The sequence below is a fragment of the Panthera pardus genome, unplaced genomic scaffold (assembly GCF_024362965.1).
Source record: "Panthera pardus isolate Hobbes unplaced genomic scaffold, ASM2436296v1 HiC_scaffold_13, whole genome shotgun sequence".
NCBI classification, from domain to species: domain Eukaryota; kingdom Metazoa; phylum Chordata; class Mammalia; order Carnivora; family Felidae; genus Panthera; species Panthera pardus.
In genome coordinates this window covers 143333847-143617252 of record NW_026526688.1, presented here as the reverse complement: position 1 = coordinate 143617252, position 283406 = coordinate 143333847, and the positions used below count along the sequence as shown (strand labels likewise).

The following is a 283406-nucleotide window of genomic DNA, read 5'->3' as shown; positions in this document are numbered from 1 at the left end:
TCAACTTCTCTATACGTTGCGCTCACCACAAGTGCTGCTACCATCTGTCCCCATACAACACTATTACAATACCGTTGACTATATTCCCTATATTGTGCCTCCTCCTTTCATGACTCATTCATTCCATAACTAGAAACCTGCATCTCTTACTCCCGTTTACCCATTTTGCCCATCTTCCACACCTTTCCTCTCTGGCAACCATCAGTTTGTTCTCAATATTTATAGTCTGATTCTGATTTTTGTTTATTTGTTTTGTTTTTTTATATATGATGGAAATCATATGGTATTTGTCTTTCTCAATATGACTTATTCCACTTAGTCCAATACCTTTGGTTCATCTATGTTGTTTCAAATGGCACAATCTCATTCTTTTTTTATGGCTCTGTAATATTCTGTCATATATATATATATATATATATATACATATATGTGTATATATATGTATATATATATGTGTGTGTATATATATATATATATATATATATGTATATATATATATATACACACACACACTTATCTTCCTTGCCCATTCGTCTATCCATAGACACTTAGGTTGCGCCCACATCTTGTTTATTGTCAATAATATTGCAATAAATACAGGGGTAAATATATCTTTACAAATTAGTGTTTTCATTTTCTTTTGGGTAAATACCCAACAGTGGAATTATTGGATTATATGGTATTTCTATTTTTTTATTTTTTTAGGGACCTCCACAATGTTTTCCACCGTGGCTGTACCAATTTACATTCCCAACAACAGGGTACAGGGGCTCCTTTTTCTCTACATTCTCACCAATGCTTGTTATTTCTTCTTTTTGATTTTAGACATTCTGATAGATGTGAGGTCATGTCTCATTATGGTTTTGATTTGCAGTTCTCTGATTATTAGTGATGCTGAGCATCATTTCATGTGTCTGTTGCCCATCTGGATGTCCTTTTTGGAAAAATGTCTATTCAGGTCTTCTGCCCATTTTTTTTTAATGGGGGGGAGTGGGGAGGAGAGTAAATGCAAGTGGGGGATGGGGCAGAGGTAGAGAGAGAATCTCAAGTAGGGTCCACACCCATCATGGAGCTGGCCACAGGGCTCAATCCCACAATGGTGAGATCATGACCTGAGCCAAAATCAAGAGTCAGACGCTTAACTGAGCTACCTAGGTCCCCCAGGTCTTCTGCCCATTTTTTAATTGGATTGTTTTTTTGGTGTTGAGTTGTAGAAGTTATTTTTATATTTTGGATGTTAACCCCTTATCAGATATATCATTTGAAAATATCTTCTCCTGGGGCGCCTGGGTGGCGCAGTCGGTTAAGCATCCGACTTCAGCCAGGTCACGATCTCGCGGTCCGTGAGTTCGAGCCCCGCGTCGGGCTCTGGGCTGATGGCTCGGAGCCTGGAGCCTGCTTCCGATTCTGTGTCTCCCTCTCTCTCTGCCCCTCCCCCGTTCATGCTCTGTCTCTCTCTGTTCCAAAAATAAATAAAAAAAAAAAAAGTTGAAAAAAAAAATTAAAAAATAAAAAAAAAAAAAGAAACAATCTAGACTCTTAAAAAAAAAAAAAATATCTTCTCCTATTCAGTGAGTTGTTTTTTGTTTTGTTGATCGTTTCCTTTGCTGTGCAGATTTTTATTTTGATGTGGTCCCAATAATTTATTTTTGTTTTTGTTTCCCTTGCTTTGAGAGAGAGATCTAGAGAAAAAAAGTTGCTATGGCCAATGTCAAAGCAGTTACTGCCAACGTTGTCTTCCAGGATCTTTATAGTTTCAGGTCTCACATTAAGGTCTTTAAATCCATTTCGAATTTATTTTTGTGTATGGTGTAAAAAAAGTGGGCCAGTTTCATTCTTTTGCATGTAGCTGTCCAGTTTTCCCAGCACCATTTATGGAAGAGAATGTCTTTTCCCTGTAAGTATATTCTTTTTTTTTTTTTTAAGTTTTACTATTTTGAGAGAGAAAGAGACAGTGTGAGCAAGGGAGGGGTAGAGAGAGAGGGAGAGAGAGAGAATTCCAAGCAGACTCTGCACTGTCAGCACAAAGCTTGACACGGGGCTTAAACCCATGAAACCGTGAGATCATGACCTGAGCCGAAACTGAGTCAGACACTTCTGAGTCACCCAGGCGCCCCACCCATTAGTATATTAGTATATTCTTACCTCCTTTGTCATAGATTAATTGACCAAATAAGTGTGTATCTATTTCTGGGCTCTCTATTCTGTGCCATTGATCTATGTGTCTATTTTTGTGCCAGCACCATACTGTTTTGTTAACTGCAGGTTTGTAGTACATCTTGAAATCTGCAATTGTGATACCTCCAGCTTTGTTCTTCTTTCTCGAGATCACTGTGGCTGTTTGGGGTCTTCTGTGATTCTATAAAAATCCTAGTATTATTTGTTCTAGTTCTGTGAAAAATGCTGTTTTCAATTCATTTACAAATGAATATGTAATGAAATGCTGTTTTCAATTCATTACAAATGTAATATGTAAACCCTTTGATCCAGAAATTCCACTTTTAAGTATTCTATAGAAATATACACCCACACACCTGTTGGGATGAGCACTGGGTGTTGTATGGAAACCAATTTGACAATAAATTTCATATTAAAACAAATACACCCACATAAAAAAGTATATAAGGACTTTCATTACCATATTGTTTATGATCATGAAAAACTGGAAACTGGAAAAACTGGAAATTTATGGAAAATCCATAAATTGAAGAATGGGTAAACAAGTTTTTGTATATTCTTTTTTTTCTTTTTTTTTTCAACGTTTTTTTTTTTTTTTTTTTTTTTTTTTTTTGGGACAGAGAGAGACAGAGCATGAACGGGGGAGGGGCAGAGAGAGAGGGAGACACAGAATCGGAAACAGGCTCCAGACTCGGGGCTCGAACTCACGGACCGCGAGATCGTGACCTGGCTGAAGTCGGACGCTTAACCGACTGCGCCACCCAGGCGCCCCAAGTTTTTGTATATTCTTACAGGGGAATCCTATGTAGTCATTTAAAAAAATATAGCTCAGTATCCTCTGTCATGAAAAGATGTTCATATGTTTTGTTATGTGAACATGGCAAGTTGCTGAAATATATCATCTAACCTCATTTTGAAAAAAAATTTGTTTTGTGAATCATGTTTTCTAGTTTCTGGATTGACTTTGACATCTTGGGACCTTGCTGTCCCAAGCAAGGCAATGCCCTTCCCAGGGTCAGCTGATTCTGGCCTACGGCAAAGGACTGTGAACTAGCTTTTCATATGCAGTCCACCCATAACAGAGTCCACATCCCCCAACCATGGCCTTTAAGAGATTTTACACCCAGGAACACTATTCCCCTGCTCTCAATACCCAGAGCCACTACCCAGACAACTTAGGGTAGTTCCTATACCCTAGAGCTGATGAAATTATTCAAAATGGCCAATCCTAGACCTGTCTAACCTGCTCACCCTGTGTGAACACACATTCCTTCCCTCAAAACCCACAAAAAGGCTCTTACTTACACAGTTTCTCCATTCTCTCTGCCTGTGACCAATCTTGGTATTCTTTCCTGTGGCCCTGTAGGCACCTGCTGTGTTCTCTTCTTCTTGGGAACTGTAAGTAACATACTATCTAGTAGCAAATCATCCCCTGATCTGTTAGCCTCCCCAGACATGAATAAAATCTACATTTAAAAATATATATGCATTGGGGCGCCTGGGTGGTTCAATCAGTTAAGCGACCGAGTCTTGATTTCAGCCCAGGTCATGATCTCACAGTTCATGAGTTCGAGCCCTGGTTCTTTCTGTCCCTCTCTCTCTGCCTCTCCCCCGCTCATGCTCTCTCAAAAACAAATAAACATTAAAAAAATTAAAATTAAAACTATATATACATTGAGATTGCGATCAAGATGGCAGAGCAACATGGGAATCTTCAGCTTGTCTCGTCCCTAAAACGCAACTAGATTAGCACCAAACCATTTTGCACACCTCAGAAATTGATCTGAGGATTAACACAACAATCTGCATAACTTGAGCCACAGAACTCAGAAGGCACATGGTGTGGAGAGGTGAACAGGGAAAGAGAAAAACCGTGGAGGGTAGGGGGCTATTTCCACAGAGAAAGGACAGAGAAAGGGGGAGAGTGCGCTCATCAAGAGAGTGCAGGGAAACACTCCCCCAAAAGTTGCTGGAGAGAAAGAGAAAGTGAAAACACTTTCAGGGAACTGAACAAGAAATCTGTTCCCCCAAAACACTGATGGGAAGAAAGGAGAGGGTTTCAATACCACCAGGATTCTATAAACAGTGGAGCACAGAGTCTGAAGTTCCAGAGCCCAGTGCCTGGCAGTGCTCTGATGAGAAAGGAGGGTGAATCCCCAGGAGCAGGCAGCAGGTTCTAATGGGTCCATGTGCCACACAGGGAGATACGGTTCCCCTGCTTGGAGTGCATTTGGTGCAGGTCATATGGCCTCCCCACGGGCAAAAGTCCGAGTGGACCCCAGAGCGCAGCCACATTTGCTGGTATTAGGACAAAGACACCAGAGGGTGGTGAAACTTAGTGCTGGCTGTGTGTTGTGATTTGCCATAATCTCTGAATCTCTGCTGCTGTGCTATCACACGAACATTTTCTGGGGCAAGCCAGCACCAGGCCATTGCTCAGTGAGATCCTCCCCCAGAGTTGGTGTGGGTCGAAGCCACATTGGTCTCTGAAGTATGGGGATTTGAAACACAACCCCATCTGAGATGCAACTCTGGAGGGAGGTGTTGCCTGGCAGGTGACAGCTTGTACTTGGACAAGACAGAGGCGGGGAGTGGACGGAGGCCTGAGACAAATGAGGAGTGCTTGACTGCAGGTTGGTGACAGCACAAAGTTCCTGTGCCAGAGACTAGGGAGCTGGATGAGGCCATTTCCACCTCTCACGTTCATGTGTGCTACACTGATCCACCCCAGTAAGCTAAGCAGAGCCCCCTAGTGGAGAATGGAGCCATTACACCAAGCCCTGCCCAACTGCGCCCTCCAAGCACATCCCCTATAAGACCAGCACAAGTCCCTCCACCTGCTTAGTGTACAGACTCTCGAGTGCTTCATAGTTTCAATTATGGGGGAAACTGGATATAACTTCATTTGGGTTTTATTGTTTGCTGGTTCATTTATTAGTTCATTTTTTTTTTGCTTCTCTTTTTGTTTAAATTGAAAAGATAAAGTTATTAATAGTAGAAAAAAATAAGGTCATATTTGTTCTATCTAAACTAACACTGAAATAATTCTGTTGCACTTTCACCATGTAACAGGATGCTAAATGAGATTTTTCCCATCTCACTTTTGGCTAGGTTCCTTAGACAACAGGTACCAACTACTCCCAAGGTCCAAGGTGGTGGTATGGTGAAAATACACATATTTGATTTTGTCCCAGGTTCCTGACACAGAGCTTCAAAAACCCTTGGATTTCCTAAGTCTCTGTTTGTCATGCAAGTCCCTTTGGACCATAGCAGAGTTTATACTAGCAAATTTTCTCATGGGGGTGGGAGGGGGGCTGGGCAGTGCAGCTAGATAGCTTCACGACAGAAAGTCTGGCTGCCAGAGAAATGAACCCCATGACTGGAAGTTAGAATTTTCAGTCCCACTCTCCACAACCTGTAGGGAGGAGAAGGGGACTAGAGATTAAGTTCAATGATGTGGCCAATGAGCTACTCCAGCATGCCTATGGAAAAAAACAAAAAACAAAAACCTTAGATAATAACTCTCAACAGTGAGGCTTGGAGATCTTACCAGTTAATGAACATACTGATATGCTGGGTAAGTGGCATGCCTGGAGAGGGCATGGAAGCTCTGGGCTCAGGACTCCTCCAGACTCTGCCATCCTAAGTATCAGTCTATTTGACTGTTCATTTGTATCCTAATAAAACTGTCACTGTAAATAAAATAAAGTAAAAAGTAAATTAAAACAAAAAAGTAATAAAAAATAAATTACAAAAACAAATAAAATAAATTTAAAAATTATACATATATATGTATGTAATTATACATCTATGTATAATTTTTAATTTATTTTATTTCTATTTTATTATATATTTTATATAATATACTCATATATTATATATTAATGTTTATATTTATTATATATTTATAAATTTTATAAATATTTATATACTATATATTTATAAATAGTATAGATTTATATTTATATTATAATATTTATATATTATATATTTTATATATTATATATATTTTTTATTATATATATAGAGAGAGAGAGTGAGGGAGAGAGACAGAGAACAGAGAGGGAGATAGGGAGAGTTATCTCTAGGGAATGCTACTGAGAAGAGCGCAATCTATAACTGGGGAAGACAGGTACAGGATTATACTTTGTACTGTTTGATTAATTTTTATAGGAGGTATATGTTACTCGTATACTTAAAATATTTTCAAAATCAACTCTCTCCACCTCCTATGCAACCACTGCAGGCCAAGCCATGTCAATTTTCTAAAAACACTTTTTATTAAAATGTTTTTCAGCATTTTAAAAAATTTATTGTGACAAGAACACTTAATATGAGCTCAACCCTCTTAACAAATTTTTAGGTGTAAAATACAGTATCATTAAGTTACCATAATATAGTATATAGGCACAATGGTGTACATTGGGTCTCTAGAACTTACTCAAATTGCAGAACTTCCCCCTAGCCTTGGCTTCTTTGAGTCTATTTTTTTAATCTATCTATCTATCTATCTATCTATCTATCTATCTATCTAATCTATGTATCTATCATCTAACATCTTTATTTTTTTAATTTAAATCTAAACTAGTTAACATATAATGTAATAATGATTTCAGAAATAGAACTTAGTGATTCGTCACTTACACATAACACCAAGTGCTCATCCCAACAAGTGTCTTCCTTAATGCCCATCACCCATTTAGCACATCACCCATCCAACACCCCGCCAGCAACCCTGTTTGTTCTCTGTATTTAAGTGTCTCTTATGGTTTGTCTCCCTCTCTATTTTTATATTATTTTTGCTTCCCTTCCCCTATGTTCATCTGTTTTGTTTCTTAAATTCCACATGTGAGTGAAATCATGATATTTCTCTTTCTCTGAGTGACTTATTTAGCTTAGCATAATACTCTATTCCATCCATGTTGTTGCAAATGGCAAGATTTCATTCTTTTTGATGGCCAAGTAATATTCCATTGTATATGTATACCACGTCTTCTTTATCCATTCATCTGTCGATGGACATTTGGGCTCTTTCCATACCTTAGCTACTGTCAATAGTGCTGCTATAAACATTGGAGTTCATGTGCCCCTTTGAATCAGCATTTTTGTATCCTTTGGATAAATACCCAGTGGTGCAATTGCTGGATTATAGGGTAGTTCTATTTTTAATTGTTTGAGGAACCTCCATATTGTTTTCCAGATGGCTGCACCAGTCTGCATTCCCACCAGCAGTGCAAAAGTGTTCCTCTTTCTCTGCATCCACGCCAACATCTGTCATTGCCTGAGTTGTTAATGTTAGCCATTCTGATAGGTGTGAGGTGGTATCTCACTGCGGTTTTCATTTGTATTTCCCTGATGATGAGTGATGTTGAGCATCTTTTTATGTGTCTGTTAGCCATCTGGATGTCTTCTTTGGAAAAGTGTCTATTCATGTTTTTTGCCCATTTCTTCACTGGATTATTTGGGGATTTTTGGTGTTGAGTTTGCTAAGTTCTTTATAGATTTTGGATACTATCCCTTCATCTGATATGTCATTTGTAAATATCTTCTCCCATTCTGTCATTGCCTTTCAGTTTTGTTGTTTCCTTTACGGTGCGGAAGCTTTTTATCTTGATGAGGTTCCAACAGTTCATCTTTGCTTTTGTTTCCCTTGACTCTGGAGACATGTCAAGTAAGAAGTTGCTGTGACTGAGGTCAAAGAGGTTGTTGCCTGTTTTCTCCTCTAGGAGATTGTTAATTCTTTCAAGGAACCAGCTCCTGGTTTCATTGATCTGTTCTGTTCTGTTTGTTTGTTTGTTGTTTTAAATATCATTGATTTCTGCTCTAATCTTTATTATTTCCCTTCTGCTGGTTTTGGGCTTTATTTGATGTTATTTTTCCAGCTCTTCTAGGTGTAAGGTTAGGTTGTGTATTTAAGGCCTCTCTTCCTTCTTTAGGAAAGCCTGGATTGCTATATACTTCCCTCTTATGACTGCCTTGCCGCATCCCAGAGGTTTTGGGATGTCGTGTTTTCATTTTCATTGCCTTCCATGTACTTTTTAATTTCCTCTTTAATTTCTTGGTTAACCCAATCATTCTTTAGTAGGGTGTTCTTATCTCCAAGTATTCATGGTCTTTCCAAACTTTTTCTTGTGGTTGATTTTGAGTTTCATAGCATTGTGGTCTGAAAATATGCTAAGTATGATCTCAATCTTTTTGTACTTGTTGAGGGCTGATTTGTGACCCAGTATGTGATCTATTCTGGAAAATGTTCCATGTGCACTCAAGAAGAATGTGTATTCTGCTGCTGTAGGATGAAATGTTCTGAATGTATCTGTTAAGTCCATCTGGTCTAGTGTGTCATTCAAAGCCACTGTTTCCTTGCTGATTTTATGCTTAGATATTCTGTCCATTGCTGTTAGTGGGGCGTTGAAATCCCCCACTATTGTGGTATTATTATCAATGACTTTCTTTATGTTTGTGATTAGTTGATTTATATATTTGGGCATTTCCACATTGGGGGCATAAATATTTACAATTGTTAGATCTTCTTGGTGGATAGACCCCCTTAATTATGATATAATGCCCTTCTTCATCATTTGTTACAGTATTTATTTTAAAATCTAGTTTGTCTGATATAAATATGGCTGCTCCAGCTTTCTTTTGACAACCATTAGCATGATAGATGGTTCTCTATTACCTTACTTTCAACCTGCAGGAGTGTTTAGGTCTAAAATGGGTCTCTTGTAAACAGTATATCAGTTCTGATAAACTATGTCTTTTGATTGGAGCATTTAGTCCACTGACATTTAGAGTGAGTAATGAAAGATATTAATTTATTGCCATTGTGTGGCCTATAGAGTTGGTGTTGTTCTCTGGCCCTTTCTAGTATTTGTTGCTTTTGGTCTTTTGTTTTGTTTCATTTTCTCTCCACTCAAAGCGTCCCCCTTAAAATTTATTGCAGGGCTGGTTTAATGGTCCCAAACTCCTTTAGTTTTTGTTTGTCTGGGAAACTCTTTATCTCTCCTTCTATTTTGCATGACAGCCTTGCCGGATAAAGAATTCTTGGCTGCATATTTTTCTCATTCAGCACATTGAATATATCCTGCCACTCCTTTCTGGCCTGCCAAGTATCTGTGGATAGGCCTGCTGTGAATCTGATCTATCTTCCCTTACAGGTTAAGGACTTTTTTTCCCCTTGATGCTTTCATAATTCTTACCTTGTCTGTGTATTTTGTGAATTTGACTATGATATGCCTTGTTGATGGTTGGTTTTTGTTGAATCTAATGGGAGTTCTCTGTGCTTCTTGGAGTTTGATGTCTGTGTCCTTTCCCAGATTAGGGAAGTTTTCTACTATAATTTGCTCACATAAACCTTCTGCCTCTTTTTCTCTATAAGTATATTTTAGATCTCTTATAGAGGGGCGCATGGGTGGTTCAGTCAGTTGAGCATCCAACTCTTGGTTTTGGCTCAGGTCATGATCTCATGGTTCAAGAGTTCAAGCCCTGCATCGGGCTCTGTGCAGACAGTGTGGAGCCTGCTTGGGACTCTCTCTCTTCCCCTCTCTCTCTCAAAATAAATAAATAAACTTAAGAAAGAAGGGTAACTTTGGGCACCTGAGTGGCTCAGTTGGTTAAGTGTCCAACTCCTGATTTCAGCTCAGATCATGATCTCCCAGTTCATGAGTTTGAGCCCTGCTTCAGGCTCTGCACTGACAGGGGAAAGTCTGCTTGGGATTCTCTGTCTCCCTCTCTCTGCCCCTCCCCTGCTTATGTTGTCTCCTTCTCTGAAAAATAAATAAACTTAAAAATATATATATCTTATAGAGGAGGAAAAACGTTCTTTTCCTACCCTCTTAGGATCCCTGGGTCTGACAATTAAACTGAGAAAGACAAATTAACAGGAGATAACCATATAAATTTGTTCAATATAATTTCACACGACACGGGAGCTTTCATAAGGAAATGAAGACCCAAAAAGATGGATCTGTGCATTTTTATGGGAGGTTTGATGAAGAGTAGGCAGATGTGGCAGAATATGATAATTCCTTCAAATTAAAATATCCAATATGCCAACATGCCATATTTTGGGGTAGTGTGTCCTGAAACCCATCAACCTCAGATAAGTGGGATATACAATATTTGTCCTTCTGTGACTAGCTTATTTCACTTAGTGTAATGTCCTTAAGGTTGATCCATCTGTCACAGATGGCAGGATTTCCCTCTTTTTTGAAGGCTGAATAATATTCCATTGTATGTACATATCACATTTTCTTTATCCATTCATCTGTCCATGAACATTAAGGTTGTTTCCACATCTTGCAATCCATCTTAATTTCTTAACTGTTCTAATAAAATGTCAAGCTAACTGATATTCACCTTTCCATTATCAGCCTCCATCAATGCACTTTCCATAACTACACAGAATGAACTTAAAAAAAAAACTGCTCATCAACTCTTTGATTTCTAGATTCTTTGGAGGGATAAATATCCTGAAAAAACATTCCCACTACAAAACTAAAAATGATAAACAAGCATCTTTCTTAAATGCTGAATACTTAGGTGAGCTAGCAAGTAAGGAGGTAAAATCAGAGGGGATAAAGGGCATATCTAGAGAATGGGAAATAATGAGGAAAATTGCAGGGGGAAAGCAGGCACATTAGTCATGGTGGCCCTCAGGACAGTTTCTGGTCCCAGGAACTTAGAACCTCAGGTTCTTTGACAATTGCCTTGGAAGGTGGGGGATAAAGAACACGGACTTGGGGGCACCTGGGTGGCTCAGTCGGTTGAGCGTCCGACTTCAGCTCAGGTCATGATCTCGCGGTCCGTGAGTTCGAGCCCCATGTCAGGCTCTGTGCTGACAGCTCAGAGCCTGGAGCCTGTTTCAGATTCTGCGTCTCCCTCTCTCTCTGACCCTCCCCCGTTCATGCTCTGTCTCTCTCTGTCTCAAAAATAAATAAACGTTAAAAAAAAAATTTTTAAAAAAAAAGAACACGGACTTGGATACACACAAGGTACAGTTAGAGTATCAACCTGCACAGGGGCCAGGCTCTCCTGTGTGAATGTGTAACCACAGGCCTGTCTTCATACAATATAAATTGAGCCTTCAATTTATACTGAGTGTTCTAAGAAACCACATGTTGAGAAATTAGCACATCCTCTGTGGGTGGTGCACCATCAACCCTGGCCTTCAGTATTTCCAGAGGAACACAATCCAAAACTAGAGAACACCACAAAAACTTCCATGAGAGAGAGTCAGTGAAAACAAACAGTGAAGCTGGACATCTGAGGACTTGATGATGGAACTGAGAAGCAGAATATAAAATAAGTATGGATTAAGAAGTTTTTAAAAAAAAGACCAAAGCAAAGAACAGATACTACTATCCAATAAAGATCCGAGCAGGTTTAAAAAAGTAGCAAATAGCCCATCTAAAATACAAGTATTATCCTTAAGGGGCACCTGGCTAGCTCAGTCAGTAAAGCATGAGACTCTTGATCTCGGGGTTGTGAGTTTGAGCCCCACGCTGGGCCTAGAGATTACTAAAAAATAAAATATTTTTAAAGTAAATATATTATCCTTGATATTAAAAGCAACAGATCCACTAAAAAATATTTCTGATTTTACAGAAAAAAATAAAAACATTACCTGGACTATGTCATCAAGAGAGAAATCTGCCACCTCACTCTTCTTCCTTCCCCCCCACCCCCCACCAAAATACCAGAGGGATGAGACAGAGGGTAGAAGCCATGATAATACACACACTTGGGACTTAAGGAGAGGAGAGAAGATGCAAAACAACGTAGGAGAGCAACAGAGAGCTGGTAACTGAGCACTTTCCAAAACTGAATAAATTTGAAATTTGAAGAGCATAACAAATCCCAAGTAGGCAAAATAAGAAGAAATCTATATCTAGACACATTGTAGTGAAACCACACGGCACAAGGAACACAGGTCTTAACACGAACCAGACATTTGGATTACTTGAAACACTTTAATGCTGAAAAGTCCTCTCTGCCTCCATGTTGCCTGGTTAACATTAGGGTATTCGTCAAATTTCCATCCAAAGATCAGAGTCTACAGTTGAGAAAACAAGAACAGAAGTGACTGAGTAGAAATTTGTAGTCTCAATCACAACTTGACATGTCTGGCAAGAAAACTACCCTTGATGTTTGGTTTTAAAAAGGGCACTGGATGATGGAAATTTAACAACAGTGATGCAACTCTGGCCAAGAAGATACATAAATATTGTGTGCTGCTAACGAGGTGGGCAGTATGGTGATGCAGCGGTGACCCAAGCCTGGCTAACACTTCCCTGCAGCCATTCCATTTTCCTTCATTCCTGCTGGAACACTAAACAGGAACATCCAACTGATTCATTGTTCATGCATTTTAACCTTTTCTGACTTCATCCTCAGAGAAGTTTCTTTCTTATACATACGAAAAAAAAAAAAAAAGTCAAATTCTACAACACAGCTACGCACCCCTCTCAGTCCTCGCGCTTAAATAACATCTCCCAGAGCTGCTTCCTCAGGACAGCTGTCCAGAACCACACAACGTGAGGGGTAAGAATGTAGAGAGAACACAATATTCAGTATCTTGGAAGACAATTTTATTCTTCTTGCTGACATCCCTTGCAACATTTTATTAACTAGTGAAAAGTGACAATCAGACATAATTTTGTTTTCAAACTGCTTTCAAAAAGCAGTAAGAAAGTAGCTATTTAGAAAAAGGAGGCCCATCCGTCTGCTTAAAGAAACATTAGACAAATTATGAAAAGTGAGAATCCCATCACATTGGAAATACATGATCAAAGCTCAGGCTAACGAACATTCAAACAGGCTCTCTTCAAACCACATTTCTCCATTTCTTTTCGAATAATCTTTTTTTCTCAGACTCTTCCAGAAGCACTTCATAATAAGCAAAGATGTCTTGCCAGCTCATTTCTTCATAAGCTGAGGTATGACAACATTGCCACATGTTGTGCTAAGAAGCTGGAACTAAAGCCCAAGGATAGGGCTTGACCTCTGAGACCAACTATCTTTGAGACAAAGCTTAGAGAGAGTCAAGGCAAATGATGAAGGGAAGTGAATGCAAGCCTATTACCCACTTTACCAAAACCAGCTCCAGAGGGGCCTTCCTGCCCCCCACTTCACAAGATTGAAAAGTTTAATGAGGAAAGAACCTGTATTGTTCCTAAAATAATACAATCCTTTTACTTTGTTTTTTAACGTACAGCTCTTCGAGAATTTCGTTTTTAAGAAATCATCTGTAAGGGAAGAAGAATACATGTACTTAATTCAAACACTGGTTTTTAACACCCCCATGATAAGCAAATGACTAAAACATCAGGCCAGGTTTACAAGCTCCAGACAACCCTTGCATTAGGGAAAATTGGGTTTGGTTTCAGGGACAGCAGAAAGGACTCCTGCTTTCTCATGTCCCTCCCCTCACCTATGGGCTCACCATTGCCTGAAATAAACTCTGCAGGTGTCCTTTGCCTTCATTATCTGTCTTCTCAGGTTGAAAATGTGCTGGGCCTGCCTCACTATCACTCTTTCCAGACACTGTGTAAGTGAAGAGATAACACTTTGCCCTGAGAATAGGTTTTAATAAGGGACAAAGGACACGGGGCAAGAGTAGATTAGCTCTCATACAAACAATTCAAAATAAATACCTAAGAGTGACGCGAGTCTGACACAAATGACAATCATTTGCCGGATGTCTGTCAGAACATATTCCGTACGTACAAATGTTAAAGATGTCACCATGTTCTGTGAGAAATACCAGCACACACCCACAGACGTCGCCAACAACAAACTAGCAAAACTTTCACAGCATGGTGGAATCCACTCTTCTGCTTACTTACTTTTAACCCAGGTTTCTGATCCTCGTCGTGTATTTCTCTGGGTTAGCAGCACTCATTACTGTAGTATAAATTGTATAGCTGAAAATGATGAGAGGAATTTTTATATACATATAATTTCCTCTAATATTCCAAAGAGGAAAAAAAAAACACCAAGCCCTTCCCTAATTGTCCCCATTGTCCTCAGGACCCAAGACAATAATACAAATAGAAGCCCATATATGTCAGAATATTTAAAATTTATAACGCAAGTGATCACACAGTGTCCTTCCTATTTTGACAATACTATGGAAGGCCAAGTTCAAATTTAAAATGCTCAGACTCCTCAGAGTTCCACACTGTGGCAGTGAGGGATGCCAGCTCTTGTGGCCCTCACCCCTTGCTCTGCCCGATCCCACAAGTGGCACGTATGTGGACACCTCAGCCTTTGCATTCAGGCTTCAAGCATGACCCCAGGGAAAAGCCATCCCTTGGCCACCCACCAAGCACAGATATCCACAGTGGCTGCACACTGCCATCAGGAGAACACCACCCAGGACAGTGGACCACACAGGCCTGGAGCTCTTTGGGCTGAGAATTCCAGGGTACTAGGTAGTTGGGCCAGACTAGCTGGGCAAATGCTCCTGGCCCAGTGGACTCCTTACATCAAGCGACGGTCAGAGGAAGGCCAGAGTGGAGCCTCTAAATCTCAGGGATCACATCTTACCCAGATCTAAGGATGCAAAGTGCAATGTCATTTACTCAACATACTGCACAGCAAGAGACCTGAACAACATGAGCACACACGCATGCATGCACACACACAATAGGACCCCTTTCCCTGACTCCCTTCATCATCTACCTCTTGTCCCAATCACCAGCTGAGATGCATGCTCAAAGCATTTGGAGCTGGGTTGTTGCAGAACTATTGGCCCTGGGGCCCACAGATAAATTGTACACCTGGCTGAAGACAGCACTATGAGTGCATGCAGAGCTAGTCCAAGGGAATTCAGCAGCTTATTTGCTTTGGCCATAATTCTATTCTCCATCGCTACTTTATTTATTTATTTATTTATTTATTTATTTATTTATTTATAAGTTTATTTATTTGTTTTGAGAGAGACAGAGACAACACAAGTGGGAGAGGGGCAGAGAGGGAGACAGAGAATCCCAAGCAGGCTCTGCACTGTCAGCACAGAGCCTGACGTGGGGCTCGAACTCATGGAACCGTGAGATCGTGACATGAGCTGAAACCAAGAGTCAGATGCTTAACCGGCTGAGCCACCCAGGAGCCCCTCCTTCACTACTTTAATATTTTCTCTGCTTACAGCCACCTCAGAGGATGGAGATCGATTGCAAGTAAGTGTGATTTTGTAGCACAGCACAAGGTGGCAGCATAGAGCTAACGGCTTCTGTTCAGACTTCTTTCTGTTAACTCTACACAGGGAAGAGCTTCCATTGCCAGGAATCATTCTAAGCAAAGGGCCCGAGAGTCAGTGATCTGTGTTAATTCTGGCTCAATGGTGGTTATTCTTTAAATGCAGGTCCTCTCGGGTTTTCAGTTATACAACAGAGAAAAATGTTCCTTGGTTAACTGTTTACAATTTCTAATTCTATTTTGACAAAATATTTCCTAAGCCATTTAAACATTGATAGCCTTTAACTCAGTAACTCTACTCTGAATTCTGGGAATTCAACCAGGGAAAAGAATCCAAAGGTGGGGCGGTGGGGAAGGGGGATGTACAAATACATGTATTTCATAATTTTAATAGGGGAAAAACTAACAACTAGAGAATGCTTAACTCAACTACACTATATTCAGTTGGCTATGGGGCACATGTTTAAAATGACCAGGGCTGTTCATGGCATGAGCAATGTTTTTTTAAAAATAAATATAATTTTATTTTTATTTTATTTTATTATAATAGTAATTTTTATTATATTTTATTATCATAATAGTATTTTATTATAATAGTAATTTTTTAAAGATATAGTTATCATTTATATAATTATTTTTAAAACCATAAGAACACCCAAAAAAGAATACCCTATTTTACAAACAAATATTAGAAGGGCAAAATTGTGCCCTACTGGAAGGGATACAGTCAGCTGTAGGTTGGAGCTGGCTCCTACAGGCTGGTGAGGGCCAATTGTTAAACATGTAGGACGTTCAGGAGCCCATCATAAGCTTGAAATACGCTATGTGGGAGTATTGACACCAGGAAGTCAATTAATGCTACAATTCATGGGGGTCTTTGGTTTGTTTTTTGGCCACCCCAAACCCGCTCCAACCCAAAAGCTAGTTTACTAGCATAACCCTGGGTATCACCTATTACCCAAATGGTTCATTTACTGGAGTGGTAAATTACTGGCTAATTTGTTTTTCTGTATTGGCTGTTAGAATATTGCTGACAGAATAAATTTTTTAGTGTTAATCTTTTTATCAGGCCCTACTTACAGAAAAAACTTCCAAGGGACAATTTGAAGATATATTCCTATTATGATACAAAATGAACCCCCATTCTGGGGTGACGTATGAACAGATGTGTTTAAGTGTCACTTACTTGTTACAAACCGGAAACACTGACAAAACCTGCATAGGAAACAATCATATTACAAAGACTATTAAAAAGGTAGAAGAAATACATGTAGAATATCCCTAGGAAGAATAAAAGCACTTAGCACTCTAGCATGTCTTGGGGTCTACAGAGTTAGACTTTTGAATCCTTTCTCCCTTTAAACAGTGAACATATATACAACTGTGTCTTTTTTTAATTTTTATTATTATTTTTTTAATTTTTTTATTACTTTAAAAAATTTTTTAACGTTTATTTATTATTGAGAGACAGAGAGAGACAGATTGTGAGCAGGGGAAGGGCAGAGGGAGAGGGAGACACAGAATCTGAAGCAGGTTCCAGGCTCTGAGCTGTCAGCACAGAGCCCAATGAGGGGCTTGAACTCACAAGCTGTGAGATCATGACCTGAGCTGAAGTCGGAGGCTCAACAGACTGAGCCACCCAGGCACCCCCAACTGTGTCTTTTTTTAACATGCAGAAACACTTGGGTGAAGATGAATACTTTTTAGCCTATACTGACGCAAGTTCACAAAATGTCATCTTTTTTTTTTTTTTTAATTCATCTGGCTTTTAAAAAATGTTTTCAACCAGGTGAAACTGACTCCAACACTTTAATCACTATTAACAAAGACAACAAACATCCAGGGTAAAAGCTGGACATCACGCCCCCTGGAAGTTACCTGGAAGAGCGTCTCCAGGCTGAGGTTTTCCTGGCCTGTGGCATTAAGCGCTTTCATGGCAGGCGTCCTGTAAGGAGAATGTTCAGAGGTTACTGGGCACCTCAGGTAACCCTGAATCCCACCAGCTCTCATACCAGGAGGCTCAAGATAAGGCCTGACTGCATGATCTCCTTTCACCAAAAAAAGGTTCCAGCCCTCAAACATGCTTCCTGCCTAATCTCAGACCACCATGGCAAAATTAATTCAACAGCCAGGCCTACTGGTACCATCTGCTCAAGGAAGCTGGGATGGTGAAAATGTGTTGCATAAATAGTTGTCCCAAACACGTGGGGCAGTAAAGCCAGGGGGAAATACATAACTACCTGCTCTTTGGGGATGCAATGACTTACAAAACTTTCTAAATGAGAAGGGCCAAAGAAAGCCCCTAACTGGTTTATTTATTTCATTAAGGGACATGTTTTCCTTCCAAAAAAGGCTTACATAGAAAAACCACGAACCTTGTTCTGTCCTTTCCTTTTACACATGAGTAGAGAGAGTCTCAAGAGGCAACCCAGTGAGTCATTAACAGAGCTGGTGATGGAACACAGGCCTCCTGACCCTGAGGCCAGGGCAAGTCTTACCCTCCAACACCCAACCAACCGCTAAGACCCTCCACTACACATTACACTCTCCCATCCTGGCCAAGACACTGGTGAGGGGGCCCAGGTACACGTTCTGGGAGGGGACAGCACCTGCAGTCCTCTCCAGTTCTTGTCATAAAAATGGCACATCTGGGGTGCATGGGTGGCTCAGTCGGTTAAACATCCCACTTCGGCTCAGGTCATGATCTCGCAGTCTGTGTGTTCGAGCCCCGCGTCAGGCTCTGTGCTGACAGCTCAGAGCCTGGAGCCTGTTTCAGATTCTGTGTCTCCCTTTCTCTCTGACCCTCCCCTATTCATGCTCTGTCTCTCTCTGTCTCAAAAATAAATAAATGTTAAAAAAAAAAAAAAAAAAAAAAAAAAGGACACATTCTCCTGACCCCAAGAAAGCACTGTAAAGCAGAAAGTGTATAGATGCCTACCTTCGGTCATCTTTCTCAGGTGCTGGCTTCCAGTGGTCATAATTTGTCTCAACTCGGAACCACCTACAACAAAGCACATCATCTTGTCTTACCCAAGGTCATCTGGCACACAGCTGAAGAAGAAATATATGAAAACAAAAAGAATACCTCTAGTTTCATCAATTAAAAAAATTCTTGATACAAAATGAGTTCTCATTCTACTCACGCTCCATTTAAAGGATCTAGAGGCCAAATGTCTGCGGGGCCATTTCTGTTCCTCGTGATGACCATTCCTTCCCGAGGGGACGCACCACCAACAATATAATAAGCACAAGCAATAAGGGGTGTGTTGGCCAATTTATAAACAGCTGCGTCAAAGTTTTCCGACTCACTCAGGGTCTGAACAAAGAGACAAACCCACATTAGCATCACCACACACGGCAGTTATCTGCCACACCAACTGATGGACAAATGGACCAAAGCACATTCTCCTGATATATTAAGCCATGGCTACCATCTTAACCCGCTCTGACCTCCTCCTCCTCCTGTCATCAGGGCTCCTGTGAGGTCATCAGTGGGCAGCCAACAGCAGCAGGATTTTTTCTCACAACTGGAAAGACCTGCTGACAAGTTCTAGGCCTGGCTCACCAAATACGGGCTGTGTGCTTTCTAGGCAGGTCACCTTCACAAAGTCTCCCCATGTTTCCTCACCCACTTGTTCTTTCAACAGGTACTTCTGAATACCTACTATGTGCTAGGCACAGTGCTGGTGTGGGGAACAGAGCAGTGAATATGACTGACCAAACCTTGTTCACTCCAAACTTCCAAGGATGACAGGAAAGTCAATCGGCAGTGCTGACACAAGGTGAGAAGTGTCAACATAGGAGAAGGAGTTGCTACAAAAGCCATAGCAGGGGACCCAGCCTCACCCAGGGCATCAAGGAAGTATTCCAGGGAGGTATTGCACAATCTGAGGCCAAAGGGACAAATGGAAGTCAGGCTGGCGGAAAGTCATAGTTGTGGGGTTGGGCAGCTCTAGCTTGATGGAAGAGTTGGCAAAGTCTTGGAGATGAAAGATAGCATGCTGCATCAGAGCAGGGTGTGCTGATACTCCTACCCCCGGGGGTTCGTGAAGACTTCCAAAGGTCTGTGGCATGGACCATTAAGGGGATCACTTTCCATATCTTCAGCTTCCATAGGTGCTCCTTGCTTAAGCCGATCTGCTCAAGAACGGTCCTGTGGTATGGGGCCTGCCCTTCCCACCTGCATCTTCAAAATCACTCTGTACCATTTTTGGAAAGTAAGTTTTCTGCTCACCCATCCCGAATATGGCCAAGGCACTGTGTCAGGGGTGGGGGTGGGGGTAAAGTCAAACAAAAGAACTATTCAAAATATTAGTGTCTGCAAAGGTGCCATCATTCAGCACCATAAACCATCAAGTCACGGCAGGGTTTTGTGGACTTTCCCCTGCCGTACACACATTCCTGCTAGGGTGAGGTATTTAGGCTTGAACTGGTTTGTTCTGAACTCAGCAAAATTCTAGCGAGGCAGTGATGGAACATTGTTTTATGTTGCCTATACCATCCCACGATTACTATCAAGTAATTCGTTGCCTCTAACAGAGTCCTACGAGAAAAAAAGCAAAGAACGTCAGTAAGAAACGCCGGTGGCAGTGGTGACTTACTTCATTCAGGTGGCAAAAGTCAGGATGAAACATGTACCTCATCTGTTTGGTTCAGGAAATGAAGGAAATGGTCACTGACTGCTAAAGGGTAATGAAAATGTTCTAAAATTGATTGTAGAGATGGTTGCACAACTCTGAATGTACTAAAAACCAGGAAGTTGTATACTTTAAGTAGATGAATTATACAGCAGGTGAATCGTACGGCATTGCACCTCAATTAAATACATCTACCTTACGACCCAGCAATTCTACTCTTAAGTACTTACTCAACTGAAATGGACATACGTGTTTACAAAAAGACTTGTACAAGATTTTCTACAGCAGGCTTACTCATAGTAGCCCAATACTGGAAACAGCCCAATGCCCATCAACTGGAAAATGAATAAATTGTGTCATATTCACACAACTGAATAATTTTCAGCAATAGAAAGAAATGAGCTAGTGATACAAACAACATGGATGAATTTGAAAAACATTAGGCTGAGTGAAAGAAAGAGTCCGTACTCCAGGATTTCATTTCTATGCGTTCTAGAACAGGCAAACTTGTCTGTGGTGATAGAGGTCAGTGTGGTTTCATTGAGGGAGGGTGTCAGAGGAGGTTAGGAATTGGCTAGAATGGAGCAGGAGGGAAGTTTCCAGGGACTGGGGGATGTTCTGTACCTTGTTTTGTTGGTACTTACATGGATGGATAAACGAGTATGTACAGCTGTCAAAACACATTGAACCAAACCCTTAAGATCTGTGCATTTCACTGTATGTAAATTACATCTAAAACATTTAAAAATCATTTTGGTGTTTGGATTTCACCAGGTGGATGTAAATTCCAGTTTTATTTTTAAATGGCAACATTTACAATACACTGGATTTTTTGTAGCTTTTTAATCTTATGATGAAAAGTTTTAGAGGTCATCTTAAAAATGTGTGAAGGATGCATAGTTCGTCACCATTTTCAGGAAGTATCCAGGTAAGAAGTTGAGGAGCACTGCAAGTCCGGAGGGGCTAAGGTTATTTAAAGCAAGGGGAAGAAGGGCCAAAAAAGCTAAAGCTGGGCAGGACCAGATCTGTGCACCAGAGATGAGCTCCTGAAAATGTGTTTACTGTAGTGAAATTACAATTTATATGTGACCTGGAACTTTGCTGCTTAATAGGTCTTGTCAACCAGACTTTCTTTCTGTTGTATGCAGAACTACTTTCTTAACGCCTTTCTTTGCTTTGCTAATTCTGATATTTGCCCTCTAAAAGGAGGGCACATTGTTATCAGCAGAAAAGCATAATGTCATCTCTTATCTCAATCAGCTATTTAGATAAAACTACAGGCTAAAACTGTGGCCTACAACAAAGATTCTCTCCTTGACCAAACTAGCTAGGATCCTCTGAGCCCCCTTCTTGATAAGGCCTTAACCTTGGCCTATAAGGACTGAACAAACACTAACATAGTTTCTTTTATTTTTTTTCATGGTATTATTCTTGGCTTTATTTTATATTTTTATTATTATGTTTTAAAAATATAATTTATTGTCATATATATATATATATATACACACATATATATATGTATATAATTTATTGTCAAGTCAGCTAACATACAGTGTATACAGGGTGCTCTTGGTTTTGGGGGTAGATTCCTGTGATTCATCACTTACATACAACACCCAGTGCTCATCCCAACAAGTGCCCTCCTCAATGCCCATCACCCATTTTCCCCTCTCCCCTGCCCCCCCATCAACCCTCAGTTTGTTCTCTGTATTTAAGAGTCTCCTATAGCTTGCATCTCTGTGTGTTTATAACTGTTTTTTTTCCCCTTCCCTTCCCCCATAGTCTTCTGTTCAGTTTCTCAAATTCTACATATGAGTGAAGACATGTGATAACTGTCTTTCTCTGACTGACTTATTTCACTTAGCATAATACCCTCCAGTTCCATCCACATTGTTGCAAATGGCAAGATTTCATTACTCTTCATTGCTGAGTTGTATATATCCCGTTGTATATATACACTACATCTTATTTATCCACTCATCAGAAAATTAACATAGTTTCTAACAGCTCAAGGCTACATCCCTAAGGTGACCCTAGCCCCTCTTATAGCGCTGCCTGAGAAAATAAGGCTGCCCAAAGAATTTACTATTTGTTCCAGACAACACTTAAAACTAGGGCCCCTGTTGTCCAGTCTCTACAGGAGGGTAGGAAGCTAACTTTGAAAAGCACCAGTTAGGAATCTCAGATAGGCTTCTCTTGGACAACCCCTCTCTTCCACTTTTTGTGTAAAGTTTCACTTCTCTGACTCTACTGAGCCCCTGTTGACAACCCTCTCAGTTTCCTCATTTTCCCTTTAAAACACCCAGTCACCTCTGTATAAGTCAAAGTTGAGTTCAGTTCACATTGGACACTTTTCCCTACTGCAACGGTATAGTATACTACTGATTAAAATCTATCTTGATCACTTATTTATGTCTTTAACTGACATATAACATTATTTTTTTTTAATGTTTATTCATTTTTTGAGAGAGAGAGAGAGAGAGACACAGAGCACAAGTGGGAGATGGGCAGAGGGAGAGGGAGACACGGAACCCAAAGAAGGCTCCAGGCTGGGAGCTGTCAGCACAGACATATAACATTGTATTTGGTTTCAGGCATACAATGTAATAATTCAATATTTGCATATATTGCAAAATGATCACCACAATAACTAACATCTGTCACTATACATAGTTACCAAATTTTTTTTCCCTTGTATGAGGACTTTTAAGATCTACCCTTAACAACTTTCAACTATTCAATACAGTATTATTAACTATAGTGGCCATGCTGCAGGTTGCATGCCCATGATTTATTTTATAATTGGAAATTTATAATTCATAACTACTCCTTTAATTAGTGTCCAGCCCTGTTTATCTTTGATACTTATTATCACAAAGTTTGATATGATTTTGTAATCCTTTTTATTTGCAAACCTTGATTATTCTTTTTAGGAGCTTTCTACATGAAAAATAATATTGTGAAATGACACAGAGCATTACAACACGCACACAGAGGATGAAGTTAGGGTGTGGTGGGCTCAACAGGGGAAGTACTCACAGTGCGAATAAGCCAGCTGACCAGGGAGTGTCTCTGAAAAAGGGCAGCGATCACATTCTCCCACCACCAGCCTTCATCTGCCGAGTTGAAGAAGGAACAATAAGTATATATATGAATTGTTGCCCACGTGCCACATTTTAAAGTTCCTTAAATCTTATTTCTTCCCCATAGTACAAGCTGATGAGAGAGAAAAGTTAGTGGATGAGAGTAATTTTATTGGTATGCAGTTTTCAAAGATAAAGCCCAAATTTCATGACACACATAAAAATATGTAATATATATGTTACATATTACACATATTACAAATTTCCAGGGATTTGGAAATGTTCTGTGTGTATGTACATGCATACATGAAATTCTGTATATATATACTTTATATATATATATATAATCTTTCATGCCTAGAAACAATGATAATTGTGTTAAAGGAAATAATTCTACTAATTATCCCAAGCAAAACAGAATTACGTAGCTATCAAGAGAAGTGGCTCAATAAGGGATTAGAATATATATCTTTCAGAACTTTAAGTTTGATTTGGGCTCACATTTTAAAAAGTATACAAATTTACAATCATTCTCCAAAATTATTTTTTTTAACATCTTAAAAAATCATTGAGGATTTATTTCCTAAGAGAACTCTTCATTCAAGACATAAGCACTGATCATTTGCTATGTGCCATATTGTGATCTAGTCCAGATCCCTGGAATTTAACAGTGAAATTAGTGTGCTGTTAAGCAAACAAGATTTTGATAACTATTATAAAAGAAATAAAACAGAATAATATAATCATGAGTGATGAGGGAGGATTCTTTGAGGAATGTTAAAGATAGCCTCTCTGTGTTGTAGACATTTGCTCTAAGACGGACAGAACATTCCAGATAGAAGGCTTGGTTGGCTGTCAGGGCCCTAAGGTGAGGACAAGCTTGGGAGATACCAGAAAAAGAAAAATGCTGATGCCGTGAGGGAGAAGGAGACAGGCACAAAATAAGGTGTAGCAGGTGGCCACATAGAGTTTTGAGGGTAAGAGTCGGGACTCTGGATTTGTTGTAAGTGAAATGGAAATTCATTACGGGTTTTGAACAGGGGAACAACCTGATCATGCCCTCTGTTGGGAAGAGAAAGAATTATAGGACAGTGAGAAGCAGTGAGACCACACGAACCTCGACTACAGCAGTTCAGGTGTGAACCTGAACGGCTAGCCGAGCAGTGGAGGTGGAGAAAATGGCCAGGGACAATCTAGTTTTGTTGGTAGAGCTGACAAGACCCAGAGAGTGAGGGATCAAAAAATCCTCCCGGTACAATCAGTGCAGTACAATTGCCATATCCTGAAGCATGGAAAACCAGGGGAGGAACAGATCTGGGTAGAGCCAGAGTGAGAGCAAGAAAAGGGGAAAAGAAAAAACAAGAGATTGGCTTAGCAAGTCAAGTGTGAGACACCTCGCACCTTGCCGAGAAGGCATCTCCAGTCTGGGGCTCAGAGGTCAGACCCAGAGATGTGACAATAACAACAAATGCATCCATGGCCCTTACTTTGTGCCAAGCATCGCCCTGGGTGCTTCACGTACATGAATCATTTCATCCTCACAGCAGCCACTATCATCCCTGGCTTTCCAGGGGAGGAAACTAAAGCACAGACAGGTTAAGCACCTTGGTTGTGGTCACCAAGCTAGCAAGGGACCGCACCAAGACAAACTGGGCAGGCTGGCTCTGGAGTCAGATCTTAACTGCCAGGTGGTTTGTTAAGCCTCCCCAAACTCTATTCCATTTGTTAGCCCCCCTCCTATCCATACCTTTTCCCATTATGGCACTCTCCATAATGTCCAGAAACCTGAGTATCTCACTTCTATTAACCAAGAGATGTTATCTTATTGTTCAGGAATTTTAACTCAATCTTAGCAGATTAAAATATAACTACTTTTCACTAAAATGATAAAATAAGTTTTGAAAAAGCAGTTTGACAGTATTTAGTTAAACTTACGTGTCACAAGAATAACTCAGTTATTTTTAAACTACTTGTACATTAGGTTCTACCAATCAGTTTGTTAAACAATTTGAGTCACAAGATGATGGAAACAAAGCCCAGCTTTTAAATAAATATACACTTGTTTACAGCCATTTTTACTAAGGTTTTACTAAGGTAGAACCTTAGTAACTGTCATGCTGTGGTTTGAGTACCACTGATTGAGAACCTGTCTCACTCATAAAAGACTTTTGGGAAAATGCTGAAGAAACCCATTAGGATAAAGAACTAACTACTGAGCATTGATAGACTCAACCAGCATCTTCCTGTTAGAGACTTATGTAAAAAGGTAAGAACAGACCTAACTAAAGGAAACAACAATGTGAAGTCAATCAGGGTTTCATCAGATGACCAACACTAAACTTTCTTTCTTCTTAGCTCAGCTGCAAGTTCCTGAGGACGGAGACATGAGTTTGTTGAACTGTGGGTTTCCCAGAGAACTGAATGAGATCCCCTGAGCCTTGGGGAACGGCAGTACAGTCATATAACAAACAGCAACTGGGCAGGACCCACGCGATCAGTTTGAGAAGCACCTCTCCTGCTTACCAGCTGTCACTTCACATCACAGCCTGTTTCTTCCTCCGCATAATGAATGGGGCTAAAAATATCAGCCCTGCCTATCTAACAGGATGGTTGTGAGGTCTACTGAGAAAACGTACAAGAAAATGCACAGTGAACTACAGAGTGCTTTATAGACGTTGCCTGTACAACAGCAACACATACCCTCTGGATTACCATGACAGCTTCCTAACAGTCTTCTGCTTCCACGTTAACCCAACACAATCCAGCTTCTAGATATCTAGCAGCCAAAGTGATAGTTAGAAATATAAATCAGATCTGTTCACGTCCTGGCCTAAAATTCTCCTCGGGCTTCCATTACACTTAAAATCCAAGCTCTTCGTCGTGACCCTCACCGCGGCCTCAGCCTTCATCTCCACCTCCAATGTCAGTCCCCCATGCTGTAACTACACTACCCTCTCTTGTTTCTAGAATCCGCCAGGGATGTTTTGTTTCTAGAATTTCCCCAGCTTCTGCAGACCTGGCTCCTGGATTCCATTACCTGTAATAACGGCCCAACCCCCTCCCTTGTTATCTATTACATTTTCTAGTTTTCCTTGCTTTGTAGCACTTAACACTACCTGAAATCATCTTCACTGCTTTTATGCACACTGTCTCTTTCTCCCAACTAGAATGGAAGTACCGGTTAGGTAGTGTAGTAGGTGTTTGTCCATACTTTCAGGTGGGGGAGCAAATGAAGCATACTTGGATAGAATTGACCAGGACTATGGCTGAAAACGCTCAGGGATTTGTTTTGATTACCTCGTTCATTGCCAGAAATTGTAAACTTGTGTGGACTCTGACCGGTCCATAATCCTACATAGCCAATAAACGTGGTTCCCGTGAATGCAACCTGAAATCAAGAGGTAAGGCATCACTTTGCCAATCCAGCCAAATACACACTGAAATCATCTGTTTTGTCTCACGCATGGATTTTTTTCTTGTAAGTTCCAACATAATAAAATCTCTCAAAGAGGCTTTCGGAAGGTATAACCTTGGGATTCCATGAATAGAAGTCAATGGATCTGTGATCTTGAAAAGGGGAAAAAAAGGTGCAGCTTTATTTTCACCCATTCCTGAGATTTCCCTCCCTCAGTAAGGGATGCATGCCAACAAATCATGAGGTCATAGCAGTGCCTAGGATTCTGCCACCTGTAGACACTGCAGATATTTTCACATATATAATATAATAGTGTCATACCTATCTTGATATAATTACATATCCTGAAATACCACTCATACCTCTCACTACCCTGAAATTATGGTAGTTATTAGACACACTGCTAACATTTACTAATTAATGTGTTGAGAAAAATTTTTAAATGGCTTAAAAAATTTGTTTTAATGTTAAAATGGCTACATTTTAATGTAACTGGTTTTTTTTGTAATCCATGCATTTTATTTTATGTACTATAAGACATTCTGAGAAGGGATCACAGGCTTCACCAAAGGGGATCATACCCCAAAAAGACTGAGAAACTCCAACCCTGAAATGGCAAATGGGTTCTGATTAAAAACTTGTATTGATTTGATTATAAGAGATAAATATCATGCATCTTGTAAGCTCTGTGAGGTAAGGGGAAGTGAAACTGTTTGTAATAATCATATTTAAATTTTAAATATTAAAAAATTTATTTTATATGTATCTCTCATTTAATCCTCATGATTATCCCATGAATTATAGGGATCACTCCCACTTTAAATTTAGGTAGTGAGTTCCAATGAGAAACAAACAGGCCTAGGTTAATATTTTTCCTTAGAAAGCTAAATCTTAAGGGGTGCCCAGTGGATCATTTGACTCTTGATCTCAGGATTGTGAGGTCAATCCCCACATTGGGCATGGAGCCTACTTTAAAAAAAAAAAAAAGAAAAGAAAGAAAGCTGAATCTTAAGTCTGTAATTTTTAAAATTTCTTATTTCTATCTCATCTGGTTGGGGTTTTTTGGTTTTGTTTTTATTTTTTAATTATTTTTTAATATTTTATTTTATTTTTGAAACAGAGAGAGACAGAGCATGAACGGGGGAGGGTCAGAGAGAGAGGGAGACACAGAATCTGAAGCAGGCTCCAGGTTCTGAGCTGTCAGCACAGAGCCCGACGTGGGGCTCGAACTCAAGGACTGTGAGATCATGACCTGAGCCGAAGTAGGAAGTTCAACCTACTGAGTCACCCAGGCACCCCTATTTTTAATTTTTTTTTAACATTTATTCGTTTTTGAGAGACAGAGCGTGAGCGGGGGAGGGGCAGAGAGAGCAAGGGAGAGACAGAATCCAAGGCAGCTCTAGGCTCTGAGCTGTCAGCACGGGGCCCCGGGGGAGGGGGGGGGAGGGGGCTCGAACTCACTGACTGACCTGACCTGAGCCGAAGTCTGACGCTTAACCAACTGAGTCATCCAGGTGCCCCATCTACCTCATCTGGTTGTAAAATTAATTTATGATGGCTAAATTGCAAGGGAGAAATGCACTGGCCTTATAAATGACCTTTTCCAGACTCATTGAAGGTTTTCCATGAATTCTCCCCATTTCCATTCATGGCAGTAAAAGGGGAATAATCCTACCTCGCCACTAAAAGCCTTTACAAAACATAATTATATGAAGAAAAAAAGTAATTATATTGTCACTTCATTCACATGATACACTGACTCTCACATTAGTGTCACTCTTGAAGGGCTAAGCAAATTAAAGTTTGAAAATTAAAATCACATTGTAGTTTCCAAGGTATTTGATAATACATGATACACTCATGTAATTAAATGTAATACATTTTCCACTCATCTGGAAAATGAGGATGAAAATGTTGACTGTGGCTGCTCACAGGGCTGTGGTGAGGATCTAATGAGAAACGGTATGTGAAAATGATTTAAAAATTATGGCTTGGTTGATTAAGTGTCCCATTTCCACTCAGGTCATGATCTCACAGTGCATGAGTTCGAGCCCTGTATCAGGCTCTCCGCTCTCAGCACAGAGCCGGCTTCAGATCCTCTGTCCTCCCACCTCTCTCTCTGCCCTTCTCCCACTCTCTCTCTCTCAAAAATAAATAAACATTTTTTAAAATTATGAACAGACAAGAATAAGAGATTAATTATTTTGTGGATAACCTGTTCTTAATTTAGCAAAACAATTTCTTGGCCATGAGCCCCTAGCAGAAAGACAACGCTCAAGTGTAAACTGTTTGACTTGGTAATCACAACTTGAGCACTAAGAGTCGAGCCACACCTGCAGGCTGGTTCTCATGGGAGCTCCAGGATACATAGGAACAAACAAAGCAGTAACAGGGTGAATTCTAGAGGGAGCAATTGGAATAATCTATTTTTGCTGCATTTATTCCTTTGTCTAACTAGAATTTTTGCTCACTGTAAATAATGGAGAGAAGCAGAAAGTAGTCAATGAAAAGAATTATGGTCCCATCATCCAGTAATAACTGCTAACATTTTAGGGGCACTCGTTGGATCAATCGGTTAAGCATCCAACTCTTGATTTTGGCTCAGGTCATGATCTCAAGGTTCATGAATTCAAGTCCCGCATCAGCCTCTGCACTGATAGTGCAGAGCCTGCTTGGGATTCTCTCTCTCCCTCTCTCTCTCTGCACCTCTCCTGCTCTCTCTCTCTCTCTCTCTCTCTCAAAATAAATAAATAAACCTTAGAAAACATTTTAGTAGATTTGGAATTCAGTATGCATGTATATTGTCATTGTTACAACTTAAAAACATTTTTGAAGTAATTCTTCAGCTATAAATCAAATTGTTAACAGTGGTGAAGGAATGAAATGAAAAAATGAGAAACTTTCACTTGAAGTATTTCTGCATTTTTTTTTTGCCTTTTTTTCAGTTTATTCATTTATTCTGAGAGAGAGCACATGCACGTGCATGTACACGCAAGCAGGGAAGGGGCAGAGAGAGAGGGAGACACAGAATCCGAAGCAGGCTCCAGGCTCTGAGCTGTCAGCACAAAGCCTGATGTGGGGCTTGAACTCACAGACAGTGAGATCATGACCTGAGCCGAAGTCAGTCGCTTAACAGACTGAGCCACCCAGGCGCCCTGATCCAAGTATAACTTTTAAAGATCATACTTAAGAGAGTGCTGTGGGAGTACTTGTAGAGTGAAGGGCCATTTATTATTTGGCCACTATTTATCAATCATTTTCACATGCTTTGCAGACATTACTTCATGTAACCTTTATAACTACCTCCACAAAGTAATCATTAACCTCTCTGAGCTGTGTCTGCAAAATGGGTCTAAATAATTTCCTATGTTCTCAAAGGAAGAAGCAGAATTCAAACCAGATTCAGATTCAAATTCAGACTTCAAAGTTGGCTGTTTCTAGGCATTACATCACAGAGCCCCTCCCTATTCCAGAAGCAGTGTGAACAAAGAAAGAGCTAACTCAGCAGGGTAAGTGGACGAGGGATCATACCCCAATAGAGATTTCCCTAAGGAAAACTGGTTGACCTCTTTAAGTAGATGCTCAATAATCATAAATGACCCTTCTTCCTAGGAACATAATTGACACAGACCTCTTGCGGTTTTGTTTTTCCAGGAGTTTGATGTCTTTTGTATCTTTGTCTTTTCTTCTTCTTCTTTTTTTTAACATTTATTCATGTTTTTGAGAGCGAGAGAAAGACAGGGCGCAAGCGGGGGGATGCAGAGAGAGACACACACAGAATCTGAAGCAGGCTCCAGGCTCTGAGCTGTCACCACAGAGCCTGATGCGGAGGCTCTCATGAGGCTCTCATGAACTCATGAGCAGCGAGATCATGACCCAAGGTGAAGTCGGACAGTTAACAGACAGCCACCCAGATGCCCCTGATGTCTTTTGTGTCTTACACGTTAACCAGCAGGCCATCCTAATGATTGCTGACTTTGGTTAGCAAGTCTCTCTGACTTCTGAATCTGAATCTTATACTGTACGAACTATACCTGCCCATTCTTTAAGAACTGCACATCCACAGTCAACTTGCGTAAGAAATTTCCAAAAGGATAATCTAGATTCCGGCCATGGTAAATGTGGCCATTGGAGTCTTGAGCCACAATACTGGTGCAGAATCTGAAAAAATAGAAAAGTACAGTATGAATGAAGGAGAAAAATAAGACAAAGGAAAATGAATTTTTCATTAAAAAGATAGATCCTTAAAGTAAAACAATTTTTCTCCTTGTAATAGATACACATGATATATGATCCTAATAGAAGAATATGGATCCAGAAGTCAAGATGAAAAGCACAACTGGCACAATTCATCAGTGTTCATTTGGTGTTACTAGACCTTTGCCTTCAGCACAAATGGCATTGAAAACATACTGAAGGAGAATTTCATCCTAAATCTAAATTTGAAACTGACCCATTCTGGGCTCAGCTGGACCCCTGAACTTCGCTTATTCCTCTGCTTGGCAGTGTGTGGTCTATTTAACATACCATTCAAAGCTAATTCAAACTTACTTCTCTTCTATGAATTTCTCAGAGCAAGTACAATGGTCCTTAAACCGTTCTGTGCTTGGTCTTTTCTCTGTCCCCTCGGGGCTCCCAGCACAGAGCTAATAAGAGAAAAGGATCCTTTAAGAACCCCCAGCCAGAGAGAAGTATTCTGAGGAAAAGAGGAAGAGCTTTGTTAAGATATCTAAATGTCCAATTCCTCTAAGAATATATAATGTAACTTAAATTACATACAGTGGAAAATACTTACACAGCATGCCCAATTCTGGGAAAAGATACGTATATCCACACAAACAAAACTGAGAGGAAGTACTCTGAAGGGCTTTTGGTCATTTCTAAGTAACAGGATTGTAGTTAATTTTCTTTATACTTTTCTGTATGTACTAATTTTCTATATTGATTACATATTACTTTTATAATAGGAGAAAATAAATGTTACTTAATTTTTTTGTTTGTTTAAAAAAGGAAGTTTGGGGGGGCGCCTAGATGGCTCAGTCAGTTAAGTGTCCAATTTTGGCTCAGGTCGTGATCCCGCGGTTCATGGGTTCAAGCCCCATGTCCGGCTCTGTGCTGACAGCTCAGAGCCTGGAGCCTGCTTTGGATTCTGTGTCTCCCTCTGTCTTTGCTTCTCCCTGCTCAGCCTCTGTCTCTGTCTCTGTCTCTCTCTCAAAAATAAACATTAAAAAAAATTATGGGGTGCCTGAGGGCTCAGTTGGCTGAGCGTCAGACTCGGGCCCAGGTCATGATCTCGTGGTTCACAAGTTCAAGCCCCAAATTGCACTCTGTACTGACGGTTCAGAGCCTGGAACCTGCTTCAGATTCTGTGTCTCCCTCTCTCTCTCTGTCCCTCCTCAGCTCACACTCTGTCTCTCACTCTCTCTCAAATATTAAAAAACAAAAGCAAAAAAGTGTGTGTCTCATCTGTGTGTTTCCTTAAAGAGGGAGACACTCAGTGCTTCTTAACCTAACCTGCCTAGGTGTTCAGGGAAGATGCCAGAGGGCGGTAAAGCTTGGTTATCCCAAGAATACACTCCTCCCCACCCCACCCCATCATCGTATGGCAGTCAGAAGCCATTAAGTATGTTGCTAGATAAGGCTGGTCTGGTGGCAAAACAGTAAATCCTGAAGACAGAAACCAGGTCAATTCCAGGACCTCCTACTAAGCCAGGAAAGACTTAAGACTCTCCCTGAACTTGGTCTGGGATCAACCACACACTCTTAAGTGCTTTCACTTCTGTGTGCCATTTTATCATGCCCACCCTGTGAACCAAATACTGGATCTCACTATTAGCCAGAACAGTGTTCCCTGTGACCCTGACCCTGGAGGGTCCAGCCTCTGACAGAGGAGTCAGGATCTCTAACCATGACCAACACGGAGGGATAAATGCAGAGGGACAAATAAGGACTGGGATGACCCCCTGCATTATAAGGCTGCGGGGTCGCTTGGTTAGACAGTCTGGATGAGAATGGGGTTAGTTGTAAAAACTTCCTGTTATAGTACCTGTTGAGCAGAGTTTGTAAAGTGGACTAATACCGGTTTGGTGGGGGTAGGAAACAGGGGCTTCAGTTCGAGGAAAAGTTCAATGCTGATTCAGAGAAGCGGCCTTCCTTCTCGAAGCCCATGATCTGCTGCTCAGATTTATCCAGAGGCAAAGAGGAAGCACTGGAGGTTTCAGGACAGCCCAGTCACCACCCTGTTTTTATCGCACTGGAAGTATGTCTCCTCCCGCCCAGATGTGACAGGAGTCCCCGGTGAATCCCAGTTAACCCACGCTAGCGCGGGACACTCACGCGGTGGTCTCGTAAACCAGGTTGAGAAGCAGGCAGTCGGCCAGGTCGCAGTTCAGGACTTCGCACATGCCCCGGATCTCATCTGCGAAGGGCTGGGGCAGGAAGGCAGCCAGCTCCCCGACCACCTTTCCAATCAACGCGTGGACCCACTTGGGGACCCTATTCCTAAAAACGAAGAACCGCAAGGGTGTTTGACCTGCTCAGGGGCCGAAGGGGTGTCAGTGTGTGTGTATCGGTGGTGGGGTGTTTCCTAAAGCTCTTATCGTTAGGGGTGAATGCTAGGTTCCTCCCTTTCCCAGAGGGGCCGACGGCCCAGGGTGCACATCACCCAACCCGCAGCATCCCGGAGGGAAAAAGAAAACTCGGAAAGGGAGGTAGGGCGAGAGAGCGTGGTCCCCAAAGGGGCGGACTTGGGGGGCGAGCGAGCGTGGTCCCCAAAGGAGCGGATTTGGGGGGCTCGCGAGGCTTGCAAGGAAGGTGTGGGCTGAGCTCTCTACTCTGAGTTGAGCAAGCGGGTGACAACCTGAGCACCACCCTGATCCAGAATGGCTGGAGGAAGGGCGTACCACTGGTGACACCAAACTTGAAAGTCAAACCAGCCGCCTCGATCGTCCTCAAGCCTCCTCAAGCCCGACGCCTCCCAGAACAGCAGCAAATGCCAGTTCTCGTCCCCGCTGCCCTTGCACCCTGCTGAGGCCAGTGAGGAGGTTGGGGTGGAGGGCAAGACCGTCACGGAGGGGAGGGGTAAAGCGGCTCGGTTTACAGCCTGGTGGGCAGAGCGCGTGTGGGCTTGCGCACGCGGACCGGTGTCCCGAGGGTCCCCCCTGCGCCCGCGCTCACCCGAGAATGTGTGCCATCGCGGCGCGCACGAAGTCCAGGTCAAAGTGCCGCAGCACCGGCAGCCAGCGCAGCTCGGGCGCCACGTCCAGGCTCACGTTGAAGAGCGGCAGGGCTGGGGGCGAATCAGCCGTCAACACCCCGACCCCGGCCAAAAGTAGAGGCAGCGCCAGCCCCGGGAGCGCACACAGGCCCGCGGCTCGCATGGCTCAGGCTCCGGCGGCCGCCACTAGGACCGCTGCGGCCGGCGTGCCAGGCGCGCCGGGGTAAGAGCTGACGGAGGAGGGGCCGGGGCGGTGCCGAGAGCGCTGGAGGCGGAGTCCGCGCGCGGCCTGGCGGGCCTGGTCCCTCCCGACCGCGAACCGCAAAAGAGCTGTGGGCACCCCCTAGCATCCGCGCTTCCGGCCCCCCATTCCTCCAGCCGGGGCCCCGAGTCCCGCCGGGCCGGGCGCCAAACGCTGCAGGCTGCCGGCTTCTCACCCCTCTCCCCCGCCGCATCCCACCCACGTGGGCCCAGGGAGTGTAAACTCCGGCCTGGAGGGGCTGTAACATGATTTTCAGTAGTGAAGAGTTAGCGGGAAATCCTACGGTTGTAAAAAGGGATCTATCCCTCCCTCTCCGCCTTGCTTGCTTATATTTACATTCTTCAAAAGTTTATCTGGATTTAATAAGGGCTAGGAGAATTATTTTATGTTCAACACTCCCACGTCTTTTCAGTTAAAAATTTTTAAAAAGCTTAAAGTCAGTTAACATTTATGTGCCAAATGTTTTTGCTGACTCTGTCTGATTTAACCATAACAACAAGCCAGTGATAGGTTCTACTAACTCATCCCCATTTTCCTGATGAGGAATATGAGGCTTGGAGAGGTTAAGTAATTTTTCTGGATGTCACAGCATTGGTGGGCCTCCACTCCAAGCCAAGGTGTCAGAGTCCAAACTCCTTACCTTCATAATCATTAATCTCACCTCTCCGTTCCCAATATCTGAGAGACAGAAACCTTGTCTTAGGAAAATCACCTGATTCAGCAAGGCTGGGACATCATTATTATTAAAATTTTTTTTTATTTTAATGTTTTTATTTATTTTTGAGGAGAGACAGAGTGCCAGCAGAGGAGGGGCAGAGAGAGAGGGAGACACGGAATCTGAAGCAGGCTCCAGGCTCTGAGCTGTCAGCACAGAGCCCCACCAGGGGCTCAAACTCATGAACCGTGAGATCGTGACCTGAGCTGAAGTCAGATGTTTAACCCACTGAGCCACCCAGGGACCCCTCAACTTCATGTCACTTTAAGGCTGATATTAAAAAGATAAAAATTAAAAAATACAAGACTTGTAGGGATGCCTGGGTGGCTCAGTCGGTTAAGCAGGACTCTTGATTTCTGCCCAGGGTCATGGGATCCAGTCCCGAGTCTGGCTCTGCTCTGAGTGTGGGACCTGCTTGAGATTCTCTCTCTCTCTCTCTCTCTCTCTCTCTCTCTCTCTCTCCCTCTCCCTCTCCCTCTCCCTCTCCCTCTCTCTCTCTAAATAAACATATTAACCCTCTTTCTGCTGCTTCTGTACTGTGCAGATTCCAGAGATGGTACACACTGATTTCATGGTTTATCTATGGATCAGAACCTACAGTTTAAAAAATACTTCTGTAGAGAATGAATGAAGGTAAATGATTATATCAGAAACATGAAGTATGATGTCTTTTTATAGCTGGTATCTCATTTCAGTTTAAAGGCAGTGTGGTAGTTTTCAAAAATAGCCACTTATTCTTCAGTACTCCTCCCTTCTAATGGTGGAGCCTATTTTCCCTCCTGGACTATGGGCTATACTTAATGACTTGCTTCTAATGAATACAGTACAGCTTTAGTGATGGTGTCGGACTCCAAAACTAGATCACAAAACACACTGCTACTCCTCCTTGCACTGTTAGATTGCTCATTTTGCAGGAAGCCAGCTATCACGCCCTGAGAACACTAAAGCAACGCTGTAAAAGGTTCCTATCTTGAGGAACTGAGACCTTTACCAAGAGCCAGAGAGGAACTGAGTCTTCTTACTAATAACTATGAAAGTGCTATCTTAGAAGTGGATCCTCTAGCCCCCAGCTAAGCCACCCCCACACTCCTAATCCACAGAAACTATGGAACAATGTTCCTTGCTTTAGCTATTAAGTTTTGTGACAAATCGTTATGCAGCAGTAGATAACTAATACAGAGTTGGGTAACACAAGCAGAATGCCACCACCCTAACAACACCTTAAGATGTAGGCATGGCTTTGGGAGTGAGCAGTAGGTGGAAGCTGGAAGGACTGTGAGCAGTGTTAGCGAAAGCCTAAAGTTCCTGCAGTAGGCTATTAGAAGTCTGCTGGCCTTGAAGGAGACTGCCAGTAGTAGCTTCAGGGCAAGTGAGGAACATGTTACTGGCAACCAGAGAAAAGTGGTTGTTATACAGTGGCAGAACATTTAACAACACTGTCACCTACAGTGATGTGCAAGGTAGAACATGTAACTAAAGAACTGAGTAACCTAGCTAGATTTCTGGTCGGAATGTTGAAGTTGCCACCTACCTTCTTCTTGCTGGTTATAGGAAAATGCGAGAGGAGAGATGCCAGAAGGACTGTTACAGAGGATCCGGCAAAATGGTGCAGCCACTTTGGCAGTTTCTTACAAAACTAAACATACTCCTACCATATGACCCAGCGATTGTTCTCCTTGGTATTTATCCAAAGGAGCTGAAAACATGTCCATACAAAAACATGCATATAGATGTTTATAGCAGCTTTATTCATAATTGCCTAAACCTAGAAGCAATAAAGATGTCCTTCAGTAGGTAAATGGATAAACTCCCAGAAGATGGAATATTATTTAGCACTAAAAAGAAATGAACTATTGAAACCATGAAAAAACATGGAGGAAACATAAATACATATTACTAAATGAAAGAGGCCAATCTGAAAAAGGTATATACTGTTATGACTCCAGCTCTGTGATGTTCTGGAAAAGGCACACTCTAGTAAAAAAATCAGTGGTTGGGGCGCCTGGGTGGCGCAGTCGGTTAAGCCTCCGACTTCAGCCAGGTCACGATCTCGCGGTCCGTGAGTTTGAGCCCCGCGTCAGGCTCTGGGCCGATGGCTCGGAGCCTGGAGCCTGTTTCCGATTCTGTGTCTCCCTCTCTCTCTGCCCCTCCCCCGTTCATGCTCTGTCTCTCTCTGTCCCAAAAATAAAATAAAAAAAACGTTGAAAAAAAAAAAAAAAAAATCAGTGGTTGCCAGGGTTAGGAGGAAGAAGGGGATGAATAGGCAGAGATGATTTGGGAGGCAGTGAAACTACCCTCTATAGTACTGTAATGGTGGATAAATGTCATTATACGTTTGTCCAAACCCACAGAATATATAAAACTAAGAGCGAACCCTAATGCAAGCTATGACTTGTGGGGATAATGATGCAGGTTCATTAACTGTAACGAACGTATAACTCTGGTGTACTCAGTTTTGTTGTGAACCTAAAACTGCTCTTAAAAATAGCCTATTTTTAAAAAAGGATCCAGGGGGTGCCTGGGTGGCTCAGTGAGTTAAGCATCGGAATTTAGCTCAGGTCATGATCTCACTGTTTGTGAGTTCAAGCCCCACATCAGGTGAGCTTAAGGACTCACTGCTTCTCTCTCTCCCTCTCTGCCCCCTCGCTCACTTGTGCCCTCTCTCAAAGAAAAAAAAAAAATGGTGCTGGAACAACTAGATAATCACATGCAAAAAGAAAAAAATAGAAAAAAAGAAAAGAGGATCCACGACTGGTTTTGAAAATTCCCAGACCCAAGGTATATATGGGAACTTAGTTTATCACAAAGATGGCACTGCCTATCTGTGGAGATATGTGTAGCATAAGTAACTGACAAAGAATTGATATCCAGAATATATAAAGATCTCCTGCAAATCAATAATAAAAAACCCAAAAAGTGGGACACCTGGGTGGCTCAGTTGGTTAAGTGTCTGACTTCGGCTCAGGTCATGATCTCATGGTTCATGGGTTCAAGCCCCGTGTAGGGCTCTATGCTGACAGCTCGGAGCCTGGAGCCTGCTTTGGATTCTGTGTCTCCCTCTCTCTGCTCCTCCCCTGCTTGCTCTCTCTCTCTCTCTCAAAAACAAATAAACATTAATAATAATAATAAAAAAACCCAAAAAGCTATAAAAAGAAAGAACCAAATAGCAAAAATCTACGTGAAGCAATCTCAACCTCTCTGGTAATCACTGAAATCTAAATTAAAAGAATACCGTTTTATAAACAAGAGTATTTCCTCTTGGGCTTTTATTATTCATTTTCTTACATGTGTAGTTTGATTATGCTGTAAATACTTTTGTATTTTGTTCTTTGCATTTATAACAAGCGTTTCCTATTATAAACATTTTTATAGCTTCAAAATATTTCATCATGTGGATAAATCAGTTTAACCATTTCTACACTGAGATTGGATTGACAAAACAATGAAAGCCAAATTTGCAGGGTAAGATTACCATATAAGTAGTGTCTTATACAAATGTATGGTATTTAAATAGTACAGAATTAGATGTGCCCTGTTCTTATCTACATTTTTTACTTTTAAACTTTATTTCTTTAGAGAGAGACAGAGCACAAGCAGGAGAGGGGCAGAGAGAGAGGAGACAGAGGATCCAAAGCAGGCTCTGCGCTGACAGCAGAGACTGATGTGGGGCTTGAACTCATGAATGGTGAGATAATGACCTGAGCTGAAGTCTGACACTCAATTGACTGATCCCCCCAGGCACCCCATCTACATTTTTATTATTTTTTTTAAATTAAAAAAAAATTTTTTTTTTTAACGTTTATTTATTTTTGAAACAGAGACAGACAGAGCATGAACGGGGGAGGGTCAGAGAGAGGGAGACACAGAATCTGAAACAAGCTCCAGGCTCTGAGCTGTCAGCACAGAGCCCAGACGCGGGGCACGAACTCACGGACCGTGAGATCATGACCTGAGCCGAAGTCGGCCGCTTAACGGACTGAGCCACCCAGGCGCCCCCCCATCTACATTTTTAAATAAGTACTGACCAAAGACTGTACTAGGAGAGAAAACTTTATTTCCTTATAAAAGAGAAAAGGCTCCATGTCAGTGCCTTACTTTTCTATTCATTTTCAAGATCTTTAAAAAAAATCTCATAAAATACATTCTAAAAAAAAAAAAAAAAAAGAATTTTTATTTTTATTTTTATACAGTGAAAGAATGTCACTTGGTAGAACTTTATTATCCTTGGTAACACAGTTTAAATATGCTTATCTAAAATAGTTTGAAGAACAGAATATTCTAATTAAATATTCTGATTAATTCTGAGTCACCATGTGACACTTCAAGTAGATTATAAATTCTCAAAGAATTAGAATATGAGGTAATGAAAACAAAGTTTATGTTAACTATAACCTTCAAGAAATTATATACCACTTTTTTTTAATCTTTAGTTTTGAGAGAGAGAGAGAGAGAGACAGAGTGCGAGTGGGGGAGGGGCAGAGAGAGAGGGAGACACAGAATCCGAAGCAAGCTCCAGGCTCTGAGCTGTCAGCACAGAGCCCGACGCGGGGCTCGAACTCACAGACCGTGAGATCATGACCTGAGCCGAAGTCGGCCGCTTAACCAACTGCACCACCCAGGCGCCCCTATACCACCTTTTAAACTGTAACTTTTCCTTTATGATTCAGTAATTTAGTTCTTATTGCTTTCCTGTTCATCATAAGCATCAGTTTGTTAGCAAATAGCCTTTCACCCTCCTGCCACCTGAACTTCCCCCTTTTTAGGATGCCCTCAGCCCTATGCTGTGCCTTTTTTGATAGTTCCATAAGCAGCTTGCATTAGATAGTCATTTTGTAAGCCTATTTCCTTAATCGGATCAAAGGTTTCTACATGGCACAAACATTGTGTTTGCCACCCATACCTCATGCATTTTACATTTTTTATATTTCAAACAAACTCTCCCCAAAATGGATGAATGGTAAAATAAATATTTATAGCAACTGTAATTGTTGTTTCATTTCAAGATTAAGCCAAAAATAAAAATAAAAACTTAATATCTATCTTTGATGAGAAATTTACCGAATGCTTATTTTGTGGCAAATATGCTAAGTGCTTGTAACATTCTCAAAATTGTCAAAACAATGAGGTGGGTGGTATTATACTTAGAGAAAACTGACAGGGAATAAATCATGTATTCAAATATTTGCTTGAGCACCTAACATACTGTGCACTGAACCAGCACTGGGATATGGCAGAGAACAGATTCTGCCTTTTGTGTAACTTGCTGAGATCACATGCAAAATATATCAGTATTCTAGATTTATACATCACTTTATATACATAGTATGAGCTTGGAAATGGGAGTTCATCCCTGAAATGGATCCATTCTTAGTACTGACAAAAAACTGACATTGAAAAGTTGAGGCTCAGACTCTGATGACCTCTTCAAGGTCAAAATGACTCTGGAAGGTCACTCTGCCTTCATGGACAGCATTGAACCTTGTAAGAATCTGATCTTCAGGTTCACAGAAAATATTCTCAAGGTAAAATTTACAAAATAAAAGGAATCAGATAGAATTAAGATACTTTGGGATTAGAGAAATAAGACTTTCACCTTTTTTTTTTTAATGTTTATTTATTTTTGAGAGAGACATTTTTTTAAATGTTTATTTATTTTGAGAGAGGCTCTGTGGCACAGAGCCCAACACGGGGCTCAAACCCACAAACCATGAGATCATGACCTGAGCCGAAGTTGGACGCTTAACTGACTGAGCCACCCAGGCGCCCCAAGACTTGCACCTTTTTAAACCAGGTATTTTTCTGTCTTGCATATAAACCTCAGTTAAGAGCAGGGTGAAGACACAATAGATAAGAAGTCAGAGCACAGAATGGATGTTTTGGCCTCCCGGCCTCTACGTTGGGTAGGAAAATCCAGAAGGATGAAACTTCCAGGCACAATCACAAGTCATGCAGCAAAGCTGTGAACCCTAACTGCTATGACAGTTTGAATTTTTTTTTTAAGTTTATTTATTTGAGAGAGACAGAGAGAGAGAGAATCTCTGCTGACAGCGCAGAGCCTGGGAGGGGCTCAAACTCACAAACCACGAGGCCACGACCTGAGCTGACATCTAGAGTCAGACACTTAACTGACTAAGCCACCCAGGTGACCCAGCCATTTTGAATTTTATTTACCTCTCTGGAGCTAGACACATGAGGAGACACCCAGTTCAAAAGTGCAAAGAAAAAGAAAGAAGGAAGGAAGGAAGGAAGGAAGGAAGGAAGGATGGAAGGGAGGGAGGAAGGAAGGAAAGGAGGAAGGAAGGAGAGTTAGAGATAGAAAAAAAGAGAAAGAAAGAAAGAGAAAGAGAAAAAGAAAGTGAGAAAGAGAGCAGTTTCAGGTCTGATATATTCAAATTTGGACTGGACACTTCCTGTCAAACACTGAAGCTGCCAAAGTTGACTCTGAGAGCCCCTCTCACCAGGCCAGTACAATTTGATCATTAAACTTCAAGATTTTCACAACTATCTCCAGTGACCTGGGGCATCTTTGGGGAAGGTCACGGAATTTCTTCCAAATAAAACCAAAAGTGAACTCAGAAAGTGAACAAGAGAAGTGGTTTTAGAAGCTACTTTCTAATTCTGGGTGGGCAGAAAATTGTCTTTTATTCTAAAGTAACATAGAACAATTTTCTCATCTACCACATCTTCCTATCTAAGAAATCTGAGGCAAAGGCACCAAACTATTTCCAAATGCAACAACTTGCAGAGAGAGACTGACCAGGGCTCTGTGTCCCCTGCAATCTACTCAAACATGCCCAGGGAAGGGAGACCAACACAGCACTCAACACACACAACGGAACCTATCTGACATTAGGAACCTTTTGCTGAGACAAAGCACAGTAGGCTGAAAATATTACAGCATGATGGCAGGCTAAAGAAACCAATCTGATTTCTTTTTCCTCTGTGGCGGCTCAAATGACAAACTAAAAAAACACTCCAAGATTACTATTTAGACTTAAGGCAATTTAAAAAGCGAGGTCTTAACCAAAAAGCCTATACCTGGCATTCAAAAAAATACTTACAGTTTTTTGGATGGACTAAAAGAGCTAAATTGTCTACATAAAATCTGTACAGCAAGGACCTGTTTTCAGCAGGTAAGCCTATATACAAGTAAGAATCTCTTACTCTTGTAACATTGTCCTGTTTTAAGAGAAAATGTAACTCCCATGCCCTGCAGAGTCCTCTATGACCCCAGAGAAGCAGGGACCTATCTCTACTAGAGAACTATTTACACTGCACTATAAATACACATACAACACACATCGGCCCCCTCCTATGTCCCAAATAGGCTGTGAATGCCTTCTGTGAGGGGTTATGGCTCATTCATTTTTATATCTACAATGACAATTAGTAGGCACAAAACATTTTTTTTTTTTGCATGAATGCCAAATGGAAATGAGTTTACACCACCACCACTACTGTTTACATTTCAAACATTCCCACCATTCCCCATCTCCAAAACAATAATGCCAAGTTGCTACCAAGTTTACTGTGTTTTTCACAATACAGTACTTTGGGACTTTTTAATGTAAACAATCATTCTTGATTAATTTTCAAAATAACGATACAAATGTAGCATTTTTCTTGGAATGGAAAACTTGCTTGGAGGTTACTTCATTCTTTTTCTCTTTTTCAAAAGTGCATCTCGTAATGCCAGCTGTAACATAAGAAAAAATATCTAAACATGGGAACTCTTGGGTACCCCATTATACTAATTTGGTTATATGGAGATGTACAACAATGGACTCCGGTCAACAAATCCTCCTGAGATGATTAAGTGTGTGTGTGTCTTGGGTGTGTGATACATACTATTTCACGAACTCTCAAGCACTATTCTTTGGTTCCTAGAAATTTTTAAGATGTCTTTTGAATTTCAACAAGGTATGTGTTTTTGTTTGTTTGCTTTATTAAAGCATGTTTGGGGGGTGGAAGTTACTCTACATCTTAAATGTTCAAGCTTTTTGGATTTTATGATTTTAAGGTATTGACTCCTTGCCTTTATTTATATCTGGGTCTTGGAATGTCTTTGTAGATAGAAGAGATCGAGGACAGATACTGAAGGTAGAAAAATTAACAAGTTCATTTTAGCCTAACTTTCATGGCTGAGGAGGTATTTCTCAGACTCATCTGTCTTACAGTCTCATCTGTAAAATATAAAATATAAGATCACAGTACCTGCTCATATTGTTGCACACTGAGTAACAGAGTTAAAAAATGGAAAGCTCTACAGTAAGAACTGTACATTAGCTAATGATGTTGTTGTAACCCAAGGTTACATGGAATTAATTCTGCTCATTAAACTTCGTAATAAAGCACAGGCTACTCGCTATTCTCACACGTATCTCAGTTTCCTTCTCCCTTCAAATGCCATCATTTGAAAAGTATATTCTCCCTCCTCTTCCTTTACCTTTCCTAAGGCTTCGCTGGAAGATCCATCCTCCCCTCTTTCTCTGCCATGTGTTTCACCTGCCTTTTCTATTCTCACCTCTTTTTTATATATTCTATGAGAATATTCTAAAAATTTACAGGAAGACCTCATGTACACTTTCAAGCCATGTAAGATCCCTTTATTTAGAATAAAATATCACCAAGGGACAGAAGGGGTATGAAATGTGATGCTCCGTTCCCAGAGGAAGCTTGAATGTGTAAGATAATAGAATATACATATTGGTCTCTGCCCCTCGTTCCTGGCATAGAGCTCCTCAAACTTTGGTAATTTCCTAAGTGATAAGAGCATCTCGTTTTAATATTTGTTTTTGACCCTCTCCCTGACACACAGCTCCCCAAACCCCTGTAAATTCCTAAGTGATAAGAGCCCTAGGAGCATCTTTTGTTCTAATGAGGCAACTAGGTGGGCTCCTGGATGGGGGCTGGTCCAAGAAAGACCAAGCCATGATTAGAAACTTGGAATTTTCAGGGCTCCTGGGTGGCTCAGTCAGGTAAGCAGCCAACTGCAGCTTGGGTCATGGTCTTGTAGTTTCGTGAGTTCGAGTCCCGCATCGGGCTCTGTGCTGACAGCTCAGAGCCTGGAGCCTCCTTGGATTCTGTGTCTCCCTCTCTCTCTGCCCCTTTCCCAGTAATGCTCTGTCTTCTTTCAAAAATAAATAAACATTAAAAAAAAAAAAATACCTTGGCATTTTCAGCAATCCCTGCCCCCCCAACATACAAACTTCTCCAGAGAAGAGAAAGAGGCTAGGTACAGAATGAATAATCGATCATACCTATGTGGTGAAGCCTTCAAAAAAAAACCCTGTAGTGTGAGGTTCTGACAGCTTCCAGGCTGGCGAACACATTCACACCAGGAGGGAGATGTACCCCAACTCCACAGGGAGAGAAGCTTCTGCATTTGGGGCCCTCCCAGACCCTGCCCTATGTATCTCTTCATCTGGCTATTCATCTGTATCCTTTATCATATACTTTAATAAACTGGTAAACTTAAGTAACGGTTTTCCTGAGTCCTGAAAGCAGCTGTAGCAAATTAATCAAACCCAAGGAGGAGGTGACTAGTCAGAAACACTGGGCTTGAGACTGGTTTCTGAAGTGTGTGCATGTATGCATGTATGCATGCACGAGGTGGGGGAGGAACACTTGGGGAGGTGGTGAGTATAGTCTCATGGGGCTGAGCCCTTAACCTGTGGGATCTGACACTATTTCTAGGAAAACAATGTCAGAATTGAGTTAAATTGTAGGAAACTAGCCAGTACTGCAGAGAACTGCTTGTGTGGGGGAAAAAAATCACCACATATTTGGTGACCATAAATGTCAGAAGTGTTCTGTGTGAGTAGAAAAAAAACACACACAAAAGGTAAACTGAACTGAGCTTTTCTATTTTAGGGTCACAGGTCAGTTTTGGAGATGCTCTGAAGTTGCACTGCCCAATACAGTAACCCCTAACTGCATGTGGCTTTTGGACATTTGAAAAATAGCCAGTCCAAACTGAGATGTGCCACAAGTGTAAGACACACACTGGATATCAATTAGTTCAAAAACAAGAAGGTATAGTATCTCACTCATAATTTTTATATTGATTACATACTGAAATGATACTATTTCAGATATATTAGGTTAAATAAGATCTATTACTAAAATTAATTTCACCTTTTTCTTTTTACTTTTTTATTTTAAAATTATACATGTGGTCTGTATTGAGTTTCTATTGGGCAGTGCTGGTCTAGACTGAAGGAGAGAATAAGAAAATTAGGAACCTAGAGTTAAGTTTTATAACAGAGAGACCTTGAAAAAAATATAGAGCAAGGACACATAAACAGAAATTCAGATTAATTTTCGGTTCCAAATGGCAAGAAAATGGGAGAACAAGGAAAAAACATTCTTGAACCAACAAGTGCATATGTCCAATGAACTCTTAAATAAAAAATTCTTTAGTCTTTGAGAGAGGAGCTTCATGACTCAAGAGGTGCTGGCAAGGAACAAAACAAGGCTTCCAAATCAAGGCTTCCAAATCATGCCAAAAAAGGCTCAGTAAAACAACAGAGGAAGTAAGAAGCAGGGGAACACTGTCACAAAATGTAGCAAGGTCACAAAAACTGCATAATGAAAGAAGGAACAAACCATGGTGCAACTCAGTGATTCTATTTCCTCGGCCCTCAAATCTTACAAAGGTCTGCTGAAGGATAAGCTAATGGACTGAATCAATTCAACCATGAATTTAAATTGAATTGGCAAAATTCAGGTATTTATAATCTGAAACTGCACCTTTCTTTTCACCTTGATTTCAACAACCTCTATTCAAAATGCTGGCACTTTGTTATTTACATGATGTTGTTGGACATAGTTTAGAACTAGAAAGATTAAATAAGCAGATAGGTAGATTTTAAATGGCACCTTAATTCAGTTGCTACTGCCTGGGTGGCCGCACAAATGAAACACTGCCCTGGAAAGCTGCCCATTAACATGTCGGTCTGGCATGCTCATCTTTGGCTAGCAACTTAGGAACACTTGTTTCGTCCTAACTTGATTTCCTGGTGATCCTTCAGAATATATTTTAAATATACTCTGGTACACCCTCCGTAGAGAAAGAGACGAAAACATGAATTTGTTTTATTATAGCAAATAAAATAAGCAAGGCAACTGAGTCACACAGGACTACATATAAAAGACCACAAATGGATAAAATGAAATCCCCAAAACCTGTAAACAAAAGTTTTGCAAAAGGGCACATTAGGAAGGATCTTGATATTATGTTTCACAGATGCAATGTCAAGAATTTTAGCATAGGGATGATCTTATGGGCCATCTAGCTTCCACTCCTGCAGTTACAGAGGAGGAAAACAGACTCTCCTTTGGTCACACAGCTGAATCTCAGCCAAGTGAGGTGTAGGATTTACATGCCCTGACGACTTGTCACCTCTCCATGTTCTCTAATAATGCTCCCCATTAATCCTAACACAAGGTCCTAAAAGGCACAATTCTGTTTTGAGTAAAGAAGTGTTAAAATGACAACAGTATTCTAACCAATCAAGCTTCAAGTTGAACTCACCTGCTTTTCTCGGAAGGAACGCTTGTTCTTTGACCGGACATTATGGCTATATCGCATCATCATGAAGTTCTTCTGTTTTTTCTTCTCTTTATTTGTGGAACTAGAAAATGGGTTCATTTTGGTTTTCTTCCTCACAAATTCTTTTCGGTCTGTCTTCCCAGCCTATTAGCATACACAAAAAAACACTTCAAGAGTTATCTAATCCCCATATGTGTCTCCTCCGTGCCAGGCACTCTCCTGGGTGCCAAGGACAAAAAAGATTGATGTAACTCAGTCCTTGCTCTCCAGTGACTCAGTCCAGGGGAGAAATGACCATCATATATTGTAATGGGGCAAGGGAAGCTCAGTAGAAGAAAAGGTCATAATTCAGCTGGTCAGGTCAGAGAAGCTTCCTAGAAAGGGAGACGGGTAAACTGTTTATTATAGGATCAAGGCATTCATGGTGGGAGAAAGGAGGGGAAGGGTAGAGCATTTCAGGAAGGAGGGATAGAATACGAAAAGGTGGGGAAGAAAGAACATGGATTTTTTTTTTTTTTCAGTTAAAAAGTTGTATTTTGTTTTTTTATAAATAACATTTAAAAAATATTTTTTAATGTTTATTTTTTTTCCAATATATGAAATTTATTGTCAAATTGGTTTCCATACAACACCCAGTGCTCATCCCAAAAGGTGCCCTCCTCAATACCCATCACCCACCCTCCCCTCCCTCCCACCCCCCCATCAACCCTCAGTTTGTTCTCAGTTTTTAACAGTCTCTTTCTTATGCTTTGGCTCTCTCCCACTCTAACCTCTTTTTTTTTTTTTCCTTCCCCTCCCCCATGGGTTTCTGTTAAGTTTCTCAGGATCCACATAAGAGTGAAAACATAAGGTATCTGTCTTTCTCTGTATGGCTTACTTCACTTAGCATCACACTCTCCAGTTCCATCCACGTTGCTACAAAGAGCCATATTTCATTCTTTCTCATTGCCACGTAGTACTCCATTGTGTATATAAACCACAATTTCTTTATCCATTCATCAGTTGGTGGACATTTAGGCTCTTTCCATAATTTGGCTATTGCTGAGAGTGCTGCTATAAACACTGGAGTACAAGTGCCCCTATGCATCAGTACTCCTGTATCCCTTGGGTAAATTCCTAGCAGTGCTATTGCTGGGTCATAGGGTAGGTCTATTTTTAATTTTCTGAGGAACCTCCACACTGCTTTCCAGAGCGGCTGCACCAATTTGCATTCCCACCAACAGTGCAAGAGGGTTCCCGTTTCTCCACATCCTCTCCAGCATCTATAGTCTCCTGATTTGTTCATTTTGGCCACTCTGACTGGTGTGAGGTGATATCTGAGTGTGGTTTTGATTTGTATTTCCCTGATAAGGAGCGACGTTGAGCATCTTTTCATGTGCCTGTTGGCCATCCGGATGTCTTCTTTAGAGAAGTGTCTATTCAGAACATGCATTTTTAAACTTATCTAATCAGGTTTCAGTACAAATGGGATGAATGCACAGGGTGACGTGGAACCAGTATGGGATGGTGCCTAAAACAAATGTATAGAAAAGAAAGCGGAAATAGTAGGCAGTAGGAAATGTTGGAAATGTGCCATCATAGCCACAGCACTTGCCGGAGGCTTTTCATTAGTGACTATTAAACATTCCCCTGCTTTCCTAATAGCTTGGATGCCTCCCAGATACCAGAACACGTACTATTGCCTTTCTGTATTCTACATCTTGTTTTTGATGGTGGTTACATGGTTATCTAGTTGTTAAAACTCATCTAACAGAACACCAAATATCTGTGCATTTTACTCTACGTTAATTATACCTTTATTTAAAACATCAAAATAAAACACTGCCGTTCTGTGGCTATTCACTTTATTTAATTTTTCAGCTTATTTGCTTTTTGTTTGAAGGGAATGATATGCCTCACTTACCATTGCCGTTGCTAGTCTTGTCTCCTTGTCAGACTTTGGTTTTTTATGAAGGCGTTCAATGTCCCGAAGAGAAAGTAACTCACCCCTGAGGTGAAGAACAAATACAATATGAAACAAGGGTGGAACTCCTTTCCCTAACACTTTCATCGTCACATGAGCTGACTGAAGAAGACTTGGTGTATGTGTCGTTTTACCTGGGCTCCTCATCACTATCTATTTCAATGTGTTTCCTCTTTTGGGCCTTCCCTGGTGCAGCGTCAAGTTCTTTCCTCATTTGGGCCATGCGGATTTTCTGGAAGTCTTCCTGAGTTAAAACTCGGCTAGTGCTAACGGCCGCAGCTTTGGCTCTCCGCTCATCCATGGGCATGCTGTTGAGCTTCTTGGACTTGAAAACACACAACAAAGGTTTAAAGAGCTACTAGCTCAAGTGAGAGCTTAGAACCCCAACAAGGCCCACCATGAATCAGGTGTTAATAAACATCCAAGTGATGTACTTGCACAAGGTAATTTTAGGACTTACGATTTCTTGCTGTTCTTCATCAGAAGAGTGGTGCACATCAACCCACTCACCATCGGCATCTGCCTCCTCACTGAGACTGGTGGTCTCCCACCCATCTGTGTGAGAAGCAGCACACTGTTAGTACTCAGGGGGAGTTGAAATAAATCAAGCAAAAGTAAGGTAATCAAAGTCAGTGGAGTTCTACTGACCAAGAATCAAGCAATATTTATTGTTAAATAAGCCACATCAATTTAATTACTTTATAGAATGCATAATAAACATTGACCATGATCTACCATGAGCTAAAATCTTATAATCATTTACCTCTCACAACTCAACAGAAGAGGAACAGACCATACAAGTTACCTGCCCCGAGCCACACTGCTAGAAAACACGATGAATGAAATGAAATGAAAATGAAAATCTACGATGAAATGAAAATCATGTCTAACTGTAGAGTCCATGATCTTTCCACCAACCCATGTCCATCAAAATTGCACCTGTACATTTATCTTGGCCACACAGCAAGTATCTGACAACTCATCTAAGCATATTTATACATGTTTTTAGAAACTAGTGAGCAACAATCATTCAGACAACTGAAGTCATAGACTCTGGATGTGAAGGAACCTGGTAGATACCTCAATGAAGAGATATTAGTTCTTAATGGAGTCACAGTAAGCTTTCAAAATCACAGACACTTGCAATTTTTCAGTTGTTCCCCATTAGAGTGTCTCAGCTCTTTGGTATAGCATATATACAACCACACCCGATAAGACCCCAATTCTATGTCTAGTCTGGTATCTTGCTATATCCCACCCTGTATCCTACATTAATAACAGTTTCCTAAATACTTCAGGGCTTTGCTCATGCAGAGCTATTTATGAAAAGCCTTCAAGAGCAGGAACCATATCATTCTTCTTCATATTGACAGTGGCTAGCTCCCAAGTAACGCTTTAAAAAGTTTTGTTAATGTAACAAATGAACTAACAGGAAGAAGATGGAACTCTAGCAACCAAGGTAATAAACACTAACTCTGGAAATTAAGTATTCTTCAAAAAGTTCACCAAGCGTTCTTTACCAAGGAGTCTTGGAGGACTGTTTATGACTAACCTTCATTATTTTTTTCTAGGCAAAAACCCAAAAGCCATTATCGTTCCCAAGTGCCCTGCATGATCTTGATAAGGAGCAGCTTCCCTGGAGGATATGAACAGACATCTACACTATAATGTAAGTTTCCTAAGTGCAGGAACGATGGATGCCCTTTGATCCCCAATGCTTGTGACAGTGCTTAGCACATAGTCCTTGCTCAATAAATATCTGCTGAATGAGTGTTCAATCAACATAAAGATTTCAAGGTCAATACAGTACAGGAGTGATTTTATCCTGGAAAACGGTAAAATGAAAATGAACCTTCATCGTTTTCAGCATTCTCTTCTTTTTCAACTTCTAGAACTTCTGCTCCTGGAATGTAATCTTTAGCATCTAATTCTCCATATTCTTGCACTCTTGCTTCTATGGAGGCCTCTGTAGGCTTACCCTAAAGGAAAGGAAATTGTTTTTAATAAAGTTCTTAGAAGGGCACTCAGGTGGCTTAATCATTTAAGTCTCTCTTAATTTCCGCTCAGGTCATGATCTCACGGTTGTCAGATTGGGTTCCAAGTTGGGTTCTGCACTGACTGCACAGGGCCTGCTTGGGCTTCTCTCTCTCTCTCTCTCTCTCTCTCTCTCTCTCTCTCTCTGCCCTTCTACACATACACGGTCTCTCTCAAAATAAATAAATAAACTTATAAATATATATTTAAAAAAAGAGTCAGCATCAAAGAGCACATACCAACTACAAAATATTTAAGACAATGGTATTCAATCAATTGTATTCTGAGCTTAAAGAATACAATTAACCAATACTCATAGCCGAAGCATCACAAACACTAAAACTCATCCTGTAGGAAATTATTCTCCCCTTCTAAGACCCTGACCTTTAGATCGACATATGCATATTTCACCTACCCGGAATTTCTTTTGCAACATCTGAGGATTCAGTGTTCGGAAGAGCTGAATCAAAGTTCTAGCAGACATCATCACATCTGTAAAATAACACCTTTAATTAGAAACTCCAGAGCGCGGTGGCTCAGTCGGTTAAGCATCCGACTCTTGATTTCAGCTTAGGTCATGATCTCGTGACTCACAGATTGAGTCCTATGTCAGTGCAGAGCCTGCTTGAGATTCTCTCTCCCTCTCTCTACCCTCCCCCACTCACATGTGAGAGCATGTGCTCTCTCAAAAATAAATAATCATTTTTTAAAAAAGAAAACTCCAGAGCAAAGAGGCTACTGAGAAAAAAGAGTCACTCGATATTTGATCTACAGAGAATAACATGCAACTTACTCTTATCTTTGTGTGTTTTATACTGAGCCAGGTCTTGGAGAAGTTCTTCAGTCATGGCTAGAGGACATCGAGCTGTTATCTCTTTTATAGCATTGATTCTAGAAAAGGAAAATGAATTTAAAAAACCCAAACAGCAATCACAGATGGGTCAGTCTAAGGTTTCCTAAAAAAGACCAAATCAAAGGTACAGAAGTTGGGTTTTATAGGGCTTCTAGGGCCAACCGTACATTGAAAACATACCCACTTCCTGCAGGCACGTTCTACATACCCTACTGTCATGACCTCCCCAGAGTTCTTGTCGGTGACAAAATTGTTGGCCACAGTCATGAGCAATGACTGAATGATCTGAATTGGGAAAAAAAGGAAAGATGAGAGCTGATAAAATGTCTCCACCAACTCAAACACTTGAGGATTAAGGGACAACAGACGATTCACAGTGAAAAACCAGTCTTCCATCTTCATTTTGGGAGTAGGAAGGAATCAAGACTGAGGAAGACAGATAAAAGTACGTTGGGTTTCAGGCTTCTTGGTCATCCTCAGATTAAATTTTGCTCCCCTTCAATATTATTTTCCAATATGGATTTAAAAAATTGTTTTGACCCAGGACAATTCAATGCTATTTTTATCAAAGAAAGGAATGATCAGCTTTGAAAAATATTCACTATAAATTTATTGGTAACTCTTGATCTCCCAAGATTTGGCAATTAAAGTCAGAATTCTCAACAACTTCTCTAAAACAAACTTTGCTCTTCTATAGTAAAAATTTTTTTTCAGTTTCTATAACTAAACTTCTGTATTTATCTCCTTAAGAGTTAGTGTCTCTTCTTCTCACTTTGAAGAAAAGTGACACAGGGGAGCAGTAATCTCTGTGGGAATAGCCACCATGATATACTTAATAGTGGCACTGCTATGCAGACAGAAATAAGGTTTAAGAGTTCTCACCTCTGGGGGTACTAAGTGATGAGATGCTTGGGCAGCAAACAGAAGAATCTTTGTTACCTCTAAAAATGTAAGAGATCAGAAAGATCATAGTCAGTTTATTGCTCTGCCTCTCAGGACTAAGAGCAAACATGGGAAGCATATTCTGGCCCTTAATGCTACTGCTAAGTCTAGCTGGAACGCCCAACCCTCAGGTGTCTGCACGGCTTACTCTTTCACTTCCGTCAGGTCCTTGCCCAACTGCTGCCTTATCAAAATGTCTTTCCAGACATAATCTAATTAGAATCTACCCCAGTGGTCCCTATTATCTTAACTCTGCTTTCTTTTTACTCAAAAGACTTATCTTCACTTGGACACTGGACACATAGTACTCTCTGGATCTCCCTCCAGAATGCAAGCTCTACAAAGGTGAGGGCACTCTTTCATGCTCACTGTGAAATTCTGAGTGTCTAACTCAGTGCCCAGATTAGAAATCACTAAATGAATGAATGACTACGAACATAAATACATACACACACTCTCTTTGAAAGGGGCAGGCAGTATAAATTAGGCAAAAGAAAGAAGTGAGATGAATCCTAATTTGCCATGTATTTGCCTGGTCTTTTTTATTTCTATACCTTGCAGGATTGAAGTGAGGATCTGATGAGATGCTGTATGTAAAGCACTTTGCACAGTGCGTAGCACGGCACTGAGCTTGGCTCAGGTTAGATGTTCAACAAATGCTGGCTTCCTTCTTATCTTGGTTTAAGTTTAAAGGCAAAACAACCATCTCTTCTTTCCTGCTCTTATGTTGTTTTTATGTGCAAATATAGGAGGGCAATGATAACAATAAGATAAAATCCTGATATCTGTTACAAAGTTACAGTAGAAGGTCAGATTTCTTTTCTCACAATTTTCTACCTGAGTATTCATGGTATTACAAAAAGACTTGCTTTAAGAATCCAGTTTTTTGTTTTCCAAAAATAACTTTATTAAGTTGATGAGAACAATGAACCCACAGCAGATTGTGGGAAAGAAAACATAGGGGTTTCTCTCTCCTTCTCTGAAACACACTCCTAATTCTTTAATAATTCCAGAACAAAAGACTGGGATGGCTACTCTAACCCAAGGCCACCAAAGGAAAATGGCAAGTGGGAGGCTTACCTCTTTGGTGGGGCTGCAGAAATCTTTGCACAAATGGATAGAAGTTGAAGAGAAAAAGCTGCAGAAAGAATGCACTGACTTTAATATTTACGTAACTGCAGCTGTAGAGTTTCATTTCTCCCTAACACAATTTTATCATCACATTCAACTAACTGGGGATCATTTTTTACTTTTGATTTTTCTCAACAAGCATTCATGCCCCAAGACGATTTGACGTGCTGTATTACCCAAGGAAAGGGAGCCTATGCTGCTATCCTCATTATATCAAGAAAGAAGAAAGTATATGCAGAATAAACCAGAGGAGGGGAAAAGTCAACCCAATGTAAAATTCTTCTACTTTTAAAACTGGTGTGGCTGCAGAACGAATTTTTTTTAAGTCTTCAAAGATAAAGAGGATTACCAGAAGGAAAAGCAATGATATTAAGGCTTCAAAGTAAGGGATAAAATAGTAATTCAAATCTGAATAGCGCCTGGTATAATTTCATCACCCAAACCCTACAGTTCTCATTTTATTACCGGACACCAGTCCAGTAACACTGGAGGAATTACTCTGAGATCTATATTTTAGGGAGAAAGCACTAGCACTCTGGAGTCTACCTAAATAAAAGTGACAGGATCTAGTTATTAAAGCAACTGTATTCTTTTTTTAAAAAACAGCAGTACAGTTCACAAGCAATATTATATTAGTTTCAGGTGTACAACATAGTGATTTGATATTTAAATATATGAAAAAATGTTCACCAAACCAGCTGTAATCTTGAACTTCAGGAAGAGAAACTATGGAGATGGACTGCTCTTTCTCAAAGTTCATCATATCAGAATAAATTAATTAATTTTTTCTATTTAGCCACAGAGCAAAACCAAGACTGGACAAGTAACAAGGAAGATTTACGTTCAATATAAAAATGGACGCTCAATTACAGTCAGTTGTGAAACTCTAGTTATCATTTCTATCAAACCATGCTTAAGTTACACATCACTTCTGCTTTCCGATCAAGCTCAAATTCAGGTCTGACAGGAAATTTCTGCACAAACATAACATAAATTGACCTGGTAATCCTGCTGTTGGACTATAGCTCATGGAGAAAAAGCATTCTATTCACTAAAATGTTAAGTCTTAGGAAAAGGGAACAAGTGCTTTCATTCATGGGTACTTTCATCTTTAACAATGTATGTCGACACTGCTAGATTTTCAGTAAACCTGTTTTACTTTTTTTTCCTTAAAAAAAAAAAAAACTTTTTGAAGAAAGTAACACATCCCATGATGTAGAGAGCAGTACATCTCAAGAGCAAAATGATAGGCAACAACCTCAATGGCCATTTCTTCAGTGGTCTAACTTTTTGGAAATCTCTCCTTTTCTACAACAGCACTCTATGAGTATGTGTGAAGTTTCCATGTGTATACCATATGTATGTATGTGTGTGTGTGTGTGTGTGTGTATATAAAATGTGTGTGCGTACACATATATGTGTGCATATGTATAAATGTGTGTATGTGTGTGTGTATAGATCTATACACACAATATATATGTGTATGTGTGTGTGTATGTATGTGTGTGTGTGTGTGTGTGTGTGTATAGATCCACACACACAATACCACCAAGGAGCTCCTGTAATTTAATTCAGTATGAAATAAATGACAAGAGAATTCAACTCTGCAAACATGACAACCTCCTTACCAGAGTGGTCTGAAAGTCAGGAAAGCTATAAAGAGGTAAACAAACTGCTAAATGTAGTAATAATCAATAAAAATATCCAGTTTACGTTGGCTCAGAAAAATGTATATGCAAAACAAATAGTAGAAACACAGAACACAAAACAGTCTGTCCATAAACTGAATATATGTACAATTTAACATCCGTACTTACTGATAAGAAAACAAAATGATAAAAACAGCTACTTTCAGAGTGAAAGATTTTATTCTTCTGTAAATTATATGGGTTTAAGTGGTTTTAAGAGATAAAAGTAAGCCACAGTTCTACCTTAATGGCTTTCCTTTTACCATGAATGATTCTACTTCTAATATTCACCAAAATGAGAAACATAATGGAATGCAAACCTCGTGAATTCCCACCAATCTGGAGATGAGGTTCATGAGCATCATTTTCACCTCAAACCTCTCCTTAGAGCTCTCTAGCTGCTTTAGTAGTTTTTCTGCAAAATCTGGAAAGGAGAGTGTCAGAGAAGTCCACTGTAAGTCCACAGTCTATACAACATTGTCTAACAGGTGTAGAGAAAGGTAGCGGTTAGATCAGTGACTGGTACAGTTGAACCTGAGAACACTCTGCTAAACCAGGATGGTAAGAACAGCAGTATGACGGAAGGTGAAGAGATTCACACACAGGTGAATATACTGTCAATGGTGCTCAAAGTCAAGTCTTAAGTCCCCCAAATTTTAGCATCAACATCTTGAATGACTGTTTGGAGCTCCACTTAACGGTTCGCTAGAGCGTGCCTCCCAAAGCGTGGTCTGCAGACCAGCAGTAGTGGGTCCACCTGGTAGCTTGCTAGAAACACAGAATCTCAGGCCCCACCCTAGACCTACTAAATCAGAATCTGCACCAACAAAAGACTATCAATTTTTCATTTAGTCAAGTACAATGTCCTAGCGCTATGTTGTTGTTAAAGACATGAAGCAAAGAGCTATTCTTCCACATTGGCTATATCCAACCAGTAACAACTAAACAATTACTGATTGTCTAGTAAGTGCCAGGGATCTTATATTCCCTGGTAACAGGCAGAGATAAGGCCAAAAAGGAACTTGGGAAGTCATAATTATAATACCTTGGGGATCATGAATCAAATGAATAGCTGAAAAGTTAAACACCTCTGGTTTTTTCTTCTTTTTTTGTTTCTGCAATAAAGTGAGAGGAAAAACATTTACATTACATCAGACTATTGGGGGCGGGGAACCCACAACAAATCTGTTCCAAAAACCTTTCTTTCAACTAGAACAAAAGGTGGTTTTTATCTTTTAACATTAAACCTCAGGAATGTTCCAGCAAATAGCACCTGTTAAGACTTAAAGGAATTTAGAAATATAAACAAAAAAACACAGAAGGGCCAAATTAATGAGTTTTCAGAATAACCAAATATAACAAAATTTAAAATGTATTTTATTTGTGTACTCTCCTGAGAGGGTAAGTTTAGCAAAAATACCCTAATATAGGTCATCTTGCTTAGGACAAGTGAAAAGTGAATTTAAGCAAATTAATTTATTCAAGGTATAGATTTTGCTAGAGTTGAAAACATTTAGTCACCTAAAAAACTAGTACTTAAAAATTCATCACACATTTCTAAGTCTTTCAGAAATGCTATTTCTTCGTTTCAAATTCTTAACAGCTTCCATTAAAAACCCCATATTCTATAGTCTAATCACTCCTACCACATTTTCCAGGTATGAGTCTCACCTTGAGCACTTTCATAGCCTTTTCCAACCTTTTCTTGTTTTTGGAACTTTTTTTCCCTGTGGCATATTGCACTAGCAGGTCTCTTGCTGTTGGTCCTTCATCCTGAAGAAGAGACTACTTTGTAAACAAGGAAAATCTGCACAGAAGCAAATGGTAAACCTTTCAAAGACTTCTGTGTACTTATGCTCTGCAACCACTATAAAAAATGAGCATGACTTAAAATTCAATAAAAAGTATCTGCTCATGTGTACAAACAGGTACATACAAAGATTTTCACTGCAACACTTATTTTTGCTTTTATATTTTGCTTTCAATTTTATCAAAGTATAGAATACAACTTTGTTTTTAATTGAAAGAAATTGGAAATAATATCATGAGGAAAATGCTTAAGCTATAATACATTCATATTCTGAAATATGTGAAGGTTAAAACAATGAGGTAGATCTGTATGTACTTAGAAGATCTAAATGCATCAGTATATCTATATATATGACACAAAAAAAGCAGTTGCAGAGTAATATATATGTTATTTATGTATATTTCAAAGACCTAATATATACATAAGACAATACACACACATCCGTATATAAATACACAGGAAACAGGATGGTTATCTGTGAAGATGGAACTAGGAAGTGGAAATAAGACAAGGTTAAGAAAACTTTTATTGTATCTAGAATATCTGAAATCTTTTACAATAAGAATATATTGTTCATACATTACTTAATAAAATAATTAAATGAATTAAAAGATCTTATTATAAATTCCAGTATTCTTATTACCAAAATGCTAAAATGGGAAAGGGTATTTTTTCTTAGAATTTCTCCTTTTTGATTTTAATAAAAAAATATTAAGTTTATTTATTCATTTTTAGAGAGCGAGTGAGTGCGCAACCAAGTGAGGGAGGGACAGAGAGGGAGAGAGAGAATCTTAAGCAGCCTCCACTCTGTTAATGCAGAGCCCAATGTGGGGCTGGAACTCACGAACCGTGAGATCACGATCTGAGCAAAAATCAAGAGTTGGACACTTAACCGACTGCACCACTCAGGCACCCCTAAAAAATATTTTTTAATAAAAAAATTTCACGACATCATAAATCTTGATTTTGCTTTTTAAAGATGCCATGATATTATTCCTCTCCTTCTCTGAATTCTCTATAATGTTGACATAATCTCAAAAAATATGCTGGCAGCAATTTCCATTCTAAGTTTATATAGTAAGATAAAGGTTAGCTTTGGAACTAAGAACAAGGCTGAATGAGTCTAACTTTTATTAGTTCTTTAGCCAATCTTAGTGAATGTAAGTGACAAATTCTAAACGATAAAATCTCAGCATGGCAGAACACAATAAAAGATAAAGGCGACATGTAAGTTTCTTTCTAACTTGAGCAGTCATGGATTTTACAATCTGTACTGAAAGCAAAAATGAAATCTGATAGACTGTAAACCTAAGAAAGCATCTACTGTTGAACGTATAACCTCAGACTCTGAGTCGCTGTCCTGTTTCTCCTCTTCATCTTTCCCAAGGAAAAATGTCAAAGCAGCAACTAATATCTAAAGACCAATCAGAGCAAAAGTCAGTGACTCACCCCAGCTTACAACAAAGAATAAATACTTTTGTTTACACATTATTCATGCACAGAACTAGGATCTGAAGGAACAAAATCAGACTGGTGGGATATGGGCTCATTTTTCTCAATTAAAACAATGTTTTAATAATGCTATTTGTCCTAAAAATATATATAATTTTAAAAAATCTTTAGATAAAAACATCCAGGCTCTACATAGTTGTTATCTTTCAAGTAGATTGCCAAGAATTTATTTCTATATCCAGCCACCAACCCACCCCCCACCACCAAAAAAGTGACATTGTAGCCCTTCTAACAGAAAGTCTAACATATTCTTAAATTTCTTTCAGCTGTGCTTTGGCCCAACAAAAGAACAGTCAAGAATTATAGGATGAAACAAAATAAACACTAAGGCATCATTTAGTACAAAGCATTTAAAGAACTCCTAACTTTATTTGCCGCCTCTAAAGGACAGATGAACCAGGGAAGCAGCCCAAGCACAAAGAGAGCATTACTAAGCACGAACTGCATGCCCTACGCTACCTCTTCCCCACACAGCCATCTCCTCCACTTTCCATCTGGAAATGACTACAGACACATACCTTAGTGACCTTAGAGAAACACGCGGTTGTTATCACATTGACAGTTTTGGCATCATTCCTGGGGTAAGACAAATGAAGGTTTTCAAAGTGAATTTTCATTCTACTGCATTTCATAGCATTGACAATGGCACAAAATAAACAATATATATTTCTTTCTTTTGTTTTTGAGAGAGAGATAGATCATGTGTGCAAACGCACGTAAGTGGGACAGGGACAGAGGGGAAGAGAGGGAGAATCTTAAGCCAGGGTCCACGCTCAACCCAGAGAATGATGGGTTCAATCCCGTGACCCTGGGATCATGACCTGGACAAAATTAAGAGCTGGATGCATAACTGAGCCACTCAGGTGCCCCTAAACAATAAAATATATTTCTGACAGGTTAGAATCCACAGTTTAAATAGTCATGGGTTACAAAGGAAGAAAAAAAAAAGTCATAGATTGCTAAATGCTAGTCAACCACAGGTGAACATTTAAACTTTAGCCCAGTCTTCTGTCAGAAAATTATGCAGCCATTTTTAAGATAGATTTTTTTTTTGAAGAATTTTTAATGACATAGGAACCTATTTAAGATAAGTGAAATTAAAAAATGAATACAGGGGCGCTTTGGTGGCTCAGTCGGTTAAGTGTCCAACTTCGGCTCAGGTCATGATCTCATGGTTCATAAGGTCGAGCCCCACGTCAGGCTCTGTGCTGACAGCTCAGAGCCTGAAGCCTGCTTCATATTCTGTGTCTTTCCCGCTCTCTGCCTCTCCCCTGCTTGCACTCTAAGAAATAAAATGAAAACATTTAAAAAAATTAAAAAAAAAAAAATGAATAGAAACTTATTAGTGTAGCAAAATTCCAACCATATTTAAAAATTCACATTAAAGAAAAGACAGGAGACAGTATCATAAACTGTTAACGGTGATCATCTCTGGGTGGTGAAACTATCAAAAAATTAAAAAAAAAACCTTTCTAGCTTCTCCAATTTTTTTTTGTTGCAATGAATATTACTTTTATAGTAAAATAAAAATTAGCAAATAAGAAAAGCAAAAAACATGAATCAGGAGCAATGTATCAATAAACCAAAGTTTACGGAACATGGTATTTCATACAGAGGATAAAGTGACTTAAAAATTTTCAGAGTGGCAGAGTAGAAATAGCACAGATTTGAGAGTCTGACATCCAAGTTTTTTTTTTTTTTAATGTTTATTTATTTTGTGTGAGAGAGAGCAAGTGAGTGAGTAGGGGGAAGGGGCAGAGAGAGGGAGAGCGAGAATCCCAAGCAGGCTCTGTGCTGTCAGTGCAGGGCCCAACATGAGGTTTGATCTCACAAACCATGAGATCATGACCTGAGCAGAAATCAAAAGTCAGACACTTAACTGAGCCACCCAGGTACCCCCGATATCCAGGTTTTAATTTCAGCTCTGTCCTTGGCTAGCTACTAAGCTTAAACTCTATGAACTTTAGTTTTGTTACCTATAAAATGGGGATAATTCCAGATAAGCTGAATTATGTTATTCTAAAGGTTGAACAAGGTAACATGAGATATAGGTGCTCAAGAAATGGCAGCCAATGTTACTAGTTATTTGGATTGCTCTATATTTTAATTTCCAACTTAATTTATGACAGATATATTAAAGAGCTCAAGATCAAGAAAAATATTTGTGTATGTGCTCTGTAGTAATTCTAAATGAATATGAGTCTATTTCTCAAGAGACAATTACGTATATATTACCAGATGTTTCTTCTGTAGAGTTCAATCATCACATCCAAAGATATCTTGGCTGCAGTTGCATTGCTATCTCTTAACATGGTATACATGAAATTCTGCAACACCTAAAGAAAATGAGGAGAAGGAAGACTCAATACACTGCTGGTACAATGCTGCAAACATGGCAAACAAAAGGGTACTTACCATGTTCACTTTATTGTTCTTGTGTTTTGCATTTATATTCTTGATATCAGTGACAATATGTGTGTATAAAGTCTGAGGAAAAGAAACAAAAACACATACACGTTAACCAACGTTTCTAGTCTTGCCCATGAGTAATTCGGAAAAAAGTACAAATGTAGGGGAAAGTTTAATTTTATTCACTTTTCATTCTCTAACAAGACACCATAAACAAAACAAAAAGCAACAGCTAAAATGTAAAAGAAAGTTGCCCTGAAAAGTAAACATGGAGTTACCATATAACCCAACAATTACACTCCTAGTTACATATCCAAGAAAAAATGAAAATATATTTCCACACCTATGTCCACACAAATACTCACAGCAGCAGCATCCACAATAACCAAAAAGTGGAAACAACCCAATAGTCCATTAACTGATGAATGGACAAACAGAATGTGGTATACTCACATAATGGAATAAATTTGGTAACAAAAAGGAATGAAGTACCGATAAATGCAACAGCACAGATGAACCTGGAAAGCATTATGCTGAGTGAAAGAAGCCATACACATACACTACAATATTGTGTGATTCTATTCATATGAAATACCCGGAGTAGGTAAATCTGTAGAGACCGAAAGTAGACTGGTGGCTGCCTAGGCCTGACAGAGATGAGGAAATGGGAAGCTACTGCTAATGGGAGGAGTGTTTCTTTTTGAGGGGGGATAAAAATATTCTAAAATTGATTGTGTGATGGTTGCAAACTCTGCCAATATACTAAAAACCATTGAACTGTACACTTTCAATAGATGAATCGTACGTGAATTATATCACAATAAAATTGTTACTTAAAAAAAGGAAAGTTGCTCCACTTACTTAGCCCCTAATGCATGCAAGATGATACTGGCAATACAAATATCACTGACACTTGGAAAAAATTTATTTATTTGAGAGAGCAAACAGCACAACCAGGAGAGAGGGGCAGAGGTAGAGACAGAATCTTAAGCAGGCTCCAAGCCCAGTGCAGAGTGCGCCACAGGGCTCAGCGTGCGCCTGGGATGGTGACCTGAGCCGAAATCAAGAGTCATTTGCTCGACCTACTGAGTCACCTAAGGGGCCCTCCAGTTAATAAAATGTAAACTTAAATTTTTCTTTCGTAAATTTCTTTCACAAACCTTCAGCTTCTAGGCTGGCTTATACAAGCAAACACTAGTCATGGGGAAATATTTATAACAAAAAAAAGTAGTGTTTTGGGAGATCCGTTGGGGGTTGTTACAGCTATGAGTGTCCAGTCCATGCTCTGATTTAGTTAGTCAGTATAGTACAGTGGGAAAAGGCTTGGGTTCTGGAGCCATATTGCCTGGGTTTATACTCCTGCTTCCCCACTAACATGTCCCATGATTCTAGGATGTTACTCTCTCTTTGTGCATTAGCCTTTTCATCTGTAAAATAACAGTAATAATGAACCTTCTCTCATTTTGTAATTAAACAAATATATAAGAAGCTCTGAATGGTAGCTGGCAAAAAGCAAGCACTCATTAAATGTTAGCTATTACCACCATATTGTATGCAAACAAGCATCAATTTTTTTCCTATTAAAATTATTAACTATACCAAGAATTCACTCTACAAGTTTAATGTTACGGCAAGGGAAAATGTGGAGATATAAGGCGGGGGAAGCAATTTTGCCCTTTACCTTTCGCAGAAGCTTATCATGGCAACGCAGAAGTTCAAAGAAGAGTTCTAGCAAACTTGATGGATTGATGAGATTCTTGTTTCTCAGCAAGATTAAAGCTTTGCAAAATGTCTAAGTAAGGAAAAGAAAACATACTATAAGATAATGATGATGAAATTAAAATGAGAAAATGGAGTACATATATCCCAAGAAAGTGTGATATCTTCTACTAACTAGGCACCATTTTGGGCATCAGAATAGTACAGTCAATAGTACAGTCTTTGCCCTCGTGCACCTTACACTGGGAGTGGGACAGACAAGCAAGGAAGCACCTAAACAGTTGTATCTCAGATAATGATACGTGTCATGAAGAAAGTAAAACAGGGTAATATAACTGATACACAGTGACTGACGGAGGGCTACTTAAGGAAGTGTCAAGATATGACAAACCCCTACATGATCAATGAATGCACAGAAGTAAGAAAGGTGTGGTAACAAGAACAGAATAATCTGGAATCATCAACCTGGTTTGTGACCTTACAAGGCGTTCCTTGGAAGTATCATTAGTACCAAGAATTGCCCAACAGTACCTGCAGCACGGCTGCTTACCACCGACTTTCACGAGTACCCTTATTGCCCAAGGTTTGGTTTCTACCAACTGTTCTCCATTAATGGAACGAGTAATCCTTGGAGAATTGTTGATTCCAAGTCTTGGGGCAGGAAAAGCAGTAAAAAGGGGTTTGGAACTATTTCTGCCAGAATGTAAGGATGCTTTCAAAAATATCAGGGGCTTTGGTAAAAGGACTGAGAAGCTCCCACTGGCCAGGTGATAACAATTTGGACTAAAAATAATTAAGGCTTAAAAAAAGAAATGAACAAAAGGCATAAAAAGGTTACAGTGTCAAAGAAAGATAAAAAAATCATTTTACTGATTTTATTAAGTGAAAGTTAATATACATAGATATTTTGTTTCTTCCATTAAGAAACACAGTCAGTTCTAGCTGTGTAAGCAGGAAAGAGTGAACAAAAACTTGGGAATGACTCAAAAAGTCCTGGGGAAGAAACAAACACACTAGGTAGTAAGTCCAGTAATTGATAAGGACTGGTGGTTATCACCATCACCAATTAAAATGAGGATCCACCAGTTTGTTCCAAATGATTCCTTTAAAGAGGAATGCTAATTACACAGACTCAATCCTTTGTGTCTTAGCAAAGGAAATCTCTATTATTTTTTAAGCCTATTAATCATCATAAGAAATGACAAAGAAACATGCACACATTACTTATTTAACAACGCCTGCAGACCAGTTTAGTTGGTACTGTTAGACACACAAAACTTAAAGAAAATCTAATTATAGTACTTGGAAAGACACTAGGTCTCTATACTCAAAATCTCAAATCTGTATGATCTATAGGGACTCGAAAAGTTTCATGACATAAGTAAAAGTCTTTTGACTAATAGTTTGAGTTTGAAGTCTCTTGGGCTGTGCTGCCAGGTCCCACATCCCAAGTGAGAGTCATTCAGTTTGCAACCCAGAGCCTGAAACCTTGACTTGTCTGAGATGGTATTCTTTTTCTGTTGGGCCTAATCAAATTAATAAAATCCTAAAGAATTATAAAAATGGTAGAATTAGAAAAATCCTGGGAAAATGTAAGAGTAAGAAACAAAGCTGAATCTCTAGACTTAGCATTGTACAAGTTTTGGCAAAGGATATTAATATGTTTTGTGATCATAATATTTGTGTTAAGTTCTACCTGCTGTAGAGGTATCTGAAAAGCAGATGTATGAAATCTGAAAATGCCTTAGGCTGAGTTCCCTAGCAGCAGAGCCAGATTCATTGCAGTGATTTGTCCAGGCTATGCTCTCTTCTAGAAGGGAAGTAAAGGAAGCAGGACAGGGCAGAGAAAAGAAAAGCTGAGGAAGGATATGTCCTTGGCTGGAGACCAGCTTTAGTCCAATCACAGAGAAGTCCTGGAGCACAAATTGCAACATGAAGTTGGACCCACGTTGAGGGAAGAGCCAGGCTTTTGTATCTCTGGGTTAGTCAGGTACAACCTGTAGGCTGGGAGGGCAACATCCCAGGTGCTAGGGCTCTCATTTAGCTGAAGACAAGACACCAGAGAGAGGGCAGCTGGGGGCCATCAGCAGCCAACATTCACCACCAGTGACGGAAATGGGAGCACTAGGCTGGTAAGGGGGATCTCAGCCAGGACACAATAACAACCACTACAGTGACAATGGGTTGAATGCTCCAACTGGCCAGTTAATGAATAAATTTATTAAATTCAGCATTACGGGAGTGCTCCTAATCAATTCCAGCTTGGCATTGCCCAGTTGGAACTGAATTTTACTCAAACTCTTCAAATTAAAAAATAAGTGAATCAAAACCGTAAGCTAAATTAGGGCTCTTAATGCATTTGAGATTTGAATGACTAGAAGGAATGAACCACGTATTCAGAAGAGGTAAAAGAGCTTCCTGGCAGGGTTAGCATGCTGGAAGAACAGAAAGATCACAGAGAGGAGAGCAGCATTCTGCTACAGGAGACGAGGTCAAAAACACTGGCAAGAAGCAGATCATGTAGGGACTTATAGGCCATGTTAATAAGTTTGAGTTTTACTCTAAGTATAAATGAGAAGCCACAGAAAGATTTTAAGGAATTTGTGACACATTCTGATTTATGTTTTAAGATGTTTAGCTGAGGCTGTTCTCATTTAAACACATAATACATGCACATATAAACAACACAATTTATCAAATCCAAATACTAGACCCACCATTCGAAGATCTGGATCCAAGACAGTGTGATTGTAGGAAAGAAGATCTTTCAGCTCTTGAGGAAAGTTACTTAAATGTTCTGGATAGCAGTGACCAATCTGTAACAAAGCAAAGGCTCTTCTGAAGTTTCTTTTTCTCTCCTACAATTCATATGCACATATTTATGATGTTCTGAAAAAGGAGAGTAAAAGGCTATGTTTCATAGAAGTAGCTAGTTCCAAATCATTTTTTTTTTATTCTACATGCTAATCTCTCTGACCTCTTTCATTGTTCTTGCAGTATTAGTAAAATATGTGTGATGGTGTTTAAAATCTGCTCTTATGATGAATTTGAAAAAAAAAAAAAAACAGTCTGAAAGTTTTGCTTTGGTTGGTTCTGCAAAAAGCTCTAGTGAAATCTTCTAATTCAACTCAGGAAGAAAATAACATTTGTAAGAAACGGAAACAAAAAAATATTTTTTTACATTAAGTTTCCATTCCTGAATGGAATAAGGTTGGGTACTACTGGAAAGATATTCTGCAAACTGTGAAACAACTGGTCTTTGTTCTAGAAATTGTTTGTTTTCAGAATTATTATTATTTGTTTTCAGAAATTATTATCTTACCTGTGCCATAAACATCACCAGCTCTGCCAGTTCTTTGCTGGGTTTATTTGGTTGTAATTTGAAAATCTCCACATTGGATTTGTAGTGATTATACTGCTGTAGAAACTAGGAAAATAAGATATAAGTTAGTCACCTCCTATTATATGACTTTTTCAGTAAAAAATGAGAAATTACTTAGTACTAAGACATCTCTGATAGTGGCACGGAGAAAAAGACATGGCAAAGGTGTCCAGAAACATCTTTTCCTTATCTGCACTCTTCAAAATAAGATTCAAAAAAAACTGATACATCAAATTTTTCTAAAGACCCTTTCCCTTATCATTAGAAATTTAGGTGGTATGGTGTAAAGAACATTAAAGCAAGAGTCAAAAACTCAGATTCTGGATCTATTCTGCCATTTATTATCCAAATGACCCTTACTACATTTTCTGTGCATATGAGCACTCGCAGCAGCAGAAAAATATTGGGTCAGAAAGTGTAAATTATATCACAAGTATACAACTCTGCCGTCAAAATTACCATCTTCTTTTAAGGCACAAAAATAATGATAATAGCTTCCACTTACTCAGCAATTGTAATATGCCAAAGTCATTATGTGCATCTTCTCATTTAATTATGTTTAATTCTAACAACAACACAATCTAATGTTGGAACTTACCAGGCCTCAGTTCCATGCCCTACATCTACTCATCATTCCTAGACCATAGCTTTAAATTGTGAGTGTATGAGAGCGACACTATGAATATTTCTTTATATTAACAGTCCTTACTGGTCCAGTGAACTCCAAATCCATAACTCCAACTGCCTGACATCTGTTGTCTCGATCTCTAATAGACATCTTAAACCTAGCATGGTCAAAAAACATAACTCTTGATTTCCCCAAACAAAACTCTTAGGTCCCCAGCTTTCTCCAAGAGCAGGGATCAAGAAAAGGAACTACCGCCCCTCCATGCTTCAGATAAGACCCTACTCTCTTGACTCCATACCGCCGTTGTGACAGGAGTATGGAAAGAGCCCCAGAACTCGGTGTGCTGCTGCTAAGATCTTTATCTCACTTCTCCCCCCTTCCTACCCGTGGCTCAGCCACTAATATATGCCTTAAGATGATGAGAACTAATATCATTACACCCTTTATGTTCATCAGTCACCACAATTATACAAGGCTCCCAGGACATCCCTTATTCCCCTCTAGTCCCCAGACCAAGAACTCTTCGGTGGGGTCAGGGCATTATATTTTTTAAAGTAGCCCAGTCATTCTGATGCTCTCTTGAAACCTGTTTCTCTCCTAACACACTGCTACCTCGTTTTCTTCCGCCCAGCATTGCTGAGCCAGTAGGTGTCCTCTCTGCTCCTCGGTGCTACTTCGAGAGCACTGGCATCCCTCCAGACCAGTACCCTTTTCTGCACTTAACTGTCCCCACTGCCAGCTTTGAATCCTATGTCTGGAGGTCCATTTCCGGCTCTCAGAAACAGATGTTCGACCCAAGGCATTCTAACATACAATTCATCAAGTGTTACAGACTTCCTCAATTTAGGGGTTTCTGAAAGGAAAGGCTGATAAATCTGCATGGAAGTTGGAGGTTGGGGGGCGGGGCTATCTGTCTCTCCACCTCTGTGAGGTTGGGAGATAAACCCCTTTTCTTTCCTCCCGAGGGACTCCTGTACCTAGCAGGAGAACTTTGGGCGAACCAGGATCCCAGCTCCACTCCACTCCTTCCCCCTGCTACTGTCTAAACCAGTCACACCCCGGTCTGTAGCGGCGCCGCGTCGCACTCCCACCTCCTCGATGTAGGCTGGCGGATCCCGCTTGATCAGATTCTGTAACTGCGGCAAGTTGCTGGGCAGCTTGTTATTGTTTCTGTTAGACATGCTGGCTACTGACTGGATCCGCCAGGAGCAGTGTTAAGAAACCTCACACCGCCTGCCACCACCAACCGAATCAGCTACAGGTGGGAATCCTGCTTCCGAGTACGACCGGAAATAGCACATGGGACACTCGGTAGGCAGCGCCATCTTGGTTCTTAAAAAAAAAAAAAAAAAGCCAGACTACGGGAGCCTCCGAGTGTCAAATTTACTCCCAGTCCCGAAATGCGCTGCAGTGGTTTACGCGAGGTTTTTGGGGGGCGTGGAGGGGGGGCTGGAGGGGACGTTTTCTACCCTTGGCCAAACACTCCTACTTAACGTTTTGAAATAATATGAAATGCAAAGATTTTTTTTTTTTTACCACACATATTAGTTTATCTCGTCATTCAGACACTCCTATGAGATTGACACATGAGGATTAATCGTTTTTTAAATCCCACAGCCTAAAAAGCTTTTTCCTTTGGGAGTAGATAGCACTATCCTATTTTAGAGTTGCGGGGGTGGTGAGAAGGAGGGATGAGGAGAGACGCCTGGGTGGCTCAGTCGGTTGAGCCTCCGGCTTTGGCTCAAGTCATGAACCAAAGGCCGGTGAGTTACAGCCCCGCGTGGGGCTTTGTGCTGACAGCTCGGAGCCTGAAGCCTGCTTGGGATTTTGTCTCCCTCTCTTTGCCCCTCCCCTGCGCGCGCTCTCCCTCTCTCTCTCCAAATAAACATAAAAGAAGATTAAAAAAAAAAAAAAAGAGCAATGAGGAGCGTAAGTTATTTTTTTGGTATAACTTTAAATACTGTTTTTGTTTTGCTTTTGGTTGTTTCAACTCCCCCCTGACCTACACAAGGTAAAAGGGCAAGACCTGGATTAATTGTAACATGTTGATTGATTTTAAAATGCAAATTAATTTGTATTTAAAGGACCACCTTTATAATCTTTATAAGTACTCTTCAGTCAGAGTTTTAAATTCAAATGCTGGTAATTCGAAGAGAATACATTTCTACAATTTCACTGTGTGCAAAGACAAAAAATGTGGTGAATGAATGAACAAGCTAGGCTGTTAATACAAATATACATGTGATCACTCACTCTGTGCCAGGCGCTGTTCCAAGCACTTCACTTGCATTACTCATTTAATCCTCAGAAAATCCCTCTAAATTAGATAATATAATTATCTGCACTTTACAGAGGAGGAAATTGGCTCAGACAAATTGCCCAAATACATAGCTGGTGTGGGAGCTGGGGATTTCAGTCCAGGCAGTTTTGACTGTAACTAGTTGAGAAAGGAAAAAGGAGCTTCACAGTTGTCACCTAGTAAATGGTATGGCATTAATTGAGGGGCAGCGATATTCTTCTGCTTAATATAAACAATTTCACAGAACATCAACTTTCAGTCCAAGTCATCACAGAACTCTGTGGAATGAGCAAAAAACCAGATAATTGTGTGATCACACCTGAGCACAAGCAAAATCAAGACCGCTGTGCAAATTACCATTAATTTTTCAGCTATGTTTGGAAAATGACTATTCTATTTATTAATCATTGTGTCGGGTACTTGTGAAGTTATTAAGAAGAAAATGTAAGCAATAAATATTTTTTAAAAATCCATTCATAGGGTCATCAGCTGGCTTAGCCCATGGAGCATGAGATTCTTGATCTCAGAGTTGTGAGTTTGAGCCCCATATTGGGTGTAGAGATTACTTAAATGCGTAAATAAACTTAAAAAATTCATAGATTTAAATTTTTAAAAAATCGGTTAGGTTGTATTAGGAAAAAAATATTCTCAAAATGAAATATATTGAATTTTTTTTTTTTAATTTTTTTTTTTTAACGTTTATTTATTTTTGAGACAGAGAGAGACACAGCATGAACGGGGGAGGGGCAGAGAGAGAGGGAGACACAGAATCGGAAGCAGGCTCCAGGCTCTGAGCCATCAGCCCAGAGCCCGACGCGGGGCTCGAACTCACGGACCGTGAGATCGTGACCCGGGCTGAAGTCGGACGCTTAACCGACTGAGCCACCCAGGCGCCCCTGAAATATATTGAATTTTTGAAATTATTTAATATAATTCAAACTCATAAGCTTATATACTATGAATATTTATCTTTAAAAACAAAAATATGACACGAATGAAACACTTAGGCCATGTCACAAACTTTTCTTTGCAATCTACATGTCAGGAACTAGGGTAGGTGCTAGGAATACAAAAATAAATGAAGCATAGACATTTGCCCTTAGGAATCTCATAGACTAAAAAGGGAGACAAAGAGACAAACACATTTAAAATGAATAAAAATGGGGGCAACTGGGTGGCTTAGTCAGTTAAGCATCCAACTTTGGCTCAGGTCATGATCTCACGGTTCATAGCTTCAAGTCCCGTGTCCGGCTCTGTGCTGACAGCTTAGAGCCTCGAGCCTACTTCAGATTCTGTGTCTCCCTCTCTCTCTGCCCTTCCCCACCCTCAAAAATAAACATTAAAAAATAATAAAATGAATAAAAATGTCCCTTTAGTAGAGCAGTGGAAGCAATGGGAAGGACAACCCAGCCTAGAGGAACCAGAATGTTTCGGTTATGGTACTACTTGATTGAAATCCTGAAAGATGAGTTTCCATGGAGGAGGGAAAGAAAGGCTTTCTATATAAAGAAAATAACCTGTATAAAGGAATAAAGGCTTGAAAGAGTCTGGTGGATTTAAGGATGGCCAGAATTTTGGTGTAACTCAATGTTGGGAGGGGAGTGTGCAGCAGGGAAGCAGCTGAGAAAAATGAGTTGGCTGAGATTATGCAGTCCTAATGATGCTAGACTTTCTGTGCTCTTCTAAGGAGGACATATAGCTTTGTTCATTTTACCCCCAAACATGCTAAAAGCAGGACTTTTTTTTTTTTTTTATCCATGAGAAAACTAAGGCTGAGAGTGGCTGAATATGTATTTTTAAATATATTAAACAATATATTATGTGTAACATAATCTACATATATTTAATGTATATTAGCCAGATCAATGACAAGAAAACTCCATGTTCATTTCTATATTTAGTCTTGAATTGGCAAAAGAACTTTCCATCTTTTTCTGATCCCCAAATAATTTTTAACTGGAAGAGAATTATTCTAAAAATCTCCTTTATACCATTGCAAAAGAGATGCTATAATAATTATAAAATGGACCATATCATCTAGATTCAAATGGAGTAAAAATTTCTTTAAAAACATTTTTTTACATGCACCCCCATGTTTATAGCAGCACTATCAACAATAGTCAAAGTATGGAAAGAACCCAAATGTCCATCGATGGATGAATGGATAAAGAAAATGTGGTATATATATACATATATATATACACACACATATGTATATATGTATGTATATATATACACACACACAATGGAGTATTACTCAGCAATCAAAAAGAATGAAATCTTGCCATTTGGATGGAACTGGAGGGTATTATGCTAAGTGAAATTAGTCAGAGAAAGACAAAAATCATATGACTTCACTCATATGAGGACTTTAAAAGACAAAACAGATGAACATAAGGGAAGGGAAACAAAAATAATATAAAAACAGGGAGGGGGACAAAACAAAAGAGACTCATAAATATGGAGAACAAACTGAGGGTTGCTGGAGGGGTTGTGGGAGGGGGGATTGGCTAAATGGGTAAAGGGCATTAAGGAATCTACTCCTGAAATCATTGCTTCACTATATACTAATTTGGATGCAAATTTTAAAAAATAAAAAATAAAGTTAAATTACAAAAAAACCCCATATTTTTTAATGTTTATTTTTGAGAGACAGAGAGACAAACAGACAGAGCACGAGTGGGGGAGGGGCAGAAAGAGGAGACAATTCAAAGCAGGCTCCAAGCCCTGAGCTGTCAGCACAGAGCCCAATGAGGGGCTTGAACACACAAACCATGAGATCATGATCTGAGCCAAAGTCAGACGCTTAACTGAATGAACCACCCAGGTGCCCCTAAAACTCTCTTGATTAAAGGGGCCTAGACTAGAGGCTATTTTAAATCTTGATTGCATAAGATGCACACTCTTATATCTTTATTTGGGGTGCGTTTTGTGTGGAGGAGGGTATGATAGTCCAGACAGCAGCTGAAGCACCAGTCTTGAGCTATTAAGTATTAGAAGCAGTAGGAAGAAGGGAAGTGGGGAAGGGCAAAGGGTGCACCTTCTGCCTGAATTAGCCTTACAAAAAAGTTCCAAACAGTGTAATACTAATGTATTTATCTCCTTGGTTAGAACTTGGTGAGATGGATAGTTTTGGCTGGGTACAATGAAGCTTTGGATAAAGGGAGGAGAAATTATGTTTGTTTTGAGGAATAAGGAAATGTTTCATGAAGATGGATGTACCTGAGAAAGGTCTTGAAAGCTGTGTAAAGTTTTGACATGCGGGTTGGGGGGGGGATACATAGAGGACAAAGAAACAATAACTCAGTTGAGACAGGTAGTAACCTCCATGAGGGTTTATTAGTATCATTTATGTAACAGAACTTTGTGGCATTCCTTAGGGAATATTTCCTTCTTTGTAAAATGAGAGTGTTGAACAAAGCCAATGCCAACCTCGTGACTATTACACTGCCATATCGTATGATCCACATGATGATCAACTGAAATTTTCCATTAAATTGATGCTAAATATAGCAATAATAGATGGGAATGATGGGTTTGATGTGCTCGTGATATTTTTTGAGCCTATCTAACGCCAACACCCCTGCTTCCATGTGAGATCCCATCCTTTATTTTCTAATAATCATGTATTTATTTTACAAATTTATTAAGATGTAATTAATGTATGAGAAATTGGCCATAAAGTGTACAATTTGATGAGTTTTGATATGTGTATGCACTCATGAAAGCATCATCACCATGAAGATAATGAATATATCCATTATTCCCAACTTCCCTTGTGCTCCACTGTCCCCAGACAAACGTACAGTTTCTTTCTGTCAACATAAGATTTCATTTGCAGAAATGTTATGTAAGTGGAATAGTACATTAGTCTTTTGTTTCAGACTTCTTTCATTTAGCATAATAATTTTGAGATGCATCCATGTTGTGTATATCAATAGTTTATTCCTTTTATTCTTGAGTAGTATTCCATTGTATGGATATAATGTATTTTGTTTATCCATTTACCTATTGTTAACTATTTGAATTGTTCCCATTTTTGACTATCGATATTTGTGTTCAAGTCTTTATGTAGACATATGTTTTCATTTCTCTTGGTGAATGCCTAGATCAAATGATAAGTTTTATTTACATTTTAAGAAACTTGCCAACCAGTCCTTTGCTTCCACCATTCCACTAAAACTGTTTTTATCAAGGTCACCCACTGCTGTGATGTTGCTAAGTCCAATGTTCAGTTTTCATTCTTTATCTTATCTGCAGCATTGGATACAGTTGGTCTCTCCCTCCTTCTGGAAACATATTCAGTAACTGGCCTTTAACTGGTCTCTCTGCTTCTTCCCTTGCCATCCCTCCCCCACTTATGTTTGTTATTTTTTTTTAAGTTTATTTATTTATTTTGAAGGGGGAGGAGGGACAGGGAGAGACAGAATGAGAATTCCAAGCAGGTTCTGCCCTGTCAGCGAGGAGCCCTATGTGGGGCTCAAACTCAGGAACCATGAGATCATGACCTGAGCTCAAATGAAGAGTCAGACGTTTAACCAACTGAACCACCCAGGTGCCCCATGTATGTTCTTATAGTGGTAACCAGAAGGACCCTTAAATGACTCAGGTTATTCCTCCAACCTCCCTTCTCACTCAGATTTAAAGCTAATATCCTTCAGTGGCATAGAAGGCCATACATAATCTGACGCCACACTACCTCTCTCCTCTCCAATCACATTCGCTTTCCCCACTCTGCCCCAGGCAAAATAGCCTTCTGCCTTCAATGCATCAAGCCTCAGGGCCTTCATACTTGCTGTTTTCCTTTGATGCTCAAGTGACATCTTATTGGGGAGGCCTTCTGTGACTTCCTGCATCTCCTCCACACTCCTTTCTGCTTTATTTTTCTCCACAGTTCTTATAAGCCTCTGGCCTACTATGTATATACTAGCTTAATTGTTTATTGTCTTTCTTCCAATAAAATATGAATTTCATGAGGACTTTGTTTTGTTCATTGCTCAATCCTCCACACATGGCACATACTAGGTAATCAGTATTTGTCGAATGAATAAACACACAATCTCTAGTGTCTTCTGCTTCTTCAATTGTGTGATTTGATTTATTGAAGTAACAACTTAAAATATCTTAGACATCGACAGGCAAAATTTACCTCAAGATCAGTAAGTGACTAACATGTGGATTCTAGTTATTGTCTCTCTTGTTAGAAACCCAGTAATATTGACTATGTTCAGAAAAGCCAGGTATATTTTAGTCCTTTTCTAGTTAAAACAGCTTGTTTTTAAAAACTGTTAGATTAGCCACTGGAGGGAGCTCGTGCTTTTTTTTAAACAAGAAAATTCTATCATTTGACAAAATGACCACATACAAACTCAACAGCAAAGTTCTTTTTAAGGCTAATTTAATTTTTTGTTGTTCTTTATCCCCCTCCCTCCCCCCCCCCCCCCCGGGCTTTATTGTTAGTTTTGCCCAGAATTCCATTCATCCTTTCCTCCTTGTGGACAATGAGAACTGTTGGCTCTGCCCTTGGACAAATCAATCAATCCTAGGTTCAACAGGGACTAGTTCCACCATCATTCTCTGCTATTTTTTTTTTTTTCTCTGAAACCACCACAGCCAAGTTCTTATGTCAAAATGTTTTTCAAGAACCATCTGATGGTTTTTACTTTTTATGTCTTTATACTTAACATTTCAAAGGGTTTATACTTTTTATGTCTTTATACTTTAAACTTCAAAGGGTGATAACATTTTAGTTGGCTTTGAAAGATCTTCAGTGATTTTATGATAGTGGGAAAGTAGCTCCTTTGAAGATAGGCCACTGCACATTTTATCAATATTTATCTCATAAGGGGTAAAGAAATAAAGGCTTGCTCTTATCCTTTTCCCAGATTTCTTGGGTATGCCAGATGAACCCAATGCAGTTCATTGCCTTATTCTGTAAGATCTGCTTTACTTGCTGGATTAATTTAGACAATGTAAAGACGATTAATGTGGTTTAGTTTGGGTATTCCTGATTTTCATTGTCATGGGAACCCATTAGGAAAATTTCCATTTGGGGGCCCAAGATGTTCTCATACCACTATATAATTTTTCCACCTCATGAGAAATATGATAAACTGGGGCTAGTTTTTTGTTTTTGTTTTGTTTTAGCAAGGTATATAAGGATTTTGGGGTCCCTTTTTTAAAAAAAATTTTTTTTTAATGTTTATTTATTTTTGAGACAGAGAGAGACAGAGCATGAGCAGGGAAGGGGCAGAGAGAGAGGGAGACACAGAATGTGAAGCAGGCTCCAGGCTCTGAGCTGTCAGCACAGAGCCCGACGCGGGGCTCGAACTCACAAACTGTGAGATCATGACCTGAGCCGAAGTCAGACGCTTAACCGACTGAGCCACCCAGGTGCCCCTGGGGTCCCTTTTAAGAAGACAAGTTACAGGGCACCTGGGTAGCTCAGTCAGTTGAGCATTCGGATCTTGATTTTCAGCTCAGATTGTGATTTCGAGGTTTGTGAGTTTGAGTCCTGTATCAGGCTCTGTGCTGACAGCTCAGAGCCTGCTTGGGATTCTCTCTCCCTCTCTCTCTGTCCCTCTGCTCATGTGCGTGCTCTCTCAAAATAAATAAATAAACATAAGAAAAAAGAATACAAGTTACAATAGGGGGAGAGAACATGTAATGTGTATAAATTACCCATTTATTTGCTGATAAATCATCCTTGCTTTTTTTTTTCTTTCTATAAATATTAGGAAGAAACATGTTTCTCTGTGGCCCAAATGATATGAAGGTTATGGTGAGATATCCTCAAGCATCCACAACCTCAAGGATCTTATTTATTTCAGGAAATAAATAATATTGAGGAGAAGATTTTTCTCTTTTCCTATTGAGGAGGGTCATTGAAAGATGAAACTGCCAGTGAACCTGTGAGCTGGACCTGGGGGATGGGATGCTCCTCCCCCCTCCCCTGTTCTTGAAATATGGGTGCCACTTGCCTTTCTGGATCCCAGAGGCTGCTGCAAGGACATAGTCTTGAGATAATGATGTGATGTTGGGAACACCTGCACGGTGTATGTGACTGAACTCTGTTAATGCCTCTTGATAAACTTTTAGGATTTGGCAGGTGGGTGCGGGATCCATTCATTTTGTGCCACACAGCACAAGCCTGGGTGTAAGTTCCATTGGCTATTATTAAAACTACCACCTTACCAACCTGGAGTGGCCTGCCTCTATCTTTGGTCTCTCCCTGACCTCTGCGTGAAGTGGCCAGTTTCAGATTATACCAGGGATGCTCCAGGGAGAGTTGAGAACCTACACCTCCCCCAGAATGTTCTTCTCAGTTATGAAAGGAATAGCATCCCCTCTGTTGTCTACCCCCAAGTTGAGGGACACACAGAGGGTAATGGACAAATGGACAATCTCAGGCAGAGGAATGGAGCAATGGAGGAACTACCTGGATATTACTCGGCATTACATTCAATAGGAAATAAAGAAATAATGAAACTCTTTCAGAGCCTTCTAATTCCCATCTCATTGTTATCAGAATAACCTAAGACCAGAGAAGTTGTTTCCTCACATTTTGGCTGCCCTAGATTAGTTCCCTACAGTGCTTTATTTTCAAACATAAACATACTTAAAGGAGTACAGGGAGCGTCATTGTAACATGTGACCAGGTTTAGCCATCAGGTCTCCATTACACAAAAACTGTGGTGTACTGGAGAGACTACTGAACACTGAATGCTTTGCAAGAAACTTAGAGATCATAGTCCCTTACGCTTCAGTTTACAGATGAGGAAACTGCTACTCGGAGAGGCCATAACACTTGTCAACACTACTCGGCCAATGTGTGACAGACCAGTAATGTCTTTATTTCCAGACTCTTGGATGTACTTCCATCTGTAAGGTTTCTCCCACTGGTAAAAGTCTGTGTTTGGGGCTATGGGAGAGAATAATAAAGATAATAGCAGCTAACACTTAGTGATCAAAATAAAAAGTATAGGGGAGCCTGGGTGGCTTAGTCGGTTAAGTCTGACTCTTGACTTTGGCTCAGGTCACGATCTCATGGTTTGTGAGTCCAAGCCCCACATTGGGCTCTGCACTGACAGCACGAAGCCTGCTTGGGATTCTCTCTCTCCCTCTCTCTCTGCTTCTCCCTTGCTCATCCTCTTTCTCAAAAATAAATAATAAACGTTAAAAAAATAAAAAGTATATGTAACCTGTGTCATTTGGGTTCACTGGGAAGCAGGCACTGAGATAGAATCAGATGTGCAAGAAGTTTATTGGAGTTAACCCTTCAAAAATAAAATAGGAAGGGAGCAGAATTGGGCAGAGACTGCCTCAGACTGTGATACAGACTGTGATACAGATTGATAAAGTCTTAGTCAATCCAGTGGGGAGCTCCCAATTAAAGACTGTCCATAAGGCGAGTCCTGCACTTGGCAGACATGACCAGGTCCTAGTATTCTTTGGGAGCTGCCCAGTAAGACCATGGCCTGAAACCTGAGGGGAGCTAAGCTGAGCCAGCTAGAGGCGGTGGCCAACTGCCCTCTTTGTGGCTGACCAGCAAGATCTTTGTTGCAGGGTGATTCGAGCAGCACACCTCCATGGCTGCTACATAACCCAAGTGGCCCCAAAGTTCTCTAGCCGTCTGGAGTTACCTTCAATATCCAAGTAGAGTGACTTAAGCCCCTATTCCATCAATGAGAAATCCAAAACCTTTCCCAATATTTCCAGAGTCTCAAGAAGGCTCACAATTAAAACCAAATGTTACACAGCAATGTTTTAAAGCTGGTATCCCCACCGGAAATTTCCCACTGGCCTTCTTTATCATTTTACTTTGGCATGCTGTCCCCCTTCCCATCTCCCTCTCCTGCCTCTCTTTTTGCTGTTCCAGGATCCCCAACTCTCTCCCTAGCTGCCAGAAATAATTCCTGTCTTCTCATTATTCAGAGAAATTTAGCTCCCTTTTGCCTTTTTCTTTTAAAAAAAAAATATTTATTTGAGAGAGAGAGAGCACAAGCCTAGAAGGGGCAGAGAGAGAGAGGGAGACACAGAATCCAAAGCAGGGTCCAGGCTCCAATTTGTCAGCACAGAGCTGGACATGGGGCTTGAACCTATGAATTGTAAGATCATGACCAAGCTAAAGTGGGACGCTTAACCCACTGAGCCACTCAGGCACCCCTCACTTTTGCTTCAATTTCGATTCCATAAAAACTCCTATGTTAGTCTGGCCCTAATCAAAGGCTCCAAACAAGAGACATCTATCTTCCTTGATAGATGTTTATTTTATCAGATAGATGTAAATTCTGCTGTTTATAACATAAATAAAAATTTGTTTAAATTAATATAAAAATTGATGACACACACGTAACAATACGTTTTTCCTATTCTATAGTTTATTTTGACATTTCTCATCTCATACTTACAGGTTTTGATTTTCAGTTCCTCCTTGTGGAGGAAATGCAGGCTGTCTACTCTGATGCTTAAGAAAGGCTGATGATAGGTGGCTGGGCCCAACGGGTCCTATGCTCTACACAAAACGCAGAGGCCAAGGCCCTGTTCCCTGGAAATGGAGGTACCAGCAACTCTTTCCTTTTTCTTTTTTTTTTTTTTTTAAGTAAGACAAATTCTTTATGAAAACAGTCAACTTGAAACAGTATAATAAAATACTGTATTTAAAAGATGAAATTTCTTTATTCGTATAGCAAGCTTTTAAAGAAAGCAAATAGTTATGGATACTTTGCTACCTTTCCCTCTAATCTTTTATCAGTTTGGTCCAGTCCATAATGTTATTAACACACTTAGATTTGACAGCTCCTTTGTGATTTACTAACGTCCTTAAAATGTAGGGTCAAACACCCCCATCCCCTCGGAATTTTAAAATACTGTAATTTGGTATCAAAATGCCTCAAGGGATGTCTCGGCCAGGTGACTACCTAGGAGCTAGCTAACTCCTTATCAGCAAGGAAGGTTGCTTTTTTCTCCTATCACTTAATTTCATCTTCTCTCTACACAGGCCAAAAAAGAAAGTGATAGTATCCTAAAGCTTCTGTAATTGCAATCTCTCCCTGTATCTTCCTTTCTGTTAAGAAAGCAACTTTCTTTTTTCCCTGAAGGGATGAAGAACCCTCAAATAGTTTTCCCCATTAACTCACCTAGAAATCACTGGCATTTAAATTCAAAAGTACAGCTTACAGACTAAATATTTTACTGATCTCCTTAACAGTTGCTCTAATATAAAAAGCTTGTTCAGCTACAGACTGCTTTCTGGTATAGCAAAATAATTTAAATTTTAAATTAGAGAACAATTCTTATGGTTAAAGTTTCTGACAGAGTACTCACAGTGGGAGGATTTCAGTGTGCCCAGGAGCATTCTGGGATGGAGTACTGGGTGGGATGGAAAAGCAAGATTTGAATCATGAATAGGTGTGATTCAGACGGGATTGAAGGGGTGGGTGAAGGGAGCAGATGAACAAAAGACCATCAGTGAAATTGAAGGCAGAAATGAGCATGGTAAGTTTAAATGATTGTGGTAAGAGTGGTTGAGATTGATTTGGGAAAGGCCTGGAAGAAGATTTAGGGTGAAGCATATGTCATTTAACTAAAAAAAAATACGTATTAAGTGCTTCCAAAGTGACAGGCACTGCTCTAAGCACTATGGATGCCAAGGTGAAGAGTACTTTCTGCAGTCAAGAAACTTAATGTTTGTGGTGGAGTGGGGGATAGGAAATAACTACATAAATATTTTCAAAAGACAATTTCAGACTGTGATGAAGTTTGATTGATTTATCAGATTGTGATAAAAGAGAAACAGACTACAGATTTTGTAAATTGTGGGCCTTTCTAGATAAAATTATAACGGGCATCCTCTGTATGTGTGTTTTATTTTGTTAGTTTATGTTTGCATTATTATTATCTTCCATATGAATTTTATTTAATGTTTATTTATTTTTGAGAGAGAGAGCGAGCAGGGGAGGGGCAGAGAGAGGGAGACAGAGGGTCTGAAGCAGGCTCTGCAGAGCCCAATGTGGGGCTCAAACTTAAAACTGTGAGATCATGATGCAAGCTGAAGTTGGACGCTTAACCAAGTCACCCAGGTGCCCCCCCCCATATGAATTTCTTAATAGGAATCTTTTAAAGTCACTTGCCCATTTTGTGAAGGCTGGCTTGCTTAGCACTCTATCTTACAATCTTCATAATTCTGGTTGTAGTTTAGAGTTAGCCAGAGAAGACTGTGCCCATATAAGGGGCAACCCATTGTTGCAATGCACTGAAAGCCACTGACTGACTGAGGACACGTGTCAATGCCTCCCAGTTGTGTATGTCTCACTTTTTCTGCAGGAAATCTCCATGTGACCCATGACCACTTGACAAATGCATTAAGTGAAGCTGTAAGTATCAACTACTAGGTTCAGATTTATAGCAAATCTTCAGCTCTTTCTTATTTTTTAGACAAAAATATTCATGAATATTCTCATTTCACCCACTCCAGAGGGTGTACACAACTCGACTTTGGAAAGCACTATACTAGAGAGGGTCTGGGGACAAGATGACAATTTCATTACAGAGTCTCTGTGAAGTGACATTTAAGCTGAAACTCAAATAATGAGGTAGGAACAGCTATGCGAAGAAGGTGGCACAGGTGTATCAGTTAGGAAAACAGAGGGTCTCTGAGTATTGTGGGAATAAAGAATTTACTATAGGAATAACATCTTATACAGATGAGGAAGGATCTTTGGAAGCAAAAGTCTGGCAGAATATTTAAGGGGTTGGAGAAATATTCACCAATCAATCCTTCAGAAGTACTTCCAAGTATCTGGTGGAGGGTTTGGGACCATTGTTAGTCACAAGGCCAGCAGTCATGAAGATGAGGTAAACATGGAGGACTGCAAGGGCAAGCTGGAATCCCCTGGATACCACTGTGTCTGTCATTATACCTATTCAAGAGTAATGGTCATTCCCTCACTTCTGCCTTCCAAATCTCACGCCTCTTTGGTTAACTCTAACCTAGAACTACACAGGGAAGAGAATTCTGGAAAACAGAGTTCCCAGATTAACCGAGTTGATATAGCACAGCCCAGCACAACAGAGAATAGCATACACAAAGACCCTGAGAAGGAAATGAACTCAGTGTGCTTGAGAGACAAAAAGGTGAGGCTGAAGCTAGTATTTGAACGGGAAGGATGGAGGGAGCATGGTCAGAAAGGCACACAAAGCCTAAACTCATATGGGGCTTTGTAGACCCTGGTATGTTTGACTTAATTCTAAATTACAGGATTTTGAGCAAAGTGGTGGTATTCTATGAATTATGCTTTGCAAGGATCATTCTAGCTGTCAGAACAGTAAGGAAGCAAGAGAAAAGTTGACTAAGAGAGACAGGAGGTAAAATAGGGAGGCTATTGTCATCTAGGAAATGGACAATGATGGTCTGGAAAATGAGTATAAAAAATGTAGATACACAAAACTTGTCAAATGAGCTTTTGGTCTCATTTTTCCAATACATTTTTTTAGTCCTGGGAACATCTTTCCATGTATGAGATGTGGAACCCTCTGTTGCAAGGAAAGTGCAGCAGAGCTAAGTGGTCAGGGAAGGTTGGGACTAACATTGAGTACTTTCTATGCATCAGGTATATGCTGGGCCAGTTCCTCACAACAATCCTGAATAAGGGAACTGGTGTATAGGGAGATTAAACAGTATATTTGAACTGAGGTCACTAGCTAATTAGTGGTAGGCTTCTGATCTTAACTAAGATATCTCAGAATCCAGAATCTTAGCTCTTTTCACAGCATCCTGTAGTTTCTTAGGTTAAGGCCCTTGTGAGTAGTCATGTCCACCATCAGCAGCTGCTACCTGCCCAAACATCATACCTTTCTGGCCTCTCAAGTGTACTTCAAATGTACAAGGCTGATATTCGTTGTTCATTCTCAACCTTCTTAGTCCACACTGCATAATACCTCCAGCCTAAGTTTCCTGGACCCTTAAAGAAGTTTAGAGCTCCATCATAACTACTTGAGGCTTTATAATATTTCAATATATATACTTTCAGGATATGGAAAAGGGTTAGGACAGTTTTGGTTTCCTGGTTTATATCTCATTGGAATAGCATTAACTTTCAGGACTAGGAAATAAATTGCATTCTACATAACTCTTCAAAATCAATGTTGTTATAAGGCATTGTTGTCATATTTTCCATAGAAGTTTTTCTTCTGTCTCCAAAGAGCTCTATAAAGGGCTTCCATGTCTTTATCTCAACTATAGCCTATCTGACATGGAAACAAATGAAAAAGGACATCTAATAATTACTGTTAAACATGTAATGATTGAGGTGCATGTCCAAGATATTAAAAAAATCAGTATTTTTTTAAAATGCAGGTCTTATTTTGAGAGAGAGAGAGCGAGCACGCGCAAAAGCAGGGGAGGGGCAGAGAGAGAGGAAGAGAGAGAATCTGAACCAGGTTCTGTGCTGTCATGCTGTCCTATGAACTGTGAGATCATAACCTGAGCCGAAACCAAGAGTCAAACGCTTAACTGAGCCACCCAGGTGCCCCAATCAGTATTTGTTTTCTGATCAACGGTCTATTTATTGATGCCCTTGCCTTTAAAGAAAGAAAATATTTCAAAGTACAAGGTATATATGCCAGAACTGCTTTGAACTTAATAATTATTTGCTTAGAGAGTATACATATATATATAAATGATGAATGCTTATCACGTATATATATGTCATAGGTACTTAGTCAAAACATGTTGTCTCTGGTTGTTACACACTGTCCACTTTACCTGTGGGAACTGGGTCACACTCTCAAATTATGAAATGTTCAGAGTTTTCAGGGGTTTCATGGAAGGAGCTAAAGAGTTTCACAATTAGATATGATGATGTTTGGGTGCGATCATCGCTGGGCAACACTAAAAATCACCTGCAGTGTAAGAAGTGACAGAATCTGGCAAAGTAGGTGTAAGTTTAAATTCTGGCCAAAGATGTCCTTTCCTACATAATTCACTGAACCTCTTCTTCAAGAGGGTTTCCAAGCCCTTTTGAGGCTAACTGGGCACCAGCCATGTCACCACTAACAGGATTTGCTACTCTCTCCAGCTCTTGGTTTCTTCATATCCTTCCCCCTTTCTCATGAGACCTGGGATGGCAATTGATAATCACAATACTTTACAAACTCTGAAATAGGTTAAACTGAGAATGAAATTTATATTTATCTAAAATGAGTTTTCAAAAGGAACTTGGTGGTTTTCTTGTCAGACACAGACAACTGAGGCTTGTCCCAGGAATAGTATTAAAGGAATTTTTGTACGAGGTGGGTAAAAGTTGGACAGGAAAGCTCCTTCCTATTGTAAGATTCTGTGATACTCAGTATCCTGTATTATTTTATGAAAATAGTTCAGAATATCCGGTGTTCTAAGCATTTTTGTTTGTTCAAAAGGTGAAGTTAACATCCTGTCATGAAACAAGAATGTTGCATCAGCTCCTATTCCTGCAGTGACAATGGCGTAAAGATAATGAGTAGAAGAGGTTACCAGGGGTTAAACATTATGGAGCAGCCAATATAGCCAGATCCTGCCCTGAGGAGGCAGTCTGGCTGCCCTCCTACTTGTAAAATTTGTAATTAAAAAATTATTCAAAACCTAGTTCATAGTATACTAGGCATGGTGACAGAATCAAGGAAATGAACTGTGGTCCCTGCCCTCAAGGGGCTGACAATCTGGTTTGAGAAATAAACATGCAAAAAATAATCAGAAAACAATTGATTGTTCACCTGTATTGCATTGAACACAAGTGAACTTGGAGTTTTAAAATAATCCAAGTGTCCAGAAGATTTTAGTTAAGAGGCAGGATTAAACTGAACCAAAGACTGGGTCAAATGAGGATGAGTGGGGAGAAGAAGGCATTCCTATGGAGTGCTAGCATAAGAGTGAAAAGGAGTAGACCCAGGTAAATGAGGGCATGACGTTATAGCAGAGATAGGCACTAAATTGTGGTAGAATGGTGAGGAACAGGCTTGACTGAAGCAAAGGTGAACAATAAGATCAGCGTGGGCAGGCATGATGGAGTCTAATGTCCTCAAAAGCTGGACAGAAGGTTCTGAAAGCCAAGTGCTAGTGTTCTTCAGCTGTGGCCCCCAGAAACAACCAGCATGGGTCTGTCAGATACACTGTGAGGCCTGTGGGCAGATTCAAATACAGATGCAGATGGCCATGGCAGCTTGGTGAGGTCCGGCTCGATTCCAAACTGCTAGGCTTATTAGCATGCTGACAGGCTGGGGCTTGCTGACATGTGCCTCAGAATATTCTCTAGAGGCTGGAATTTGTGGCCTGGGAAGTGCAGGGCTGATCTTCTAAGCAGCTGTTGTGTGTGGGATGTGACTGTGTACAGGATATGATTCTGTGCACATTTGTCCAGATGTGGGTGTTAAGACCGTGGTCTTAACATGACGAAATTCAGTTGGCTGGAGGTGGAAGAACAAAGTCAAACTATAGCCTGTAACAATTCTTAATGTTTAGATTTCAAAAGCAACTTTCTAGCTTTAATTACAATTTCATAATAATGCTTGAAAATTTCCAGTCAAATAAAAAGCTTATGGATTAAGATGCCATCTCCTTTTGGAATTATTTCATCATAATTAAGAAAACCTTTTGGGCATAAGGTTGGTAAAGTGGTTGCTCATGTGGTCTTCTTTTGATGAGGATGTTGAGATTTTTTAACTTTAAAAATTTTCCTGCTTTTTTGAGTTTTTTTCCCTTTCTTTTGCTTTTTCTTTTGGCTCACCTGTAAGGAGAAGGAAAACAAGGGTAATGTTTCTTTATCTTACCATTTTTCCTTCTTTACATTATATTTGGACTTTCCAGACTGTGGTTTTGTTTTGCTTTTAAGTCTTCAAACCTGGTTTAAAGTTGCTTCACTCTCAGAGGGGCTCCTTTTGCTTCTCTTTACATCACTGACTTTGAGCAGGAGGCCACAGCCTTGTAACTGATCTTCTTTTGTCTATTCTCTTGGCCTATTACTGCCTTTACTCTAATTCTGCTTACAACCCACCTGTCCAAACTACAACCTTCTGAGGCTGGTACTATTATCATCCACTTTTTACAGAGGAGGAGAGGGAGGCCTAGAGAGGGTGGCTTGCCCAAAGTTGCATAGCTAGTATGTGGCAGAACCACCAGACTGTCAGACTCCTGAAGCCAAGTTCCCAGCTACATATTCTGTGGCCCTCTTCAAATTTAACTCCTGAGCACATTACACAGGATTCTTCCCACTTTGTCCTGGTCTACTTTTCTACTTTTCACTCCCTCCATACAACTCCAGCCACATTACTTGAGGCTCCCCGAATACAGCAAGCTCTCTCATGGTCTATGCTTCTTTTTCATGCTGTCCTTACTCTCTTGGTGAACTACTTATTCTTCAAGACCCCAGTCATATGAAAAGTCTTCCTTAACACTTTCTCCCTGCCCCTCCTTCTGGCAAAATTAATTACCCCTTCTATAATCTTCAAGACTCTTGTACATATCTTTATTTTATATTTCTCACATTGTGCTATAACTGTTAGTGCATTTGCTACATCAGGGAGGGCTTATACTTTATTACCTTTCCATCCTCAGTGTCTACCTTTCAATTCAATACACATGTACTTCTAGTGGGGGAGACAGACAAGTGATACTACATGCAAAAATACAATTATACCTTACAGTGATGACATTATTCTAGGAACAAGATAGAAGCGCAATAACATAAATGAAAAACATATCCTTAAAGGAACCACATAAATTCTTTGTCTTTAAAAGTTAATTTCTGAAAGAAAGAAAACTTTGTTCCTCCTAGTCACTAACCTGTTTCTCCCACTCTTTAATCAATTCTTTCACATCTGCTGAATCTGGGTTTAGACACGTTTGATCCCCATTCTTCATTGTCACACTGCCAAGGAAATAGCAACAAGATTTATTTTACTTCCAATAATTTAAATTCCTCATCTTACTCTCAGAATGAAGTCCCCCAATTAAAATGTATTTGTGTTATCACAATAAGCATCTGAGACTTCCAGTCTTCCTTCCTGCCTATTCGTTTTCTTAGTGAGTGAGGGGACTTAGGCAAATTTCTAGGATAGCACACAGCCCTAAATTAAAAAAATCCAACTGAAATATGCAATAAGAGAAACTTAAACTTATATGTAACGACAATATTAGTGCTGCTCTGTTGGAAATAGTTATTTATGTTTAAGTGAAGAAGCAAAATAGAAAAGCTGTCAATATAGCTACTTTTTTTTTTTTTGTAGAAACTGTGAAAATCAACATGCGTTATGCTAAATTTTCTAATGAAACTCCCTAAAACATAAAATATTTTTCTGAAACACAATTAACGGACTGGTTGAATTTTTTAAATTACTCACAGCAGACTCTCCAGGAACAATTAAAAATTTTTTTCTTTAATTTCTCTGTATAATCTGAGGATACGAATACCTGTTCTATAGATCAGCCTTGATTTAGGTTTCCAAAGACTGAAACTAGCGATTCTAATCTTTAGAAATGTTATTATTGAGTTTTTATTTAAATTCCAATTAACAGTGTACTATTAGTTTCAGGTGTGCAATATCGTGATTCAACACTTCCATATAACACCCCATGAAAAGTTATTATTAATAGGAAAGAACTAAAGACACAATACTGCCACAGTAACAGTTTGATTTCAATAGCAAAATATTGGAAATAATCTACATTTAAGCATTGCTCATATAAATTATGGTACATCCATAGGATGGAATATAATTTGGCCATTAACAATGACATCAGAAAAAATGGTATTATAGAAGATTTACCGACATGAGGAAATGTTCATGATATGGTGTTAATAAAAAGGCAGTCTATAAGAGTATGTACTGTATGATTTTATTTTTGTGTATGTATATGTATATATATGTGGCAACTATATATGCACACAAACACAAATAAGGGAAATTTGGAAGACAAGGGCAAGGAGTGACTAGCATTTATCACTGGTGGTAGAATTATAAATGATTTTTATTTTCTTCTTTTGGGTTATCTGCATTAAATATTTTCTACATGCTTGATTATATATTATCCTTGGTTCTAATCTCTACCAGAAGTTCCTTATTATTTAGAACTAAAAAAAGAAGTAGCTCAGATTTATGGAGGGGAAATCATCTGAATTTGAACAAGTGTTCTGAGGCTAATAGTCACACTAAATTTAATGTTCCTGCCAATATGGTACATGTGTTTTGGATGAGTTGTTACTTACATGATTTCAGTTTTCTCACAAGAAGGGCTTGGGGCAAATTGTTTAAGGTCCTTTAAGGATTTTAGGTGGATTGTCCCTTGGCTGGTGTTGATGCAGAAACAGCGTCTATTCCTCATTATTAGGGTTCCTAAGGGAAAGAAGGTAGAGCACATTGATTTAAGGCAATGTCTCTATTTATTTATTTGTTTATTTAGAGCATGTGCTAGAGTGAGGGACAGAGGGAGAGAATCTTAAGCAGGCTGTACGCTCAAGTGGAGCCTGATGCAGGGCTCCATCCCATGACCCTAGGATCATGACCTGAGCTGAAACCAGGAGTCAGATGCTCAACAGACTGAGATACCCAGGCACCCCAAGGCAAAGTTTCAATTTAGGTGATCCATCAAAATGATACATTTGACTGAGTCATGATTATTACTGTCACATTAGTGTCTGTCTGTTGGGGAAAGAAAAAAGGTTACTGCTAATTGACCTATGAGCTGGACCTGGGCCCCAGGAGACTCCTCTTCCCCTCCCCTGTCCTTGGAATAAGGGTTCCTCTTGCTTTTCTGGCTCCCAGAGGCTTCTCCAAGCCAAGGACACAGCCTTGAGATGGTGATGTGATGTTGAAAATACCTGCATTGCATACATGACTAAGCCAAGTTAGGGCCTCTTTATAAGTTTTTAGGGGTTGGTGGGCACTCAAGACAAGCCTCCTATGTAAGTTCCCTTTGATATTATTACAACTGCAACCTACCAACTTGGAGTGGCCTGCCTCTTTTTTGATCTCTCCCTGCCCTCTGATTAAGGGGGCCCGTTTTAGATCACACCAGAAAGGCTCCCAAGCTGTGAACCCACACTGTTAATCATTTCCACAAACTCTGAAGGAGGTATTATCCTCATTTTATAGCTAAAGAAGCTAAGGTTCAAAGAAGTTATGTAAAGAACACAGTAATTTAGCTTTTGGGGGCAGGAGCAGTATTTCAGTTTAGGTTTTTTTGAGTCCAAATGCATTGCTTTTAACTACCATATCTTACAACCTTAGGAAAGGAAATTAAAAAAAAAAATTTTTTTAACGTTTATTTTTGAGAGAGACAGAGAGACAGAACGTAAGCGGGGCATGGGCAGAGAGAGAAAGGGAGACACAGAATCTGAAGCAGGCTCCAGGCTTTGAGCTGTCAGCCCAGAGCCTGATGTGGGGCTTGGACTCATGAACTGTGAGATCATGACCTGAAGTTGGACACTTAACCAACTGAGCCACCCAGGCGCCCCTGGAGATTTTTGCAATATTTAACAAATGCCTATCACAGGTCAGACACACACCTGATTCATGTGTGCTATTTGGACCACAATTTCTTAAGCAACTCCTAAAGCCATTTATTACTGACATTAGGGGAATGGAGCTGGTTTTAGAAAGCTATACTTATAATAACCAATTGCAACCATCATCCTCATCCTCCCCACTGCCTTGCTTTTTGATAGTGCTTTAAACCTTTAAAAACCCTTTGAAATACACTATCTTCATTCCTTAATTCTTTCATTCATTCAACATATATTTACTCAGTGCTTACTATATGCCACACATCGAGTGGTAGGTAGTAAAAGCATGACTATAAATCTCCATTTTACAACTGAGGAAACTCAAGTCTAGAAAAGTTCATTAATTTGCCCAATGGTAGTTAGTAAACAGATTAGAGACCTGATTATTGGACACTTAATTGGTTAACCACAGACATATTATCAAGAAACAGTATTAAGGGCTATAAAAATGATTTAGGGGACAAACCTTGTGATCTCATTATCACCCCATTCAACACGCATTTACTCAACAGTTACTGCATGTCAGGAATTCAGACATCCAGACCGAGAAGATCAATGTTTGACTTAGCAGGTCTTAGAAATCAACTTTGTAGGGATGCCTGGGTAGCTCAGTAGGTTAAGCATCTGTCTCTGACTCAGGTCATGATCTCATGGTTCGTGAGTTCGAGCCCCGCTCTGGGTGAGCCCCACTTTGTGTGAGCCCCACTTTGTGTGAGCCCTGCTTCTCTCTTTCTCCCTCTCTCTGCCCTTCACGGGATTCTTGTGCTCTCTCTCTGCCTCTTGCTCACCTGCACCCCCTCCTCTCTCTCTCAGGAAAAAAAAATCAACTTTGGGCAACCAACTACATCACTTAGAACCTTTCATGAATGACTTATATCACTATCTGATGCATGTAATCAACTCTATTGGGAAAATCAAGAGACTTCAATAGCAATTTATATCTCTAACTTTACTAACCTAATATAACTCAGAACCCCTTACCTTGACCGCCAAGCAGAGTCAGGAAGATGATACTCAACAAGAGAGGAATACCACTTTTCTTCATAGTGATAGAATGGAGTTCTATTGAATCACTTCTGTATTGGATTTCAAGCCTGAGAATTTCTATAGAGAACACGCTCCTGGGAATCATATTTATTTGGAAAATCCAATTCTCTCCTAAACTCTGATTGGCTGGTATTTTTAGCTGATGTAGCTAAACTGACCACAAACTTAATTGTGCTGGGGGAAACCCTACTCTCATATCCAAGGGAATTTCTGCATGTTTTACTTCCATTTCACATAAATGGGTAGCTTATTATAAGGATATGAAACCAGAATCACCAGCAGCCTTTAGCAAAATCACAGCTACTCACCTGGGTGAAGAATAGGTTACATAATGAATATTACACAACAAAGGTTGCAGATGTGCTTCCAGACAGAAAATACTAAAGTCCAGATAAATAATACACTTTCCAAATTTTCTTACTATTTATAAAATATCCTTCTGTATGGCTACATTTATTTTTTCTGTATTTTCTACCCAAAAATCTTAAACAGTCAGCATCTTAATATCCTTAGGGACCAGGTCATTTTCTACTGTGGCAAGCTCATTTTTTTTTTTTTTTTGTATCACTCCTGCTACAGTTTATTATTTTCTAAAATGGTTAGACTAGTTAGTATAGGGACCAGTTGAAAAAAGATAAATGGGACTACATCAAACTTAGAAATTTTTACAATCAAAGGAAACAATAGAGTAAAAAAGGAACCAATGGAATGAATTCAAATGACATATCTGATAAGGAGTTAAGATCCAAATATATAAGGAACTTCTATAACACAACAACAAAACTCCAATAACTGGTTTAAAAAGCAGGCAAAGACTTGAATAGACATTTCTGTAAAGAAAATATACAAAAGGCCCAAGCACATAAAAAGATGCTCAACATCACTAATTGTTAGGGAAATGCAAATCAAAACCACAGTGAAATATCACCTCAAACTCATCAGGATGCCACTATCAAAAACCAGAAAATAACAAGTGCTGGAAAGGATGTAGAGAAGTTGGAACTCCTGTACACAGTTGGTAGGAATATAAAATGGTGTAGCCATTACAGAAAAAAATATGGAGGTTTCTTAAAAAATGGAAAATGGAATTACCATTTGATCCAGCAATCCCACTTCTGGGAATATGTCCAAAAGAATCCATAGCAGGCTCTCAAAGAGATATTTGCACACCCATGTTCATCTTAGCATTATTTACAATACCCAAGAGGCACAGCAACCCAAATGTCTGTTTACAGTTGAATGGATAAAGAAAATGTAGTATATATACATAATTATGTTGTCTTAAAAAAGGAAATCTTGTCACATGCTACAACATGGATGATCCTTGGTATTATGCTAAGTGAAATAAGCCAGTCACAAAAGGACAATATTCATATGAAATATCTAAAGTCAAATCTTAGAAACAGAGAGTGGGAAGGTGGCTGCAAAGGGCTGGGGGAAAGGGTGAGGTGAAATTAGTCTTTAGTGGGGAAAGAGTTTCGGGGTTATAAGATTAAAAACTTCTAGAGATCAGTTGTACAACAATGTGAATATAACTAAAGACTACTGAACTGTACACTTAGTAATGATTAAAATGGTAGATTTGATGTTATGCTTTTTTTAACCATAATAATAAATTTAAAAAGGAACAAGGGATTAGTTGCATATAATGGAGACCCAAATTGATAGTGACTAATACAGAAGTGTATTTCTCCCTGACAGAGGCAGGTGGACTAGGGCTTGTATGGTGGTTCTGCTGCATTAAGTCTCTCAGGCTCCTTTTTTTTTTCTTTTTTTAATTTTTTTAATGTTTCTTTATTTCTGAGAGAGAGAGAGAGAGAGAGAGAGTAAGCATGAGCAGGGGAGGAGCAGAGAGAGGGAGACACAGAATCCAAAGCAGGCTTCAGCTTCTGAGCTGTCAGCACAGAGCCCCATGTGGGGCTTGAACTCACGAACTGCGAGATCATGACCTGAGCCAAAGTTGGACGCTTAACTGACTGAGCCACCCAGGTGCCCCAACTTAGGCTCCTTCTATCATTTGCTTTATTATCATCTCTAGGTTCATGTCCCCAGTATATGTCTAGGTATATGTTCACGTCTAGGTATATGGCTCAAAGGGGCTTGCCATCATGTCTACTTTCCAGGGACAGGATGGTGGTATGGCAGAAAAAGGGCATGTTTCTCATTTTCAGACCTATCTGGAAGTTTTACTCATCACTTTCCATGGGTCAGAGCTTATTCATGTGGTCACACCTAGCTGCACAGGAAGTTAGGAAATGTGATCTTTATTTTGGTTGATCCACTAAAATTTGGAGGTTCCATTACTGCAAAAAAACAGTTCTTTTTTTTTAAAGTTTTATTTTTTTAATGTTTATTTATTTTTGAGAGAGAACACAAGCAGGAGAGGGGCAGAGAGAGAGCTAGACAGAGAAACAGAAGCAAGCTCCAGGCTCTGAGCTGTTAGCATAGAGCCCGATGTGGGGCTTGAACTCACCAACTGTGAAATAATGACCTGAGCTGAAGTCGGACACTTAACCGACTGAGCCAACCAGGTGCCCCTAAAGTTTTATTTTAAGGCCCAGTAACATATAGTGTAATATTAGTTTCAGGTGTACAACATAGTGTCAACAATTCCATACACCTGGTGCTCATCACAAGTGCACTCCTTAATCCCCAGCACCTATTCAACCCATCCCTCACTCACCTTCCTTCTGGTAACCATCAGTTTGGTCTCCATAGTTAAGAGTCTATTTCTTGATTTGCCTCTCTGTTTTTTTTCCCCGTTGCTCATTTGTTTTGTTGTTTAAATTCCACATATGAGTGAAATCATATGGTATTTTCTCTGACTTATTTCACTTAGCATAATACTCTCTGGCTCCATCTGTGTTATTGCAAATGGCAAGATTTCATTTTTTTATGGCCAAATAATATTTCGTTGTCTATACCTGTCTTCATCCATTCATCAATTGATGGATATTTGGGCTCACAACATCTAACTTTTTTTTTTTTTTTTTGTTATTGCCTCTCCTGAGATTAAATTAAAACGAACCCAAATCGTAATTAAATTTCTTCTTAAAGAGAAAAATTAGATATTAAAAAATAAGATTTTGTTGGGTAGGATTAAATTGGCTGGGCCACTAATATGTGTAACATCTAAAATTTTTTCAGTTCCCCAAGGACCAATTTTTGTTCCCTTGAGGGTAATCTCCTTCCCCATCCCATCCCCAATGCGAATGCATGCTGTAGAATAATGGGGAACATATATTAGGATTTTCTGTAACATGGTGTGCATTTTTTGACCGATTTTTTGATGACTTTTAATGCAGAACTCTTTTCAAAGAAAACTTGTGGTGACCTTTGATACAGCTTATTCACTCGGTAATGCTTAATTCTGGTAATGACTGACCGTGCATAGCGCAGAGCTGAGTTTAAGTCCCAGCTTTGCTACTTAATGACTGCAAAATACTTAACTTCTGCAAGCTTCTGCTCCCTGTGCTGATAAAACTATTACTGACCTCACAGGTCGTTAAAGTTAATGGCAACAATTCATTGTCAACCGCAAAGTACCACAAAGCTAGAGATCATTCTTTCTAGCAAAGAAAAAGGAGACAAAAATTTCTTAGGATAAACACTAAGGTCCAGCATGGTCGGCCCTTGCCCACCTTTCCAGACTCTGCCTGCAGGACTCTGCTCCCACACCCTTTCTTCCCTCCATTCTTCAAAGGGACCATGCCTCTTACCCATCGCGCTGTTTTTGCTCGTGGCCTCCCTGCCTGGAATGCTGCGCCTGCGCTGCCTTGCTAGCCTAGTAGTAGTAACCTTACCTTAGATATCCAGGATGGCATTAACTCTGGGAAGATTTCACTGACCCCCAGACTTGTTCAGGGTTCTTACAGATAATCTCACACCACCGAGTGCTGACATTGAAGGCAATGTCACCTTCACCAGAAATCCTATAGTCCAATCTCCTTCCGCCACAGGAACGAGGAAGGCTTTCGAACATCTACGTCCCACCACCGTACCTGGCGCGCAGGACAGAGGGAATACAAGAGTGAACGAAGGCTCCCGGCCTGTCTCGACACTGCGCGTGCGTGCGTGCGTGGCACTGTCTTGTTTCGCGGAAGTTGAGAGGGGGGAGGCGGGAGGGAGGCCAGACCAGGTGACCTCCCTAGAGGCTGTGGTGCGAGCACTGCGCATGCCCAGCCAGCCCGCTTCCAGAACTTTCAGTGGAGAGGCTACAGGCGCAGCTCGCTCCCGCCTGTGGTGCCCGTGCTGAGGTGGCTGGAGGAACGCATCGAGAGAAAGGTAGTGGCTGAGCTCCTTGGGAGTTCTCCTCTCTGCCCCGTATCTGGCCCACAGCCCCCCGACCCCGGAGGCCACGTTTCCTTGGGGGACGCCAGGAGCGGGGCCTGTTTTGCAGTTTCCACACGAGGCTTGGGTTGACGCTGGAGGGACCAATGGCCTCCAAAGGGCTTGGTTATCGGGGCTGAGGCGGCCAGGTGAGGCTTGGGAGGGTCCTCCGACCATGGTTTGTAGTGACAGGGACAAGGCGTTTTGGACAAGAGAAAGGGGGTCCTAGGATCAGGAGCCGCGGAAGGCCAGCCTTGTTTATATTACACAGAAGGGGCTAATTTACGCCGCAAACAAGCCGGATGGGAGGGCTCGTGTGGAGGCCCCGCTGAGGGGTGGGACTGTTCCCCACCAAGCACCTAGGGGTAGGGGTGGCCCGTGGAAATGAAGGCTGACGCTGTTGCCCTCAGCCCAGGCCTGTGCTGTCGCTTGTTTCCAAAGAAGCCTTTCCGAAAGTGCCTTGAAAGCTTTGAGAAAAAACCCCACTTTTCTGCCTGGGCAGAAGGACAGGGAAAATCCCATCGAAGCGCTGTTTATGGCTAGAGAGGGCTTTTAGGAGAAACAGAAACTCAGCAAGAGGATATTGCAGGCAGTTCTCACAGTCCTGGGAAAAGAGCCAAGGATTATCAGCGCAGTTGAAATCAACAGATAATTCCACTTTCCCTTTGGACGTGGTTTTAACCTGTTTTGCCCCCCAAAAATCCCCGACCCCCAAGGAACCAAATGCTCGGGTAACCTTCAAGAGCAGGATTGCAGGATTTTGTTTTCGTGTGTGTGGCAGGATTTTGCAGAGGCAGGGTTTTGTTTTCATGTGCGTGTCCGGACTTCCGCCTTTCTCTTTTTGATTATGGAATCTGTGTGGTCTGTTTAATTATGGACATAGTTTTAGAGTCTGTCACAGTGACAATAAGTCTTCCTTTTTGCTTGTGAAAGGGGAAGTTTCTTTTCATAATGAAATCCCCAGGCCTGTTTGAATTTTTGCAGGGTGGACTTCCCCTTCTCTCAGTAGGTATTGCTAGTTTTAAAGGACGCTGACTTGAAAAGGGTTTATTTCTTGAAAGTCTCAGAAGCCCCTACTTAGCATTCTGATTTTTTCTTTTTTCCTCTTTTTTTCCCCCCATGCAGGGAGTCATTTCTTCCTTCCACAATATTCTTGTATGGTAAGGTGTCTGCAGGCAAATAATAGTTGTGTGTGTGTGTGGGGGGGGGGGGGGGGTTCAAGTCCTGTCCACTTCTCAGATAACAGAAGGGAACAAGTTTTACCTTTACTGATCTTGATACCTGGCCTCCTGGTTTATATTTTTTAGGTAAAGCTAGAGGATTGGATTAAATCTATTAACTATTCTGAGAGGGAATGTTAGGACATCATTTAAAGGACAGCTGTGGCTAAATTCTGGCAGTAATACATTTTTGCTCTGTGGTAGTCTGACGACCTGTTACCATAAGTTTTAAGCTGCCGCCTGATTGAAGAAAAATTATCCTGAAGAGCGAGAAAATATTTTTGTTTAAAAATCAATATTTATTTAAAGTGACTTACATTCACATTGTTTCGGTAAAATTACAAGAAAAATTCGTATTCTTCATTTACTCTTTATCATTCATTAATGTCATTTATCAAGCTGTTATTCTATACTTTTAGGACACAAATAGGAACAAAAATCTGCCCTCAAAGAGCTCACAGTTTTGTGGGGAGAAAGTGTAGCGAGTCCTGTATTGGAAGTGGTATGATAAAGGACTGTACTCAATTATTGGAGGTGCAGAGAAGGTCACAGCTCTGGTTGAATTCGGTGTGGAAGGGAGAGTTGGTTGGAATTTGTTACTAGAAGATGAGTGGGGGAGGCATTTTGAGCAAGAGGCATGAGAAAAAGGATGTCAAAATTTGGAAACTGCAAGAACCTTGGTAGGATGAAGGGTACAGTGATAATAAAATTGGAGTGGTGAGAAAGGAGGCTAGAAATACAGTAGCCACCGGACGATGAAGGGCCTTGTACATCTCTATGTGCTGAGCAAACCTTGAAGAGTTTTAAACAAAGGAGTGAGGTGAGGAGATTCACAAAGACCCCTGTTTATGCTTATATCCACATCTGACCCTTGTCATTAAGCAATATCTTTAAATAATCTTATTTTACATTAACATTTCCTTATATCTACATAGTTTATATTTTAAAAATGTTTTTTCTATTTGTAGCCTGTTTATTCTGTCATCCCTGGAGTTGTTTCTATTGGAGTTGTTTCTATTTCAGAATTCAAAAAATACCTCTTAATAGTTTTTGAAAGATTTTACTTTCTTGGGATATTTTCCTTTTTGGGAAGTATAGAGACAAGGGTTAAAACATCTTTATATCTTCTATAACATTTTAACAGATTACATGCCAGAAAGAGTAGATTAATTTTGTAATGCCCCCATCGATATATACATGTACCGGTTTCCCAATTCTTTTGTCATTTGTATTTATTTTGTTTAATATGTGAGACTTGGCACCTGAGATCAGTGCTTATTTCAGTTTCTTGTTGACCTTTTAGTTTGTGTTGGCTTAATACCTGAATCTGCTACCTTTTCAAGATCCCTTGTCAAGTGGAGTCAGAGTATTGACTTTCTAAATGTATGTCAATTCTTTGCATATTTTATAGGAAACTTTAATCCATTTTTAGTTAAGATATCTGCCTTTTTGTTGCCTTCATTTCTTGCATAATTTTTATTGAAGTGTATCACATGTTCTAAGCAATTCTCTGTCCACTCAAAATATGGTATGTTGAAGTTCTAACCACCAGTACTTCAGAATGTGACTGTGTTTGGGGACAGAGACTTTAAAGAGGTATGAGGTCATTAGGTGGGCCCTAATCCATTATGACTGATGTCCTTATGAGAACATAAGGATGTAGCGATGTACAGAGAAGACCATGTGAGGACACAGGGAAAGGAGGGCTGTCAACAAGCCAAGGAGAGAGGTCTCACAAAGAAACCAACTGAGTTCACTCCTTGATCTTGGAATTCTAGTCTCCAGAATTGTGAAAAAATAAATTTGTTGCTTAAGCCACTCAGTCTGTGGTATTTTGTGTGACAGCCTCAGCTAATTAATATAACCAATAGACAGGGGGAAATAGGTGTATGTATAGAAAAGTGTATCAGCATTGTGGCTCAGTGGATTTTCACCAAATTTCAGTGACGTGACAATACTTTTCTTCTTCCCTAAAGCTATACCGTCAATGAATTTGCCTATTTTTGAACTATATAAATGGTACTGTGTATGTCCTATTTAGAGTCTCATCCCTATCACTAAACGTTTGTGAGATTCATCTGTGTCATGTATGGAAGAGTGTTCATTCACTTTAATTGCCCTGTTATATTCTATTGTATGACTTACCACGAGGTATATATTCAGTTAATGGACATTTTGATTTTTTCCCAATTTTGGGCTAAACTGAATGTTGCAGTTATGAATGTTCTTGTGCATATTTTTTGGCGCATATATGTATGTGTTTGTTGAGTGTATTATTAGGAGTGGAATTGCTGGTTCTTAGAGTGTGTGTATATACAACTTAATTTGTACTGTTTATGCTTCCACCAGCAGTGAAAGAGGGTTTCATTGACCCTATATCCCCATCTATATTTAATATTATTAGGCTCATTGCCTTCTTTTTATCTTAAGTTTTTGCTGTTAACTGTTGAGAAGTTTTTCATTTTTACATAATACTGACCTATGTTCACTTCAGATATATTTTTTCCCCTTTCTTTTTTAAGTAGGCTTCATACCCAGCATGGAGCTTGAATTCACAACTCTGAGATCCAGAGTCACATGCTCTGCTGACTGGGCTAGCCAGATACCCTGTAGTGTATAGATATTCAATAGTTGATGGTTTCAAGCTGTAAATTATTGTCTGATATCGTATAAAGAGTAGATGTAAGTTTCTTTTTTTTTAATGGTCACGTTTTTATTTAAATTCCAGTAAGTAGGGGTGCCTGGGTGTCTTGTTAAATGTCTGACTCTTGATTTCAGCTCAGGTCATTGTTTGTGGGATTGAGCTCCACATTGGGCTCTGCACTGACAGTGTGGAGCCTGCTTGAGATTCTCTCTCCCCCTCTCTCTCTGCCCCTCCCCCACTCATGCTTGTGTGTTCTCTCTCTCAAAATACATAAATACACTTAAAAAAAATTCCAGTTAGCATATAGTGTATTAGTTTCAGTAGTAGAACCCAGTGATTGATCCTTTACATGTAATACCCAGTGCTCATTACAACCAGTGCCCTCCTTAATACCTATCATCCATTTAACCCATCTCTCTGCCCACTTCCCCTCCAGCAACCCTCAGTTCTCTGTAGTTAAGAGTCTATTTTATGGTTTGCCTCTCTTCCCCCTGCCACCATGTTTATCTGTTTTGTTTCTTAAATTCCACATATGAGTGAAATAATATGGTTTTTGTCTTTCTCTGACTAATTTCACTTAGCATAGTACACTCAGGCTTCATCCATGTTGTTACAAATGGCAATATTTCATTCTTTTTTATTGTTGAGTAATCTTTCATCGCATGTGTGTATGTGTGTATGCCACAAGTTCTTTGTCCATTCAGTAATTGATGGACATTTGGGCTGTTTCCATAATTTGGCTATTGTCAATAAAACTAAAAGGCAGCCTTTGGAATGGGAGAAGATATTTGTAAATAACGTATCTGATAAAGGATTAGTATCCAAAATCTATAAAGAACTTACCAAACTCAACACCCAAAAAACAAATAATCCAGTTAAGACATGGGAATAAGATATGAATAGACATTTTTGAAAAGGAGACATATAGGTGGCTAGCATTCACATGAAAAGATACTCAACATTGAAAAGATACTCACATGAAAAGATACTCACCTCACACCTATCAGAATGGCTAAAATTAACAACACAGGAAACTGATGTGGCAAGGATGTGGAGAAAGGAGAACGCTCTTACGTTGTTGGTGAAAATGTAAATTGCTGCAGCCACTGTGGAAAACAGTATGGAGGTTCCTCAAAAAGTTGAAAATAGAATTATCCTATAATCCAGCAATTGCACTACTAGATATTTACCCAAAGGATACAAAAATACTGATTAGAAGGGGTACATGCACCCCGATGTTTATAGCAGCATTATCAACAGTAGCCGAATTATGGATTTAAGTTTTTTGATCTCCAAATTAATATCTAATTTTCCCACCAAAGTTTTTTAAATAGTGATTTTTCTCCAGTTGCAATCAAGTAGTAGTGGCTGGGTCTGAAGACATCTGGAGGGTTGGCCAAAATAGCATCATGGACTGCCTCCATGTGGCCTCCTTCCCTAGCAGTATAGCCCAGGGGTTAAATGGCCCCTGAACACTTCACCTTGTGGGCTCTCTCTCCAGCAATATAGCCTAGGTAGCTGTAGTTCCTCCTATTCCTCCTCCTCCACTTTTTTCTGCCTTCATCCTTCCTTCTCCTTTTTCTCTTCCTCCTCCTTCACTCCGTAGTTACCCACATTGGGCTCTGCACTGACAGTGTGGAGCCTGCTTGAGATTCTCTCTCCCCCTCTCTGCCCCTCCCCCACTCATGCTTGCATGTTCTTTCTCTCAAAATACATTTTTCTCTTCCTTCATACTGCTTCAGTTTACTGACTAGTGTTCTTTCATTTTAGCCTGAAGGACTCCCTTTAACATTTTTTTGTAGGGCAAATCCAATGGTAATGAACTCTCTTAGCTTCTGTTTATCTTGAATTGTCTTCATTTCTCCTTCATTCTTAAAGGGTAGCTTTGCCAGATCTAGAATTCTTCGTTGACAGATCTTTTTCCAGCAACTTAAATATGTAATCCTATTCCTTCTGGTCTCTAACATTTGTGAGAAATTGGCTGTCAGTCTTATTGAGGATCCCTTGTATGAGAGGAGTCCCTTCTCTCTTGATGCTTTCAGGAGTCTCTGTCTCTGTTTTGACCATTTGACTACCATGTGGATCTCTTTGGGTTTATCCTTCTTGGAGTTCATTTAGATTCTTGGGTGTGTGGATTCATGTAGTCCATCAGATTTGGGAAGTTTTCTGTCATTTATGCATATATTCTCTCTGCTCCTTTTTATTCTCTTTCTGGGCCTTGCATTATGAGTCTACTGGTTCATTTGATGCTATTCTAGGTCCCTTAGGCTCCACTTTTTTTTTTTCCTTTCTGCTTTTCAGACTCAGTATTTTTAGTTGTCCTGTTTTCAAATTGCTGATTCTTTAGCTGACTCACAGCTGCTGGTGAATCCCTCTAGTGAATTTTTCATTTCAGTTTTTTACTTACCTGCTCCAGAATTTCTATTTGGTTCCTTTTTATAATTTGTGTCTCTTTATCGATGTTCTCATTTTATTCACACATTTTCCCAGTTTCCTCTTATTCTTTGTACATGGGTTCCTTTAGCTCTTTGAGGATACTTAATGCAGTTGACTTAATATATTTATCTAGTAAGTCCACTGAATGTCTGGGCTTCCTCAGGAATGATTTTTTGTCAGTTCTTTCTTTTGATTGGGCCATACTTTCTTGTTTATTGTATGCTTTGTGATTTTTTGTTAAAAACTAGACATTGAGTATTGTGCTAACTCTGGGAATCTGATCCTCTCACTCTTCAGGGGTTGTTGATTTTGCTTGTTGACTGCTGGAACTATCCATTGGTAACTTTCCCAAATATTTGTGCAAAGTAGATATTTCTTGTGTGTGGTTACTGAAGTTTCCATTCAATTGTGGTCAGCCAGTGACTTGACATACCTGTATAAATATAGGTCAAGAGAAGTAGAATGACACACAAAGCTTGCTCTTGTGTGATAGGATAAAACTTATTTGGAGTAAATTTCAGGAAGTTATCTGTGAAACCTGAATCAAAGTTGAATTCCGAAAATTACCTTTGTGTATTTTCTCTCAAAATGAGGAAATTACATCTGTCTTTGCAATATATATTTAATTCATACCTTAAGTAAAAGTTTTTCCTTTATCTATACATGTATGTTCACAACCTAATAACCATCCCCTTCAAATCTTACCACTAACTGGTACTCAACTCAGAATTAAATGGTGTTGTTTTGAAAATGTGCTCATTTTCTACCATTCAGAGGACCTGCAAATTGTGAAATACAGGAAATAGCAACAAAAGCTAGCTTTTGGGAACTAAAAGCCCCTTTTGTATTGTACTCTGGTACCAGAAAAATCAAACTTGAATTTAAAATAAAACATATACTTCTTTTGAAACCAAAAGTGCCTATTAGTGTTTACAGCAAACAAATGTTAATATATCGCATTAACAACAAAGTTTATTCCAAATCTTTTTCTTTTTCTTTTTCTTTTTCTTTTCTTAGAACCTCTGTCAGCCATGAAGATTGTATACGTTTTTTTAAAATAATTTTTAATTACAAAAATAGTAGTTGCTACTGTTTTTCAGATTATAGAATTGAATGTGTATTTTCAAACCAAACTTGCCACTTACTGCAAGATACAATGTGCTTCTGGTAGGAATGGTGGTAGTGCTCCCAGCTGAAGTTGTGCTCTAACATTCTTAACTCATGAGGTCCATCATGGTGTATATGTTCTATTTTACTTTTTTCTTTGGTTTTGTGGTATTTGTTACTAGGTTTTGTGGTTTCTTGTATGTCATTGTTGAAAATCCTTTGTTCTTAGTTTGATAGTAAGTTTTTTTTTTTTTTTTTAAGTTTATTTTGAAAGAGAGACCGAGCACACACATGCACAGGTGAGGGAGGGGCAGAGAGAGAGAGGGAGAAAGAGAGAATCCCATTCAGGCTCCACACTGTCAGTGCAGAGCCCGATGTGAGGCTTGAACTCATGAACCTTAAGATTAGGACCTGAGCTGAAGTCGGACACTTAACTGACTGAGCCACCCAGGTGCGCTGATTGTAAGTTTTTATTTTGAGTTATTTAGCCAGATGTAGACATATTATTAGTTACATTTGTTCCCTAAAAATGTATAATTCCAATTTAGTTTTTGCTTATTCCAAAAAAATACAGAATATGCTTTTTAAAATAGAGTCTCAAGTCTGTGACTTGAGATTTTAATGTTTCTAGTATTTGTTTTTCCTCAATCCGGTCTTTCTCTAAATAGCTAAATAATACTATACAAGCTAAATAATACGTTAGTGCCATAGGTATGTTTATTTATAGAAGTCTGTATGTGTACATAGACAGTGTATGTCTACAATGCTGATTCTGTGATTCTTGCCCCCTGGCTAAGCTGAACTTCTCTGAATGCTCCTTAGTTAAGTTTCACTTAGATTACTTTGAGCAGACAACTACAAATTCTGCTTACTTTGTCAAATCTTCCTTGACTATACCACGGCTCTAGGTCATCTATTCCTTTCCTGAATCCTTTACACTTATTTCCAGCATTTGTAATGTTGAATCATTTGCCCTATTCCCATTAGCATTCCTTGTGAGTAATCATGGAGCGTTGACAAGAATAGATGAGACAACATGTGTCCACACACATTTCATTTATTTGTATTGATAACCCATCATCAGGAGATACAACTGCTCTACAAGATCTAAATTCATGAGCAGTATGCTTAGTATAATTCTTTATAACTATAATTGAAGATTTCTTTATGAACTGTTGAAATAAATAAGGAGGCTGTTAGATTGAGGTTGCTTGGAAGCCTACGCAAGCAAACCAAAATCTAAGCTGTAGTCAATACACTTGAATCTGAGAAAATAAAACTTAGGAACAACCAATCACAGATAGACAAGTAGGCTTTCCCAAATAAGGCACCTATTAAAGTCATAGCCAATCGGATAATTTCCTTGATTCATTTCAATGTCTTTTCTATAAAAATCTCTCCCCTAGCTCCTGTCAGTGGAGTGTTCCTAACCACCTTTCGTTTGGTGCTGCCCATTTTGAATTGATGTATGCTCAAATAAAGTCTTGACAATTTCAGTTTGCAACTCTTCCTTGCACAGAAGCTTTCCAAGCTCCTCCCTAGAACTGCTTTTAAGGTGGAGCTAGCTAGATCGTATATTATTCTCCTACTATGGTTGACTTTATTGTTGTGTGAAATTTTTTCTTTTTTTTTTTTTTAATTTAATTAATTTAGAGAGAGTGCATGCATGCAGGGGAGGGGCAGAGGGAGAGAGAGAGTCCCAGGCAGGCTCTGTGCTATCAGTGCAGAGCCCATGTGGGGTTCAGTCTCACAAATTGTGAGATCATGACTTGAGCCAAGACCAAGAGTTGGAGGCTTAACTGACTGAGCCACCCACACACCCCTATGTGTGTAATTTGTTTACTATCATTGACAAGATGAGAAGTTCTATTACCATATGGTGAGTGGCACATTCATGGTTTAGTCCTGATTTTACTCTTTATTCATTCCATTTTGTCAAGTTATAACTTTGACCTTTGTTCATTTCATTCTCATGATTGCAAGAATATAAGCATTCTTTAATTTTATCTTTAAAACTTTACCTTGTTTTATATCCCTACAGAGCTTTCATTATATTTACATGTTTCTCTGATTTAACACCTATTTCTACTAACTGTATCCAACGCATTTGTCACTTCCAACATGCTAGATTTCTTTTTTGATCAGTTTTATTTACAAATACCACTTATCTGAGTACTGGTATGCTTATCTTTTGTTGTTGGCGGCATTTGAATTACATATGTTTTTTGTTTCCTCAGCTAGATTATTATAATTTTATGGCCAGGCATCATGTGTTGATTGTCCTTGTTTGTGCCATTGGATCTTGAAGTTAGGAGGGGCATAGCAATTATTTATTAAGTTGAACTTGATTGCATTGAGAATATTCTAGGCTTAGTTCCCTTTCACCTCATATAATTAAAGGTCTCTAATTTCTAACAACAGAGCCAAGTTTGTGCCTTAGTGGTTCTAGAGGTAAAAAAAAAAAAAAAGTGTGTGTGTGTGTGTGTGTGTGTGTGTGTGTGTGTGTGTGTGTGTTACTATTATGATTAATGCAGTAGGTCAGATGGTCTTGTAAATTTTAGGAATACTTGGGAAATAACCATTAATGTCTCCTTTAGGACCCAGATCTCTGAGATGAGCTTAGGTTTGTTAAATCCCCACACTGGCCTAGTATTTCCAGTATTTGAATGTAAGATTACGTAGATATGAAGTACATATATTAGTATCCATATGGTCTAAAGCGAATGCTCTACAAAGTGATGTGGTGTGTTGAAGGTCTGTGATGAATTAGGACAGACTTATGAATTTTAACCACTTGAAGGTTGTAGAACTGAGACTGGTAAAAAACTATGGATACATGTATGTTTATATATTTTGCTTATAATTTTAGGGAAGTTGCTGAGCCCTAAAAATGACACATCCCAAGATCATCTGCTCTGGGAATAACAGCATTGCAGGTTCAGACTGATGTTGAACTTTTTTCAGCTGTCCTTTTTCTTTTCTCCCCGTTTCCCATTCTACAGTTAACTAAGGGGATTTCTTGGATCTGAGTCTAGAGAATGAGATAGCCACGCTATTCTGGCTTTAATTAGATTTGAGTGTCCTGGGAAAATGTTGCATAATATGTAAACAACATGCTCTTCTCTATCTCAAGTGAAAATAACACAAGTTATTTTTTATTTTGAAAGAATCATCTTTCAGGATGAAACTTGGGGTGGAGGGGACTTTCCCCTCCTCTGAACAGCTGTTGCTACTATTAAAACATTAAACTTAGTTTTGAAACATTTTTATTTTTGAAAGTCCTGTAAGCCCCTGCTTAAAACCTTAATTCTTTTCCCACGGGACTCTCATAGTCTAGTAAACAGTTTGCCAGTGCACATGCTGGATATTGTAATGGGAGAAGGTCATAATTTCTTCTGTGGGTATATGGTGATTCAACAAAACTAGTAAGCTCTTTATTTCTAAGTTTACTTTCTTCTAAGGTTTAAGAACTATCTAATGTCTTTGGGAAGTGGTCCTGTCCTTGGAGTGAATACCAATTTCCAACGGATTCTAGCTATGGCAAATGTCAGTAACTTATTCATTCATTCAGTGAGTATTGAGCATTACTGTGTGTCAGGTACACCGGTAGATACCAATGATACAGTGGTAAATAAGACAGGTGTAGTTTCTGCTCTCGTAGACCTTTTTGAGGATATGGAATAAACAGATGAAAAAGTATGTAATATATTTACAGATAGTGATAATGGCTATAAAAAGGAGGGTAAAGAGATTGAGAGTGATAGAAGTGATATTATTTTTAATAGATTGGTGAAGAAAGCCGCTTCTGAGAAGGTGATATTTGAGCAGGGACCTGAATAAAGTGAAGGAATAAACTATGGAAATGATGGGAATGTGTTTGCTGTGCTTGAGAAGCAATAAGAGGCTGTATAGCTGGAATGGAAACATTGAGGGGAGAATGGTAGGAATGAGGTGGAAGAGTTATGTAGAGCTTTACAGACTATAAGGAAACATTTTGGGTATCATTTAAAGTGTGATGGGATGCTTTTGGAAAGATGAAACCAGGGGTATCCATAATCTCATTTATGTTTTAAAACTACTACATTGGCTGTTGTGTAGAGAGTAAATGGTAGTAGGCAAGAGGGTGAGCAGGGAAACTAATAATGACATATTATTGTCTGGTGACCTGAAATATATATCTAGTAGTTGTTTAATGATTTTTTAATATAAGCAATTAAATTTTAGTACAGCATTGGACAAAAGTTCTGAGGTATATGTATGTATATGTGTGTATGTATATGTACACATGCATGTATGTATCTGTATGTATACACACATGTGTGTATACATACATGCATACAGTGGCAAGTTAGGTGTAGTTTCTGCTCTCATAGACCTCATTTTGGGAGACTGTTTTTATTTCAGATCTTTTCCAGAGATGCATCATTTCATGAAGGTCACTAACAACATAAATCCTAGTCCTTTAAGATAAGCATGCATATATATAGTGTCTTTGAAAATTGGTTTTCACTTAATTTTTTTTCTCTCTGATTAGAAATGGTAGAAATATTCCTTGTAGAAAACTTGTAAAATAAAAGTAAAAAATAAAAATCATCTATAATTCTATCACCTGTAAATAGTATTTGAACTATTAATAATTTATTTTAGTGACATTTAGTAATATTTCTGGAGGATTCCTTTTTTTTTAATTTAAAAAAATTTTAATGTTTGTTTTAGAGAGAGAGAGAAAAGGGGAGGGGCAGAGAGAGGGAGACACTGAATCTGAAGCAGGCTCCAGGCTCTGAGCTGTCAGCACAGAGCCTGCTGTGGGGGTCGAACTCACAAGCCATGAGATCATCACCTGAGCCAAAGTTGGATGCTTCACCAACTGAGTCACCCAGGTGCCCCTGGAGGATTTCTGTTTCTACCTATATAAATGAGAAAACAGGTGCAGGAAGACTTTAATGACTTGTGCGAATCACCAGAGTAATCATTGTCATATTCTTACTGCTTTAGTGAGGTTCTTGACCTGCCCCTGAATGAAGCAAGAATGGTGTTATCAAATTCTAAATATGAACAGTGAATTAACTAAGTAGACTATGACAAAGAAAATTAAGAGACACAATTACAATCACTTTCCCCTTTTCCTTAAGGCCAGTATTCTTAGATCATGTTGCAATATATAGATCATTGTGGGCCATGTATTTTCCTAGAAAAAGGAGATTTCTCTCCCTCGGATTTATAACATGACCATACTACAGTAGATGGGTTCATTTGTTCTCTGTGTACCTCAAATTTTATTTACTTCGGACATTGGTGAACTTTCTACCCAGAAAAGGAATTCTTCTTCACCCCTGATCTAATTTATTTCAGAAAATAGACTTAAAATCTGTTTAGACTTTTTCTGAGCTGGATTTCTGCATGAGCCTTGGTTTTTGTCTTACAATTAAAAAAAAAAAAAACTTATCTAAGAAATTACCTACTTAATGCAGAGACAAGTGCACTTCCCCTTCCAGTTTCTATCCCTCATTTAGATTAGGGAAGGCAAGACCTTGTTCAGGACAAGGTAATGTGGGCTGTAGCATTTAAGAGCCAGTATGCCACTTCTCCCTTTGTCTTTTCTGTCATGACAGTGTGCAGTTGAGACAGGGGGGACTGTATTATTGAGTCAACATAGAGGCATTGCCAAGCTACATGGAACTTTGAGCAAAAAATAAACTTTCATTGTGTTAGATCTTTAGTATTTTGGGAGTTTGGTCTAACAATCTGTTATTTTTTGTGTATATTTTATAACATGCATACAGCTTATAAATATACATTGATGGTGATGGCATACCTAGCAAATAAAGGCTCTCATAATGTAATTCTTATCTGTCTCTCCATCATTTTCTTTTTTTTTTTTAATTTTTTTTTTTTAATGTTTATTTATTTCTGAGACAGGGAGAGACAGAGCATGAGTGAGGGAGGGGCAGAGAGAGAGGGAGACACAGAATCAGAAGCAGGCTCCAGGCTCTGAGCTGTCAGCACAGAGCCCGACGCGGGGCTCGAACTCACAAACCATGAGATCGTGACCTGAGCCGAAGTCGGTCTCTCAACCGACTGAGCCACCCAGGCGCCCCTCTCCATCATTTTCTACAATATTCATATCTCTAGTTTTATATTTACATTATTCCAGGTTGAAAACACTGTGCTATCTCACCCCTATGTCTTTGATCACATTCTTTGCGCTAGAATTCACTTTTTTCCTTTTACCTATTCTCTCTCTGTCTTTTTGGTATTACATTAGGGTTTTTTTTTCTAAGTTTCTCCCATTGACGTATAGTTGACAAATAACATTATGTTGGTTTCAAGTGTATAACATGATTTGATGTTTGTTTATGTTGTGAAATGATTTCCCACAATAAGTCATTGTAGTAAGAATATTTTTCTTTTGATGAGAATTAATTTTTATTTGATTTAACTTTATTTTTTGTTTTTTAATATTTACATCCAAATTAGTATATAGTGAAGCAATGATTTCAGTAGATTACTTAATGCCCCTTAACCGTTTAGCCCACCCCCCCTTCCCACAACTCCTCCAGCAACCCTCAGTTTGTTCTCCATATTTATGAGTCTTTTTTGTTTTGTCCTCCTCCCTGTTTTTATATTATTTTTGTTTCCCTTCCCTTATGTTCATCTGTTTTATTTCTTAAAGTCCTCATATGAGTGAAGTCCTATGATTTTTGTCTTTCTCTAATTTCACTTAGCATAATACCCTCCAGTTCCATCCACGTAGTTGCAAATGGCAAGATTTCATTCTTTTTGCTTGCTGAGTAATACTCCATTGTGTGTGTGTGTGTGTGTGTGTGTGTGTGTGTGTGTGTGTGTGTATACACCACATTTTCTTTATCCATTCATCCATCTATGGACATTTGGGTTCTTTCCATATTTTGGCTATTGTTGATAGTGCTGCTATAAACATGGGGGTCTTGTGATGAGAAATTTTAAGATGTATTCTCTTAGCAGCTTTCGGATACTCAGTACAGTATTATAAACTGTAGTCACCATGCTATAGTTTACATCCCCAGTGATAGCTCTCTTTATTCTTCTATTTTGCTATGTAAAGTTGTTTGATATTCATGAAGATATCTCACAATTGGTTATATCCTGGAATTTTTCATTTCTTTGCTAGTTTGTTATGCTCTTTTAATGTAAAACATAGCATTTTTAAAAAGATATATTTATAAAGTTATTTTGAGAGAGAGCAAGTGTGCATGCAAGAGTGAGGGAGGGGCAGAGAGATAGTCCCAAGCAGGTTCCTTGCTGTCAGCACAGAGGCCTAAGTGGGCCTTGATCCGGTAAACGGAGCCCATATCAAGAGTCAGATGCTTAACTGACTGAGCTACTCAGGCACCCCTATATAAGTTTTTGTTTAAATTCCAGTTAGCTAACAAAGTGTAATATTAGTTTCAGGTGTACAGTATAGTAATTCAGCGCTTCCATACAACACGTGGTGCTCATCACAAGTGCACTCCTTACTCCCCATCACCTATTTAACCCATCCCTCTACCCACCTCCCCTCTGGTAATCATCAGTTTGTTCTCTATAGTTAAGAGTCTGTTTCTTGGTTTGCCTTTTTCCCCGTGCTCCTTTGTTTCTTCAATTCCATATATGAGTGAAATCATGTGGTGTTTGTCTTTCTCTGACTTACTTCACTTAGAATAATATTCTCTAGCTTCGTCCATGTCGTTGCAAATAGCTATATTTCAGTATTTTTTGTGGCTGAATAATAGTCGTGTGTATATACTTACATCACATTTTCTTTATCCATTCATCTGTCATTGGATCCTTGGGCTTTCCATAATTTGGCTATTGTTGATAATGCAGTTATAAACGTCGGGGTGCATATATCCCTTTTAATTTTTTTGTATTCTTTGGGTAAATACCTAGTATTGCAATTCCTGGATCCTAGGGTATCTGTTTTTAACTTTTTGAGGAATCTCCATACTGCTTTCCAGAGTGGATGCACCAGTTTGCATTCCCATCAACCGTGCAAGAGGGTTCCCTTTTTCCACATCCTCACCGACATCCTGATTTGTATTTCCCTGATGATCAGTGATGTTGAGCATCTTTTCATGTCTGTTTGTCATCTGTATGTCTTATTTGGAAAAATGTATTCATGTCTTCTGCTTATTTTTCAATTGGATTTTTTGCTTTTTTGTGTATTAAGTTGCATAAGTTTTTTTTTTTTACATATTTTAGATGTTAATTAACCCTTTATCAGATATATCATTTGCAAATATCTTCTCCCATTCCGTAGGTTGCTTTTTAGTTTTGTTGATTGTTTTCTTTGCTGTGCAAAAGCTTTTTAGTTTCATGAGGTCCCAATAGTTGATTTTTGCTTTTGTTCCCCTTGCCTCAGGAGACATATCTAGAAAGAAGTTGCTTTGGCTGATGTCAAAGAGGTTACTGTCTGTGTTCTTCTTTAAGATTTTGATGGTTTCATGTCTTACATTTAGGTTTTTAATTACTTTTGATTTTATTTTTTGTGTCTGGTGTGAGGAAGTGGTTTCATTCTTTAGCATGTTGCTATCCAGTTTTCCCAGCACCATTTGGTTGAAGACACTTTTTTCCATTTGATATTCTTTCTTGCTTTGTCAAAGATTAATTGACCATATAATTAGGTTCATTTCTGGGTTTTCCATTCTGTTGTATTGATTTATGTGTCTGTTTTTGTGCTAGTACTATACTGGTTTGATTACTACAGCTTTGTAATAGAACTTGGAAGTCTGGAATTGTGATGCCTCCAGTTTTGTTCTGCTTTTTCAAGACTGGTTTGGCTATTTGGGGTCTTTTGTCGTTTCATGTAAATTTTAGGATTGTTTTTTCTAACTCTGAAAAACGCTGGTGGTATATTGAGGGGGATTGTATTAAATGTGTAGATTGCTTTGAGTAGTATAGACGTTTTAACAATATTTTTTCTTCCCATGCATGAGTATGGAATGTCTTTCCATTTCTTTGTATCATCTTGGATTTTTTTCATCAGTGTTTTACAGTTTTCAGAGTATAGGTCTTTCACCTCTTTGGTTTGGTTTGTTCCTAGGTATCTTATTGTTTTGGTATAGTTGTAAATGGGATGGATTCCTTCATTTCTCTTTCTGCTGCTTCATTATTGGCACACAGAAATGAAACCAATTTCTGTATGTTGATTGTTTTTCTGCGACTTTACTGAATTTGTGTATCGGTTTTAGCAGTTTTTTGGTAGTCTTTCTGGTTTTCTGTGTAGAGTATGATGTCATCTGCAAATAGTGGAAGTTTGACATCTTCCTTGCTAATTTGGATGCTTTTTGTTTCTTTTTGTTGTCTGATTGCTGTGGCTAAGACTTACATTACGATGTTGAATAAAAGTGGTGAGAGTGGACATCCCTGTCTTGTTCCTGATTGTAGAGGAACCTACTGAAAAACTGAGACCTCTCGGTTTTTCCCCATTGAGGATGATATTAGCTGTGGGTCTTTCATATAAGGCCTTTATTATGTTGAGGTATGTTCCCTCTAACCCTACTTTGTTGGGAGTTTTTATCATGAATGGATGTTGTACTTTGTCAAATGCTTTTTCTGCATTGATCCAAATGATCATATAATTTTTATCTGTTCTTAATGAGGTGTGTCATGTTGAGTGGTTGATTTGCAAATGTTCAACCATCTTTGCAACCAGGAAATAAATCCCACTTGATTGTGTTGAGTTTTTTTTTTTTTTTTTTTTTCTGTGCTTGATTTGGTTTGTTAGTATTTTATTTAGAATTTTTGCATCTGTGTTCATCAGGCATATGGGTCTGTAGTTCTCTTTTTTGGTGAGGTCTTTATCTGGTTTTGGTGTCAGGGCAATGCTGGCTTCATAGAATGAATTTGGAAGTTTTCCTTTTTTTCTATTTTTTGGAATAGTTTGAGAAGAATAGGTATTAATTCATCTTGAAATGTTTGGTACAATTTGCTTGTGAAGCCATCCGGTCCTTGACTTTTGTTTGTTGGGAGTTTTAAAATTACTGATTTAATTTCTTTGTTGGTAATTGGTATGTTCAAGTTTTCTATTTTTTTCTGTTTCAGTGTTGGTAGTTTATGTATTTCTAGGAATTATCCATTTCTTATAGGTTGTTCAGTATATTGGCATACAGTTTTTCATAATCTCTTATCATTGTATTTCTGTAGAGTTGGTTGTTATTTTTTCTCTCTCATTTGTGATGCATTTGGGTCCTTTCTCTTTTTAATAGAGGTTAGAGGTTAATTTTTTCAAAGAACCAGCTCCTGGTTTCATTGATCTGTTCTGTTTTTTAAGTTTCTGTATCATTTATTTCTGCTCTAATCTTTTTTACTTTATTCCTTCTACTGGCTTTAGGCTTCACTTTTTAAAAAATTTATTTAAATTCAAGTTAGTTAACATACAGCAAGTATTGGTTTCAGGAGTAGAACCCAGTGATTCATCACTTACATATAATATACAGTGCTCGTCTCCCTTTCCTCCCCTCCAGTAACCCTCAGGTCTCTGTATTTTTTATTTTTTTCCCCTCGTTTCTTCAGGTGTAAGGTTAGGCTGTCGGATACTTTTATTCTTGATGTAGGTGTGTATTGCTATACACTTCCCTCTTTGGACCACTTTTGCTGCATCCCAAAGATTTTGTACGTTTGTATTTTCATTTGTTTCTGTGTATTTTTTTATTTCTTCTTTGATTTCTTGGTTGACCCATTCATTATTGAGTAGCATGTTGTTTAATCTCCATGTGTTTGTGGTCTTTATGAATTAAAAAAAAATGTGTAGGTACAGATTAAAGAACAAATTTTCACGTACTCACTACCTAGGTAAAAAATAGAACTTTACTGTAATTCAGAAGCCTCTTATGTGCCCCTCCCTGATTGCATTCTTTTCTCACTTTCTGAAGTAGTTACCATCCCGAATTTTATGGAAACCATTCCTTTTGTGTGTGTGTGTTCATCATATATGTCTTCATTCCTAAATCCAGTGTTAAGTTTGCGTGTTTTAGAATTTCATAGTAAATAGAACTATGCTGTATGTACTATTCTGTGACATGCTTCTTTTGTGCAAGACTGTTTTTGAGATCACCCATGTTGATGTATATAGTTCCATTTTGTGTATTTCTACTGTTGTGTAATACTTCATTGAATTAGTATACCCTTATTTACTTATCCATTCTATTTATGGACATTTGGATTGTGTCCAGAGTTTGCTATTATAAACAATGCTGCTGTAACATTCTTTAATATATGTAATATACAAGAATTTATCCGTGGTGTATGCATAGTAGCAGAATTGCTAGGACATAGAGTGCACACGTTAAATTTTACAAGATAATACCAACCTGGTTTTCTTTCTTTTTTTTTTTTTTTTAACGTTTATTCAGTTTTGAGAGAGAGTGTGAACAGAGGGAAGGGCAGAGAGAGAGGGAGACACAGAATCCGAAGCAGAATCCAGGCTCTGGGCTTGAACTCACAAACCGTGAGATCGTGACCTGAGCAGAAGCTGGACCCTTAACCAACTGAGCCACCCAGGCGCCCCCCAACCTGGTTTTCGAACCAGTTACGGTAGCTCTTTCCTCTCTCACCAGCAGTAGAGGGGCATTCCTCATTGCTCTACTCTTCCTGTCTCTTGGTATTTATCCAACTTAAAGAATTTTGCCAGTCTTGTGGTGTCAAATGGTATCCCAAAATGATTTGAATGTGGATGTCCCTGATTACTAATGATGCAGAACAATTTTATATGTTGAGGACTTGTGCATTTTTTTTTCCTGTGACATTCCTATTCATTTCTATTTCCCATTTTTCGCTTAGTTATCTATCTTTTCCTATTTTTCTTTTTATATATTCTAGATACAATTAATTTGCTGACTAAATGCATTGTAAATACCTCCTTAGTGATTAATTGGATGTGGGAGGTGAGAGAGGAATGTAGAATTACTTCCAGGTTTCTGGTTCGGGGAACTGAGTGGATGATATTGCTGTTAAACTAGGACATTTAAAAAAGGCAGAGAACTAGATCTGGGGAAGAAGAAAATTTGAGATATTTTAGAGTTTGATATTTCTGTAGGATATTCAGGTGGAGATATCACATAGATCTCTCCCTATAAGGGTCTGAAGCTCAGGCAAAGTCTGTTATGCCACATCAGTCCTGAAGGAATCTTGTATGATGGGTCTTTCAGCAGACTGCAGTTGGAAGGAATATGGTAATTCTCAAAGTCATTTGTCTTCTACTGTGAGATTCTTTTATGAAATATATATTAGTTATTATTTTAATACCTTTTTGATTTGTTAACAATTGTATAATCATTCTTAATGTTGCCGAGGGAGGGTGTCTGGGTGGCTCAGTCGTTAAGCATCTGACTTTGGTTCAGGTCATGATCTCATGGTTCATGAGCTTGTGCCCCTCTTCCTCACCTCCCTCCCTCCCCTGCACCCCCTCCCTCTGCCCCTCTTGGGATTCTCTCACTTTCTCTGCCCCTCACTCACTTGCACACATACTCTCTCAAAAAAATTACTGCTAAAGGAGTACAGCATTTTTATTTTGAAAAACATCCAGGGTATGCCTTACATAACATGCATAGTATATATCTAGACTTAAAATTTTTTATTCATTCATGTGTAGTACTTCATTACACAAGTTATTCCATACACACTGAAAACAATATAAGACATATGTACGTCTGAGAACTCAACTTTGTGCAGTTTTCATTAAATAATAGTATTTTCACATACATTTTCAGACATTTTTAGGTTCTTTTATGTATTTGGAATTGTGTATATATAACCACTGGAAGAATATGGGCCCCTTGGGAGGATAGCAGTAGAATCCCATGGAGTAAAGATCTTTCTTAAAAAAAGAAATTGTATTATGGCTATTTGTTTTTCTTAAGTTCTGAGAACTTGGATAAACCCAGAGGTGGGAATATCTTTAATAACCTTTAGAAGATATGAAAGGTGAGGAAAGTGTTAGTAGCAGGGCTAGGACCTGGTACATTCACTAAAAATGTAGCACCTTTAGCTTACAGTGCCAGAGCAGAGTTCGTACTAAACAGCTCAGGGTGATGAACCATCCACCTCCCTCAAGGAGTAGTAGCAGCTTATTTGGTGACAGTGGTTGGTCACCTTTTAGGAGAACTGCAATCCAGGGACAATTAGGGCTTGACAAGTATGTAGGGAAATGATGGCAGAGGTAGTCTCTTTCTGGTCCATCTTTGTCAGTACAGTGATTATGCTTCTGTGTTCAAGGAGATCTTTTAGACCTGTAGGAAGAGAAAGGGGATGTAAAAGTGTGATATGCTCAACTCTGGCTTCAGCCTGGGTTCTGCTTAGAACATTCTGAGTTCATAGGTAACTCGCAAGTCCCCAGGCAAAGTGGTGAGCTTTCCTGATGCTACATAGTCATTGTGGATTGCAAGAGCTGCTTTTTTAGGGACAGGAGAGGCTTGGGGAAAATTTGGTAGCTTTGCTTGGATAGTTCTAGCTCTGCCTCAAGGTTAAAATGACCTATTGACACTTCTAGTTAGGTAGCTAACTTTTGATACCACAGACGATGGCAATCTCAGTATAAAAATAAATACAGGTAGTGGCAGGCATGGTGGTAAACACACTTTTAAGCCAAGGGATCCCACAGGAAAGCTCACTGCAAATATTTCTGACTTCCCCAAATTGACATTTCTTAAAGAGCAATTCTGCAAATGACAGCAAACCTACCTTTCCTTGCTAATTGCTTTCACTAAATTCTTGATGGTCTTAGACTCTGGATTCAGGCATGTTTTCTCCCCATTCTTTTTCATTGTAGCACTGTAGAAGTAAGAGGGAAAATATTTAGAATGATGTTGGGCCAATAAAACAGGTGTAATATACAGTTTTTAAGCCAGATGTTTATGTTTCACTCTAGATGTTTCCCTTTGCTATGTAGAAGTCTTAGAATCATACAAAGCATTTATTGATTTTGTGATCATACATATTTAATATATGATTACAACTAGAGAAGTGACTTTCAGAAGGCATTTACTCACATGATTTCAACACGTGGACAAAAGTGACTTGCAGGAATCACTTCAAGTTTTTCTAAGGACCTTAGATTTACAGATAGTTCACTAATCTTGATACAGGTACAGCGTGGTGTTCTAGAGAGAGGTATTCCTGTGGGGAAAAAAGACAAGTACAGTAGGGGAGGTTAGTGCAGTTTTCGTTTTAGTCGTTTAGTGTGGATTGGCTACTACTTAGCAGAACCTATATCCCCATGTTATTTGAGGTAATCTGAGAGGGAATGATCCTATTATAATACAGCTCTGAATGATTGATTAGTTGATTATCTGAAAGAATGGAATTGCAACTTGTGAATTGTAAACTTATACCCCTGAGCCCAGTTCCTATGGTTAATTGAGTTACTTAAGAAGTATCTGTCTCATTCTCTCTGTCCTCATTCCCTTACATTTTCTCTATCCTCTTACTCTTCTGTTCCCCCATCCTTTTATTCCATTTGCCTTTCTGACCTGTGACCAGAGAGAATCTCTGCTCATTTAGTCTTCATTTATAGGCAGGCTGTAAAACTTTTGCAAATATGCTATTCCTGTAATTATAGAACTTCTACGCAGTCCTATTTCTGACCTTAGAAATTAAATATCCTTTCATGTTCCTTACCTTGAGTTCCACTCAGAGTCAGAAAGATAAGACAGAAAATAAGAACAGCTCGTTGGTTCATGGTGCTGTGACTGGAGGTTCCTCTGTGGTAGGCTCAGAATGTCTAAGCAGTTGAGTGTCTCAGAAAACGTGGGGCTGGGATGCAGTATTTATTTGTAAAGGCACTTTCCCTCTCTAACTCTGATTGGATAACATTCTAGTTGACTAAGCAAAACCTGATGCCTGTTTCTTGGGGAAGTCCCATGTTGCAGAATCAAAGGTATTATTAGTATTTATTGTGGCTCGGAGTTATGGAATTTCCCTCCACCCCCATTTTTCACTAAGAGTGAGTTAGGTTTCACTTTCTAAAACATGAACTATTTCTTGAAAAACAGAACTTCATTGCATATGTGGTTATTTTTAATGAAAAAAAATTTAATGAAACTTTTTATTTTTTTTTTTTAATTTTTTTCTTTAATGTTTATTTATTTTTGAGACAGAGAGAGACAGAGCATGAACGGGGGAGGGTCAGAGAGAGGGAGACACAGAATAGGAAACAGGCTCCAGGCTCTGAGCTGTCAGCACAGAGCCCGATGCGGGGCTCGAACTCACAGACCGCGAGATCATGACCTGAGCCGAAGTTAGCCGCTTAACCAACTGAGCCACCCAGGCGCCCCTAATGAAACTTTTTAATTTATTTTTTTTTTGGGGGACAGAGAGAGACAGAGCATGAACGGGTGAGGGGCAGAGAGAGAGGGAGACACAGAATCGGAAACAGGCTCCAGGCTCCGAGCCATCAGCCCAGAGCCTGACGCGGGGCTCGAACTCACGGACCGCGAGATCGTGACCTGAGCCGAAGTCGGCCGCTTAACCGACTGAGCCACCCAGGCACCCCTTGAATCTATCTTAATTTGCAGCAGTAAGGCATGAATATGGATATATTCACTTCATGAGTTTCAGAGATGTCATTTTTTAAATTTCTACAATAACTTGTTTCTAAAATTTTTTTTTTTTTATGTTCATTTATCTTTGAGAGACAGACAGAGAGTGGGGGAGGAGCAGAGAGAGAGAGTGACACAGAATCTGAGGCAGGCTCCAGGCTCTGGGCAGTCAGCACATTGCCCAACATGGGGCTCGAACCCACAAACTGCAAGATCATGACCTGAGCCGAAGTCAGACACTTAACTGACTGAGCTACCCAGGTGCCCCTATTTTTACAATAACTTGTAAAAAAAAAAATAGGAAAGTTATTTTCATTTTGTATATGGAAAAAGAACCTTAGGGATGAGATAATGGTGTTAGGTCACACAAAGGTTGTCATCTATTTAGTCTACCTATAATGCTTTTTCTCAGCATTTATCTTACATTTCTGTAATTACTTTCAGAGGGTAAGAAAAAATTTTTTTTAATTTAAAAAATTTTTTAAATATTTTTTATTTTTTTATTTTTTTAATTTTATTTTTTATTTCTTAAAATGTACATCCAAATTAGTTAGCATATAGTGCAGCAATGATTTCAGGAGTAGATTCCTTAGTGCCTCTTACCCATTTAGCTCATCCCCCCTCCCACAACCCCTCCAGTAAACCCTCAGTTTGTTCTCCATATTTATGAGTCTCTTCTGTTTTGTCTCCCTCCCTGTTTTTATATTTTTGTTTCCCTTCCCTTATGTTCATCTGTTTTGTCTCTTAAAGTCCTCATATGAGTGAAGTCATATGATTTTTTCTTTCTCTGACTAATTTCACTTATCATAATACCCTCCAGTTCCATCCACCTAGTTGCAAATGGCAAGATTTCATTCTTTTTGATTGCTGAGTAATACTCCATTGTATATATATATATATACCACATCTTCTTTATCCATTCATCCATTGATGGACATTTGGGTTCTTTCCATACTTTGGCTATTGTTGATAGTGCTGCTATAAACATGGGGGTGCATGTGTCCCTTCAAACCAGCACACCTGTATCCCATTGATAAATGCCTAGTAGTGCAATTGCTGAGTCAGAGTGTAGTTCTATTTTTAGTTTTTTGAGGAACCTCCATACTGTTTTCCAGAGCGGCTGCACCAGCTTGCATTCCCACTAACAGTGCAAAAGAGATCCTCTTTCTCCCAGTCCTCGCCAACATCTGTTGTTGCCTGAGTTGTTAATGTTAGCCATTATGACAGGTGTAAGGTGGTATCTCATTGTGGTTCTGATTTGTATTTCCCTGATGATGAGTGATTTGAGCATTTTTTCATGTGTCAGCTGGCCATCTGGATGTCTTCTTTGGAGAAGTGTCTATTCATGTCTTTTGTCCATTTCTTCACTGGATTGTTTGTTTTTTGGGTGTTGAGTTTGATAAGTTCTTTATAGATTTTGGATACTAACCCTTTATCTGATGTGTCATTTGCAAGTATCTTCTCCCATTCTGTCGGTTGCCTTTTAGTTTTGCTGATTGTTTCCTTCACTGTGCAGAAGCTTTTTATTTTGATGAGGTCCCAGTAGTTCATTTTTGCTTTTGTTTCCCTTGCCTCCGGAAACGTGTTGAGTAGGAAGTTGATGCAGCCAAGATCAAAGAGGTTTTTGCTTGCTTTCTCCTTGAGGATTTTGATGGCTTCCTGTCTTACATTTAGGTCTTTCATCCATTTTGAGTTATTTTTGTGTATGGTGTAAGAAAGTGGTCCAGGTTCATTCTTCTGCATGTCGCTGTCCAGTTTTCCCAGTACCACTTGCTGAAGAGACTGTCTTTATTCCATTGGATCTTCTTTCCTGCTTTGTCAAAGATTAGTTGGCCATAGGTTTGTGGGTCCATTTCTGGACTCTCTATGCTGTTCCATTGATCTGAGTGTCTGTTCTTGTGCCAGCACCATACTGTGTTGATGATTGCAGCATTGTAGTATAGCTTGAAGTCCAGGATTGTGATGCCTCCTGCTTTGGTTTTCTTTTTCAAGATTGCTTTGGCTATTCAGGGTCTTTTCTGGTTCCATACAAATTTTAGGATTAATTGTTCTAGCTCTGTGAAGAATGCTGGTGTTATTTTGATAGGGATTGCATTGAATATGTAGATTGCTTTGGGTAGTATTGACATTTTAACAATATTTGTTCTTCTTATGCAGGAGCATGGAATCTTTTTCCATTTTTTTGTGTTTTCTTCAGTTTCTTTCCTAAGGTTTCTATAGTTTTCAGTGTATAGATTTTTCACCTCTTTGGTTAGATTTATTCCTAGGTATTTTATGGTTTTTTGTGCAACTCTAAATGGAATCGATTCCTTGATTTCTCTTTCTGTTGCTTCATTGTTGGTGTATAGGAATGCAACCAGTTTCTGTGTGTTGATTTTATATCCTGAAACTTTGCTGAATTCATGAATCAATTCTAGCATTTTTTTGGTGGAATCTTTTGGGTTTTCCATATAGAGTATCATGTCATCTGTGAAGAGTGAAAGTTTGACCTCCTCCTGGCCAATTTGGATGCCTTTTCTTTCTTTGTGTTGTCTGATTGCAGAGGCTAAGACTTCCAATACCATGTTGAATAACAGTGGTGAGAGTGGACATCCCTGTCTTGTTCCTGACCTTAGGGGGAAAGCTCTCAGTTTTTCTCCATTGAGGCTGATATTAGCATTGGGTTGTTTATATATGGCTTTTATGATCTCAAGGTATGCTCCTTCTATTCCCACTTTCTTGAGGGTTTTTATCAAGAAAGGATGCTGTATTTTGTCAAATGCTTTCTCTGCATCTATTGAGAGGATCATATGGTTCTTGTCCTTTCTTTCAGTGATGTGATGAATCACATTAATTGTTTTGTGGATATTGAACCAGCCCTGCATCCCAGGTATAAATCCCACTTGGTTGTGGTGAATAATTTTTTTAATGTATTGTTGGAGCCAGTTGGCTAATATCTTACTGAGGATTTTTACATCCATGTTAATCAGGGAAATTGGTCTGTAGTTCTCCGTTTTAGTGGGGTCTCTGTCTGGTTTTGGAATCAAGGTAATGCTGGCTTCATAGAAAGAGTTTGGAAGTTTTCCTTCCATTTCTATATTTTGGAACAGCTTCAAGAGAATAGGTGTTAACTCTTCCTTAAATGTTTGGTAGAATTCCCCGGAAAGCCATGTGTCCCTGGACTCTTGTTTTTTTGGCAGATTTTTGATTACTAATTCGATTTCCTTACTGGTTATGGGTGTGTTCAAATTTTCTATTTCTTCCTGTTTCAGTTTTGGTAGTGTATATGTTTCTAGGAATTTGTCCATTTCTTCCAGATTGCCCATTTTTTGGGCATATAATTGCTCATAATATTCTCTTATTGTTTTCATTTCTGCTGTGTTGCTTGTGCTCTTTCATTCATGATTTTATTTATTTGGGTCCTTTCCTTTTTATTTTTGATCAAACTGGCTAGTGGTTTATCAATTTTGTTAATTCTTTCAAAGAACCAGCTTCTGGTTTCATTGATCTGTTCTACTGTTTTTTTTGTTTTTTTTTTTTTTTTTTGTTGTTGTTGTTGTTGTTGTTGTTGTTTCAATAGCATTAATTTCTGCCCTAGTTTTTATTATTTCCTGTCTTCTGCTGGTTTTGGGTTTTATTTGCTGGTCTTTTTCCAGCTCCATAAGGTGTAAGGTTAGGTTGTGTATCTGAGATCTTTCTTCCTTCTTTAGGAAGGCCTGGATTGCTGTATACTTTCCTCTTATGACCGCCTTTGCTGTGTCCCAGAGGTTTTGGGTTGTGGTGTTATCATTTTCTTTGACTTCCATATACTTTTTAATTTCCTCTTTAACTTCTTGGTTAGCCCATTCTTTCTTTAGTAAGATGTTCTTCAGTCTCCAAGTATTTGTTACCTTTCCAAATTTTTTCTTATGGTTGATTTTGAGTTTCATAGTGTTGTGGTCTGAAAATATGCACAGTATGAGCTTGATCTTTTTGTATTTACTTAGGGCTGATTTGTGTCCCAGTATATGGTGTGTTCTGGAGAACGTTCCATGTTCACTGGAGAAGAATGTATATTCTGCTGCTTTAGGATGCAATGTTCTGAATATATCTGTTAAGTCCATCTGGTCCAGTGTGTCATTCAATGCTATTGTTTCCTTGTTGATTTTTTGATTAGATGATCTGTCCATTGCTGTGAGTGAGGTGTTGAAGTCTTCTACTATTATGGTATTACTATCGATGAGTTTCTTTATGTTTGTGATTAATTGATTTATGTATTTGGGTGCTGTCACATTTGGCACATAAATGTTTACAATTGTTAGGTCTTCTTGGTGGATAGACCCTTTGATTATGATATAATGCCCTTCTGCATCTCTTGATACAGTCTTTATTTTAAAGTCTAGATTGTCTGATATAAGTATGGCTACTCTGATTTTCTTTTGTTGACCATTAGCATGATAGATGGTTGGTTCTCCATTCCCTTACTTTCAGTCTGAAGGTGTCTTTAGGTCTAAAGTGGGTCTCTTGTAAACAGCATATAGATGGATCTTGTTTTCTTACCCATTCTGTTACCTTATATCTTTTGATTGGAGCATTGAGCCCATTGACATTTAGAGTGAGTACTGAAAGATATGAATTTATTGCCATAATGATGCTTGTAAAGTTGGAGTTTCTGGCGGTGTTCTCTGGTCCTTTCTAATCTTTGTTGCTTTTGAGGTATATATATGTGTGTGTGTGTGTATATATATATATATGTATATGTATATATACACACACACACACACACACACACATATATATATATATATATATATATATATTCCCCCCCCCCCATATTTTCTCCTCTCAGTCCCCCTTAAAATTTATTGCAGGGCTGGTTTAGTGGTCACAAACTCCTTTAATTTTTGTCTGGGAAACTTTTTCTCTCTCCTTCTATTTTGAATGACAGCATTGCTGGATAAAGAATTCTTGGCTGCATATTTTTCTGATTCAGCACACTGAATATATCCTGCCACTCCTTTCTGGCCTGCCAAGTTTCTGTGGATAGGTCTGCTGCAAACCTGATCTGTCTTCCCTTTAGGTTAGGGACTTTTTGTCCCTTGCTGCTTTCATGATTCTCTCCTTGCCTGAGTATTTTGTGAATTTGACTATGATATGCCTTGCTGATGGTTGGTTTTGTTGAATCTCATGGGGGTCCTCTGTGCTTCCTGGATTTTGATGTCTGTGTCTTTCCCCAGGTTAGTAAAGTTTTCCTCTTCTGGGACCCCTATGATTCTGATGTTCCTTTTTAATGAGTCACTGATTTCTCTAATTCTTACATCGTGCTCTTTTGGCCTTAATCTCCCTCTTTTTTTCTGCTTCATTATTCTCTATAAGTTTGTCCTCTGTGTTGCTAATTCTGTGTTCTGCCTCATCCATCCTTGCCGCCGCGGCATCCATGCGTGATTGAAGCTCAGTTACAACATTTTTAATTTCGTTCTGGCCATTTTTTACTTCTTTTATCTCTGCAAAAAGGGATTCTAATCTATTTTTGACTCCAGCTGGTATTCTTATCGTGATTCTAAATTCTGGTGCAGACATCTTGTGTGTATCTGTGTTGGTTAAATCCCTGGCTGTTGTTTCTTTGTGCTCTTTCTTTTGGGGTGAATTCCTTTGTTTTGTCATTTTGAAGGGAGAAAAGGAATTAATGAGGTAGAAAAATAGAAATAAAAAAATTTTAAAAATTAAAAACACACACAAATTGAATAAATGATGCTATATCTTAGGTGTGTTTTGGTCTGGGTGTTTGTAAGTGGTTTGACAGAGAAGAAAAAGGGGGGTCAAGAAAAGAAAAAGGAAATCGTTTGAAAATTTGAAAAAGTGAATACACTGTAGTAGACTAAAATAAAATGATGGAAGTAAAATAGAATTTGAAAAAATTTACATAAAAGCAAAAAATATAGTGAAAAAATTAAAGAAAAATATTTTTAATAGAAATTGAAAGTAAAAATTAAGCTTTTCTGTTTCTGCATTCGAGAAAAAGAAAAGAAACGAAAAGCAGAAAAAGGAAATTGTTTGAAAATTTGAAAAGGTGAATACACTGACGTAGACTAAAGTGAAATGATGGAAGTAAAATAGAATTTGAAAAAATTTACAGAAAAGTAAAAAATATAGTGATAAAAAAATTTTTTTTTCAACTTTTTTTTTTTTTTTAATTTATTTTTGGGACAGAGAGAGACAGAGCATGAACGGGGGAGGGGCAGAGAGAGAGGGAGACACAGAATCGGAAACAGGCTCCAGGCTCCGAGCCATCAGCCCAGAGCCTGACGCGGGGCTCGAACTCACGGACCGCGAGATCGTAACCTGGCTGAAGTCGGACGCTTAACCGACTGCGCCACCCCGGCGCCCCGAAAAATATTTTTAATAATTGAAAATAAAAATGAATTTTTTCTCTTTGTGTATTCAAGAAAAAGAAAAGTGTAGAAGAGAAAAAAAAAGAAAAAAAATTGAATAGACTTGCTAACAGATTGAAGTAGGACTGAAATTACTTCGTTTTCCTCTAGAAGTCAGTTGATGTAGTGCTTTATAGTCCATAAAGGAAGCTGGCGGTGAGACTTGTGTTCCTGAAGAGCCAAGTTGGCCCAGTTGGGCAGGGCTCGGTGTAATGGCTCTGCTTTCCACTAGATGGCGCTGCTAGCCTCCTGGGGTGTATTGTTGCTGCGCTTGTAGGAGTGTATGCGCGGGAGTGGTGAAAATGGTGCCACCCAGCTACCCAGTCTGTTCTCCCAGATCAGCAATCGCGCACCCGTCTTCTGTCTTCAGCTTTTGTCCACTCCCCACGTTTTCACTCTCCATGACCAGGCCCCAGGCAGTACCTCTCTCCCGAGTTTTGTCTCAGATGTGGCTGTTTTCCCTGGCCCCTTGTGAAGGACTGCAGCTTTGACCTGTTCCGCCCCTCTGCAGGAGGGTCTCATCAACCAGTGGCCAAATGAGCAATGGCCGAATGTTAGCTGCTCCCAGGAACGCTTGCTGGACCCTGCTGCTGCTGGTGCCCCAGACTGTGGCCAGACGCCAGCCGCCCCAGAAAAAGTTCGCGAGATAGTGTAGCAGCAGCGTTTCAGGGATTATGGAAAATTACAACACACATCTGGCACCAGGCTTCACTCTTAACGACCTTGTTCCAGTACCAGTGAATGTGGCCGTTTTCTGGGGTCTGCTGGGACCAGGTGGCTTCAACAGTTTCCACCAAATGTCCTTCCAGCAGTGGAGCTGCTTTTCCCCATGTGGCCGGAGAACCTCCCGGCCCCCACTCTGTTCCTGGGGATTTGCCCTTCCCACCAGAGCACCGACAGGTATCGAGCTGCAGGGTTGCAGACTTCGCGCTCCCCTTGTTTACAGTCTTAATGGCATTTAAACCCTCTCCTTTCTCCCTTTTTAGTTTAGTCCCTGCAGCTGTTTCCAATTTTCCACTTTCTCTCCAGCTGCTTTTGGGGGGAGGTGCTTTTACCATATTCTCATCCCCTCCCCAGTCTCCATCCTCTCTCTGCCCACAGAAGCAGCTCCCTACCCTCTTCAGCTTCTTGCTCCCCAAATTCACCTCTTTGTGCCGTGTACCTGCTGAATTCTGTGGTTCAGGTTGTGTTAATCCTCCAATCAGTTTTCTAGGTGTGTTGGTCCGGCTGTATATCATGGACGCAAGACACACAAAAAACTTCCATGCTGTTCCACCATCTTGCCTGCTCCCCTGAGAGTAAGAAAATTTTAAAAATTCTTAAGTAATAGCAATTTTTCATCCTTTGTAGTTAAATCCAGTTTTTGGAAATAGTTCAGCCAAGCATTGTCTTTTTATCAAATACTGTAAGTAATAGGTTTGCTCTTCTTGGACAAGGTCAAAGGTATGGAACTGGCAAGTTTTAAAGAATTCCAGATACGGAGTAAGCATCTGACTTTGGCTCGGTTATGATCTCGTGGTCGGTGGGTTTGAGCCCCGTCTCTGTGCTGAGAACTCAGAGCCGGGAGCCTGCTTCAGATTCTGTGTCTCCCTCTCTTTCTCTGCCCCTCCCCACTTATGCTCTGTCTCTCTGTCTGTCTTCTCAAAAATAATGTTAAAAAAAAAATTAACTCCAGACATGTTTTGGACAATTGTAACATCATTAGAATAAGTGAATAGTCTCCAACATGTAACTATTTTGACAGAAAACATTACTCATTTGGCTATCTGATTACTGTTAGTAAACAGAGTCTGATTTTTGTTAGTGTTAGTAAACAGTTTTTGTGTATTACAGGAAAGTCCCTGAATGAAACATTATAAGACAACATCTAGACTGGCATAGGAAAATGATTAATAACTGTAATAAGGTTATTTCAAAAAACCAAAGGATTTCCTTTTTGAAGAAAACTTTTAAAAGGGTTCATGAGTAGAGAGACCTTGGTGGGAGAACAGGATGGAAACAGGTTGACTTGACATTGATACAGCTCTAAGACATTGTCAAATGCAAAGCAAAGGGGAAAAAAGGTATTCAATTAGTAGCAGTAATAACAACTTAGCATAATTTTAAGTTGGCAAATAGGGGCAAAAACTGGTTTCTTAGTATTCAGTAGCACTTGGCAGATTATTCATAGCAGACAACATCAGTAGGAGGCAGATGATACCCGTATAATGTAACATGTTGGGCCTAACAGTGGAAGTTCAGTACCCAACTGATAGAACAGTCTGATTATGTTCTTTGCAAGTGATTGGCAATGGGATCCAAGATGAAATGCTGTTCAAAATACAGGCATTACACTGCAGTGGGAAATCTGTTTAGGTGAATACTTGGAATCTAGGGAAATATCTGGGGAGGTCTTTTCATAGTTAGCTAAGTTACAACAATCTTCAGATAAGCCAGGGAAAGGCAAAACTTCCATCCTAGGATTAAACTAGTTTAGCTGGTACATACAGGTTTAAAACTTGGCATAGACACCAAGATAAAGCCTATATCTGCAAACTGGGCACACGTAAAACTTGGAACCTCAAATGTAGGAATTTCATCATCAGAACTGTGTCTGAGTTGCCTGAGGCAGGCCAAAATTGCTGGAGTGCTGAATCCCAGGTCAGTCTGTTCCAGGGATAAGCTTTCCAGTCAGTAAGTCAGGGGATTTGTGGGAAACTGGAAAGACAAAAGGGAGAGAAATGAGGCAGGAACTGATAGAACCCAGAAGACTTTCACCCAGGAAAGAGACTTTCGTCTGATGAGGAGGGAGAGGCTTATGAGAGACAGGGACAGAAGGGGACCTCCCATAGCTGTTTGTGCAGAATTAAAAATTAGACTGTGAGTAAAAATGCCAAAAATTTCAGAGAAATGTCTGACATGAATGGAAGAGGCTTTGAACAGTTCCAACATCAAACAAACAAAAAAGTATGTGGTGATAATTTCACTTTTGTTAGGATCTAAGTTCTCAGATAAGATGCTCTCTGTTTAGCAAAAGTAAAGAGAGTTTGAGGCACATTACATATGAAGTGGACCAAGTATCTCTTATTGATGAGAAAATATTTTTTATTTAATATTTTTTATTTAGTTAAACATTACATAGCAAAAACTGTGGGTCAGGCTATGTTTGAAGTGCTTTATGATTATTGGCTCAGTTATTCTTTAAATAATGACTCATTTAACCCAGTAATTCTAACTCTAAAGTCCATGTTCTTAACAGCTCTGTTATGCTACCTCTTTACAGAGAGTATTGTTCTCGATTTTGATTTCTGATTTCCGTTTTCTCTAAATGGCTAAAGCCATCTTTGTAGTTACTTTGGGTGCCTCAGTAATTGAACACTCAGAGAAAAAGTTTAATAAATAAATAAAAATAAATAAATAAAACTTAAATAAATAAATAAAACTTAAAAACTGGGTTTAATATTAAAGTGAAAGATGGTATTGTACATATAAGTTATTCATGTAAACATACAGATACACATGAATGTTAGCTAGTAAACAATTAGATAGTGTGTATATACTTCAAAGTACTTTTATTCACTTAATTTTTTTAAGTTTTTAATTTTAATTCCTGTATAGTTAGCATAGTGTTATATTTCAGTACAATATGGTAATTCAACAGTTCTATATATTACTCAGTGCTCATCGTGATTAATATACTCTGTAATCCCTATCACCTATTTCACCCATCTCCCTACCCACCTCTCCTCTGGTAACCATGAGTTTGTTCTCTATAGCTGAGTCTGTTTCTTAATTTGTCTTTTTTCCTATGCTAGTTTGTTTTATTTCTTAAATTCCACATACAAGTGAAATTGTACACTGTCTTTCTCTGACTTATTTTGCTTAGCATTATACTCTCTAGTTCCATCCATATTATTGGAAATAGTGGAAATGTGTGTACACACACACACACACACATATATATGCACATACACACCCCCCCCCCCCAACATTTTCTTTATCCATTCATTTATTGGTTGATACTTGGCCTGCTTTCATAATTTGACTATTGTAAATAATGCTGTGGTAAACATAGGAGTGCCATGTATCCCTTTGAATTAGTGTTTTTGTATTTTTTGGGTAAATACCCAGTAGCATGATTGCTGAATCCTAGGATAATTCTTTTTTTTAAATTCATTTTAATTTTTAAAATTTTTTTTGAGAGAGAGCACACAGGCAGGGGAGAGGGGCAGAGGGAGAGAGAGAATCCCAAGCAGACTCCATGCTCAGCACCAAGCCCAATGTCGGGCCTGATCCCATGACCCAGGCGTAAGTTGGGAGTCAGACACTCAGCTGACTGAGGCACCCACGCACCCCCTGAATCTTAGGGTAGTTCTCTTCTTAATTTCTTGAGGAATCTCCATATTGTTTTCCACAGTGGCTGTACCACTTTGTATTCCTACCAGTAGTGCATGAGGGTTCCTTTTTCTCCATATCCTCACCAACACTTGTGTTTTGTTTTTAGCCATTCTGACAGTTATGAGGTGATATCTCATTGTAGTTTTGATTCGCATTTCCCTGATGAATGATGTTGAGTGTCTTTTCATGGTGTCTGTTGGCCATTTGTATGTCTTCTTTGGAGAAATGTCTATTCATGTCTTCTGCCCATTTTAATCAGAGTATTTGTGTTTTGTTTGTTGAGTTGTATCAGTTCATTAGGTGTTTTGGATACTAACCTTTATCACATGTGACATTTTCAAATACATACTCTCATTTAGTAGGTTGTTTTTTAGCTTTGTTGATTATTTCCTTCATTATGCAGAAGCTTTTTATTTTGATGTCCCAATGGTTTATTTTTCTTTTATTTCCCTTGCCTCAGGAGATGCATCTAGAAAAATGCTGCTATAGCCAATGCCAGAAATTACTGTGTGTGTTCTCTTAAGGATTTTTATGGTTTTACATCTCATATTTAGGTCCTTAATCTGTTTTGAGGATTTTTTTTTTTAAGTTTTTTTTTTTTTTAACGTTTTATTTCTTTTTGAGACAGAGAGAGACAGAGCATGAACGGGGGAGGGGCAGAGAGAGAGGGAGACACAGAATCGGAAGCAGGCTCCAGGCTCTGAGCCATCAGCCCAGAGCCCGACGCGGGGCTCAAACTCACGGACCACGAGATCGTGACCTGAGCTGAAGTCGGACGCTTAACCGACTGAGCCACCCAGGTGCCCCTGTTTTGAGGATTTTTTTAATGTGGTATAAGAAAGTGGTCTAGTTTCATTCTTTGCATTTGGCTGTCCAGTTTTCCCAGCACCATTTGTTGAAGAAACAGTCTTTTCCATTGCATAGTCTTTCCTCCTTTGTTGAAGATGAATTGACCATATATTTGTGTGTTTATTTTTTGGGTTTTCTATTCTGTTCTTTTGATCCATCTGTCTGTTTTTGTGCTAGTACTATACTCTTTTGATTACTGTAGCTTTGTAATACGACTTTGGAAATCTGGGATTGTGATGCCTCCTGTTTTGTTCTGCTTTTCCTTTTTAAAAAATTTTTTAAATGTTAATTTATTTTGGCGGGGGGGAGAGGAGGGAGGGACAGAGAGAAATGGAGACCCAGCATCCAAAGCAGACTCCAGGCTCTGAGCTGTCAGCACAGAGCCCAATGCAGAGCTTGGACCCACGAGCTGTGAGATCACAACCTGAGCCAAAGTCGGATGCTTAATCAACTGAGCCACCCAGGCACCCCTGATTGTTTTTGTTTTTGTTTTTTTACCAGAAATCTAGATCCCTTACAAAAGTTCTTGATATTATTCTTAACCATTGCAGTTTGTTAAATCATTATAAAATGTCATTCTTTATCTCTAACACTTTTTGTCTTGTCTATTAGTGTAGCTACTCAGCTCTCTTTTGGTTACTATTAGCATGATGTTTTTCTGTTCTTTAAACTATTTTGTCTTTGAATCTAAATTATGTCTCATCTAAAAAGTGTACAGTTGGATCAGGTTTCTTTAAAAATCCATTCTGCCAATATCTGACTTCTGATTGGAGTGTTTAGTCCATTTACATTTAATGTAATTAATAATAAGGTAGGCTTTACATCTGACATTTTGCTATTTTCTTCCTCTATGTCTTGTCTTTTTTACTTCTCTTTTCTCCTATTACTGCTACCTTTTGTGTTACACAGATATTTTTAGTTCATTATTTGATTTCAATAAAGAAAATGTTTGATTAACTCATTTAAAGTATATAGTTCAAAGGTTTTTAAGTATATTCACAGAGTTGTACAACAGTCATCTCTTTCATTTTGAAATATTGTTTTGCAGGATAATTCTTGGTGATAGTATTTTTCTTTTAATACTTTAATTTAAAAGCCAGAGGGCAGGAATGTGACATTTTCATAGTTTCTGATGAGACCTTAGTTGTTCATCTTTTTTTTAAATTAATTAATTAATTTATTTAGAGAGAGAGAGAGTGTGTGCAAGCGGGGGAGGGGCAGAGAGGGAGGGGGAGAGAGAGAATCCCAAGCAGGCTCCACACTGTCAGTGCAGAGCCCAGTGTGGGCCTCAAAGTCACAAACTGTGAGATCATGACCTGAGCTGAAATCAAGAGTTGGACACTCAACCAGCTGAGCCACCCAGAAACCCCTATTTGTTAGTCTTACTGAGGCTCCCTTGTGCATGATAAAGCACTTTTCTCTTGCTGCTTTAAAGATTCAGTCTTTGAATTTTGACAGTTTGACTATAATATTTTAGTTGTAGATCTCTGGAGTTTGTTGAGTTTCTCAGATACTCAGGTTAATGTTTTCATCAAATTTTGGAATATCTTGGCTATTATTTCTTCAGATATTCCTTCTGCCCCTTCTTTCTCTTTCCTCCTATTACGTATATGGTGGTATGCTTTATGGTGTTATGTTCATCTCTGAGTCTCTGTCCATTTTTCTTTATTCTTTTTTTTTTTTTTCTGAAAATTTCAGTTACCTTGTCTTCAGGTTTGCTGATTTTTTTCTTTTGCAAGTTTAAATTATCTGTTGCACCTTTCTAGTGAATTTCTTACATCGGTTATTATACTTTTTAAAGCTGGAGATTCTTTTTTATAATTTTTTACTGATATTCTTTATTCAGTAAGGTGGTGTTCTCATTCTTTCTTTTAATTCTTCAGACATGGGCTTCCTTTAGTTCTTTGAACATGTTTATAATAGCGGCTTAAAGTCTTTGTCTAGTAGGTCCAGTGAAGAAGTCCCTGGGCTTTTTCTGGAATAGTTTCTATTGAATGCTCTCTAAGTGTGTATGAGTCATACTTTCCTCTTTCTTTGCATGTTTCTTTGTATTTTTTTTTTTGTTGTTGTTAAAGCTCGATATTTTAAATAATGTAGTAACTTGGGAAATCTGGTTTCTCCCCTCCTGGGGATTTGCTGTTGTTGCTGTTTCTTTAGTGATTTTCCTGAACTAATTCTGTAATGTCTTTATCATTTATTGTGTATAGCCACTGACATCTTTGTTTAGTTAGCTTAATGGTGAGCTAATGATTGGGCTAAGATTTCTTTTTTTTTTTTGATGTTTACTTATTTATTTTGAGAGAGAGAGCACATGCAAGTAGGTGAGAGGCAGAGGGTGGGGAGAGAAAATCCCAAGCAGGCTCAATGCTGTCAGTGTGGAGCCCATCGCGGGGCTCGATCCCACGAGCTGTGAGATCATGACCTGAGCTGAAATTAAGTGTCGGACACTTAACGAACTGAACCAACCAGGCACTCTTGGACTAAGATTTCTTTAAATGCCTTGAACCAATAAATCTCCCAGCCTTTAACAAGGGCTCTGTGTATGTGTTGGGTTATGCCTTCAGGGCTCTGAGAGGCTGTCTACAGTTCTGCTTTAGCCTTCATTTCCAGTTTGTGCAGAGCCTCAGGGTCAGCTTGAGGTGAAAGATTAGGGCCATTTCAGGTTTCTTCTGAATGTGCACACAGCCCTGCACTAGTGTGTGAACTTCTAGATTCTTAGGACTATATTGGAGCTTTTCAAAGCCCTCCATAGACCTCTCATTCCCTAGTCTTTCCTTTAAAATAAGTTTCAGTCTTTTATTAGACCCACCTACTTCAGGCATTTAATAATTGTTAAACAATTACTTTTTCACAGTAAGTGAGTCCAGGGTCAAGTTAAATAAAGACAAGCCATGTGAGGTTTTAAGAAAGCTTTTAACCAAGTCACTAGTGATAATCATCTAGGATGGGCTTTTTGAGAGCTCCAAACTGATTCTCCCTCTCCATTGGCTTTGAGGCAGCTTTTCAGAGATACATAGTTGTGAGGCTGTTATTTTTCAAAGCTACTGGGAGAGGGGAATGAGAATAGGACAGTGAAAAGTGCCAGAAAATTTTCTGTTCTTACTGAGATCAAGCTGTTTCTTAGATATTTTCCCTACTGCTGCAGACTGTTGGTTAATTGAAGAGTTTTGAAAAATAGGGTTTTGACAATTTTTTCCAGTGCTGTTTTTGCTTTTACAGAGGTCATTACTTCATCATCCCAGAAGTGCTTTCAATAGTTAGGTTTTATAGTTCTTTTTTTAAAATGTTTATTTTTTTTTTTTTTTAGAGAGAAAGAGAATACAAGCAGGGGAGGGGCAGAGAGAGAGGGGGGGGGGGACACAGAATCCAAAGCAGGCTCCAGGCTCAGAGCTGTCAGCACAGAGCCTGATGTGGGGCTTGAACTCATGAACTGAGAGATCATGACCTGAGCTGAAGCCAGACACATAAGTGACTGAGCCACCTAGGTGCCCCTTATGGTTCCTTTTTGAGGTAAAATTCATGTATGTTGAAAAGTTCAGATCCTAAGTGTACCAGTAAATCAATCTTAGAATTACATACACTTGTATATCCAAGTTATCCAAACCCCTATCAAGTTATAGAACATCACCACCACTCCAGAAAGTTCCCTCACGCTACCTGCCAGTCAGTCCTCACCCCATCTCCTCTTCTCTTGACACCACTACTCTTTTGAATTTTTTAAATATAGATTTGTTCTCTTCTAGAAATTCATATAAACAGAACAATTTTAGTATGTATTCTTTGGTTCAAGGCTTTTTCTCAGCATATTTTTAATATTTACTTATATGTTTACATATTTTATTTTTTTCACATTTTAACTTAAATTCTAGTTTTAATTAAATTCTAATTTTAAATTCTAGTTAGTTACCCTCTAGTTAACATAGAGGGTACAATTGGTTCCATGGATAGAATTTAGTAATTCATCACTTACATATAAACTCAGCTCATTACAAGTGCCCACCTTAATACCCATCACCCATGTAGCCCATCGCCCACCCACATCCCTTCATCAGCCCTCAGTTCTCTATAGTTAAGAGTCTCTTACAGTTTGCTTTTCTTTCTCTCTCTTTTTTCCCTTACCTGTGTTTATCTGTATTGTTTCTTAAATTACACATATGAGTGAAATCATGGTATTTGTTTTTCTCTGCCTGACTTATTTCACTCAGCATAATACACTCCAGCTCTGTGTTGTTGCAAAAAGCAAGATTTCTTTTTTTTTTTTTTTTTTTTTTTTAAATTTTCGAGCGACAGAGAGCAGGCAGGGGAGAAGGGCAGAAGGAGAGAGGGAGAATCTTAAGCAGGCTCTGCATTCAGTGTGAAGCCTGACACAGGGCTCAGTCTCATGACTGTGGGACCATGAACTGAGCCAAAATCAAGAGTTGGTGGCTCAACTGACTGAGCCACCCAGGTGCCCCAAGATTTCATTTTTTTTGATGGCTGAGTAATATTCCATTGTATATATATACTGCTTGTTCTTTATCCACTTAGCAGTTGGTGGACATTTGGCTCTTTCCATAATTCATCTATTGTTGATAATGCTGCTGTACACATCAGGGTGCATGTGCCCCTCAGAGTCAGTATTTTTGTATCCTTTGGGTAAATACCTAGTAGTGTAGTGCAATTGCTGGGTCTTAGGGTAGTTGTATTTTTATTTTTTTTTTCTTTAGAGAGAGGATGTGAGCAAGGGAGAGGAGCAGGGGGGAGAGGGAGGAATCTCAAACAGGCTCCATGCTGAACATGGCATGATGCAAGGCTTGATCCCACAACCCTGGGATCATGACCTGAGCCAAAATCAAGAGTTGGATGCTCAGCCAACTGAGTCATCGAGGCACCTCTATTTTTAACCTTTTGAGGAACCTCCATACTGTTTTCCAGAGTAGCTGCACCAGTTTGCATTTCCACAAACAGTGTTAAGAGTGTTCCCTTTCACCATGTCCTTTCCAAAACCTGTTGTTTTATTTGTTGTTAATTTTAGCTATTCTGACAGGTGTGAGGTGGTATGTCATTGTGGTTTTGATGTGTATTTTCCTGATGATGAGTGACGTTGAGCATCTTTTCATGTGTCTGTTAGCCAACTGGATGTCTTCTTTGGAAAAATGTTCCTGTATTATGCCCATTACTTAACCAGATTTTTTATTTTTGGGGTGTTGAGTTTGATAAGTTCTTCATTAATTTTGGATACTAACCTTTTATCTGATATGTCATTTGCAAATATCTTCTTCCATTTTGTAGATATTCTTTTAGTTTTGTTGATTGTTTCTTTCACTGTACAGAAGCCTTTTATCTTGATGAAATCACAATAGTTCATGTTTGCTTTTGTTTTCTGTGCCTCCAGAGACATGTCTAGTAAGGAGTTGCTGCAGCCGAGGTCATAGGAGTTGCTGCCTGTGTTATCTAAGATTTTGATGGTTTCTTGGGTCACATTTAGGCCTTTCATGTAGTTTGAGTTTATTTTTGTGTACAGTGTAGGAAAAGTGTCCATCTTCATTCTGCATGTTCAGTTTTCCCAACACCATTTGTTGAAGAGACATTTTTTTTTTTCCCATTGGGTATTCTTTCTTGGTTTGTCAAAGATTAGTTGGCCTATAGTTGTGGATCCATTTCTGGTTTTTTTATTCTCTTCCACTGATCCAGTTTCATTGGCAATACTATGCTATCTTAATGATCATAGCCTTTATAATATAGCTTGAAGTCCAGAATTGTGATGCCTCCAGGTTTGCTTTTATTTTTCAAGATTTCTTTGGCTATTTGGGATCTTCTGTGATTCTGTATAAATTATAGAATTGTTCTAGCTCTGTGAAACATGATAGTGGTATTTTGGTAGGGATTACATTAAATACATAGTTTGCTTTGGGTATTATAGACATTTTAACAATATTTCTTCTTCCAGTTCATGAGCATGGAATGTTTTTCCATTTATTTGGGTTGTCCTCAGTTTCTTTCATAAGTGTTCTTTAGTTTCAGAATGCATATCTTTTGCCTCTTTTGTTAGGTTTATTCCTAGATACCTTATGGATTTTTGTGCACTTGATTTCTCTTCTTGCTGCTTTATTGTTGGTGTATAGAAATGTAACAGATTTCTGTATTTTCATTTTATATCAGACTTTGCTGAACTCACATATCAGTTCTAGCAATTTTTTGGTGGAGTCTTTTGGATTTTCTATGTAGAGTTATCACATAGTCTGTGAATAGTGAAAGTTTGACTTCTTACTTGCCATTTTGGGTGTCTTTTATTTCTTTATGTTGTCTCATTGATGAGGCTAGGATTCCTAGCCTAGCCCTCTCAGTGGATATTCCTGTCTTATTTCTGACTAGAGGAAAAGCTCTCATTTTTTCCCCATTGAAGATGATATTATTTGTGGGTCTTTCCTATGTGGCTTTTATGATCTTGAGGTATGTTCCCTCTATTTCTATTTTGTTGAGGGCTTTTATCAAATGGATGCTGTCTTTTGTCAAATTCTTTTTTGCATCTAGTGAGAGGATCAAATAGTTCTTACTGTTTCTTTTATTAATGTGGTGTATCACGTTGATTGATTTGCAAATATTAGATCACCCTTGCAGCCCAGGAATAAATCTCACTTGATAGTGGTGAATGATTCTTTTAATGTACTATTGGACTTGATTTGCTGATATCTTGCTGAGAATGTTTGCATCCATGTTCATCAGGGATATTGGCCTGCAATTCTCCTTTTTAGTGGGGTCTTTGGTTTTGGAATCAAGGTAATGCTGGCCTTGTAGAATGAGTTTGGAAGTTTTCCTTCCATTTGCATTTTTTGGAACAGTTTGATAAGAATAGGTATTCACTCTTCTCTAAATGTCTGGTAGAATTCCCCTGGGAAGCCATCTGGTCCTGGACTTTTGTTTGTTGGGAGATTTTTGATTACTGCTTCAATTTCTTTGTTGGTAATGGGTCTGTTCAAATTGTCTATTCCTGTTTCAGTTTTGGTAGTTTGTATGTTCCTTAGAATTTATCCATTTCTTCCAGATTGCCCAATTTGTTAGCATATAGTTTTTCATAATGGTTTATATGATCTCACAATGGTTTGTGTTTCTCTGGTATTGGTTGTGATCTTTAGTCTTTCATTTGTAATTTTATTTGGGTCCTTTCTCTTTTCTTTTTGGTAAGTCTGGCTAAAGGTTTATTAATTTTACTTATTATTTTAAAGAAGTAGCTCTTATTTTCGTTGAGCTGTTCTGCTGGTTTTTTATTTTGTTTCTGTATCATTTATTTTTTCTCTGATCTTTATTATTTCTCTTCTCTTGGGCTTAGGCTGTATTTTCTGTTCTTTTTTTAGGTCCTTTAGGTATAAGGTTAGATTGTATATTTGAGAGTTTTCTTCATTTTTGAGGTAGACCCATATTGCTATATACTTCCCTCTTAGTACCACCTTTGCTGTATCCCAAATGTTTTGGACTGTCCTGTTTTCATTTTCATTTGCTTCCATGTAAATTTTAATTTCTTTTTTAATTCCTTGGTTAACCCATTCATTCTTTAGTAGGATGTTCTTTAACCTCCATGTATTGGTGGCCTTTCCATATTTTTTCTTGTGCTTGACTTTAAGTTTCATAGCATTGTGGTCTGAAAGTATGCATGATATGATCTCAGTCTTTTTATACTTGCTGAGGGTTGATTTGTGTCCCAGTATGTGATCTATTCTGTTCCATGTGCACTTGAGAAGAATATGATTTCTGCTGCTTTAGAATGAAATATTCTGAATATATGTGTTAAGTCCATCTGGTCTGGTGTGTCACTCAAAGCCATTGTTTCTTTGTTGATTGTCTGCTTAGATTATTTGTCCATTTCTTAAGTGGGGTGTTAAAGCCCCCTATTATTATTATAATTATCAATGAGTTTCTTTATATTTGTTATTTATTGATTTATATATTTGGGTGTTTTCAAGTTGGGGGCATAAATGTTTACAATTGTTAGATCTTGTTGGATAGACCCTTAATTATGATATAGTACCCTTCATCTCTTGTTACAGTCTTTGGCTTAAAATCTAGTTTTTTTGATAGAAGTATGGCTAGTCCACCTTTCCTTTGATGTCCATTGGCATGATAGATGATTCTCCATTCCCTCACTTTAGATCTGCAGGTTCTTTAGGGCTAAATTGAGGCTTCTGGGGAGCCTTGTGGCTCAGTCAATTAAGTGTCCAACTTTGGCTCAGGTCATGATATTGGGGTTCATGGGTTCAAGACCTGTGTTGGGCTTTGTGCTGACAGCTCAGAGCCTGGAGCCTGCTTTGGGTTCTGTGTCTTCCTCTCTCTCTCTGCCCCTCCCCTGCTTGCACTTGGTCTCTCTCTCAAAAATAAAAATTAAAAAAAAAATTTAAGTGAGTCTTCTGTAAGCAGCTTATAGTTAGGTCTTGTTTCCTTATCCATTCTGATACCCTTTTTCTTTGGTTTGGAGCAGTTAGTCCATTTACATTCAGAGTAATTATGGCTAGATAAGAATTTAGTGCCATTGTGTTATTTCTAAAGTTGCTGTTTCCAGAGATTTTTTTCTGTTTCCCCCCACCCCCTAGTCTTTGTTGCTTTTGGTCTTTCCCACTCAGCATGTCCCCTTTAATATTTCTTGCAGGGCTGGGTTAGTGGTCTCCTTTTTGTTTGGCTGCCAGTGAAACTCTTTATCTCTCCTTTTATTCTGAATGACACCTTTGCTGGATAAAGCATTCATGGCTGCATTCAACAGGTTGAATATATCATACCACTCTGTTATGGCCTGCCAGGTTTCTGTGGAGAGAGATGCTGTGAACCCTATTTTTCTTCCCTTGTAGGTTAGTTGTAGGTTTGTTGAATTTAATGGGAGTTCTCTGTGCCTCCTGGAGTTTGATATCTGTTTCCTTCTCCAGATAGGGAGTTTTTTAGCTAGTTTTGCTCAAATAAATCTGCTCTTCTCCTCTTGCTCCTTTTAAGACTTTTATGATACAAATATTATTATACTTTATGGAGTCGCTGAGTTCCTTAAGTTTGCATTTGTGATCCAATAATTTCCCTTTCCTCTTCTTTTCAGGTTCATATTTTATATAATTTTATCTGTTCTGTTACTGATTTATTCTTCTACTTTGTCTATCTTCATTGTCATTATATCTAGTCGTTTTTGCATCTTTGTTATAGCATTTTTTACTTGGCCTGATTAGTTTTTAGTTCTTTTATCTCTGAAGTAAGGGATTCTCTAGTGTCTTTTATGCCTTTCTCAAGTCTATCTAGTATCCTTGATTGTTGTTGTAAATTCTGGTTCAGGAATATTACTTATCTATTTTGATTAGATCCCTGACTTAGAGCTCTTCCTCGTCTTTCTTTTGGGGTGAATTCATCCATTTTGGCATTTTGTCTGTGTCACTGTTTTTTTGTGTATTAGGAAAGCCTAGTATATTTCATTCTCCTGAGAGTAACGACTATATTAAGAAAAAGATCTATACTGTCTAGGGCCTTGTGTTTCGGAATTGTTTCAAAGTGTGCACTCTTTTGTTGTGTTTTGGCTGTTCTTTCCCTCAGGTCAGTTCACTGCAGAGTTTCTCCTTGCCTGCATAGGGAGTGTTTGGACCTTGTCCACTGTGTGGCAAGTTTTAATTAGGTGTGTTTTGGTTTGCTTGTTAAAAGAGGCTAGATCCTATTTCCCCTAGAGCTGAAGCTTTGCGGAACTCTATGATCAGTAGCCTTCGTGTGTGCAAGGGGTTTATGCTGGTCTTCTGGTGGAGGGGTTTGCTGAGCTGGTTCTCAGGCCAACTTGGCCTAATAAAGATGCATGCACAGGGTGCAGGGAGATGGGGCTTGGTGTAAGTGCCTCCAGCCTCCACTTGGGGATGCTGTGTTGCTCACTGAGGTCTGTCAGTGCTAGTGGGTGGGAGTGGGGAGGGTGGGGAGTTGGGAAGGGAACGGCATTAGCCCACTCTCCTCCCCAGAGATGGGAGTTTGTACCCACCGCTGTTCAGGAAGCCCTTCACAGAAGAGTGAACAATTTCCCCTTTTGTGTCCCCAGCTTCCATCAGATCCCTGCCTTCACCCAGTGTCCAAGCTATCTGCATGTTAGGAGGCACGCTAGTCCCGTGTTTTTTTCTTTTTTTTTTTTCTTTTTTTTTAAATTTTTTTTTTCAACGTTTTTTATTTATTTTTGGGACAGAGAGAGACAGAGCATGAACGGGGGAGGGGCAGAGAGAGAGGGAGACACAGAATCGGAAACAGGCTCCAGGCTCCAGGCTCCGAGCCATCAGCCCAGAGCCTGACGCGGGGCTCGAACTCACGGACCGCGAGATGGTGACCTGGCTGAAGTCGGACGCTTAACCGACTGCGCCACCCAGGCGCCCCCCGTGTTTTTTTCTTAGGCATGCACCTGGGTTTCAGAACTCCAAATTTTGGGGACCTGGCCAGGTTGGAACAGGCACTGATCCTCGGGGGGGGGGGGGGGGGGGGGGGGGAGTGTCTTACCACTCTGCAGCTGGTGCTGGTTAGTCCAGAAAAGCTGTAGCAGCTTTTGCACAGGTGTTGGGGTTGATGGTAAAGCACAGCAAAGAGCTGGCACCAAGTTTGGTGCTTTCAGCAGGTATCTCTGTTCCTATGCTAATTCGCACATTGGTGCCCATCAGCTCTTTTGTCTCCTGAAAGACCATGCCACTTCTCCCAGGTGCACTCCAGGAAGAGAAACTGTCTCTCACAGTGTGACTTAGGGGATCCTCAGATCACGTTGTCTGCTCTGGGCCTTTGCCCTCCTTCCCCACAGGAGCACCACTGTGCCTGTCAGGCTCTACCTGGTGGTGGTGCAGACTTTTAAAACTTCAGACTTTGAGCTCCACTGCTTGTTAAAACTTGGAATAATCAGGCTTTCTAGTTTTCCCAGTCAACAGTTTTTGGGAAATGTTTCTGTTATGCAATCCCCTGTGCTGCTTTCTGTTTCTCTTTCTCTCTCCTCTCTCAGAGATCAAGGTTCCTTCCCCTCCACAGTAGCCGCAATTCTTTTATCCCCAGAATCACATCTCCATACCTCCTACCTTCCACGATGTGACTTCTTTTCTCCCTCTAGTTCTTCAGTTTATTCTCACAGCATTCTTATCAGTTTCTTGGGTGTTGGGAATTATTGGGTATTTATCTAGCTGTGTTCAAAAGTTGAGGCAAGCATAGGGTCCCCCTACTGCTCTGCCATCTTAACTCCTCCTCAAACCCTCTCAGCATATTTTTTTAGATTCATCTACATAGTTGCATGAGTCAGTATTTTGTATGTCTTTACTGCAGCATAGTATTCCATTGAACAAATACACCAGTTGGTTTATCAATTCTCTTGTCAGTGGACACCTCATCTCTTTCGAGATTTTAGTTCTTACATATAAAGCTACCACAAACATTTTTGTAGAAATCTTTTTCTAGATGTATGCTTTCATTCTTTTTCATTCCTGTAGCAGAGCAGAGTGATTTTTTTTTTTCTCATACCCTGAGATCAAGACCTGAGCTGAAATCAAGAGTCAGATGCCTAAGCCACCCAGGCACCCCAAGAGGGATATTTTTAAAACATAAGTCACATGGCACTCCTCTTCTTATGACCCTCCAGCAACTTCTAGTTATGTTTAGAATTAAACCTAATTTTGTAACTGACTTTTTTAACGGAGTTCTCTGTGATCTGTCCCTTACCTATTCATCCGTCTTCATCTCATATTGTTTTCTCTCAGCTACTATACTCCAGTCACAGTGATTAGCTGTTTTCTTTATCTGGAATGCTTTTTCCTGTTTATGCATGGGTGATTTCCTTCTTGGCATTTGGAGTTTAGTGCCTTTTTTTAATTTTTAAAAAATATTTATTTAGTTTTGAGAGGCAGACACACAGAGCATGAACAGGGAAGGGGGCAGAGAGAGAGGGAGACACAGAATCCAAAGCAGGCTCCAGGCTCTGAGCCGTCAGTACAGAGCCTGATGGGGGCTTGAATCCACTAACCATGAGATCATGACCTGAGCTGAAGTTGGAAGCTTAACCGACTGAGCCACCCAGATACCCCTTTAGTGCCTTTTCTTAGCATACGGTCTAAAGCAGCCATGATCTTACTTTAATTCTCTGCCTGGTATTTCTCTTTATCTGATATTTGGTTAGTTTTTTCTTAGTTTAGTGTCTATTTCTCCACAATAAAATGTAAGGCCCAAAAGAGCAGGTACCTTATCAGTCTTATTCACAACTGCATCCCTAGCCATTTAGAATATCACCTGGCATATGGAAGGTATTCAGTAAATACTGGATAAGAAGATGGATAGATGAATGAATCTATACAGACTTTAAGAAACAACATAAATAAGAATTGTATGTCTTGAAAAAGAATTTCCATTGATTCAGATTTCTACATTAGGACATGGGTATTATTGATTTTTCTAGATTGAAGAACGAAGTTTAATTTAAGATTGTAATTTCCCCAGAAGTTAGTATGGATTCAAGTAGGTAGAATCAATACAAATATTCTCAGCTAGCTATAGTCCAGAGTCTTCATTCCAAGGACTATGGGGTAAATATACAAAGGGTGATACTCCTAAAAAGCTTCTTAAGTAAATGAAGGAATGCAAACTCTTCCGTGTACATTACATATACGGCCATGGATAGTGTTGGAGGAATAATGAGGAGAGTTGTGCTTGTTCTCGTTGTTTGTGTACTTTATGTTAGTAATCAAGCTAATCCCAGGGGATATATCGATCCAGTGTCTGTTGTTAATGGTTGAATTCTAATTGCAAAGAGCAAAAATTATGAAACAGTATCAATAAAAGAAACTATGATCAGTGCCAATTGAGTGATTCAGACAATAAGTAATATGGAGGTTCATAGAAGAATGTACTCCTTATGATCAGGAGTGTTCACATGAATATTGTATTCATTTAGAAAGATGGCCAGGAAGGGAAAACAGCATATGCAATTAGAGAAATGTCACAACAAAAGGCAGGAAGCCAGCCAACCAGTCAGGCTGGTTGGTAGAATCTCATGGGAATGGTAACACCTTTTTGGGATTCTGTAGGGCCTAGTTCTCAGTTTTACAGTCCAGAAACTCCCATTTTTTTCCTAATCATCCAGAGTAAAGAATTAATTTTGTCAAATAATTAGTTCAGTTGACCAAATCTACAGGAGACTAAGACTATTTATTTATTTATTTATTTATAATTAGGATCTCCCAGTGACTGGGAATATTCAGTCTGGTATCCATGTCACTCTTTTCCAGTATCACGGTATCTAGAAAGTTGAATTAGCAATCAGAGTGTTGTCTGGTGAGCATAGAATCAAAACAAAGGATCCTTCTATTCTTGTTTTGAATGGGGATTTGCCTCAGGGGAGAGAAACTTTGTGTTATCAATATGAAGAAAAATTAGGGGAAAAAAATCAACCTTTTAGGGACAATAGCAAGCCAGCTCTTCTTGTTACATCCACAGCCAAGACTACATGAATCATTTGAATAAAAATCTAAATTACAGTTTTCCTTAAATTCATATTCCAGTTTTTTCAAAGCTTTGGATATATTCTCTTTCTTTGTATTCATTGATCTGAGTCCAGTTTTTATTTTTATTTATTTATTTATTTATTTATTTATTTATTTTTTTTTTTAATTAATTTTTTTTTTTTAACGTTTATTTATTTTTGAGACAGAGAGAGACAGAGCATGAACAGGGGAGGGGCAAAGAGAGGGAGACAAAGAATCTGAAACAGGCTCCAGGCTCTGAGCCATCAGCCCAGAGCTTGACGCGGGGCTCAAACTCACGGACCGTGAGATCGTGACCCGAGCCGAAGTCGGACGCCCAACCGACTGAGCCACCCAGGTGCCCCAATCTGAGTCCAGTTTTTAAAGAAAACAAGAGTTAAGGAAATATTCTGTCTTTAGTTTCAGTTTCAGATGCTGCTGATTGATCTTTAATCCTCCAATTATGGCATCAGGCCAAAAGAAACAGAGCACTCTGACCTATTTGTTGTAGACCAAGAAAAAAATGCTTTCCGAGAAACCAGTGTGCTTAGAAGAAATTTCCTAAAAAAGTGAGCAGGAGTTCAGTGATTTCTGTAGACTTGGGAATTCCCTCAGTTGATGTATAATATTCCTTGGACGTGTGGGAGAGAAGGGCATAGCTTTCCCTTTCATAGTTTTTATTGAACTCCCATAAGATTCTCTTAGCTGATGTTTGGTAATACTGGTTACACACTTTTAAATTATTTATATGTTTCCTCATTCATAGCCAGCATGAGCAAAGTGCAAAGTGGGTGGGTAGATCCTTAAAATCATCATGATTGGGAAGGCTGAGAATAACTTCTGTTTAGATGCATTTTAGACCATATGGTGTTTTGCTTTCTTCACACTTGATAGGATGATGAGATGGGCTAGACATTTAGATATATAATATATAAATCTGCCTCTGACTTGCTCTGTTATCTTAGACAAATGTTACATCTGTATGCGTTTCAGTTTTCTTATTCTCAGGTACTCCTTGTAACACCTAACCCATCCACGTTTCAGGCTGTTCTAAAGATGACAGCAGATTAGAAGGGTATTTTAACAAATCTAAATGAGTTTTTCACCAGCCAGCGTTTCACAAATGTAGCCGCTCTCTGACCAGATTTCAGCTTTTCTCCCATGTGCAACAAATAGTATTTCCTTTCTGGATGATGAAGTTATTTGTGTTGTCAGATGTTTCTGTTAGTCTGCAGCTAAAGGTGTGACTCTCCTGTTAGAACTGGGGGTTGGAATCATGCAGCAGATACACTTAGGAAAGGGCTTATTTAGCTAACTTGTCTTACCTATTATAAAGAACACTGGGAATTTACAAAACAAGACAGAGATGCCCATTTTTCACTTCTTTTTTATTGTGCTGTAGGTCCTAGCCTGAAAAATTAAACAAAAAAGAGGAATTCATAAGAATTGGGGGGGGGGGGGAGGAAGAAATAAAATTTTGCAGAGAAGATTGTCTGCATAGAATACTCAAAAAGAAATTTATTAAGTGTTGGAAGTAATACCAAAGTGGATAGGTAGAAGGTCAATGCATTATGCTTCCTTTTTCTTTAAGTTTATTTGTTTTGAGAAAGAGAACCAGTTGGGAGGGGCAGAGATAGAGGGGGACAGAAGATCTAAAGTGGGCTCAGAACCCAATGTGGGGCTTGAACTCACAGACTGTGAGATCATGACCCGAGAGATCATGACCCGAGCTGAAGCTGGACACTTAACCGACTAAGCCACCCAGGCACCCCTAGATCCAAGTCTTAAAACTATCCAGGGAATTGATATAGAGGTCTCATTTCAGTATGGAAATTTATATAAGTTTATGATCTATATTTAAATCTATATGCTGTATATCTATATTATATATTATGTCTTTATACTGTATATATATTATATATCATAGTGTAAATATGTGATATAGATTATAGAGACTTACATACAAATATCTTGGATAACAGCTGACTTTTTTTTTTTTTTTTTTCAACTTTTTTTAAATTTATTTTTGGGACAGAGAGAGACAGAGCATGAACGGGGGAGGGGCAGAGAGAGAGGGAGACACAGAATCGGAAACAGGCTCCAGGCTCCGAGCCATCAGCCCAGAGCCTGACGCGGGGCTCGAACTCACGGACCGCGAGATCGTGACCTGGCTGAAGTCGGACGCTTAACCGACTGCGCCACCCAGGCGCCCCCAGCTGACTTCTCATTATTGCTTGTGGGCACCAGTAAAAAAGCCAGTCATTTAGAGGGCTTGTTTGGTGTCAGGCACCCTGCTCTGCTATTTACTTTTCTGTCCATTCTCTGATCTTCTTTATGGTTGGCTCTTCGATATCAATGGGAAAGATACACAAATGATACATTAAAATCTTTTTTGTTTTTAAATTAACAAATACCTGATTATGATAATTTTGTAACAAATATTTTCATTTTTCAAATGTATAGGTGTCTATATAAAGTGCTGTATCAGCTGAGATTTTTAGTTACATGCAGAGAAACCAACACTGTTTAGCTTCAGGAGAAAACAAATTTAGTTGTTAGTTGAAGAATCTACAGAAAGACTGAAGAATCAGGCTTGGAAAATAGACAAAAATCTAAAGGGAACTAGGTTGCAGGAGGGACTATCCATAGTCATGCTACAGGAATATGTCTTAGGAAGCCATTATTCTGATTTACACTACTACTACTGTAACTTTAAATACTTTTCTATTGATAGTATCTTTGTGGTGGTAGCTGGAGTTAAAAGTCTGGGATCAGAGTGGTCTGGCTAAGACCTTGCTTTGGTTACTGGAAGGATCTTCCTTTGGTTTTCTCTTGGGCCTCCAACCCAGACTCCAGGGGTTTGAACCTAGGAAGGCCCCTTTAAAAAAAGGAGACAGTTGTTTTTCACAACTACCCATTATAATATAGTTCTTAACAATTCTGTGTGATGCCAGGTGACTGTATATTTCTTGAAATACAAGTTAAAAATTTTAAAGGCATTTTAATTTTTGGAAAACATAAGATTGTTTCTGTTTTAAGAAGGGTTGTGGGATTTTGGTAGAAAAAAAACTGATTTGGATTCTTTTCAAAGTAAAACTGTGTAGGTATCCCAAAATTTTAGGATGTAAGCATGACTAAAAAAGTAGGTTAGGTGTTTTTCTAAGAAAAAGAATCCCAGATTACAGATCTTTTATCTCTTTTGTTAGGTTTATTCCTAGATATCTTATGTATTTTGGCACAATTGTAAATGGGATTGATTCCATGTTTTCTTTTTCTGCTGCTTCATTATTGGTGTATAGAAATGCAACGACAGTATGGACGTTCCTCAAAAAACTAAAAATAGAACTACCCTACAACCCAGCAATTGCACTACTAGGTATTTATCCAAGGGATACAGGTGTGCTGTTTCGAAGGGACACATGCACCCTAATGTTTATAGCAGCACTGTCAACAATAGCCAAAGTATGGAAAGAGCCCAAATGTCCATCGATGGATGATGAATGGATAAAGAAGATGTGGTATATATACATATATATACAATGGGAGTATTACTCGGCGGTCAAAAAGAATGAAATCTTGCCATTTGCAACTAGGTGGATGGAACTGGAGGGTATTATGCTAAGTGAAATTAGAGAAGGACAAAAATCATATGACTTCACTCATATGTGGACTTTAAGAGACAAAACAGATGAACATAAGGGAAACAAAAATAATATAAAAACAGGGAGGGAGACAAAACAGAAGAGACTCATAAATATGGAGAACAAACAGAGGGTTACTGGAGGGGTTGTGGGAGGGGGGATGGGCTAAATGGGTAAGGGGCACTAAGGAATCTACTCCTGAAATCATTGTTGCACTATATGCTAACTAATTTGGATGTAAATTTTAAAAAATAAAAAATAAAAAAATGCAACAGATTTCTGTACATTGATTTTGTATCCTGTGACTTTACTGAATTTGTGTATCAGTTCTAGCAGTTTTTTGGTAGAGTCTTTCGTTTTCTATGTAGGGTATCGTGTCATCTGCAGATAGTGAAAGTTTGACTGCCCTCCTTGCTGATTTGGATGCCTTTTCTTTTTGTTGTCTGATTGCTGTGGCTAGAATTTCTAGTACTGTGTTAAATAACAGTGGTGAGAGTGGACATCCCTGCCTTGTTCCTGGCCATAGAGAAAAAGCTCTCATTCTTTCCCCATTGAGGATAATATTATCTGTGAGTCTTTTGTATATGGCCTTTAGTATGTTGAGGTATGTTCCCCCTAACCCTACTTTGTTGAGGATTTTTATCATGAATGAATATTGTACTTTGTGAAATGCCACATTATGGAAAGAGCCCAAATCCATCGACTGATGAATAAAGAAGAAATGGAATTATTTCTCAGGTATCCAGAGGAATGAAATCTTGCCGTTTGCAATGGATGGAGCTGGAGAGTATTATGCTAAGCGACATAAGAGAAAGACGAATACCATATGATTTCACTCTTTTGTGGAATTTAAGAAAACAAATGAACCTGGGAGGGAAAAAAAAGGCAAAATGAGAAACAGACTCTTTAACTCTAGAAAACAAACTGATGGTCACCAGAGGGGAGGGGGGGGGGGGGAGGCTAAATAGGTGATGGGGAGTAAGGAGGGCACTTGTGATGAGCACCGGATGTTGTATGAATCACAGAATTCTACACCTGAAACTAATACTACACTGTATGTTAATTAATTGGAATTTAAATTAAAAAAGAAAAGAATCCCAAAAACTAAAGGTGACTGCCAGACATTTGCATATATTTATTTTTCAACATTTTTTTGGTAGACAAAAGTGTTGTTATATTTAAAATGTGTCCAAAATATTGCTACAGTTTACAAGAATAGATAAAATACACAATAGACACACACACCTTTATTGCATTAAAACATCTCAATGAAAAGTTGCTGAAAAAAATCAAATTAAGACCAAAGCTACTAATTCAGTTATAAAATATTTGCACTCATACCAGTTTTCCTTAGCTTATGTTTTTCATAGTACATTTCATAAATTATAGCCTTTTATAAAATGGGAATATATATAAGAACTTCTTCCCTAGATATATATGTGCTGTATGATTTTAGGGTAAAAAATGGATTTGTATTAAAACTATTTGGGGAATGTTTATTACACACATGTATGCTTTTGACTTATAAGGTCTTCTTGAGTCCAGTAATGTTATGTCTCCATTGTAACTAAAGGTTGTAATATGGCAGATAGATCAAGTACAGAGACATAACTTCTAGAGACAGAAATGTTTTCATTGTCACAGAATAATTATAACCATCAGAACTCTGAGGTTCACTGATGCAGAAATGCATGAATGTACATTGCAACAGGCAGGAGAAAATCACTTTCCTCTTGTGGAATTCTTATCACTTCAGTTGTCACGGTTAAACTTGTTCTAGGTTTTCAAATTTTCTTTCCCAGGACTTCATACATCTTGATATTTTAAAAAATTCATTCTTTTAATTTTCTGAAATGAGAAAATGAGAGTTTTAAAAACATTGTGCTATTCTTGTTTCCAAGTGATTGAGGTGACATGTAAAATATATGGCAGGAGAGGAAAACTAGTCATAACCAAAGACCTCTTATCAAAATGCTTCACATAAAATCATAGCAGAATCCTATTTGCAGCTGTTTTTTCAAAAGATCTGTCGTGGATAAAACCAGTTATAAAATGGAAGTAATCTGGTACCCTACCTTGATTATAATGTTTGCTTGCTTCGATTTGGGATTTAGGCATCTTTGTCCTTTATGTGCTTTCAAGGTGATACTGTTAAGGAAGATCCAAAACAGTCTTAAATTTTGGATGGAAAAACATAAGTAAAACAAAAACACAAAACAAAAAAGCTTCTACCACTGTCATCTTTAGCGAGTTCATTACTTACATCACTTCTATTTTGTTACAGTTGTTACTTGGGTAAATTATGGTGGCTTTCTCAATATCTGCCACTTTCACTCCTTTTACTCCAGGGCCTATGCAAAGACAGCGTCCCCCTTTGAACATGGGGAAACCTAGAACAGATCATAGCATCAGTTACTAATACATCTGATTGCAGCAGATCTCTGTAGTTTATAATCCTGGTGAAAAACATAAGCAGGGTTTTCATTAAGGATAAAGATAGCAATTTGTCAAATAGCACTTGACACTGCTGTCACTGGGAAAGGAACTAAAGTCAGGTGTTAATTTTTCTCTTTAAATTTGTGAACAAACCACATTAAAGAATAAAGGGAAACATGAAGGTTTATTGGAGGTTAAGCTTATTTGCCTCTTGCTTTTAGGCTCAAGAATTTTTCCAGTAAGCTAATAACATTACTTCATATAAATCTTAACAGACATTTAAGATTATTGCTTAAGGCTCTTGGCAGATATTGTAGCCAAATCAAAAATTCCATGAAGTATATCATTTCTAGTTTCAATAATCATCTCTAGTGCCTTACATACTTCAAACATTTTCTGCCAAAGCAGTAGTAACTTCTAATGTATGAGGTTAAATAAAAATTGAATCTTTTAGGAAAAGATGGAAGAAAAGACATTTGAAGCACTAGAAAAGAAATTTATAGGTTAAGAAATAAAAAGTAGCATATACCTTGAACAATTGTAGCACAGAATATCACAGCCAAGACTATAACCATGCCCTTCACACTCATGTTTGTCTTTCACTGCTGTTGCTGCTGCTTCAGCATTAGTACTCTTCTTGGAGGGAATAGAAATGCTGAACATGAAAGGCAGTTCTTTATCAGCATATGTAGGGCATTTTTATACACGTGCATTCCTCTTAGGGCAACAGGAATTCCCCTCCTTGAGTCATGGTGCTTTTTTGCTTCCATGAGTTTCTGTTTTGTTATTTTCTAAATATCACTGTCCTTTCCTATATGTTACAGTGCTGCAAGTAATAGGAATGTGAAAGCACTTTTTAAAGAGTAAAGAGCTATATAAATATAGAATAGGGGCACCCAGATGGGAACTAGCCTTCTCAAAGTAGCATTTCCTAGAAATGTATTTCATTATGGAACTAACAACGAACAATGAATTCTGATTGCCATTCAGGAAGATTGTCTTCCTATTTTCAGTCTATTCATCCTCCCTTCTTCACATAACTGTATAAAAGAACATTTTTATTTTTATTTTTTTATCACTTTACTTTTGCTTTTAGGTCCAGATTCTCACCTGTAAGGGGTACCTTATTTGACATCAAATGACATTTATTTAACCTTATTTATATGCTGACTATAATTGCACATTTAAACAAGTGTCCCTGTACTTCTGAATTTATATCCATTTCTTTTTGCACATTTAACAGTTTTTACTTTATATATATTTTAGCACTGTTATTTACTGTATAAAGTTGTGGGACTTGTTGATTTAAAAAAAAAATGACCGTCTTTTCTTATGTATCTTTACCTTTTCCACTTAAGCTTTCTAGAGCTTTTTGTTTTAAGTGGGTCATATATGCTGGGGTGCCTGGGTGGCTCAGTCAGTTAAGCGTCCAGCTTTGGCTCAGGTCATGATCTCACGGCTTGTGAGTTCGAGCCCTGTGTTGCACTCTGTGCTGACAGCTCAGAGCCTGGAGCCTGCTTCAGATTCTGTGTCTCCCCTCTCTACCCCTCCCCTGCTCACTCTCTGTCTCTCTCTCTGTCTCTCAAAAATAAATACTAAAAAAAGAATAAATGGATCATATGCAGATACTTTAAAATGTCATACCTAAAGGACTTTTAATGGGTGAATTTAATTATTTAGTGGATAACTGGTTGTCTGTAAACTTTTAAAAATGCTTTCCTGCTATTTTTTGTTTTCTTTTTTCTAAGTTACAGTACAGTTAATAGTGTTCTTTTAGTTTCTGGTGTACAATATAGTGATTAAAAAATTAACGTACTTTTACTCAGTGTTCCTCATGATAGATGAATTCTTAAGCTTCTTCACCTATTTCACTCATTCCCCCCACTCACCTCCTCTCTGGTAACTGTCAGCTTGTTCTCTATAGTTAAGGGTCGGTTTTTTGGTTTGTGTCTTTTTTTTCATTGTTTTTCGTAAATTCCATATAAAAGTGAGATCATATGGTATTTGTCTTCTCTGGGTGACTTATTTCACTTAGTATTACACTTTTTAGATCCATCCATGTTGTTGCAAATGGCAAGATTAAGATTTCATTCTTTTTTATGGCTGAGTGTGTGTGTGTGTGCCACCTTTATCCATTCATCTCTGGATGGACACTAGGGCTGTTTCTGTGACTATTATAAATAAGGTTGCATATATCCTTTTGAATTAGTGTTTTTGTATTCTTCGGTTAAATACCCAGTAGTGTGATTATTGGATCGTATGGTAGTTCTATTTTAAAATTTTGAGGAATCTCTTATTTTTTCCATAGGCACGGCGGCGGTTTGCATTCAGATTGCCTTCTCAATTTAAATTTCTTTTCTTTAACGTTTTTTTTTTATGTGACTTGAAAAGAATACATTGTTTTACATTTTGCTAGTAATCTTTAAAATTTTTGTTACCTTTTCTATTTACATCAACTGTAAATAGTAGCTTATAGTTCCTCCTTTTGTAAGATGAGAATATAACCTAATTTTGTTACATAATCTGGGATATATAGATAGTTTAGTGTTTTCAGGTGATTATTTTTTATTATTGAGCTTCTTTTTTGAGAATTATCATTTACATTTTATCCTGAAATCACATACTTATTTACATATATTCCACATACAAAATTCTTTTAAAAATTAAAAATTTTTAAATTTAATCTTTATTATTTTCACAGTCTAATTTTTATTGAGATATAATTTAGATCTCCCAAAATTTACCTTTTTAAAGTATACAGTTTAGCGGTTTTTAGTAAGGTGGTATATAATATCTGATAATAAAAACTATTTTGTTTTCATTCCATTAGTCTTGGCTTCAGGAGTAGATTTACTGGATTCGTCACTTACATACAACACCCAGTGCTCATCCCAATAAGTGCCCTCCTCAATGCCCATCACCTATTTTCCCCACCCCCCAACCCTCCACCCTAATAAACCTTCAGTTATCTGTATTTAAGAGTCTCTTATGGTTTCCCTCCCTCTCTGTTTGTATCTTATTTTTCCTTCCCTTCCCCTATGGTTTTCTGTTAAGTTTCTCAAATACCACACATGAGTGAAATCATATGGTATCTTTCTCTGACTTATTTCACTTAGCATTAATACCCTCCATTTCCATCCACATTGTTGCAAATGGCAAGGTTGATACTATACATGGAAAACCAGAAAGACTCCACCAAAAAACTGCTAGAACTGATACATGAATTTGGCAGAGTCGCAGGACATAAAATCAGTGTACAGAAATTGGTTGCATTTCTATACACCAATAATGAAGCAACAGAAAGATATCAAGGAATTGATTCCATTTACAATTGCACCAAGAACCATAGTATACCTAGGAATAAACCTAACCAAAGAGGTAAAAGAAAACAACACTGAAAACTATAGAAAGGTTATAAAAGAAATTGAAGAAGACACAAAGAAATGGAAAAGCATTCCTTGCTCATGGACTGGAAAAACAAATACCGTTAAAATGTCGATACTACCCAAAGCAATCTACACATTCAGTGCAATCCCAATCAAAATAGCACCAGTATTCTTCTCAGAGTTAGAACAAAGAATCCTAAAATTTGTATGGAACCACAAAAGACCCCAAAAAGCCAAAGTAATGTTGAAAAAGACAGCCAATGCTAGAGGCATCACAATCCCAGAATTTAGCCTGTATTACAAATCTGTAATCATCAATACAGTACGGTATTGGCACGAAAACAGACGCATAGACCAATGGAATAGAATAAGAAAACCCAGAAATTCCTTGAGGCTTCTAATGTGTCACCTGTTATTTACTGCCTTTGCCTCCAGCTCATGTCTAACTGACTGCCTACTCTGTCAGTCCTTTCTTCTCTTTCTGTCATGGTTTGCTGGCTTTCTTCAGTGTTACATTTGCATTTCTTTTTATTTATTCTTTTCATGTCTATTACTGGATTTTGATTTATTGTTACCATTATGGTTGTATGTAATCTTTTGTGCACATAGCTATCTATATTATGTTGATGATCTTTTAAGTTTGAAACCAATTTTTAGTCCCTTTATCCCCATGTTTTAGGTATATGGTGTCATATTTTACATCTTTTAATTTTGTGAGTTCCTTGACTAATTTTTTTAATAAAAATATTCATTTTTGCTGCTTTTGTGTTTCTTATTTTCATACTGTCATTTTGGTCTTTCCACTCAGAGTCCTCTTTAATATTTCTTTCAGGTCTAGTTTAGTAGTCCATGAACTCCTTTCATTTTTGTTTTTCTGGAAAACTCTTTATCTCTCCTTCTATTGTGAATGATAGCCTGGCTAGATAGTGTATTTTTGGCTGTAGATTTTTTCCCATTCAGCACTCATGTTAGGCTTGCCAGCTTTATGCTGAAAAATCACTGATAGAGTTAGGAGATTTCCCTTGTATGTAATTGTTTTCTTTGGTCTTGATGCTTAATTTTTCAACATTCTGCCATTTTAATTACAATATATCTTGGTGTGGATCTGCTTTTGTTGATTTTGTTGTGGGTTCTTGGTGCCTCCTGGCTCTGGATATTAGTTTCCTTCTCCCAGATTAGTGAAGCTAATAATTTCTTAAAATAAATTTTTCTGCCCCTTTTACCCTTCTTTTGGAAGAATGTTATTTTATTTTATCCATCAAATGTTATACATTTGATGGAATCACTGAGTTGCCTAAGTCTGTTCCACTTTGTAGATGTCTTTCTCCTCTTTTGTTCAGCTTGATTACTTTCCATTACTCTGTTTTCTAGGTCACTAATTCATTCCTGCGCTTCTTCCAGCCTGCTGTTCATTCCATCAAATGTGTTTCTCATTTCATTTAGTAAACCCTTTGTCTCTGTGTTATTCCTTCCGTAGCCATAATAACCATACTGACCTTCCCATGCTTGAGAGAGCCACTGCTAGCCATTTATCTTTCTTTTCCTTCTCAGAATGCCAGAAATAATGGAATCAGAATCTTGGCACACCTTGTATGAAAGATTACTGAACTCAACCAAAGTTCTGGTTTTAAAGGAAAGACATCTGAAAGATAAACACAAAGAGAAAAAATAAGCTTTGAGTTTCCAGTGATTGAAGATTTGAAAAATAGTTACAGTTCAGTTTCCTTTGCTTCTTAACTATGCTTGTTCATCATCAGATACAGGCTATCTATTGTATCTTGTTCCTGGAGTTGAATGGTGGTTTTCCATTGTCTTAATTAAATTTATTGCAAAGGAGAGGGTTTCCAGGAATAGCTAAGCTACAGGTGATTTATTGAACTACAGCTTTTTCATTTTTTTGGAAATTAGTCAATTAAGATTTTGATCTACCATTCCTTGTCAGAAAGGAAGGCTAATGTTTACCTTCTTGGAATGAGAGTTATCAAATAACAATCATTATTTGCCTTTTAAAATCTGGCAAAGCATAGCATATAAATATTGTTTGTGTTTTTTAGGGCCAAATTTACTTGCCTTGGCATGTTACTTTTTGCCAGGTTTACTGCCAAGTTATTTTAGTAGGTTATAATTAACAAGTGTCAAAGAAACTACTTGATTTGTTTTTTTCAGTAATTCAGAAGGAAAAAAAGAATAGGGGTTTACAATGAATTACTTCCCTTTAAAATTAAGATAAAATTTAAAAACCTCAAATATTAAAATTTAGAACCCAGAAGAAGAGACAATCAAGTTCTATTATATCATTAAATAGATTAACCCTCTTTCCCATGTCTTCTGTACTCCTCACAGAATGCTGCCAGTAGCGTGTATTGGGCCGGGAGCAGTGGGTTGTACAGAGCAACTTCAATATCACCATAAACTTCAGAGAAATTATTTTTCTCACAACAAAGGCAGCTTTGTGCGTGGCCTTCAACTGGCCGCCTGGAAAATGACTGCAGTCTACAACTGCCAGGTCAATGTGGATGTTCATGTTAATTTTCCAAGTTGGGAAACAACATGCCCTATTGTTAAGGGATAGAAACATGTGAGAGATTAGCAATGAACAACTACAAACAACTAACTGAAAAGTTTCATTCAGTAAGGGAAAATTGTGCAGTAGCTTTACTTATCATTAGTTTATTTCCATTGCTCTTCAGAAAAGTTGGAAAAGAGAAGAAAATAGATCTGGCTGGTATTATTTCAGGGCTGGTTGGAAAAAGAGTATTGCACAAGAGGATTGTTCCTGGAGAGATGAGTCCCGCATGTGCATGTTAGAGGAGCTATGTGTGTAAGGTATGAAGCTGCATTGGATTTATTTGTACTGCATATATTTTTTAGTAAGATAAGTAAAATAGCCATTTGTAAGGAGCATTTTGGTACATGTGGCTTGCCAGTTGCAGCTAAAGGTTAGTCAGTGTAATGTTTTAAATAGATATAGACAAGACTATAAAAACAGAAAGACTGGAAGGGTATTTTTGTTACAAATATTTCTTAGATTATCTTGATACTTAGAATAAATGACTTTCTTTTGGAAAGGAAACAATTGTTTAAGAAAACAATTCTTAAATATTTAGATGGGCTGTGTATTATTTTTATTTTGTATATTATACTGAATGCCATTTTCCTTTTTTATAAAAAGCCAACAAAACTTTATTCTCATTTCTAAGATTTTCCTCACTTCTTGAAAGGTTCCATCTTAGAAACATATCTATCCTACCTTACTTTCTATGTTTCCTAACTGCCCTATTCTTATTTTTAATGTGGGGGTAGGTGAGCGCTCAGAGGTGTGGTTAGGGAAGCATGGCTCACTCATCAGCTCTAGTTCTGCCTTTCACCTTGCATCTGTAGCAGTTATGGGCTGAATAATGGTAACAGGATTGGCGATACAGACCAAAACTGCTGTCATTTGTTGGATGCCTGCCATATGCTATGTATTGTACATAGTGTCTCACTAGTGCTCACAATAATCCTGCAAGAAAGGGTACTACCACTTGCTTTTTAAAGAAGAAAATGAGGCTTCAAGAGATTATGTAACCCTCCTTCAAAAATTTAACACATTTAGTAACACTTTAGTACTAAAGTTGCAGAGTTGAGACAACAGCAATGATAAAGCACACTCACGTTCCCTTCTTCTGTGATGGAAGAGGGGAGTGAAAGGCAATCTCAAAGGTCTGACTTTGTAACTCCTAGATACAGGCCACCTTTGAAAATAGAAAACTCCAAAGAAGATTGAAGTAGAAAACTAAGTATGGAACAGTTTTGAATAAATGGAATCTGAGAGTCCTGGTGAGAAAGCAGCTAAGAAAGCTTGAGAATGTCTAGAGCTCCATTTAATTTACGCTGTGAGGCTTCTTAAAATTTCCCCTTTGTTAGTAATGCTTATCCTCTATTTCTCCATCATGGGTAGTAGTAGTGACCCTTAGAAAACTTAAGTACAACTGATACTTACTCCAAGTATAGAGAAAAAGGAAAGAAGCCTATGTTCTTTTAACAATTAGCTGAGATGGACAGAAACTCTGGTCTTAGGTAGTAAGTAGCTAATGTCAGTGCAGTAGGCCATTCTTCGCCATTTGAGCCCTGTTTCCTAACCCTCAATTTTGGCAATATGTTCAGAGCCTCTCAGGATGTGAGAGCCTCTCAGGATGTGAGAGGCTCTGAACATATTGCCAAAATTGAGGGTTCGGAAATAGGGTTCAAATGGCGAGGAATCCAAGAGTTATGGAAAAGAGGCAGTTTTAGAGTAAGTGGAGAGCAGTCCTGGGAATTGCTAACAACAAGTATTATTACTTAACAGCAGCTGAATAATGAAATGTTGAATGTATTTAGATAGACCAGGAAAGAGACAGAGTTCCTGTTGCCCATCAGGTTGGGGACAGAGTGAATAAGACAGAAATGTATTCCTGACATTTTGAGACCTGTAGTATATTTCTCCCTAGAAAAATAATACATATTAGATTAGTTGGATTTCTAGGCTAGTCTGCTAAAGTAGAGTTACTTCATAAGCCTGCTAAAATAGAATTACCTCTTGACTTGAAATATAGACCCTGTTGTGGGGGAAAAAAAATCATCTTGATCGAAAATAATGAGTCTTCAGGGTGCTTGGATGGCTCAGACGGTTGAGCACCTGACTCTTGATTTTGGTCAGGTCATGCTCTCATGGTCGTGGGATTGAGCTCCTCATCGGGCTCTGTGCTGACAGCCTGGAGCTTGCTTGCGATTCTCTCTTTCCCTCTGTCTCTGTCCCTTCCCTGCTCATGTGCACGCGCTCTCTCTGAATAAACATAAAAAAAAACAATGGGTCTTCAAATGAATTTTTGAATTAAGTTCCACTGATAAGTGGAGAACTACATGTAAATTAGAATTAAAGAAAATGTAGTCAAACTTTGGGAAGTTTTCATGGTTTATAGATATTCATTAACATGATAATTTACTCTTAATTTTTATCAAATCAAAAATAATAGTGACACTTTTGAGTAATACTGATCAGTTATTTTATAGAATGTTTCACAATTTTGGCTTATTTTTATGTCAATGAGGTTATGCATTTTTTGGTAAGAAAACTGGAAAATGTGGTTATGTGTTTCTCAGTGTATCATATAAAGGAATTCATAATGTTAATATGTTTTATTACTAGTAATACTCATTTTAATCATTTTGTTAAGTTTGTGTCTGCCAGGAAGAACTGCCACAGACTGGGGCAGATTAAGAAGAAATAATGAAATACAGTGTGGGTCTTGGATAGGATCCTAGCAGAAAGGACATTGGTGGAAAAATCGGTGAAATTATTTCTTCAGTAAAGTGTGTAGTTTAGTCACCAATGTTCATTTTCTTTTCCTGATAACTGTACTGAGGTGACGTAAGATGTTAACAGTGGGAGAAGAAGAGTGAGGGAGATAAGGATACACTGTACTATTTTTTCAACTTTGTAAAAGTCTAAAATTAACTCAGAAGTTAAAAATAGTACCTAATACTTACATAGTGCCTACTATGTACCAGACTATGCATCTGTTTACTCTTTGATTCCTCTCAACAACCTTGGGAGGGGAGCTATTATTATGCCCAGTTGGCAGATAAGCAAACTGGATACAGAGAGGGGCACCTGAGTGGCTCACTTAGCTGTCTGACTTCTGCTCAGGTCATGATTTCAGTTTGTGGGTTCAAGTCCTGCATCGGGCTCTGCGCTGACAGCTCAGAGCCTGGAACCTGCTTCAGTTTCTGTGTCTCTGTCTCTCTCTGCCCGTCTCCTCGCACTGTGTGTCTCTATCAAAAATAAACATTAAAAAAAAAAAAAAAACTCAACACAGAGAAGTAAAAAACAAGCCCAGTGTTATGTGGTTATTAAGAGGTCACATAACGATTCAAGAGGAAGGGAAGATGGCGGCGTAGGAGGACGCTGGGCTCACCGCACGTCCTGCTGATCACTTAGATTCCACCCACACCTGCCTAAATAACCCAGAAAACCACCAGAAGACTAGCAGAATGGAGTCTCCGGAGCCAAGCGAAGACGAGAGGCCCACGGAAGAGGGTAGGAAGGGCGGTGAGGGGTGCATGATACACAGACTGGCGGGAGGGAGCCGGGGCAGAGGGGCAGCCGGCCGGCAAAGCAGAGCCCCCGAGTCTGACTTGCAAAGGCAGAGGGGCTGGACGGAGTGTGTTCTGACAGCAAGCAGGATTTAACATCTGTAAGGTTATAAGTTAACAGCTCTGCTCGGAGAGCGGGAGGGCTGGAGGACAACGGGAGGGAGAGTTGTTGAGCCCCGGAGGGAGAGTTGTTGAGCCCCGGATGGACGACAGAGTTCAGCTTGGCGGGGAACAAAGGCGCTTGCCAGCGCCATCTCCCTCGCCCATCCCTCAGCCAAAATCCCAAAGGGAACCAGTTCCTGCCAGGGAACTTGCTTGCACCGAGCAAACACCCATCGTTGTGCTTTTGCGGATCCATCCCTCCAGCGACAGGTCTGACTCCCTCCTGGTGCCACAGGGCCCTTCCCAAAGTGGATCTCTGAAGGAAAAGCAAGCTGAGCCTGCTCCTCCTGCCCCTGTGCACCTTGCCAGTCCACCCCAGCTAATACGCCAGATCCCCAGCACCACAAGCCTGGCAGTGTTCAGGTAGCCCAGACGGGCCACGCCACCCCACAGTGAATCCCACTCCTAGGAGAGGGGAAGAGAAGGTACACACCAGTCTGAGTGTGGTCCCAGCGGTGGGCTGGGGCAGACATCAGGTCTGACTGTGGCCCCGCCCACCAGCGCAGGTTACTCCAGACAGCACAGAGGAAGAGCCCTGCAGTTCCGCACCACTCCAGGGACTATCCAAAATGACAAAACGGAAGAATTCCCCTCAAAAGAATCTCCAGGATATAGCAACAGCTCACGAACTGATCAAAAACGATTTAAACAATATAACAGAAAGTGAATTTAGGATAATAGTCATAAAATTAATCTCTGGGCTTGAAAACAGTATAAATGACAGCAGAGCATCTATTGCTACAGAGATCGAGGGACTAAGTAACAGCCAGGAGGAGCTAAAAAATGCTATTAATGAGCTGCAAAATAAAATGGAGATGACCACAGCTTGGATTGAAGAGGCAGAGGAGAGAATAGGTGAACTAGAAGATACAATTATGGAAAAAGAAGAAGCTGAGAAAAAGATAAAAAAATCCAGGAGTGTGAGGGGAAAATTAGAGAACTAAGTGATGCACTAAAGAGAAATAATCTACGCATAATTGGTATTCCAGAGGAGGAACAGAGAGGGAAAGGTGCTGAAGGTGTGCTTGAAGAAATAATAGCTGAGAACTTCCCTGATCTGGGGAAGGAAAAAGGCATTGAAATCCAAGAGGCACAGAGAATTCCCTTCAGACATAACTTGAATCGATCTTCTGCATGACATATCGTAGTGAAACTGGCAAAATACAAGGATAAAGAGAAAATTCTGAAAGCAGGTAGGGATAAACGTGCTCTAACATATAAAGGGAGACGAATAAGACTCGTGACGGATCTCTCTACTGAAACTTGGCAGGCCAGAAAGGGATGGCAGGAAATCATCAATGTGCTGAACAGAAAAAAATATGCAGCCGAGAATCCTCTATCCAGCAAGTCTGTCATTTAGAACAGAAGGAGAGATAAAAGTCTTCCCAAACAAATAAAAACTGAAGGAATTCATCATCACTAAACCAGCCCTACAAGAGATCCTAAGGGGGATCCTATGAGACAAAGTACCAGAGACATCACTACAAGCATGAAACCTACAGACGTCACAATGACTCTAAACCCATATCTTTCTATAATAACACTGAACGTAAATGGACTAAATGCGCCAACCAAAAGACATAGGGTATCAGAATGGAGAAAAAAACAAGACCCATCTATTTGCTGTCTACAAGAGACTCATTTTAGACCTGAGGACACCTTCAGATTGAAAGTTGAGGGGATGGAGAACTATTTATCATGCTACTAGAAGTCAAAAGAAAGCTGGAGTAGCCATACTTACATCAAATAAACTAGACTTTAAATTGAAGGCTGTAACAAGAAATGAAGAAGGGCATTATATAATAATTACAGGGTTTATCCATCAGGAAGAGCTAACAATTATAAATATTTATGCACTGAATACGGGAGCCCCCAAATATATAAAACAATTACAAACATAAGCAACCTTACTGATAAGAATGTGGTAATTGCAGGGGACTTTAATACTTCACTTACAACAATGGATAGATCATCTAGACACATGGTCAATAAAGAAACAAGGGCCGTGAATGATACATTGGATCAGATAGACTTGACAGATATATTAGAACTCTGCATCCCAAAGCAACAGAATATACTTTCTTCTCGAGTGCACATGGAACCTTCTCCAAGATAGATCACATACTGGGTCATAAAACAGCCCTTCATAAGTATACAAGAATTGAGATCATACCATGCACACTTTCAGACCACAATGCTATGAAGCTTGAAATCAACCACAGGAAAAAGTCTGGAAAACCTCCAAAGCATGGAGGTTAAAGAACACCCTACTAAAGAATGAATGGGTCAACCAGGCAATTAGAGAAGAAATTAAAAAATATATGGAAACAAACGAAAATGAAAATACAACAATCCAAACGCTTTGGGACGCAGTGAAGGCAGTCCTGAGAGGAAAATGCATTGCAATCCAGGCCTATCTCAAGAAACAAGAAAAATCCCAAACACAAAATCTAACAGCACACCTAAAGGAAATAGAAGCAGAAGAGCAAAGACAGCCTAAACCCAGCAGAAGAAGAGAAATAATAAAGATCAGAGCAGAAATAAACAATATAGAGTCTAAAAGAACTGTAGAGCAGATCAATGAAACCAAGAGTTGGTTTTTTGAAAAAATAAACAAGATTGATAAACCTCTAGCCAGGCTTCTCAAAAAGAAAAGGGAGATGACCCAAATAGATAAAATCATGAATGGAAATGGAATTATTACAACCAATCCCTCAGAAATACAAGCAATTATCAGGGAATACTATGAAAAATTATATGCCAACAAACTGGAAAACCTGGAAGAAATGGGCAAATTCCGAAACACCCACACACTTCCAAAACTCAATCAGGAGGAAATAGAAAGCTTGAACAGACCCATAACCAGCAAAGAAATGGAATCAATCATCAAAAATCTCCCAACAAATAAGAGTCCAGGGCCAGATGGCTTCCCAGGGGAGTTCTACCAGACGTTTAAAGCAGAGATAATGCCTATCCTTCTCAAGCTATTCCGAAAAATAGAAAGGGAAGGAAAACTTCCAGACTCGTTCTATGAAGCCAGTATTACTTTGATTCCTAAACCAGACAGAGACCCAGTAAAAAAAGAGAACTACAGGCCAATATCCCTGATGAATATAGATGCAAAAATTCTCAATAAGATACTAGCAAATCGAATTCAACAGCATGTAAAAAGAATTATTCACCATGACCAAGCGGGATTTATTCCTGGGATGCAGGGCTGGTTCAGCATTTGCAAATCAATCAACGTGATACATCACCTTAATAAAAGAAAAGATAAGAACCATATGATCCTGTCAATCGATGCAGAAAAAGCATTTGACAAAATTCAGCATCCTTTCTTAATAAAAACCCTTGAGTAAGTCGGGATAGAAGGAACATACTTAAACATCATAAAAGCCATTTATGAAAAGCCCACAGCTAATATCATCGTCAATGGGGAAAAACTGAGAGCTTTTTCCCTGAGATCAGGAACACAACAGGGATGTCCACTTTCACCGCTGTTGTTTAACATAATGTTGGAAGTTCTAGCATCAGCAATCAGACAACAAAAGGAAATCAAAGGCATCAAAATTGGCAAAGATGAAGTGAAGATTTCACTTTTTGCAGATGACATGATATTATACATGGAAAATCCGATAGACTCCACCAAAAGTCTGCTAGAACTGATACATGAATTCAGCAAAGTTGCAGGATACAAAATCAATGTACAAAAATCAGTTGCATTATCATACACTACCAATGAAGCAACAGAAAGACAAAGAAACTGATCCCATTCACAATTGCACCAAAAGGCATAAAATACCTAGGAATAAATCTAACCAAAGATGTGAAAGGTCTGTATGCTGAAAACTATAGAAAGCTTATGAAGGAAATTGAAGAAGATATAAAGAAATGGAAAAACATTCCATGCTCATGGATTGGAAGAATAAATATTGTCAAAATGTCAATACTACCCAAAGCTATCTACACATTCAATGCAATCCCAATCAAAATTGCACCAGCATTCTTCTTGAAGCTAGAACAAGCAATCCTAAAATTCGTATGGAACCACAAAAGGCCCCGAATAACCAAAGTAATTTTGAAGAAGAAGACCAAAGCAGGAGGCATCACAATCCCAGACTTTAGCCTCTACTACAAAGCTGTAATCATCAAGACAGCATGGTATTGGCACAAAAACAGACACATAGACCAATGGAATAGAATAGAAACCCCAGAACTAGACCCATGAAAGCATGGCCAACTAATCTTAGACAAAGCAGGAAAGAATATCCAATGGAAAAAAGACAGTTTCTTTAACAAATGGTGCTGGATAGCAACATGCAGAAGGTTGAAACTAGACCACTTTCTCACACCATTCACAAAAATAAACTCAAAATGGATAAAGGACCTGAATGTGAGACAGGAAACCATCAAAACCCTAGAGGAGAAAGCAGGAAAAGACCTGTCTGACCTCAGCCGTAGCAATTTCTTACTTGACACATCCCCAAAGGCAAGGGAATTAAAATCAAAAATGAACTATTGGGACCTCATGAAGATAAAAAGCTTCTGAACAGCAAAGGAAATAACCAACAAAACTAAAAGGCAACCAACTGAATGGGAAAATATATTTGCAAATGACACATCGGACAAAGGGCTAGTATCCAAAATCCATAAAGAGTTCACCAAACTCCACACCTGAAAAACAAATAATCCAGTGAAGAAATGGGCAGAAAACATGAATAGACACTTTTCTAAAGAAGACATCTGGATGGCAAACAGGCATATGAAAAGATGCTCAATGTCGCTCCTCATCAGGGAAATACAAATCAAAACCACACTCAGATACCACCTTATACCAGAGTGGCCAAAATGAACAAATCAGGAGACTAAAGATGCTGGAGAGGATGTGGATAAATGGGAACCCTCTTGCACTGTTGGTGGGAATGCAAACTGGTGCAGCCGCTCTGGAAAACAGTGTGGAGGTTCCTCAGAAAATTAAAAATAGACCTACCCTATGACCCGGCAGTAGCACTGCTAGGAATTTACCCAAGGGATACAGGAGTGCTGATGCATAGGGGCACTTGTACCCCAATGTTTATAGCAGCACTCTCAACAATAGCCAAATTGTGGAAAGAGCCTAAATGTCCATCAACTGATGAATGGAATAAAGAAATTGTGGTTTATATGCACAATGGAGTACTACGTGGCAATGAGAAAGAATGAAATATGGCCCTGTGTAGCAACGTGGATGGAACTGGAGAGTGTGATGCTAAGTGAAATAAGCCATACAGAGAAAGACAGATACCATATGTTTTCACTCTTATGTGGATCCTGAGAAACTTAACAGAAACCCATGGGGGAGGGGAAGGGAAAAAAAAAAAAAAACCGAGGTTAGAGTGGGAGAGAGCCAAAGCATAAGAGAGTCTTAAAAACTGAGAATGAACTGAAGGTTGGTGGGGGGTGGGAGGGGGGAGGGTGGGTGATGGGTATTGAAGAGGACATCTTTTGGGATGAGCACTGAGTGTTGTATGAGTGTCAAACCAATTTGACAATAAATCTCATATATTAAAAAAAAAGGTCATTGGGGCGCCTGGGTGGCGCAGTCGGTTAAGGGTCCGACTTCAGCCAGGTCACGATCTCGCGGTCCGTGAGTTCGAGCCCCGCGTCAGGCTCTGGGCTGATGGCTCGGAGCCTGGAGCCTGTTTCCGATTCTGTGTCTACCTCTCTCTCTGCCCCTCCCCCATTCATGCTCTGTCTCTCTCTGTCCCAAAAATAAATAAAAAACGTTGAAAAAAAAATTTTTTTTAAAAAATAAAAAAACAGGTCACATAGCTAGAAAATGTCTATGTTGGGGTTTAAACTGAGGTGTTTTGGATCTGGAAATTCATTGCATCATACTGGCTTTCACTGTGCGCCTATGCATGTGCACAGATTTCCCCCTACCCTGTTTGTCTTCCCACCCCTGTATGTATGGTTTAAGACTAATTTATAAAGAGATGAGTTCAAGATGGCCATATAGGAGGATCCTGAACTCACTTCCTCTCATAGACACAACAGATTTACAACTACATATGGAATAATTTCCTCTAAAATAAGACCTAAAAACCAGAGGAACAGAATCTCTACAACAAAGGATAAAAGGTCAGCATTGAAACAGGTATGAGAGGCAGAGACACAACCTCTCAAAAAAAAAAAAAAAAAAAAAAAAAAAAAAAAAAAGAAAGAAAAGAAAAGAGAAAACAGACCATAGGCAATCCACAACCAGGAAGGATCTGAAAAATATGGAACTTTTCCTTGAGAATCAAGGATCTGTGCTGCATATCAGGCACTGTAGCTTTCATAAGAGAGATGAATCCACAATATGCCTGGCTTTGAAAATCAACATGGATTATGTTCAGGAAAACCACAGAACTTTAGGGAATAGAGAATTTACTCTTAAATAGCTTGTACATAGATTCACTCATCCTTTGACCCCGTGCTAAAACACCAGTTTGGAAAGCACCTAGATTATAAGTGAAGAACATCTACTTAATTAATCTTAAGGTGTCTGCCTGAGATGCAGGAACTTGTTGGGATTCTGCTGACATGGAGGCACTTATAGGTGCCATTTTTGCAATCTTATTCTAATATGCTGGTGCTAGCCCTAGTGGTTGCCATTTGGAACTCTTTCTCTAGCCTGTGGGTCCAGGAGGGTACAACCCGCACTGCAGCCTTGCATCACAGCCAGACCAGTGAGAGCTCCAGCCACCCTCATGTTGTCGCCCCACCAAGGTAGGTGGGTGTGCACAGTTCCCACAGGGGGTGTCCCTACAGTGCTTGGCACAGGTGGCCAGAGGATATACCACTTCTGAGTTTCATGGGGTATCTCCTACACAAAACTACTTCAGGGCTGGGAGAGTTAGCTGATTTGCCTAATACAAAACACAAAGACAGGCAAAATGAGGAAATGGAGGAATATCCAAATGTGAAAGAATAAGACAGAACTTCAGAAAAAGACCTTAATGAAACAGGTAATAAATCTGCCTAATAAACAGTTCAAAGTAACAGTCATTAATATGCTCTAAACTTGGATAAGAATGGGTGAACACAGTGAGAGCTTCAACAAAGAGAAAATGTAAGAAATTAACAAACAGAACTTACAGGGCTGAAGAATACAATAACTGAAAAATTTACTAGAGGGGTTCAACAGCAGATTGTAGTGAAGCAGAACATATCAGTGAGCTAGAAGACAGAGCAATGGCACTCATCCACACAGAGCAACAAAGAGAAAAAAGAGTTTTAAAAATAGTGAAGATACCTTAGGGGCTTTTGGGACAATATCTGGAGGAATAACATTTACATTACAGGGATCCCAGAAGGAAAAGAGAGAGAGATAGTGCCACAAAACTTACTTTAAGAAATAATGGCTGAAAACTTCTCTAATCTGGGGAAGGAGACAGACATTCAAGTTCTGGAAGCCCACAAAGTTCCAAATAGGATGAATCCAAAAAGATCTACACCAAGATACATTAATAATAAGAATTGTAAAAGTTAAATAGAGTCTTAAAAGCAGCAAGAGAGAAACAACTTGTTGTGTACAAAGGAAATTCCATAATGCTATCAGCAGATTTTTTTTAGCAGAAACTTTGCAGACCAGCAAGGAGTGGGATGACATATGAAAAGTGCTACAAGGAAAAAACTTCCAATCAAGAATTCTTTAACTGGCAAAGTTATCATTTAGAATTAAAGAGGAGATCTGATGCGTTTTCCAGATAAGCAAAACTAAAGGTGTACATCACCATTAACTGGACTTACAAGAAATGTTAGAGACTTCTTTAAACCGAAAAGAGATGACACTAGTTAGTAACAAGAAAACATACAAAAGGGTTGGAATGGAAAAGGTAAATATATAGTAAAGATAGTGGAATAACTTATAAAGGAATTATGAAGGTTAAAAGACAATAGTAGTAAAAGTAACTAAAACTACAATAATTAGTTAAGGGATACATAAAATAAAACGATGTAAAATGTGACATTAAGAATATAAAACATGGGGGGTGAATAAAAATGTAAAATTCTGGAGTATGTTCAAATTTAAGCTCCTATGAAAACCAACTGTTATATACATAGTATGTTATACATGAACCTCATGGTAATCATAAGCAAAAACTTATTGTAAATACACTAAAGAAAATGAGAAAGAAATCTAACTATAACCCTGAAGAGTACCATCAAATCACAGTGGAACAGGGGTGTCTGGGTGGCTCAGTTGGTTAAGCATTCGACTCTTGATTTTGGCTCAGGTCATGATCTCACACTTGGTGAGATTGAGCCCCATGCTGGGCTCTGCACTGACAGCATGATGCACATGTGTGCATGCTCTCTCTCAAAATAAATAAATATACTTAAAAAAATCACAGGAAGAGAGAGAAGAAGGAAGGAATAGAGAGGAACTACAAAAACAACCAGAAAACAGTTAACAAAATGGCATAATTACATACCTCTCAATAGTTAAGTGTAAATTCTCTAATCAAAAGATAAATAGTGGATGAATGAATTAAAAAAAGAGACCCATTTGTATATGATGCCTATAAGAAACTCTCTTCTGAAGTAAAGACACACAGATTGAAGTGAGGGGATAGAGAAAGATGTTCTATGTAAATGGAAATTTAAAGAAATCTGGCATAGCTATACTTACATCAGACAAAATAGATTTTCTTAAAAAATTCATTTTAGATAAAATAGACTTGAAAACTGTAAAAAGACAAGGGCATTACAAAACAATAAAGGGGTCAGTCCAGTAAGAAGAGATAATGTAAACATACATGCACCCAGCATAGAAGCACCAAAATATATAAAGCAAATATTTACAGACCTAAAGGGAGATATTGACAATATTGACAGCAATACAAGAATAGTAGGGGATTTTAACACTCCACTTATATCATTGGATAGATCAGCCAGACGGAAAATCAATAAGGAAACATCAGCCTTACGTGGCAAATTAGATCAGATAAACTTACAAGATACATACAGAGTACTACATCCAAAAGTAGCAGAATACACATTCTTCTCAAGTGCATATTCTTCAGGATAGATTGTATGTTAGGCCACAAAACAAGTCTTAATAAATTTAGAAGACTGAAATCATGTCAAGCATCTTTTCTCACCACAATGGTATGAAACTAGAAATTGATTAAAAGAAGAAAACTGGAAAAAAAAATCCCACAAAAATCTGTATTTTAAACAACATGCTACTCAACAACCAGTGGATCATGAAGAAGTCAAAGGAGAAATCAAAGAATACCCAGAGACAAATGAAAACAGAAATACAGTATACCAAAATCTGTCGGATGCAACAGAAGCATTTCAAAGGCAGAGGGGTGGGGTGGGGTGGGGTGGGGGGAGGGGGGTGAAGTTCATAGTATTACAGGCCTTCCTCAAGAAACAAGAAAAATATCAAATAAATGGGGGCACCTGGGTGGCTCAGTCAGTTAAGCATCCGACTTTGGCTCAGGTCATGATCTCACGGCTTGTGAGTTCAAGCCCTGTGTTGGGCTCTGTGCTGACAGCTCAGAGCCTGGAGCCTGCTTTGGATTCTGTGTCTCCCGCTCTCTCTCTCCCCCTCCCCTGCTCACTCTCTGTCTCTCTCTCAAAAATAAATATTTAAAAAATTAAAAAAAATCAAAGATCACACTTTACACCTAAAGGAACTAGAAAAGGAACAAATGAAGCCAAAGATTTAGTAGAAGGAAGTAAATAATAAAGAGCAGAGCGGAAATAAATAATATAGAGACGAAAAAGACAAGATCGAAAAATCAGTAAAATGAAGAGCTGGTTCTTTGCAAAGATTTAAAAAAAAAAAAAAAAAAAGACATTCCTTTAGCTGGATGCACCAAGAGAGAAAGAGAAGGTTCAAATAAATAAAATCAGAGATGAAATTAATTAAACTAATGTATCTCTGTATGCTAACTATACTGGAATTAAAACTTTAAAAGTCAGAAAAAAAGAAAGTAACAGAAGTATACAAGATCATAACAAAGTACAGTAGACTCTTGAAGAACACCAGAGTTAGGGACACTGACCCCTTGCTTAGTCAGAAATCCACATATAACTTTTGACTCCCCCCCATAATTAACTACTAATAGCCTACTGTCAACTGGAAGCCTTATTGATAACATAAGCAGTCAATAAACATAGTTCATATGTCGTATCTGTTATATACTGGATTCTTACAATAAAGTAACCTAGAGAAAATAAAACGTTATTAGGAAAATTTTAAGGAAGAGAAAGTACATTCATAGTACTGTATTTATTGAAAACAAAATTCATGTATAAGTGGACCTGCACAATTCAAACCCATTTTTGTTCAAGGGTCAACTGTATTATGAACATTTATGTGCCAACAAATGGAATACCTTGAAGAAATGGATAAATTCCTAGAAACACAATCTTCCAAGACTGAATCATGGAAAAATTGAAAATCTGAATAGACAGAATTCTAGTAGAAGTTTGGGTCATAATAAAAAACCTCCCAGCAAAACCCCAGACTAGACAGTTTCACTGGTGAATTCTACTAAACTTTCAAAAAAGATTAATACCTATTCTCAAACACTTCCAAAATTTGAGGAGGGAATGCTTCTAAAGTCATTTTATGAGGCTGGCATTACCTGGACACCAAAACCAGACAAGGAAACCACAAAAAAAGAAAACAAAAGGCCAGTATCCTTGATGAACACAGATGCACAAATTCTCAATAAAATAGTAGCAAACTGAATTCAACAAGACATTAAAAGGATCATATGCCACAATGAAGTATTTATTCCAGGGATGTAATAATGGCTCAACATCCACAAATCAAACTGCAGTACACCACATTAGCTAACCAAATGAAGGATAAAAGTCATATAGGCATCTGAATAGATGTTTAAAAAAACAGTTAACAAAATTCAACATCCATTTATGATAAAAACTCTCAACAATGTGAGTATAGAGGGAACATACCTCAACATCATAAAGGCTATATATGACAACCCCATAGCTCATATCATGCTCAGTGATCAAAAGATGAAAGCTTTTCCTTTAATATCAGGAATAAGACAAGGATATATACTCTTACCACTTTTATTCAGCATAGTATTAGAAGTCTTGGTGACATCAGTACAGCAAGCAAAAAGAAAAAAGCATACAGAGTGGAAAGGAAGAAATAAAGCTGTCACTATTTGCAGATGACATAATACTATATACAGAAAACTTTAAGGTCTCCACTAAAAAACTATTAGAATAAACTAATTCACTAAAGTTGGAGGATACAAAATCAATATACAGAAATCAGTGGCATTTCTTTACACTAATAAACTATTAGGGAAATTAAGAAAGCAGTCCTATTTACAATTGCGTCAAAAAGAGTGAAATACTTTGGACTGAATTTAACCAAGGAGGTAAAAGACCTATAGAGTGGAAGTGTAAGACATTGATGAAGAACACAAATAACTGGAAAGATACTCTGTGCTCATAGATTAGAATTGATGCTGTTAAAATGTCCATATTATCCAAAGCAATGTACAGTTTCAGTGTAATGCCGATCAAAATTTCAGTGAATAGTATTTTTCATAGAACTAGAACAAGTAATTACAATTTTATATAGAACCACATAAAATACCAAATAACTAAAACAATGTTGAGAAAGAACAAAGCTGGGAGTATCATGCTCTGTGGCCTCAAAATATACTATAAAGCTATATTAATCAGAACAGTATGGTGTTAGCATAAAAACAGACACAGAGATCAATGAAACAGAATTGAGAACCCAGAAATAAATCTGCATGTATATGGGTAATTAATTTATGACCAAGAAGCCAAGAACATACAACAGAGAAAGGATGTTTCTTCAATATGTGATGCTGGGGAAATTGGACAGCCACATGCAAAAGAATGAAAGTATAGTACTATCTTCATACACAAAAATTAAAATGGATTAAAGAAATGATTTGAAAATACAAAATTCCTAGAAGAAAGCATAGGTGGTAAGCCTTTTGACACTGATTTTAGGGATGTGTTTGTTGGGTCTGACTCCAAAGGCAAGAGAAACAAAAATCAACTAAAAACCTTCTGCACAATGAAGGAAACCATCATCAAAACAAAAAGGCAACCTACCAAATGGAAAAGTTCTTTGCAGATCATATACACAATAAGGGGCTAATATCTGAAATCTATAAAGAACTCCTACAACTCAACAAGGAAAAAAATTAGCAGATAACAAAATTGGCAGAAGATCTGAATAGAAGTTGTTCCAAGGAAGATATACAGGTGGCCAACAGTCACGTGAAAAGATGTTCAGCATCACTAGTTATTAGGGAAATGAAAATCAAAACCACAATGAGATAGTACTTCACACCTGTTAGAATGATGGTTATCAAAAAGATAAGAAATAACAAGTTTGGAAGGGATGTGGTGGGACTGTAAATTGGTACAGCTTCTACTTGGAAACAGGATGGGGATTCCTCAAAAAATTAAGAATAGATGTAACTAAATGATCCAGTTATTCCACTTTTTGGGTGTTTATCCAAAGAATGTGAAAAGACTAATTTAAAAGGATATATGTACCCCTGTTTTCATTGCAGCATTATTTCCAATAGCCAAGATATGGAAACAACCCAAATATCCATTGATAGATGAATGGATGAAGAAGCTGTGGTATATGTATAATGGAATATTACTGAGCCATAAATAAGAATGAAATGTTGTCATTTGCAGACATGAATGAACATTGAGGGTAGTATGCCAAGTGCTAAGTCAGATGCAGAAGGACAACAAATACCATATGATTTCGTTTGTGTAGAATGTAAAGAAAAAAAAAAACTCCCAACAAAACAACAAAGCAAACAGTACAAAAGCAAACTCATAGATACAGAGAACAGATTGTTGTTTATCAGAGGGGAAGGGAGTGGAGAGTTGGTGAAATGGGTGAAGGGGGTCGATTGTATGGTGATAGATGGTAACTAGACTTTGTAGTGCATAAAGATATCGAATGTTGTACACCTGAAACTGAAAAATGTTATATACCTATTTTATCGAATTAAAAAAATGAAAATAATTCATACTTAGTAAAACAGGTCTTTGCTCTCCTGAGGCAATCTCTGTTAACTAGGTTTTTTTAATCCTTCAGAGGATTGAACATTGATAACAACCCACTTTGGTTTTTGTCCATGATATTCAGAGCTATGCTTTGGCATGGTTTTGTTCTCTTTTCAGAAACTTCTTACAGCATGTTGACTAGTATAGATAGCAGTTGTGTTGGAAACTAGGGAATCCCATCAGAGATGGTCCAACAAGAAGCCTATCTCAGTACAACTGACCCTTGAATAATAAGGGTTTGAACTGTATGGGTCCACTGATATGTGGATATGTTTTGATAAATATAGTACTGTAAATATATTTTCTCTTCCATATGATTTTCTTAACATTTTCTTTTCTCTAGCTTAAGAATACAATATATAATACATATAACATACAAAATCTGTTAATCAACTGTTTATGTTACTAATAATTCTTCTGGCCGACAGCAGGCTATTAACTTTTTGGGAATCAAAAGTTATACATGAATTTTCAACTATCTGGGGATTCATTGCCCCTAATCCCTGCTTTGTTCAAGGGTCAGTTGTAAAGTGTTCATTGCTCACAAGTGATGGGTGCAGTCTGCACAATAAAATTAAGTAGGATCAAACTTTTTTAGAATTTAGCCAAGAAGTTCTGGCTATTCTCATAAATGTTTCAGTTAATATGAATGCCCATTTCATGTTAATATTGAGGTTTCCTATTTCTTTAAAAAAACCCCAGCTTGGTAGCCATGTAACAATGGCTTTGTTTGTATTCTTTAAAAGGAAGGAAGGTTATGATGTGTGGAGTACTGTAGATAGGAACTTTGGGAGTTTGAATGAATTACTTGAGTCTGGTTACCAGTTAATGTAGAGACTGAACCTGAGCTGCTTATAACTGCTAGAGCTAGATGTTTCTACAAGGTGTGTATTGCTCTGAAGAAAAGATTCTTCCAGTGAAAGTGAAAGTTGATAAAATGCATGTATTAACAGTTATCTGAGTAAGCTTTATAATTCGAGGAATTAATCACTACTGATGCATTTGTTTAGAGAAATTCATTTCTTTCTGTCATCTGGGACAAAAAAGAAAAAAGAAACTAGTTATTTAAAAGGTGAGAAAAAGAGCAGAAATTTCCTATTTATGTACATATAGACAAACATAGCAACTATGTAGTCTTTGTTGCAGAAGCAACTTCTATTTTTCCTTTCCATAGTTAGGGTATTTTTTCTTGAGTTTTGAATTAAAATTTGTAAACAGCAGCAATAGTGATCTCTCCTGACTTTGGATTCACGGTGCAGGGGAAAAAGCTAATTGCAGACATTTGCTTTAGAAAGTCCAAAGGCCAGAGTTCTTTTAGCTTTCTGCTTCTTTTTCTTTTGCTCCTTTACAAATTTTTAGGGGTGCCTAGGTGGCTTAGTTGATTAAGCGTCTGACTTCAGCTCAGGTCATGATCTTGCGGTTTGTGAGTTCAAGCCCCGTGTTGGGCTCTGTGCCTGCTCAGAGCCTGGAGCCTGCTTCAGATTCTGTGTCTCCCTCTCCCTCTCTGCTCCTCCCCCGCCCATGCCTCTGTTTACCCCTCTTTTTCTCTCTCTCTGTCTCAAAAGTAAATAAACATTAAAAAAATTTCAAATTTTTATTCACATCCCCAATTTTTTTCTATTTCTTCATTCTTTCTTTTTAATTGATTATAATATGGAATGGGATTTTTAAAAAATGTCTAAAATTTATTTTTAAAAGGTTATTTTGTGGTTTTAAGTTTAAAAGATTGTTAGTTGAACCTTTGAACTTAGAAAAACTGTGTTAGTTTTTCTCTAACTAAAAACTTGAATTAAGTGGCTTTTAGCTTACATTTTCAATTTTTCTCATTTGATGTTTCTCCTTGTAGGTACCTCAGAAGAAAATAAATGTTTTTTACTTGCCATTTACTCCCATTACACATTCAGACAATCCCTAATTGTGTGGACATCTCAGTTAAACTACCAAATGACTTTGACATTAACAAAAAAATGACTTAGTGAAATTCAGTAACATTAAGGGTAGGAGAATTTACTTGAAGAAAACAAACAAACAAGCAAGGGGTGCTTGGATGTCTCACTCAGTTAAGTATCTGACTCTTGAATTCGGCTCAGGTCATTATGTCGTAGTTCATGGGATTGAGCCCTGCATTGGGCTCTGTGCTGACAGCGTGGAGCCTGCTTGGGATTCTCTCTCTGTCCCCCCACATCTCTGATCATTCCTTCTCTCTTGATATCTAAATAAATAAACATTAAAAAAAAACAAGCAAACCACATAAATATGAATTGGAGAACTACCACATTTTTATACATGTCTGACAAAGAGAGTTGAGGGATACCGAATAAACCATTAGCTAAATATGAGTTGGATATGTAGCACTAACACTAATAAAATAAGCAGAAAGGTTGTTGATGGGGATATAGTCAAGAAATCTGTGAGTTATGGGTTATAGATGTTAAAATGATAGTGTAATTGTTAAACTTGAGAGGTCCCTCCAGGACAGGAACTTTGATTTATCTAATTCCTCCTAATTGTCTTATATAACATTTTTTTCTCTCCATATACACACAGATACATATAAATGTATATGTATCTGTGTGTATAGATGTATTTATATATATGAATATTTAAGTTGAGGTATAATTAACATACAATACTAGTTTTAGGTGTACAGCATGAGTTGTTATTTGTAAGTATTGCAAAGTGATCACCACAAGTCTAGTGAATGTCACAATACATATAGCATTTTTTTCTTGTGATAAGAGCTTTTAAGATCTACTCTCAGAAACTTTCATATATGCAATACAGTATTAACTATAGTTGCCATGCTATGTTTTACATCCCATGACTCATTTTATACTGGAAGCTTGTACTTTTTGACTCCCTTCCTCCATTTCACCAACCTCCCAGCCCTCCATCTCTGGCCATCTGATTTCTCTTTGAGCTTGGTTGTTTTTTTTTTTTTTTTCTTTTTTTTTTTTTTTAGGATTCCACATGTAAGTGAGGTAAAGTGAAGTGATTTTTATTTAAGTTTACTTAGTTAATGAGGGAGAGAGAGCACACAGATAGGGAGGGGCAGAGAAAGAGGGAGGAGAAAGAGAATCCCAATTAAGCTCCAAGCTCAGTGCAGAGTCCGACTCAGAGCTCGATCTTACAGCTGTGAGATCATGACCTGAGCAAAATCAAGATTTGGATGCTTAACTGACTGAGCCACCCAGGTGCCACACAAGTAAAGTTTTAATAAATATATTACGTGATTCTTGGCTTACAAAATCTAGTTAATTTCTAAGGTACCTGAAATTCAAGCTCAAGAGTACCTTAGAACGTAGCCATTAAGTAATAACATCTTACAGAGTTGTTGTAAGGTGTTGCTGAAACTTCCCTCTCTCCTTTCTTTCTCTTTCTGGCCACTAGCCACTGTAGACCTGTACCTGAATCTGTCCTAGGGCAAGGAAGAGTAGCTTGAGGATGGCTGTGATCTCAGGAAAACCTGATATTTGCAATGGACAAATGGGGAGGCATGAAGGAACAGGAAACCTCAGAATCTCATGCAGTGCTTCTGGATTGGGAAAGGGTGTCTTTCTGGTTAGTGAACCAGTCTGCTGATGCTGAGCTATAAAGGATATGTAATAATCAGTTATGCTAAATGGTACATTAGGTAAATCATGGGGGACCTGTGAGTTAGAGTCAAATATCTATGTCCAAATTTTATTAGTCTTGTCATATATTCTATTTAAGTCTTTGATACAGGTGTACTTCATTTTATTGAGTTTCACTGTATTGCACTTTGAAGATAATGTGTTGGGGTTTTTGTTTTGTTTTTTTTTTTTTTTTTTTGCAGATTGAAGATTTGTGGTAACCCTGTATTGAGCACAATTTTTTCCAACATTTGCTAATTTTGTGTTGTGTAACATTTTGGTAATTCTTGTAATATTTCAAACTTTTTTCATTATTATATTTGTTATTGTGATCTGTGATCAGTGATTGATGTTACTGTTGTAATTATTTTGGGGGTCATGAGTTGTGCCTATATAAGATGGTGAACTTAATACATGTTGTATGTGTTCTGACTGCTCCACTGTTCTATTTTTCTCCCTCTCCCTCCCTATTCCCTGAGGAATATTGAAATCAGGCCAGTTGCTAATCCTACAATGGCCTCTAAGTGTTCAAGAGAAAAGAAGAGTCACACATCTCTCATTTTAGATCAAAAGCTAGAAATGATTAAGGTTAGTGAGGAAAACATGTTGAAAGCCAAGGTATGCTACATCTATACCTCTTTCATCAAACAGTCAAGTTTTAAATGCAGAGAAAAAGTTCTTGAAGGAAATTAAAAGTGTTAGTATAGTGAACATATGAATGATAAGAAAGTGAAATAGCCTTATTGCTGATATGGAGAAAATTTTAGTGGTCTGGATAGAAGATCAAACCAGCTACAACATTTTAAGCCAAAGCTTAATCCAGAGCAAGGCTTTAATTCTCTTCAATTCTGTGAAGGTTGAAAGAGGTGAGGGAGTTGCAAGGACGTGTTTGAAGCTAGCATGTTGGTTTATGAGATTTAACCAGCAAGTGCTGATGTAGAAGCTGCGGCAAGTTATTTGGAAGGGCTAGCTGTGACAATTAATGAAAATGGCTACACTAAACAGAGTTTCAGTATAGACAAAATAGCCTTCTATTGGAATAAGATGCCATCTGTGACTTTCATAGCTAGAGAGAAGTCAATACCTGGTTTCAAAGCTTCAGTGGACAGGCTGACTCTTGTTAGGGGCTGATGCAGCTGGTGATTTTAAGTTGAAGCCAGTGCTCATTTTTACCATTCCAAAAACCTAGGGCTTTTACGAACTATGCTAAATGTACTTAGTTTGTGCCCTGTACAATAAATAAAACAACAAAGCCTCGGTGACAGCACATCTGTTTACAAAATGGTTTACTGAAGGGGCGCCTGGGTGGCTCAGTTGGTTGAGTGTCTGACTCTTGATTCTGGCTCAGGTCATGATCCCGGGGTTGTGGGATTGAGCCCAACGTCAGGCTCTGCACTGAGCCTGGAACATGCGTAAGATTCTCTCCGTCTTTCTCTCTCCCTCTCCCCCACTTGCATGCACTCTCTCTAAAATAAAAAATATTACAAATTAAAAAAAATTCAAAGTGGTTTACTGAATATTTTTTAAGTTTTTACTTAAATTCTAGTTAACATACAGTGTAATATTAGTTTCAAGTGTACCATGTAGTGATTCAGGACTTCCATAGAATATTAAAATATTAGAATATTACATAAACTGAGTTAATATAGCAGCCACAGGGTTTGATAGCTTTGACCCCAATTTTGGAAGGCAGCTGTGCTAACCACTATACCACCAACGCAGTTGACCCCAATTTTGAAAGAAGTTCTGCTGTGGGTAAAATGTTCTCAGACAGCATCAGATGTTACAGAGAAATTGTTGATGAAAGGAAGAGTTCATTGATGCAGCAAACTTTATTGTTGTCTTATTTTAAGAAATTGCTACAGCTACCCCAACCTTCAGCAACTACCACCCTGATCAGCAGCCATCGACATAGAGGCAAGATCCTCTGCCAGCAAAAAGGTTATGACTTTCTTTTAAAAGCTCAGATGATACTTGACATTCTTTTAGCCACAAAGTATCTTTTAATTAAGGTATGTACATTGAGTTTTAAGACATAATGCTATTTTACACTTAATAGACTACAGTGACTATAGTAGAGTGTAACCATATTTTTCATATGCACTGGGAAACTGAAAAATTTATTTGACTCACTTCTTTGCAACAGTTTGTTTTATTGCGGTTGTCTGGAGCTGAACCTGTCATATCTCTGAGGTATGCCTGTGCAAGAAGAGTCTTAATTCAAATCCTACAGAAATTAAGAAGGGAAGTGTCTTAAATAAAAAAATCTCAATTAACTATCCACCCCAGAGTGGTGTAGACAGTGTGAAACAACAAGGGTGTCTACAGATATAAAACAAAAACAGAAAACCCAGCAACTGTGTTGAGACCGTGCATTAGTTTGAAATGTGATGGTATTCATACAGAGAATGGAGTTAGAAGCAGGATTTGGGACAGAGACTATGGAGATCTTGTCTTGACAGGATAGTTCCTTATTTTAAAGTATTATGGGTTCCTAGATTATTAAGTCATAAGCCAATCGCAGATGTAAAGATTATTTTCTAGATACCACTACTTCCCCCAACTGAAATAATATTCCAAAAACAAATTAATTTTGAATTACCCACCATTGGATTGCTTATATATGGAATATGTTTACCTCTGTATAAAACATAATTTAGAATTGACTATAGGGTGCTCATAATAATTACCTTAATTGCCTCTGCCATGTAAAATTACATAGGAAAAGGAAAGAGACTGTGCCCCATGTACCTACCTTTCTATCACCTGTCCCTTCCTTCCTACCCACCCCCCTTTTTAAATTTTTTGTTTGTCTGTCATCTCTCTCTGGTGCCGAACTTTTAATACTACCCCAGCGAGAGAGGATAACTGAATATGCCAACTTAACAGTCAAAGAGTTATGTTCCATACCTCTCTTCCAGTTGTTTCTCAGTTAAATAGTCATTTGAATGAATACAAAGAATGTAGGATGCTATTCTGAAACCGTGATGTGTAATAACTTTGGTTAGGGGTGGTGGGGATGGGTGGGGGTAGGGAGTGGGTGGCAACTTATTTTCTTGCTGCAGTTTAATTTAGAGTTGGTGAATGGATTATGATTTAGGACTTGGAGAAGCTTTAGAAATATGAATGGATTATGATTTCTCTAGAATCTCTAGAGAGATTCTCTAGAGATGGATTATGATTTAGGACTTGGAGAAGCTTTAGAAATATGACTTTAAAACATTTTTTTAATGTTTATTTTTGAGAGAGAGAGAAGAGACAGTGCAAGCTGGGGAGTGGCAGAGAGAGAGGGAGACACAGAATCTGAAGCAGGCTCCAGGCTCTGAGCTGTCAGCACAGAGCCTGATGCAGGGCTCAGACTCACAGGCCATAAGATTACTTAACCAGCTGAACGACCTAGACACCCCAGCCCTTTGACAGTTTTATGTAAAAGCTAACAAAAGAGCATTTGTATTTGGTATTTGGGTTAGGAGTAAATAGGAACTCACTTCTTTCAGAAGAGAAAGCAATTATGGATAAAGAGACACATGTAAGAAAGCTACCAGACTCATTTATGTAATCAACTCCTTTCCATCTACAAAAGGAACTACCCCTTTTAGTTTTGCTTCCCCCTTTTTTTTTTTAAAGGAAAGATTTCTTGTTCTAGAAAGGAGTAAGCTTAAATTAGCAAGCATTAAATATCTTCAGTTTTCTTTTGAGTTTGAATGGTGTTCTAACTAATTACTTCATGGGGGTTTCCAGCTTTGGGAAAAGAGTTAATAACTAAACTCTTGAATACAACATTAGTCAGGCCCAGGAACAGAATGTTGCTCTGTCCTTCATGTTATATAAAATGCTCACCTTTTTAATAGTGTTCTTTATGCATTTAAAAATGAAATGTACAGGGCAAAAATAAAAATTCCTTTTTTCCGCTCTCTTACTTAGAAGGCATAACATCCACATGGCCTTTCCGGTTAGTAAATCAGATCCTGTTTACTCTTGCTTTGTATTCCTTTTTAAAAAAATGTTTACTTACTAATTTTGAGAGAGTTTGCATGCACAAGCATGTGCACGAGCAGGGTAGGGGCAGAGAGAGAGAGAGGGAGAGAGAGAATTCCAAGCAGGTTTCAACCTATCAGCCCTGTGCCTGACCAGTGCTTGATGTCACAAACCATGAGCTCATGATCTGAGCCAAAACCAAGGGTTGGATTCTTAACTGACTGAGCCACCAGGTGCCCCTATCCTTGTTTTGTTTTCTTAATCCACAGGGTTGCATGCAATTTTGGACATTTTACAGTTGCTGAATGAATGAAAATAGCATATTTTTAATCCCACTTAGAAGCCTTTTTTTTCATCCCCAGATCTATGTTAATTAATAAATTTTGTATCATATGGAGAAAAATGAACAGGAAAATATAGTTATTGTTTCCAACTGCTTTAGAAAAATAAAATATTAACAAAAATACATACAGCTATTGCATAGATGATGGTGATTAATATGGTATAAGAAAGGAAATACAAAGAGCTGTTTCCTAGTTGAGGAGAAGCAGCCTTGGATGAAAGGAGATAATGATGTGGAGAATGAAGGAACGGTGGACTAGGTCTGACCTGACACTACTAGAGTCTCTGTCTCTATGGGTCTGGGACCATGGGGACTGGGTTAACCTACTTGTTGAAAGCTGTCCAGTCCTGCTCACCGCCAAGATTTTAATAAGGCTTGACTGTTACCCCTTTCTTCTCACCATTGTCCTTTATGTCATGTTACAGTGCATCGGCATGATAGGGACACAAAATGGTTTTCTAGAAATTTCTGACACCTGGTTTCAAGTGTCAATTCTGCCTCCAACCTTGCATTTTCAGTCACTGTCATTGTTATCAGAGAAAGGTTTGAAAGGTTTAAGAAGACCTGCACCTCTCTGACCTCATCTTATGCTATATTATTCACTCACTCAGTTCAGCAACGTTTACTTTTGAGCTGTCTTGGTTTTCTTCAGACCTAGCAGGAAGGCTTCTTGTTCTAGCTCAGTGTTGTTCAAAAGAAATGTGAAGCAATTCACATGTGTAATTTAAAATTTTCCAGTAGCAATACTAAAAAAGGTAAAAATAAACAAATGAAATTAATTTTATTAGTATAACTTATTTAACCCAATATATCTAAATAAGATGTTTTATATTTTTCTTACTATGTGTTTGAAATCTGAATATCTTACACTGTTCTAGCACATCTCATTTGGGTGCTGAATTTTTATCAGATATTTGATCTTTATTTAGATTTTATAAAATTTATAGTTGAAACAGACTCACATACTTGAATTGTTGCACACATACTTAAGATTTTTTTGAATAAATCAAATATCATTTTAAAAACTTAAATAAAATGAAATACAATAAAAATTTAGTTCCTTAGTCACTAAGTCACTTAGTCACTGAGAACATTTTAAGTTCTCAGTAGCCATAGATGTTATTGGACAATGCAGTTCTAGCTATTTTCTCTGTAAAGATTGCTTTGGTACAGATAACCACTTGGCTGACTCCTTCATCTCCTTCAAGTATATGCTTATATCTTACCCTCTCTCAGTGAGGCCTTCCTTGGCCACTATTTAATACTACAACCTGCCCCTTCCCACACTTCACACTTCCAATCTGACTTACTCTGGTATGCTTCATCTCTCTTCACTATGTAACGGCTAATTTATTTTCGTTTTCACTTGCTTCCCTCCCTTTCTTCCACTGCTTGCTAGACATAGGTTTCCTGAAGGCAGAGATCTTTGTTTTCTTCATTGATACATCCCAACACCTAGAATAGTATTTAACCTATAGCAGGTCCTCAGTAAACATTTAGGATAAGTTGGTTAAATGAATGAATCATGATAAAAACTTTCTGAAATCATTAATATATATTAGATTCTGGATATAATTCATACAGGATTAAAAGTATCATTTATTAAATCCTTCATAAATGTATCTCAAACTCATTCTGTGTACCTTATACTGTTTTAAACTGAGAGTAGTGGGGAGAGGAATGAGTACAAATGAAATATATGATGTAGTTAGGCAATATTCACAAAAAGAGAAGAGAAAATATGAAAAATGCTGCATTCTGTTGCAAACACTAGAGAAATGACTTAAAATACAGTGCCTTGGAATTGCTGCATGTATTCCTTAGAAAATTTCCCAGTAAATATCTAAGTAGTTACATGTTTATCATTAACTATTTGGAGACTTGGGGAACACAAAAAATAGGAAAACTAAGTGTATTATGAAACTACACTTGAAAACTAGTTTAAAACCATGCCAATGTTTATAGTGGTGTTATCAACAGTAGCCAAACTATGGAGAGAGCCCAAATGCTCCCCCACAAAGTAGCATATTACTTAGCCATCAAAAAGAATGAAATCTTGTAATTTGCAATAACATGGATGGAGCTAGTGTGTACTATACTAAGCAAAATAAGTCAGAGAAAGACAAATACCAAATGATTTCATTCATGTGGAATTTCAGAAACAAAACAGATGAACACATGGGAAGGAGGGTAAAAGAAGAGAGGGAAACAAACCACAGGAGACTCTTAACAATAGAGAACAGAAGGTTGATGGAGGTGGTTGGAGATGAGCTATGTGGGTGGTGGTTATTAAAAAGGGCACTTGTTTTGATGAGCACTGGGTGTTGTATGTAAGTCATGAATTGCTGCATTCTATTCCTTAAATAGTGCACTGTATGTTAAGTAACTAAGTTTAAATTAAGAAAAATGACAACGAGAAGGAGAATAATTTCAGTTCTAATTGAATTTAGGTAAAATAATCTTTTTTTAAAAATTTTTTTTTAACGTTTATTTATTTTTGAGACAGAGAAAGACAGAGCATGAATGGGGGAGGGTCAGAGAGAGGGAGACACAGAGTCGGAAACAGGCTCCAGGCTCTGAGCTGTCAGCACAGAGCCCAACGTGGGGCTTGAACTCACGGACCGTGAGATCATGACCTGAGCCGAAGTCGGCTGCTTAACCGACTGAGCCACCCAGGCGCCCCTAAAATAATCTTTTTAAGATATGGTGCTGGAACAACTGGACATCCACATGCAAAAGAATGAATCTAGTCACAGACCTGACACCATTCACAAAAATTAACTCAAGATGGATCATAAACCTAAATGTAAAATGCAAAATTCTAAAAGATAAGCCATGTAACTGTATAGTTTTAGTTATATAAATTAGATAATTATAAAAGACATTCTAGAAGATAACATATGAGAAAGTCCAGATGACTTTGAGTATGGTGATGACTTTTTAGATACAACACTGAAGTACAACCCTTGAAAGAAATAAGTAATAAGCTGGACTTCATTAAAATTAACAACAATTTCTCTGTGGGACACCTGGGTGGCTCAGTTGGCTGGGTGTCCAACCTTTGATTTCACCTCAGGTTACAATCTCATGGTTCATGAGATTGATCCCTGTGTTGGATTCCACACTGAACGTGGAGCCTGCTTGGGATATTCTCATTCTCTCATATTCTCTCTCTCTCTCTCTCTCTCTCTCTCTCTCTCTCTCTCTCTCTCTCTCTCTCTCTCTTCCCCTGCCCCTTTCTGGCTTGCACATGCTTGCTTGCTCTCTCTCTCTCTCAAAATAAATAAATGTAAAAAAAAAAAAAAACCCACATGGCAAACTAATCTTTGACAAAGCAGGAAAGAATATCCAGTGGAATAAAGACAGTTTCTTCAGCAAGTGGTGCTAAGAAAACTGGACAGCAACATGCAGAATGAACCTGGACCACTTTCTTACACCATACACAAAAATAACTCAAAATGGATGAAAGACCTAAATGTAAGACAGGAAGCCATCAAAATCCTCAAGGAGAAAGCAGGCAAAAACCTCTTTGATCTTGGCTGCATCAACTTCCTACTCAACACGTTTCCGGAGGCAAGGGAAACAAAAGCAAAAATGAACTACTGGGACCTCATCAAAATAAAAAGCTTCTGCACAGTGAAGGAAACAATCAGCAAAACTAAAAGGCAACCGACAGAATGGGAGAAGATACTTGCAAATGACACATCAGATAAAGGGTTAGTATCCAAAATCTATAAAGAACTTACAACCTCAACACCCAAAAAACAAACAATCCAGTGAAGAAATGGACAAAAGACATGAATAGACACTTCTCCAAAGAAGACATCCAGATGGCCAACTGATGCATGATAAAATGCTCAACATCACCCATCATCAGGGAAATACAAATCAAAACCACAAATGAGATACCACCTTACACCTGTCATAATGGCTGACATTAACATCTCAGGCAACAACAGATGCTGGCGAGGATGCAGAGAAAGAAGATCTTTTTTGCATTGTTGGTGGGAATGCAAGCTGGTACAGCCACTCTGGAAAGGAGTATGGAGGTTCCTCAAAAAACTAAAAATAGAACTAACCTACAACCCAGCAATTGCACTACTAGGCATTTATCCATGGGATACAGGTGTGCTGGTTTGAAGGGACACATACACCCCCATGTTTATAGCAGCACTGTCAACAATAGCCAAAGTATGGAAAGAGCCCAAATGTCCATCAATGGATGAATGGATAAAGAAGATGTGGTATATATATATACAATGGAGTATTACTCAGCAATCAAAAAGAATGAAATCTTGACATTTGCAACTAGGTGGATGGAACTGGAGGGTATTATGCTAAGTGAAATTAGGCAGAGAAAGACAAAAATCATATGACTTCACTCATATGAGGACTTTAAGAGACAAAACAGATGAACATAAGGGAAGGGAAACAAATAATATAAAAACAGGGAGGGGGACAAAACATAAGAGACTCATAAATAAGGAGAACAAACAGAGGGTTACTGGAGGGGTTTTGGGAGGGGGGATGGGCTAAATGGGTAAGGGGCACTAAGGAATCTACTCCTGAAATCATTGCTGCACTATATGCTAACTAATTTGGATGTAAATTTAAAAAAATTAAAAATTTTAAAACCCCACAACTTCTCTGTGAGATACAGTGTTAGAGAATGAGAAGACAAGCCACAGACTGAGAGAAAATATTTACAAAGACACATCTAATAAATTGTTGTTCAAAATATATAAAGAACTCTTAGAAGTCAACAATAAGAAAACAAAAAACCTGATTAAAAAATGGGCCAAAGATCTTAAGATACTTCACCAAAGAAGGTACATAGATGGCAAATAAGGTATATGAAAAGGTGCTCCACATCAGATGTCGTCATGGAATGCCAATTAAAACAACAATGGGGGTGCCTGGGTGGCTCAGTTGGTTAAGCTTCCGACTTCAGCTCAGGTCATGATCTCGCAGTTCATGGGTTCAAGCCTCACATCGGGCTCTGTGCTGACAGCACAGAGCCTGGAGTATAAGCCCTCTGAAATAATTAATGTTTAAGCTGTATGTATTACTTACATAAAAAATTTTAAGATAATATATACTTTTAAATAGATAAATATTTAGAAGAACGGTAATTATAAGCCAATATTCTTTAGAGGAAAACCAAATTATATATTTGTAAGAAAGAGACTGTGCTGCTTATCAGGACTGTTCCTTTCTAGCAATATAATGATACCCAAACTTCCTCATGTTAAATCTATTACCATCACCAGACAACATCTTGAGGCCAGAAATTCTGTCTTAAAAATGTTAAGATTCCTCACCTGACTTAACCATAGCTCTCAATAAATATTTATGAATTGTTTGTATAAACCTTCTGTGCAGTTAGGGTTCAGGTCACCCTACTGAAGCAGAGTGAGATATAAAGGTGTCACATTCACATGGCATTAGTTTCCATCCAGCACCTAGGAAAATGCCAGATAACTTAGTGCTTCCTACTTGCAAGTATTCCTATCACAATAGTGAAGAAAATGAAGTTAATTTACAAGTATTAGAACATTGACATTGAGCTCTGGTCTGGCCCATAGTAGACAACTCAAGATTTTGTGGGGTTTTTTTTTAATAGTAAATGAATAAATGAATGAATGACTGCCTTTGCAGAATTATATGGATACAGACAATTCCACTAAAGTCGGTCTTTAGAGTTGCCCATATAACCAGTCAGTCACTTAAGATTGGGCTCTTGTCTAGAGAAGAATTCTGATGATGTTGACTCCTATGTGCTGTGTATTTGCATCTCCTTTTTAAGTCTCTGTTCCTAGATTTTTTATACTTTTCTCTTTTTAAGTACTTTGTGAGTGCAAGGAATCCCCTAATTTTACTAATGTCCTATTTCAGTTTTTGGTTTTCTTTCTGACTTAGTGTTAACATTGTTCTCAGTAAGAAGTTTCAGTTACACTCCATTGTCCCAGAATTTGGTTTGCAAGTTTGGAGTATTCTGAAAGGATGGACTGCAAGTGAGAATGATCATATGCCCTATTTCTTTTCCTCAGAGGTGGTCTGTTATCCAAGTCACTGATTGGTGTATGAGAAACCAAATCCTCAACAATTACCATTGGTCATTCATATTTGTTGAGTGGTGTCTGCCTAGAACATTTGGGGGTTATTTAATAAAATGATTCTCTAGTTTGCTTTTAAAATTTTTGCCACATTAGTCTTAGTTCTGTTTCTGTGGTGAATATTTATAGATTGGACTCTGCAGCTTTACTCCACAGAAAAGAGAATTGCTGACTTCGTGGTTCTTGTCTAGATTGCTTGACAAACCAGCCAAATTACCCAATTTAAATAATAAACTAATAGATGACTAGATTTCAGTGTAGTAAAAAATTTGTAGGGTGAAATACAGGGCTGAAAAAGAGATTTGTAAGACCATGCAGGTTAGCTAAGAGCGGTCACAATTCACTAGGCTTTAGCCTCCATTCAGCATCAGCACATAGGAAAATACTCGTGATGACTTAGCGCTTCCCACTTACAAACACTTCTGTCACAGTGGTGAAGAAAATAAAGTTAGTTTACAAATATTAGAGCATTGACATTGAACTCCATGGTTTGGCATATAGTGTTGTTTGTGAATTTGTGACTGAGTTTGTGTAACATGTTCCAATAGTACAAGATTGCTGAGTCATAGAGGGATATGCTTTCCAGTGGTAGTTCTAATTGTTCAGTGAGGCCAAGATTATAAATCCAGGTGAGCAGAAATAGGACACCTTACCACTTTTGCTGAAAGTTCTTATTAATTTCTTCCCAAGGTAGTAGACACATTAGATCTAGTTGGAAAGACTAAATTGTTGCCTCTGGTAACTGAGGATTCTGATACTGTTCTGCTAATGTTTGTCCTGGAAATTTAAGCCTAGTGAGGCTACTGGCCTTCTTTACTCCCTCTTTCCATCCTTCTCTTTGTTCATTTCATAAATATTTATGAAGTGCTCACAGTGTGAAAGACGTAAGTATTATAGGAGATGCAAAGATATGCTGATGACATATATAATGAGGGACATATGAGAAGTTTCTGAAGTTACACCTCTTGCACTCTAATATAACTTACTCCACACATATACATACACACTTTGAAATCATTGCCATAGAAACCCATTGTCCTTGATAAGAATGTGTTTCTCACTGTGGGAGAAAAAAAGTTGAGAATTAAAGCCTAGAGGCTTAAAATCTACCAAGAGAGTAGTGTCTCTAAATATTACACTGTAATCATTATATGTTGTATGTTATAGGGGTAATATTCTGAATTATTTTTAAAATACTAAGTAGATTCTATAAAGTTTGTTATCTCTGTATTCCACTCAATTCATCTTTAAGATTAAGTCATTAATAGTAGTCCAAGAGAAGGAGTAAGTAGATAATGCCAGAAAAAGGAGGTTCATAGGATAGAGGAGGAAATAGCCTATTAAGAAGTACCCCTAACTAATATTGGGATTAGAAGAGTTGGTTCCCAAGCAAAAAGAAAAGGAGTCAAGATTAGACTCCTGTGTCTTGGCTTCTCTGGACTGAAACCCTGGAAACGGTTGATGTAGTTTAAGAAATAACATGATAAGTTTCAAGGAATCCTTGAACAGCAGGGATTGCCTCTCTTTGAACCAGAGGCAGATGGTCTCTTTGGACCATTTTCAAGGTCTCTTAGAAAAGCACCAAGTCTAACGTGGAACCACCCAAGCAGTAATTTGGAAACACCAAAGTAGCAGAATATGTTGAGAACAAAGATTCCTTTCCAGTTTTCTACAAAATCAAGGTTATTGTGATGGAATTCCTAATTCCTAGGTTTGCCTTTGGGCCTAGTTAAGGTAACAGCACAAACCAGTTATAATTTTCTGTAGGAAGATGCCCAACAAAGCCAAGGAAACTCATCTGTGGTAATAGATGAGTAATAATTTAAAGAATAATTTAAAGAAATAAATAATAATAAAGGAAATAAAGTAATAATTTAAAGAAATTAAAGAAATTGTTCTTTAGAATACTCAATGCCAACTGGGCCCCCAAAGCGATAGAAAATACTTAGTACTGAACCAGAAATTAAATGTCACCAGTGCTAGAGACCAGCCTAACCACTAGAGCTAGCAGAGAACAGACAACAGTTTCCCCTAACAGAAGAGTGCCAACAATGTAGAGGGGGAACCATATGCAACAAGGAAACCAAACCATATTTCTCTGTATTGGAACTCAACTTAATTCACAAACCCTTGTGTCCACTAATGGTAAAAACGTTAATATTACCAATTAAAACTTAGTCATTTATAAGTTGAAATAGTCTTCTTTGAGTAAATATTTAGTTCAATTTAGAATTTTTTCCTCCCCTTCTGTCCTTCCTAAGAGCAATTTAAAATCCTGCCATTGGAAGAAAGGTACTTGTTCTGGTGCTGACCTCTAGTGGTTACTGGCCTGCACTGAGGCATCTGATCCTGCTTGTTTTTCTTTGGATGATGGTAATTTGCCTTTACTGCTGTAATGTCCCAGCTTGGCCTCCAGTCTCTAATACACATACATATACTTTGCATTATCTGATCACAACCCTGAGCTCCTTTCAGCCTCATCAGTGGGCCATTACAATATTACAGATGCTTTCCAGTAGTAGTTTTCAAATTGGGATACAAATAACTCATGGGGTACCAAAGACATTCCAAGGAATATGAAAGAATTTGTTATTGGGGCGCCTGGGTGGCTCAGTCGGTTGAGCGGCCGACTTCGGCTCAGGTCATGATCTCACGGTCCGTGAGTTCAAGCCCCGCGTCGGGCTCTGTGCTGACAGCTTGGAGCCTGGAGCCTGTTTCCGATTCTGTGTCTCCCTCTCTCTGACCCTCCCCTGTTCATGCTCTGTCTCTCTCTGTCTCAAAAATAAATAAACGTTAAAAAAAATTAAAAAAAAAAAAGAATTTGTTATTTTTATTTTTAAAAAATGTTTATTAATTTTGAGAGAGAGAGAATCCCAAGCAGGCTCCATCCATGCTGTCAGTGCAGACCCAGTGCGGGGCTTGATCTTACATATGGTCAGATCATAACCTGAGCTGAAATCAAGAGTCAGATGCTTAACCGACTGAGCCACCCACGTGCCCCTATTGTTGTCTATTTTTAAAAATCAGTTGCATTTAGGTATGATTTATACAAATTTATATATTCTAAGTGTACAACTCTCTGACTTTTGATAAATTTATATCATCAAGTAACCACTAAAACAATCATGATATAAAACATTTCTTTACCCCCCCCCAAAAGTTCTCTCATGCCCCTTGTAGTCTTCTCCCTCCATCCAGGTCCCTGGCAATCACAGATCTTTTTTTTTTTAATACAATTTTTTTGTCAAATTGGCTAACATACAGTGTGTAATGTGTGCCCTTGGCTTTTGAGGTAGATTCCCATGGTTCAGCACTTACATACAACACCCAGTGCTCATCCCAACAAGTGCCCTCCTCAATGCCCATCACCGATTTTCCCCTCTCCCCAGCCCTCATCCATGCTCAGTTTATTCTCTGTATTTAAGAGTCTCTTAAGGTTTGCCTCCCTCCCTCTCTATTTGTAACGATTTTTTTCCCTTCCCTTCCCCCATGATCTTCTGTTAAGTTTCTCAAGATCCACATGTGGGTGAAAACATATGATATCTGTCTTTCTCTGACTTACTTCACTTAGCATAATACCTTCCAGTTCCATCCATGTTGCTGCAAGTGACATTATTTCATTCTTTCTCATTGCCAAGTAGTATTTCATTGTATATCTAAACCGTATCTTCTTTATCTGTTCATCAGTTGAAGGACATTTAGGCTCTTTTCATAATTTGGCTATTGTTGAAAGCACTGCTAGAAACATTGCGGTACATGTGCCCCTATGAATCAGCCCTTCTGTATCCTTTGGATAAATTCCTAGTAGTGCTATTGCTGGGTCATAGGGTAATTCTGTTTTTATTTTTTTGAGGAACCTCCACACTGTTTTCCAGAGTGGCTGCACCAGTTTGCATTCCCACTGACAGTGCAAGAGGATTCCCATTTCTCCACATCCTCACCAGCATCTGTTGTTTCTCGACTTAATTTTAGCCACTCTGACCAGTATGAGGTGGTATCTGAATGTGGTTTTGATTTGTGTTTCCCTGATGATGAGTGACATTGATCATCTTTTCATGTGTCTGTTGGCCATCTGGATGTCTTCTTTGGAGAAGTGTCTATTCATGTCTTTCCATTTCTTCACTGGATTATTTGTTTTTCGGGTGTTGAGTTTGGTGATTCCTTTATAGATTTTGGATACTCTTTATCCTATATGTCATTCACAAATATCTTTTCCCATTCCATCGGTTGCCTTTTAGTTTTGTTGATTGTTTCCTTTGCAGTGCAGAAGCTTTTTTTTTTTTTTTTTTTTTAATGAGATCCCAGTAGTTCATTTTTGCTTTTAATTCCCTTGTTTTGGAGATGTGTCAAGCAAGAAATTGCTGCAGCTGAGGTCAAAGAGGTTGTTGCGTGTTTTCTTCTCTAGGGTTTTGATGGTTTCCTATCTCACATTAAGGTCTTTCATCCATTTTGAGTTTATTTTTGTATACGGTGTAAGAAAGTGGTACAGTTTCATTCTTCTGCTTGTTGCCGTCCAGTTCTTTCAGCACCATTTGCTAAGGAGACTGTCTTTTTTTCCATTGGATACTGTTTCCTGCTTTGTCAAAGATTAGTTGGCCATACATTTGTGGGTCCAATTCTTGGTTCTCTATTCTATCCCACTGGTCTTCTTGGTTCTCTATTCTATCCCACTGGTCTATGTGTCTGTTTTTGTGCCAATACCATGCTGTCTTGATGATTACAGCTTTGTAGTAGAGGCTGAAGTCTGGGATTCTGATGCCTCCCTCTTTGGTTTTCTTCTTTTTTTTTTTTTTTTTAATGTTTATTCATATTAGAGACAGAGGGTGAGTGGGGGAGGGGCAGAGAGTGAAGGAGACACAGAATCTGAAGCAGGCTCCAGGTTCTGAGCTGTCAGCACAGAGCCTGATGCGGGGCTCAAACTCAACAAACCGTGAGATCATGACATGAGCTAAAGTCGGATGCTTAACCAGCTGAGCCACACAGGGGCCCCTGCTTTTATTTTTCAATATTGCTTTGGCTATTTGGGGTCTTTTGTGGTTCCATACAAATTTTAGGATTGTTTGTCCTAGCTTTGAGAAGAATGCCAGTGCAATTTTGATTGGGATTGCATTAATGTGTAGATTGCTTTGGGTAGTATTGACATTTGAATATTTATTCTTCCAATCCATGAGCATGGAATGTTTTCCCATTTCTTTGTGTCTTCTTCAATTATTTCCTTCATAAGTTTTCTATTGTTTTCAGTATATGGATCTTTTACATCTTTGGTTAGGTTTATTCCTAGGTATTTTATGGTTCTTGGTGCAATTGTAAATGGGATGCATTTCTTGATTTGTCTTGCTTTTGCTTCATTATTGGTGTATAGAAATGTAACCGGTTTCTGTACATTGATTTTGTACAACTTTGCTGTACAACTTTGCTGAATTAGTGTATCAGTTCTAGCAGCCTTTTGGTGGAGTCTTTTGGTTTTTTGATGAATATCATGTTGTCTGCAAAAAGTGAAAGTTTGGTTTCTTTGCCAATTTTGATGCCTTTTATTTCATTTTGTTATGTGATTGCTGATGCTAGGACTTCCAACACTATGTTAAACAATGGTGGTGAGAGTGGACATCCCTATCGTGTTCCTGGTCTCGGGCGGAAAGCTCTCAGTTTTTTTCTATTGAGGATATTAGCTGTGGCTCATTTCATATAAATGGCTTTCATGATGTTTAGGTATGTTTCTTCTATCTCGACTTTCTTGAGGGTTTTTATTATTAAGAAAGGATGCCGTGTTTTGTCAAATGCTTTTTCTGCATCTATTGATAGGATCATATGGTTCCCATCCTTTCTTTTATTAATGTGATAGGTCACATAGATTTGTGAATATTGAACCAGCCCTACAGCCCAGGAATGAATCCCACTTGATCATGGTGAATAATACCTTTTATATGTTGTTGAATTCGATTTGCTAGTATCTTGTTGAGAATTTTTGCATCCATGTTCATCAGGAATATTGGCCTGTAATTCTCCTTTTTTGGTGGGGTCTCTGTCTGGTTTGGGAATCAAGGTAATGCTGGCTTCATAGAATGAGTCTGGGACTTTTCCTTCCATTTCTGTTTTTTTGGAACAGCTTGAGAAGGATAGGTATTAACTCTGCTTTAAATGTCTGGTAGAATTCCCCTGGGAAGCCATCTGGCCCAGGACTCTAATTTGTTGGGAGATTTTTGGTAACTAATTCAATTTCTTCACTAGTTACGGGTCTCTTCAAATTTTCTATTTCTTCCCGTTTGAGTTTTGGTAGCATGTGGGTGTCTAGGAATTTGTCCATTTCTTCTAGGTTGTCCAGTTTGTTGGCATATAATTTTTCATAGTATTTGCTGATAATTGCTTGTATTTCTGAGGGATTAGTTGTGATAAATCCATTTTCATTCGTGATTTTATCTATTTGGGTCCTCTCTCTTTTTGAGAAGTCTGGCTAGGGGTTTATCAGTTTTGTTTATTTTTTCAAAAAACCAGCCTTTAGTTTCATTGATCTGTTCTGTGTTTTTGGATTCTATATTGTTTATTTCTGCTCTGATCTTTATTTCTCTTCTTCTGCTGACCTTGAGGTTTCTTTGTTGTTCTGCTTCTAGTTCCTTTAGGTGTGCTGTTAGATTTTATATTTGGGATTTTTCTTGTTTCTTGAGATAGGCCTGGATTGCAAGGTATTTTCCTCTTAGGACTGCCTTTGCTGCATCCCATTGGGTTTTGGGCTGTTGTGTTTTCATTTTAATTTGTTTCCATATATTCTTTAATTTCTTCTTTAATTGCCTGGTTGACCCATTCATTCTTTAGTAGGATGTTCTTTCCAAACTTTTTCCTGTGGTTGATTTCAAGTTTCATAGCGTTGTGATCTGAAAATGTGCATGGTATGATTTCAGTTCTTTTATATTTATTGAGGGATGTTTTGTGACCTAGTATGTGATCTATCTTGGAGAATATTCCATGTGCGCTTGAGAAGAATGTATATTCTGCTTTAGGATGAAAAGTTCTGAATATATCTGTCAAGTCCATCTGGTCCAGTGTATCATTCAGGGCCATTGTTTCTTTATTTACTATATAGATGATCTGTCTATTGCTGTAAGTAGAGTATTAAAGTCCCCTGCAATTACCACATTTTTCCCAATAAGATTGCTTATGTTATTAATTGTTTTATATATTTGGGTGCTCTTGAACTTGGTTCATAGACATTTATAATTGTTAGCTCTTCTTGATGGATAGATCCTGTAATTATGATATAATGCCCTTTTTCATCTCTTGTTACAGCCTTTAGTTTGTCTGATATAAGTATGGCTACTCTAGGTTACTTGTGACTTCCAGTAGCATCATAGATCTCCATCCCCTCACTTTGCAATCTGAAGGTGTCCTCAGGTCTAAAATGGGTCTTTTGTGGACAGCAAATAGATGGGTCTTGTTTTTTAATCAATTCTGATACCCTGTGTCTTTTGATTGGAGCATTTTGTCCATTTACATTCAGTGTTATTATTGAAAGATACGGATTTAGAGTCATTGTGTTATCTGTAGGTTTCATGCTTGCAGTGATGTCTTTGGTCCCTTGTGGTCTTTGCAACATTACACTCACAGAGTCCCCCTTAGGATCTCTTGTAGGACTGGTGTAGTGGTGATGAACTCCTTCAGGTTTTTTGTTTGTTTTTTTTGTCTAAGAAAACCTTTATCTCTCCTCCTTTCTGAATGACAGGCTTGCTGGATAAAGGATTCTTGGCTGCGTATTTTTCCTATTCAGCACATTGAAAATTTCTTGCCACTCCTTTCTGGCCTGCCAAGTTTCAGTAGATAGGTCTGCTACTACCCTTATGTCTACCCTTGTAGGTTAAGGCCCATTTGTCGCTAGCTGCTTTCAGAATTCTCTCTTTATCTTTGTATTTTGCCAGTTTCACTATGATATGTCATGTAGAAGGTCAATTCCTGTTACATCTGAAGGGAGTTTTCTGTGCCTCCTGGATTTCAGTGTCTGTTTCCTTCCCCAAATTGGGGAAGTTCTCAGCTATGATTTGTTCAAGTACACCTTCCACCCCTTTCTTTCTCTCTTCTTCTTACTGGAACTCCTATGATACGGATATTATTACATTTCATTGAATCACTTAGTTGTCTAATTATTCCCTTGTGGTCCAGAATTTTTTTTATCTTTTTCTCAGCTTCATCTTTTTCCATAATTTTATCTTCTGTTTCACTTATTCTCCCTGCTTCCTCCTCAGTCCTCACTGTTACTGCCTCTAGTTTATTTTGCACCTCATTTACAACATTTTTTAATTTCATCATGACTATTTTTTTAGTTCCTTGATCTCTGAAGCAGTAGATTCTCTGCTGTCTTACATGCTTTTTTCCAAGCCCAATGATTAATCTTATGACTATTATTCTAAATTCTTGTTCAGTTATATTGTGTATATCTGTTTTGATCAATTTTTTAGCTGTCATTTCTTCCTGGAATTTCTTTTGAGGAGAATTCTTCTGTTTCATTGTTTGGGCTAGTTTTCTGTCCTTTATGTGATTTAAAAGCTTGTTATGTGTCCTGCACCTGCAAGCACTACTGTATTAAAGAGGGATTATACAGTGTCCAGGGCCTGGCCCTTCAAGAGGTGTTTTTTGGCATGTGTTACTTGCTCTCTGTTGTTGTTTTTTGGAGTTGTTACTTGCTCTCTGTTGGTTTATTTCCCTACTCCTAGTGATGTTTTGGACCCTCAACCAGGTGTGCTTTGATTTGTTCATAGAAGTAGCCCTGGAAAAGAAAACAAACACACAAACAAACAAAAACACCAGCTACAACAAAACAATGGTGTAGGGGAGTGGTTGATGGAAGAGGCCATACAAAGAGAGAAATGACAGGGGTGGGGAAAAAGAAATGAAAATTCACCAGGCAGAGAAACCAAATGGCTTAATCCAGAGTGAGAGAGAGGAAAATAAAGAAGGAGATATAGAACAGGTGTAAATAAAGAGAATAGATTAAATATGTCTTCTTAAACAAACCAACAGCCAGAATAACCAGAGTAGAGGAGGGAAGAAATAAGGAGAATAGGAAGAAGGGGTGGGGAACTAAATATATATAATGTATATATAATATATATATGTGTGTGTGTGTGTATATATATATATATATATATATATATACACACACACAGAACATGAATTGTCCCACACTTAAATCAGGAAATGCAAAACCTCTGGGTGCCTTGGAACTGGTGGCCATGCTGGTCTGGAGGATGGGCTGTCTGGTTCATCAGCATCAATCCCATTCCTGTAGATATGCAGGTACCAGGCACGGAGGGGTGTGGTTTGTTGTAGGTGGGTCCCACCTTCACTGTGGGCCCACCTTCTGTTCCCTGAAGCCCCGCCTTGTTGGTGAGGGGGAGAAAAATGGCCATACCCCATTCTCTCTTCTATGGACCAGGTGTCCCAAGCCACTATGTTCAGGCCATCCTTGCAATGCTTCAGGCATGAACCAGGTGGTCTGTCCCACTCTGACGACTTCCTTGCTTCCCTGGCACTCAGCTGGGATTTAAACCCTGATGTCTTACAGATTCCCACTCCATGAGTCCTGGTTTCGGGGAAATACCACTCCGTGCCACTGATATATGGCCTCTGGCTGGTGGGAGCAGGCAGTGTTTGTCCTCCAAATGGTTATATACCTTCTTCCCACAGCACTCCAGGGAAGGGATTGCTTTCTCCCACTATGGACTGCACCTCTGAACTAGTTAGTCCTGGGCTGGCTCCTCTCCTCCCCAGGTGCTTGAACAGGGCAGTTGGCCCCAGTCCAGAGAAAGCCCCGCAGTTAGAGATTGATCCATGGTCCTGGTCCATGGTTTTTCTCTCATCCAGATACAGTCCTGTGCTTCCCCAGCCTCTCTTTCTCTTCCTTTTGTCTCTCCCCAGAAGGGGTCCCTCCCATCTGTGCCTACCTGGCCTGTTTTATCTCTTCCATTCCACAGTCACACAGCACAGCTATGGCCTGCCAAGTTGTCCCCATGGGCCCCTGGAGACATCTTTGTCAGTCTGCAGCCTGGACTCTTGGAATTCAAAGTCCTTTGGCCTCCATACTGCTGTGTTTGAGGGACAAGGGAACCTACTTCTCTGCCTTGTTGGATCTCCCCCACAGATCTGCTTTTTGTCACAACAGTTTTGCCTTTTCTAGAATGTCATTTAAATATTTTCATACCATATATAGTCTGGTCATACCATATAGTCATACCATATAGTCAGTTTGGTAACTGACTTCTTAGCATAATGCTTTTGAGATTCATCTTTGTTGTTGCATATATCAACAAGTCATGCCTTTTTAAAAAACAGCTTTATCGAGATGTAATATCACATACCAAACAACTCATCTGTTTAGAATATACAATTTAGTGGTTTTGAGTATATTCACAGAATTGTGCAGCCATCACTGCAGTTTTAGAACTACAGATTAATGCAACAGTGTGAATGGATTTCAAAGTATTGTGCTAATCCTTTGGACTCATGGAGCAGGAATCTTTAAGACATCAGGGTTTAAATCCCAGCTGAGTGCCAGGGAAGCGTGGGAGTCGTTGGAGTGGGACAGACCACCTGGTTCATGCCTGAAGCATTGCAAGGATGGCCTGAACACAGTGGCTTGGGACACATGGTCCATAGAAGAGAGACTGGGGTATGGCCATTTTTCTCCCCCTCACCAACAAGGCGGGGCTTCAGGGAACAGTAGGCAGGCCCACAGTGGAGGTGGGACCCACCTACAACAAACCACGCCCCTCCGCACTTGGTACCTGCTATCTGCGGAAGCGGGGTTGACGCTGATTGAACCAGACAGCCCCTCCTCCAGACCAGTGTGGCCACCAGTTCCAAGGCACCCAGTCAGTCACACCCTGACTACCATTACTGTCACTATCCTGGTTCAAACCAGAGACCGTAATCTCTGCTTTCATTATTGTAATAACCTGCAAGCTGCTCTTCCTACTTCATCCCTACAGACTCTTCTCCCCATAACAGCCAGAGTGAGCCTCTTGAAAAATAAGTGAGATCATGTCATACCTCTGCTCAAACTTTTTCTCCATTCTATTTAGCATAAAATCCAGCATTTTTACAATGGCCTGCAAAGGTTTATATGATCTTTCCACAACCACCCCCCCCCCTTACCTCTGTGACCTTATTATCTCCTACCACTCTGTGGTTACCTATTATTCTGATGTTCCATATTGACCTTTTGTATTTCCTCTGCCTGACTGCTCTTCCACCATAGTCTTCGTAGCTGACTGCCATACCTTCTCCAAATCTTTGCCCACATATTACCTTTTCAGTGAGTCCTCCCTAATCATTGAATTTAAATTGTAAACTCTTCATGTACTCCCAGTCTCCCTTGTAATACTTTTATTTTTTTTTTAATTTTTTTTTTTTTAATGTTTGTTTATTTTTGAGACAGAGAGAGACACAGCACGAGCAGGGAAGGGGCAGAGAGAGTGAGGGAGACACAGAATGTGAAGCAGGCTCCAGGCTCTGAGCTGTCGGCACAGAGCCCAACGCGGGGCTCGAACTCACGAACCGTGAGATCATGACCTGAGCCGAAGTCGGCCGCTTAACCGACTGAGCCACCCAGGCGCCCCCCTTGTAATACTTTTAAAAAACCGTAGTACTTAATATATTCTAACATACTCACATAATTTGCTTGTTTTGTTATTTGACTCCCTTCTGCCACAAGAATATAAACTTGACAGGAGCAAGGTGTTTATTTATTTTGTTCATTGATCTACCCCCTGTATCTCAAACAGTGCCTGGAACATTGTGAGGACTCCTGGGGAGGTGCAGAGATAGCAGACTGAAACACACACCTAGTGTTTCTGAGAAAGACCTGTTTGTCCAGGAGCTTTGGACTGAGGGGCAGGCTTTCGGTTTGGCACACATGGGCGGGGTGTGCTCCATAACCGGTCTTAGAGAACAGTGGCCAATAGATGCATTCTTTGTTCTCTCCCTTGTTCCAGCTTTCCAGTATCTTCTATAAAGGAGCTTACATTACTCTCTGGTGCCCTGATTTTTGCTACCAGGGGATGCCTCTACATCACCTAGGTTTGGTGGTGGCATTCCCATGAGACTATACCTTACAGAGATAGAGTTCTTAAATAGCTACTGCCCCACGGGCTACCACAGCAAGAGGCAAGTCTTTCTGTGAGAGAGGCTTATTAGCTTACATATATGGTAAATTAAATTATGATAAAGGCACCAAGAATATACAATGGGGAAAGGACAGTATCTTTAATAGATGGTGTTGGGAAAACTGGATAGCCACATGCAAAAGAATGAAACTGGACCACTTTCTTAGACCATACACAAAAATTCACTCAAAATGGTTTAAAGACTTAAATGTAAGAAAATAAACCATAAAAACTCTGGAAGAAAACATAGGGAATAAGCTCCTTGATATCAATCTTGGCAGTAAATTTTGGATTTGAGACCAAAAGCAAAGGCAACGAAAGCAAAAGTCCACAATTGGGACTACCTCAAACTAGAAAGTTTCTGCACAGCAAAAGAAACTATTAACAAAAATGAAAAGGCAGTGTACTAAATGGGAGAGAATATTTGCAAATCATGTATGTGATAAGGGGTTAATATCCAAAATATATTAAAAAAAACTCCTACAACTCAACAGTAAAAAAATAAACAGTTTTAAAAATGAGCAGAGGTTCTGAACAGACATTTTTCCAAAGGAGACATACAGAAGGCCAACAGGTAAATGAAAAGACCATCAAAGTCACTAATCATCAGGGAAATTCAAGTAAAAACCACAGTGAGCTATTGCCTCACATTTGTTAGAATGGCTACAGTCAGAAGAAAGGGGTCAGGCTACAGGGGGAAAAAAAAAGAAACATGAAATGTTGGAAAGGATGTGAAAAAAAGAGATCTCTGTGTACTGTTGGTGGTAAGTATATATTGGAGCAGCCACTATGAAAAACAATATGGAGTTCCTCAAAAAACTGAAAATAGAACTACCATATGATCTAGCAATTTCACTTCTGGATATTTATATGAAGAAAACAAAACACTAACTTGGGAAGATACGTAGGCACCACCATGTCATTATAGCATTATTTACAGTAGCCAGGATATGGAAACAAACTATATGTCCAACAACAGATGAATGGATAGAGAAATTGTGTGTGTGTGTATACATACACATACATGTATACAACTATGTAAATAAAATGGGATATCATCAGCCATTGAAAAGAATGAAACCTGGCCATTTGTGAGAACATGGATAGACCTTGAGGACACTATGCTAGGTGAAATAAGTCAAAGACAAATATCTTATGATCTCACTTATATGTGGAATCTAAAAAAACAAAAAAAACCCCACCACAAAACAAAACTAAAAAAACCAAGCTCCCTGATACAGAGAACAGATAGGTAGTTTCCAGAGTTGAGGATTGGGAGTGGTGGGCGAAATGGGTGAAGGGAGTCAAAGGTGCAAGTTTCCAGTTATAAAATAAATGTCGTAGGGATGTAATTTACAACATGGTGATTGTAGGTAATACTGTATTGCATATTTGAAAGTTGTTGAGAGAGTAAGGCTTAAAAGTTACCACATACATAAAAATTTATAACTGTATGGTAACATATTAACTAGACTTATCATTTTGTAATATATACAAATATCAAAACATTATGTTGTTATACCTAAATCTAATATATCGTATGTTAATTATATATTAATTTTAAAAAGGTAATAACTGGAATAAAACAGGAGTGGAGCAAAACCGTATTGGGCATAAACAAGGCCAGTCCTGCCTTGAACTTCCTGTGGTGTTTGTTAGGTTCTTTTTGGTGAACTTTGTCTTTTGTGTGATATGTAGATGAATCTGGAAGGCTTCAGCTTCAAAGACAGGAAAACTCCACTACTGCATTTCCCATAGGCTCACATGCCTGAGACTTAAAACAGTGTCAGTGTGAACATAATGCTTGAAACGTGTACAAACCCTCTTTTTTCCTTTTGACCAAACTTTTTTCTTTAATGATGTTATTGCTGGGAGTCTATTCAGTGTATTAAATTGTATCTTAAATTGCTTAGCCAGTGGGGTGGGAAGAGGTTAGAGGTTTTGAAGGCTGAAGATTAGAGATGGGTTTTGTAAAAATGGGTACACTTTATTTAAAATGTTTACTTGAGTAATAATATATGTATACATGTATACGTACAGAGGAAAATACACATAAAGGTATAGCTTAGTAATTTTCACAAACTGAATATATCAGTATATCAACACCCAGAACTAAAACCAGCATCCTAAATGCTCTCCTTGTTCCTCTTCAAGTTAATACCTCCTACTCAGAGTAACCGTATTCTGACTCTAATGCTATAGATGTGTTTTGCTTGATTTTGTTACTTTGTATGAATTAAGTCATACAGTCACTTAAATGCATAAATGTTAAGATTTATCCACATTTCTTACATATGGTTAGAGTTTATTCATTTTCAGTGCTATACAAAATACCATTGTATGACTATAACGATGTATCCCATTCTACTGTTGTTAGCCATTTAGATGGTTTCCAGGTTGGGGCCATTATACATAGTGTACTATCCCAATACATTCTTTTAATGTATTTTGATTTATATATATGCATAAATTGCCTAGGACATTTCACAGTTTTTTATCTATAGTCCATAAACTCTACGTGTTCTTTGGCGTTACAGTCAATATATTTACTATGTGTACCATACTCAAATGAGAGCTACAGTTCCAAGTATTACCAAATCCTTCCCTTCTTGGTGTTCTCACTAGACTTTTTCTAAAATTCACTTAGGTTTTTAACATGTATTTTGGTTAAGTATGCATATTAATGTGTTTTATCGCATCGTGAGTACTTTTTAGTACTTTGTTTTACGTGCTTGTGTATCCCAGCAGCTGGCACAGTATCTGAAAAATAGTAAGCTGGGTGAGTGAATGGTGATAGTCATTATTGCCAGAGATTAACACAGCAAGTTCCCCTAGTTATGTGAACCATCTTGCTAGGGTAAAATCCTTGCTTTAGTTCGACATCTCAGAGTCAAAGGTTAGGAAAGGAGGTGATCACACTCTGAGAAGCCTACAGTAGGGTTCAGAACTGAACATGGTGTGTGGTTAGAGGGAATTGCTGTGGCTTTACAAGCCTCTTGGAGATTTCATGTGTTAACAGCAGTGATTCCAAAGGATAGTGTGGGGGCCAGATATAAATAGCAGGACACAAATGGGGTAATGTGCCACTGCCAGGCTACTGCTGGGGGTGTTTATAAAAAGAAAAGTATTCCCTTCTCAGCTCTCACTGTCAACAACCTCCTATCCTGAAGACACGCTTACCACAACTGAAAGAGTGGGGAAACAGTTTGAGACCTAGCATCATTTAAACTTCCTCCACAGGCAGAAAAGCCAGGTAAACATTTTGACTTATTTACACTCAGACTACGGAAGTAAAGAATTTTCAAGAAAACCCTAATTCAGAGCTTGCTTGGCACGTACTGCCTCATGACAATTATCTATCAAGTATTATATTTTGAATCATTTTTAGAAAGTGAAGTTTAACACAAAAGTGACATTTTGGTAGTATATGTTAGTATCTCTAGTGAAAGAGGCTGCTCCTGAATAAAAATAGGAATGTGGGGCCAAAGGGAAGACTTTCCTTTCCCCCGTGCTTTTCATTCCCATTTGCAGATGCCAGAATATGGTGAATGGTAGGATAAAATAGAGGTCTCGGTTCAGTTCCAGTAATGTCAACTTTGTTGCAGGTATGTGGAAGGAACTGTAGACCAACCTTTAATTGACTCATTTAATGGCTGTGAGAGAGCTTCAGCTCTTGAGGGCCTCTCACCCTCCTGTTTACCCCCTTTCAGTCTCATAAACATCGGGACAAGGATTGGGTGTGTGGCCAATAGAGTTGTATAATCTTATTAGAATTGTTGCTTACCATGTTTTTTCTTATTTTCATTCCCACCATCAGAAATGTATGCAAGACACTTGTTTTATCCTTGAGCTTCTTTTGAATGTAAATATTTGGGGGAAGGAGGACCCCTTGGTAACTCTCTGGTTTGTACCACTACTGGGCTCATCATTCCTTCCATCCTACCCAAATATGTGTGACTTGGTTTGCAAAGAAGTTAAGAGAATGCATGATGTGCATGGACAGTAACTACTGGAGACCTTTTGGAAACTGGGAACTTGGAGATCACCAATCTAAAATGGTGATTTTTAGTTTATATTATTTCTTGTGTATGCTGAGGAGAAACTTAGAGACAGGAAGAAATTATGACTACCAGTGACTGACTATGGTAGAAGAGACAACACAACTGGAAATGGATAGATTTAATCTTGAGCAAATTGCTAAAGTTCTTGGAGCTTTTGCTTCCTCATTTGTAGAATGAGAGTCTTAGACCACCAGACAAATTATAATAGCCCTTACAGCCATTGGAAACTTACTGATGATCACTTCCTGACCATCATGATACTTTCACCGTGAATGAAAATATATATAGTGTGTCATCCTGCTGTACGTACCTAAACCTCTTTTTTAAAACAACTAAATTGGAATTCTCCCTTTTAATTTAGAAGAGAAAAATGAAGACAGGACATTTTGATATGGTCACCATGCTGCTGGCAGCGGTGATTCTAATGGACATTTTCCAGGTAATGTTTGGAATGGGAAGTATGTGGTCATTGGAATGGGAACTCTTGATATAATGTTGCCTGAGGCATCCATGTGGGTTGATGATGGAAATGAGAGCGGATAGAATAGGTAAACTTGTTTTTTACAAGTAGCTTTTATTTTTTCATTTTACACTTTGATACAGGCTGACTGTAGAAAGTTGAAAAAATTAAAATTAAGCAAACAGAGGAAACTGAAAATCATCCACAGTCCCTCTACTCAGAGGGAAAGAGTCTTAATCTGTTGGTGTATATAGTCTTCTTGGTTTTTTTCTGTGTGTATGTAACCCATTTAGAAAAATGGGTTCACAGTGTGCATACTATTTTTTTGCTTTTTAAGTTACTACTGTGCTACAAATGTCTTTGTCATTAAATATTCTTAAAATATGTATTTGGTTCAAATAAGACGACAGTGCAGTGTTTGGTTATGTATATTTTATTGAACTACGTAATGACCATTTTCTCACATCTAGTGTTCTTTTTTTCTGATAGAACTTTCATGATTTTATTTTTTGCAGTTGAATCTTCAAGCATTCTGTAACATATTTTTATGTATATATGAGACTGATATCTCATTTGGTTTCTTTCCCCACCATGCTTGCTTCACATTGCTACTGAATATCTAATGATTTGAAGTCTCTTCTTTAAAATATGTTAAATTATTAAAATGTCATTTTTGAATTTAATATTCTGATCCCTTGTCTGTGGAATCATTGTATATTCTGTTGCCTGTGCTTCAGTATGATTTTTTAAATTGAGGAATAATTCACATTTCATTAAAAAAGCACACTTTTAAAGTGCATAATATATGGTGGTTTTCGTAAATTCACTATGTTGTACAATGATCACCATTATCTCATTACAGAACATTCCCATCACCCCAAAAAGAAGCCCTGTAGCTATTAGCAGTCAGTCGCAATTCCCTCTTCCCAGCATCCGCTGGCAGCCATTAATCTACTTTCTGTTTCTTTGGATTTGCCTATTCTGAAAATTTAACCTGAATGGAATCATGCAGTATCTGGCCCTTTGCGGGGCTTCTTTCACCTAGTATATTGTTTTCAAGGTTCATTCATGTTGTAGCATATACTAGACTTCATTACTTTTTAGAGCTGAATAATTCCATTGTGTGATTATGCCACATTTTGTTTCTCCATTTATATATTGATGGACATTTGGGTTCTCACTTTTTGACTTTTATGAATGAATAATTCTGCTCTGAATTTTCATGAACTTTCATGTGAACATGTTTTCAGTTCTCTTGGATATATACCTATGAGTAAAATTTCTGGGTCATATGGTAACTTTATGGGGTTTTTTTGTTTTAATTTTTTTTAACGTTTATTTATTTTTGAGACAGAGAGAGACAGAGCATGAATGGGGGAGGGTCAGAGAGAGGGAGACACAGAATTGGAAACAAGCTCCAGGCTCTGAGCTGTCAGCACAGAGCCCGACTCGGGGCTCAAACTCACGGACCGTGAGATTATAACCTGAGCCAAAGTTGGCCGCTTAACCGACTGAGCCACCCAGGCGCCCCGGTAACTTTATGTTTTAATATTTGAGAACTGCCAAACTGTTTTCCACTGTGGCTGCACTATTTTATATTCCTACCAGCAATGTATGAGGGTTCAGTTTCTCTACATTTTTGCCAACATTAATTCCCCCCCCCCCATTATTATGGCCATTCTAATGGATGTGAAGTGGTATCTCCCTGGGGTTTTGCTATGCATTTTTAACATTGTTTTGTAACATAATTTTCATGTGTGTTCTGTGAATGTTCTGTAATTTGTTTAACCAATTTCTTTTTGTGAACATTCAGGCCATTTCCACATTTTTAATAATATTTTTGTAGGAAATTTGAGGTAATTAAATTTCCTTAGTTTGGGATTTTGTTTCAGTGGATGAATCAGAGGAAGAAAATATAATCAGTGTGTTCATGTAGCCTTTTGGACATGTCCCTTAATGTCCATTCAGTTGTCCCTGAATGGTGGTGGCACTTGTGAACTTTTTCACTGCCCAAGGCACTCACTGTACAGAACACACAATCAACTGTGGCCTTGGGCCAGAAAGACTGGATGTCTAAAATTAAACCTGTGGAGACTGGTTAGAGGCATGTGGAAAAGACTGGAACATACTGGATATGATATGATGTGCCTCTGATATGATGTGAGGAATGTGGGAAGTCATTTCATGGTATGCTGTCTTATAATATGTTAAGTCTTGAAGATAAATCAGGCATCGGTGCCCAAGATACCTTGTGGTATATTCTGTGCTGCAGAGAAAAGTACCTTTCTTGGGTAGGAGATGGCAGTGATTTGATCTCCTGTAGCTCAAATTCCCACATCAGGAAACTGACCTACAGACCCAGGAGTTCAGGGGTCTCAAGGACTTCCCCAGAAGAATATTTTATAGCTGGTAATAAAGACAGTTTCTGATGCTAGCACAGTCTCTTCATTTGTAAAATGGTGTTATGAATTGTCTGTCTATCCTTTCATAAGAGTTGTTACAAGGAGAAAATTAAAGTCTTCTGAAAGAGCTGTGTCAATGTCAGTGGTTTTTATCACTGGAAACAGGACATTTTGTTTAAAAGGACAGATTCCGGGGCCAGATTTCCTGGCTTCAAATCTCAATTTCAGACAGGCTAATCTGTCTTACTTTCCTCATCCTTAAGAAGGGACTATAACAGTACCTACCTCACAGGGTTGCCATGAAGATTAAATGAGTTCATTAATATATATGAACACTTCGTGATTGGCATACAGAAAACACTCTGGAGAAGTTTGTTAGGTCTTAGTGATGGAGTGATCCCAGAGGGTGACTGGGAGGAGGATACCTGGGAAAACTAAAAAATGAATAGATGGTTCTGTGTACGGACCAGGTTGTTGTTGGTGGTTGTCGTCAGTAAGATTATAAGTTTGGTCTTAGACTATTAACATTTGAAGGGTCTTTGAGCAATTCAAGTGGAATTACTAAGTAGGCAGTTGATAATACAGGTTTGGCACTTACAAGGACAGGTCAGAGGTATTTAGATGATAATTGAAACTATGAACATGTATACAATTGCCTAAGAGTAGAGTTGAGAGTTAAAAAAATAAGTATCCCAGGAGCACCTGGGTGGCTCAGTCAGTTAAGCATTCGACTTCGGCTCAGGTCATGATCTCATGGTTCATGAGTTCGAGCCCCACGTCAGGCTCTGTGCTGACAGCTCGAAGTTTGGAGCCTGCTTCCGATTCTGTGTTTCCCTCTCTCTCTCTCTCTCTGTGCCCCTCCCCTGCTCATGCTCTCTCTCTGTCTCTCAAAAATAAATAAACATTAAAAAAAAAAAAAAACTATCCCTAAGAAACTCCAGCATTTAATGGCTAGTAGGATATGTTGGGTCTTCAAAAGAATATAAGAGGTGTTCCTTAATGAGAGCTGTTTGGGTGGAGGAATGGGAATGATAAGCCAGATTGGGAAGGATTGAGATATGAGTGGAAATGAAATGGAGATGACAAGGGTAAACATTTCTTTCAAGAAGTTTGTGAGGGAGAGAAGAGTGATGTTAGGAAGCAAATAGCCAACCTGGGTTATCTATTTTGCTTTCTTAAATCGATTATTTCTCTCTCTCTCTCTCTCTCCCTCCCTCCCTCCCTCACTCCCTCCCTCTGCCCCCCTCCCCCACTCCCCCTCTCCCTCCCCCCTCCCTCCCCCCTCTCCCCCTCTCCCTCCCCTTCTCCCTCCCCTTCTCTCTCTCCCTCTCCCTCCCCCTCCCCCTCCCTGCCCTTAACTCTTTCCCCTCACCCCACCACAAACTTTCATGCACACACACTACTCACACACTTTATAAGACTCATTCACGTGAAGGATGCAGCTTTAACAGCCCCTGGCTAAGGATCTTTTTAACGTTTCAACTGAGGTCTCCAGCTTAGGTTGCAGCTTATGTAGCCAATGTACTATTGCAAGTATAGGATAGTGGAAAGAGAAAATGGTAAGGGCATTATCCTTTTGTTTGTAGATATCCTTAAATGGTGTCCGTGGGCATATTTGCTCATTCTGTGTTTTGATCTATAGGCCAGAGTACAGGGTTTTCATTTAGTTCACTTGAATATTTTGCTAGTTGCTATGCTAGAAGCTTGGAATTGAAAAGGTAAATGTGATACAAATCCTTGAGGAACATATAGTAGTTCATGTATTCCTATCATAAAATAATGAAGATAACCACAGTTTGTTGAAGGCTTAGTACGTAGTAGGCATTGTGGGTAGGGGCTTTGCATATATTCATTTTGTCATTAATTCTTTACACGACAGTCTTGCAGTTAAGATATTATTTCCTTTAGATGAAATAATTGAAGCTCAGAAATAACGAGTAACTTTCTCATATCCAACTAGACCTATTTATGGAATTTGAACTCAGATCTGTCTGGCTCTAGGCTAGTGCTAATTACATTTCACCACCCTGCTTATTATGTTATATGTATCATTTAAAGATATATTAGGCCCTTTTCAATTGTATATGACAGAAACACTATTCAAACTAGCTAAAGCAAATAGGGAATTTATTGATACTTATAACTGAGGTAGAATAAAGTCTTCAGGTACAGCTAGACCCAGGTCCTTAATTAATGTTATCAGGGCCTCGTCTCTCTACCTTTTAGCTCTGCAAACCTTCCTTTGTTGGCTTTATTTATAAACAGGATTCTCCATGGAACTAAAAGGATAACTATTGACTGCCCCAAGCCAATATTATCCTTAGAGCTTATGAATACAGAGGAAGAAAGCTTTTTTCCTCCCCGCTGCGAGTGCCCTGGTTTTTAAATCTGCATCATTGCTTATCATTGGAGCCAAAGGTGCAGAATCAGTCCTACTCAAACCACATAGACAAGGGAGAAGGAATATTTACAATTATGTGTTTATCATGTACAATATTTCACACGTGATGTTCGATTCATTTAGCAGTCTTAAGGGGTTGAGGCAATCTAGCTAAGAATATTGTTCAAAACCAGGACTGCCACTCATTTCTTCGCTTTCACACTCATTCTTTCCTCTGCATCATAAGGTTCAAATGAATGAGTTACAGGCATAATTGTTGCCATACTTTTCACTGCTCACATTTACTATTTAATACAAATAGGTCACAGCTGAGAAGAGTTATCAGTAGCAATGGAATATACTTCCTACATAAAAGTCATGTCCAAAGTTGTTTCTAAGCAAGGGAGAAATTCTAGGCAGGGCATGAGAGGGTGGGGACAGTAAATGAGTGAAAATGATATACAGCAAATATCTTCTTTCAAGGGTGTTAATTTCCTTTTCCTTTTCCTTTGAAGGTGAAGGCTGAAATGTTAGACATGGCAGAAAATGCATTTGATGATGAATACCTGAAATGCACTGACAGAATGGAAGTCAAATATGTTCCCCAGCTGCTCAAGGAGGAAAAAGCAAGCCATGCACTCTTGAAGGCTGTGTGGGAAAATGCAGAAGTGAAGTGGGAAGCCAGGAAGACGCAGATCTTTCTCCCTATGAGTTTTAAAGATAACCATGGAATAGCACTGATGGCATATGTTTCGGAAGCTCGAGAGCAGACTGCTTTTTACCGTATGTTCAATGAAGCTGTGAGGATGGCTGGTCTCTCTCGAAAAGAATATGTCTATGACTTCCAGTTCAAAGCTTTTCATTTTTACCTGACAAAAGCCCTGCAGTTGCTGAGAAGACCTTGTGAGGAAAGTTACAAAAATGTGGTGTATAGTGTAAGCCGGGACACCTCATTTAAATTTGGAGGGCTCAACCAAGCCAGATTGGGCCATTTCACTCTGGCATATTCAGCCAAGCCTCAAGCTCCTGATGACCAACACATTCTGTTAACCATCCACGCGTGCTTTGGAGTTGCCATTGAAAAATTTTTTGATAAAGAAAGTGAAAGAATTATTTTAATACCTCTCAATGAGATTTTTAACGTGTCACAGGATGGGACCAGCAATAACCTTATCCTTCAAAGCATAAACAAGACCTGCAGCCATTACGAGTGTGCATTTCTAGGTGGTAAGTATCTCTGTTCTCTCTGTGCTTGTCTGGAAGGGAAGGAGTGGGATTCTTAGCCCCAGGGAAAGGTCAGAAAAGAAACTTTAAGGTATTTTAAAAGAGAAATGATGCTGATGGTCTTAGTCTACCTCCTTTCGTATAATTAGGTTTTTTTTTCCCTGAAATGTAATTTTATCAAAAGAATACATTTCTAGCATTCTAGAAGGTTAAAGAAATAAAATACTGTAGGGCTCCGGTTCTCATCCAGGGGCAGTTTTGCCCTGCTGGGTCATTTGGCAATAACTAGAATTTTTTGATTGTCACGGTTATCCCTAGTTGCTACTAGTAGTATCTGATGGGTGGATGCCAAGGACACTGCTAAACAAAATGCACAGAACAGTCCTGCTAACAAAGAAGTACCTGGTCCATAATCCTGCTTGTAAGGCTTACAATGAAAAATAGCAGCTCCCTGCCCCACCACTCCCTGTCCCCAATTTTCACTCCTCAGGGGTATCGATTTTTAATTTTTCAGCCAAAGTTTTTAATAACAGGCTTCAGAATGTTATCTCTTGATTGTTAGATTTTTAGACCTCATCAGTTACATCATCAGTAATTCAGACTCTATTCTGTTCCACCAATCTTAGCATGTTGGGTTTATGGATTCATATTTGCAGTGTGACTGTTGCAGCTGTAGGCCTCAATCCATGTTCAAGACAAAAAGAAAGGGAAGGGATCCGGATGGCAGCTAAATCTGCCTGTTTAATAAGGAAAGTAAAAGCTTTCCCAGAAACTGCTAGTAGATTTCTGATTCTGTATCATTAACCAGAATAGCTACTTGGTAATTTATAACTTGAAGAAAAATGTGGAAAGAAGGTAATTAGCTTTTCCTCTGAAGGGTACGGAGGCAAGAGAGAAGGGAGTTTGAAATAGCTGTTATAGCAGTAAACCAAACATATGTGATAACCACCATCCTCCTCCTCAGTGTTTGTGTATGTCCCCTTTCCAGTCTTCCACTGTAGTAAAGACTGGTACCTTTTTAAATACCTCTTTTACCCAGAGTTATTAGCTTTTTTGTATCCTTAGTTTTTAATATCCCATCAATAATTCATCCCCAAATCCTTAGAAATATAAATCTCTTCTTTTTTTTGTTATAAAAAAATTTTTTTTAATGTTTATTTTTGAGAGAGAGCGAGAGAGTGCGAGCAGGGGAGGGGCAGAGAGAGGAAGATACAGAATCCAAAGCAGGCTCTAGGCTCCGAGCTGCCCCAGAGCCAGATGTGGGACTCAAACTCATAAACCGTGAGATCATGACTTGACCTGAAGTCAGACACTTAACTGACTGAGCCACCCAGGTGCCCTGAAATATAAATCTCTTCTTAATACATCAGACATATCAGACACTCTTATGGGTTTTTTTTTTTTTTTTAATATACTCCTTCTGGATTCTCCCATCAAACTGCTCTGTGATATACTCTTTAGGCCTGCTATTGAATAGTCTAAAATCTCTCCTCACAATTATTGAGACTTTCTTTTGCTTCTTCCCTGTGAGGAGTCCTCTATATCTTAGATTTTTCTCCTCTTTCTTGAATTACTCCTTTGTTTGGCAGGGGTATGGGTTCTCTAAAAGTTTTCTGAGAAAAGGGACATTGAGGGAAATTTTTAAGACTTTACATGTTTGTAAAGTCTACTTACAGGCTTGAGTAATAGTTTGTGTAGGTTTGTATTTCTGTTTTGGAAATATTTTCCTTGGAATTTTGGAGTTATTCTTCCATTGTCTTCTGGTTTCTGGTGCTGCCGTTAAAAAGTATGAAGCCATTCTAATTACTAAAGCTTTGAATGAGACCTCATTTCTTTTCTCTGGATGGTTTTAGAATGTTTTCTTTATCCCCAGCATTCTGAAATTTAATGATGTTGTGCCTTGGTGTATGTGAGTGAAAGGTTAACAAAACCCTTTCTCCATTATCCTGTGGGAATGACCTACTGTTGCTCTTCTCCTCACACTGTTTCTCTGTAATCTGCTGAAGGTCGAATGGCAGCTGTGTAAACATGGAACACCGCGTAAGGGTAAACATAGCCCTTGATTGGTAAAATGCATCTGAGCTGGGAGGGTTGTGAATAAACTATAAATACTTGGGGGAAGCCATAGTTTTGGGCATTCCTGAATGTGGTATGACATACCCAGGTGTTTTTCTTGCTGAGTCCTGAAACTGCACTCATGGACTGGTCTCAGAGATATCATCGTCTTTATGTGGCATGAGGCTACTAAACTAGAATGGTTCCTCTAACCACTTGTATAAATATGTTTCCTTGTACCTGAGCCATAATTCTGGGATTAAAGAATAGCCTTGGGCAGCTGTGATGACTTGCGCCAAAGGTATGTATCTGCTGCTGCCCTGCTGCTAAATAGTGTGCAGTGTTCTTGCCTTGTATTCTTCTGCCAAACTAAGTAAACAGGTGGGAGGAGAACCTTTTTGGGTCTTAGCAGTGTGACGGTCTAGCTGAACCCAAAACCAAAACCACTGATGAAGCAGAATGAGTATTACAGTAGGGCTTCAGAAGTGGGATAGACTTTTAGACTTTGATTCAGTATGTCCAAGGCACTATGAGATAAAAAAGAACAGGTAGGGAAGCGCTGATAAGACATCATGCCAGGGTGGGAGGCTGATCTGCTTTTGATTTAATGGCAGAAACTGTGTGGTCATTGAGGTGCCTGGGGCACAAAATTTAAGGAAGGTCCTTATTCTTAGGATCATACACTTGTGCCATCTGCAAACTTGCATGATCCTAAGAGTAAGTGCCTTTTAAATTTTGCACTCATAGGCACCTCATTTGCCTCACCCTAATCCTGGACCTGAGTTGCAAGTCAGTGAAACTAACTATTCACCTTAAGAGGACAGATGAAGACTAGAGCGAGTAAATTTGCGTTGAGGGGAAAAGTACCCATTCCCCTCATCAACCATACAATGGACCTGTCCAAAAACCAAGCCAGTCAGAGCTGGTTCATACCAGCTCTTGGGAGCTGATTGTGGGCATACATCTCTTCCCAGTTCCTCATATATCACAGGAGTTTGAAGTTCACCATGGTTGAGAGTTTTACCATGGAAATCAGTGAATGCTACAAATTAGGACCCCACCACCCACCCCAAAACCTGTTCACCTAAACCACATTATAGCCAAGAAACCCATTTGAAGCTAGGCTAACAAAATGATACCACTTTTGGTGTTCCTGATGCATTCAGCCAAATGCCATTTGTGGAGGCATTGGTTACACTGTCAGAAGCCCTGGCTGCATTAGCTGTATGCCAAATTAATCACTGATATCTGGTTGATAGACAAAAGATGGGCAGTGGAACCCACAGAGTTGGTTGTGAATTGGATTATAAAGAACAAAATGGGTGGAGCCATTGGGTTGACTAAGAATGAGCCAGGGCTCAGATCTGTATGTGGAAGTGCAATATGAGCTCCTGTGAGGAGGGAAGAGAGGAATATGCATACCACTGTGGGCATCCCCACAAGGTCAGGCAGAGGCTGCACAGCAAGTTAATGTTCAAACCAGCCACAAGGAGAGACATTTGTGGAGGCTCACAGGCATGATTTCTTTGGAGAGCTCTGACAAAGGCCACTGCAAATGATTGTATAGATTTAATGCTAAACTGGAATCTAACCAGCATCCTCTGCTGCTATCTAGAAACAGCTAATGGGATCTCAGGGACAAAACCTCTCAAAGTAATAATTACAGGTAGGCTGTTTTAGAAAAGGTGAAGGCAGGTATCTGATGGAAGCCTGAGACACCAGAAGGGAGATTGTTCGCTCTTCTGTGAAGGCTTCCTGAGCAGCAGCAGGTGCACACTCCCCTCTCTGGTCATGAGAACAGGCTGACACCATTTTTAACCCCTCCTGTCAGCACCAGTGGGCTTCAGAGAGAGGCACAGAAACTAGTGGAGGCTTGAGGTGCTTATACCAAGCCCTTGCCTCCCTGTACTCTGAATGTCTTTTTTTTTTTTTTTAAACTGTGGACTTGAGAGCCAGAGCAGCAGTGGGCCCCTACCCCAGAAGACCAGCACAAGTACCAAGTCTACTAACCATAGAATGCTGCAAAGCTTCAGCTCTAGGGGAAATAGGATCTAGCCTTTTTTTTTTTTTTTTAAGTATTTTTTTTTTTAATGTTTATTTACTTTATGGAGAGACAGAGTGTGAGCAGGGCAGGAGCAGAGAGAGAGGGAAACACAGAACCCGAAGCAGGCTCCAGGCTCTGAGCTGTCAGCACAGAGCCCGATGCAGGGCTCGAGCTCACGAACTGTGAGATCATGACTTGAGCCAAAGTCAGACACTCAACCCACTGAGCCACCCAGGTGCCCAAGGATCTAGCCTTTTTAAACAAGCAGATCAAAACACACAGGGTTAAAATTTTCTACACACTAGACAAGGCCAAACACTTCCACTGTAGGCAAGGAGAAGCACTGCAGAGAACTGACCTAAGGAAAAGAACAGCCAAAACACAACAGTGCACACAGCATATACCAAAAACACTTCCTGGGGTGTATCCTGAAGCCCTGAACAGCCTATGACTTCTTAATACAGCTGTTGATCTCAGGAGCAGGAAACATAACAGGCTTTCCTAACACACAGAAGACTGAGATCTAAACAAAATGACAAGCTGCAGGAATTCTTCCCAATAGAACAAGAAGAGGTCATGAGCAGGGATCTAATCAAAATAGGTATAAGTAATATGCCTGAATCACAATTTAAAACAGCACTCATAAGGGTACTACCTGGACTTGAGAAAAGTATAGAAGACACCAGGGAGTCCTTTATCATGGAGATCAAAAGAGCTAAAAACTAGCCTAAATAAAAAATCCAGTAACCGAGATGCTAAACAGATTGTAATGACCAGGATGGAGAAGCAGAGGAATGAATAACTGATATAGAAGATAAAATAATTGGGGTGCCTGGGTGGGTCAGTCAGTTAAGTGTTGGACTTTGACTCAGGTCATGAACTCAAAGTTCGTGAGTTCAAGTCCTGCATTGGGCTGTCTGCTGTCAGCACAGAGCCCACCTGAGATCTTCTGTCTGTCTCTTTGCTCCTCCCCTACTCATTCCCTCTTTCTCTCTCTCTTTCACAAATAAACATTTAAGAAAAGATAAAATTATGAAAAATGATGAAGCTGAAAAAATGAAAAGAAAATTACTGGATCACGAATGTATAAATTGTCTCCATAAAGCATTATAACATTTGTATCATAGAAGTCCCAGAAGAAGAGAGGGGGAAAGGGGAAGAAGGTTTATTTGAGCATATTATAGTTGAAAACTTCCCACATCTGAGGAGGGAAACAGACATCCAAATCCAGAAGGCACAGAGAACTCCCATCAAAATCAACAAAGGCAGGCCAACACCAGGACATATCATAGTAAAATTTGCAAAATACAGAGATGAGCAAAGAATCCTGAAAGCAGCAAAGGAAAAGAAATCCCTAACCTACAAGAGAAGACAAAAAAGGTTAGCAACAGATCTCGCCACAGAAACTTGGCAAGCCAGAAGGGAGTGGCATGATATATTCAATATGCTGACTGGGAAAAATATGAAGCCAAGAATCCTTTATCTATCCAGCAAGGCTGTCATTCAGAATAGAAGGAGAGATAAAGAGTTTCTCAGACAAACAAAAACTAAAGGAGTTCATGACCACTAAACCAGCCCTGCAATAAATAGTAAAGAGGACTCATTGAATAGGATAGAAAGGCCAAAAGCAACAAAGACTAGAAAGGAACAGAGAAAATCTCCAGAAACCCTGATTTTAGAGGTAGTACAGTGGCACTAAATTCTTACCTAATAATCACTCTGAATGTAAATGCACTAAATGCTCCAATCAAAAGACATAGGGTATCAGATTGCATAAAAATATTAAGACCCTCAATATGCTGCCTATGAGAGACTCATTTTAGAACTAAAGACACAGCCGGATTGAAAGTGAGAAGTTGAGAACCATTTCTAATGCTAATAGATGTCAAAAAGAGCCAGAGGAGCCATAGTTACATCAGACCAATTAGATTTTAAACCAAAGACTCTAAAAAGAGACGAAAAGGGCACCATATCATAATAAAGGGGTCTATCCAACAAAAAGAGCTAACAATTATAAATACATATGCCCCAAACTTGAAACACCCAAATATAGAAATCAATCAAAACATAAACTCATTGATAATAATACCATAATAGTAGGGGACTTCAACACCCAACTTACAGTAGTGGACAGATCATTTAAGCAGAAAATCAACAAGGAAACGATGGCTTTGACCGACACACTGGACCAGATGGACTTAATATATATTCAGAACATTTTATCCTAAAGCAGCAGAATACACATTTTTCTTGAGTGAACATGGAACATTCTCCAGAGTAGATCACATAGTGGGACACAAATCAATCCTCAACAAGTACAAAAAGATCAAGATCATGACATGCGTATGTTCAGACCACAATGCTATGAATCTCAAAATCAACCACAAGAAAAAATTTGGAAGAACCACAAATAGCTTGGAGATTAAAGAACATCCTATTAAAGAATGAATGGGTTAACCAAGAAATTAAAGAAGAAATTAAAAAGTACATGGAAGCTAATGAAAATGATAACACAACAGCCCAAAACCTCTGGGATGCAGCAAAGGCAGTCATAAGAGGGAAGTATATAGCAATCCAGGCCTTCCTAAAGAAGAAAGAAAGGTCTCAGATACACAACCTAATCTTATACCTTAAAGAGCTGGAAAAAGAAAGCAAGTAAAATCCAAATCCAGAAGAAGATAGGAAATAATAAAGATTAGAGCAGAAATCAATGCTATCGAAATCAAAATAACAGAACAGATCAATGAAACTGGGAGCTGGTTTAAGAATTAACAAAATTGATAAACCCTTAGCCAGTTTGATCAAAAAGAAAAAGGAAAGGACCCAGGGGGTGCCTGGGTGGCTCACTCAGTTAAGTGTCCAACTTCAGCTCAGGGCATGATCTCGCAGTCCATGAGCTCAAGCCCCACGTTGGGCTCTGTGCTGACAACTCAGAGCCTGGAGCCTGCTTCCAATTCTGTGTCTCCCTCCCTCTCTGCCCCTCCCCCCCCTCAAATAAACATTAAAACATATATATATTTTTCAAGAAAAAGGAAAGGACCCAAATAAATCAAGAATGAAAGAGGACAGATCACAACTAACACTGAAGAAATAAAAACATTAATAAGAGATTATTATGAGCAATTATATGTCAATAAATTGGGCAATCTGGAAGAAATGGACAGATTCCTAGAAACATATAAACTACCGAAACACTTGTTGAGATGAGCACAGAATGTTATATGTAGGGGATGAATCACTGGATTCTACTCCTGAAATCATTTTTGCACTATATACTAACTTGGATGTACATATATATATATATATATGTGTGTGTGTGTGTGTGTGTGTGTGTGTATGTATATATATATATGTGTGTGTGTGTGTGTGTATGTATATATGTGTATATTATATTTAAATCAGTAACAAATACAAAGAAACTCATTGACAATAATACAATAGTAAGGGACTTTAATACCCCCTACTATGGGTGTTATAGACAGATCATCTAAGCAGAAAATCAGCAAGGAAACAATGGCTTTGAATGGCACAGTGGACCAGATGGGCTTAACAGAGATTCAGAACATTTCATTCTAAAGCAGCAGAATACACATTCTTTTTGAGTGTATATGGAACATTCTCCAGAGTAGATCACATCTTGGGTCACAAATCAGGCCTCAACTAGTACAAAAAGATTGAGATTGTACCATACATATTTTCAGACCACAGTGCTATGAAACTTGAAGTCAACCACAAGGAAAAATTCTGGAAAGACCACAAATACATGGAGGTTAAAGAACATCCACTGGAGAATGAATGGGTTAACCAGGAAATTAAATAAGAAATTTAAAAAGTGCATGGAAGCAAATGAAAATGAAAACATGACAGTCCAAAACCTTTGGGATGCAACAAAGGTGATCCTAAGAGGGAAGTATATAGCAATACAGGCCTACATCAAGAAACAAGAAAAGTCCAAAAAAACAACCTAACCCTACACTTAAAGGAGCTAGAAAAGGAACAGCAAATTAAAGCCTAGAAAAGCCATCAGATGGGAAATAATAAAGATAAAAAAATGATATAGAAAAAAATCCCAGTAGAACAGATGAATGAAACTAAGAGCTGGGTCTTCGAAAGAATTAATAAAATTGGTAAATTCCTAGCCAGACTTATCAAAAAGGAGAGAGAAAGGACCCAAATAGATAAAATCACAAATAAAAGAGGAGAGATCACAACTAACACCATAGAGATACAAACAATTAGAATGTTATGAAAAATTACATGCCAACAGATTGGGCATTCTGGAGGAAATGGAGAAGTTCCTAAATATACAAACTACCAAAACTGAAACAGGAAGAATAGGAAATTTGAACAGATCCATAACCAGCAAAGAAGGTAAATCAGTAATCAAAAGGCTCCCAACAAACAAGAATCCAAGACCAGATGACTTCCCAGGGGAATTACACCAGACACTTGAAGAAGAGTTAATACCTCTTCTTCTCAAACTATTCCAAAAAAATATAAATGGAAGTAAAAATTCAAAACTCATTCTATGAGGCCACATTTACCTTGATTTCAAAATGAGACCAGAACCCCACTAAAGCAGAATTACAGGGAATTCATCCCTGATAAACCTGTATGAAAAAATTCTCAACAAGATACTAGCAAATCGAGTCCAACAACACATTAAAAGAACCATTCACCACAGTCAAGTGGGATTTATTCCTGGGCTGCAGGGGTGGTTCAGTATCCACAAATCAAACAATGTGATACACCACATTAATAAAAGGTAAGAAACACATTATCTTCTCAATAGATGCAGAAAAAGCATTTGACAAAATACAGTGTCCATATTTGATAAAAACTCTGAAGAAAGTAGGGATAGATGGAATGTACCTCAACATCATGAAAGCCATATTGAAAAGACCCACAGCTAATATTATCCTCAATGAGGAAAACCTGAGAGCTTTTTCTCTAAGCCCCATAGTAAGACAGGGATGTCCACTCTCACTCCTGTTATTATCATACTGGAAGTCCTAGCCTTAGCAATCAGACAACAGGAAGAAAGAAAAGGCATCCGAATTAAGTCAAAGTAAGAAGTCAAACTTTGATTTTTCACAATGACATGATATTCTTTTTTTTTTTTTATTATTTTTTTTATTTTTTATTTTTGGGACAGAGAGAGACAGAGTATGAACGGGGGAGGGGCAGAGAGAGAGGGAGACACAGAATCGGAAACAGGCTCCAGGCTCCGAGCCATCAGCCCAGAGCCCGACGCGGGGCTCGAACTCACGGACCACGAGATCGTGACCTGGCTGAAGTCGGACGCTCAACCGACTGCGCCACCCAGGCGCCCCATGACATGATATTCTTATGTAGAAAACCCGAAAGACCCTACCAAAAAACTGCTAGAACTGATACACGAATTCAGCAAAGTTGCAGAATATGATATCAATGTACATAAATCTGTTGCATTTCTATCCACCAATAATGAAGCAGCACAAAGGGAAATCAAGTAATCAGTCCCATTCACAATTGTACAGAAAACCATATGATACTAGGAATAAACCTAACCAAAGAGGTAAAAGATCTGTACTGTGAAAACTAGAGAGCTTATGAAAGAAATTGAAGATGACAAAATAGAAATGGAAAACATTTCATGATCATGAATTAGAAGAATAGATATTGTTAAAATGTCTATACTACCCAAAGCAATCTACACATTTAATGCAATCCCTATCACAATACCACCAGCATGTTTCACAGGGCTAGAAAAAATCGTAAAATTTGTAGGAGCCAGAAAATACCCTTAGAGTCCAAAGCATTCTTGAAAAAGCAAAGCAAAGCTGGAGGCATAACAATTTCAGACTTCAAGCTGTATTACAAAGCTATAGGTCATCAAGACAGTATGGGATAGGCACAAAAATATACACATGGATCAATGGAATAAAATAGAAAACCTGGAAATGGACCCATAACTATATCGTCAACTAATCTTTGACAAAGCTGGAAGGAATATCCACTGGAAATAAGACTGACTCTTCAACAAATGGTGTTGGGAAAATTGGACAGCAACATGCAGAAGAATGAAACTGGACAACTTTCTTACACCATACACAAAAATAAAAATGGATAAAAGACCTAAGTATGAGACAAATCAAAATCCTAGAGGAGAATACAGGCATCAACCTCTTTGACCTTGGCCACAGCAACTTCTTACTAGACACATCTCTGGAGGCAAGAGAAACAAAAACAAAAATGAACTATTGGGATTTCATCAAGTAAAAAACCTTCTGCACAATGAAGGAAAGAACAAAACTGAAATACTACTTACAGAATGGAAGAGGATATTTGCAAATGACATATCTGATAAAGGATTAGTATCCAAAATCTATAAAGAACTTATCAAACTCAACACCCTAAAGGTAATCCAGTTAAGAAATGGGCAGAAGACATGAACAGGCATTTTCCCAAAGAAGACATTCACGTAGCTAACAGACACATGAAAAGATGCTCAACTTCACTCATCATCAGAGAAATACAAGTCAAAACCACAATGAGATACCACCTCACACCTGTCATAATGGCTAAAATTAACACAGGAAACAACAGACGTTGGTGAGAATGCAGAGAAAGGGGAACCCTCTTAACACTGTTTGTGGGAATGCAAACTAGTGCAGCCACTCTGGAAAGCAGTATGGAGGTTCCTCAAGAAGTTAAAAATAGAACTACCCTATGACCCAGCAGTTGTGTTACTATGCATTACCTAAAAGATACAAAAATACTGATTTGAAGGGGCACATGCACCCTGATGTTTATAACAGCATTATCAACAATAGCTAAATTATGAAAAGAGCCCAAATGTCCATCACCTGATGAATGGAGAAAGAAGATGTGGTGTGTGTGTGTGTGTGTGTGTGTGTGTATGTGTGTATACACACACATATAATAGAACATTACCTATCAAAAAGAATGAAATCTTCCCATTTGCAATTACATGGATTGAGCTAGAGAGTCTTCTGCTAAGTGAAATAAGTCAATCAGGGAAAGAAAGAAATACCATATGATTTCACTTGGATGTGGAATTTAAGAAACAAAACAGATGAACATAGGGGAAGGGGGAAAAAAACGGAGGCAAACCATAAGAGACTCTCAACTATAAAGAACAAACTGAGGGTGGGCTGGTGACGGAGGGTACTTTTTGTGAAGAGCACTGGGTGTTATATGTAAGTGATGAATCGCTAGACTCTACTCCTGAAACCAGTATTATGCTACATATTAACTTACCAGAATTTAAATGAAAACTTGAAACAAGAAAATAAGTAAAATAAAAAATAAAAACAGAAATGTGTATAAACTAGTTTGAGCTAAAGAAAAAGAATAATAAAGGTAGGCTCTTTTTTAAGTTTTTTTGTTTTGTTTTTTAATTTTAATGTTTATTCACTTTTTGAGAGAGAGCGCGCACATGCGCGTGGGTGGGGGAGGGGCAGAGAGAGAGGGAGACACAGAATCCAAAGCAGGCCCCAGGCTCTGAGCCGTTGGCACAGAGCCCAACGCGGGACTCGAACTCAGAATGACGAGATCATGACCTGAGCCAAAGCCGGACACCCAACTGACTGAGCCACCCAGGCGCCCCTTAAGGTTTTTTTTAATGTTTATTTATTTTTGAGGGGGGGGGGGCAGAGTCAGAGTGTGAGCAGGGGAGGAGCAGAGAGAGAGGGAGACAGGGAATCTGAAGCAGGCTCCAGGCTTTGAGCTGTCGGCACAGAGCCTGACATGGGGCTCAAACTCATGAACTGTGAGATCATGATCTGAGCCGAGTCGGATACTTAAGTGACTGAGCCACCTAGACGCCCCAAAGCTAGGCTTTTTGGATAATCAGGGATTTTAAAAACTCAAGCCAGATGGATATAATCAGAACCTTGTTCCAATGTCACTGAATATAACTCTGGATGAAAAAAATGTATTTCTAGAAGGGATAAAAAATTATACTAAATTTAGCTCTAATATAGTTCTCTGTTAATGGTTTTAAACTTGTGTATGATTTCCAAGGTAAAAATTTATTGTGGGCCTTACAAAAACTAGTTATCCCCCCTCCACCCAAAAAATAGTTCAGTTGGTTATGAATTGGAGAAAACATTGGTGTAGTACAATTTTCTGGTGGTCAAAAGTACTAATTTTGGTTGTAATCAAAGATTGTATGAGTGAACTGTGGGGTAAATGGAAACAAAATCCTTACTCCTTTCTCATGGGGAAATTACTGCAGGCTAACCTTCTTCTGTACCATTTTCCTAGAAAACTTGATAAAGGTAGAATGTGAATGTGAATGGTACAATCATGCTACATTCCTTATTTTAAAAATGACCCATTGGAAAATTGTACCTGGATTGAGAAAATTATAGATGAATTATGATACCTTGTGGAAAACCATAGCTTTGGGATTCCCTGTGCCTTATAGTGCAAATATAAGATTTACTGGAAGGAAACTTCGAGAAATAGTACAATATACATCATACTCTGATCTCTCATTGTTTTACTGAACAGGCTAGGCATAGATCATCTGGCATTTTGGCCAGTGTTTCTATAGAGAGGGTCAAGATTGTATATATGTAAATATGTTCTACATATTAGTAGAGTCATGGGGCCAGGGAATATATCAAGGTTCTTTAGCTGGAAAAGTAACCCTGTTACTTTTACTCCAGAGGAGCCCCTGGATTCCAGTGGCTGGTTTTAGTCTATTTTATTAATCTTACTGAGACCTGTTGAGCCAGTTCTCTGCTAAGCCATCAAAAGAGGGAAGGAAGATAAACCTGTAGGACTGTCCAAATTTAGTTTTCATAAATCCACCCCTAGCCCTTGAGGGCTCATTAAACATAAGTATATTCACTGGTTCTGATTAACACTCCTTTTTAGCCTCCCTTGAGAGGAGTAAAATTCCAGTAAGTCATAGTCTTTCACAGCCTAATCATGGAAGTAACGTCTCATCACCTTTGCTGTATTCTGTTTGCTAAAAACAAGTCATTAGGCTCAGTCCACATGCAAGAGGAGAGGATTATATAAGGGCGTGAGTACCAGGAGGCAGGATCACTGGGAACCATGTCAGAAGCTGCCTACCATAATCCCATCCCGTTACAGTTGGTCACTTCCTCTTGAGGATGATCCAGATTGGCTGTCCTTTTTCCACAATAATCAGTTCCATGGTGACCTCTGTGGCAAAGGAGTCTAGCTACAGAACCACTGGAAGCAAAGTCAACCTCCAGTTTCATGTACTCATGGTTTTGATCTAATCAATATGATCTATTTGTTTGCTGAGGTCATATGAAATATGTATTGATTTACTGAAGTAAAAGCAGGTATTGTGTGAATGTCTATCCATCCACTGAGGTCAGAACAAGCACACCCACACAGAAAAGAGGAGAGTATGCTATTCCTCCAGTTCACCTCATTCTTTAACACCTAATTCCTTGATACTTGGAAAATTAGCTAACAGAGGTTAGCATGGTTTAATGCAACTTATAAATATCTCAAGACAGCCAACCAGTCAGTCTTGTAGAGATCTTCATTGGAAGGCAAATAGAATTTTTCGTTCGAGGTCCTAATCCTTTATAAATGACTTCCTTACTGTGGTAGATTTGCTTAGAGAGCCAGAAGCTATAGTAGATGATGGCCTCACATGCCTGATTTGCTTTGCCAGTCCCCAGGTGCTTTTCTCTAGGTGCATTCACTTCATATAAGCATGTACACATGTAGCATAAAGCTTGAGTTCTTGAGTTGTATTTGATGCATTTGTTTATGTAGAGAGGGACTACATATGGCTTTATCTTTAGTAATCCAGTTCTCAGTGTCTCAGGGGCCTGATCATACAGTCTAGAGCATTAGGATTGGCACATGAGTGTATATAAAGGTAGATTTTAGTCAGTCCCAGGGCGGTGTACTTCCTGCCAGGATCACCATTTGAAGTTCAGCTACTCGCAAGAGCATCCAAGAAAATGAATAAGTTATTATAATGGATGGATGCAGCACTCCATTGGATGTGTCTAACCTGGGGGAAGGCTGTTTTATTAGAGAACTGTGCTGTCTTTTCAGGTGTGAAGTCTTGTAGCTAAGGTCTCCGTTGAGCCAGTAGTTCAGGGTAAAGGAGTACATAAGGCTTTTGTGATGTTTGATGTGGAGGTTCTCAGATTTTCTTGGTTCATGGTGTTCCTAGTGTTGTAATTGTTTTGACAGTATCCATATGCTAAAAGAAATACCTAAAAGGTTCCATTTATAGAGTCAAACAACTCAGTAAGTGTTTATGTTCTAACACCTTAGTAAGTGTTTGAAAAAGTAATATACATAAACAGTTTTCTAAAGATTATTTTATTCTTAGCTACAGTAACTTGCTAATGGGATATATATGCCTGTTTAACACTGCACAGTTTGTCAGACTTTGCAGTCAGATTAGACACCACTTATTTCCTGATCCACATTGATTTTTCACATATATTTGCTTTTTGTCATAATTGCTGAAAACCCAGCCTTGCAAATATGTCCATCAAACAGAATATTGACATGGGATGACTTTGCAACTGAGTTCCACTTCAAGTTGTAGTTCTTGCTTTGCCTGACAGATACCAAGTACATCTGTGTTTGTCCTGAAATTTTAAAACATCCTTTGGTAGCCCTGTGAATTTGCTATAGCATTCACGGACACCTCCGCCACTGTTTGGAGACTGCAGGTCCCATAGACAGCCACTTGTTTGTGAAAGTGGTCAAGGCCTTAGGAGTCAGGTTTGGCTCTTAATTGGAAGTAAATCTCCATCGACAATGGAACTTCTGGGGTTTTATCTTACTGGTGGAACTTAAATTCAGGGAGAGCCCATCGCATGATAAGATAGTGGGTTGGAGAGACATGACTTTTCTTGCAGTGAGACAGTCTCAGTCCCAGTAACAGGCAAGCAGTAGCAGCTCCAAAGGGAAGAAGTGCTTATGTGCAGAAACCCAGTGATTAACAAATACTGCCTTAGTCTTGTTGCTGGAAATTCCAATCAGCTCTGAGTTTGGTTATAGACATTTGTAATTTCTGGGGATCTGAAGGAGAAAGGGAACTCCGGAGAGGGCTTTATTTACTGTTGTCTGGACTGTTTCTAAGTCTTCTTACTGTAGAGTTCTCTGCTAAAATGGCAGTTTACAAGGTTTTCTAGTGTGACTGGTAAAAATAGGCACCATTCGTGTTCTCATGGATTCTTTCCCTGGCCTCAGGTAGTTTCCCCATACCCGATCACATAAGTTGATCCGTATTTTGCTCAGTATTCAAAGGAAACCCTTTGAAGATCTCTGGGGTTCTCTCTGTACAGCACCCTCCTCTTTAGTACTCTGTAAAAACCAAATTATCTTTGTATTTTTTTTATGGAAAAAATTTAAACTAATGGTTATAGTACCATTCAAATTTCTATTTATTCTTGAGTTTTAATAAGTTCTATTTTTCTAGGCATTTGTTCTATATTTCAAATTTATTGGTGTAAATCTAGTCACAGTAATCTTGTGGGTTTTTTTACACCTATCAAATCTGTGGTTATAGTCCCTTCTTTAATTCTCTATATATTTGTGCTTTCTCCTGTTTATTTCTGCACCAGTCTCCTCTCTTTTAACCCAAAATAGTTTACTTTTTTGCTGTTGAAAAACTAATGGAAAATTAAATTCAGTCAAATAGGGAAGAGAAATGCAGTCTTGAATAAATGGATCTGTGTTAAACATTAAAGAAGATCCATTCTCTATTACTGGAGGCTCTCAAAAATTTTGTGCTTAAAAATCACTTGGGATTTCTTGTTTAAAATGCAGAATACAAGGCATCACCCCCAGAAATTCTGTATCAGTCCGGAGTCCTGGCTAGGGCCCTGGTGTACTTTTTAATAAGCACCCAGATGATTCTTAAGTATGTGATTAGAAGACTACACTTTGAGAAATATACTCTAATGTGTGGTACAGACGAAAGATAAAAGTTTTAAAATCCCCCAGTGTCTAGTCCCCTGGCCAAATCTTTCTATTATACCAATAGCTTTCTTATCCACATCTTCCCTCACCTTTACCTCACCCTCAACTAAGTCCTCTGAGTAAGGCTTGCACTTACTCATTTCCTGCTAAAGCAGTATTTTGTATTAGTCTCTAGACTGTTCTTAAAAAATGTCTAGTCTAGGGGCGCCTGGGTGGCTCAGTCAGTTGAGCGTCCAACTTCCGCTCAGGTCATGATCTCGCGGTGTGTGAGTTTGAGCCCCGCGTCAGGCTCTGTGCTGACAGCTCGGAGCCTGGAGCCTGTTTCAGATTCCGTGTCTCCCTCTCTCTCTGACCTTCCCCTGCTCATGCTCTGTCTCTCTCTGTCTCAAAAATAAATAAAAACATTAAAAAAAAAAAGTCTAGTCTAAGGGCGCCTGGATGGCTCAGTCTGTTAAGTGTCTGACTCTTGGTTTTGGCTCAGTTCATTATCTCACGGTTTGTGGGTGCGAGTCCCGTGTTGGGCTCTACACTGGCAGTGCAGAGCCTGCTTGGGATTCTCTCCCTCCCTCTCTCTGCCCCTCCCCCGGATGTGTGCACGTGCACTCTCTCTCTCTCCGCCTCTCTCTCAAAATAAATAGATAAACAAAAATTTCAGTCTAGTCAGACACCTGAGGTTAGCCTCAGGGCACCATCCAGATTTGAACAGATCCCTACCATTTCCTTGACCAGTGGAAACTGGACCAAGACACCTAGATTCTTGGTTCAACTCCTACACAAGATGGTACAGGATTTGAGAGCAGATTATGGAAAAGTGCATCTCTCATAGTGAAGCCAGACATCTTGGGGATCCCCCCCCCGCCATTTTAGATGGATAGATTCATCCTCAGGTAGCTGAATATCCAGATTAGATCAGTGAGTTAGCCAAACATGGAGAAGAGACCATGGGACTCTACATCCTCATGTGACTTTCTAGGAAGCCCTCCATATTTCATGGTGGCTCCAAATCTAAACATCCTCTCACTGAAGTTCTTGCCATAACCATAGTTGGGCATATCAGAGTTGTTGCTGCAGCACTGGTGACTTTTTCTAGGGCATCACCAAGGAGAGGGACTAGGACCTTATAAAGATACACTAGTAGGTGCCATATTCCTGCTCTCCAAAAACTGTAGAATTTTCTTATATATGTAGATCAGTGTTCTGGAACAGACCATAGATTAATGTTTGGGGTAGACCAACTTGTTGCCTTATATGAATGTGAAGGATCTTTCTTTATATATTCAAGGATCTAGAAGACCTGATTGAGATTCTCTTTCTCCAGTGAATAGGAATTGTCATAGTAAAAGGATAGGTTTGCTGTTGAGGACATTTAGTATCTGAAGAGAAGATTAACTGAACAGATGGGTAAATTTTTTCCTAACTTTTGCAGACTAATCATAAAATAGAATCATAAAATGTTAGCCTTGGATGGGTATTTAGAGGTCATTTGAAGCAAATTCCCAGTAAAAGGTACAGCTAAGGAAACTTAATTCCAGAAGCATTAGATGTTTTATCAAAGATCATACTGTTTGGTGGCTGTAATATAAATACAAAAATGTAATTGTTCTGCATTTTGAATCCCACCAAATTAGGATCTTATAGACTAAAGCTGACAAATTAAGTTATCAGTAGCCATAAAACCAATTTGAAATCTTTACTAAGACAGATTGTGTTTAACAAAGCTGTATCTTCATATTTCAGGACTAAAAGCTGAAAATTGTATTGAGAACATGGGTAAGATATGCTTTTAAAGTATTATCTTTCTAAGGGGAATTTTATCAGTGTTCCTCTCCCAGGCATGCGGCAGAGCCACCCCACCATATTGTCATACCATCAGCCATCATTTTCTTGAGGCTAAGATGTGCTGCTGCTGCTACCACTGCCACCGCCGCCGCCACCACCACCACCACCACCATGTCAGGTGGAGGGCCCAGGAGCCTCTGCTGCTTACTCTCCACCCCTAGCCACGCCTGGGGCTGTGCTCTCAAACACAGCATTTGCCTTGGGCATGCAGGGACCATGCTACTCTCACCGTAGCCTGTCCATGTAGGAGCTTAAGGACTTCTAAATGCCCCTACATGATTCCTATGCACAGAGCTAGATTCATAGTCTTATATTTTGATATCTTAGGAGATAACATCTGGGGGACTGACAAAGGGAAGAAGTAGAGTGCATTTGGCTTAAGGAGGGAATTGGGGGGGACAGAATGGTAATATGGTTTGTCTGTCTTTGCTTCCTCAGTGAAAAATAAGAGGAGGTAACAAAAATAATCTTTCTCAGAGGACCATAGGAAAGATTTGGGAAGAAAAACAGGATTTCTGTGAGGAATGGCATTATCAGATAAGCCCAATAGATTTGAACCAAGGTTTCCAGAAAATGCTTTAGGCTAATGCATGCTTTGGGTGGATCCTTTTGAAGATTTCCTTGCTAAAAAGTTTGAGAATAACGGTCTGCTTCTAGCTGTCTTCCTGGCTAGTTTTTCTGTGAATTCTTCATGTAATTAAAATAAATCCATATCCATTTGCTTTGAGATTAAAATCTTAAATTTCTCATATTACTGTATTTTTGTAAGCCAACCTAAATCTTTATTATTAACAAGCATTTAAAAATAGAGTGAACCTGACATTTATTTAAATCTGATGATAGTACTTAGGTAATGAAAACGTGTTTGTATTTCAGAATATTCTCAACCCATCTATATCTACAACCCTGGTAAGTATGCTCTAATTTTTAAAAATAATCTTTAAATGGATGTTTAATATTTAGCAGCTCTTTCCTGCAAATTAGCAAATTCACTTCTTAGCTGAAGAAAGAGTACTTTGCAGACAGGAAGGGAAGTAACTTGACAGATAAGCGGGGGTGGGGGTGGTAATCTATTTTGGGGAAACTTACCTTCCTACAAATGAGAGGGGTTGGGTCTTTGGAGATGTGAAGAATATGGAAACGTTCAGGAGAGTAGACCTGAAGAGCTAGTTGCTTTTGACAGGTCTGAGGACCTCTTATGTATAGTTCTGTATTTAGTCATTGAAATTAGCCTGTGTGGCACCACACATCCAGATGAAAGTAGAAAAGCTACTCATTTGCATCTGTCAGAGATGCTGATATTTGCTATCATTTGACTAAAGTATCTAGGTGATTAGATGCTTTTCCTCCCTAAGTTTCCACTTATGGTGATATGACTCAGATCACTTCTTTGCATTTAAGTTCCTTACTATGTGTTTGGCCCATGTAGCTACAGTATGTTTTTCTTTATTGATGAGAGAACAGCATCTGGCTTTTTCTTAAGTATGCAATTTACTTGATTTTTAGCAGATATTTCCTGTCCTGATGTGAAGCATTTTATGCCCTTGAGGACTTGCTTTGCAACACTTCTTATTGGCCCATTGCAGCCACAAGTTTTACTGGTCATTTCACAGAGATTTCAGCAAACTCTTCAAGACAGACATTTTTCTAGCTCATTGAGATCCCCAAGAGATTTGCTATATGTGATGATTTTTCTTTATAAAGGGGGCCAGAGGAAGGTTCCAATTAGGTACATTTAGACTCTGGCTTACATTTAGTAGCTTTAGTTGACTGGATGTACCAAGTGATTCTTTATGGCTATCATACCTGAAAATAGTTTGTTGTAACTATAGTAATTCTCAGTTATTTTGTCTTATCACTAAAACGGATAAGTTTCTTCTTATAACTTAGGTGAGAAAAACCAGAATCTTGAAGACTCTGGTAAGACATTTTCATAAACTCTGGGGGTTTTCATTTGCAATATGGCTCTCTTAGTGATGGAAACAGGTAAGCATGGCATGGTAAGGAAAAGTCAGAAGAAGGCAGAACCCACTTTAGCGTACTCGTTTGGTATATCAGAGCCCTCCTGAGTTACAGATGGACCTTCTTTGTAAAGATGACACAGCAGCTCTCTCTCTTACCTATCTGTCTTATCTCCAAGATGACCCACAGAGCAGTTAGAGACATGACATGAGGAATTAGTTCTAAAGAGCATATTTTCTGCTTTTATATAAGGTCAGCTGTTACATGGGTAGAGGAAGGTATGACTAATTACTCACAAACTCTTGTGACCTAGGGTTAGGGTGTTGGGCAGGAGCATTAAAAAATGGCATTATTCTTTTCTAAATTAAAATGATTTTGTGTATTTATTTCTGCTTCCAGCAATCTGAGTAATAAATGCTGTTAACTATATACATCTGATTGTTTAGTGTATTTCAAAGTACAACTCATTTCCAGGTTTTTGTTTTTGTCTTTTTTTTTATAATGATATTACTCAAATGTCCTCAAGGGTGCTGAGACAGGGACCCTCATAAATTAATGATAAGATTGTAAATTGGAACTTTTTTGAAGGGCAGTTTGATAGTATGTAGCCTTAAAAATGTCCATGCCTTTTAACCTAGTTTTAACACTTTTTAGATATTTGTCCTAAGGAAATATAAAGATTTGTGTGCAAAATGTTTACACTGTGATGGTAGCCAGAATTTATAAATAACCTTAGTGTCCAACAGTGGGGTATTGTTAACTAATATCCATATTATGAAACACTAAACAACTTAAAAATCATGTTTTTGAAAAATATTTAAAGACATGAGAAAGTGCTTATAGTGGCAAGTAAAAATATGTAAAACAGTGTACAGACTGTAATGGCAACTTCATTTTCACTATCAAAAGATACAAACATCCACTTACAAATAAGTACTGGGTATGTAATGTAAAGAATGATGACTAGACTACTGCTGTATGGCACATTTTAAAGTTGTTAAGAGAGTAGATCTTGTCACAAGGGAAAAATTCTTTCTTTTTTAAAATAACTACATGAGATGCTTTTTAAAATTCTCCATTCTTTCTTTTTTTAAATAACTATATGAGATGCTGGATGTTAATTGTAATCATTTCACAATATATATAATTCAAATCATCATGCTATACACCTTAAACTTACAGTGCTATCAATTACATCATCAATAAAGTTGGGAAAAATGCTTAAAAATGTATATGAACATACATTATACATAGCAAAGAAATTGAAAGGAGATATACCAAAAATGTTGAGCATGAGTAGCTCTGAAATCTGGATTTTGAGTAATTTTTAATAATTTCCTGTGTTTTTCCAAATTATCTGTAATTGTATGTAATCGAGAAGTTTTATTTTTAAGAAATAAATCTAGGTCAGAGTCTTTGGACTGAATCTTAAAAAATCAACAAGAGCTGAGAGGAAGTTTTGCTTACTTTCAGAGAGCTCCTGGGTCAGTAGCCATAGTTGTTCTCACCGTTAAGTCAGACTCCAGGCCCCTGTCCCCTGCCACCTCTCAGAGCTTTTAGTTTTCCACTGTAAAAAGCCATATAAATATAAGGTTACATTAATTTTCAAGTTGATTGTATTTTTCACTAAACAATTTCTGCTCTCATCTTTAGGAACAAAAAGCCAGGAGACCACTGTCTTACCTGGTAAGTGATCTTTTCCGTACCCTCTGAGACTGGCTATAAGGTTAGGAGGTGACATGAGGACTGACTCCTAGGACTAAGGCCATTGTTGGACATGGAAGAGTTTGAGGAATGAGTTAAGCCAGAACAGAGGGACTCCGTTAATTGAATGTTTAATATGTTCCACGCAGTGTACTAAGCACTTTTATGATGTATCTCCTTTAATTATCATTTACTACAAACCTACAGTGTAAGTATTTCTTGGCATAAATAAGGAATTGAAGCTCAGAGGGATTAGAAGCCTGCCCAATCACAGAACTAATAATTATAATGACAATAGTACTAGACCAAGCAGACTCTTAGACCCAGCACTATTTCGTTTAAAAGCCAATGTGCTAGGACTGCCTTATAAAGATTGATTGAAGATATATGGGCCATATCATGAAAGTTCTTGGAAGACCAGGCTAAAGAGTGGGCTTGCTTTGTCAGAGGATGAAGAGCCATTGAAAGGTGTTTGGGGTGGGGGGGAGTACCTGGGTGGCTCAGTTGGTTAAACGTCCAGCATTTCATTTTCACTCAGGTCATGATCTCGCGGCTCGTGGCATTGAGCCCCGTGTCAGGCTATGCATTGGCCGCACAGAGCCTGTTGGGATTTTCTCCCTCTCTCTCTCTCTGACCCTCCCCCACTTGTGCATGTGCTCGCTCTCTCTCAAATAAATTAAAAAATAAAAAAATAAATTAATTAATTAAAAATAAAAGATGGGGTGCCTGCGTGGCTCAGTCGGTTAAGCGTCCAACTCTTGATTTTGGCTCAGGTCATAATCTCATAGTTTGTGGGTTCCAGCCCCATGTGGGGCTGTGCACTGATAGCATGGACCCTGCTTGGGGTTCTCTCTCTCCCTCTCTCTCTGCCCCTCCCTTGCTCTCTTTTTCTCAAAAATAAATAAAACTTAAAAAAAAAAAAAAAGGTGTTTTTGTTGATAGTTTTCTTTTCCCTTTTTTTTTTTTTTTTTTTAAAGGATTGGAGATGGGGGAAGTGTAGACAGAGGGGACCATTCACAATGCAAGACAATTGATTAACACTAATATTTATTTTTGTCTTGAGGTGTGATGAGCCATGAACCCACGCAAATACCTGGTAAGACAGCTTTCTTTTTACTCTTTGGGTCCAAGTATGAGGTGAGAAGAATTCCCCCAGGCATTAAGAAATATATCTTCATGAGACTATTATTCATTAGCATTTCCCTTACAGCCTACTGCTAGCCATTCTACTAAGATTTAGCTGGGGAGGAGAGTAGAAAGGAAAAAAAGTGTCTTTCTTCCCTAGCATTCATATGTTCCTAGAGCAGGAAACTTAGCTTGTTAGGGGCATGGCTGAAGGCAAGGCTGCTGGGACCTGGAGGCATGCAGGCCAGCACCTTCTAGGTTCTATAGCTTAAGTTACTCAGAAAATTCAGTGTCATGAAGACGCTGACTATTCGCTTTGGCTAACATTTCAGCATCTAGAATTTCCAGGTAACAAAATACAGTCTTCTAGCATACAGACAAGCCATGGCAGAAAGCTTCTCTAAGCTTGAAGTGGATTTGCACAGTGAGGGCTCTCATAGCCATAGCTTTTAAATAAAAAGCCAGGAATCACAGTGCAGTGGGAGCTTTGGCATTTATATCACTTAAGCTCATCAGACAAGAAGAGTTGGGAGAACGTACTCATTGGAGCAAACTGTAAGTCACTGAAAACTTCTTTCTCGTTTAGGAATGAAAATTCCAGAAACTTTTTCACTACCTGGTAAGCAGTGGTTGGCATATGAGAGAAGTTACCCATTTGGGGGGTTTAGTTAACAGTTGTCACCATTAGATATGCAGGGGAGCCTCAGTACTTTGCACAAGATCACGTAAGTGAGTGAAGGACCCAGGTCTCTTAACTTACGGCCAAATACCCATTATTCCTGAAGACTTTGGTTCCTTAAGTGTTTTTCCAGTTTTATTTACCATGGCACATTTAGCCTACCAATAAAATATAATCATGAAAAAAGATATTTAAACAGTGTGAGGCTGTGGTGAGGACAAGGCTATTGAGGAGCCTTGAGCTTCTGTGACCAGAGAAACTGTATAGTGTTTCCTGTCAAGTTCCTCAGAAGGGGCTCAGAAAATATGCTTACAGAGGAGGAAAAATGTTGAAAGGCCCCCAAACTTCATTTTTTTTTCCTGGATTTGCCGTGTTGTGTCACACATTTATTTGGTTACAACTTTGAAGTGAACCTCTAACAACACTGATGACACACCTTGTGTGTCTACAACTCTTCAGCTCAGTGGCCCGAGTTTGCATAGTATTTTCATTGGCTCCTTTGAGATACAGTGGTTATCTGAAAGGCAGCTGCTGAGCCAGGTGTCGGGAATGAACACAGGCTGTATAGACAGACAGTCCCAGCTTAATGAAGTCTTTCCTCTGCCATTTTCACAGGGTAACTTTTTATGTAAGCTATTTCACTTTCCTGTGCTGGTGCTTCTGCTTCCGCTTCCACATCTGTAAAATGAAAATTTATGTCTTGCAGGACTGATTAAAGTCCTAATGAGATAAAGTTTGGCAAAATGAATGGTAGTTTAAAATAGTTAAAATAGTAGTAAGTTGTAGCTGTCTTTATTATTATCTGAAATTCTTTCTCATTTAGGAATAAAAGTGGTGCAACTGGATGAAAAACCTGGTAATAAATTCTTTTTGGGGGGTGGAGGTACCATGGGGTTCTGGGTCCTTTAATATTATCATTCAGTTAGCTCAGTCTTAAGGGGGTTAAGGAAGACACCTGGGCTGCACAGCTTCTCTGATACCCCAGTATGCAAGCCAGAGGGAGAAAATATTGAGAACCCCTTTCAGTGTGAGCAGCAGGCTGCTATTATGGCTCTCTGGGCTAAGCAAAGAAAAAGATAGTTGACCGGCAACTGGAAGAGTTGGCTTCCAGCTGCACATGTGTATTGCAGAATGGAACAGGAGGCTTCCCAGGGTCAGGTGGCTACTGTGAGGGGATCTGTAGTAACAGGAACAGCATCATCGGAGAGGTGTGTATGAGAAGCCTACAGCATGAGACCAGTCATTCTGTGTTCCTCACTGCACTTGCCATGTCCTCCAGAGAGGCCACTAGGTTTTGCTGGGAATGTTTTGTATTGTGCTCTCTCCTAGAAAGCTGTGTGTAGTGCAAGCTTTTTAAAAGTGTCAAAACATTTACACAGGATCTCGTTTAATCGTTAAGATAAATATTGTTATTGCCATTTCAGAGATGAAAGTATGGAATATAGGAAATTTAAGGAACCTGTAAAGGACTAGAAAGAGAAAACCAGGACTCACACTTTTCAAATTTTGTTCACTTTCTGTCATATGACACTTGTCTTCCAGCCAGATTTAGTTATAAAAAAAATACGCCTCTATCCTGGGCTCCTGGAATGGGTATCTGGCTTCAAAACTATCAAAATATGGCAATATTGTAATATTTCAATGCTAGCACAGCATTGTAATTGAGGTGGTATATCATAGTAATGGAGAACAGAGGCTTTGAAATCAGACATTGCTACCACTGATTGCCTCTGTGATTTTGTGCAAGTTTTGAGGAACATCTGTATAATACTGATAACTATATCTACTGGGACTGTAAGAAATCTGACAATTACATAAATCGTTTACACAATGCATGACACATAGAAAGCACTCAGTAAATAGTTGGTATTAATGTTGTACTTGGGAATCTTAGTTCAACGTGCAGAAAAAGTACTTTTTTGTAAATAAAATTTTAATTTTTCTTTTAATGGAAACACATGTACATACAAGGTAAACAAAATTTCAAAGAGCACAAGTGAGTAAAAATTAAACCCTTCCCCAACCCCACACATACATATAAGCCCAATACCCTGCCCTGCAGGCCCATTCTCAGAGATAACCATGTTTGCTTAATCATTTAGTCAGATTTTTCTCTTTCTGGATATATAGATGTACAATGCAACTAACTCAAAATCTGTTTCTATTTTAGAAGACCAAAGTCAGGAGGATATCGGCAATCCTAGTAAGAAATACTTCATTTCCTTAGTTGATAAGTGTCTGATCTGCAATATAAAAGAAGTGACAAATTTATTTTTCTTCAATAACAGGAACAAAGTTTCAAGAGTTTCAGGAATCATAGTAATGGAATATAATGTCATATCCAAATGCTTATTGTGTGTATATGGTGGGAGCAACTGGGCTTTATTTCTTAAGCAGTCATTTTCAGCTGTGTTCTGTTTAGAGTTGTGGTTCTCAACCCTATCAACCCACTTCTCCCTTTTTATAACAAGTATTTATAAAGCCTTTATACTATCCTGAAGTACCATTCATAGATAAGAAGACCCACCTGCACCCATAAAAATATCAGTATAATTTTTTAATTATAATTTATAACAAAATTATGTACATTTCAATATGTAAGTGCCTACATTATACTAAAAGACATAATGGACAGATGATTGTATTTACTTAACACAAATTGGATTTAAGAGAAGACTGGAAGCTATTCTATGCAAGTATAAGAAAATGAAAGAGAAGAAGTAGAAACTAGATGGAAACTAATGTTTATTAAAACTATCCAAAAATACTTTGTTTCTACATAAAATTGATTTTGGTTCTGGGTTTAAGCATTATAAATAGATTATTAACTTACATGTGTGTCTGGCGGTGCATTTGAAGTTTGTGTGGAAGTGGGTTAATTTTTCATTGTGCAAACACTGTCCAGAGCATTGGACAGCATCCATCTTGCCTTCTGTACTTCTACCTCACTATTGTGACTATCAAAAAATATTCTGGCAAGTTCCCAAACTGCCTCTTAGGGGACAGTACTGCTCCCTTGAGAACCACGGCTCTGTAGTAACAAACTAATGTATGAATACACCTGCCTCTCCATTTCCCCATCTGTATACATACAAATGCATGGCAAGTAAATTGATAATATGAGTTAAAGACTTATAAAATTTATTGCCTGTTTCTCTGTGTTTCATGTATGAAATCTGAGTGGGGATCCCATTTGGATACTTCCTAGTTCTCCCTTGTATGGTCTAAACCAAAATATAGCCATAATTTAGTTAAGGGATAACTGAATTATCATGTGAAACATCATCCTCACATGGATGGACTGCACTGTTCCTCTTCACTAGTTCCTATGTAAGGGAAGCCATTTTCTACAGTGTTTCATGTATGGAGGGGAAAAGTTAATTTATTTTATCAGCTGGCAGGACTCAGCATTTAAAAGTGCAGCTATATTTAATCATTTATTAGTCGCTGGTGGCATATATATATTAGATATAGCCTTACTTGAAATAAACACAGAATTAAACTTTACCTTGCATGTATATACAGAAAATGAAAACAGAAAATTGCTATGAAATTCTAGAGAACTTGAACAACAACAACAAAGTATGTTGTCTGCATAGATATTAAAAAGGCTGTGGAATCCTCGATGAAACCTAGAGCAGCATACCCTGATGGTATATATGAAAATGTAGCCTGAAATCTGTAATGAACTATATTTATTTCAACATTGTTTCTGGTTAGAAGTATTTTAGTTAAGTTTGTGACTCAGGCTAAATGTCTGCATGGTTTAGGTGGATAAAACTCAGTATCAGAAATGACATGTGTCAGTCACTGTGTCTTCTCATTAACAGCTCCAGGTCCGGTTCCAGTTCCAGTTCCAGGTCCCAAAACCCATCCCTCTGCATCCTCTGGCAAAATGCTCCTTCCACCATTGGCGACGTTCATCATTTTAATCATTGCTTCTGCTGTAAATCTCTTTGTTGCTCTGTAGTCTGTTACATTCTTTATTACTTAAAATATCCTGAGGGATCCCACAGGAAACCATCAAAAGGAATGATGTATTTTTCACTTTTGGTCAAAGTCACTTGATAACATGAGGACTGCACATTTGTTATTTACTTTGCAAATTCAGAGTTGGTCCAGATATGTCATAGAATTCATTTTTCATTTATTTCTATATTAATTTATGATTGCAAAAAACTCGCCTGTATACTTCTGATTGAATTCAATAAAAGAATTTAAGATTGTTGGATATAATTTCAGAATTGCCAGATTATTAAAATATCAATACTGTTAGTGATTAACATGAATTTAATTCCTGAATTAGAATTTTAAAGATTCTTTTACTCATCTTTCAGTGATCAGACTTTAACTTCAAATAGCATCATCCCTCAATCTCTTCATCTTCCCTCAATATATGAACACTTACATAAACACAGTCGTTAACGAAGTGTTTCATTTATAGTCCCTGAGTTAAATCTCATATTAACCCAGGAAAGTAGACAGTAGTGAATGAATATATGTGCTAAATAAGCAAGGAAAAATGCGGTTATACAGTGTGGTATCCTTTCCCCAAGATACTGTGGTGGTTGAATAGTGACTTATTTAGGCCTAGGCTTTGATAACTGGCACTTGTTTACATTTTGCAATGTTTCAAAGAGGATTTAAGTCCACTTTGAAAGATCAGAGAAAAACTAAAAATGTAAACTAGGTGTTAGCGGTTCAATGTGCTTTTTTTAAAAAGTCTGTACACTTTTTTCCCCCCTTGTTTGGCTTATTTTATATCTAATTTTTAATTTTTTTAAATGTTTATTTTTGAGAGCGAGAGACCGAGCACAAGTGGGGGAGGGGCAGAGAGAGAGAAGGAGATAGAATCCGAAGCAGGCTCCAGGCTCTGAACTATCCAAGAGACCCACACAGGGCTTGAACCCATGGACTGAGGGATCATGACCTGAACTGAAGTCGGATATTTAACTGAGTGAGCCACCCAGACACCCCTATTTTTAAAATGTTTAATTACAATTGACACAGAATATTAGTTTCAGGTGTACAACAGTGATTTAAGAATTACATACATTTTGAAATGCTTACCACAGTAAGTGTAGTTACCAGCTATCACTGCACAAAAGTTAATTACAGTATTATGGACTACATTGCCTATGCTTTGTATTTCATCCCTGTGACTTATTTTATAACTGGAAGTTTGTACCTCTTAATCCCTTTCATCCATTTTGCACACCTCCCTGCCCCCACCTCTCTGGCAACCACCAGGTCTCTGTATTTATGAGTTTGTTTCTGTGTTTTGTTTGTTCATTTGTTTTGTTTCTTAGCACATATAAATGAAATCATATGGTATTTGTCTTTCCCTGTCTGACATAGTCTAAATACCCTTTGGTTCATCCATGTCATCACAGACAGCAAGGTTTCATTATTTTTATGGCTGAGTCATATTCCATTGTATATATAAATACCGCAACTTCTTTGTGCATTCATCTATCAGTGGACACTTGAGTTGCTTCCATACCTTGGCTATTATAAACAATGCCACAATGAACTTGGGGTGCATATTACTTTGCGAGTTAGAGTTTTGGCTTGCTTTGGCTAAATACCTAGTAGTGGAACTACCGGATTATATAGTATTTCTGTTTTTAATTTTTTGAGGAACCCCCATACTGTTTTCCATCCTGGTTGTGCCAATTTACATTCCCACCATCAATGCACAAGTGTTCCCTTTTCTCTACATCCTCGCCAACACTTGTTATCTCTTGTCTCCTTGGTACTAGGCTTTCTGACTGTTATGAGGTGATACTTCATTGTGGTTTTGGTTTGCATTTTCCTGATATAGTGATGTTGAGCATCTCTCTTCATGTGTATGTTGGCCATCTGTATGTCTTCTTTGAAAAATGCCTATTTAGATCCTCTGCCCATTTTTAATCTGATTGTTGGTTTTCTTGGCATTTAGTTGTATGAATTCGTTCTTTTTTTGGTGGGGGGGGGGGGGAGGAAATTATCCCTTTATTGGATATATCATTTGCAGATACATTGTCCCATTCCATAGGTTGCCTCTTTGTTTTGTTGATGGTCCTTTGCTGTGCAAAAGCCTTTTTATCTTATATAGTCTCAGTTGTTTAGTTTTGCTTTTGTTTCCCATGCCTGAGGGGACAGATCTAGGAAAATAATTCTGGGGCTGATGTCCAGAATTACCTCTATGTTTTCTTTTAGGAGTTTTATGGTTTTAGGCCTCACATTTAAGTCTTCAATTCATTTTTAGTTTATTTTTGTGTGTGGTATAAAAAAGTGGCCAAATTTCATTCTTTTGCATGTAGTTTTCTAGTTTTCCCGGTACCATTTATTAAAGAGACTGTCTTTTCCTTGTGGTGCGTTCTTGCCTTCTTTATCACAGATTAATTCACCATATATATGTGGGTTTATTTCTGGGCTTTCTGTTCTATTTAGTTGATCCATGTGTCTTTTTATGTGCCAGTACCATACTGTTTTGATTACAATAGATTTGTACTATATTTGTAGTATATTTGTAGCGTGATACCTCCAGTTTTGTTCTTCTTTCTCAAGATTGCTTCGGCTATTTCATATCCTTTGTGGTTCCATACAAATTTTAGAATTATTTGTTCTGTGAAAAATACTATTGGCATTTTGATAGGGATTGTACTCAATCTGTAGATTGCTTTGGTTGGTATGGAAATTTAACATTATCCTTCCAGTTCATTAGCACAGAAAATCTTCCCATTTATCTGTGTCATCTTCAGTTTCTTCATGTCATCAATATCTTAATAATTTTCAGAGTGCAGGTCTTTGACCTCCTTGGTTAAATTTATTCCCTAGGTATTTTATTCTTTTTGATGTAATTGTACATGGGATTGTTTTCTTAATTTCTTTTTCTGATAGTTTGTTATTAGTGTATAGAAACAATAGATTGTGTTTATTAATTGTGTATTCTGAAACTTTACTGAATCATTTATTAGTCCTGGTAGTTTTTTGGTGGAGCATTAAGGTGTTCTTTATATAGTGTCATGCAGGTAGTGACAGTTTCATTTTTCTTTACCAGTTTGGATGCCTTTTATTTCCTTGTCTGATTGCTGCAGCTTGGACTTCCAATACTATGTTGAATAAGTGTGGTGAGAGTTTTATTAGTTTATTAGACCACTTAATTAGTTCTCAACTAGTAACTAATTAACCAGTTGATTAGTTGATTAGAACAACAAAATAAGTTGTCTTGTTCCTTAGAAGAAAAGCTTTCATCTTTTCACCATTGAGTATGTTCACTATAGGCTTGTCACATGTGGCCTGTTATGTTGAGGTACATTCCCTCTCTACCCGCTCTGTTGAGAATTTGTATCATAAATAGATGTTGAATTCTGTCACATGCTTTTTCTGCATCTATTGAAATGATCATACGATTTTTATCCTTCATTTTCTTAATATGTATCATGTTGATTTATTTGTAGATATTGAACTGTCCTTGCATCCCTGAAATAAATTCAAAATAAATTGATCATGGTGAATGATCCTTTTTTTTTTTTTTTTAAACATACTGTTGAATTCAATTTATGAATATTTTGTTGAGGATTTTTGCATCTATGTTATTCTGGGGTGTTTGCAATTTTTAATTTTTTTCATACTGTCTCTGTCTGGGTTTGGTATCAGGGTGATGCTGGTCTCCGAGAATGAATTTGGAATCATCCTCTAATATTTTTTTGGAATAGCTTGAGAAGGATAGGTATTAACTCTTCTCTAAATGTTTTGTACAAGTCACCTATGAAGCCATCTGGTCCTAGACTTTTTATGTTAGAGGTTTTTTGATTACTGATTCAATTTCATTACCTGTAATTGGTCTGTTCACATTTTCTGCTTATTCCTGATTTAATCTTAGAAGATTGTATGTGTCTGGAAATTTAGGTCTTTCTTCTAGGTTGTCAAATTTGTTGACATAACACTTTTTCATAGTAGTCTTGATCCTTTGTATTTCTGTGGGGTCATTTGTAACTTCTCTTTCATTTCTGATTATTTGGTTCCTCTTTTTTTCTTGAGGAGTTTGGTTAAAGGTTTATCACTATTATTTATCTTTTCAAAAAACCATTTCAGGGGCGCCTGGGTGGTTCAGTTGTTTAGCATTCTACTCTTAATTTTGGCTCAAGTCATGATCTCACAGTCCGTGGGTTCAAGCCCCACATCAGGCTCTGTGCTGACAGCATGGAGCCTGCTTGAGACTGACTCTCTCTCTCTCTCTTTCTTTTTCTCTTTCTCCCTCTGCCCCTCCCCCCACTTGCTGTCTGTCTCTCTCTCTCAAAATACATAAATTAACTTAAAAAAAAACTGCTTAGTTAGATTAATCATTTGTATTTTGGTTTTTAGTCTGTATGTCATTTATTTCTACTCCAATCTATTATTTTCTTCCTTCTATTAACTTTGGGCTTTGTTCTTTTCTAGTTCCTTCAGGTGGAAGGTTAGATTGTGTGACATTTTTCTTATTTTTTGATAGGTTTAGTGCTGTAGACATCCCTCTTAGAACTGCTTTTGCTGCATCCCAAAGATTTTGAACCATTGTATTGCCATTTTCATTTGTCTCAAAGTAATTTTTCATTTCCTCTTTGATTTCTTTCTTGACCCATTCATTGTTTATTGAGTAGTATGTTGTTCAGTCTTCATGTGGTTATGTTTGATCAAGTTTTCCTTGTAACAGAGTTCTGGTTTCATGCTGTTATGGTTGGAAAAGACACTTGATATGATTTCAGTTGCCTTAAATTCATTGAGATTTGTTTTGCGGCCTAACATGTGATGTGTTCTGGAAAATGTTGCCTGTGCACTTGAAAAAATGTATATTCTGTTGTTGGATGGAATGATCTGTATACATCTGTTAAGTCCATCTGGCCTAATATATTGTTCAAAATCACTCTTTCCTTATTGATTTTCTGTCTGGATGATCTGTTGATGTAAGTGTGGTGTTAAAATCTCCTATTATTGGGGCGCCTGGGTGGCTCAGTCGGTTGAGCGGCCGGCTTCGGCTCAGGTCATGATCTCGCGGTCGTGAGTTCAAGCCCCGCGTCGGCCTCTGTGCTGACAGCTCAGAGCCTGGAGCCTGTTTCAGATTCTGTGTCTCCCTCTCTCTGCCCCTCCCCCATTCATGCTCTGTCTCTCTCTGTCTCATAAATAAACGTTAAAAAAAATTAAAAAATAAATAAATAAAAATCTCCTATTATTGTATTAGAGATAGTTTCTCCCTTTAAGGTTTGTTAATATTTGTTTAGGTGCTCCCACATTGGATGCACATTTACAATTGTTAAACCCTCTTGTTGGAAAGATCCCCTTTTCGTTATTTAATGCCTTTGTTCCTTCTGACAGTCTTCATTTTATTTATTTATTTACCTACTTATTTATTTATTTTTAATTATTTTAATTTTTTTCATTAGGGTAAGTGTAGTTTTTCATCCCTACCCACTACTTCCCTCAACTCCTACCCACCTACCCTCTGTTAACCATCAGTTTGTTCTCTGTAGTTAAGAGTCTGTTCCTTGGGGCACCTGGGTGGCTCAGTTGGTTAAGTGGCATCCAACTTCAGCTCAGGTCATGATCTCACAGTTTTGGGTTTGAGCCCTGCATTGGGCTCTGTACTGACAGCTCAGAGCCTGGAGCCTGCTTCAGATTCTGTGTCTCCCTCCCTCTCTGCCCCTCCCCTGCTTGTGCTCTCACTCTCTCTTGCTCGCGCTCTCAAAAATAAACATTAAACATTTTTTTAAAAAATGGGTCCATTCCTTGGTTTCTCTCTCTCTCTCTTTTTATTTTCCTTTGCTCATTTGTTTGACTTCTTAAATTCCACATGAGTGAAATCATATGGTATTTGTCTTTCTCTGAATGACTTATTTTGCTTAGCATTACATCTAGCTCCATCCATGTTGTTGCAAATGACAAGATGTCATTCTTTGTTATGGCTGAATAATATTCTAATATATATATATGTATATATATATATATATATATATATATGTAGTGTGTGTGTATGTATATACATATGTGTGTGTGTGTGTATGTGTGTGTGTGTATATATACATATATATATATATACACACATATATATACACACACACACATATATATATATACACACATATATATATATACACACACACACACACACACACACACACACACACCACATCATCTTTATCTAGTCATCTGTCAGTGGACAGTCTGCTTCCCTGTTTGGCTATTGTAAATAATGCTGCAGTAAACATAGGGGTGCATGTATCCCTTTGAATTAGTGGTTTTGTATTCTTCGGATAAATACCCAGTAGTGCAATTCCTCGATCTTAGGATAGTTCTATTTTTTAATTTTTTGAGGAACATCCATACTGTTTTCAACAACAGTTGCACCAATTTGTGTTCCCACCAACACAAGAGAGTTCCTTTTTCTCCACCTCCTCACTGACACGGTTTCATGTGTTTTTGATTTTAGCCATTCTGAGAGGTGTGAGGTGATATCTCATTGTGGTTTTGATTTGCATTTCCCTGATGATGAGTGATGTTGAGTGTCTTTTCAGGTGTCTGTTGGCCATCTGTATGTCTTCTTTGAAGAAATGTCTGATCATGTCTTCTGCCCATTTTTTTTTCTTTTTTTCTTTTTTTAACATTTATTTACTGTTCAGAGACAGAGACAGAGCATGAGCAGGGGAGGGGCAGAGAGAGAGGGAGACAGAATCTGAAGCAGGCTCCAGGCTCTGAGCTGTCAGCACAGAGTCTGATGCCGGGCTCAAACTCACGAACTGTGAGATCATGACCTGAGCTGAAGTCAGACGCTTAACTGACTGAGACACCCAGGTGCCCCCTTCTGCCCATTTTTTAATTAGATTGTTTGTTTTGGGGGTATTGAGTTGGATCCATTGTTTATATATTTTAGACACTGTTTATTGGATATGATATTTTGCAAATATCTTCTCCCATTCAGTAGTTTGCCTTTTAGCTTTATTGTTTCCTTCACTGTTGAAGAAGGTTTTTATTTTGATGAAGTCCCAACAGTTCATGTTTCCTTTTACTTCCCTTGCTTAAGAAGATATATCTAGAAAAATACTGCTATGGCTGATATCAGAAATTACTGCCTATGCTCTCTTCAAGGACTTTTGTTTCAGGTCTCACATTTAGGTCTTTAATCCATTTTGAGTTTATTTTTGTGTCTGGTGAAAGAAAATGGTTCATTTTCATTCTTTTGCATATTTCCAGTTTTCCCAGCACCATTTGTTGAAAGACTCTTTCCCATATTCATTCCTCCTTTGTTGAAGATAAATTGACCGTATACTTGTGGGTTTATTTCTGGATTTTCTGTTCTTTTCCATTCTTATGTATGTCTGTTTTTACGCCATACTGTTTTAATTACTGCCACTTTGTAATAAAACTTGAAATCTGGAAGTGTGATACCTCTGGTTTTGTTTTTCTTTTTCAAGACTGCTTTTGCTATTCAGGGTTTTTTGTGTTCCATACAAATTTTAGGATTGTTTGTTCTAGCTCTGTGAAAAATGCTGGTGGTATTTTGGTAGGGATTATATTAAATCTGTAGATTGCTTTGGGTAGTATAGACGTTTTAACAGTATTTATTCATCCAATCCAGAGCATGGAATTTCTTTCCATTTCTTTGCATCATCTTTAATTTCAGCAGTTTTTCATGGTTTTCAGAGCACAGATCTCTCACCTCTTAAGTTTATTCCTAGATATTTTATCATTTTTTGGTGCAGTTGTAAATGGGATTGTTTTCTTAATTTCACTTTCTGATGTCTCATTTTTAGTATATAGGACAGCAACAAATTTCTGTACCTTGATTTTGTATCCTGTGACTACTGAATTAATTTATCAGTTCTAGTAGTTTTCTGGTGGAGTCTTTAGGGTTTTCTACATATACTGTCATGTCATCTGCAAATAGTGAAAGCTTTACTTCTCCCTTACCATGGATACCTTTTATTTCTTTTCGTTGTCTGATTGCGGTGGGTAGGACTTCCACTATTGTACTGAATAAAAATGGTGAAAGTGGACATTTTTTTTTTTTAACGTTTATTTATTTTTGAGACAGAGAGAGACAGAGCATGAACAGGGGAGGGGCAGAGAGAGAGGGAGACACAGAATCGGAAGCAGGCTCCAGGCTCTGAGCCATCAGCCCAGAGCCCGACGCGGGGCTCGAACTCACGGACTGTGAGATCGTGACCTGAGCTGAAGTCGGACGCTTAACCGACTGAGCCACTCAGGTGCCCCGAAAGTGGACATTCTTGTCTGTTCCCTGACCTTGGGGGAGAAAAGCTCTCCATTTTTCACCATTGAGTATGATGTTGGGTGTGGCTTTTTCATAGAAGGTCTTTATTATGTTGAAGTATGTTCCTTTTAGGCCGATTTTGTTGAGGGTTTTTATCATGAATGGATGTTGTACTTTGTCAAATACTTTTTTCTGCATGTGTTGAAATGATCATACAGTTTTCATCCTTTTTTTCTTGATGTGACACATGTTGATTGTCCTGCAAATACTGAACCACCCTTGAATCTCTGGGATAAATCCAGCTTGATCCTGGTATATCTTTTAATGTATTATTGGATTCAGTTTCCCTCCTGGGAGGGATGATTGTTGATGATTTTTTGCATCTGTATTTATGAGAGTTATTGTCCTCTAGTTTTCTTTTTTGTAGTGTCTTTATCTGGTTTTGGTATCAGGGTGATACTAGCCTCATAGACTGAATATGGAAGTTTTCCTTCCTCTTGTATTTTTTGGAATAGATCAAGAAAAATGGATATTAACTCTTCTTTAAGTGTTTGGTAGAATTTTCCTGTGAAGCCATCTGGTCCTGGACTTTTGTTTTTTGGGAGTTTTTTGATTACTGATTCAATTTCATTGCCGATAATTGGTTGCTCACATTTTCTATTTTTTCTTGATTCAGTTTTGGTAGGTTATATGTTTCTAGGAATTTATTAATTTCTTCTAAGTTGTCTAGTCTGTTGGCCTGTAGGTTTTTAAAAAACATTCTGTTACAATTGTTTTTATTTCTGCTGTGTTGGTTGTTATTTCTCCTTTTTCATTAGAGGTTTTGTTGATTTGAATCTTCTCTTTTTTACGAGTCTTGGTAAGAGGTTTATCAATTTTGTTGATCTTTTCAGAGAATGAACTTTCTATGTTCATTGATCTGTTGTTTTGTTTTTTAGTTTCTTTTTTTTTTTAATTTTTTTTTTTTTAACATTTATTTATTTTTGAGACAGAGAGAGACAGAGCATGAACGGGGGAGGGGCAGAGAGAGAGGGAGACACAGAATCGGAAACAGGCTCCAGGCTCTGAGCCATCAGCCCGGAGCCCAACTCGGGGCTCGAACTCACGGACCGTGAGATCGTGACCTGAGCCGAAGTCGGACGCTCAACCGACCGAGCCACCCAGGCGCCCCTTGTTTTTTAGTTTCTACATCATGTATTTCTGCTCTAATGTTTCTTCTTCTTCTTCTTTTTTTTTTTTTTTTTAATTTTTAGAAAGAGTGGGGGAAAGAGGCAGAGGGAAAGAGAATCTTAAGCAGGCTCCACCACGACCCTGGCATCATGATGTGGGCCAAATCAAGAGGATGCTCAACCAACTGAGCCACCCAGGTGTTCCTGCTTTAATCTTTATTATTTCCTTTCTTATGCTGGATTTGGGTTTTGTTTGTTCTTTTTCTAACTCCTTTAGGTGTAAGGTTAAGTTGTTTACTTGAGATTTTTCTTGCTTCTTAAACAGGCCTGTATTGCTTTAAACTTCCCTCTTAGAACCAGTTTTGCTGCATCCCAAAGATTTTGGGCTGTTGTATTTTCATATTCATTTGTTTTCATGTAATTTTTAATTTCTTCTTTGAATTCTTAGTTGACCCATTCATTGTTCAATAGCATGTTATTTAACCTCAATGTATTTATGGTCTTTCCATGTCTTTTCTTGTGATTGATTTCTAGCTTCACGGTGTTGTGGTCAGAAAAGATGCATGGTATAGCTTTGATTCCTTTGAAATTGTTGAAACTTGTTTTGTGTCCTAATACGTGATCTTTTCTGGAGAATGTTCTGTGTGCACTTGCAGAGAATGTATTATGTTCTTTTAGGATGGAAGGTTCTGAATAGGTATGTTAAGTCCATCTGGTCCAGTGTGTCTTTCAAAGCCTCTGCTTTCTTGTTGATTTTGTTCAGATGATCTGTCCATTGATGTAAGTGGACATACTATTATTGTATTGCTATGATTTCTTTTATGATCATTATTATTAACTGTTATTAACATTGTTATTAACTGTTTTCTATATTGGGGTGCTCCCAGATTGGGTGCATAAATATTTACAGTTGTTATATCCTCTTATTGGATTTTCCCCTTTATTATTATTATTATTATTATATAGTGTCCTTTGTTTCTTGTTGTAGTCTTTGTTTTAAAGTCTAATTTGTCTGATAAAAGTATTGCTACCCCAGCTTTCTTTTGGCATCCATTTGCATGATAAATGTTTCTCTGTCCCCTCACTTTCATTTTTTTTTTTAACATTTATTCATTTTTTGAGAGACAGTGTGTGAGTAGTGGAAGGGCAGAAAGAGAGTGAGACACAGAATTCGAAGCAGGCTCCAGGCTCTGAGCTGCAGCACAGAGTCTGATGCAGGGCCCGAACATAATAGGCTGGGAAATCATGACCTGAGCCAAAGTCAGACACCCAAATGACTGAACCACCCAGGCACCCCCTCCATCCCCTCACTTTCAATCTGCAGGAGTCTTTCAGCCTGAAATGAGTCTCTTGTAGGCAGCATAGAGATGTCTTATTTTTTTAATCCACTCTGTCACCCAGTGTCTTTTGATTGGAATGGTTAGTGCATTTACGTTCAAAGTAATTATTGATAGACCTGTATTGTTGCCATTTTGTTACTTGTGTGATTTTACTGTAGATTTTCTCTAATTCTTGTCTTGCTCTCTTTCATGGTTTTGGCTTTCTTAAGTGGTATACTTGGATCCCTTTCTCTTTATTATTTGCATATCTATTATTGGTTTTTGATTTGTGGTTACCAGTAGGCTTGTGTATAACATCTTTTGCATATAGCAGTCTATATTAAGTTGATGGTACTGAAGTTTTAACCTGTTCTTTATTCCTGTCCTCCCCACATTTTAGTTATATGGTGTCATATTTTACTTCCTTGTTTTTTTTTTAATCCCTTGACAGATTTTTACAGAAATATTTATTTTCACTGCTTTTGTGTTTATTTTTCATACTCTCACTTACAGTCTTTCTTTACATTCTGAGTCCCCTTTATTTCTTGTAGGACCGGTTTAGTGGGCATGAACTCCTTAGTTTTGTTTGAGAAACTCCTTATCTCTCCTACTCTGAATGATAGCTTTGCTGGATAGAGTATTATTGGCTGCAGATTTTTCTCTCTCAGCACTTTGAATATATCATGCCACTCCTTTCTGGCCTGCAAAGTTTCTGCTGAAAAATCCTCTGATAGCTTTAGGGGGGTTCCCCCTTGTATAGAACTATCTTCTTTCACTGCTTTTAACATTTTTTCTTCATTGCTATTTTTTGCCAGCTTAATTACTGTGTGTCTTGGTGTAGACCTCCTTGGGTTGGAGAGAGTGGGAATCTATGCCTCCTGGATCTGGGTATCTGTCTCCTTCCCCAAATTAGGGAAGTTTTCAGCTGTTATTTCTTCAGATAAATGTTCTGCCCCCTTATCTCTCTTCTTCTCAGATCCCTCTAATGTGGATGTTATTACACTTGATAGAGTCAGTGAGTTCCCTAAGACTATTCTCAGCTCACATAATTTTCTTTCTGTCCTTTTCTCAGCTTGGTCACTTTGCATTACTTGTCTTTCAGGTTGTTAATTCATTCCTTTGCTTCATCTAGCCTGCTATTTACTCCATAAAGTGTATTAAAAAAAATTTTTTTTTTAACATTTATTTTTTAGAGAGAGACAGCATGTGAGCAGGGAGGAGCAGAGAGAGGAGGAGCGGAGAGAGAGGGAGACAGAATCTGAAGCAGGCTCCAGGCTCTGAGCTGTCAGCACAGAGCCTGATTCCAGGCTCGAACTCCCGAGCTGCAAGATCATGACCTGAGCCAAAGTCGGACGCTTAACTGACTGAGCCACCCAGGTGCCCCTCCATAAAGTGTATTTTTAATTTCATTAATTGTATTTATCTCTGATGGGTTCTTTTTTTTTTTTAATCTGTTTTAAAGGTTTCACTGATGTCTTCTGCTCTTTTCTCCAGTCCAGTGGGTATCTTTATGATAATTACTTTAAATTCTCTATCAGGCATATTACATACATCCATTTCATTTTGGTCTGTTGTGGTTTGGTCCTCTTCTTTCATTCGGGAGATGTTTCTTGTCTCCTTATTTTGTCTGTATGTGTTAGGAAAGTCAGCTACTTTCTTGTTCTTAACAATAATAGCCTTATGAAGAAGATGTCCTGTGGTGCCTTGAAGTGCAGTGTCTCCTGTTCCCCAATGCCTGGTGCTTTAGGGAGTGTCTCCCATGTGTGTTATGTGTGCTCTGCTGTTGAGTCTTGGCCTCTTTTTCCTTCAGTTGTCTTCAGAGGTTCTTTGCTTCTTGTGGGTGGCAAGGTGTGCAGTGATCTGCTTGCAAAATGAGACCTACCCCCTTGCATGGGGAACTGAGGTCCTGGAAAACGGACAGGTGGATCAGGACAGGTGGTGTTGGCAGGGTTTGCACAGGTCTTCTCGGGGAGGGGCCCATGGCACCAGGACTCAGGCAGATGTGACTGGGGAGGGCGGATCCACCCAAGCAATGGAGGATGGGGCTTGGTGCTAGTAAGTTAGGTAAGGAGGGTCAGCACCTTGCTGGTTTTCCCAGGTGGCCATTGTTTGGGGTGGGGGTGGAAGAGGGAAATGGTGCCTGCCAGCTCCTTTGTTCTTGGAGGGCTCTCCCTGTGATCCTTGTCTTTCCTGGCTATGATGAGATGGTCAAATCATTCTCCCTCCCATCGGCTCCGCATTGTTTTTCAACTTGATAGTTCTACACTGTATCTGTGTAGGCTGTTGTGCTGTTTCTAATGTCCTAATGCCATCCAGGCTTTCTGAGCTGAACCCACTGATTTTTCAAATTTTAGGCTTTAAGTCCTGCTGGTTTTAAGAACGCAAAATATTCAGCACCTTTGACTGTTAGAGGCAAATATGGAGATTTGTCCTCCTCATTCATGGGCTCCCCGGTGTGAAAGTATGTTTTCTGGCTTTCTCTGCACCACCAGCTGTGTGGATGGGCATGGTCCGTTTTGCTCCTAGACCACATCTTCACTCTTCTTTGATGTGGCCTGTTCCCTGCCTTAGTTGTGGAGTTTGTCCTGCCAAGTCTTCAGGTCATTTTCTGGGTTATTTATTCTGATATGGGTGTTATCTAATTGTATCTGGGGGACTAAGGAAGCTCAAGGTCCTCTTACTCCCCCATCTTCCCAGCCTTCCCAGTCTTTATTTTAAAGTCTACTTCATCTGACATATGTATTGGTACCCTGGTGTGTTTTTTGGGTGAGGAGGGCTCCTTTTGCATGGAATATCCTTTTCTTGCCCTTCAGTTTCAGTCTGTATGTCTTTAGGTCTGAAGTGAATATCTTATAGGCAACATGTAGGTGGGTCTTGTCTTCTTATCCATTCCATCACCTTTTGTCTTTTGATTAGAACATTTAGTCTCTTTACATTTAATTATTGGTAGGCATGAACTTCATTGCCATTTTATTGTTTTCTGGTTGTTTCATATAGTTTTGTTCCTTTTTTCTTATCTTGCTTTCTTTTATGATTTGATGACATTCTTTAGTGTTGTGCTTTAATTCCTCTTTATTTTTTGTATATGTATTACAGGTTTTTGGTTTGTGGCTACCTTGATGTTCATGTATAACATTCTGTGTATATATACAATATCTAGATTCTATGTAATCTAGATCTATAAGTTAATGGTCACTTAAATCCAAACATACTCTAAAAGCACTACATTTTTACTTGCCTCCTTCATGTTTTAGGATGGCCTGTTTTACATCTTTTTGTGTATCCTTTAATTATTGTAGATATAACTGATGTTACTACTTTTGTCTTTTAACCTGCAATACTAGCTTTATAAGTGATCTAGTACCTTTGCTATATGTTTGCTTTCATCAGTGAAATATTTTTCATTCAGAATTTTCTATTTATGGCCTTAAAGAAGTCCCTTTAACATTTCTTGTAAGGTTGGTTTAGCTTCAAATCTAAATGATAACTTTGCTGGGTAGAATATTCTTGATTGTACCTTTTTTTTCCCCCTTGTAGCACTTTTAATATATTCTGCCACTCCCTTCTAGCCTGCAACGTTTCTGGTGAACAGACAGCTCATAGCCTTATGGGGGCTTCATTGTATGTAACTAGTTGCTTTCCCTTGTTGCGTCTAAGATGTTATCTTTAATTTTTGATAGTTTAATTATTATGTGTCTTAGTGTGGACCTCTTTGGGTTTATTTTGTTAGGGGTTTCTTTGTGCTTCCTGGACTTGGATGCCTGTTTTCCTTCCCCAGATTAGGGAAGCTTTCTACTTTTATTTCTTCAAATAAGTTTTCTGGCTCTTTCTCTCCTCTTTTGGGATCCCTATAATACAAATGTTAGTACACTTGTTGTTGCAGAGCTCACTTAATCTTAACTTCATTTAATTTTTTTTTCTTTTTGCTGTTCAGCTTTAGTGGTTTCTGCTACCCTGTCTTCTAGATTAGTGATCTGTACTACATCCTCTAACGTGCTATTGATTCCCTGTAATGTATTTTTTATTTCAGTACTGAATTCTTCACCTCTTATTGGTTGTTATATTTTCTATTTCTTTGTTGAAGTTCTGAGTTCATCCACTCTTGTCTTAAGTCCAGTGAACATCTTTATCACCATGACTTTGAACTCAGGTAGATTGCTGTTTCATGTAGTTTTTTTCTGAGGTTTGTTTTCTTTCATTGTCTCATTTTGTCTGACTCTGTTTCTGAGTGTTAGGTAGGTCAGCTGCATCTCCTGGTCTTGAAAGTAGTGACCTTATATAGAAGTCATCCTTTGGGGTCCAGTAGCATAGTCCCGTTGGTCACCAGAACCAGGCATTCTGAGGGTGTCCCGGGTGGGCTGCATGCACCCTCCTGTTGTGACTGGGCCAGGACAGCTGAGGGTGTACTGGTGGGTGGTGCTGGCCCCCAGCACAGGTGGATGTGAGGCCTGGCTGCCGCTGCTGCAGGTACACTGGTGGGCAGGGCTGCTGCAATGACTGGTCATGACTGCTGTGGGCAGACTGGTGTGCAGGGCTCGTCCCCTGCTTGGCTGGCTAAGAGGTGTACCTGTAGCTGTAATGGGTGTACTGATGGAGTGGGGTTAGTTCCTGGTACGGCTGGCTGCAACTGCTGCATGTGTGGTGGAAGACAGGGCTTGGTCCTTCCCCCCACTTTCCTGGGGCAGGATAGGTTTTGGAGGGGCACAGGGCTATAAGGAGGCTGCCTGCTGAGTTTTGCATGGTGGGAGCTACTGTCAAAGAGAGCCTGCTGGGGCAGGTCCACAGGAGAACACCAGGGCTAGGTAAGCAGTAATAGGCAAGTAGATGGAGTGTAAATACTAGCTCCTGCCAGCGGCTGGCCAGCTAGGCTTAAAGAGGAGGGCAAGAAAAATTGTGTGCACCAGCATGTCCATTCATGGAGAAAGTGTCTACGGAACCCTTCCCCTCCAGCACGTAGCCTAAAATTAGTCAATAAAGACTGCAGATACTAGCCAGACACTTTAAACTGCTGCCTCTGTTTTGGTCTTGAACCTAATGATATAGGGTTCTGGCTCTTTAAGAGTGGAATGAGTTTCCTGTTGCCCTCTCAAGTCTCCCAGAGAGAAGTCCTGCTGATTTTCAAAGCCAGATGTTATGGGGGCTCATGTTCCCAGTGCATGTCTCCAGGGTTGGAAGCACTCCATGTGTCCCATGTGGGGTCTGATCCCCTCACTCCTCAGGGAAGACCTCCATTCCTTGTGGGTCACCACACTAGCTGTTTGGTTCTCAGGTTCATCTTCGCCTCCCGAACCCTTCTCAGTGTGGTTTTTTTATATCCCTAGCTGCAAGAGAGCCGTTTTGCTAGTCTTCAGGTCATTTTCAGAGTTAGTTGCATCCTCAGTGTGTCTGTGGGAGGAGGTGGGCCTGGGATCCTCCTGTGTGGTCATCTTCCCTGCAGTCTCAGTGTGCTTTCTTCTCTTCGCCTCTGTTCATGTTCAGAATTTTGAGTCGACTGTCTGTAAGAACTGTTAGCCAGTTGAAGATTAAACACAGAACTTGTATAAATAGCACTGGAGAATACAGCTTAATCCTAAGGCCAAACTGGGTCCTTCCTCCTCCTACCCACCCAAACTGGAACTTGACTTACTTGCTTGGACCACACCTGTAGTTTGACCAAGTCCAATTATCTAACAGCCTATATGAATGAGGGTAATAAGCCTGCCTTAACACATGAAGTTAGTGGGATTGAAACTTGGGAGGCTGACTGGCCCTGTCTAGGAGTATTTACCTTGTGAAATTAGCCTAAGAGTATCAGAGCACAAAAAACGAAAGGCAAGAGAAGTGAACATAGCATATGTGACTCGCAGTCTGTCCACTAGAGTATGTGGCTCAGTGAGTAACAATTCTCATCAGTTACATCAGCAACTCTCCCTACTGTAGGAGGGTATACAGAGGGCCAGAAACTCCTTCCATACTCTGCTACATGGATGAGGATGGGACTGACTGCCTGTTTTCTGGCTGAGGAAGAAAACACAGGAAAATAGACAAATTCCTCTTTTGGGACTGTTGGAATTGCCACAATGAGTAGGAAAGTATGATGGAAGAGAATATAGCAAGTTTGCATGGCATTAACTTGGCAAAAGTGGCTGGAAATTTTCAGCACCTAACTTGGAAAGAATCATTTTTGAAGTTCCCAGTCTTCTACACATCTTTAACCTAGTTTACAGCTGGACAGAACTTCCTTCAGTGAGATCTGAGAGGATGGCCTCTTGATAAGTATCATATCCCTCACCATCCCCATAAACACAGTGTGGCAAGATTCATGGGGCTATTTCTCAAAACACTTCTCATTACAAGCCAAAGCACGACAGAAATGAAAAGTTGAAGCACCACAAGAGGGGTCAACATACAGCCCAGGGGTGAAGTTTGTAGTCAGAAATTGTTCAAAATGTTAAAAAAAAAAAAAAATCATTTCATATCATGATGTCTAATTCAGATTTTTCTAGTGTTTTCAGTTCCGAATGATACATTAAGGAATTTTTTTAATGTTTATTTTTGAGAGAGCACAAGAGAGGCAGGAGCAGAAAGAGGGGGACAGAGGATCTAAAGCTGGCTCTGCACTGACAGGCTGACAGCAATGAGCTGGATGTGGGGGGCTTGAACTCACAAACCGCATGATCATGACCTGAGCCAAAGTCAGATGCTCAACTGCACTGAGCCACCCAGGTGCCCCAGGGGATTCTTTACCATAGATGATACTTGAAATAAGTTTTACTTGCCATAACCTAGTCAAACTAGGTCAGCATTGATACATTTTCCAGGAGGGAAAAATCAAACTCAAGACTAGAATTCTTAAATTGCAGTTATGATTTAATACTTGTGAGGAGAGCCAAATAAAGCATCAGACAGAATTATATAAAAGTAATTACAATCAAGAATTTATTTGTTTTCATCATTTTTTTAAGAAATAAAGATCTAAAAAGCAAAAAAAGTTGCAAAAATGATAAAATGTAATTCTGTTATATCCTAATTGCTTAAGTGTGTTCTGTAAATTCCAAATAAGTAAAATAATATAAAAATATATTTTCAAATCTTTATAGGATGAAAAGATAACCACAATCATTAAATACTCTTGGATTTCCTTTACTCCTCCCACAGATGAATTCACAAATATATAAAAACTGACGTACATTTACATTCTGAAGTACAAAGCTCCAACAGCCAAATAGTTACACAGTTTATTTTGTTATGTGCAAAGTAGGTATTTCATATTTACTTGCTATGGAAAGCAGAGTACAGGCTCAATGGAGAATAATCATTAAACACTGATTAGTTTTAAGAATAATGCTGTTGTCCAAATGTACAGCGGCACATACTTTTCGTAATTATGTACTTCTCTTTTACAGTAACAGCTTTCAGGTATGAATCTTTCAAAGGCTATCTTTGAACAGCTGTGAAGTGGATGTTATTTCAGATCTGATGAAAATAATTTGACAGTAGCCTCCTCAAAAGCCAGGAGAGGATTTTCTTTTTCTCCCCTCCATGTGGTCAGTTTCATTCTTAAGGAAGGCCTGATGTTGCAAGAAGATACATTTCACAAACCCTTAACATAAGTTTGTGAATTGTCAACTAAAGACACCACCTCTGATGTGGATGGTTTCATTCAATCCATGTTCTACCAACTTTATATCTTCTAGGTCATCTTTTATGATGCTAATCAAATGGCTAAGGCCTTCCTGTTGTTGTTTCAAATGCTAGAAGGAATTAAAATATATATTAATGTATTAAGCCATTAAACTGCACACTATGCACAGGAAAAAGGACTTTTTCACTATTTTACTAGCAATACAGCACTTGGTAGCTGCTCTAAATAGAGTGGACATGCATATTAAAACATTTCATACTACAGCTTGTGCTAACACATTTCTATGACCTGTAGTAAACAAAACCAAAAAAAATGAACAGTATTTTCCACAGAAATTGTACAGAAGATATAGATTTTTAAAATATAATGCAAGAAGGTATTCAGATATGGAGGACTAGCAAAATAATTCTGAAAACTAAAAGTTTTCATGTTTTGAAGTACCAAGTATATAATGATAACAGAACTACAATTGCTAACATTTTAAAGCATCCAAGTGTTAAAGCAGTTTTCAGAGCTTCATGGGTAGTAACAAAATTTTTTTAAGCACTCTTTGGGGATGCATTACAGCATCTCTACAGATAGAAAAATTGAGATGCAGGTAGGAAACCCGCTCAAGGTCCTAAACTAGGTGATGAGCTGTGATCCAGTCCCAAAACAAGTGTTCATGTTATTCGAAACTTTATTGCATAATCACTCTATCAATATACTGGAATCTTTCTCAGCTAGTGTTTTGTAGTTATTACAATGGAATATAGTCAAGTGGATGTATATGTCCCAAGAACCTAGGAGCCAAACTGGATTTTAGTTGTATAATATAGCAATATCCCTTCTAAAGCACATAATAAAACTGGATTTGTAGGTGACAATTATAACCATCTAAAAATGCCCCAGGCCATGACAACAGCCCTAAGATGTTCCTCAAAATTTACCATTTTAATACCTTTAGATACAGTCACTGGTTAGACAGCTTTCATTAAATCAATCTGTAGTTATACTGAGGAAAATAAACTAGAGCAGTACTTTCCAAACTTTTCACACCAGATGAGCTAAAAGTAGTTGGAGGGGTTCTGGCCACCCCAACCTCCACCTGGGTCCCCTGAGGGCTGAGGAGATCAATGATTGGTACATATTTACAATTTATATGTGACATACAGGTTGGGCATAGAGGACAGAGCAGTTACTTCTCAAATTGTACATACAAATCACTCTGATCTTAATAAAATGTACATTAAGTAGGTTTGGAGTAAGGACTGAGATTATGCATTTGTAATGACCTCTCGTGTGTTGCTGTTGCCACCTACAAATTGAGTAGCAGGGTGTAGGGAACTGTGGTGCCTCCACTAACTGAATTCATCTTTTATTATAAAATATACAAAACACAAAAATACCCATCTTAACCCTTTTTAAAAACACACAGTTCAGTAACATTAGTATATTCACATTATGCAAAATCACTACAATCTGTATTTTTAGAACTTTTTCATCTTCCCCAAATCTGTACCCATTAAATATTAATTCCCCATTCTCCCTCCCCTCAGGCTCCTGGCAACGACCATTCTATGAGCTGAATTACACTGTATAAGTGTACTATATAATTATACTATATCCTTTTAAACTGGCTTATTTCACTTGGCATAACATTTTCAAGACTCATCTGTGTTGTAGTGAGTGTTAGTTTCCTTCATTTTTAAGGCTGAATAATACTCCACGATGTGTGTGTGTGTGTGTATATGTGTGTGTATACACATACACACACACACACACACACACATATATACACACGTACATACACACTGTATTTAGTTTATCCATTCATCTGTCTTTGAATACTTGAGTTGCTTCGACATCTTGGCTATTGTGAATGCTGCTGCTAAGAACATATGTGCGTCCCTGCTTTCAATTCTTTTAGGTATATATCCAGAAGTAGAACTGCTAGATCATGTATCAGCTAGATGTTTAATTTTTTGAGGAACTGTTTCCACAGCACTTGCACCATTTTACATCACCACCAGAAATACACAAAAGTTGTTTTCTTCACAGTCTTCTCAATACTTGTTATTTACTGTTCTTTTGGGTAATAGCAAGCCTAACAGATGTGAAGTGAATTCTCCTTTTAAAATGTGCACCCTAGCCCTAGTGCACTTACCTGCTTGATTTCTCGTAACAGATCTGCATCTATGTAATATCTTTCCTCAGATTTGACTGCTCCAAAATGATTCTGCATCCTGATTTGGGACATCAGTTCATTTAGTCGGCCCTAAAAATAAGACCGAGTCAAATTACAACTGCTAATGACAGCAACCACTTCTAAAAGAGAATTTTTTCTTTTAAAAGGATGGGTACTACTCTTATAAAGTTGTGTAATTCTCCCTCTGTACATTATGTGAAACATTAACGTAAGCCAAAACCACATCATTAAGAATCTACTTTTAAAAAGTTTTGATTAAAGAGAACAAAATACTTAATAAAAGCAAGTATACATAATTCCTCTTTTTGAAGACTGACAAATTCTAGCTCTATGGTCCTATAAATGCCTACCTTAAACTGGGTAGGTGCATTCAGTTCACACTGAATTGTATCTAGCTGAACTCGCAACTGCTCTTCATCAGCTTGAATGGCATACCCACTCTTCCTCTGAATTTCCTGTTTGATTAGGACCTATATAAAGAAAATCCACCAACAATACCAACAGAATCATGAGTCTCTTTTTAGTTATGCAAGTAATTTTCTTACAGGTATTTGTTGAAAGAAACCAGCTGAATACACTTACAGTAGGAATCTTAACAGTTTGAGAGTTGGATTAGGTTTGTCCATTTTTATTAGGCAATCTACATTAGAATATTGACATGCCTCTAATTTGTTTTTAATGACTGCATAATTTGTCATGCATTAATAACCAATAATTTATTCAGTTATTCCTCCTATTGAGGGGTATATATTCTGTTTCTAGTAATAAACTTTTATAGAGAGATACTGATCTAGACCCCCAAGAATGAGACCGCTGGGTTTAAAAGCACGTGTTTTCAGTCTAACAGAAGCTGCTAGATTGTTTTACAATTTAAATTCATAAACCACATGAGAGTACCCTTTTCCCCACAATGCTATCAGCAAGAAGTTATTTAAGTTTTCCCCAAACTGACGAGTGTGAATGGAGCTCACATTTCTTCTCTAATCTGTACTTCCCTGAAAAGTTAAAGGAGCATCCTTTAATAGTCAAAAACTACTTTGCATTTGCTCTTCTATGAACTGCCTTTACACATTTTTTGCCCATACTGTGAGTTTTTTGGTAAAAAAACAATCTCTTTGTATAGTACGAATAATCACCATTTGCAAATTCAATTTTCTTTTTCTGGTATCTGTCACATGACTTGACAAATAGCTTCTGATATCTTTTGCTGTGCAAAATTCTAATTAGCCAATTTTATTTTATAGTTTCTGGCTTTCTGGCCAAAAATCTCTCCAATGTCTACAGTCAAGCATGTAGCTTCATAAATTTTTTAGTTAAATCTTTAATCCACCTATTTTTGTCTATGGTATGATACAGAGGTCCAGTTTCTTTTTTTCCCAGACAGCCAGTTACTCTAGCATTATTTATTAAATAAACCAACTGAATTGAGATACCACCTTCATCATATGAAGCATGAAGATGTAGTTGGCATCTATTTCTGGATTCTCTATTCTGTTTATCTTTACTGTCCAATCTTATGCCAGTCCCACACTGATTTGTCACAGAACCTTTAAGATAGGTTCTAAAGTCTTGCAAGTCCCCTTCACTATTTCCTTTTTGTTCCCCCAAAAGCTGTTCTGAAAACACTTATCCTTCTTGAGGAACTGAAAGATTTCTTGATCAAGTCTTTAAAAGTTGGAAATTATTTTCAAACTTTATAAAGTGGATAGTGAATCTTCTCATCTAAATATGGTTTATACGTCATTTTGTAAAGACGAATTCAGATTTTGTACTTCCCTCAAAAATTTATTCCTAAGTATCTTACAATTTTTACATCACAATATTTTCCTGTTTTCACTAATGGTATGCTGGTTTGGGTACATTTATCTTGTATCTAGCCATTTTAACCACGTTCTCTGGTTTTCTCGTAAGAGTTTTCTAGATATTACAATCATGCCATCAGCAAAAAGACAATTTAATCTTGTCCAATGTTTATATTAGTTACCTAATTACCTTGTTATATTTATGAAAACTCCAAGATAATGGATATTACTTTTTCTGGTGGTGGGGGGGATTACTTTCTGAATGGGATTTTAATGCTTTGCTTCTTTGAATATTTGCTGTTCATTTTGGTAACAGTCTCTATATTTTTCCTTTATGATAGATTTCCTGTTATAAAACCAACCCTGCATTCCTGAAATAAACCTTACTTCATCACAGTATATTCCTTTAGGATTTGATAAATAGTTGGATCCTTTATGCATTTACGTTGCTTTTGGTCACATTTATTGAGGTGTAGTCCACATGTAAGAAAATCACCCATTTTAGGTGCTCAGTTACTATGAATTTTGACAAAATCCTGTTACCATCACCACAATCAAGGTACAGAACGTTTCCATCTACTCCTTGTTGTCACTGCTCTCCCTTTATTACCTGCCCCTGGCAACTACTGACCTGTTACCAGTCTCTCGTTTTGCTTTTTGTATAACATCATATAAATGGAATCATGCCTTTTGTAGCCTTGAAATCTGGCTTCTTTCACTTAGCATAATCTGCCTCTATTTATTAGAAATGTACATGAATAGATTTTATTTGGGGGTACCAGAAGCAGAGATGTAAAGTAGCACAGCTGCTCTGGAAAAGTTTTCAGCAATTCTTCCAAAAGTTAAACAGAGTTACCATACGACCAAGCAATTCCAATCCTAGATTTAGGTACCCAAGAAAAATGAAAACACACGTCCACGCAAATATTTGTACACAAATGTTAATAGCAACATATGTTAAGAACCAAACGGGGGAGACAACCAAAATGTTAATGAATTGATGAATATTGGTATTTTCATGTAATGGAGTATTATTCAGCAATAAAAAGGAAGTAATACTACATGCTACAACACAGATGAACCTTAAAAACACTACGCTACATGAAAGAAGCCAGTCACAAAAGACTACATCTCTTGATGCCATTTATCTGAAGTGTCCAGGATAGGCACATCCACAGAGACAGAAAGTGGTTGCTTGGACAGGGTTTTGGGATGAAATGGGGAGTGACTGCTAAAAGGAATAAAGTTTTGTTTTAGGGTGAGGAAAATGTCATAAAATTAACTGTGGCAATGTTGCACAGACTAAATATACTAAAAACCACTAACTATATACACTTTAAATAAATGAACTATATACACTGAAATGTATGGTGGGTGAATTATATCTCAAAGTGATTTTAAATGGGGAAATGGTCTATAGATTTTTCCTTTTGTCTAAAGGAATTAGCTCTTTAGTGGTTAGACAAAGTTAAGCAGTTAAACATCTGACCTTGGTATTTTTCCATGGTTGATCTTTAAGAAGTTTCTCATTTATATATTTGTCCATTTAAGATTTTTGCACCTATGTAGATGATTTTTTAGCAAAATTGAAATCACCAAAATTAATCTGTTTTCTCTAGCTCCCAAATGTGTTGTCCTGAATTGCATGCAGTATTTTCTCATTCTGTTCTGTTGTCTGTAGTAATGTTTCCTTTCTCCTTTTCCTCATGAGATGTTTAGCCATTTCAAAGATCTTTTCAAAGAAACAGCTTTCAATTTATTCTCTGTACTATGATTAATTTTATTTCACTTATTTCATATCTGTATTTCTCTCTCACTGGCTTCTCTTGAGAGTCTTTCTAACTTCTTAAGATAAGTACCAGTTCCTTATTCTTTGCGTTTGTATTTTAAGGATGATAACTAAGTGTCCGACTTCAGCTCAGGCTCAGGTCATAATCTCGCAGTTCATGGGTGCAAGCCCCACGTCAGGCTGTGTGCCGACAGCTCAGAGCCTGGAACCTGTTTCTGATTCTGTGTCTCCCTCTCTCTCTGCCCTTCCCCCACTCATGCTCAGTCTCCATCTCTCTCAAAAAGTGGATAAACATTTAAAAAAAATTTTTTTAAGTGAAAGCTTAAATGCTACAAATTTTATTCTGCATACAGCTCTTGATATATTCAATTGATTCTGGTACCTAATGTTTCTGTTTTCATGATAGTTTAAAATTTCAGTTTTTGTTGCTATTCATGCTTTTACTCCCTCTTGTTAATTTTGAAGTTCCACTGTTGTTTTTTCATCTGGCCGTTTCATTAATAGTTATACTCCCTTTTCTAGCACTGAAAATCAAATATTTTTCTTTTACTTTTATGAGAACTAGATACATGCTTTCTGTGCTCCGAGATGATTTACTTCTTCACTGCTTCTACCCTCTCAATAAGATGTGAATTTTAGAATACATTTATTTTCTTCACCCACTCCTATGAGACCTCTCATCTGACTTCTAGATTTTACTGAGAAAGTTTGGTACTTACAGTTTCAAATTACTATTCCTTCCTTTCAGTGTGTTTTTCTCTATCCGGCACTATCACACATATAATCTTACAGATGTTCAAAAAAATTCCAAATTACTACCTGTAAAGTTCTGTGGGAAAGGTCCATGAGTTTCCTCTTGTATTGTGCAATTTTGGCCATAGTTGTGGTTTGATTCTTCTGTAATTCGCTAATATCTTCAGATATGATCTGTTTTTCAAAAGAAAGTTTTGAAGGTGAGTATAAACATCACAAATATTTATCAGGTTTGTATGAAAAATTTGATTCTAAGAGGAGACGGAGATTCATCTTTCAAAATATAAACACCTCTACATCTGTCTTTATAGTTCTTCCCGTCTATGCACCCATAAAATTAAAAAGTACCATTCAAAGGCTTCTTAAGAGCTCTAGGAAATTTAGTGATGAGGCAAAGTGTATAGAAAAATAAGTGTATACTTGAAAAATATTGAGGTATAGGACCAACAACCAGGCCCTGAATGGAAAAAGTATCTATGAAGTCACATCCAGGAGTGGCCTTAACAGACAATCTGAAAAGTACAGTATAGTCCAGTATTAAGTGCTGAATATTTTAGAGTGATCAAAGTGGAGGGGAAAGGAAGAATATTTATTATACAACCTAATACATTTTTATGCCTTGGCATCATGGATTTGCTCTTTGGCCTGAAATCGTTACTGTTCTGCCTTAACAGAAGTCTTAACCTTACAGAGTTAAAAACTCATTTCATTAAAGCTACCCAACCTGAATCCCATAACCGTTCCTATCATAATCATTCTGTGGCACTGCCTTGAGATGTTGTAAGAAAAGAGGGTAAGAAGAAGATTGTGCAAGACATTTAGTCCACTGCCTTTTAAGGGAACTTTCCAGTGACAGGTCATGCTGAAGGAACAAAATTAGGTGGCCATGTTTTACATTACATAACCTAGGCACTTTCTCCACCCCAGTTTTAAAAAGTTGACAGGCTTCCAGACGCACGAATAATATAGTGGTCTTCTCAACCAACAATAACTAAGAAAAGTAGAAATGGTTGCCATTTAGTATTTATTCACAAACACGAAAACAATCTAAGGAGTTAACCCAAGAAAGAAGGCACAGGGTTTTTAAAATTATTAGTTCTTCATTTAAAGTTTATTTATTTTGAGAGAGACCGAATTCCAAGCAGGTTCCATGCTGTCAGTGCAGAACCTGGTGTGGGGCTTGAAAGCATGAACTGTGAGATCATGGCCTGAGCCAAGATTAAGAGTTGAAGCTTAATTGAGTAAGCCACCCAGGTGCCCCAGAAGGCACAAGGTTTTTAAAGAAAATATTTAAGGGGCACCTGGGTGGCTCAGTCACTTAAGCATCTGACTCTATTTTGGCTCAGGTCATTATCTCAGAGTTGTGAGACTGAGCCCTGCATCTGTGCTGGGCATGGCGCCAGCTTAAGATGCTCTCTCTGCCTCTCTGTTCCTTCCCCCCACCTCAAGAAAAAAGTTTTTTAAACTGTTTCAAAAGACTACCTCAATGAGTAAAGACCTCAGTGAGTAAAAGAACATAGTGTGTTCATAATGGAATAATTTATTAAGATTCAGTTCTCTACAAATATGTTTAATGCAGTTTCAACTAAAATTCTAGCATTTTGACAAACAGATTCTGAGACTGTTACAGAACAGTAAAGATCCATAAAGATGAAACAACTCTGAAAAGAACAAAGATCAGAGATTCACTCTACCACACATTGAGATACACTACAAAGCCACAACGTAAAAAAAAAGAAAAAGGTAAAACTGACTTAAGAACAGAATAGACAGCATATACATATATGGGAATTTGGTTGGATAAATTTGCTTTGATAAATCACTGGGTAAAATAACACTGGGTATTATTTATGGATGACATTGGCAAACTTGACCCACTAGAGAAAAATAAAGTTGGGTTCATACCACTTATTGTACAAAGTCAAACTCCATGAAGACAGAAGACCCCAATGTGGAAGGTTAAACTCTAAATAAAATGTCAGAAAAATAATGTAGGAGACTCTCAGACCTTGGATTGAAGAATGACTTCTTGAGCAAAATCCCAAGAAGAAAAACAAGGCAAGAAACTAGTGGGTATTGTTATGTTAAAATTAAGGATTTCTGTTCAACTGAGGACACAAAAAAGCAGAGTTGGCAGAGAGGTGAGAAAGTAGGAGACATCTGTACCATTTAAATCAGACTAGGGATTAAAATCTAGAGTAAACAGTGAACTCCTGAAATTCAGTAAAGAAAAGATAAATCCAACATAAAAACTAGGAAAAGATAGGAATAACTTTTTCTAAATGCTTATTTTTATGAGAGGGAGAGTGCATAAGCCAGGGAGGGGCAGAGGGAGACAGAGAATGTGAAGCAGGCTCCAGGCTCCAGGCTGTCAGCACAGAGCCCGATGTAGGGCTCGAACTCATGAAGTATGAGATCATAACCTGATCTGAAGTCAGATGCTTAACCTACCGAACCACCCAGGCGTCCCCCAACAATGTTTTTTAAAGTAGGCTCCACACCCGGTGTGGAGCCCAACGTGGGGCTTGAATTCACGACCCTCATAATCAAGATCTGAGCTGAGATCAAGAGTCGGAAGCCTAACTGACTGAGCCCCCTAGGTACCCCAAGATAGGAAAAATTTTGATTCTGGACAAGATGGACTTTAGTATATGCCACTCTTATCTCACCTACTGAATATAGCTATAAAACTTAGACTGCACGGGCAACTATTTGAAAAATAAATAGTGGCAGGAGGATTGGGGAAGGAGACATGAACTGAAGTACCACTGAACTGGTGGGTGAGGTTACCATTTCCCCCAATTCTGGCACACCCCACAGGTTTCAACAAAGCCCAAAACTGACAAGTGAGCATAATGCTGACAACTCCAAGAAAAGCCTTTTAGTTCCGATGGAGGAGACACACTGTAATATCTAGAGGTTTGCTCAGCTCCAGTACTACAGCAGTACCCCTCATCCACACAACCCCCATGCCTAACACCATGGATGGTACCAGATCCTATATATAGGATGTTTCTTCCTATACATGCACATATTTGATAAAGCTTAATTTATAAATTAGGCACAGTAAGAGATTAACAATAAAATGGAACAATTATAACAATCTACTGGAATAAGTTACATGAATGTGGTCTCTCAAAATATTGTTCTGCACTACTGTTCTTATGATGTGAGATGATAAAATGCCTACTTGATGAGATGAAGCGAAGTGAATGACACAGGCATTGTGACACAGCATTAGGCTACTACTGACCCGATGATTCATCAGGACGATCATCTGCTTCCAGATGGCGGTTAAGGGGGGAACCACTGTATTGATTTGGGCCAGATAACTGTCGCAGAGGCACTGTTCTGTACACAGTAGGATGTTTATCAGCACCCTCGCCTCATCTCAGTAGATGCCTATAGCACTCACCCAGTTCTAACAACCAAAGAAGTCTCCAGACATTGCCAAATGTGCCCTGGGGGATAAAGCACCAACACCATTACCACCACCTTCCATCCACTGAGAAAGGCCCAAGAGCAATCACTTAAAGAATTGAAAGGAGCAAAGGACAAAACCCACAATTCTAGCTGGAGACTTCAACCCTCACAATAGAACTACTAAACAGAAAAATCAATATAGTAGAACTGAAGAATTAACCAACTGGATCTCACTGACACTAACAGAAAACTTCACCCAGAACAGCAGAATGCACATTCTATTCAAAGGCATGTGGGTTAAACACCTTAAAAAAATTCAAATCATACAAAGTTCTCTGACAATAATAGAACTAACTAGACTAGAAATCAATGAGAGTAAAAGGAAAATTTCCAAAGATGTGGAAATGAAACATACTTCTAAAATAATCTATTAGTCAAAAAGATCCAACAGTCAAACAGAACTCCCACAAGTGTGGAGTTCTGTTCCACAATTCTAAGTTCTAATTCCACAAATTAGAAAATATCTTTAATGCATCGGAGATTAAACTATAACATTATCAAAATTTGCACGATTGAGGTAAAGCAGTGCTTAGAAGGAAATTAACAGCATTAAAGTGCTATATTAGAAAGGAAAGGTCTCGTTAGAAAAAGAGAAAAACCCAAAGCAAGCAGAATGAAGGAAATGGTTAAAAGCAGAGATTAATGAAATTACTAACAGTACTACAGAAAAAAAAAAAAAATCAACGAAACCAAAAACTTGGTTCTTTACTAAGATCAATAAAATTGACAAACCTCTACCAAGACTGACAAAACTAAAGGCAAGTAATAGCTTCTGTGGTCTTACTTTGAAGAACTTTGGTCAAACCCTATTTGTAGTACTACTGTAACTCATTTTAAAAGTGATGGGAATAAATTCAGTGTGTCCAGCCTAAGATGATGAAGGCGCTGGAAATCATGTCACATGAAAAACGACTTGGGGGCACCTAGGTGGGTCAGTCAGTTAAGCGTCCAACTCTTGGTTTCAATTCAAGTCATGATCTCACGGTTCGGGAGTTCAAGCCCCACATTGGGACTGTCAGTGCACAGCCTGCTTGGGATTCTCTCTCTCTTCCTCTCCCTGCCCCTCCCACTCACTTTGTCTCTCTCTCTCCTTCTCTCTCAGAATAAACTTAAAAAACAAAACAAAAAACATGCTTGAATTTACATGCCAGAGAAGGGAATACTAAAAAAGAAGAATTGTTCAAAAAGAACAATGTTCAAATATCTACAGTGCTATCACAGGAAGCACAGCTATCGCTTACAAAGCAATGCCAGGGAAAAAGGGTATAAATTATACCAAGGCAGATACTAGATCAATGTAAGAAAGAGAATTTTTATCAGAGCTAGCTGACAGTGAAATGGGTTGCTTCATAAAGCAGGAAGCTTTTCACTATTCAGTCTGAATGAATATGTTATCAGGATTTCCACATACGAGAATGTGGAGGTAACCCTCAAGAACCTTTAAGTATTTGATTACTAGGTCTACTTACTAAAACATTAAGTAGATTTAAGCATTCAGTAATTTAAATTTGCTTCATCAATCTACAATTATACTACACCAACATAAAGAATCATAACTGTAGCCTTCATTTTGGTAAGGCCTCATAAATATAATTGCTTAATTAAGAAAGTATGCATTCTCTGGCTCGAAATGGAAATTACAAACTAATAGCAATGCTAACAATTCTAAATTCATTGTTAAAATGTATCAAATAAGATTTACATATTTTGGAGGCTCTATGTTAAGTACTTGCACAAAACTGTAATTGTTAACTTACAGCGTACACTATCTTGTTTCCCTGTAAAACAAAACGGTAATGTGCATGGTCAAAATAAGTGTCTATAATCTCTTTTACTACTCCTAGAAGCAGAGAATGAAGCTAAATGCTTACATCTAATCTGGTCTGATGTTGCTTAGTCATCTGATCTTGAACCTTCAGTCTTCGAAGAAGTTCTTTGAAACCCACCATGGGTACCGGAATTAACCTGAAGAAATCCAACTGGTTAATTTTCATACCTTAAGCCTTTTACTGTTATTACAAAGTATAAGAAATTAGGGTTTTCATAATAACATCCACATAATTTAACAATACATTTCTAGGGTTCAAAGGCAGATCAAGGACTATGAAATCAATCATGTTAAATCACAATGATTTTATTCAACCTCCTTATTTTATTTTACAAATGAGGAAATAAAGTTCGGTCAGAAGTTGTATTTTTAAAAGCAAGTATAATTAGGGGACTGGTACTCAGATTTCAATGTTTACACTACACTACACTGCCTTACCAGTGAACATTCTTTAAAAAGCAATGAAACTGAAATTCAACTCAAAGGTAGGAATTGTAATTAATAGTTGGCATTTGTTGGCTTCCCTAGTAGCAAATATTAGTTTTTATATGAAAACAAGATGAAGATATACTTACTTTTCAGAATCAGGATTATCTACCTTGGCTTGTTCCCAAATAATAGGATCAACACCTACCAAAAAGACAAATTTTTTTTTTCTGGAAAAACAAAACAAAACAAAAAACAAAACAAAAACCAAAAACACAAAACCAAAATCAAAAAAATAAAAGCTATTCTCCATTTTCATATTTGTATGGGAAAGGCCTTCTTAAAAGTAAGACAAAAAACTCAAAAGCTGTGATAAAAAATGACTCTCAAATATAACCATTACAAAAATGAAAATTTTTGTAGGATAAAGCTTAAAAAAATATTATAGATTGAAAGAAAATACCTACAACCTATAGGAAAATAGATTACCCTCCAGGATATAGAAAGAGTTCCTATAAATCAGAAAGGAAGACAAAAACATCTAACAGAAAATGGGCAGGGGTGTCCAGGTGGCTCAGTCAGTTGAGCGTACAACTCTTGATTTTAGCTCAGGTCATGATCGTATGGTTGGTGGGATTGAGCCCCACAGTGGGCTCCAGGCTATGAGTGGGAGCCTGTTTGGGATTCTCTTTCTCCCCCTCTCTCTGCCCATTCTCCACTTGCACACATGCTCACTCTCTCAAAATAAACATAAAAAAAAAATGGGTGAAGGACATGAATAGGTAATTCATAAAAGATACAAACATGTGGCTAATAAACATACAAAAAGATGTTTTACTTAGTAAAACTTAGTTACTTAGTAACTTGTTACTTAGTAATCAATTTTACTTAGCTTTAATTTTACTGTATAAGGGAAATACAAATCAAAGTAAGTATTAAGTTTTTCCAATCAGAGTGGCAAAATTAAAAAGACTGACAACCTCCACTGTAGGCAAAAATAAATCAAAATGAGAAAATACTAGAAAAATTAAAAATGAGAAGAAACACCTTTGTGTTATAATGTGTACAACTTTCTTTGAAGAGCAATTTGTATCTAACAATACATAAAATATACTCAATCTTGACTCAAAAATTTCATTACCAGGGATCTATTCTAAAAAAATACAGATCCACATGTTCTAAGACATATTTACAAGGATGTTAATATCATAAGAAAAGGTGGAAATGACTTAGAAGTGAAGTACGGTACATCCGTGGTATTCCATGTAGATTTTAAAAAGAATATTTTCATGTACTAACATGGAAAGTGCTAAGAAATACTGTAACTGAAAGGCAAGTTGCAGTAAATGTACAGTGCAGAATCCCTTTTTTTTTTTTTAGCACTTCCATGTACATACACATGTACAACAAATTATTAATAGTAGCGGTTTCTGTGGAAAGGAGATAAAAAGGATCTGTCATATAGGTCATATACTCAATTTAGTTATGCTATCTACAATCTTTTATGGTGAGAACACATATTTTACTTGAATACTCAGAACAACAAATAAGCTAGAAAAAAATAAAAATATTAAAAGTGAATTACCTTTGGGTAGCTTATGCACTATTTTTCTTTAGTTCAACATTTCCCAAAATTTCTAACAAACACATTAACCATGATAAAAAAAAAGCTAAGCAACAATGAATTAGTACAATGAAAACATTCAAAACTATGTCCCAAAATAGCAGACATGATAAACACTGATTTTATTAATAACCAACTACTATCGCCCAAAATAGGGGAAGCATATATGTTTCTAAATCTATCATTTCCTCAACTCTTGTGATTCTAAAACATACCAGCAGGAGGATTCTGTAAAAGTTGTTTGATCTGTGCTGGAGAAAGTTCTGTTCTAGTCATAGAAAGGGTTACACCAAGTTGCTGCAACTGTGTTTTTATATTAGTTTGTTCAAAATGGGCATATAGTGTTGTAGCTGGAACTCTTCTTGAAGTACCATTTGGAGAACGCTCAACAACATAAATGACAACTTCCGTCCTGGGGGAAAAATAATTAAGTTATAAAACAGCACACAACTCATAGCTCCAAATATCACTACAGCATGTGATTTTAGAAAGGTGCTACTTGAATGCAAAGATCGTTGTTTTAGAAGAGAATTAAAATAGCATTTTCTTAAATCTTGGAAAATAAAGAACCCTTACTTCACAAGTTCACCTCTAAATCAACCTAAATGATAAAGTTAAAATGAGACAGACATATATTTGTAAAAGGTTTGCTTAGCTGCAAAGTCCTATATCTTCCAGAATTGAGAAGTACTTTGGAGATTCTGTTGAAGCTTATCTGATCTCAGTTATTATATCTCACTGATAATAATTCTTCTAACCCAAAATATCCTCAAGTAAATGTTTTCGCCACTAAGTATGAAAATTATATAGAAGACAAGGGAAGGGAAGTCAGTCATATTTAGCCATGAATGGACATGAATAGTAATCACACTTTCCAGTAACATCTTTGTGGGCTTTGATTTGCATACAGCCATGATTAATGTTTCTTCCTGTTTCTGAATGGAAAATCTAAGGAATTATTAGCATCCTGTGGGTTAAGAACTCCAAGATTAAGAAAAAAGTTTTTAAACAAATGTTGCTGTCAATACTGAATGGTCACTAGCTGAGAAATAACATTCTGCTCTAAGATTTAATCTGTGTTTTATCAACAAAAACACTGTTGATCACTCTTTCTGGACGCAGGCACATAGAAATAAATAGTACATCTAATGTATACTTACTGATCATCTGGCAGTGTTTTAATACCCTCTACATTTACAGTAAGGGTCTGGTTTCCTCCCAAAACTTTATGCAATGATTCTACCAACTGCTGTTGCTGGCTTCGAATATCTGTTTCTTTTTTGTTGAAAACTAAAACCACTAGCCCATCTTCGTCTTTATTATTGGGCATACAACTATAACCTACTGCCTGTAGAATGACAAAATAAACAATATCAAAAATATGTAGATTTTAAATCAGATGTTTAATATCTTAAATATCTGCCTAAACAAGGAAAACAGCTTAATGTCTGCTAAAGAAGGAAATAATGATTCTTCCCACCACTCTGTGCCCTATAGCATCACACAATTATGAAAAGAAACTATTTTAACCAAAAATAATACAAACTTAAAGTGAAATTTAAATTTCCTCTCCAACAGAGTAACCAAATAGCTTTCTCCTCTGAAAAACTTTGATATTTGTTATCGTTGGGTGTTTCTGAACTCTGATGAAACAATTCTGCATGTAACTGTAAAAGTAACTGCAAAAGTCATGGACCAAGATCTAATTTATTTTACTATATACTTACAGGATCTTAAACTAAGTTTTAGATATATAAAAAAATGACTTACTGAACATAAATACTTCTAAAGTAGAATAACACTGTCAAATTTAAAAATATTATAAGGACTATCTACCTCATTTTATAGTTTCATGTAATACAAAACTTTATGAAGCATGTTAGTTTTTAATATAATAATAAATATGACGAACCATGGCTTTCTAAGCACTCTTTTAGATAGAAGTCTTCTCTTTGGTCACCACTTATGCAACTCTAAAAAAATAATTTAAAAATGGGGCTCAGTGGTTAAGCATCTGACTTCGGCTCAGGTCATGTTCTCGAGGTTCACAGGTTCGTGCCCCACATTAGGGTCTGTGCTGGCAGCTTGGAGCCTGCTTCGGATTCTGTGTCTCCCTCTCTATCTGCCCCTCCCTTGCTCATGCTCTGTCTCTCTCTCAAAAATAAAAATAAACACTAAAAAAATTTTTTTTTAATTTAAATTCATTCTACACTAGTTTGCATTTTACCGTATGTATGTTATATATCAGATTTAAAAAAATGTCCACTGTATAGCTCTCACTAAACAAAAGTATTAAAATTTCAACTATAAACACTCAAAAACTTTTTGTTAAAGTGATGAGATAAAGAGATGTTCTTTAATAAGGTAAGCTAGTCACTTTTTGTTGTTTAACCATGTTCAAAGGGTCTGATCCTCAGCCTTGCAGCTCCAAACAAGGGCTTATGTACATATTGATTAGTGACTGACATAGGCAGCAAAAAAGTGGGTTTGTTTGGTTTTTTGCCAAAGTGGCTGAACTATAAACTGGATTGCAATACATTAATTTGTTATGAAAAATACACCATCAAGTTGACCTAAATACTCTCACTAGCTGATGAAACAGAATCTCTGAGAAGTTAAATTCAAATGAAAAGGTTGTTTGGTAGGCAAGGAATCAGAAAGAAAATAGACTACACTGTTTCAATGGCTTTAGCATCCAGCTGTAATAGTGCCAAGAGAATTATACATGCCAAACAGAACATCTACTTCTGTCTGCTGGTTAGGGTGTACTTTCCTGGACACTGTTGGATGAATACCACTAAATTCTAATTTTGGGTCTCCCCTTTATAGATGCCAAGCAGACCACTCCCCTTCTGTTAACACTTTTTCCTCAGTTTTAAGTTATATTCTAATCACACCTTCCTTCAGTCATATTCTGGTCACCTTCAATCACATATATGTAAGAAATCACTTCATTTTAATAACTTCTATATTTTTAAAGCAAAAGCATAACTGTACTGTGTTCAAGGAGTGCTAAAAACCAAGCAATTGTTTTCTTGGTATTATTTTAATCCAAACACTATATTCTCTTACACACACTCTTCAAGTAAGGATCAAAAGAAGTACTAATACCTTAAATCGGCAAAAGGGATTTTCTTGTGTGAATTCCACTGGTGGAATGTTGTTGTTGAAATATCCTTTTCCTGTTCCCCAAAAGGCCTGCAGCTGATTCCATTTTGCCAAAATAGCATCCCTCTCATCTCCCAACAGTGTTGGAGCAGAAAGAGCACTTGCAGTATTTATCAGTTGGTTGGACTGGGTAGGAGCTTGTGTAGGCTGACTGAAGAGACCACCTAATGCTAAAAGTGTACCCCATAATTAGTATTTCAAGAAAAAAAATCAATTCAGAACCTAGATATGGTAGGCAGAATAATACCCCCCCACAACCTCCCCCACTCCCACAACGTCCACATCCTAATCCTCAGAACCTATGTTACCTTACACAGCAAAAGAAACTTTGCAGATGTGATTAAATTTAGAGACTGAGTTGAGACTATCCCAGATTATCAGAGTGGGCTCAACACAATCATGAAGGTTCTAAAGAGGGAAGTGTGAGGTCAGAGTCAAAGTGAGGTCTGAAGATGGAGGAAGGGACTATAAGCCAAGAAATGGAGAGAAAGACTAGAAGCTGGACAAGGCAAGGGGATGGATACTCTCCTGGAGCCTGAAGAAGTAACACAGGGTTTATGTATATAAGTTGCCTTACCACCACCTTGATTTTAGGCCAATGAAACCCATTTCTCAATCTCTGATCTCTAGAACTGTAGCTAATAAATCTGTGTTGTTTTAAGCCACTAAGTCTGTGATACTTTGTTACGGCAACATTAGGAAACTAATATACTAGGACAATCCTTACAATGTTAACTTGCTTTTCTAATGATTATCTTCTTCATACAAGTAATTCCATTACCAGTATACAAGGTGGATCCATATTAGACCCACACCAAAAAAAAAAAAAAAAAAAGAAAAAAGAATGCATACGGATATGAAATGGAAAAGTAAAGTTTGTGAAGTTGTGGAATTGTTTTTTAAACCTTTATTGCTATTAAATGTGTATAATAAACACAAATTGGAGGAAATAAGCAGCAAGAATCATTATATCAGTGTTTTATCAGTATCAACTTAATCACTTTTCCTTCTCTCATAACAAAGAAATATATAACAAAAAGAACAAATGAACTAATCATCAAGATTCTAAACTAAAAGCTTTAACAGGTCATGGGGCGCCTGGGTGGCTCAGTTGGTTGGTTAACTGTCCGAGTCTTGATCTCAGCTCAGGTCAAGATCTCATGGGTTTGTGACTTTGAGCTCCATATCAGGCTATGCACTGTCAGTGCGGGGCCTGCTTGGGATTCTCTCTCTCCCGTCTCCTCTGTCACTCCCCTGCTCATGTGCTCTCTCTCAGAATAAATTAAAAAACTTAAAAAAAAAATTTTTTTTTTTTAAAGCTTTAGCAGGTTATATAGCTTTGGGTAAGTCACTTAACCTCTCTGGGCTACAATTTCTCCAACAAAATGGGTGAAGTTGTTAGATCAGATCAATATTTCCAAAGTGGGAGACAAATATCCCCAGAACATGAAATTATAGCTATCAGGCAACAGCTGAGTCACTAAATGGACTAATTCACCTAACAAAAAAATATCTTTTAATTATCTCATAATACATTTTATTTATTTTTTTTAATCAATCAAGAAGAATTTGAGTGTCCGTAATATGCTCACCACTAGGCACTAGATGTGGCAAAGATTGTTGCTTGCCCTATATTTACTTTTCCTTGTTTTTATTAATTTTTTTTTCAATATATGAAATTTATTGTCAAATTGGTTTCCATACAACACCCAGTCCTCATCCCAAAAGGTGCCCTCCTCAATACCCATCACCCACCCTCCCCTCCTCCCACCCCCCATCAACCCTCAGTTTGTTCTCAGTTTTTAAGAGTCTCTTATGCTTTGGCTCTCTCCCACTCTAACCTCTTTTTTTTTTTTTCCTTCCCCTCCCCCATGGGTTTCTGTTAAGTTTCTCAGGATCCACATAAGAGTGAAAACATATGGTATCTGTCTTTCTCTGTTCTCATAATACGTTTTAAAAAGTCTAGGTTGGATGCCAGTATGCCTTTAATGCCTCACATCTGCTTATCTCACTTTCTATCAAAGAACAAGTCTAGGAGCACCTAGTCTGGGTAGCTCAGTTGGGTGAGCATCCAACTCTTAGTTTAGGCTCAGGTCATAATCTCACAATTTGTGAGTTTGAGCCCTACATCAGGCTCTGTGCTGACAGCAGCGAGCCCAACATGGGACTCGAACTCACGAACTGTGAGATCATGACCTGAGTCGAAGTCAGGCACTTAACCAACTTATCCACCCAGATGCCCCTAAAGAAAATTCTTAATAACACAAATGGTAAGTAGGTAAGAGAAAAATCATGAAAATATTACCAAAATGATCTGAGTTTTAGGGCCACTATATTAGATGATAGTTAAGTTTCTTTCAGGTCTAAAGATTTTAAGTACCATATGGTCACTGGGGCTTCTACAGGGCTAGAGAGGGGCTACTATTACCCCCCTAGATGAATAGTATAAATTCCCAAATGGGCACATATAAACACTGTAAAGAACTGGACTAGAAGCCACAAGACTTGAATCCTGGTATTATAAGCTCAATATTTATTGTATTTATTGTAGCCTTGGCTAAGAAATTCCTAGGTTTTATCTCAACTTTTTTTTTTTTTAACGTTTATTTATTATTTTTGAGACAGAGAGAGACAGAGTATGAATGGGGGAGGGTCAGAGAGAGGGAGACACAGAATCTGAAACAGGCTCCAGGCTCTGAGCTGTCAGCACAGAGCCCGACGTGGGGCTCGAACTCACGGACCACGAGATCATGACCTGAGCCGAAGTCGGCCACTTAACCAACTGAGCCACCCAGGCGCCCCAATCTCCTCAACTTTTAAATGAGATAAACTATGATCTGTACTGATTCATTTAGCTGCCTTTTTACATTTCACACTAGATTACAACCACACTAGTCTACTCAGAGTTCACTCACTGGAAGGCACTTAGGAACTCAAATTATAAAATTCAATACATTCTTTTCAACCCCTTAGCATTATTAGACCTCTCATACCTCTCTACCTTCTCAGGGTCCTCATGCTGTAGATTGTTCCTTTAGCTCCCAAAGAAAATCTTCAACTTTCACTGAACACACATCCTCCTAGGAAATGCTCTTCTTCCTTAGATTTCCTCACAATAATACATAGTCTCTTCTGGTTTTATCTTTGATAACATACATTCATTCACTCATTCAACAAGTATTTACTGAGTATCCCCTAAATGTTAGACACAGAGCTAAATACTAAGGACAGCATGGTGAACAAACTCAGCACATCAAACAAATATTTACAATTGTGGTAAGTTCCTTAGAGAAATACAGAGGCTATGAGAGTACTGAATGAGGGAGCTAATCAAGTCGGGTCGGGTGGGGGAGGAGGGAGACAAGAGAAGACTGCTCCATTAGAATTTCACTAAGGCCTAAAGGAAGCAGTCAGCCAAGCCATGAGGTAGGGGCAAAGATGAACAGCATGTGCAAACCTCTGGCAAAAAGGAGGGGGAAGATGAACCAGTGGAAGCAATAAGGAGTACTAAACAATAAGGTAAGAAATAACAGACCAGGGTATTGTTCAAGGGCTCATATTGACCAAAACTGTGATAATTTGAGCATCAAAAAGAATAATGAATGCAACCAACTCAAGCACAGTCAATTTATGAAAACTCATGCATTCAAAATTACAGTTTTTAAAAGTAAAGATCAAAAACTTAAAATTCAATTCCTTGGACACCACTGGAAATAATCAGGCCAACAACAACTTCTTATAAAAACTGTCAATTGAAAAGAATTTTTAGGGGCGCCTAGGTGGCTCAGTCAGCTGGACATCTGACTCTTGATTTCAGCTCAGGTCATGGGATAGAGCCCTGTGTTGGACTCTGCACTGAGCGTGTAGCCTGCTTAAGATTCTCCCCCACTCTCCCTCTGCCCTTCCCCTCCGCTCGCACTCTCTCTCTAAAATAAAAAAAATTAAAGAAAAAATTTTTAGCCTACTCTTCCTATACAAATTCTATTTCAGGGTGACCAAACAGTCGCCTGGGGGGAGAAAACCTTTGTTTCACGGAAGAATTCTAGTGTAGAAGGGAGGGCAGAAATGGGAGATCACCATTTTGCAACTCCTAATAAAATAACTGACTGAGGCAATGATCATCAATGAATGAAACCATTAGGTTAAAGACTGATGAGGAACTTTACAAGACAGATTGGCTGTCACCACCTGAACCCAAAGATCAATCTTAGCATCACCAAAAGAGGGAAAAAAACTTTCAATGTGATATAGTATGAAGCACGTAGCACAACTGGCAAAGTATCTGTGCCAAAAAGTCAAACTTGAATATAAAGTACCTAAAGCTAACTTCATTAACCAGAAAAGTGGGGGATAAAGTTAAATGATACTACAAGGATACAAATCTAGAATGGGGGACATTTCATAGGACAAGTGGCCCAGTTTCTCCAACAATTCATGAAGGGGGGAAAAAGGAGCAAGGGAACACTCTATACTAAAAAGAAACTTGAGACACAACAAGAAAATAAATGTGGAGACCTTGTTTGGATCACTATTTGAGTAAACCAGCTGAAGAAAACTTCAATGAAACATAAATGGAAATGTGATTAAGAACTAGGTATTAGAGGATACCAAGGAATTATTAATAGCAAGTTGGAGAGATGCCCATATTTTTAAAGAGAGAAGCATAGTAAAGTGACAGTGAAGGGACATATTGGGATTTGCTTTAAAATACTTCAGCAATCTGGGGAGCGTCAGTGGCTCAGTTGGTTAATGTTGGACTCTGGATTTTGGTTCAGGTCATGATCTCATAGTTGATGAGATGAGCTCCATGTTAGGCTCTGTGCTGTCAATGCAGAGCCTGCCTCAGATTCTCTTAGCCTTTCCCCCGCTTGCGTGTGTGCTCTCTCTCTCTCAAAATAAATAAACATAAAAACAAAATAGAAACTTCGTAGAATTACCAGGCAGTGCTGAGGCCCCAACTTAGGTCAGCGATTAGGAATTTAGTGGTACTGGGGCGCCTGGGTGGCTCAGTCGGTTAAGTGTCCAACTTAAGCAGAGATCATGATCTCATGGTTCCTGAGTTCTAGTCCCACATCAGGCTCTATGCTGACAGCTCAGAGCCTAGAGCCTGCTTTGGAATTCTGTGTCTCCTCTCTCTGCCCCTCTCCCGCTTGCGCTCTCTTTCTCTCAAAAATAAACAAACATTAAAAAAAAAATTAACGGGGGAGCCTGGGCGGCTCAGTCGATTGAGCGTCCGACTTCAGCTCAGGTCACAAACTTGCGTTCATGGGTTCAAGACCCGCATCGGGCTCTGTGCTGACAGCTTATAGCCTGGAGGCTGCTTTGGATTCTGTGTCTCCCTCTTTCTCTGTCCCTTCCTTGCTCATGGTCTGTTTCTCAAAAAATAAAATAACATGTTAAAAAAAAAAAAGAATTTAGAGATACTATTTAATCCTTTGTATTATGTGATTTTCTCAAGCAGTATCTAGACAGACAGTTGGGCTTACACCAGCTTGGATTTTTTTCCCCCTCAGGCACATAATACAATGACGAAGAAGTTTAGCATACTGCCAATCAGTGACTGAAATGGCAGGCTATGGAATCTAAGCTAATTAGAGAGTATAGACAAGAAGCTGATGGAAGAATAGAAAATGGTCTAAACGAAAATGTCACTGTCTAAAGCTCCTAATGAGGTCTAGGAATAGCTACACTGGAAGTAGTTAAAAAGGCAGGCTAAAAGAATAGGTTGTGGGATGTTCACATTAGTGATTCTGAACATTTTCAGATGTTGCCAAGGTCCAGGGTAAAAAGTATGGTTTAAGTGAAATGGAAGAAGTCTCTGGAATAAAAGTTAGATGGCATGGCTGTCTCAGTATATAGCCATGTGATGTTTAAATAACCCAGACAGAAGTTGAAAAGAAAAGCAAAACTGACAGCCAGTTGCCAAAGTTTTCATTGAATAAGAGGTACTGTCCAGGAAGTCAGCAGGTAACTGAAATTAAACACATCTCAGATGGAACAGACAGCAAGCACCTCATACAAGCAGGGGTTTGAAAAGTAAGGCAACAGCTCCATAATCTTTGCAGATTAAGCTCAAAACTCCTTACAGCAGCAGGTCCCAAATTCATCATGCTATGCCATACACTGATGCTTCTGTCAGTTACCCCTCTACATGGAATATCCTTTCCTGACTTTATCCAACTAATTCTTTCAAGACTCAGCTCTTCCTCTGTATTCCATAGTACCTTGTATGGGTCTGTTTTAGTGCTTTCAAACATATGTGTATTTTTGATAACTTGGAGTTTATTATTCTAATTAAATGTTCGTTATTCTACCTCCCTAGACTATAAGCAGGGACTGTGGCTTTCAACCTTATATACCCAATGCATGACATACAAACATACAGTCAGTAAGTGGCTGCTACATAACTGAATAAGCCCCTTTCATTATACAAATGAATAGCACCAAATTCAACTTCCCATTTTTCCTAACCAAAGTAAGTTTAACTACAGTAATGGATAGTTAGAGAGATATTATTTTAAAGAAAATTTCAAAAGAAAAAAACTTCACTTTCCCTTTCTTCTCCTAAAGTACTTGGATTTCCAACAAACTTTCTATTTTTGCAGGAAGATAACAGAAAAGAGGAATAATTAGAATACCAGAAAGAATTCTGAGACTATTATTATCTTTGTCCTTTTGGCTAGACAATTCCTTAAATTTATGTTTAATAACTACTAATCTTGAATAACTTTAGTAGGATGAATTTTAGCCAATCAATCAAGTTACCTAAGAAAAGTGAAGCAAAAGTGATTTAAGAGGTAGAAGACTGGAAAAGTGAAAAGAGCATTACGTAGGAAGTCAAAAAATTCACATTCGTGTTTCTATACTACTTCCTGGGAGGTATATGGAAAAGTCACAATCCCTCTTCACCTATAAAATGGAAATACCATGAGTACCATTTCATAGGATTCTCGTGAGAATTAAATAAATTAGCCCATACAAGAGAACCCTGGAACACACTGCCATACCAGATAGTAAGGAAGCTATCAAAAACCAATTCCAGGGACGTGTGGGTGGCTCAGTCAGTTAAGCATCCGACTCTTGATTTTGGGTCGGGTCATGATCTCATGGTTCATGGGTTCAAGCCCCGCATTGGGCTCTGTGCTAACAGTGGAGAGCCTGCTTGGGATTCTCACTCTCTCTCCCTCTCTCTGCCCCTCCTCACCATTCTCTCTCAAAATAAATAAATAAATTTTAAAAAATAAATAAATAAAAGACTAATTCTACGTTGTGTCAAAGGACTTGAGAGCCAGTCTGAAGAGGCTTGCATCTTTGGCCACAGATGCAACATTTAAGCATCAATAAGGATAATAACTGCAACAGATTAAAAATACCAAATATAGGTAGCTGAAATATTTAAGTTCCTAACATTATAAAAAAATTAATTGGTTTCCTTTAGAGAATGATAGGGAACCAATTCTTTATTTTGAAAACTAATAATAAATATGGGAAAGGATGAATCAAATAGTGGATAAAGTTTCTTGTTATTAAAGTATTCCAACAAATACATGGAAAAGGAATCATAGGGTTGGAATAAATACCATTTTGCAACCCCTAATGAATTAACGGATCTACGTAACAATCACCAATGGCTGCTGCTTATACAATGAAAAAGAGAGACATTATATACCTCTTGATAAAGTATACAACACTACTGGAGTGCCTGGGTGGCTCAGAAGTTTAAGCATCCAACTGTTGGTTTTTCTCAGGTCATGATCTCATGGTTGTGGGATTGAGCCCTACATCAAGCTCTGCACTGACAGTGTGGAGCCTGCTTGGGATTCTCTATCTTTCTCTGGGCATCACCTGCTCACTCTCTCTCTCGAAACAAATAAACATTAAAAAAAAGGAATACAACACTATCCATAAAGTAGTCTTGAAACCAAACAAAAAACAACTATCAACATAAATAAGTGCCTATATCCAACCCAATTTACAAAAAACACAGAAAACAACGAAATATGTTAAACTATACCACAGGAATGCAATCCACTAGAGTCCTGACTTGAAAAACTCTACAGGAAAAATGGTCCGATTTAACAAACAGGAAAAAGAAAAAAAAGGGGGTAGGGCTAACAGGGGAACTTACACAGATTTAAGACACATAAAACTAAACAATACTGTTTACACACTTACGTGACAAAACTGTAAAGAAAAGTAAAGAATAGATCACCATGAAAGACAGGACTATAGTTCCTCTGATTGGGAAATGACTGGGAGGGCAATGTAGAGGGCTTCTCAAGTGGTTGGCCAGGGGCCACCTCCTGACTTAGGTACTGGTTCCAAGGGTGTTGACTTTATTATATATACAATTCATTAAGCTGTACTTTTATGCAGATTTACTTTTGTATTACTTTTAGCAACAAAAATTTACATAGACTGTTACTAAACACAGAAGTTCTATAATCCTCATCCTGCTAATCAGTCTTCTCCCCAGTTGCTATTATCATATATTGACATGAGAAGTAGCTTTTGGAATCTTGTGGAACATACTGATAAATTTTCAAAAAACAAAAAAGGTATCATTAAAGTGTTTTGAACAGTGCACTCAATGTCAGCTATATCGTACAGTTTTATATATAAAGTCATATAAAGTAAGATAAAGGCCCTTTATACTTACTAGTTTGCTGTTGCTGCTGCTGTGTATTAAATCCTCCAAATCCCAGTCCAGTTCCCAAACCAGTACCTAAACCAGTACTACTTCCAGTTGTTGTGCCAAAACCAGTACCAAATCCAAACCCTTTGTTCTGAGTACCACCGAAGAGTCCTTTGAAGGAAAAATTAAAATTGCATAAGTTAACCAAAAAACCAAGCTCTAGCTCATTCATTTCTACAAATGGCGTACGATGTCCTCTTACCAGTAGTGCCTGTGTTAGCTGGAGCAGAAAAGCTGAATGCAGAACCAGCTGTTGTAGATGTTGTCCCAAATCCTCCAAACCCAACTAATTAAAAAAGGATAAATAAAACAGACACAATCTTTTATATACATACATTTCTTTTTCAAATTATTTTATGTCGTTGCCACATATAGAGACAAAATCTATTGATCTAATTTTTCCTTCCTCTACTTTCAACTTCAATTTTTAAAAAACTATACTACTAATCAAGAAGTCAAATGTTGCAAGAAGTGACTAAGTATTTAAAACAGAAATAGCACAATGCAATACATACTCTTCAACATACCCTTAAGTCACAGCTGAGAAAACATGTTAAGCCTACTAGCATGCTTAACAAACTCTAAAATGACTATGTATATACTTTTAGAGCAGGAGTTGCAAATTCAAATGCCTGTAAGATTTAGGCTGATAACATTAATAAGTGAAATAGACCAGGTGTTAACTGACTGGTAGAACTGTTCAATGTGAACAGTTTTTAAAAATGGAAGCAGTTTCTAAATTCAAGCAGATTACTGCCACAGGAAAAAGGTAGTAATGTTGTTTATTCCCATCCCCCCCCCCCCCAAAACCCGAAGATCTAGATTTTCTCTGTGAAATTTACAGAATTTTAGACCCTAATTAACTAATTAATTTTTTGGAACGAATTCAAATATTTTTAAAGTAGCGTGCTAAACAAATCGTATTAGCAGACTGTGGTGCCAGTTTGAAACTTTGGCTTTGGTGAATTAACTTAGGTTCTATTTTAGCTTCCTTTCTACTTAGTCTTCATGAAAATTTACCAACTTTCCCAAGGAAACATACTGACCTCCCTACAACAAGAATGTGTTTCTTGAAGGAAGAGTGAAGGGGGAAAAACTAGGGAAAGAGAGAACTAGCACAGCCCTCTGGACCAAGTTGGCAACTAACAGATCTACAAATTTCATTTTTAGATTTAAGTTTAGAGATGAAACTAATCTTAACCATATGTAACTTGACATATGGATGGAATGGAATACTGACGAGCTAAAATTGTTTTATGTTTTTTCCCTTATTGTCAGTCTGATTACCAAGGTGATACCAAAAAGACTTTTAAGAAAAATATTTGAACCATCAGTGATCTCGGAGTTATGCCACAGGTTTTCTGGAATTCTAATTTTTAATCTCATATATTTCTAGTATAAGAGACAGGGATGCATGTTATATAAAAGATATAAGGAAAAAACCCAACCCTTTTGATATCATAATTTTAATTTGGAAAATTACTCACAAATAGACTGCATGTTGCAGCCATAACCAGGTAGGTTCTACTGTAGTATTGCAAACTATAAACATTTTGATAAAAATCACCTAAAGTACAGAACACTGTTCTCAATCTTTTTCATTATTCTTCACTTCCATAGAAAAACTATGATATATTCTGGATTGGCTACACAATAAAAATATTAGTATCTTATCATGTTCCATAATACCAAAAATGTTTATTTGTAATAGTGGATCTGCAAAGATACAAAATAAACAAGGGTTTCTATCCCTTTGCTGAAGATTCAGTTAATGAACATATATATAAAGTAGTTAAAATACAGTTATATTATCACAACTCAACACTTAACAGTGGTAACTCCAAATGAACATGAAATCAAGCAAATACCAACAAGTTTATTTACTGTTGTTGAATTACAAGCTGGGTGGCTTTGTTCAGAAACACAAATTTCAAAATAATATTGCTGTTTTACCCAGTGCCAATTTTAAGCAAACAGGGAAAAGTAAACATACCAAATGGCAGTGATACATGATTATTTAATAATGGATTATTTTATCTTTGGAATTCAAGGTTTCAAGTATTCTTCAAAAAGGTTTCAAACCAGATGCCAAGATGATTTTCGCACTGTGCTAACAAATACTGCACGAACACCAGACTTCCCAAGTAAATTTTAGAGAATAAATAATAATGTTTACCAAATGCATATAATTGGCACGGGCATAAGTGGCGTAATGTAAGAGAATATGGACAAGAAATTCATATACGAGCAGCAGAGGAACAAGACTATTCTATAGGGTGACTGTATGTAAAGGACACATAGACCTATTTTAAATTTATATACACATATACACACATTATAGTTTGTGTTTTGCAAATTTCCAAGGAGCTTCAATCCACATAGACACTAAAATCTTCCTAATTATCTCTTTGAATGCAAATATGTCTAGCCTACCTACTTGAACTCAATGCTACTTGACAATAAATTGCTCTAATCATTTCTCAAAAAATCCAGTAAAAAACTGGGGGCTCTTTCCATAACTACAAATCTTATAGAAATGTGTCCTAATCTGGGGTTGACCAAAGAAATACATTATTGTTGTTACACACCATAAAAAACAAGGCAAGTTACTGCTGTTCGTATAAGACTTGTTTGGGAAACACAAGGACAATCAAATGAAATTCCAATGAAAGATGCAGGAAAAATGGAAAAAAGAAAAAATGACTGCAGGAGTCCAAGAATCCCAGAAAAACGAGCCTGACTGCTGAGCTTTTATTTTGGAAGAGATACGTAATAATTTGGAAAACATAATCTACTCAAAATAATAATCCATTCGAAATTCTCATCACTTGGAAGGTATATTGTTTAATTAAATGCAAGCTTAAAAAAGGAACATTATAACTTGCAAGACTTCCTAAAACCGGATCTTTTAAGGCAGTCAAAACTGGATACAAATGTTTTTGATTCCACACTAGAAAGTGAATTTCCTTTCCTCATTAGGCAAGCCAGTGTTCTTTCCCAAACTAGGAACCACAAAATATTCTTGGACTCCGGCTCCCAACATTCGTTACACATACGACCCGCAGTATCTACCTGCACTTGCCAGACTGTTACCAAAATTGAACGGAGTCGCCGAGGTAGTAGAAACACCGAAATTGCCAATATTAAAGTTCACTGCAGGATTAGCAGTTAATCCGAAACCCCCAAAATTAAACCCACTGGCGGTGGAGTTGGCAGTCTCAAGCCCACCAAATCCTGATAGGCGTGTAGGCAAAGAAACAAAATTTTAAAATGGGAAAGAAGAAAAAGAAAAGAAAGCAAGAGGATTAGAAGAGTCAGCAGGTTTCACAGAAGTGAGCAAAGACAAACCTTGACTTAGCTCCAAACGAGTTAAGAAAGCGGAGGAGGTGGGGACAGGAGGAAGGAGCAGGAGCGTGAAGTCCCGCAGCAAGAACCAAAGGGGCCAGGACCGAAGGAGCCGCAGGGCACCGCCCCGGGGTCCCTAGCCCTAACCTCACCAAGCCCAGCAGCGGGAGCTAAGCAGGGATTCCCGCGGGTCCGGGAGGCTGAGGTGGGGAGGGCAGGGCGGGTCTCCGGCAATGGGAAAGAGGAGCCGTCCTCCAGTCTCTCCGAGTCCGACTCGCCGGCGGCGGGAAGCGAACCCTAGGAGGACAGGGCACTGCAGGGATCCACGCACAGCGTGGGAGCCACAGGCTGGGCCTCAAGTTCCGTAGCGGCCTCCTCAGGAGCCGCCTGGGCCCGCTCTGCCGCAGCCCGCCCTTTTCCCGGGCACCTAAAGTCTCCAAGTGGCCAAGAGACCCCAGGTTCGCCGGACTGGAGAGTCTCGGACCGAGGGGGCTGACCAGAGGCCTCCCTTTCTCCCCGGGAGAAGGTCTGGGAGGATCACTTACCCGCGGGGGCCGCGGTGGCTGCAGCGGTGCCAGAGGTGCCCGAGGGAGCCCCAAAGTTGAAGGCCATGTCGCGGGAGCAGGGGACCAAAGCACTGCTCCCGCGACACTAGGTGCTCTCGGCTTTCCGGTCCGGCGGGAAACTGCCCTAGGATAACGGAGTCCCGCCTCTTTTCTGGCCTAGCCAAAGAGACTGGAGCGCAGGCAAGGCGCAGGAGGCGGGGATTGGAGGGGGAACGCCCCCCGGCCCGCCAACTTCCGGGGGCTTAGCGGCCTCACGTGGCATGGAGCGTCACAACTGGGAGGAAATGCTGGCAAATTAGCGGCTGCTTGGCGCCTGAAAGCCCTTAAAGGCTTGGAAAAGGTGTGCGTTAACAAGCAGTTGGGTTCGTGAGTTCGGGCTCCGCATTGGGCTGTCTGCTGGGTGCGCAGAGACCGCTTCGGGGCCTCTGTACTCCACTCTCTGCCCCTCCCGTTTTCACAGGCGCGCCGGGCACTGTGGCTCAAAAAAAAAAAAAAAAAAGAAAAGAAAAAAAGATGTGCGTGGGGATGAATGCGACTGTGTAATGAGTACTGGATAGGTAGGCCAAATCCTCATCTCCGTAGTGTAGGGTCAATGGATAATGCTAAAACTCATGAAAATTACTGAAGCAGCTTGTTACCTAGTCATGGGGGTAAATTAAAAACAAAACAAAAAACCTAACAGAGGTGCCTGTGAGAATGATGTCTACTTAGGTTTTTTTTAATAACAAACCTGAGAGAATTATTTGATTCTGAAATCCATGTGCTTGTATACCTGTTAAAAGAAAAACAATAACAAGCCGTTGTGTCTATCAAAATTAGAAATCCTTGGACGTAGCAATGCTACTTCTAAGAATTTATCTTATAAATGATTAGGCAAAGTTATGAAATACAAGGTATAACAAGTGATTG

General features: G+C 38.6%; 7 protein-coding genes and 1 long non-coding RNA gene across 15 annotated transcripts; 2 read left to right on the top strand and 6 right to left on the bottom strand.

The window, feature by feature from the left end:
• Positions 1-12745: 12745 nt before the first annotated feature.
• NAAA (N-acylethanolamine acid amidase) lies at positions 12746-33970 on the bottom strand. The gene is made up of 11 exons (XM_019467242.2): positions 33690-33970; positions 32850-33014; positions 30548-30674; positions 26396-26486; positions 23055-23131; positions 18522-18694; positions 18317-18379; positions 17257-17323; positions 16565-16593; positions 14025-14102; positions 12746-13424 (listed from the first exon to the last, which is right to left on the bottom strand). Exons 1-10 carry the CDS (start codon positions 33890-33892, stop codon positions 14027-14029), a joined length of 1071 nt encoding a protein of 356 aa, XP_019322787.1. The 5' UTR covers positions 33893-33970; the 3' UTR covers positions 12746-13424; positions 14025-14026.
• An 8245-nt stretch (positions 33971-42215) lies between these two features.
• Positions 42216-67665, bottom strand: SDAD1 (SDA1 domain containing 1). Its single transcript, XM_019467235.2, has 22 exons — positions 67423-67665; positions 65644-65748; positions 65039-65137; positions 62284-62394; positions 60609-60680; positions 60429-60529; positions 58712-58769; positions 58021-58095; positions 56543-56644; positions 55917-55986; positions 55192-55295; positions 53133-53190; positions 51993-52051; positions 51319-51395; positions 51051-51148; positions 50673-50749; positions 50076-50202; positions 48684-48778; positions 48358-48548; positions 48164-48248; positions 46243-46404; positions 42216-42402 (listed from the first exon to the last, which is right to left on the bottom strand). Exons 1-22 carry the CDS (start codon positions 67510-67512, stop codon positions 42355-42357), a joined length of 2064 nt encoding a protein of 687 aa, XP_019322780.1. The 5' UTR covers positions 67513-67665; the 3' UTR covers positions 42216-42354.
• A 6412-nt stretch (positions 67666-74077) lies between these two features.
• Positions 74078-75833, top strand: LOC128776436 (uncharacterized). The gene is made up of 2 exons (XR_008421482.1): positions 74078-74176; positions 75372-75833. It is a non-coding gene; the product is annotated as an uncharacterized LOC128776436 (long non-coding RNA).
• Positions 75834-84106: 8273 nt separating this feature from the next.
• On the bottom strand, positions 84107-89279 carry CXCL9 (C-X-C motif chemokine ligand 9). The gene is made up of 4 exons (XM_019467194.2): positions 89147-89279; positions 86870-86996; positions 85447-85531; positions 84107-84391 (listed from the first exon to the last, which is right to left on the bottom strand). The coding sequence occupies exons 1-4, from the start codon at positions 89208-89210 to the stop codon at positions 84287-84289; spliced, it is 381 nt and encodes a 126-aa protein (XP_019322739.1). The 5' UTR covers positions 89211-89279; the 3' UTR covers positions 84107-84286.
• Positions 89280-93360: 4081 nt separating this feature from the next.
• ART3 (ADP-ribosyltransferase 3 (inactive)) lies at positions 93361-234725 on the top strand. Of its 7 annotated transcripts, none has more exons than XM_019467129.2 (12): positions 93361-93496; positions 201028-201105; positions 206424-207135; positions 224918-224950; positions 225896-225928; positions 226910-226939; positions 228635-228667; positions 229749-229781; positions 230397-230429; positions 231313-231345; positions 232660-232692; positions 234320-234725. In XM_019467129.2, the coding sequence occupies exons 2-12, from the start codon at positions 201037-201039 to the stop codon at positions 234457-234459; spliced, it is 1182 nt and encodes a 393-aa protein (XP_019322674.1). In that variant the 5' UTR covers positions 93361-93496; positions 201028-201036; the 3' UTR covers positions 234460-234725. The 7 variants fall into 7 exon arrangements, with proteins under 7 accessions (XP_019322674.1, XP_053757452.1, XP_053757451.1 ...); XM_053901477.1 differs by lacking the exon at positions 93361-93496 and adding an exon at positions 104342-104373; XM_053901476.1 differs by lacking the exon at positions 93361-93496 and adding an exon at positions 153725-153860.
• On the bottom strand, positions 113455-115717 carry CXCL10 (C-X-C motif chemokine ligand 10). Its single transcript, XM_019467220.2, has 4 exons — positions 115583-115717; positions 114955-115081; positions 114647-114736; positions 113455-114195 (listed from the first exon to the last, which is right to left on the bottom strand). Exons 1-4 carry the CDS (start codon positions 115641-115643, stop codon positions 114177-114179), a joined length of 297 nt encoding a protein of 98 aa, XP_019322765.1. The 5' UTR covers positions 115644-115717; the 3' UTR covers positions 113455-114176.
• CXCL11 (C-X-C motif chemokine ligand 11) lies at positions 146328-148315 on the bottom strand. Its single transcript, XM_019467208.2, has 4 exons — positions 148178-148315; positions 147476-147602; positions 147288-147360; positions 146328-147060 (listed from the first exon to the last, which is right to left on the bottom strand). The coding sequence occupies exons 1-4, from the start codon at positions 148236-148238 to the stop codon at positions 147019-147021; spliced, it is 303 nt and encodes a 100-aa protein (XP_019322753.1). The 5' UTR covers positions 148239-148315; the 3' UTR covers positions 146328-147018.
• Positions 234726-252312: 17587 nt separating the features above from the next.
• On the bottom strand, positions 252313-282649 carry NUP54 (nucleoporin 54). 2 transcript variants are annotated; one of them, XM_019467107.2, is made up of 13 exons: positions 282477-282649; positions 281659-281820; positions 278789-278872; positions 278551-278697; positions 269835-270061; positions 267884-268071; positions 266939-267135; positions 265249-265303; positions 264717-264810; positions 259429-259536; positions 255369-255488; positions 254977-255087; positions 252313-252939 (listed from the first exon to the last, which is right to left on the bottom strand). In XM_019467107.2, the coding sequence occupies exons 1-13, from the start codon at positions 282541-282543 to the stop codon at positions 252811-252813; spliced, it is 1689 nt and encodes a 562-aa protein (XP_019322652.1). In that variant the 5' UTR covers positions 282544-282649; the 3' UTR covers positions 252313-252810. The 2 variants fall into 2 exon arrangements, with proteins under 2 accessions (XP_019322652.1, XP_019322660.1); XM_019467115.2 differs by lacking the exon at positions 281659-281820 and having other exon boundaries at positions 282477-282643.
• Between the last annotated feature and the right edge of the window lie 757 nt (positions 282650-283406).

What these genes read in the sequence shown, in the direction of transcription:
- NAAA (XM_019467242.2), bottom strand. Translation starts at nt 33,892, where the DNA reads ATGCGAGCCGCGGGCCTGTGTGCGCTCCCGGGGCTGGCGCTGCCTCTA. An exon ending in CTGGTTTACGAGACCACCGC is followed by an intron (nt 30,675 to 32,849) that starts GTGAGTGTCCCG and finishes CTATTTTTTCAG; the next exon opens with ATTCTGCACCAGTATTGTGG. An exon ending in TCAGCTGGCTTATTCGCACT is followed by an intron (nt 18,695 to 23,054) that starts GTGAGTACTTCC and finishes CTCTTTGTTCAG; the next exon opens with ACCCTGAGTGAGTCGGAAAA.
- NUP54 (XM_019467107.2), bottom strand. Translation starts at nt 282,543, where the DNA reads ATGGCCTTCAACTTTGGGGCTCCCTCGGGCACCTCTGGCACCGCTGCA. An exon ending in TTTACAGAATCCTCCTGCTG is followed by an intron (nt 265,304 to 266,938) that starts GTATGTTTTAGA and finishes TCTTTTTGGTAG; the next exon opens with GTGTTGATCCTATTATTTGG. An exon ending in GATAATCCTGATTCTGAAAA is followed by an intron (nt 264,811 to 265,248) that starts GTAAGTATATCT and finishes GGATTTCTTCAG; the next exon opens with GTTAATTCCGGTACCCATGG.
- CXCL11 (XM_019467208.2), bottom strand. Translation starts at nt 148,238, where the DNA reads ATGAGTGTGAAGGGCATGGTTATAGTCTTGGCTGTGATATTCTGTGCT. An exon ending in TGTAACAAAATAGAAGTGAT is followed by an intron (nt 147,361 to 147,475) that starts GTAAGTAATGAA and finishes CTTCCTTAACAG; the next exon opens with TATCACCTTGAAAGCACATA. An exon ending in AAGCAAACATTATAATCAAG is followed by an intron (nt 147,061 to 147,287) that starts GTAGGGTACCAG and finishes TTCTCATTTCAG; the next exon opens with AAAATTAAAAGAATGAATTT.
- ART3 (XM_019467129.2), top strand. Translation starts at nt 201,037, where the DNA reads ATGAAGACAGGACATTTTGATATGGTCACCATGCTGCTGGCAGCGGTG. An exon ending in TTCTAATGGACATTTTCCAG is followed by an intron (nt 201,106 to 206,423) that starts GTAATGTTTGGA and finishes TTTCCTTTGAAG; the next exon opens with GTGAAGGCTGAAATGTTAGA. An exon ending in CGAGTGTGCATTTCTAGGTG is followed by an intron (nt 207,136 to 224,917) that starts GTAAGTATCTCT and finishes TTCATATTTCAG; the next exon opens with GACTAAAAGCTGAAAATTGT.
- CXCL10 (XM_019467220.2), bottom strand. Translation starts at nt 115,643, where the DNA reads ATGAACCAACGAGCTGTTCTTATTTTCTGTCTTATCTTTCTGACTCTG. An exon ending in GACTCTGAGTGGAACTCAAG is followed by an intron (nt 115,082 to 115,582) that starts GTAAGGAACATG and finishes TTTTCCCCACAG; the next exon opens with GAATACCTCTCTCTAGAACA. An exon ending in TGTCCACGTGTTGAAATCAT is followed by an intron (nt 114,737 to 114,954) that starts GTGAGTAAATGC and finishes TTACTTCTACAG; the next exon opens with TGCTACAATGAAAAAGAATG.
- CXCL9 (XM_019467194.2), bottom strand. Translation starts at nt 89,210, where the DNA reads ATGAAGAAAAGTGGTATTCCTCTCTTGTTGAGTATCATCTTCCTGACT. An exon ending in GACTCTGCTTGGCGGTCAAG is followed by an intron (nt 86,997 to 89,146) that starts GTAAGGGGTTCT and finishes TCTTTCCCTTAG; the next exon opens with GAACCCTAATAATGAGGAAT. An exon ending in TTAAAGAGTGGGAGAAACAG is followed by an intron (nt 84,392 to 85,446) that starts GTTAGTGACTAG and finishes TTCTCCTTACAG; the next exon opens with GTGAGCCAAAAGAAAAAGCA.
- SDAD1 (XM_019467235.2), bottom strand. Translation starts at nt 67,512, where the DNA reads ATGTCTAACAGAAACAATAACAAGCTGCCCAGCAACTTGCCGCAGTTA. An exon ending in CGCCAGCCTACATCGAGGAG is followed by an intron (nt 65,749 to 67,422) that starts GTGGGAGTGCGA and finishes TTATTTTCCTAG; the next exon opens with TTTCTACAGCAGTATAATCA. An exon ending in TGGATCCAGATCTTCGAATG is followed by an intron (nt 62,395 to 65,038) that starts GTGGGTCTAGTA and finishes TTCCTTACTTAG; the next exon opens with ACATTTTGCAAAGCTTTAAT.